Source organism: Cydia strobilella, chromosome 24 (genome assembly GCF_947568885.1).
Source record: "Cydia strobilella chromosome 24, ilCydStro3.1, whole genome shotgun sequence".
Taxonomy (NCBI): Eukaryota; Metazoa; Arthropoda; class Insecta; order Lepidoptera; family Tortricidae; genus Cydia; species Cydia strobilella.
The window spans coordinates 6,321,277-6,596,441 of NC_086064.1; the positions used below are offsets into that span (position 1 = coordinate 6,321,277).

A 275,165-nucleotide genomic window follows, 5' to 3' on the forward strand; every position below is an offset into this window, starting at 1 on the left:
AAATTATCCAGAGATGTAAAGGGTCTCCAAGACTTGAATTGTTTTATTATTAATAAAAAGACAAAATATTAAATCAGACAACAGACAAGAACCGAATGAAGTGCCTCACGTTAATGCCACTCAAAAGTAAAATTACATAGGTAAAATGAAGGCCGTGTAAACTTAAACAGACCGGTCTCCACAAACAGCACCCGTTCACGAGTATGACGCGTATCTCAGCCATCGTCTCCCTCAACCTTCATTCGGGGAAGTGGTGGCGAAGTGCATGCATGGTTACCCTGTCAGGGCGTAGCAACACAATTCTAAAACTAATTGGGTACTAAAATAAATACATAGTTAAACATAAAATAGCATTTAAGTAAAAGCTAGGAATTAATTACAAATATTATTACAATTAAAATAAAGGAACAATATAACAATAAACATTTCAAATATAGTAGTTCATCATAAATCCAGATTCAATTGAAATTTATTATTGATTAAATTTACAAAACAGACATAATTCATAGAAGGTTTATAAGCACATTATCCAAATTTTATTATAATTGATTCATCATACACTATTATCTTCTTCGGTTTAAAGAACTCTTCTTAACATAACTGAATGTGTTAAGTTCATTTTGAACAGCTTGCCCGCCTAAACTTCTACTGACTGTATGCTAGTTACTGTACTATGTTAAAATCTAAACTGAAATAGATGTCATATACAGAAGAAAAAGTGACCAAGACCCCTTAAAACTTTGCTTTTAAAACCCTTATATAAAGCTACCCCAATTGAGTAATTGGTAGCTCAAATACCCTTACAAAACCCTTATTTATCAATCTTATCATCCGCTCACCAACACCTTGCATATCGCTTATAAGGCTTAGTCTTATTGAGGGCTTCCTTTTAGCATATAAGCGTTCTTTGATAGAAGGGAAAGCTTTTTAAAAAGGGCTTAATGATAACCCTTATTAAGGGGCTAGCCTTATTTTTGGCTAAGCTTTTCGGTAAGGGGTAGTCAAAGCTAGGGGTATGAATGGGCTTGCAGTTCAAACTGGAAAGTCTTTCAATGTGTTAGCCGTGTTTAAGGGACGCCCATTGAAAGGCTTTTATCACGGAAAGGGTTGCCCGGTCCCTAACCACTCTGCCACTTAAGTCACAGTCTTGATTCTTGAACTTCTCCTGATTACAAAATTCTCTTTATTTTTATTATGAGCAGCATCAGTGTAAGTGTACCAAAGAAGTGACACACAGAACCATTATCAACCTTAATGTATTGAAGAAAGGTTTATTTTAGCACCTACTGTTTGATTTCATTGGTGCTTAATTGGAGACAGCAATGTCACTTCTCAGAACACTTGTGACTTGAATTCTGACGTAAACCCCGTACCTATCTATGTTGCTTGACAATTGACAACCCAAACAGTAGGTAGCGAATAGGGAGTATAGGGAGTAATACTGCAATGTTCTGCCGCCAGGGGCAGCACTAGCACAAATCATAAACTATAAGTGCATTCCTGTTGCCAGGGAGGTTTTGGGATTATACTGAGCCACTTTTACTATGGGACCAACCCCAATATCGCGAAAAAAAATTTGACTGTTTCATACATTTTGACATCTAGTCCATTTACTATGGGAGGGTTAATTTTTTTTCACGATTTATTTAAATCGGTTTATCGACATGTTGTCACAAATAATTTGTTACGAATAAATATTATTATGAGTATTATGACATTGAAACATCAAGGCGGTTTGTGCTAGTGGCGCCCCCTACGCAGTTTTGCGTAATATTCCCTACTTTTTTTAGGCTATTGCCTACCTTTTACTAATATTTGGCCATATAGATACATAGTTAAAACAACAAAAAGTTAGATGTTAAAGTATATCTAATGGTAGTAAAATTTCGTTTTACCCATTTACTTTATTTAAATTATTAGATCTCTATAATCCCAATAGGAAATATTACGCGTCACTCTGCGTAGGGGGCGCCACTACCACAATCTGAGGGTCTGTCGCGAAACAAGAAAATCGAAATTTCGTTATCTAACATCTCTGTCACTCTTGCATATTCGAGAGATAAATAGGCAGATATCGAAATTTCGGATTCGCGTTTCCCGGTAGGTCCTCTGTAAACAAACCGCCTTGATGCATCAATGTCATATTTTATTATCTCTGAAAATTTGTCAAAAACCTGTTAAAAAAAAAAAAAAAAAAAAATAAACGTTTATTCAAAGATCTTACTTACAACTAAATACCTATTTTCTTCTGCCAAACCACACAGTGGTTTGTTGGCAGACGAGGCTCCTTTGCGTTTGTGCTGTTGATATGCAACTTAACTTTATCTTAAACCTAAACTTACCTACTTAACCCAAGTAACAGTTAAGGTACAGTATGTATAAGTTACTCTATGGTTTACTAAAAAGGCTAGTGCTGCACCCTGGTGCCAACATTGCTGTAATATCCGCTATAGTCGCAAACTCGCAAATGTCGCAATACGGAATAGTGTCAAAATGTTTGAATACCAGAATGACTCATTATTTGCCTCAAAATACCACATTCCCAAAATGCATAAACTTCAAATCGACGTGGTGTCATAATACCTAAATCTAATTACCTACATTAGTGAGTGCTACGCTACAAGTGTACAAAGAAGTTTAAAAATATGGGTGATAAAATAAGGAAACCTAATTGTGTTTGGGGTTTTTAGAATTGTCTCGATGAGTATTAGCAAAGATAGATATAACTCCGTAATAGATGGATACAGTCTAAGGAAAAAACGTGCCTCGAAAATCACGAAAATTTGACTCTCGATCAGATGGCGCCACTAGTTTTGGCCTACACTCTTATAGAGGGCGTTGACTGTTTCGTTTGTTATTTATAATTTTAACGCATACCAGTGAAAGAACATGGGTCAAAATCATATAAAAATAATTAATGCAAATAAAAAAATAATTTATCCATATTTAAATACATTTTAACGTATTTTTTTAAATCTTCAATTTTAGTTTTAAAGTATGTCGATAGATGGCAGTGAATTTACAGTGGTTACAAAATTTACTATGACAGTACCGCTCTATCTTATTATATCCTCATTGGTATTAGTATTAGTTACCTGTGGGAAGAAAAATACAGTCAGCGATAAAAGCTTGTACAAAAAACGATTTTTTTTCCAAAAACTTATTACACTGTATCATAGAGTAACTTATACTAGAGCGGTACTGTCATAGTAAATTTTGTAACCACAGTAAATTCACTGCCATCTATCGAGACACTTTAAAACTAAAAATGAAGATTTTTAAAAATACGATACAATGTATTTAAATATGAATAAATGATTTTTTTTATTTGCATGAATTATTTTTATGATTTTGACCCATGTTCTTTCACTGATATGCGTAAAAATTGTTAAATAACAAACGAAACCGTCAACGCCATCTATACGACAGTAGGCCAAAGCTAGTAGCGCCCTCTGATCGAGAGTCAAATTTTCTTGATTTTCGAGGCACGTTTTTTCCTTAGACTGTATCCATCTATTACGGAGTTATATCTATCTTTGTATTTATTTTATACTAAATTAACCTTCTACTACTAATACACAATTCTAGGTGAATACAAAATTACTTATATACTAAGATTATAAAAGCGGAAGTAACAGTCTTGTCTGTATGGTAGACGCAAGGGCGTCATAAACAGCTGCGAGGTCGATGACCTTTAGGTTTCGTTTTCGTCGTCAGCTGCAACTGCATTAACTGCAAGTGTATAATTGAAGCAAACAGGATATAATAGGATAGAGCGGTACTGTCATAGTAAATTTTGTAGCCACATTCAATTCACTGCCAGCTATCGACATCGATTAAAATTAGAAATAAAAATATCAAAAAATGTATATATTTATATATGGATAAATGATTTTTTTATTTGTATTTATTACTTTTATATGATTTTGACCCATGTTCTTTTACTGATGTGTTAAAAACGAAACCGTCAACACCATCTAAACGAGAATAGGCCAAAGGTCGGTATTGGTGGTAGCGCCATCTGTGCGAGTATCAAATTTTCTTAATTTCCGAGGCACGTGTTTTCCTTAGACTTTTTTCATCTTATACATACATATATATATAGGGTGGTATTTTCTTTGGAGGTAACAAAATGTGTTATCTCCGAATGGGCTGTTTCATGCATTTGAACCATATAAATAGGATTGTAAATTTCCTTTTTAAACGTGTTTGTTCCCGTTACTTATGTCGGGGCTATTAGCAGTAAGCAGTGTGAAAACTGCATAAAGGAAACAATACCTTATGTTTAACAGATTAGGACCCGAGCCCGATACATCATCTGAGATTATTCATAGTATAATATAGGCCTAGTTTATATCGTAACAGGTTAAAAGACGCACCCGGAAGGACTGTGATTCAAATTGCATGAGCCATTGTACTATTTGTGCTGCACCTAATGGGCATAAGTACAAATGTGCCATTTTCAACCAAAAGGGTACTTATTGTTGGTTGTCAATAAGGCGCTATTTCCATATAGCTTCAATTCGAAATCAACCTTGTGGTACCAATGTGGTACCTTTTGGATGAAAACGTCACAAATAAACTGTATTGCGCAGTTGTACTGACATGATATGAATCAAATACATAGGTACTTTTAAAATACGTCTCATTCCTTTACCTTTTGTTAAATAGTCATAGTTTGGACTTGGAGCTTTAAGTTGGACTATACAGGCACCATAATATTTTTTACGATTTGAACACATACTCTGTAGTAGTTCTAGGTGACTGTTGGTACGCATTATTAAGAACCGTACATGTGACGCGTCTGCTGAGTCAAATTACATCACATTGAACGAAGAGGATATAATAAGATAGAGCGGAACTGTCATAGTAAATTTTGTAACCACTGTAAATTCACTGCCATCTATCGACATACTTTAAAACTAAAAATGAAGATTTATAAAAATACGTTAAAATGTATTTAAATATGGATAAATGATTTTTTTATTTGCATTTTTTATTTTTATATGATTTTGACCCATGTCCATTCACTGATATGCGTTAAAATTATAAATAACAAACGAAACCGTCAACGGGAGTAGGCCAAAGCTAGTGGCGTCATCTGATCGAGAATCAAACTTTCGTGATTTTCGAGGCACGTTTTTTCCTTAGACTGTATCCATCTATTACGGAGTTATAGACATAGACATAGAACATTTTTATTCAACATCACATGAAATGGCAGTTAACAGATAGCGTAGTACATTTTTCACAGATAAACCTTAAATTTAGACTTAAAAAACTAAGAAATTATATCTATCTTTGCTTTGAAATAGAGCTGATACTTTTCAGTTCAAATTGCCGGATCGATTTTTATCAAACATAGCTAAGAAATACCGCAAGTAAACTCGCTATCATGTAAATCCCGTTTTAGAGCTGCGATGCCACAGACAGACATTGATTTCAGGCATAATACACCCATATCTGTTAGTAACTTACATAGCTAATAAAAATAATGTTAGTGCAATTACAAAACAAATCAACTAATGACTAGGAGCTAACTTAAGGAGCCCACTGACTATCAGTCCGCCGGACGATATCGGCCTGTCAGTTAAAACAAAAATTTGACAGTTCCGAACAACCGACAGGCCGATATCGTCCGGCGGACTGATAGTCAGTGGGCCCCTTTAGGGCTAGGACACAACCGGATGAACCTTATTTATTTATTTAATCGTATGGCGTATATACATAAACATTCTTTATAAAATTGGATAATAGTCTGAATAAGATAATTATAAGTCCACATTCAGGGTCCCGAGCCACGAGATTACGTCAGGTGTTAATTTAAACAGATCTTCCGGGGGGCCTGCAAATGAGTGCAGAGGGCAGCGCTGTATAATGTGCTCAACGGTTTGAACCTCTTCACCACAGTCGCAGAGAGCAGAGTCCCGCCAACCCCATTTATGACGAAAGTAGTTACAGCGTCCGTGACCTGTCCTCAGTCTGTTTACACGACACCAGAGTTTTCGAGGCAGGCCAAACCCGTCTGGTTTCGCTGTGGGATCTATGGCTTGTAGGGTAGTTCCAGCAGTAGCTTTGCTCCACTCGCTCTTCCAGCTCTGATTGACGTCAAAACCACTCAGTTTTTGGGCTGTAACGCATGCTGGGTGGCGGGACTTAAGACGCTGGGGTGGGGGGTGGCAGAAGGGCTGGTGGCAAGGTAGAGACTGTTGCGCTTGTATTTTTGCCGCTTCTCTTTTTAGCGCTTGCAGTCTACGCAGATGCGGCGGAGCAATATGGCTGAGCACCGGGAGCCAATGAAGTGGCGTTGATTTAATTGTGCCTGATACGCATCGCATTGCTTCATTCAGCTTGGTGTCCACTTTCTGAACATGTGCGCTCTCTAGCCATACTGGAGCACAATATTCGGCCGCTGAGAAGACCAGTGCTGTAGCCGACGTACGTAGGCAATCAGCGGATGCGCCCCAAGTAGTGCCGCAGAGTTTGTGGAGGATGTTGTTCCGCGAGGCAACCTTTAGAGCCACTTTATGGAGATGTTCTTTGTAGGTCAACGTTCTATCCAGTGTCACTCCAAGGTACTTCGGATACGGGTTGTGCTTCAACAGATTTTCATTGAGAAATACAGCCGGTTGGTAGTTGGCAAACCGGTTGTTAAGGTGAAAACATGCCACTTCCGTCTTGCTTGCACTGGGTATTAAGCGCCATGCACTGAAGTACTTACTGAGTTTCACTAAATCTGACGACAACACTTCCTCACCTGACCTGAAATCTTTACTCTGGTAAACAAGTGCTATATCATCCGCGTAAATGAATTTAGTGGACTCAGTAGATGGCAAGTCGTGAATATAAAGATTGAAAAGACTTGGAGCGAGGACAGAGCCCTGAGGTAGGCCGTTGTTCAGTCTTCTCTTGCGGCTTTTGGCATCACCAAGGTAGACCTCAAATTCTCTATCGCTAAGCATACTCATGATTATGTCTGCCATTTCTCTGCTTGGGATAGCCTTGAGAATCTTACAAATCAAGCCTTGCTTCCAGACAGTATCATATGCCGCAGTCAGATCCACAAAGACTGCAGTAGACTTTAGCTGTTTCTGAAAACCCGCTTCAATATGTGTAGTCAGTGCCAAAACTTGGTCCGTGCAGCTCCTTCCTCTTCTAAAACCCGCTTGCTCTGGTGGGATAATAGCGTCTATGTGCGGTGTGATTCTAGAGAGAATGAGGCGTTCCAGTAGCTTAAAGGTGCAACTGAGAAGGGATATGGGTCTAAAGTTTTCGGGTTTGTCGTCCGTTTTGCCAGGCTTCAGGATTGCGATGACTTTGGCCAGCTTGAATTCCCTTGGAAGGCAGTTGTTCCGTACAATGTAGCCGAAGAGGGCAGTAAGCCAGCTTACGCTTGCTGGACCCATGAACCTTATAATTTAACACAATACAACAAAGTCAACAAATTATCATCATTTTTGACTAGAAAGTGCAACAAATAATTAAAACATCACAATACAATTCAATTGTGTATAACAACCCTCTGTTTTGCATCGGGATTCGGGATTTAAAAACCGAAGTTCCAGGGATGTTTCACTTTTACAAAATGTTATTTCAAAATATTATTTTGGGTATTTCTTATTTACAATCGTTAGTATTTATCGATCTACATATCTACAAAAAAAAAAACAAATTGTCATTTCCGGATCATCACGTTTTACTAATATTGGTATGTGCGTGACGCTCCGGAAACTCGATCAACCATACAAAATTATTCCACTTTTTATTAATTGCCTAGAGATCTACCTATATTAGTTTGATACATAATTAATGATGTAATGATTCTGATGTACTTACGCCAAAACAGTAATTTCTCAGACAAAAAGTGTTTTGTGCAAAAAAAATGTATCTCCAACTATACTCAGAGTGCATTGATAAAATTTTCAAGAAAAACAACAAATTAACGATTTTTCATAAGAAACCTAAAAGTCAAGGTCACGCCGATTTCACGCCGAAAATACGCCGCCGCCGATCATTTTTTAATCGACGCACACGTCTAACTCAGACACACCTGTTTTGTCAGTAGAAAAAGGCGCGAAATTCAAATTTTCTATGGGGAGTCAACTCTTCGCGCCTAATGTTTAAATTTACCGCCGTTTTCTACTGACAAAATGGATGTCTACCTTCCTCCTCAAACTGACAATGAGCATATACGCGCAAAACATAACGCAGATGGGACTAACATAGCTTAAAAACATGTCATTAGATATGCTAAATCCAAAATATAATTTTAATAGAATATAATGTAATATAATTTTAGTCATAGTTACGTATTTTACATATAGCCAAGTCAATAATAATGTATACCTGTTTTTTCTGTCCTTTATACACGGTCACCCAACGCGTCTGTATATAGTTGTTGTTGTAATGAATTTCTTCGCTGTCCCACATTACAATTGCCCGTGTGGTTATATTCTTGTAGCTATCTCGTTATTTATTTTCCTTAATACGAGTATATGTAATTCCCTTAGTGCACAGTATAAATTCCCAACTATATCACTCCATGGTCAACTGCTGAAACTTTCACCTCGACAAAGTAAATATCACCACTTTTGTTTTGTTGTAATTGTTTTATCTCTTTTGTTAATTGTACATTTAAACGTATGAAAGGCAAAAATATATTTTATCGCGTTGTACGGCATAGCCATTTCTTATTCTCATACACATGTTGTTGTCAATAATGACATTGTCAAGTACTGCCATAGACAGTAGACAAGATGGCGCTGGTCGCTGCTGCAAAGGCTGCGTTCAGCTTATGGTTGGGCCGTGTCGTACGGCTGCGATCGTGACCCAAAATGGTCCCGCCGGAAGATCAGCGCTGACCTTCGGTTCAGCATTATGCTGAGGCGAGACCATTTCGTGGTAAACTTCAACTCCTACCTATTTTATAAGTTTCTATAGCTTTAGTATACTTTTGTATGTAATTTTAGTTTTAAGTTTATCATGAATAAAACATTTGAATTTGAATTTGAATTTGAAAAAAAATAAACCACAGACTACAGATTTGGGTTCCTGGCAGTTGAAAACTTGGAACCATTTATCGTAAATTCACCAAGTAGTTTTGGCTGAAGGGTGCCAATTGGCAAGGTGCGAAGTCGGTGAAGTGGCGCTGATTGTCACAAACACACGCAATCTGATGGGACGTCGCACATTAAAAGGGGACCTCATGCCCCAATGACCTTCGATCTGAATCCCTTAGTTTTCTAATGTTTTTTACAGTACATATGGTGCTACTTTCTCGCACTAGTGCGTAAAGGAGCATATTTCGTGCATATGTCGAAAGTTTAAAGGGCCATATGTACTGTAAAACGTTGTACGATACACGTGCGAATAGGTAATTCGCCACTCGTTTCGAATTTCCTCTTTTCCGCACTTGTATCGTAAATAATTATTGTAGCTTATTAACAGTAACGGCTTTAAGCAATATAGTATCCCATATTTACTTCAAAGTTCATTGTCTTCGAGATATTTGGCATCAAAGATGAACAATTTTAGGCCAAATAACTGGTTTTCTGGCCATAACTTTTGTGTTAATCTCAACATAGTATAAAGCAAAGTCGCTTTTCGCTCTGTATCTCTCTGTCTGTCCCTATGTATGCTTAGATCTTTAAAACTAGGCAACGGATTTTGATGCGGTTGTTTTTAATAGATAGAGTGATTCAAGAGGAAGGTTTATATGTATAATTTGTAAAAGTTTTGTGTAAATTAGTTGAACTACCCATGCGAAGCCGGGGCGGGTCGCTAGTTAGTTTAAAATTAAATCCAGACCAGTTTTTAGAGACGTTAAAGACGAACCCAAATAATTATGTAGATTTCATGTAAAATCTTTCATAGCAATCGAGATACTGTTTAAAAAAACATAAAAAATAAGTCGTATCGGTCCGGAAATACCGCAGTAATTCATCGCAGCTCTTGTAGCTGTCCATTGGCGACGATATTTTGCCTTCTATATCATTAAAGAAATAACGGCGCTGCAGAGGACCGATTCCAAATGTAAAATTACACAATCGATCTTTTTCGACCGTCACACTTCATACCTTTTAGATGTAATTAGAGCTAGATCGGTGTGATTGCTTCTTACACCGCAACTGTTGCTTCAACAGTTGTGTAACTGTACCGAAAACTGAGGGATACCTGAAGTTTACATGCAACCTTTAACATACAGTAGAATCCGCTTATAATGACATCGAAGGGAAGTGATAAACACGTCATACAAGCGGGTGTCATATAAAGCGTAGTTGATATTAATTTCTTATTTTTGTTATTTTTCCCAAATTAATCATTAATTCCTCTGTCAGAGATGAATTTTACTAACGTTGAACCAATTATCAACTTGTCACTGAGAATCAAAACTATATAAAACCCGCACGCACCGATCGTCCTCGCAGGGAAAAACGTTGGGATGGCCACGACAACCCGCGAATGTTTTTTTTTATTTTTTTTTATTGATAATAACATGGAAAATACAATATGTGCACCATAATACAATGTTTCGCCAAACTGCAGAGCATGTGACAGTGTAACCGGACATAAGTTCATGAAAATAAGTATTTATAGGTCATAGTAAGCGATTTGTAGTGAAATTTATTGTATGTAATTTCATTGACATTAAATTTGCACGCTTGCATGCAAGCTAGATACATGTACTGTAAACCTAATGTATTGTAACATCCCCATACTGTATATAATAATTTCTGAATAAATAATTTCTGATTCTGATTCTGGCCTAGCGGTAAGAGCGTGCGACTTGCAATCCGGCCGGAGGTCGCGGGTTCAAACCCCGGCTTGTACCAATGGGTTTTCAGAAGTTATGTACGAAATATCATTTGATATTTACCAGCAGTGTTGGCCGAAACGTTAATGCAATTTTAACGTTCGGCCAACACTGTTTACCAGTCGCTTCTCGGTGAAGGAAAACATCGCGAGGAAACCGGACTAATCCCAATAAGGCCTAGTTTACCCTCTGGGTTGGAAGGTCAGATGGCAGTCGCTCTCGTAAAAACTAGTGCCCACCCCAATTCCTGGGATTAGTTGCCAAGCGGACCCCAGGCTCCCATGAGCCGTGGCAAAATGCCGGGACAACGCTAGGAAGATGAAGATAAGTAAGCGATTTGTCACTATAAGCGAAGTCATCAGACTTCGTCACAAATAATTATATGAAAACCAAACCTGACACAATAATTACGTCATAGTAAGCGGTTGGGCAGTATAAGCGGAGTCATAATAAACGGATTCCACTGTAGATAATTCCGAAAAAAGGAGGACTTAAATTACATATAACTTTTTCATAACACCGGTTTGTATAGGTTCTTTTGTTGCATAGCAAGTTGCATTTTATCCACTAGAGTGGCAAAGTAATTTAGTAGGCTCTTATGGCTACAATCGAAGACCGTATAAGATGAATAAAGTCTAAGGAAAAAACGTGCCTCGGAAATCAAGAAAATTTGATTCTCGCACAGATGGCGCTACCACCAATACCAACCTTGGCCTATTCTCGGCTAGATGGCGTCGTTTGTTATTTAACAATTTTAACACATATCAGTGAAAGGACATGGGTCAAAATCATATAAAAATAGTAATTACAAATAAAAAAATCCTTTATCCATAAATATATGTACGTTTTTTGATATTTTTAGTTTTAATCGTGTGTCGACTGTCGATAGATGGCAGTAAATTTACTATGACAGTACCCCTCTATCCTATTATTCTCTTTATCTTATATTTATGCTTTTGAATGAGAGAATGAGATTGAGATAATAAAATATGACATTTATGCATCAAGGCGGTTTGTTTACAGAGGACCTACCGGGGAACGCGAATCCGAAATTTCGCTATCTGCCTCTTTATCGCTCGAATATGCAAGAGTGAGAGAGATGTTAGATAACGAAATTTCGATTTTGTTGTTTTGGGATAGACCCTCAGATTGTGGTAGCGGCGCGGCGCCAGCTACGCAGTTTCGCTTCGCGTAATATTCCTTATTAAATGTATTTTTGTCATTTAAGTACTACTAGATTCTAGGTATATTAAATATATTAGATTCTAGTTATAGAAAAACATCATGGTGAAACTGGACTTATTCCAACAAAGCCTAGATTCACTTCTGTGCTGCAAGGTCAAGTTAGAGTCAGTCGCTTTAAAAACTAGTGCCAATTCTCGGGATATATTTTATATTTGAATTTTTTCGTGAGTTTCGTGACTCACGTGATAAACTAATCACATAAGATTTTACTCTAAAGGGGCCCACTGACTATCAGTCCGCCGGACGATATCGGCCTGTCAGTTAAAACAAATATTTGACAGTTCCGAACAACTGCCAGGCCGATATCGTCCGGCGGACTGATAGTCAGTGGGCCCCTTTAGCTTTACATACTTATAGGTTATATTTTACTGTCTGTATATATGTCGTTTTCAAGCAAAAGGTACCATTGTCGCTTGCCGTAAGGACGCTCTGACAGGTTTCTCGTATAAAGTTACAAGCAATTTTCGTCCTTATGTTAAGCGACAATGTGATACCTTTTGATTGAAAACGTCACATATAAAACAAACATGCTTTTTAAAATTTATGACATTAATCATTTTATGTTAATATAAAAAAATAGCCTTATCGATCATTGTAGTCGATTGATATGAAACTTACAAACAATACAAAGGAAATGGTCCACTACCTATTACGTTAGACACGAGTGAATGAACGGTGAAAACTATTACTAGCTCGTCTGTGGGGGTGCACAGTGCACACATAGACGTAGTGAGCTGGAAATGTACGCGATACAGGTGCGAACACAGTATGTTAACTTTTTATGATGAAGGCAGGCGTTTGACCACGATCCCACCTGATGGTAAGTGATGATGCGGTCTACGGTGGAGCACGCTTACCTATGAGATACCTATTAACTCTTGCCTTGAAGAGCCCCAGATTGTACTCATGCGGAAACACAGACTCGGGCACTTAGTTTTTTAACGTAAGGAAGTTGGGGTAAGTATTTACTTCCATGGAAGCGATATCATGAGTTCATGACATGTATCAATATGGACTAAGGTCTAAGTTATTAAGAGGCCGTAGTCGATTTTGGAGCAAAAATGTAAAATTGATAGATTTAGTTGTTGAAATTATACACGTTTTGTTACGTAATATCTAAATAACAAGTATTGATTTCTATTAGCACGTCTTCTCATCTTGCCTTTTAATAATGAGGTCGCGAGCGTGCGTCACCGGTAATGCATGAAGAGAAGGGGCAGTTTTAAAAAATTCATCAAAAAATCATGGTGGTAAATTATACAAATTGATGTATAAGAATAGTTTCAGCAAATGTTTGCTACGGGTAGGCGGAGAGAAATAAATGTAAACGCTGTTAAATAATAAACTTAATTTATTCTCCCGAAATTCCGCCGCAAGCATACGAAAACGTCGTAGGGTAGGGTACGTTTGGGCCGGCACTGATTTCGCTCCGAGCTATTGTCCACCACGCAAGTACTCCCCTGATGCTGCTGGAGTCACTGCGGGAGGGAGACGGGCGCGCTGAGGGACGTCAGCATCGGCCGCTCAAGAACCGGAACTGGTCTGCTGGCTACCTTTCAGCCGTAACTACGTTCCCTGGAATTTATTTCCATCGTGTGCACAAAGGTTCTTAATAAATCTCCGCTGACTGTACCCGACAAGGCATAAAGCATAAGCAGGAAACAAGTACTGCGTGATGATGATGGTGAAAGGTTGGTGATGTGCGGAATGGTACAGTCAGACGGAGTTTACACTTTGCACTGAAGCTAATTTCCAAGAAAACAAGTTATAAGACAAAAACTGATTTTAAAATCTAACGGTCAAATTTTGAATTTAAAAATTACTGGAAACTAAATAATCTTAAGAACTAATAAAAAAAAGGAAACACAATTAAGCATTTTAACAAGAAGTAAAAGTAATGCTATGAGTAGTTAAGTTTAGAATTACGTGGCAAGAAAAATCACACAAAGGAATTGCATAGTGAAATAAGCCGTTAGAAACATTATTTAAATCTACCTGCTTAGGATTAGCATAAGAAATGTTCAACACTTACCCAATGGGGATTTTTAACACTAAAACGAATAATTAGTACTGAACTACGGAACTTATTTTCCGTAAGAAATTAATTTCGCCGGCTACGTTTAGGGTCGCGTTGCACGGAGGCAAAGCGAACGTGCGCCGGCGTCGAAAGCTAGATCTCTCTGCTCGCAGCGCTGGCGAGTGGGCTGACGCGGGGAGCAGGGCGCGGGGCGGGGAACGCCAACAGCCGGTTACTTCGAAGGACAAAGGAATGTCGCGCAAGTACAGTGCGTTGCAGAAAAGAGGAAACAAGTTGGGACTTCATAATATATATATATATATGATATTAATGTATTTCATTTTAGTGTATTTAGGTAAGTGTTTTATTATTAAGGTATTATTGTTTATTAGGAAATTAGTTATTTTATACTTTAATTTAATTTTTATAAATGTAACCTAGGTTACGTAACGTTACTACGTTACAATACCCCGGCGCGTGGTCAAGGATTTTAGGTCATCTAAATGAAATAAAATCCGCAGAGTTAAGCACTTATAGATACGCTTCCATTAATCTCCATTCATACTTCACGCTTTCATAAAACACATTAGTAACTATTTGACACATATGTTCAAGAATAAAATTACTAGCGCATAATTACAAAATAATAATGAGGTAACCCGTTACACGAACTTGAAACCTTACAAGTGCTTTTGCTTAAAGGTGGTAGCACGCATTTAGCTAAATTAAATCAATAACCTCCCATATAACTAATGATGTGACTATATGTGACTAACGGAGAAGAAAACGAACTACTTATTGAGACCAACTAACTTGAGGTCCTTTATATGCCAGGTTCCTAAATCTTTACCTGACAAATCTTGCAAGACATAAACTAATGGTGACTTCTTGGTAACAATTTTAGCCTTGATAAATTTTGGGGCCAATTTCTTCGTAAATTGTTTACCTTTATCACTCAGGAGAGATAGTAGGAGTAGGAGTAGTAGGAGAGTAGATTGTTTAAGTATCAAAATTACGTTGAAATTAAGTCGATTTTTAGAGAAATTGTCACTTGTTTTGAAGTAATTTCTGAAGAAAATTGATTTCGTCTAACTTTCATTTACACTACTTCAAAGTCATAATAATAAAAATGTAGTCTGATAAACGTCAAGTACAGGATATGTGTAATACAAAATTACCATGTTTAGCAGTCCAAACTTTACGAAATTTACAAATAAGAGCGACAAAATCAGTGCTTTACGCGCGTTTATCTAAACGTCCATCAGAAAAGCAAACATTACTAATTTAGTGAGTCTGTTTTCAAAAAATTGATCTGATAAAAGGTAAGATAAGAAGACGTGCTAATAGAAACCAGTACTTGTTATTTCAATTAGGTAACAAAAGGTGTAAAATTTCACGGACTAAATCTATCAATTTTACATTTTTGCGACTAAAATCGACACCGGCCTCTTAAAACCAAAATCCCAAATACCGAGTTCATGGGTTTTTGGATCTACCTGGGGCCCGTTTCTCAAAAGCTTGTAGCTTGTAATACAAGTGAAAGTCCCTATCAAACAAAAGCTGTCAAAAAGTGACATACGCTTGTATTATAAGTTACAAGCTTTTGAGAAACGGGCCCCTGAACTCTTGTTAGACTAACTGTTGTAGTTGTTGTCAGTCGGCCGACTTAAAATTCTCACGACATCTTGATAATTACAAGATGGTTTGAAACTCGGTGCTTTAATGCTTTTTCACGCTTGCATTTGCTGATAAATGGGGTTCCGCGAAGGCGTATTCCCTTTTATTTCAGTTGTGATTTTGATTTTGGATGATTTTGGAAGCTTTTAATCGAAATAACATGGCATCTGAACGGAATTTCAGCCAAAATACCGAATTTTTCATTAAAAAACCGCTACCGTTAATGGGTCCAGTCGAAATCGAGAGCTTAAACCGCGTTAACCGCGAGCGTTTTTCCAAAGTCAAAATACTGCCCACAATACACTGCGTACGCGCACCTTGCGGCCAGTTTTTGTTATCCCATTGAATTGTAAATGGAACAGAAAAAGCGGCAAAATGGAGAACGCCGGGTTTCTAAACAGACGAAGGTTTCACACAGGTCTCTGTTTTGAGCGCGGCTTTTTATGGTGGCGAATAGGCGGCCAGTACGGCTACCATCAGTTTGGCACTGACAATAAACGCCATCAAGAAAGTTATTTACTTTTTATGCATCTCGCTCGCACTAATATGCGAGTACGAGCTAGATGCATAGATATTTTTAATTTAAGTTTTAATCGTGTGTCGATAGATGGCAGTGAATTTACTGTGGGTACAAAATGTAATATGACAGTACCGCTTTATCCTATTGTATCCTCTTTGTTCGTATCAAAACGAGATAATATCTCTTCTTTCTTTCATGAACAGATACTTTGAACTTGAACCCGAACTGTACAGATTTCTCTTTTCTTGGAAAAGCTATCCAGTGTGGCAGACAGGGGCGTACTCGTAGCTAGAGGTTCGTTGTATCTTCTCGATACCCTTTTGGGAGGGTGTGAGGGGTCTCTTCAACATCCCTGTTGCGGAGACTGTATCCATTTCGCGCCCCATCTTCGTGGGGCGGTCTTCCGTCGTCGATTTGAGGACGACTGTGCGATCCGGTGTAAGCCAGCTTTATCGCTACCGTCCGTTATCCAACCCCGCAACCCCTAGCCTGGTGATACCGTTTGAGCGGGGCCAGGTTTCGGGGCCGCAGTGAAGGCGACCGGCAGCTTAGGCTGGCGTGTGCTTCGTGCCTGTGTAGGCGTCATCCGAGTGAGCGTAGCTAGAGGATATGGCGCCCGGGGCAGTCACCAAATTTGCGCCCCCTGACGACTGACAAAAGTTTCCCTGCTGCTGCCTTTTGCCCATTTTGGCTCCTCCCCCCCCTTGGATGGCGTCCGGGGGCACTTGCCCCCCCCCCCCCCCCCCCCCCCCTGCCCCCCCTAGTTACGCCATTGGTGGCAGATACTTTTGGCGCATTGTTGCATGCGTCAAAAGTTACTGCTGATGCTGACTGTTGATTTTTAAAGGTAAAAATTTCTTTACGTCCACAGTATTATGAAACATTCAAAAAATTCAAAATTCAAAATTATTTATGTTTATTTATTTATTTATTTGTTGGCGCTAAAATAAATAAATTAATAAATAAATACATTAGTAGTAAACTACTAATGTTTACAAACATAGGGTGTCGAATCCTCCTTTTAAGTTAAAAAATTTGTTAGTTAAATTCAGCGCTAAAGATAAAAACAATATAATCTTAAATACTATTCTTAACTAATTATATGTAATACTTTAATAGCAAATTAGTTATTGAGAATTTTTAGTTTTTGATTTTTAATCTAGTTCTAGAGTTATTTTTACTTTTAACATTTAACATAACTCATAAAATACTCATATTGAAATGAAGTTTAGAATAGATTTCATCATAATATAATGGAATATTTTATTGAGCTGCGTTATTTTAGTCCTATTTTTGGGCTGCGGGGGTTTTGCAAAGCTAAAATTATCGAGCTATTTCCATCCACACAGCCAGTAGACACGGCAGAACACGTTATACCTAAACACAATATTTTAACTATTATTGTATATAACGTATTCTTCTCCTAAACCTAAAATTATAGTACAGTCAAGGGCATAAATATATATTCATTCCCAAAGTTTCATATGTGTACGCTCTTACACCTTAGACAATAAAGTTGTGTTCACATATTTTTGAGCCATTTGTCTGGATAGATATTTTTGCCTTCGACTGTACATATAATGATTTCACAATAGTTGCAATATTGGTATTTTGAATAGAGAGAACGAGTATTTGTAGATAGCGTAATTACTCTTAAATATTGTCGATCTAATTGTTATATAAAACAATAGTTATAACCGAATGTTGTTTTAATAATGTTAACATAATTAAAGACGATGTTGGATTATACCAAAGAGGGATATAATAAGATAGAGCGGTACTGTCATAGTAAATTTTGTAACCACAGAAAATTCACTGCCATCTATCGATACACTTTAAAACTAAAAATAAAGATTTATAAAAATACGTTAAAATGTATTTAAATATGGCTAAATGTTTTTTTTATTTGTATTAATTATTTTTACATGATTTTGACCCATGTTCTTTCACTGATATGCGTTAAAATTATAAATAACCAACGAAACCGTCAACGCCCTCTATACGAGAGTAGTCCAAAACTAGTGGCGCCATCTGATCGAGAATCAAATTTTCGTGATTTTCGAGGCACGTTTTTTCCTTAGACTGTATCCATCTATTACGGAGTTATATCTATCTTTGATCAAACACAAGAATTAGGGTCATGTCACATCTCTCCTGTGAATATACCCAAAATAAGAGCTTACTTAAATGGATAAGGGCCGTTGTTACAGGATTTTTTTTAAATTAATACATACATAGTACATATAATCACGCCTATTTCCCGGAGGGGTAGGCAGAAACCACGGATTTCCACTACGATCCTGACATACCTCTTTCGCTTCTTTGACTTTCATAACATTACTCATACACACGCGCCGGTTGAGGGTGCTCTTGACCTGGCCTTTCTTCAGGATTTCCCCGATCTGATCAGAGAAAGTCCGCCGAGGGTCTACCCCTTCCAACTCCCGTTTCTACCTCTCCCTTATACACCCTCTTTCTTAGCCTTAAATTAATCTTTGTAGGAGTCATCTGAATATATATAAAAAAAAAACTTATTTGACATAATGCTTATTTGACAGTTGGCAGCTGTCAAATAGTATGAAGATGTCGTCACTCGAAAGTTCATATTTTCACCACATCGTGCGTTGGTGTCGCTTGTATTTCCCCCACCACCAACTTCGCACGTAGCCATTAGGTTGATATAAAGTAGAATAAACCATTGAAGGTAGGTATACTCTCCATAACAAATTTCAATTTAAGTTTATATAACGCCATAGTTTTCTTTTGTTATTTTGTTACCTACTCTCCTCTATTCATATCTCTGTCATCTTTCATTCTTCCATACTCTCTCTCTCTCTTTCCTTTCCTCTTGGCAGTATCGCGGCCCTTCAGGCCGTGACACTGATCTCACTCACACCACAAACTGTAACTGGCCCCAGGAGAGGCCAAACAGTGTAGCCATTATTAAAAAAAAAAAAAAAAAAAAGGTAGGTATACTCTTAAAATGTAAAAACACTCGTATTAATCAAATATTGTAAAGTCCACACAATATTTTTTTGGAAATTAATTTGAATTTTGAACCCCCTTTAGGGTTCTAAAGGGGGTGAAAATGAGGATTTTTTTTGGAACCCCCAGAAATACCTTCCTTGCCTTGCCTTTTGGCATTAAGTCCGCCATTTGTACATTTTTCTTTGCTTGTGCAATAAAGTTTAAATAAATAAATAAATAAATACATCATTTGTGAAAATTTCAACTGTCCAGCTATCACGGTTCATGAGATACAGCCTGGTGACAGACAGACGGACAGCGTAGTCTTAGTAATAGGGTCCCGTTTTTACCCTTTGGGTACGGAACCCTAAAAAACGGCAATAAAATCAAGCTTGTTGTATTTTTGCCCCACATATTTTTTTTTCTGTTTTTAGTATATTTGTTCTTATACCGGCAACAGAAATACATCATCTGTAAAAATTTCAACTGTCTACCTATCACGCTTTATAACTTTCATAAGATAGAGCCTTGTGACAGACAGACGGACAGTCCCGTTTTTACCCTTTGCTGGGTACGGAACCCTAAAAACGTACAGCAATGAACCTGACCTGAACTTTCCGACAAGTGAGAGGACTATCTATCTGTACCCGTACCACGAGTCACATGACCGTGTCAAAACTGAACGCTAACGTCTACGTAATTAACTTTCTATACATCTCGCTCGCACTAATATGCGAGGACGAGATTCTCGATAGCGTTTATGTCAGTGCCAAACTGGTGGTAGCCACACTTGTCTATCTAGCCTCTCGCTGTCCGTACTTTTTAGGGTTCCGTGCCCAAAGGGTAAAATATAAACGGGACCCTATTACTAAGACTTCGCTGTCTGTCTGTCCGTCTGTCACCAGGCTGTATCTCATCTCATGAACCGTGATAGCTAGACAGTCGAAATTTTCACAGATGATGTATTTCTGTTGCCGCTAAATACTAATAACAGAATAAAATAAATATTTAAGTGGGGCTCCCATACAGCAAACGTGATTTTTTTGCCGTTTTTACGTAATGGTACGGAATCATTCGTGCGCGAGTTTGACACGCACTTGGCCGGTTTTGGTTAATAACTTGCATTCAAAACAAATAAACACTATTATCTACCAAAACCGGCCGGTTTTCAGTGTTGCGTCACATCGTAAAAACGCGATTTGGAGAAGGTTTCAAAACGGCGACAAAAAGCGTCAATCAAACAAAATACTTGGCCGCTCATGCAAAACCGCCGAGGTTTCTGAACGGTTTTCTACTAGATAGATAGATTAATTTATTTCTTATTGAAAATTACATGGTATTTAACAATGTCACAATGCTTCTAAATAACATGAACTCACATAAACATCGTCAGATTGTATAATATAATAATAATAATAATATAATAATAAGGGAGTGACCCCCGTTCTGAGTCATGGCTCGTCCAACAGGTCTCCATCGCCATACAGCGGGGTAACACTGCTAGTGTTATGCGGACCTTTGGACCCGGCATGGCTCAGAACGCTCAGTTTCTAATTATTATTATTTTTCTTCGTATTTCTTGTATTACAAATAGTACAGTTCTATAAGATAAGGCGTCACATTTTATAAAATATTAGAATATAATAATTCATTATTTAGTAAAAAATAAAAAACAATCATATTATATAACCATGACAAAAATTAAAAGTAAAAGTCAAATACAGTAAAATGTATATAACTATACTTGGTTATTAACAAGCTTTTATTTAACTTAAGAGAGAAGAATAAAGATCATTTATTTTCAGCTAAAGGTTACAGACATTCCAGGGGTCTCCGCACTAGGCAGTGCCTGTATCGCGGGGAACCAATTATAATTTAAATATCAGACTTTGTTACAATTAAAACTACAAACTAAAGCTTAATCTAGACACAATATTGAAACTAAATTTTGTTAAATATGGCTTCTGTCTCGGCATAATTTTGTGAGTGCAGCAGTTTGAAAAGCAGGTTTTTCGCTTCCATTTGTGTGCAATGTTTGTTTGTAATACCTATGCAAATGAATTCAAATCTTGCGAGCTAAATGCAATATTATGATAGCATCGAGGCATCGAGCTGATCTGATACGGGAGGAGGTTGACATAGTAATTCTGTAATAAAGTAACGCAACCTAATTGTGTTTGGGTTTGTTAGACTTGTCTCGATGAGTATTAGTGTTGAAAGAAAAGTACAGTCAGCGATAAAAGCTTGTATCAATGTAATTTTTGACAAAAAACCTATGTCTAGTCGGTGGTACTATTAGTTATTCTGTGGTCTAGTCTAATTTGTGATTGACAGATGGTTTTTAGTTTTTACTCGTATACATTTGTTTTTTACCTTATCATTTTATTAAAATGATAATGTATAAAATTGTTGAAAATAATACACAAACAAGAACTAGAAATTATTTAACTGTAAGATGTGTTTTAATGTATTGAAATTGTTTCTAATATTTCTGATGCACACTATTAGTCCAGTGTAGCAAAAAACTCGAAAAAGAGGATTTTTCAAAATCGATTCAAAGCGGCCCCGACCAATTAAGAACCTCCTTTTTGAATAAAAAAGTCATAGTTGGATGATCATGAGTCACATGAACCTGCCGCCAAAAGCCACTACCATACAATCGAAGTTATGCAGTGCCGCGTCTTACGTAAGCGAACAACTCGCGAACGCGAAGCGGCGCGGCGGGCCCACGGCGTTCGCAACGAGATCGCCCACGTAGGACACTTCTATAGGTATCAAAGGATTGATTCACCCCGCGCCGTATCGCTTCGCTTCGCGTTCACGTGTTGTTCGCCTACGTATTACGCTGCGTTAGCGCTAGCTTCGATTAGGTTAGTGTGATTCTTAAAAAAAAAACAGATTTTCTACGAAAGTAGTTAAAAAAAACCATTCTAACACTTTAAACTCTCGCGTTTTGTACACATAATTAATGTCATTACCGGGTCTAACGCGATTAAATTTCATTATTTTACCTTTTTTCAGACGTTTCAGCTAGACCCGGTAATGCCATTAATTAAAAACCGGACAAGTGCGAGTCGGACTCGCCCACCGAGGGTTCCGTACTTTTTAGTATTTGTTGTTATAGCAGCAACAGAAATACAACATCTGTGAAAATTTCAATTGTCTGGCTATCACGGTTCATGAGACAGCCTGGTGACAGACAGACGGACAGAGGAGTCTTAGTAATAGGGTCCCGTTTTTACCCTTTGGGTACGGAACGCTAAGAACATTCTACTACAAGATGCAGGAACACTACATACCTCCAGAATATAAAATTGTTCTAAATACCCATTATTTTTACAATTTACTAGTTGTTTTTAAATAAATCAGCATACGCGCCGTTACGCGTTACGTCGCGTGCAGCAACACTTTAATTAACCATCATTGTACCTTATATATTTACAAATAAGATTCAATATCAGTTAACAACGAGTTTACTTGGAAAGCAACTACATAGACAACACAATACATAATTATGTGGATAGATATGGCTTCGTGAAGTATTGACCGTTTGAAGCGTTTTGACGTAAAAATATTACGTCACAGGGCTGTCGAGTGCAGATTCAACCGGCAATCATTTAAATTGTATTGTTATACTATTCGTAAGTTCGTATAAGCGCTGGTGGCCTAGCGGTAAGAGCGTGCGACTTGCAATTCAGAGGTCGCGGGTTCAAACCCCTGGTTCGCTTTTCGGTGAAGGAAAACATCGTGAGGAAACCGGAGTAATCCCAATAAGGCCTAGTTTACCCTCAGGGTTGGAAGGTCAGATGGCAGTCGGCTTTCGTAAAAAGTAGTGCCTTCGCCGATTCTTGGGATTAGTCGCCAAGCGGACCCCTAGGCTCCCATGAGCCGTGGCAAAATGCCGGGACAACGCGAGGAAGTCATTTACTCATTTATTCAATATTGAAGATGATGATGATACATGTTCGTATTCCTTGAATAGATTCAATTCAAATGATTTATTTCAGAAGCATATGTCCATAGTTGTTACTTGTTAGTTACAAAATTTACTTAGAGCTAATGTTAGTATAATAAATATAAATATGATACAAAATATCAACAATTGTTAGACACATCCTTATGCGCAATGTAAAAGATTCTATATTCTGTTTTTTTATTCCGTAGACTAAAATGACATTTCATGTGGTACCAAGAAATGTCATCTCATACACATGAAACGTCATTTTAGTCTACGGAATAAAAAAACAGACCTTAGTGCTTCTGGAAGCAACCCTGCCATCTTCAATGGTGTACAGAGAGATGGTGGTGTGTGTGCAGAGACGCTCTTCATATAGATTTTCGTACGCTGACCCGCCTGTTGCTATATCTATTCATTATTTTTTTTCTTTTAAAATTATGCCTTCAGTCCAGTGGGGACTATTTCGCCAGTATCAAGGTCTTAGTAGCTTTAAATACGACTAAAATAGTACGGATAGTACAAGACAGTGTACGGTGATTTTATTATCTCTTGTAAAGCTATAGCTGGACTTTACAAGAAACCAGGGACCGGACAACCCTTTCCGCGATAAAACCCTTTCAATGGGCGACACATTAAACACGGCTAACACATTGAAAGACTTTCCCTTTTGAACTGCAAGCCCATTCATACCCTTACCTTTGACTAACCCTTACCGAAAAGCTAACCAAAAATAAGGCTAGCTCTTAATAAGGGTTACCCTTATCTTTAAGCGCTTTTTATAAAGGTTTCCCTTTGCGTGAAAGAGACAGGATTAGTATATATCTACGGTAGTGTATGAAAAGGAAAGAAAATACGTGCCTAGTCAAAGAACGCCGCCGTCGCCGCCGACGATCACTCGGATTCGAAGTAATGTGTGCTTTATGAACAAGGTAGACGACTTCAATTAGCACACTTATATGCTAAAAGGGAAGCCCTTTATAAGGCTAACCCTTATAAGCAATATGCAAGGTGTTGGTGAGCGGATGATAAGGGTTTTGTAAGGGTATTTGGGCTACCGATTACTCAAATGTGGTAGCTTTATATAAGGGTTTTTAAAAGCAAAACAAAGGGTTTTGTCTGGCAAAGGGTATGGTGAGTTAAGCCTTATGCAATGGTCCCTGCAAGAAACACGTGGGCTACCGGCGTAGACTACAAAATGGTGGTTAAACGCGCTTCAAGATTAATTCTCCATTCACTGCACACTACCACATTAGTTTACTGTATAATAAGCTATCGATATTACACTTTAAACATAGTACCTACCTGCATGGGAGACCGAGCTTTGCTCGGAAAACATAAAAACTTAAAAATGCGCGTTTTTCCAAAAATAAGACCTAGCTAGCTAGATCGATTTTTCGCCTCCGAAACCCCCATATAGCAAATTTCATCGAAAGCGTAAGAGCCGTTTCCGAGATCCTCAAAATAAATACAAGACACTGATTTAAACTTTCACGATTTTTACTCATTATTATTCACAACGACGGGACTTAATCGCGTAAAATTAGTTTTAAATTTACCTCCGACGTTTCGAGGAAGGCGTTGTCCCCGTGGTCTTCTGTATGTCCGTATGTCTGTCACCAGGCTGTATCTCATGGACCGTGATAGCTAGACAGTTGAAATTTTCACAGATGATATATTTCTGTTGTCGCTATAACAACAAATACTAAAAAGTACGGAAACCTCGGTGGGCGAGTCCGACTCGCACTTGTCCGGTTTTTGACGAAATGTTTGGATTGGAACTTTTGATATTTGTCACATCACACCATGATGTGTCCAAACTTAGGGGAAAATATCGAGATTATCGAGCAATGTTTGACTTAAAAATACGTATGTGATCCGTTTTGAAATGTCGGTGTCTCACGTAAGTTTTGTGGTTAATATATTAATCCCGATTTTTAATATAGATAGATATCCCGATGCCAGTCGGGCTAGCACATGATTGGCGCGAGAGTATTTCGCCGCGACATAGACTACCCGTCCTCCTTTAATTCATACAGTTAGTAAAAGACGGGTAGTCTATCTCGCGGCGAGATACTGTCGCGCCAATCATGTGCTCGGCCTACAGGCCAATAATATATCACCTCCATGTTTTTACGGTATAACTTTTTTTTTATAATTGTAAGTGACTTCCACCTCACTGCTTTAGGTAGTCTAGTAGTATTCCTTTGTACTAGAGATGAGAAAAATTGGCCTCAGATTATGGATTTTTCATAGAAGTTTTTTTTTTAATGTATTGTCAACTTCATTTTTTTTGTAGAGATTTTTTTGTAAAATGCTGAGTATCCTATTGTAATTCACAGTATTTCATTGCAGTATTCATCATATATTTGTATAGAATGACTAGTAAAATATGCAATCTACAAACTAACCTATATTTTTACTCTATACAAGCTTATACAAAAACACTCAAAGGTGATATATTATTGGCCGGTAATGTATATAAAATTAGGCGCTAATTTCTGAAAATAGCTAGTTATTAATAAAATCGGCTAATCAATGTCGGTAACCCTATCTGAACAATTGCTCAACCGTTATAAATGCAGCGCTCTTGCAACTGCGCTTTTTGTACCATTCTGAGAAAAATAAAATTAGCTCTGCCATAATACCGCAAAAGCATAAGCGGCTATCACTAGTTACCCTATCAATATACACCTTATTCTTAAATAGATAAAGTTTAAAATCATTCGTATATGTATTAATTACTGGAAAAAGTATTACTACTATTAGTTAAATTAAAACCTTGTCATATTGTAATAAAGACTAAATTTGATTGCTGAACGTAAATGATAGGACATTACGGTATTGTAATGGTGTATTTTCTAAACTGGTTGTGTATTCCTTTACGAGCGAAGACAGTGAAACGATTAGGCGAACCAGCGTAACATGACCTATGGGCCTGGGCGAGATGGCAATAGGATACATTATTGGAGTGCCATTAGTGGTCATTTTTCCATAGAAACGTTCTCGACATTTTGCTCTCTGGATTTTGGCCCTAGATGAGTAATTTTTAGGGTTCCGTACCCAAAGGGTAAAACGGGACCCTATTACTAAGACTTCGCTGTCTGTCTGTCTCCGTCCGTCTATCTGTCACGAGGCTGTATCTCATGAACCTTGAGAGCTAGACAGTTGAAATTTTTACAGATGATGTATTTCTGTTGCCGCCGCGTTGCAAATACTAAAAGGTACGGAACCCTCGGTGGGCGAGTCCGGTTTTTGAGTTTTCAACTCGCCTGTCCTCGGTAAGCTATCGGAATGAAACTCGTGTATAGATGTATCTATAGACGTATGTGTGGTTGTTCAATTAATGTTTTAAGACTATTAAGGATTGGTCTTGTAGAAAATGTGTTTTGGGTTTGTATTGGTTTCGTTGTATAGTGTACTACGTGTGTGTATTACGTTCGTATTTGTTGATTATGGGATTACTTATAAACTGAAATAAATGTCATATACTAAGAAAAAATTACCAAGGCCTCCAGTGCCCCCAGGCTGGAAACGAACCAGCGTCCTCTCGCGGCAGCAGGTGCCTGTATATAGTAGTGTCTCTACTTAAAATAAAAATAAATTAAAGTATTTTCTGTAAATAATTTAATTTGTTCTAATACTTCTAACAGTATGGGATTAGTTGCCAAGCGGAACTTAGGCTTCCATGGGCCGTGGCAAAAATGCCGGGATAACGCGAGGATTTGTTTAAAATTATTTATTAGCTGTATTAAATTTGTATTGTAACTAATCCGAATATTGATTTGAAAAGAGTAAGAAAACACAATATTCTGAATTAACGCAAAAAACCTAAAGAAAAACCCTTGGTGCCCACTGTATGATGAATCGGCGCAAATCGTATTTCGTCAACCTTACATCAAAATAATAAAAGAACATTCACTCTTTTGACCACAAAAACATGATAACCATACCAAGTATGCATATTATAATCACAACACATATTTTAAAACTGTTTTCGACTCGAAAAACAGATAGCACTATCAAGTTTACACAACTATTTCAACTTCAAAACGTCCTAACTACCACATAATTTATATAATGTTACGCCCAATACTTTTAAATCCCACGTTATGACGGCTCAAAACCAAATAGTCATATGTGCGCTGTACAATGTATGTAGATAAGTCTTTACGGTTGTTTGACAGGGTTTTTGGAAACTGATAAGTGTCAGAGGTTTAGCCCTTATCGTTCCAAAATAACATTTGGGTAGGTATGTCTATGAGAAATACTTAGATAATGTTTAATGACGTTTTGATAGATAACTTTGAATAATGGAACATTTTTATATGAGTACAAATGAAAAATTATTGTGACAAGGTAATTTTGGTGATTCTTTTTACATTTACTATCTTTTCGTCGGACTTTGTTGCTGAGAGGGATACGGAATCGTGTACGTTCTTTCTCTGCTGTCCCTCTTAGCAGCAAGACAGCGGACAGTGCTCGATGAAAAGGCTTCTATGTATAATAAAACCCTATGTTAGAATAAGTTTTTAGCAAAAAATTCATTTTTGGTACAAGCAAAGATAGATATAACTCCGTAATAGATGGATACAGTAAGGAAAAAACGTGCCTCGAAAATCAAGAAAATTTGATTCTCGTTCAGAGGGCGCTACTAGTTTTGGCCTACTGTCGTATAGATGGCGTCGACGGTTTCGGTTGTTATTTAACAATTTTAACGCATATCAGTGAAAGAACATGGATCAAAATCATAAAAATAATTAATGCAAATAAAAAAAATCTGATCTATATTTAAATACATTTTATCGTATTTTTATAAATCTTCATTTTTAGTTTAAAGTGTGTCGACAGATGGCAGTGAATTTACTGGGGTTACAAAATTTACTATGACAGTACCGCTCTAGTATAAGTTATTCTATGGTACAAGGTACAAGCTTTTATCACTGACTGTACTTTTCGTTTCACGGGTAACTAATACTCATCGAGACAATTCTAAAAACCCCAAACACAATTAGGTTGCGTTGTTTTATCACAGAGTTCCTATGGCCACCTCCTGTCTCCATCATCGGATCAGATCGATGGTACCATAATATTGCATTGTCACCCGACTTACATGTGTATGCAAATTTTCAGCTTCATTGAAAGTCGGGAAGTGGGTCAAATTTAACTTGCAAGATTTGACCCGTACATATATAGGAAGTCAGCTGCATAGAAAAGGTACCCCACGTCCATACAAATTTACACAAATTTCCCTGTATTGATATTAATTTGTAAATGTAATATTTTTATACTAACCTTCGTTTTCTTTTGTTCCAGGTACCTAAAGAACATTCCAGACCTACAAATTAAATATAAGACAATAATCGACCAAATAGTAAATATAGCCAGTGACATGAAGATGATGCCACAACAATACTGCTTGCGGTGGAAGCACCACCACTCCAATGTGCAGAACATGTTCGCTCAGCTGTTAGCTAAAGGTGTGTATAGTTCAAATAATAAATATAGCCAGTGACATGAAGATGATGCCACAACAAAACTGCTTGCGGTGGAAGCACCACCACTCCAATGTGCAGAACATGTTCGCTCAGCTGTTAGCTAAAGGTGTGTATAGTTCAAATAATAAATATAGCCAGTGACATGAAGATGATGCCACAACAATACTGCTTGCGGTGGAAGCACCACCACTCCAATGTGCAGAACATGTTCGCTCAGCTGTTAGCTAAAGGTGTGTATAGTTCAAATAATAAATATAGCCAGTGACATGAAGATGATGCCACAACAATACTGCTTGCGGTGGAAGCACCACCACTCCAATGTGCAGAACATGTTCGCTCAGCTGTCAGCTAAAGGTGTGTATAGTTCAAATAATAAATATAGCCAGTGACTTGAAGATGATGCCACAACAATACTGCTTGCGGTGGAAGCACCACCACTCCAATGTGCAGAACATGTTCGCTCAGCTGTCAGCTAAAGGTGTGTATAGTTCAAATAATAAATATAGCCAGTGACATGAAGATGATGCCACAACAATACTGCTTGCGGTGGAAGCACCACCACTCCAATGTGCAGAACATGTTCGCTCAGCTGTCAGCTAAAGGTGTGTATAGTTCAAATAATAAATATAGCCAGTGACTTGAAGATGATGCCACAACAATACTGCTTGCGGTGGAAGCACCACTACTCCAATGTGCAGAACATGTTCGCTCAGCTGTTAGCTAAAGGTGTGTATAGTTCAAATAGTAAATATAGCCAGTGACCAGTGACATGAAGATGGTGCCACAACATTACTGCTTGCGGTGGAAGCACCACTCTGTCGCACTTGTAAATTCGTACGTAAGTGTGACAGGGAGGCAACACTTCGAACGTGGTAGGGACCTCTGGCTTCAGCATCTGAGATCTCGGATACATATAGAAACGTTTGGCGATCTTGCTCGCTTAACATTATTGGAAAGTCAGCCTAAACTAATGTTGATATAAAAAAATCCAAAATGGCCGCTGACAAAAATGCGCCGGCGTCGTTTTTCGAAGCATCCTGCGCTCCGTGAAATTTGATAACGATTCGCGGTATGTGTGAAATTTGATAACCGTCACGCCAAAACAACACCTAAATATAAAGCGTTACGGTTCTGTATTTATTGTGGGATTATTACAAATCAATAATTTAAAAACGTAAAATCATACGTATTGAATAGCGGCGTTTCTTTTTAATTAGACGCTATTTTTAGGGTTCCGTACCCAAAGGGTAAAAACGGGACACTGTTACTAAGACTTCGCTGTCTGTCTGTGTGTCTGGCCGTCTGTCACCAAGCTGTATCTCATGAACCGTGATAGCTAGACAGTTGAAATTTTCACAGCTGATGTATTTCTGTTGCCGCTATAACAACAAATACTAAAAAGTACGAAACCCTCGGTGGGCGAGTCCGACTCGCACTTGTCCGGTTTCTTCTTGCTTTACCTCTACTTCACAGTCTAAACTTAGCAACTACCTTAAATTAATTAAAACTTGACCTGTTAATTTCAGAACTTATACGGTATTATGTCTAAAAACAAAAAGCAGCTATTCCGAGTTTGTTGCACCCATTATCGTTATTAATAAGTATTTATATTTGCATATGGTCACACCCAGGTATTTGGCCAGTCGCACGTGATTATAACGGATTCTCTGAAAACATCCGCTTCGTTTCTAAAACATACAGGGTGACCTTAGCCATTGGACAAACCCTGAAATCCTACGTACCCTACTTCTCAGGAATGACCTAACGTTAATATTTTTTTTAATTAGAACAAAAGATAAAAAAATAAATTTTCAAACAAAAATTAATTCCAATGATCGACTACAAAAAGAAACATACTCGAAAATGTGCGGCAATGATGACATTTGTCAAAAGTCAGAATCTTATTAATGTCATAAATAAAATAAGATAATCAATAAGGTCGAAGAAGGTTCCATACTAATTTATTACCTCAGGAGCTATTAACACTTATACAGGCTGCTACAAAGTAAAAAATTGTAATTTGTTAATTTCTTCGTAACCGCTACACCGGTTGTTATTATACTTGGTATATTGATTCTAAATACCCTAATGCATGTGTACATTTCGGCTTTCTCCAATGGCTAAGTACACCCTGTATATCTGTCGGCGGCCGATCGTAAGATCGTGAAATATCGTGAAACGTGAAAATCATTGTCTCGTTCGCTGAGTCGACAGAGCCTCGTATTTCTGGACAGTTTGCCTGACAGGACACGGACAGACTCACAGACTGGACAGGTGCTGGGGGTCGAAGGCTATTTAAATTATTGCCTTTATTAGGGAATTTAGGGAAGTGGGACGTCAGACATCCGCGCGGGTTCGTATATACCTGATGCAAAGGTTCCATCGCCATTCAACGTGGTAACGCGGCTAATAGAGTGATGGGTACCTTTGCGCCGCTTTTTTTCGCACTTTTTAGGGTTCCGTACCCAAAGGGTAAAAACGGAACCCTATTACTAAGACTTCGCTGTCTGTCTGTCTGTCTGTCCGTCCGTCCGTCTGTCACCAGGCTGTATCTCATGAACCGTGATAGCTAGACAGTCGAAATTTTCACAGATGATGTATTTCTGTTGCCGCTATAACAGCAAATACTAAAAACAGCAAAAAAAATCACGTTTGTTGTATGGGAGCCCCATTTAAATATTTATACTATTCTCACTATTCTGTTTTTAGTATTTATTGTTATAGCGGCAACAGAAATACATCATTGAAAATTTCAACTGTCTTGCTATTACGGTTCATGAGATACAGCCTGGTGACAGACGGATGGACGGAACGACGAACAGCGGAGTCTTAGTAATAGGGGTCCCGTTTTTACCCTTTGGGTACCGAACCCTAAAAAGTGTTCCATAATTTATGCCATAATTTTAGCTGATTTTCTTGTAATATTTAATTCTCTAAACTCGTGTTGTCTTCTTCCTCGCGTTATCCCCGAGTTTTGCCACGGCTCATGGGAGCATGGGGTCCGCTTGACAACTAATCCCAAGAATTGATGTAGGCACTAGTTTTTACGAAAGCGATTGCCATGTGACCTTCCAACCCGGAGGAGAAACTAAACTCGTGTTATATCCGTTGTTTAATACAACTGTTGTGAATTCCAGAGCGATTCTGCGACGTGACGCTGTACTGCTCGCCGAGCTTCGCCACACAGGTCGACAGCAGCAAGGACTTGGTCGACCCGGACAGCATACGCGGGGTCTCACTACGAGCACACAGGTGTGTGAATTTCTCTCTCATCTTATATTTACCTAGACGCATTTCATGAAATTGTCCACCATTGTCCCGTACGAACGCGAATTTTCTGAAGATTTGCAGGTATAAGAGTTTCCTTTTCTGTGACAAATGGTCAAAAATATGCACAGAAAGATAATCATACATATACATACATATAATCACGCCTATTTCCCGGAGGGGTAGGCAGAGACCACGGATTTCCACTTGCTACGATCCTGACATCTCTTTCGCTTCCTTCACTTTCATAACATTCCTCATACACGCTCGCCGGTTTAGGGTGCTCTTGACCTGGCCTTTCTTCAGGATTTCCCCGATCTGATCAGAGAAAGTCCGCCGAGGTCTGCCCCTTCCAACTCCCGTTTCTATCTCTCCCTTATACACTCTCTTTGTTAGCCTTCTTTCACTCATTCTTTCCACGTGTCCAAACCATCTCAACATACCTTTCTCAATTTTTGTCACTACATCTTCGCTCAGTCCACACTTTTCCCTTATCAAGCAAAGATAATCGCTTGCTTTAAATGCCGAAAAAAAAGTAGCAACACAGGAAATAAAATGCGTCTGTACGGGACAGCCTGTGGAATGTTCCTTTATCGCATCATTCGCATCCTTAACTGGGGGATGTGTGTACACAAGAAGGGGCGATTTCCTAGATAAATCCTGATGCGAAAGGGCGCAAGACCTGTCTTTCTTATCCCTGGCACTCTTCTAGTTTGCCACATGTACAATCAAGGGAATAAATATATATACATTCCCAAATTTTCATAAATATGTGTACCCTCTTACACCTTAGACAATAAAATCGTGTTCAAGTATTTTTGAGCCATTTGTCTGGATCGGTATTTTTGCCTTCGACTGTATCTATAGCGCGATGTAAAATACTGATCATTTGCATTTCGCAGGGAATATTGGGTTATACGAAATACAGTTTTTTTTATGCAGAGATAACTGATCCGCTTCTTAGCTTTATCAGAAGTGTTAAAAAATTCGCTACGCAGGTACTCGAGACTGTTCTGGATTTCTAAAATGCCCCCGTAACACATTTCGGTGGCCATTCAGGCACAGACCGGTGTGCGTTGAGAGTAAACTAACAATGTTATTAGGTACAGTCGCCATCAGATATATCGGGGCGGCCAAGGTGCTCACAAATATATCAACACGCCTCTATTGTCAAGGCGCTAGCCGTGTTCAGATATTTTTGAGCACCTCGGCCGCTCCGATGTATCTGATGGCGACTGTACGTTTCACGCGAGTTTCAATTCGATTAATCCCAAGACTAGCCAAAATTGACAGTAAAAAATGAAAATGAAAATATTTTTTTTACAACAACAACAATATGGATACCTGACAAAAATATGGATACCTTTTTTTTTGTCGTTGTGGGAATGCTGTTACGCATCGTCCCCCTGACCTGTGGAGGGCCCATTATGGGGGTATGTGGGACCCTCACCTCCCGTCTCTTTCCATTGAGAAAAGAGGGGGAGGAGCCTATCCACTAAACCCACACCGGCGTTTCCCACAATATGCCGTTTGAGGAGGCGTCCTGGGATCGCGAACATTCTACCACGACGCCCCACCCGATTTTTTTTTACTCTCAACTTTGGCTAGTCTTGGGATAAATGGTAGTCGAGACTCGCGAAAAGCCCCTAGACATCTCCCTAGACATTTTACGCTTATTTTTACCGATATGGATATTTTTTTTGTTGATGTGGAAACAACATAACCTCTTCCTTACGTTCCAGAGTCGTCCTAGCAGCATGCTCAGAGCTTCTCGGCGCGTTGCTAGGCGCCCACGAGGCGCAGGGCGAGCCCGTGCTCGTCATAGACGGCGCGGAACCCAAACATCTCAAGGCACTCCTCGACTATATGTACACTGGAGAGATGAACGTACATCATGTAAGTATATTTCATTTCATTTATTTATTTGCGTCAAACACATAAAAATGCATTCAAATACAATTAAAAAAAAACAGAGATCAGAACAATACATATTAGAAATAATACAGTATACAGTTATGTGTGTATACTATACACACATAACTTAAAATTAGACAGGTAAGTCTACCAATAATACGTTAATATAAGGATCACAAATAATAAAAACTATGTAAAAAAAACAATAATAATGTCAAATCAAATATCAGATTATTATAGTAGAACAAAATACGTAAGATTAATAATAAAAGAGATGTCAGGTACAAAAAACTTATCATAGTTTATGGAGTAAAAATCAAACTTTTAATTTCGTCAGTCAATAAATTGTATACTCTTATGGCAGTATTATTTAAGCCTTTATATTGATGTAAGGAGTGTACAGTTTTTTAAAGGGTCGGCAAGGCGCATGTAATATCTCTGGTGTTGCAGGCGTCTATAGGCTACGGTGACTGCTTACCATCAGGCGGGCCGTATGCTTGTTTGCCCGACGTGGTAAAAAAACAAGTATTTAGTTACTAGCTTTTGCCCGCGACTTCCTCTGCGTGGAGTTAGTAATTTGGGTAGCTTATTTTTTATCCAATCAGCTTTTTATCGATTCCCCATACAAACTTCCATCCCCCCTTTTCACTCCCTTAAAGGATGACTTCTGTAACATCTTAATCTTAAGGTATCTTAAGATGCCTTGCGATAAGATATCGTAAGATAGGTACCTAAATATATATTACAGCTTCGTGTGTGGACTGTCAAATAGTACGTAAAAGATTTCGTAAGATGGCGTATCTTACGGTATCTGCCGTACTCTACTCCTACACTACAACTCTATTTCCTACACTATAGGTTCAAATTTCAGTGGCAAATTTTGGATTTTTATTACTAGAAATAGTAGTAGCTTTTAGTGTTCTTACCACGCAGATTTATGGAAGTACTGACTTGTGAATGTTTGTTCCAGTCGCAGCTAGCGAGCCTGCTGAAGACAGCAGAGGAGCTCCGGATCAAGGGGCTCACGGATATCCGGTGGAACAACAAAGACGAACCTCCCGATACAGGTATCTGTCAACCACAATGGTATTTCTCTGATCAACATAACCATCCATCCTCCATCGATCGGTCCTACCAAAGAGAATTAAGAAGACATAGTCCTCACTATAGATCGGTTTTGTTACCAAAAAGACTTATTTTCGTTGTCTACATCTGGCGTCAAGTAGCGGAACTATCAGTACTGCTACTCGACAATAGATGTCGCGGCAAACTAAAAGTTTAATGCTCAACGATTTTCAGCTAATATTGTAACCAGAGTAACCGGAAATCTATTTTCAACTCCTTCTGCTTATAATATTAGTTATAAATTGTTGAGCAATACAGTTTTCATCAGCCGCGACACATGTAACCTCTAGTGTCGAGTGTCGAGTAGTGTATGGAATGAGCACTCTATGTTTTCTTAATTCTTTTTGGCTCTATCCACTGAATTCTCAATTTCAAAGGTTCTTATGCCTGTCATTAAAAAAAGTCACGAAACGCACGCTGCTAGCGTCCACGTTCGACGTCCACCCCCATAAATGGGGTTGGCCGGTCGAAGTATTTAGCAGATGGCGCCAGCATAGCTTGCCCTGTCAATCCCTAGAATTGTGTCAAATTCTTGTTTTTTTAATAGAATTTTATACTCTGGATGCCAGCCCTTTAAGCCGAATCTCATAAAACTCAACTAGAGAAAAGGGGCAAGCTATGACGGCGCCATCTATGCAAACCTTTGACAGTGGCCAACCCCATTGGTTGACAAGTGTATGGCGATCGGCATCTTCGTCACCGTTGAGCGTGTCTTCCAACCAAGACCTCGAAAAAAGTATTTACCAATTACAATACAGTCGTTTAGTTCTTTCTTACAAAGTACAGTAGATTAAATGGAGTTTGGAACTATTACGATAATAAAGAAAGTATTCAATAAAAATGCTGAGAGACAACTTTTAATTCTGTTTCCAATAACTCGAAAAGATGACGTTATGTAAAATACATGAATAATCAAATTATGTTTGAATTTAGATTCCCTAACAACAACGACGACAGCCACCGCCGAACCAAAAAAGCCACAGGACAACGCGAAACTCGACCCCAAACCCGAGACAAAGAGGCCCAAACCCGAGCCGCAGGCGAAGCGGCCCGAGAGCAGCGCCACGCCCGAGGAGAAGGGAGATAGCGACGTGGAGGTGAAGCTTGAGAAGTTTAGCGTCAATGGTAAGTTAAAAACCCGAGTTCGAGGGGCGTGGCTTGGGTATAAGTGCCCAAGCCGCGTGAAAAGCGACCCCGTGGATAATAGTCGAGGAGAAGTTTGGCGTCGATAGTAAGCTTGAAACTAGGCCTAGACTAGAACCGCGTGTTGAGAATGTAGTAAAAATATGTAAATACCTTTAAAATAATATTTATAGTTAAACTAATATTTCATAGCTGTTGGAATTCCTTGTAGAAATAAATGAAATAAATAAATACATAAAATGCGTCTGATAGTAACATTGTTTTCAAAATTCAGACATTTAATCATGTTTGTGACATGATAAATTATAATATCACTAATCATGTTCTTAAATGTAGAGATTTCTATTTTAGTCTTAATTATTTTTGGCTCTTATAGATTATTTATTTCATTCAAATTTTTAGCAGAAAGATAGATTTGATTGACAACTGAAAATGTAAGAACAAAATAATTAAATTTAATAAAAAGAAATGTTTTTATCCGATAATAGGTAGGTTTACGATTTCAGCAGTCGTGTATACATGTGTATATGTATATGTATACATAATCGGTAAATGGATTTATATAAATAACCGTATTTTATAAAAAGAACCATAGTCGGGGAAGTATATGTAGCAAGAAAACTATCCTTCTCTTTTTGATGAATACTTTACGAGAAACAGTTATACTTGCCTAAGTTTCTGGTAGCCCAATAGCGCCATCTCCCTCTAAAGTTTATAAAATTACATCTATTCTTGTCCCACAGGTGGTCCGCCGCCGCTGATCAAACTGCCGACCAAAGAAAAGATGAGCCCACCGAAGCGGGAACTCTCTGACACGTTAGTATTAACTGCTGTCCCATACTAAAGTACAATTCGACACGATACACAATGTTTGAAAACCAGGATATATCTTTTATCACTTAAAAAAATATCGCCCAGTAGGTATTTTGATACTAATAGTATTATAAACTAATAGTAGCTTCTGACGAGTGACGGATGAAAGAAGGGTGCACGCAGCGGAAATAAGAATGTTGAGATGGATGTGTGGAGTGACCAGAAAGGATCGGATTAAGAATGAGTATACACGGTGGCTAAAAAATTAGTGCTTTTTCGTTGCCAGGGAGTTTTTGGGATTATAGTGAACAACTTTTCTTATGGGACCAACCCCGAAATCCCGAAAACAAATTTGGCTGTTTCATACATTTTGTCTGGTCCATTTTCTATGGGAGGGTAAATTTTTTTTTGCGATTTCGTGGTTGGTCCCATAGTAATAGTTCCTCAGTTGCCCAAAACCTCCCTGGCAACGGGAATGCACTTATTTTTTAGCCATCCTGTATAAGGGGAAGTTTGAAAGTGGCACCCGGTAACGGAGAAGATGTGGGGTAGTGGGTTAGCGTGGTATGGGCATGTAATGAGGAGGGATGAATGCCATATAGGCAAAATAATGTTACGTATGAATGTTGATGGACGGAGAGAGGATGATAGACCCAAATAAAAACCGGCAAAGTGCGAGTCGGACTCGCGCACCGAGGGTTCCGTACTTTTTAGTATTTGTTGTTATAGCGGCAACAGAAATACATCATCTGTGAAAATTGCAACTGTCTAGCTATCACGGTTCATGAGATACAGCCTGGTGACAGACAGACAGACGGACAGCGGAGCCTTAGTAATAGGGTCCCATTTTTACCCTTTGGGTACGGAACCCTAAAAACGATGAATGGATTGTGAGAGAGGATATGAGAAAGAAAGGAGTAAGTGCTGAAGTGACGAAAGATAGACGAGAATGAAAGAGAAAAACATGTTGTGCCGACCCCACATAACGTGTGATAAGGGCAAGAAGAAGATGCTTCTGATAAACAGTTTGTGTTTTCTCGTTTACAGAGAAAGCCCCAGTCCGAAGCGGCAAAGAATGACAAGCATAAATGAAAACTCGGAAGATGAGTAAGTATATTTTATATCTTATCTTATATCTTATTAACACTTGTACTAAGGTCAATGTGGGTAAGAGCGTCTATAAAGGAAGACCGTCATCGTCATCAAGCTCTGTCGCCGCTTTTATTTCTTGAGTTTGTACACATACCACACTTACAGAAGGTCGGTAGAACAGGGCCCTATCTTAAAAAAATCACTTAACAACGCATAACACAAAACATGGTCAAATGTAGATTTATTTATATTATATTACTAATGTAGATTATAGATATTATTTATTATTAGAAGATTCTAAATTGTGGGAGGGTATCCCAATATGGGACCAGCAAGAAATTTGGCGGGGCATATGTTTTTAAAACATGACTTGTTACAATTAAAACTCTTAACTATGTGTGTGTGTGTGTGTGTGTGCTCCCTGTTTTTTTTTTGTCATTATATTTTTCCTTTTTATTTTTCAGCGAACGGGATCAAGAACACTGGCGACACGGAAACTTGGTGAGTCATGGTTTTTAAATTCCCTATTTAAGACGTGTGCACAATAAAAAAAAAGTTAGACTAAACAATTTTTCGCCAATCTGATTAAATTATCTGATCAAATCAGATGGTGTGGACGCAAACGCCAATTTGGCTACTTTATTCGATTGTAAGATTATGACCTGTACCTATTACCGATAAAATGGAGGTGCGGTACGCAAGATTACCAATTTGTGACGCTAGTATTCGCATTTGTTGTACAAAACAGAGAAACATAAAAAGAGAAAGTGCCACGAAATGAGCGATATAGTACCACGATACAGTAGTAGTAAAAGTTACAGTAACTTTATTGTACAAAAATCAAAACAAAACAGGATAAATAACATTCGTCATTAGTACAAAGGCGAACTTATCCCTAAATACCAGCTTCTCCCTCTGGACCGCATCCAGCGAAGAGCGACTCGAATTGTCGACTGCCAGCATATTTCGGAACGGCTTTTGGCCTCGCTCTGCATTTTCTATCGCGTGTATAACGGGGAGTGCTCCGAGGAATTGTTCGGATTAATCCCTGCCGCTTCTTTTCGCCATCGCCCTACGCGACAACATTACCATCCTCACCACTCAGATGGTTGGCAGTCCTCAACTGTGCGTTTCTCTAGAAACTTCCTGCCTCGCACAGCTAAACTGGAATGAACTGTCGCCTGCGGTATTTCCGGACCTATATGACCTTCAAACCTTCAAGAAAAGAGCGTATTCCCATCTTAAAGGCCGGCAACGCACTTACAACCCCTCTGGTGTTGCGGGTGTCCATGGACGGCGGTAATCGCTTACCATCAGGTGATCCGTCTGCTCGTTTGCCTCCTATTTCATTAAAAAAAAAATATATTAACTTGTATGAACGTGTTTCGGACGACAGCTGTGGCTTGTACCGTCCTGCTCGCCCGCTGTTAAACAGGCCACGTCCTTATGCCAATGACACCTACGTGGTTGCACGGTTGGCCGGTCGAAGTATTTTACAGATGGCGACAGCATAGGTTTTCCTGTCAATCCCTAGACTTGTGCGAAATTCCTTGTTTTTTGGAATTTTATGGCCTGGATGCTTTTCAAGCCATATCTCATAGAATACATATGCTGGCGCCATCTGTATGCAAACTTTTGACAGTCGCCAACCCTGTCAAATGACAATATTTGTTGTTGTAGGACATAACAGCAGAGCGCGTGGTCGGGTGGGGCGACGGCGACGCGGCCGCGTTCTGGGAGCGCGACGCGTCCGACGACGAGTGGGGCGACGCGCCCACCGACATTGGCTCCTTCCTGCACACGAGGCTAAGGGTCGACGGAGACAACAGCGCAGGTGAGAGAGACGGCAGTGTGGGAGCGCGACGCGTCCGACGACGAGTGGGGCGACGCGCCCACCGACATCGGCTCCTTCCTGCACACGAGGCTAAGGGTCGACGGAGACAACAGCGCAGGTGAGAGAGACGGCAGTGTGGGAGCGCGACGCGTCCGACGACGAGTGGGGCGACGCGCCCACCGACATCGGCTCCTTCCTGCACACGAGGCTAAGGGTCGACGGAGACAACAGCGCAGGTGAGAGAGACGGCAGTGTGGGAGCGCGACGCGTCCGACGACGAGTGGGGCGACGCGCCCACCGACATCGGCTCCTTCCTGCACACGAGGCTAAGGGTCGACGGAGACAACAGCGCAGGTGAGAGAGACGACAGTGTGGGAGCGCGACGCGTCCGACGACGAGTGGGGCGACGCGCCCACCGACATCGGCTCCTTCCTGCACACGAGGCTAAGGGTCGACGGAGACAACAGCGCAGGTGAGAGAGACGACAGTGTGGGAGCGCGACGCGTCCGACGACGAGTGGGGCGACGCGCCCACCGACATCGGCTCCTTCCTGCACACGAGGCTAAGGGTCGACGGAGACAACAGCGCAGGTGAGAGAGACGGCAGTGTGGGAGCGCGACGCGTCCGACGACGAGTGGGGCGACGCGCCCACCGACATCGGCTCCTTCCTGCACACGAGGCTAAGGGTCGACGGAGACAACAGCGCAGGTGAGAGAGACGACAGTGTGGGAGCGCGACGCGTCCGACGACGAGTGGGGCGACGCGCCCACCGACATCGGCTCCTTCCTGCACACGAGGCTAAGGGTCGACGGAGACAACAGCGCAGGTGAGAGAGACGACAGTGTGGGAGCGCGACGCGTCCGACGACGAGTGGGGCGACGCGCCCACCGACATTGGCTCCTTCCTGCACACGAGGCTAAGGGTCGACGGAGACAACAGCGCAGGTGAGAGAGACGACAGTGTGGGAGCGCGACGCGTCCGACGACGAGTGGGGCGACGCGCCCACCGACATTGGCTCCTTCCTGCACACGAGGCTAAGGGTCGACGGAGACAACAGCGCAGGTGAGAGAGACGGCAGTGTGGGAGCGCGACGCGTCCGACGACGAGTGGGGCGACGCGCCCACCGACATCGGCTCCTTCCTGCACACGAGGCTAAGGGTCGACGGAGACAACAGCGCAGGTGAGAGAGACGGCAGTGTGGGAGCGCGACGCGTCCGACGACGAGTGGGGCGACGCGCCCACCGACATCGGCTCCTTCCTGCACACGAGGCTAAGGGTCGACGGAGACAACAGCGCAGGTGAGAGAGACGGCAGTGTGGGAGCGCGACGCGTCCGACGACGAGTGGGGCGACGCGCCCACCGACATCGGCTCCTTCCTGCACACGAGGCTAAGGGTCGACGGAGACAACAGCGCAGGTGAGAGAGACGACAGTGTGGGAGCGCGACGCGTCCGACGACGAGTGGGGCGACGCGCCCACCGACATCGGCTCCTTCCTGCACACGAGGCTAAGGGTCGACGGAGACAACAGCGCAGGTGAGAGAGATGACAGTGTGGGAGCGCGACGCGTCCGACGACGAGTGGGGCGACGCGCCCACCGACATCGGCTCCTTCCTGCACACGAGGCTAAGGGTCGACGGAGACAACAGCGCAGGTGAGAGAGACGACAGTGTGGGAGCGCGACGCGTCCGACGACGAGTGGGGCGACGCGCCCACCGACATCGGCTCCTTCCTGCACACGAGGCTAAGGGTCGACGGAGACAACAGCGCAGGTGAGAGAGACGACAGTGTGGGAGCGCGACGCGTCCGACGACGAGTGGGGCGACGCGCCCACCGACATCGGCTCCTTCCTGCACACGAGGCTAAGGGTCGACGGAGACAACAGCGCAGGTGAGAGAGACGACAGTGTGGGAGCGCGACGCGTCCGACGACGAGTGGGGCGACGCGCCCACCGACATCGGCTCCTTCCTGCACACGAGGCTAAGGGTCGACGGAGACAACAGCGCAGGTGAGAGAGACGACAGTGTGGGAGCGCGACGCGTCCGACGACGAGTGGGGCGACGCGCCCACCGACATCGGCTCCTTCCTGCACACGAGGCTAAGGGTCGACGGAGACAACAGCGCAGGTGAGAGAGACGACAGTGTGGGAGCGCGACGCGTCCGACGACGAGTGGGGCGACGCGCCCACCGACATCGGCTCCTTCCTGCACACGAGGCTAAGGGTCGACGGAGACAACAGCGCAGGTGAGAGAGACGGCAGTGTGGGAGCGCGACGCGTCCGACGACGAGTGGGGCGACGCGCCCACCGACATCCGCTCCTTCCTGCACACGAGGCTAAGGGTCGACGGAGACAACAGCGCAGGTGAGAGAGACGACAGTGTGGGAGCGCGACGCGTCCGAAGACGAGTAGGGCGACGCGCCCACCGACATCGGCTCCTTCCTGCACACGAGGCTAAGGGTCGACGGAGACAACAGCGCAGGTGAGAGAGACGACAGTGTGGGAGCGCGACGCGTCCGACGACGAGTGGGGCGACGCGCCCACCGACATCGGCTCCTTCCTGCACACGAGGCTAAGGGTCGACGGAGACAACAGCGCAGGTGAGAGAGACGACAGTGTGGGAGCGCGACGCGTCCGACGACGAGTGGGGCGACGCGCCCACCGACATCGGCTCCTTCCTGCACACGAGGCTAAGGGTCGACGGAGACAACAGCGCAGGTGAGAGAGACGGCAGTGTGGGAGCGCGACGCGTCCGACGACGAGTGGGGCGACGCGCCCACCGACATCGGCTCCTTCCTGCACACGAGGCTAAGGGTCGACGGAGACAACAGCGCAGGTGAGAGAGACGACAGTGTGGGAGCGCGACGCGTCCGACGACGAGTGGGGCGACGCGCCCACCGACATCGGCTCCTTCCTGCACACGAGGCTAAGGGTCGACGGAGACAACAGCGCAGGTGAGAGAGACGACAGTGTGGGAGCGCGACGCGTCCGACGACGAGTGGGGCGACGCGCCCACCGACATCGGCTCCTTCCTGCACACGAGGCTAAGGGTCGACGGAGACAACAGCGCAGGTGAGAGAGACGGCAGTGTGGGATCGCGACGCGTCCGACGACGAGTGGGGCGACGCGACCACCGACATCAAAATCAATTTCACGCCACTAATTTCGTAATGTAAATCCCGCTTTAGAGACGAGCAACTGTTTAAAATATTGTATTTTTTTAGATGAGGAGTCAAACGAGGGTGCGCCAGCATCCACGTCATCATCAGCGGGCGCCTCCGCCGTCGACCTGCCCAACATGCAGACCAAACCCTTCAGCGTTGTACCAAAACGTAAGTCTGAGGGTCAAAGCCCCCTTCATTCTCTAATCTTTGCCCCATCGGCCATTGCATTGGCCCATCTTTTTATTTGTCTTCCCCATTATCTTTGGCTTTGTATAGATTTTTTGATGTGCTTTGGATAGAGCCAAGTGGCGGGAAAGAGGGGAGGCCTTTGCCCAGCAGTGGGACACAGTAACAGGCTAATAAAAAAAAAATCTTTTGCCCATCATGTTGCCTCTGTCAATGTAGTTTTCATGTCTACGTTCTTAGGGTTCCGTACCCAAAAGGTAAAAATGGGACCCTATTACTAAGTCTCCGCTGTCCGTCTGTCTGTCACCACGCTGTATCTTATGAACCGTGATAGCTAGACAGTTGAATTTTTATACTTAGATGATGCGTTTCTTGTTGTCGCTCTAACGACGTATACTAAAAACTACGGAACCCTCGGTGGGCGAGTCCGACTCCCACTTGTCCGGTATTTATTTTTCTCAGTTTCAATATACTTCGTTCCATCGCATGTTGACAGGATGAAATTTTACTTTTTACTTTTTCATTGTAGACCCATGTCTGGCTAGCGTAAGTTGATTGGAAGAATTTAAGAATCCATTATAGTCTTTTTAGGGTTCCGTACCCAAAGGGTCGGGACCCTATTACTAAGACTCCAGAGTTCCAAGCTATACCTAGATAAATTGGTGTCCTTTATGCAAATACCAACGAAAAATAAATAGACAGACGAATAATTATATGAAATCTTAAAGGACTGTGTAAAAATTAAATTAGTGAAAATAATGTCATCTACCTGACAACCTCATTTTGATTCTTGGGCATTAAGTGAACGACCCAATTTATTTACAAAATGATTATGTTCGCAGAAGCCATCACCGAGACGTCGGGTCCTAAATCGGGTCCTGCCGATCCTCGTTTCACCGACGTCGTCAAACTGAACGACTACTTGCGTCACGGACGACGTCCGCAGTTCTGGGAGGAGAATTACGTCAAACGGGTAAGATCTACTAACCATTGGTGTATTGACTAGGTACCCATAGAAGCGAGTAAAATACTAGAGTTCACGTAAAACAGTCAGACGTCGGGCCTAAATCGGGTACCGCCGATCCTCGTTTCACGGACGTCGTCAAACTGAACGACTACTTGCGTCACGGACGACGTCCGCAGTTCTGGGAAGAGAATTACGTCAAACGGGTAAGATCTACTAACCATTGGTGTATTGACTAGGTACCCATAGAAGCGAGTAAAATACTAGAGTTCACGTAAAACAGTCAGACATCGGGCCTAAATCGGGTCCCGCCGATCCTCGCTTCACGGACGTCGTCAAACTGAACGACTACTTGCGTCACGGACGACGTCCGCAGTTCTGGGAGGAGAATTACGTCAAGCGGGTAAGATTTACTAACCATTGGTGTATTAGGTACCCATAGAAGCGAGTAAAATACTATAGTTCACGTAAAACAGTCAGACGTCGGGCCTAAATCGGGTCCCGCCGATCCTCGTTTCACCGACGTCGTCAAACTGAACGACTACTTGCGTCACGGACGACGTCCGCAGTTCTGGGAAGAGAATTACGTCAAACGGGTAAGATCTACTAACCATTGGTGTATTGACTAGGTACCCATAGAAGCGAGTAAATTACTAGAGTTTACGTAAAACAGTCAGACGTCGGGCCTAAATCGGGTCCCGCCGATCCTCGTATCACCGACGTCGTCAAACTGAACGACTACTTGCGTCACGGACGACGTCCGCAGTTCTGGGAGGAGAATTACGTCAAGCGGGTAAGATTTACTAACCATTGGTGTATTAGGTACCCATAGAAGCGAGTAAAATACTATAGTTCACGTAAAACAGTCAGACGTCGGGCCTAAATCGGGTCCCGCCGATCCTCGTTTCACCGACGTCGTCAAACTGAACGACTACTTGCGTCACGGACGACGTCCGCAGTTCTGGGAGGAGAATTACGTCAAGCGGGTAAGATTTACTAACCATTGGTGTATTAGGTACCCATAGAAGCGAGTAAAATACTATAGTTCACGTAAAACAGTCAGACGTCGGGTCCTGCATGGGCAGCATTAGCTTTTATGTCGTGAAACTGAACGACTACTTGCGTCATGGACGAAGCCGGCAATGACCGCAATTCTGGGAGGAAAATAACGTCAAGCGGGTAAGATCTAACACTCAAATTCCAATAAATATATCACCTTTCTAATAGCGTGGCACTTTCACACTTTGCTGCTGCGGACTCTAACTTATAATATAAATGTCAGACCATGTATTTTAATTCGAGCAATAATAAAAAATCTAAATGTGGTTTCATTCAGTTTTACAAAAACATATTTTATGAAGAGCTAAGTAAAAATTTCCCAAATTTTCTTTAGGTAATGGAGGCAGTCCGAGTGAAAGAATTGGAGATGAAGCAAGCGGCGGAGATATTGGGCGTCAGCTACGGAACCCTCTACGGACGATATCGTGATGTCTATGGATGCATAAATCGACCTTATCGGTACGAAATCACATTGTTCCTTTTTAAGATTATACTAGCAGGGTCGCCATGTGAGGCTCCTATACGGATTGCAGGTCACTTCTGGATGAGATTAGCTCAGGAGAGGAGAGGCCTATGTTCAGCAGTGGGCGATAAAGGGCTGATACGATGATGATGATGATATGTATGATGCGACCATCATCACATATACGCCATATAAATATTATTGTTTATTGATTATTTTAGGCGGTTAGTAATTAGAATGTTTTGTATAAAAAACTTACCGAGCAACTCTGCTAGAGTACTAGGGTACTCTAGCAGAGTTGCTCGGTAAGTTTTTTGATAAATATTATTTTGCATTAACTAAGGAATGATATCCGGACGAAAACGCGCCGTATACGGAGCATAAATCGCCCTTACAAGCAAGAAAAATTTTTTGCTTATCTAACAGGGTCGCCATGTGAGGCCTCTGGTTAATATTTGATTTGTTGTCTGAGTAACAGTCCACGGTACCTATATACCGTAACCTCTGAATAATATGCTTATTTCTGACAGAGTTGCAAGTGATTAAATACATGAATATAAGTAAGTTAATATTATTACACCAGTTTTGTTGCCTAGCCATAGTAGTTGCCGCACACCGCTACGGAACGGACGCCTGCTCGCGCACCTAGCGGTCATATCTGTCGTAATAGACTCGTTTTGTTAGAGAGTGAAACTTCTGTACCAAGTACTATTATTTATTATGTTATATTAATGAGACAATCTTACACAAATTGACCGCGAATTTTTATTATTAATTTCGTTTCCCAGAACCGCTCGCGATTTCTGGCAAGCCAAAGGCCCCTCGGAGGTCCTGGAGCGCCTCCAGCGCGGCGAGCTGTCCCTAGACGCGGGCGCCACGGCCCTCGGGGTCTCCACCTCCAACCTGGCCGCCTACATGGCCGACCTCAACCCGGTCGAGCGAGGTACGCCCCCTGCATACAAGAATATAGACTCAGGTATGTGTTGCCACTGTTCCAGTGTTGCCAACGAGGGGTGCCAACCTATGGGTGGCGGAATGTTGTTGCTAAACTGTCGAGTTGGTATCACTAAACCTTGTACCACGCCATTTGAGTTTTGTCCGACCATGCTCCAACCACAGGGCGGACACGCTATACATCAAAAATCACTCGCGTTTCTATGTGTGAACGGCACGTCTGTACACGCGGCATGCGTCATAGTGTGAGTAAGTTGCTTAAAAATAGTACTGAGAGCACGCCAGAAGTCCGCCAGATTTCTGTCGCGGGACGAGGTAATTCGAGTCGGGGCGGGGCGCGGGCGGTGCGTGGCCGTTCTGTATGATAATACTATTACTTATTCTGGCTCTAACGGAAGCTTCAGGTTTTGATAGCCAACCTTCCTTCCACGACCGTTAAACCTTCAAGAAAGAGCGTACTCCCATCTTTAGGGCTGGCAAGGCACTTACAACCCCCTCAAGTGTCGTTTGCCTCCTATATCATAAAAAAACCGGCCAAATTTCAACTGTCAGACAAACGGACAGATATAAATATTCACAGATGATGTATTTCTATATAACAAATACTAAAAACAGAATAAAATAAATATTTAAGTGGGGCTCCCATACAACAAACTTGATTTTCTTTGCCGTTTTTTGCGTAATGGTACGGAACCATTCGTGCGCGAGTCCGACTCGCACTTGGCCGGTTTTTTTACCTTGTTCATTACTGTCTGTTACTTTATTCTTTTGTTTTCTTTTTTTTGTTCTTATGGATAGGGTCCGTCTCTCGTCCTCATGTCTTCATAGAAATTGAAATTTATGATAACATCCACAGTTCCACACTTTGTCATTGCAAAGGGCACGTAGCTTAGCCCGACACTATTGTGATATAACAACATTTACAACAATCAAACAAAGCGGGTATTTAGGGTTCTCAAGGGTCGGCAATGCTTAAGTGGCTCCTGTGATGTTGCTTACGTCCATGGGCGACGATGACTGCTTCCCATCAGGCGGCTCGTCTGCTCGTTTGCTGACTATCATAAAAAAAAACCAGTACCGGCCTTGATATCACCTTTGAGTATGAGCTTGTATAGAGTAAACAATATAGGTTAGTTTGTAGATTTCATATTTTACTAGTCATTTTATACAAATATGTGATGAATATTGCAATGAAATACTGTGAATTACAATAGGATACTCAGCATATTATTACTAAAAAACCTCTATTAAAAATATGAGGTTAACAATACGTTTAAAACAAGTGCGAGTCGGACTCGCGCACCGAGGGTTCCATACTTTTTAGTATTTGTTGTTATAGCGGCAACAGAAATACATCTGTGAAAATTTCAACTGTCTAGCTATCACGGTTCATGAGATACAGCCTGGGGACAGACAGACAGACGGAAAGCGGAGTCTTAGTAATAGGGTCCCGTTTTTACCCTTTGGGTACGGAACCCTAAAAACCTCTATGGAAAAACCATTACATGAGACCAATTTTTCTCGTCGCCCGAAGGAATACTACTAGACTACCTAAAACAGTGAGGTGACTGAGGTGGAAGTCACTCACAAATATAAAAAAAAAGTTATACCATATAAACATGGAGGTGATATATTATCCTCCTCCTCCTGGATCCTGTTTTCTATGTCTGCCTATATTGAAATATTTTCATAATAAAAGTAATTTAATTTGTTCTTAGAGTATTAATGGCAGCGCCATCTCTCTTCGCTAGCCCGAAATCACCTGAGTAGAAAGTACTGAGTACTTGTAGAAAAACACTAATTAAAATATTTTCATAAGAAAGTAATTTAATTTGTTCTTAGAGTATCGTTTATTCTATTGTTAACAGAATTCGAGCCAATCCCGATCGAGATAGACCCGTCGCTGACACTAAAGTCGTACACGAATCTAGTGAAGACTATGAGGAAAAGCGTCAACCCCACCACGCCGCCCGACAAGGTAAATAATACCTCACCATCCCAAGGTTGCTCAAGGTATTCAAGCCGATCGCTCGAAGTATCCTAAATATGCGTCCTAATCTCGACAATGTCCAGCAAGTACACCAATCGCGAATAGCTGGGTCCACACAGAGCGACCATACGCGCGAGGCAATTTCCTCGCGCACAAAACGGCCAGTGTAGACGTGCCTCGGCGCGTATGCTCGCTCTGTGTGGACCCGGCTATTCACGTACTTTACGCGTACTGCATATAGTCGAACAAACAATAGCGAAGGTCTACGTTTCAGATTAGGCCAAAATGACCCCTCCGGCCGTTTTGGTAACCAAGTTTCGCAACCAGTTGTTAAAAAGATGTAATCAAAATGTGGCAAAAAACTTTCTGCTACACGATAGGGAACCGATAAATAGTCTTATCGACGTATTCATTTTGTTTCAGCCGAAGAAAATCCTCATAAATAGTATAACGGATGAAGACCCGATCCCGGCGACGGTGATCACCACCAGTGACGGTAAAAAGTCTGCCACCGCCACCGCAACCGCTACCAGTGAGTGTTATCAGAGAAATATAAGTAGGAAGAGTGGTAACTCCATACATCGGTTTTCGCGCTTTATTTCATAGTCGACATCTAGCGTCTAGCAGCGGAACTCTCAGTATTGCTCCTCGACAAGATGTCGCGGCAAACAAAAAGTCTAAACTGTGAAGTACATAAGCAATTTACAAGATTAAAATATACAGTTTCAACATTAACGTGAACGTTGAGAGAATATTCTTAACAGACATTCAATTTGAACTAGTAAATTGTGTCGTTCTCAAGTAAAAGGTACCACATTGTCGCTTTACCACAAGGGTGAAATTTGCTTGCATCTCTATACGAATAACCTGTCAGAGCGTCCTTGTGGTAAGCGACAATGTGGTACCTTTTACTTGAGAACGACACAATTTTTCAATAGACATACCTACTATAAAGCAATAAACACTGATTTCAACTTTCACGATTTTTACTCATTATTATTCACAACGGCGGGACTTAATCGCGTAAAATAAGTTTTAAATTTACCTTCCGACGTTTCGAGGACGGCGTTGTCCCCGTGGTCTCGGAGAAGCAGAAGCAATACACTGCCGAACTGATTCCGATGTTTGGTCCGATACCAAACAAAGATGGATTCACAGGCGTATTCTAATAGTAATAACAGGTCTAGAATTACATCTGGATTAGATATGGATCTAATACTTAACCCTTTATTAAAAAATACGCCTGCGAGTCCCAAAAAAGCCAGGATAGATGATGCACTCGCTGGCAGGAGTTTTATATTGATCAAAGATAGACAACTCCGTAATAGATGGATACAGTCTAAGGAAAAAACGTGCCTCGAAAATCACGAAAATTTGATTCTCGATCAGATGTCGCCACTAGCTTTGGCCTACTCTCGTATAGAAGGCGTTGACGGTTTCTTTTGTTATTTATAATTTTAACGCATATCCGTTAAAGAACATGGGTTAAAAGTCAGAATAATATAAAAATAATTAATGCAAATATTGCAAAAAAAGAAAAATATTAATTGTACTTTTATTATTTTTCAATGTGACATTTTAATGGAGGTTTATTATAAGCATAGAGTAACTTATACTAGAGCGGTACTGTCATAGTAAATTTTGTAACCCCAGTAAATTCACTGCCATCTGTCGACACACTTTAAAACTAAAAATTAATATTTATAAAAATACGATAAAATGTATTTAAAAATGGATAAATGATTTTTTTTATTTGCATTAATTATTTTTATGATTTTGACCCATGTTCTTTCACTGATATGCGTTAAAATTATAAATAACAAACGAAACCGTCAACGCCCTCTATACGAGTGTAGGCCAAAACTAGTGGCGCCCTCTGATCGAGAATCAAATTTTCGTGATTTTCGAGGCACGTTTTTTCCTTAGACTGTATCCATCTATTACGGAGTTATATATATTTTTGTTATAAGATAGTAATTTAAGAATATTTGTACGCCATGTATTATGGTAAATTAAGGATTGGAAACAATATTATGTAACATCAATTTATACCCTTTTTTACACAAATAAACTATTCTATTCTATTCTAATGCTACAATATGATTGGTCGGTTAGATTTGTTGCCCAACATAAACCATACCAAATTTACGGTGGGGAATAAAAAAATGTGAGACTGTGACAAGGACAAACAATAACAGCGCTTTCTCTGCTACTCCACTGAAAGATACATAAGACTATCCCGTTCGGTCATTTCCCCACCCCTCATGAGTAATACTAGATTCAAGCAAAGATAGATATAACTCCGTAATAGATGGATACAGTCTAAGGAAAAAACGTGCCTTGAAAATCACGAAAATTTGATTCTCGATCAGAGGGCGCCACTAGTTTTGGCCTATTCTCGTATAGAGGGCGTTGACGGTTTCGTTTGTTATTTAACAATTTTAACGCATATCAGTGAAAGAACATGGGTCAAAATCATAAAAATAATTAATGCAAATAAAAAAAAAACATTTATCTATATTTAAATACTGGAGTAACTTATACTAGAGCGGTACTGTCATAGTAAATTTTGTAACCCCAGTAAATTCACTGCCATCTGTCGACACACTTTAAAACTAAAAATGAAGATTTATAAAAATACGATAGAATGTATTTAAATATGGATAAATGATTTTTTTATTTGCATTAATTATTTTTATATGATTTTGACCCATTTTCTTTCACTGGTATGCGTTAAAATTATAAATAACAAAAGAAACAGTCAACGCCCTCTATACGAGTGTAGGCCAAAACTAGTGGCGTCATCTGATCGAGAATCAAATTTTCGTGATTTTCGAGGCACGTTTTTTCCTTAGACTGTATCCATCTATTACGGAGTTATATCTATCTTTGACCATACCAAATTTACGGTGGGGAATAAAAAAATGTGAGACTGTGACAAGGACAAACAATAACAGCGCTTTCTCTGCTACTCCTACTGAAAGATACATAAGACTATCCCGTTCGGTCATTTTCCCCCACCCCTCATGACCGATCCAGTTATACTAGATTCATGTAAATTCAGTCGCTAAAAGATACTGACACCATTTTAAATGATGTTTTTTTTTTACTCGTCAGCGCCGCCCGCGGGCAGCAAGTGGCCCTCCATCCGCGTGGCGTCGCTCGAGGCTCTCCGCGGCGACGCCCCCGCCCCCTCCCCGTCGCCCTCGCCCTCGCCCTCGCCCAGCCTCCTCATGCGGACCAGGCCCGACCTCACCATAGTAGCCGCCAAGAAGCCCGACAAGAGGGACGAGACGTGATCGCCCACCTAGTGCACGGTCAGTATTATTAGGTTATATATCTTCTGGCAACCCCCCCCCCCCCCAGCAAGCTGTAAAATTGCATGTCTCTGTGCCATTCCCAATCAAAAGGGTACTTATCACATTCTAAACACACCTTTTACATCTAAACAATTTTAGTAATTGTGTGTTGTTTGTATATTTTTTATTAAGTTTTTTTTTGTGCAATTCGACGTTTAGACTGGATACATCTCTAACTATTAAGTATCTAATATTTCATTGACTCCATATTTGTAATTGTTGTATAATTTTTGGTTAATTTTATTGTTTGTAAAAATTAACATGTAAAAGTGCCCCTGTGGCCTATTTGCTGAATAAATGTTTGGTGTTTGATGAACGGGAAGGTGAAATTGGGCCGAGCTTGCCGGAGACTTAATTTTGACATATATTTTATTTATTTGCAGGTTGCCACGAGCCATCCCTCGTCTAGCGACCAAAACCTCTGGCTATTGCAGTTTGTAGTCTACCCTTAGTTATAATCTTCACACTAACATACTCGTAGCAGACACGAGAGTTGAGGTCAACGATTACACATAACCACAGCCGCCATCAGATATATCTGAGCGGCCAAGGTGTTCACAAATAGGACGCCATTTACGGAAAAGGAAGCAAATCCACAAAAAACTGTCATTAGAATTTGAACTTTCTGTCAAAACGAAAAGTCATTGATTTAAATAGCAAAATTTAGAGGATGTATCCTTTTTAAAATGTTCAGATATTTTTGAGCACCTTGGCCGCTCCGATATATTGGATGGCACATGTACATAAGGCCCCTATACAGATGTAGTGCATATTTGTTTTCCATCGTATTTTCTGGGAAACGTTCGTATTTGTCATGCTACTTCAGTCAACCTCAGTACTTTTCGTACCAAGACTGACTGAAATAGCAAGACACTTTCGTACGTTTCCGTAAAAATACAATGGAAAATAATTATGCACGATATCTGTATTACTTCAATGTGTATATTTTAAACTATTTTCGATTGAAACAGAGTAGCATTTCTTTTGTTTAGTTCGATTTTAAAACAAAAGTAATTCAACCATATTTCATACACTATTGATTTCAAATCAACTGCCGTAGAGATAGAGATGCACCGGATATTCGGTTATTATCCGGTATCCGGCCCTTATTTTAATATCCGGACTGATACCGGATAGCATAGTAACTTTGCTTGATTTTGGGGTAAACAATAGTACATAATTTCCAAAAAGGAGTGAGTGTCATTTATATGGTCGATATTTATGATGCGTTCCCACTAGGGTGCGTAGCGAGGGATGTGTTTGTTACGAACCAATAGAATGACTTCATTTGTTTTTCTCGCTCAGTGTGTGATTCTATTGGTTCTTAAAAAACACATCCCTCGCACATCTCTGGTGGAAACGCAGCCTTAAGCTAACCTTAAAGAAACATTTCGGTCAATCTTGAAGCGGGCTGTTGTATTTGCTATTAATAAATAACACTAACTTCAAAATCCCGATTACATGTGTGTGTGTGTGTGTGTGTGTGTGTGTGTGTGACCTCAACTCTGGTGCCGTTAACTATACATACCTAAACAAAATGCCCTTAGAGACCAAATTAAATATATATATTTATTTATTAGTTTCTCAAACTCTATAACATGCATTATTAAACTAAAACTGGATTATTGCGTTCACTTACTTTCATTATTTGTGGCTTTGACAACAATGTGATGTGGCGACAACGCCATAAGGACACTGACACGTTATTTGTATAATCAAATTTCGTCCTTATGGTAAGCGACAATGTGGTACCTTTTGCTTGAGAATGTCACAAATAATGAATGACGATTGTGAAAGTTCAAATCAATAAGATATAACAATCTGTAAGCATAGATAAATGTAAGTAAAGAAAGAGTGGTAACTACATACATCAGTTTTCGTTTTTTATTTCGTAGTCTACATCTAGCGTCAAGTAGTGGAACTATCAGTACTGCTACTCGACAATAGATGTCGCGGCAGACAAAAAGTCTAATGCTCAACGATTTTCAGCTAATATTAACCACAGTAACAGGAACTTGATTTTCAAATCCTTCTGCTTTTAATATTAGTTGTAAATTGTTGAGCATTACACTTTTCATCAGTCGCGACACATTCGAAATCTATTGTCGAGTAGCAGTACTGATAGTTCCGCTACTTGTCGTTAGATGTCGACTACGAAATAAAGCGCGTTTTGGTAAGAAAACTGATGTATGGCAAAAAGGATATAATAAGATAGAGCGGTACTGTCATAGTAAATTTTGTAACCGCTGTAAATTCACTGCCATCTATCGACATACTTTAAAACTAAAAATGAAGATTTATAAAAATACGTTAAAATGTATTTAAATATGGATAAATGATTTTTTTATTTGCATTAATTTTTGTTTGTATGATTTTGACCCATGTTCTTTCACTGTTATGCGTTAAAATTATAAATAACAAACGAAACCTTCAACGCCCTCTATACGAGAGTATGCCAAAACTAGTGGCGCCATCTGATCGAGAATCAAATTTTCGTGATTTACGAGGCACGTTTTTTTCTTAGACTGTATCCATCTATTACGGAGTTTATATCTATCTTTGTGTATGGAGTAACCACTCTTTCTTTACTAATATTTCTCTATGCTGCAAGCAACTTTGACACGATTACATTACTTATACATATATTTGTTATAAAATTATAACTATTTTGCCTAGTTTCATGGTTTCTATTTATTTTAAATTGTGGCAATAGTACGATACTCCGGATTTTGATAGAAAAAACAACAAACACATACAGAGCGTACATAAGTAAAAAGTAGACCTTTTTGTTAAACCTCGTAAGGCCCAATGTGCATTACAATGTACACTCTATTTCAATCTAATTTGAACCTTACACTAACTGAATTAAGTAGCATTTCTTTTGTTTCTTTGTTTTCTAAAACAAACTAAAGTCACCCTAATCTTCTATACAACAAGGTTCAAATTAAAAATATGGAAACTTTGTATGGTGGGCCTTACGAGGTTGAACTACTAAGTATGTACATTCTAATGATACATATTTGTGGCTTTCCACTACAGAAGGGTCCTTGTGTTTCAAGTGTAACAAGGTCCTTTATCTGAAATTCCGATAGAAATTCCAATAAAAAGGTCCTTATTGCACATGAATCGTAAGGACCCTTCTCTGCTGGAAAGCCACATTTAATAAAATGAACTTTTGCGTGTTCACAATGACTAGACAAGCTTTCAGGCAGTATATGCAATTTTCATCCAAAAGAGTACTTATTGTCGGTTGTCAATAAGGCGCTATGTCCATATAGCTTCAATTTGAAATCAACTTTATCGACAAGCGACAATGTGGTACCTTTTGGTTGAAAATGTCACATATGTTAGATACTTCTAATTTGGATTAATACATTTGTGGCTTTACTATAATATTAGATACCTTTGGTATGCTTAGGAGCAGATCTGCTCCATATATGTGACGTTTTCAAGCAAAAGGTACCACATTGTCGCTTGTTGATAAGGTTGATTTCTAATTGAAGCTATATGTAAATAGCGCCTTACTGACAAGCGACAATAAATACCCTTTTGGTTGAAAATGGCACATTATTAAACATGAAATTGTATAGCATACGAAAGGTTAAAAGATCACCTTTGGTATGCTTAGGAGCAGATCTGCTCTATATATGTGAGGTTTTCAAGCAAAAGGTACCACATTGTCGCTTGTTGATAAGGTTGATTTCTAATTGAATCTATATGTAAATAGCGCCTTACTGACAAGCGACAATAAATACCCTTTTGGTTGAAAATGGCACATTATTAAACATGAAATTGTATAGCATACTAAAGGTTAAAAGATCAACTATTACATATTGTCCCGTGAACGTATAAGCATAGTTATATATTTTATATACGGATAACTAATATATATCGTTCCGTTATTATTTCATATTAAATGGTATTATTACTATGAATTTAAATTGTAAAAATTAATTGGGGTCCTATCTCACAGAGTACAGTCGTCACCGGGGGTCTCTATTGTTTCCCATAATGTATAGTTTGTCCGCATTTTTGTTAGTCATAAATTATAATTTGGTTTTTCTCAGAAACGCGTAACTTTTCAGGATTGCCATAAAACAAACCTAACCTGATCTATCTAACGGATAACCTTACGAAAATCCTGTAAAGTTAACGGTTTCAGAATTATGACTAAAGGGGGCCACTGACTATCAGTCCGCCGGACGATATCGGCCTGTCAGTTAGAACAAAAATTTGACAGTTCCGAACAACTGACAGGCCGATATCGTCCGGCGAACTGATAGTCAGTGGGCCCCTTTATGATAATCTGGCAATCATTACATTATGACTTATGACTCAATAATTATGTCAAACAAAGGGACCCCGTCATCAGATATAAAAAAGCGGACATGGCTCTTATATATCTGAACAATATTCTCAAGGCGTCAGTGTACACATTTAGTAAGTTTAAATATTTATCAACACTAAAGTAGACATATTTTTGTTGGCAACTGTTCAATACTTGAAGTGAAATAACTTGGATATGTGCGTGACACTGGCGCGTGCCTGGCGGCACAGATTGGTCAGTTGACAGTATGAAAAATTGATCTTAATTACGTACATTCGCAATAGTCGCTTTTAGTGCCTCCACCACGCACTTCGCACATAGCTAATGGGTAAGGTTAGATCTACGGTCAGTGGCGTAACTAGGGGGGGGGGGGCAGAGGGGGCAAGTTCCTCAGGCGCCAGCCAAGGGGGGGGGGGGGGGGGCAAAAGGCGGCAGCAGTGAAACTTTTGTCAGTCGTCAGGGGGCGCAAATTTATATCCTCTAGCTACGCCCCTGTCTACGGTAGATCCATTATCGTGTGAGAACATTCCCTATAGTAAACGGAGAACGTTCTCGAGAACGGTACAACTATAGATCTACCCCCTTTTTATAAAATATCTTTTTCTCGTTGTTATTTGAACAAAACTTGTCAAAAGATATCGAATACTGTTTTTTATTAGTTTTTAGTTGTAAAAGTAAAAGTTAAACAAAATATACATTAAAAATCAATATCATGTTATTATTATGTAATGAAATATAGTTAAAGATATATTATTTAGGCCATAGTTTATATAATATATTTGTATGATAAAACATGAAGTAAATAAGTAATACTTTAGTATAAGTTATGAGATGTAATCTAAATGGTTTAAAAACGCACTGGCGCTTCTGACATTCTTATATTAAATTATATAATTTAAGGATAATAAAAATCATAAACGCCAGCGTTACGTTTGCACTTCGACCAAGTCAAAAGTATGTATACGTGCAAATTGACAAAAATATGTAAACCCCTTTAAACGCTGTTTGACATGTCTTGAAAATGTCACTCACACGCCAACATCGTGGTCAAGCCAATGTGTGTGAAGAAAGCGAAGGAATTAGAACTATTAACGTCAAAAAAGATTATGTTTCGGCGATTTCTTGACACGGTAAATATCCAATGTACATTTATGGGTGATCACTGTGATCAGATATTTTTGCGCTCGGTAACGTATATATATTTATGACTTTATCTACACGGTATGTATATTAAATTTGTTCCTCTGACGTGTATTAAGATAGGATGATTAGTTAATTATTAAATATACAAAATTGTATGTTAATTATTATATTCGTACTATAATTTAGCATTCCATAGTGACAGAATTTCTGTTAGATTTAAAGTGTCAAATTGGAGTGAGAGGCAAATATCACTGTGTCCCGCTCTATTTATTCTAACATGAAATGCAAGTAGTTTTTTGACGTAGTGTGAGAATTGTAAATTAAGTATATTTGTTATTTCTCATATAATTTTCAGAATATTAAATGAATGAAGTCATAAGTTTTTTCATATAATGCTATGAGAGAAAATATATACTTAAACTACAATTACTCTGAGTCATATATGTATGTTTTATGATAGTTAAGTTTAAGATTCGTATGTACATGGCCTTTCTATACAGCCTTGAATGAGACACAGACACAAACACATTTACACACAAGAGAACAAAATAGTCATATACAAGAATAACAACGGAAAATCCATACAAATTGTCCTATTTTTAATGCTTAGCAAGCGAACTACTGAAGTATATTGAAATATATATTGTTTAAAGAAAACAATATACAGGGTGATCAATCCAAATGGGTCAGTAGGGACAAGTCAGAAACTATGAGAAATAGCGACATCTGTTCTTAGGAACCATGGCTTCGACTTCAGATTTAATAATAATGGCATTCAAAAAAATTATGGTCAAATTTCATAGCAAAATTTGGTCCTTATACTTTCAGGATCAATTATACAAATAATTTCATTTCATTTCATTTTCCATACTGACCCATTTAGATTGATCGCACATGGTTTTGAAATCTGAACTAGATGGCGCTGTGTGGTGTTCTGTTTGCGGTATAGTATAAATCTTCTCAAAGGTTTTGTTAAACAAAAGCCATTGTTTGCTCTAAGCTCTAATTTGTTTAACACATTAGGGTCCTAGAGGTAAAATCATTTGAGAAGGTGCAGACTATAGCTAGAGTGTCAAGTGTCTAGGACCAAACAAGGCCATTTGATTTGACCTGATGTAAAAACAGTTCTTGGCTTTAACACTATCTTTTGAACCGCCGTCTGATCACAACGTTAATTGGCGATATATAGTTTGTCAAAGGACTGTCTCATTTCAAACATAGACAGAGAATCATACTATCTTTGTCTTGCACTAGCACTAGCACCCGAGAGAAAAAGATGAGTATAGTTTTTTTTGTTCTTATTTACTGACAATTTGGTTTTACCAACTATATTTCAATGTTGATAGGCAAATAGGGACCGTGCGCGTTGGAGGGTCTGCCATCTTGTGGCCTGAATCGGAACCATAAACATGTACATTGACACTTCACGTCAAAGCAAGTGCTGCCATCTTGTGGGCTACTTTGGAAGCATAAACTACACATTTACGCCTCGCGCCAAAAATCTGACGTCTCCTGCCCCCTACAGTTTCTGCACGCTCCCTATAGTCGCGATTGTCACAAGAAGTATGTCAGCTGCCAAAACCATTGACAACAGTGCAGCGCCATCTACCTCACATATCAAAACCCATCCCATAACTACAGCTCTGTGTTTTAGTCTCATCATGATGCTAATCTAATATGATTCCACTAGCGCCATCTGTCGATAGTTTGGTGTCCGTGTCTCGTGCCTTCATTTCTGTACCACCTAACTCCCCCACCCTTAGGTATTCTTAAAGTGTTTAAGTGTTCAAGCTGATTGTTTCTGAAAATTGTGTTATTTGTAAAAAAAAGCAGGTTTACTCATTATGAATGCTCTAAAAATCTTGCTTATGTATGTGCTTGCTTGCGTATGCTTAACTTATTAGCGTCTTTCCTGTAGACATCGCAAGATAAGAGAATCAAAAGCGAATTTTTGAACTGCACCCTTAGACGGGATTATTTTTTTCAGTATTTGAGACGCGAATAAGAAAGATGTGTTTACCTATATCATGTACCCAGCTCGTTAACTTTTGATAATATGTCCACGGAAGTGACCTTTTTCAAAAAATTGCATTGTGCGGTCCCTTAGAGTTGCAAATGCCCATATTTACCATCAAACAGACTGTACGTTTTTAAAGAGAAACACATAAAAAGTGGTCATATCCTTTCGTCACTTTATAAACAGGAAATCATGTTTTATTTACAGATGAAAAAAGTATTTTAATGTTTTTTGTTGTAAGTTTTTTTTACAAATAACACATTTTTTAATAATGCACTATTTAAGAAAGAATAATTTGAATTCACTTTTTATTAGTGCAGTGCTCATGTGTTATTTTGTAAGCAATATTTTATATTAATTAACTTTAAAGTTATTGATTTAATGTTTCCAACGCTTTAGTGTCGGTAGTGATTTAATCATGAATTAAAATTGCTAAAATGTTATGCTTTAAGTTTAAAATCGCGAAATTACAACGCGACTAATCTTCTACGCTGAGGTAAAACTACCAAAAATTTACACTGGAAAAATACTGTCAAGGAATTTAACTTTAGTACCATTTCGTACCTTTTGACACTTTAAAAATTAATGTCATTACCGAAAATTAATCTAATTAATTGATTAATTTTTAATTAATGAAATTTAATCGCGTTAGACCCGGTAATGACATTATTTTGTACCTTGTCACAGTGACAATAGTATGAGGTCCCTAGCGACATTCATATTGATTGGTCACTGTGACAAGGTACTTGCAGCACTCAAAACAGAGTAATGGCCTCTCCAAACGTTACCAACAATCGCATGCGATTTGCAATTGCGGCATTTGGTCGATTGATTGAATTCGTTGTTTACTGCAATTATCTAATATCGCATGTCTTTTGTTGCAACGTGTGTGGAAGCCTTAAGAGTTATTGATTCGTTTTGAAGTATAGGCCCAATTCGGGTATGGATGGTATAGAAAGGATGCCAATCTCTTAAGGCAGAATTGTTGCAAAAGGGATCGCTTTTAGCTTTAAATAATAGTTCCTAATCTCTCCGGTGGCGCTAGTTAGGCTCTGGGACATAAGTATAACATGAACCATATAAGGCAACAAATAACCCGACCAAATTACGTAGGTTGTTTTTGGTAGTATTTCGGTGTATGGTGGCGCCGCCTAATTACTGTTTTTTGATGGACACTTTTCATACATAGAGATTTGGCTCCTTTATATAGTCTCCATGAATTCGGGTTTCGATTTTGACAGCTGAGTAGGAAGGTACTATACGGTTCCGTATATTAACAGTTGTCAAAAGATCACGTTTGACAATCTCGTTACCGCAAGACATGGTGCCGTACAGCGCCATCTACTTCAGCGGCCCAACTCTGGCTACATCCGCTGTCAGATATAACGGAGAGGCCAATGTATCTGAACAAAGCCTCTATTATCAAGACGTTAAGTACTTGTTCAGTTTTTTTTTCTGGTGGAGACTACAATTAATAACTTCTATAACCTAAATATTGATTGTCTAAGATACACTACCACTCAAAAGTATTTAGGCACCCGCTATTTTCACCATACAATTGTATACAAAAATCATTTTCAAAATCATACTGTTCGATCGCAGGCAAATGACTCTCTTACATGTTGGATTGAATTTTTATTTAGGTAAATATATTGAGCCTCAAATTGTTGCCAAAGAAATCCTTTAAAATAACGAGTTTACTTTATGTACGATTGAAAAAAATCTTCTATTTCATACAAAATAAAACGATTTTGTACTGGAAAACGATTTATGGATTTTTTTTACGCTTGCTAATTGGTAAATAGGCAATGTACACGAATATTCTGCACATCATTTTAAAGCTCGACATGTCTGTTAAATTAAAAAAGTAAACTGCACAAAAAACTGTTACCCGACTGCGACTTAGCGGTATAATTCTGAAAGTCGATTTTGTATACAATTGTATGGAAAAAATTACGAATGCCTAAATAGTGAGCGGTAGTGTAGGTAGTTTTACCCTACTACAGTGTTGCTACAAAGGCGAATCGTGCATAAATATGTGAACGTAACGTCGCCATGTTTGTGTTCAAAGGCCTACAAATTGGCAATGATGCGTAAAATTTGAAAGTTCCAACTACAATGATTTTCACAAAAAAATAACTCTATGTTAGCCGACATAAGGTTCATTTTACAACAGTAGTTGGAGCGTTTTAGTTCTCAGGTCTTTTGAGTTATGTTTAGATGATTGTTGTGTAATAAAACTTAGGCGTATTCTAATTTTAATTGTAATTCAATCTGGATTAGAAATGAATCGAATTCATATCCTATAATTAAAATTAGAATACGCCTGTTAGTTGTGAGCGTCAGGATTTTCTCAAGTTAACATGGAAAAAATTCCGATTGAAAATTGTATTGACAAATTTATTTGATATGATATTTGATTTGATTGATATCATAAACAAACAAAGGAATAATAATAATAATACAGAATAATGACAACTGTTGTATATGGCGCTATACGGCTCCCATATATTATGCTGTCGATAGTCAAGCAATATCTTTTGACTTGATAATTACCGCAAAACGTATGGAGTCGTACAGCGCCATCTAGTTTAACCCGTCAAACCCATGTTAAGAATATTGTTCACCAAATCACCACTTTTGTATATATTCGTTTTATGCTGTATAAAGTTAAACTTTATTGTAAATCTAAAACTAGTAGTCCCACGAGCTGACACTTGACGTTAACGTTGACGTTAGGGACTGCGTAAACTCTATCGCATTCCATCTCGCTCGCACTGATGTATTAGTGCGACAGAGCAAAGAGAATTAAGTAGACATAGTGCTCACTCCATACATCAGTTTTGTTACCAAAAGACTATTAATTTCGTAGTCGACATCTAGCGTCAAGTAGCGGAATTATCAGTATTGCTACTCGACAATAGATGTCGCGACGAACGGAAGCATTAGTGCTCAACGATTTTCAGGTAATATTATAACCGGAACTCTATTTTAAACTCCTGCTTGTAATATTAGTTGTAAATGTTGAGCAATATACTTTCGGCAGTCGCGACACAAGTGACATCTAGTGTCGAGTAGCAGGATTGATAATTCCGCTACTTGACGCTAGATCTCGACTACGAAAATAAGTCTTTTTGGTATCATTTGGTATGTCATTTAATAAAACTGATGTATCGAGTGAACACTCTATAGCTACTTCGTGTTGTCTCTTTGGATCGAGGGAATGCGGTCGAGTTTACGCACTCGCTAACGTGAATGTCAAATGCCAATTCGTGGTAGCCGTATAGGTAATCCGATGAGAGATTTCGACGCTGACAACTAGTTATATTTATACATATTTACTTTCTAAGTCTTTTCTATATACTGTCCAAATTGGATGTCTCGTACCAAAATGTCATTATATTTTAATCATTATTTGATATGTTTTGTTGTTGTCACTCATAGCGTACTTGTTTATTTATTAGTACTAGAGTTTTGAATTGTTAGTATTTTTTTTAACTCATAGTTGGATAAACTCAATATGTTAAGATTAAAGTTTTTTTTAAGTAAGCAATGCATTTTTATTGGACCAAAGTCCCGTTAGTAGAAGTCTAGGTAGTAGGAGTAGAATCTACCATAGAGAAATATAAGTAAAGAACATAGTGAAATATCAGTATAGAACATAGAGAAATATAAGTAAAGAAAGAGTGGTAACTCCATACATCAGGCCACGTAGCCAACATGCCAATCGCTTACGCTCCGTAGCGATCGAAATTCAACTATCACTGTCGCACTATATGAAAGAGTAGATATCAGTAGATATAACGCATAAAAATCACTTACTTATAATATAATTGAGAGCGCACTATTCGCCAACAGTCTACAGTTTGGCGAAACTTTTGTATACCCATAAGTATATTTTATGAAATAAATAAATTAAAAAAAAAAAATTTAAATAAAGACACAAGGAGTTTCGTTGTCGTAGCGATTGTCACCTAAGCTAGGCTGGTAGTTTTCTTACCAAAACGCGCGTTAATTCGTAGTCGACATCTAGCGTCATGCAGCGGAACTCTCAGTACTGCTACTCGACAATAGATGTCGCGACGAACGAAAACTAATACTCAACAATTTTCCGTTAATATTATAACCGGAACTCTATTTTCAACTCATTCTGCTTGTAATATTAGTTGTTAATTGTTTTAGCAGTACATTTTCGTCAGTAGCGATACTTGTGACATCTGACCTGCTAGCATGAGTTGCGTTCTCACGCGCGAGTCCATACTTGAAGTCGTGCAAGATGTATGGAGTCGCGCGCGAGAACGCAACTCATGCTAGCAGTCCTGACCTGCTAGTGAGTTTAGCGCGATTTCAAGTATGGACTCGCGCGCGAGAACGCAACTCATCACGCAGGTCTGGTGTCAAGTAGCGGTACTGATAATTCCACTACTTGACGTTAGATGTCGACTACGAAATAACTCGCGTTTTGGTAAGAAATATATCTATCTTTGGAAATGGCGTTATGGAGTTACCACTATTTCTTTACTTATATTTCTCAATGAACCTACTCAAATTATTATATATGACATAATTACACAAATCGACTAAGCCCCACAGACCCCACAGTTAGTTCAATAAGGTTGCGTTTACCAGAGATGTGTTTTTAAGAACCAATTAAATCATTGCACGCTGAGCGAAGAAAATTTCAGAACAATTGAAGCACACGCAACCTCACGCATCTCTGGCCGAAACGCAGACTAAGGATAGTGTTGTGGGCACTTGAGACAACGATTTATATAAATACTTAAATACGTACAAAACACCTATGGCTTATTAAGAACAGTGGCCGTGGCCATCACACAAACAAATGCCCTTTTTATTACACTCGCTCAGTAAATGTGGAATTGCACGCAGGCTTAGCGGGAACAATAGAAAGTTTTCCCTAGGGAGTTATGAAGTTTCTAGTATTATAATTACCAGTTTTTTGTCTTTATACTTCATTTTTGTATCGCAAGTGTGATGAAAAACATTGTGTGTAACTCGGTGCGTAATAATATTGCAAACTCGAGTCTATAAATCGCTCCGGCAAGCCGTTGCGATTTAACTATACTCTCGTTTGCAATATTTAACTTACGCCCCATGCTGCACAAGGTCCAATAAACCCAGGACCATCGCCTTAAAACCAAAGTTTTTCGGGACTTATGTAACGAAAACTTAGTGAGGAATATTGCGAAAATGAAACAATAAAACAACATTTACTAAATAGTAAATACTTTTTTATCACCACAATATGTACAAATTCAATAAATTAAATAAAAAAAATATTTACAGAGAAACTAGTACAAAACATTTCTAAAGCAAAACTATATACCACACAGTTATGTTTGAAAGTAACAACGTACTTTAAACCTTTTGTCTGCCATTTGTTGTTTCCAAAAAATGTCACGCACACGCCAACATTATTGGAAAAAGTGTGCCCATGTACTTATCTTACTTGAAAATCTGGGGATTGCTTTTAATAACAGCGTTAAAGGGTTATAGGTGGTGATATTCTTTTAATATCTCTAGTGTCTGGAATAACACACATCAATTGTCTTTGACTAGAATCTAAATTACAAATGGAGCATTTTCTATGAAAAGGGACCTTATTGTCGATGGCGCTTACGCCGCACAGCGTCGCGCGGCATTGTATTTATATCGGAGCATCGTTAATAATGGCGTAAGCGCCATCGACAATAAGGTCCCTTTTTATAGGAAATACCACAAATAATTTCTAGCTTTGAACAAACTACCTAGGTTTAAGTCCTAATTATTGCTTACAGTTACATGGGGTCAAACCTGGGGGCCTAGCCAAATTGACAATTGTTTGCAGGAAACGAAACGAAACGCCATTGTCTCTATCATTCTTCCATATTAGTGTAATGGAGAAATTGGCGACAGATAGGTTCGTTTTGTTCCTCTCCGAACAACAGTCCGGTCAGTTCTGTTCGGTCTTCTTGGCTAGTCCCCCTGGAATAAATAACATTAAGAGAGAGTATTGTATAATGTCGAAAGATAATGAAATTTTCCAGTTCACCAATTACTACAGTAATGCATCAGCTATTCATTACCTTTTCTTGGACAGTTTCGTCTCATTTTCAAACACAAGATGAAGATGAAATGCAAGATTAGTAAATTTAAAGCTTGGCTTTTGCTGATATCTGATAACTTTTTAACAGTAAAAGCTAGTGAGTCCTGGCCGTAAATTTTAAAACCATAAAGTTGGTCAAACCAAATTGTCAGTAAATAAGAACCATAAACCCGGCCAAGTGCGAGTCGGACTCGCGCACCGAGGGTTCTGTACTTTTTAGGGTTCCGTACCCAAAGGGTAAAGAATGGACCCTATTACTAAGACTCGTCTGTCTGTCTGCCACCAGGCTGTATCTCATCAACCGTGATTATTATTATTATTATTTGTATCTCCTTCTGGATTTCACGGGCCTATAAATCCCGGTCTTTTGATAGGCTTGCGTGGGGATATAAATCCAACACGTAGAGGCCCCTTGGAGAGCTTCAATGTCATTATTATTATTATTTGTATCTCCTCGGATTTCACGGGCCTATAAATCCCGGTCTTTTGATAGGCTTGCGTGGGGATATAGATCCAACACCTAGAGGCCCCTTGGAGAGCTTTAATGTCATGTAGAACGCCTGCTGGAACCCGTTCACAGGTGCAACAATAGACACCCATGAACCGGTTGCAGCAGGCATTGGGACTATTGTAGAAAAAGTGAACAGTATACCGGTCTATGGATTGAAGTTTGGGTGGATAATGAGACTGGGCTATTGAAAAGAAGTCCGGACACCTGCCATAACAATGCTAACACACGTTATCGAGGCAGGTGGTGACTTGCCGCTTACTAGATGGGCCCCTGAAACTGCCGTCGTGAAGACAAGACGTCGTCGTTATTATTATTATTATTAAAGCCTTTATTATACGAACTGTTGACTTTATGTAACAATTACTAATATTTATTGTATGTTTCTTCCATATGCATATTCGTAAGGTCTTTTTGACCTAGGCCTCTTCCGAATCGCCTTTTTCTATTATATTTAAGTATTTGTCCAACATTTTTTTCCATTTTTGTCTGTCTGTTGCCATTTCTTTCCAGTTTTTTCCTATTGTTTCTATTAGGTCTTTTTCCCATCTTGTTTTTGGTTTGCCTTTTTTTCTCTTACCAATCTTTGGATTCCAATTTGTTGCTGTTTTTGTCCATCTGTTATTTTTCATCCTCGCTATGTGCCCTGCCCAATTGTATTTTTGTTTCAGTATATGTATCGCCGCATCTATAAATTTTGTTCTTCTTCTAATCTCTGTGTTTCTAACTCTGTTTGATAACTTAATGTTAAGGACACTTCTCTCCATTGACCGTTGACATACTTGAATTCGTTTGATGATATCTTGCTTGTAATGTGGGAACCACACGGTTCGTGTTATCAGTCTGGCGTGTGTTTACACCGGCTACCGCAGCGCCGACACCCGTGCTTCAGGTGCGATACAGCACACCCAACTGTTATCGGTGGGGGGCCGTGCGGCCCCCCACACCCCCCGCACGGCGGTAGTAACTATGACCCTCTTAAACTTTCATTGGTATTTTCTTCTTGAATATATCTTTCATAGACCAGTACTTCTTCCATGTCTGTCCAATTCTTCTTGTTATTTCCTTGTATGTGCAGTCTGTGAATGATACCTGTTTTCCAAGATATATATACTCGTCAACATATTCCAATGATGTAATCTCTATTTGTATAGTAGCTTTTTTTGAGTTGGTCATAACTTTCGTTTTTTCCTCATTCATTTCTAATCCTACTTGTTGGCTTTGTGAATTTAGTTCCCTCAGAAGTATACTGAGCTCCGTTGCACTGTGGGCTAATATTACCAAGTCATCAGCAAATCGGAGATTTGATAAATATTTGTTGTTTATCTTGATGCCTTTTCGTCTTTCTTCCCAGTTTAGTTTTTTGAATATTTCTTCTAAGACCGCTATGAACAGTTTTGGTGACATTGGGTCTCCCTGTCTTACCCCTCTGTTGATCTGGATCTGTCTTCCTATTTTATCTGTTTTTACTCTGGCTGTACTTTTTCCATAGATCTTTTTTATGACCTGTATGTAGACTTCTGGAATGTCTTGATTTTCTAATGCCTGCCATATGGATGTATGAGTAATCGAGTCGAAAGCTTTTTTAAAGTCGACAAATCCTATATAAAGCGGTATCTGGAACTCTGTATGTTTCTCAATTATTTGACTTAGGGTCTGAAGGTGGTCTGTTGTGGAAAAACCCTTCATAAATCCGGCTTGTTCTGTTGGCTGTTTATTATCTAGAATAGGCGTAAGGCGCTGTAGTATTGTCATTGAAAAAATCTTGTAAATATTAGACATTAGACTAATTGGTCGGTAGTTTGATATGTCCTGCCCGCGCAGCATGGTTTCCCCTATCACTAAGTCCGTCACTTTCGCACTCACATACTTGTTAGAACGTGACAGGCATGGTGATAAGCGTACCGTGCTACGACTCCTGTGGTGATACAACCGTGATACAAATACTAAAAAGTACGGAACCCTCGGTGCGCGAGTCCGACTCGCACTTGGCCTGTTTTTTAGTATTTGTTATAGCGGCAACAGAAATACATCATCTGTGTAAATTTCAACTGTCTAGATATCACGGTTCATGAGATACAGCCTGGTGACAGACAGACAGACGGACAGCGGAGTCTTAGTAACAGGGTCCCGTTTTTACCCTTTGGTACGGAACCCTATAAAACTATACTCATCCTTTTCTTTTGGGTGCTAGTATATACTAGTGTAAGACAAAGATAGTATGATTCTCTCTGTCTATGTTTGAAATGAGACAGTCCTTTGCCCAGGTGTGACACAAGAATATGCCACATTCAAGTTACTGCTTTATAGTATTAAAAAGCGATTTTATTCCATTACTCATGCAAAACGTCATTGATGCATTACGATAGTCTTTTTTATTTTGTCAATAAAAATAGACCAAGATACATACAGGTTTCATGAGGAATCGGAGCGCATGATATTGAAAATGGTCTAGAATACTCTAGAAAGCATCTTGCTCCGCTGGGCTAGTATAGAGCGGGGATGTTGCGAATATTCGCATCCGCATCCGCAACCGCGGAACTTCCGCATTATTTACAACATCCGCATCCGCATAAAATCGATGCGGATGTGGAACAGGTAGGTACAGGAACGTCTTAGCGGCGGCGTAAGTGCTAGGTAATTTCGTCATTAGCCAATAGGAATCTCGTTACGTTTTTGTGATTAGTCGATCGAGCACTTTAGCCTATGACGGACAGCGACAAGAAGTGAAAAGTTTGTTTTATTTGGACTTTAGTATTGTAATGCGATTGTGGGGCAACTATAGTCTTGTTCAAATACTAAGTTTCGTTTTTTTTTCATAAAAATTACTAAAGTGTGATATTTGACGTTTTTTATGTGCCCAATCTCGACATCCGCATCCGCATCCGCGGATGTGAGCCCTTAAAAATCCGCATCCGCATCTAAGGATGTCAAAAAATCGGCATCCGCAACATCCCTGGTATAGAGTCCTTGGCGAAGCTAAAAAACGAGAGCAGCGAGTACCATAACACTTGCGAGACAGGTGTACGTCACTACGTTCTTGTATTACTATCATTTTAGAAAGTGGTCTCGAAAGCTTTCTTGCTCCGCTGCGGCAGTATAGAGTCCTTGGCGAAGCTGAAGAACGAGAGCAGCGAGTACCATAACACTTGCGAGACAGGTGTACGTCACTACGTTCTTGTATTACTATCATTTTAGAAAGTGGTCTCGAAAGCTTTCTTGCTCCGCTGCGGCAGTATAGAGTCCTTGGCGAAGCTGAAGAACGAGAGCAGCGAGTACCATAACACTTGCGAGACAGGTATACCTCACTACGTTCTTGTATTACTATCATTTTAGAAAGTGGTCTCGAAAGCTTTCTTGCTCCGCTGCGGCAGTATAGAGTCCTTGGCGAAACTGAAGAACGAGAGCAGCGAGTACCATAACACTTGCGAGACAGGTATACCTCACTACGTTCTTGTATTACTATCATTTTAGAAAGTGTCTCGAAAGCTTTCTTGCTCCGCTGCGGCAGTATAGAGTCCTTGGCGAAGCTGAAGAACGAGAGCAGCGAGTACCATAACACTTGCGAGACAGGTGTACGTCACTACGTTCGTGTATTACTATCATTTTAGAAAGTGGTCTAGAAAGCTTTCTTGCTCCGCTGCGGCAGTATAGAGTCCTTGGCGAAGCTGAAGAACGAGAGCAGCGAGTACCATAACACTTGCGAGACAGGTGTACGTCACTACGTTCTTGTATTACTATCATTTTAGAAAGTGTCTCGAAAGCTTTCTTGCTCCGCTGCGGCAGTATAGAGTCCTTGGCGAAGCTGAAGAACGAGAGCAGCGAGTACCATAACACTTGCGAGACAGGTGTACGTCACTACGTTCGTGTATTACTATCATTTTAGAAAGTGGTCTAGAAAGCTTTCTTGCTCCGCTGCGGCAGTATAGAGTCCTTGGCGAAGCTGAAGAACGAGAGCAGCGAGTACCATAACACTTGCGAGACAGGTGTACGTCACTACGTTCTTGTATTACTATCATTTTAGAAAGTGGTCTAGAAAGCTTTCTTGCTCCGCTGCGGCAGTATAGAGTCCTTGGCGAAGCTGAAGAACGAGAGAAGAGAGTACCGCTTGGACTTGCGAGACAGGTAGTCCGTCACTACGTTGTTGTCACCTGAAAAAAAAACAAATATTACTTTATTGCACTAAAAATAGTGTCACTTAAAAATTCTTTTTTCCATCAATTATTTTTAGGGTTCCGTACCAAAAGGGTAAACCGTCCGTCTGTCACCAGGCTTTACTCGTATCTCATGAACCGTGATATCTAAGCTAAGTGTCGAGTAGCAGTACTGATAGTTCCACTACTTGACGCTAAATGTAGACTACAAAAATAATAGTCTTTTTGATAAAAAAAAACGATGTATGGAGTGAGCAGTCTATGTCTTCTTAATTAGCTTTAATACAGATGTAGTGCATATTAATTATTTGCCATCGTATTTTGTCGGAAACGTTCGTATTTGTCATGCTATTTCAGTCAACCTCAGTACTTATTGTACTGAGACTGACTGAAATAGCATTACACGTTCGTGCGTTTCCGTGAAAATACGATGGAAAACAATTATGCACTACATCTGTACACCCGTTTATATTCCGGTGTATAGAAATATAAATAACACTGTGTTTCAAAGTATTTACTGTTTCATAATTAATTCTAAAATTTGGGTATTATGGGCCAGTTTCGACGACTACTAGCGACATCTATTAGAAGTAGGTACAACATCATTCATCAGATTGCTATAATAATTAATAATACAATAATTAATTGTGTGCGTAATATAACAAATATATCAGTGTTTCAAATATTACAATATTCTACAATCATGTATATATATTACATTTTCAGACATATCTAGTCCATAGTTTATATTTCGTCAACTTCTAGCCACTAAGTTTGATAACTAAGTAAACCTGCACTGTAATACACCCGTGGTAGTTCCTTATGGACTAAAATGTCATTAAAAGGTTTTTGTATTTGTGTTTAAGGATTTTACACTTTTTTATAAGCCGTTTTCGAGTACCACTAGCGCCATCTATTAGAATCAGCAAGACAACAACATTCAGAAGACATAAATGTGCACACGGTCAGTATTTCAAAGCCCAAGAATATTTAGGAGTCCGTCTGAGCTAATTTTGCATAGACAATGTGTGGGAGGGTCATTATAAACGTCATATTTCCATAGAAATTCTTCATTCATGATGACAGTGCCAGACTTTGTCATTGCAAATGCCACGAAAAGTTACCATGGTAGGACTATTAACAATTTTACATTTTGTCAACTTTTACTTGCTTCCGTCGATCTTCGATCTATTAGAACATGGTACGGCACCCAACTGCGTTCAACGCTGTTGTCCGACACACCTGTATATTAAGTAAATAGCACAGATGCATTTAAACGTGTATGGCTAAATGGAATCATAAAATATATGTGATTAATAGCTTAAATTTGACAGTTACATTTGTGATAGACGGCAGTTAAAGCACTACTAGCGCCATCTAGTAACAAGACAACAAAATTCTAAAGAGTTGCTTGCATAGTTCATGCAAGACAATATTTCCTATTTCTCTCGCACAGTATTCATAGCATAGATGGTAGGATACTATAGATGTGCTATACCGGGGGTTTACTGTCATTAGGTACAAATGGAAAATAGTCCACTTGAAATTACCATTCTGAAGTTAGATCAAAAGTAATAGTGTCCAAAGTGAATTTAGTCCTAATGTAATTGTGCTAAAACCATTTTTAACCAATATCGAAATATCGGGAGCTCATAAATAATACAAAAGGTAATCACGGTCTATATCCCGGTCAATATAAGTCATTTTTAACCAAATTTGTAATCATCGTAAATTAATTCAAACATCAAACATTTATTCAGCAAATAGGCCACAGGGGTACTTTTACATGTCAATTTTTACAAGCAATAAAATTAACCAAAAATTACAAAAAAACAATTACAAATATGGAATCAATGAAATCCAGTCTAAATGTCGAATTACACAAAAAAAAGTAATAAAAAATATACAAACAACAGACAAGTACTAAAATTGTTTTAAGCCATTGAATTACGCCAGAATGGAATTTTGACCATTATAAATTATATATTTTTCTGAGTGTTGCTATGCCCTTACGGGTGCATGTTGTAACCTAAGATAAGACCTACTGTAAACATATTTATGCAATAAATGATATGAATATGAGTGTACGTAAACAAAAATGGACAATTATTTTTCGACCTGTATCATAGTTGACATTTTTACTATTGGACATAATTCTTTTTCGACATTATGTTGGATAGACAATTTTCCTAGATGATGTATTTTAAATTGTCATTTTTCTACTTTGACGTATAATTTCGAGTGGACAATTTTCCATTTGTACCTAATGATAGTAAACCCCACCGGGGTCTGATCTTAAGGGCCCAAAAGATAAGATAAGGTGGGTTGAGTTCTGTCAACTTACTAAGTAGCGGTTGTTTCTCCCCCGTAGTGGGCAGCACGTAGTCGTTAGCTGATAGAGACACGAACAGAGCGAACGGCACCATCCACAGGCATAGCGTGAAATATGCCAGCACCTGAAAATACGTGGATAATTTCCCATCACATACATTTTGCTTTACGGTGAATTTTCTACTATGGGCAATTTAAGATGACTAGCGACATCTATTAGAAGTAGTAGACAACATAATTCATCAAGTTTCTTTATAATTATAAATTAATTGCATGCGTAATATAACAAATATATCTCAGTATGTTTGAAATATGCAATTCTATTACAATTTTATTACTTTCTCAGACATATTTAGTCCATAGTCTATAACTTTACCGACTTCTAGTTTCATTTGTCGATTACTACTAGCGACATCTATCTAAGTTGGTACGCAACTAAACTTACAATATTTGGGTTTTTGTAAAAGTGTACCTTCCTGAAAAATTTGAAAACTTAGGCTTATTTCAAAATCGCAAGTATCCATTGCCCAATACATATAATTAAAAACAAAAGTCTTTCCATACAAAAGTTTTCTGTCGATCTTGGAAACTAAACATCTTTCATTAACTGTTAAAGATGTTTTTACACGAATTTAAACTGTTGTGAGACATACTAACATTAAATCATTTTACGGTTTAGACTCGCTTGTTTTAGTCACTCGCGCGACATGTTTCAGAGAGCCTAGGTCTCCTTTCTCAAGCACTAATAGTGCGAGCAGCGTTCACGACGGCCGTGTATCGCGTACTGCGGCGCGCCGAGAAAACCGGTTGGGGGAGGTCTTGCGCTGGCATAGTGGCCCGAAACATGTCGCGCGAGTGACTAAAAAAACACGGCTAAGTGCGAGTCGGACTCGCGCACGAAGGGTTCCAAACCATTACGCAAAAAACGGCAAAAAAAACACGTTTTTTGTATGGGAGCCCCACTTAAATATTTATTTTATTCTGTTTTTAGTATTTTTTGTTATAGCGGCAACAGAAATACATCATCTGTAAAAATTTCAACTGTCTAGCTATCACGGTTCATGAAATACAGGCTGGTGACAGACTGACAGACAGACAGCGGAGTCTTAGTAATAGCAAAGATAGATATAACTCCGTAATAGATGGATACAGTCTAAGGAAAAAACGTGCCTCGAAAATCACGAAAATTTGATTCTCGATCAGATGGCGCCACTAGTTTTGGCCTACACTCGTATAGAGGGCGTTGACTGTTTCGTTTGTTATTTATAATTTTAACGCATACCAGTGAAAGAACATGGGTCAAAATCATATAAAAATAATTAATGCAAATAACAAAATCATTTATCCATATTTAAATACATTTTATCGTATTTTTATAAATATTTATTTTTAGTTTTAAAGAGTGTCGACAGATGGCAGTGAATTTACTGGGGTTACAAAATTTACTATGACAGTACCGCTCTAGTATAAGTTACTCTATGTAATAGCAAAGATAGATATGGCAATGAGGATATAATAAGATAGAGCGGTACTGTCATAGTAAATTTTGTAACCACTGTAAATTCACTGCCATCTATCGACATGCTTTAAAACTAAAAATGAAGATTTAAAAAAATACGTTAAAATGTATTTAAATATGGATAAATTATTTTTTTATTTGCATTTATTATTTTTATATGATTTTGACCCATGTTCTTTCACTGGTATGCGTTAAAATTATAAATAACAAACGAAACAGTCAACGCCCTCTATACGAGTGTAGGCCAAAACTAGTGGCGCCATCTGATCGAGAGTCAAATTTTCGTGATTTTCGAGGCACGTTTTTTCCTTAGACTGTATCCATCTATTACGGAGTTATATCTATCTTTGTCTATGGTAATAGGGTCCCGTTTTACCCTTTGGGTACGGAACCCTAAAAACAAGCGAGTCTAAACCGTAATAGTTATTTACGATACAAGAGCGGAAAAGAGGAAATTCGAAATGAGTGGCGATAAATTATTTAAATCGACACGAGTTGCGAATTACCTATTCGCACGTGTATCGCACAACGTTTTACAGTACATATGGGGCATTTTCTATGAAAAGGGACCTTATTGTCGATGGCGCTTACGCCGCACAGCGTCGCGCGGCATTGTATTTATATCGGAGCATCGTTAATAATGGCGTAAGCGCCATCGACAATAAGGTCCCTTTTTATAGAAAATACCACATATGGCCCTTTTTCGACAATGATGTTTTTACACTTATCACTAACCTCAGAAAACGCGTAATGCACAGCTCCAAAGAACTTCATCGCATAATAGTGGTGTGCTATAAGCGTTCCGACTGCCGCAATGAAAGGTGCGCTGGCCACCCGCACCGCGGGGAATTCTCTAAGGAGGAGCGCATGCAGCGCTTGCTGTATGATGCCTAGGATGTCCATGTGGAGGGGCAGGTCTTCAAATACTAGCAGGCCGATGTGGATGAGTGTGACTATCTGGAAAAAAATAAAATAAAAATAATATAAAACATGACAGGGGTATTCCAGAATATGAGGCTATTTTTAAGACTTCTGATTCTTCTTCTTCTTCTTCAGTCGGTCCCTCAATACTGAGGATCGTGACATCATGTCCTTCTGTTGAAGACCAGGTTCCTCCATAGGGTGCTGTTCCTTGCCAAGCGAATGGCCACGTGCAGTTTTAATTGCATAGGTGCCGCAATTTGAGCACACCATCTAGTGGGAGGAGGGCCCTGAAGTTTTGTGCCTTCAACTTTGCCCATCATTATTACTCTTTTCAGGCTATCCGTAGAACGACGTGAGAGGTGTCCGAAGTATGTAAGAAATTCTGATACAGGGAGCGTACAATTCATGCCGATGACGGACAAACGACGTCAAGCTACATACAGCATGTTTCAGGTTTTACGTTTATTTATCGTTACCGTAATAACTAATATGAAAAATAGGATTAATCATTAATCGCTACTATCTAATCAACCTCTTCTGTTTAAGTAGACATATACTCGTACACTTGAGACATAAGACGGACAGTAAAAAACATTATCTGACATTGTTCATACCGTCATACCCAAGGGCCTGACACTCTTTGATAGAGAAAGATAGCCTTATTGCGGTTCCTATAAGAGGAAAGTAAAAATAGTGCCATGTTTTTCATGGTCGGGTTATGGCATCATAGGTAGGTAGGCGATGGCGAAATACCGAAATGTATAAGAGTGAAAGAGAAAAAGGATTATGCTGCCATACATTAAACTGTCAAATATATGAATATGTCTTTCTCTTACCACAGAATAACTAATAGTACTACCGTACAGAAAATTCACTCCTTCACAAAAGCCAGATTTAGGTATAAAATTATACCTACACTCGCCGCCTGCAAGCAAAATTGAAACTTATAACCGCGCACGAACCGTGAATCTTCTTTGCGCGCCGCAGTTTTATGACCGAGCTGCGAGTGTCGGCACGGGGTTGTCACTTGACAAGTTTTTGTACCTATACCTACTGATTTATTATTTTTAAGATAAATATGTAGGAATTACAAACGTTGATTCTGTAAACATAACATTTTTAGCCGGAGATAGTATGTCTGATTCTCACGGAAGTAGGTATGCCACAGAAGTACTTATTCCTTTGAAAATATGTCGGTCAATATAGTCCGGAATTAAAAAAAAAAAAAATTCTGCTTCCTTGTTCTTCCGTTTATTCAGACATCCGTAAACAGAACATATCTTTTATACAGATTACGTTGCGTATTTACAATTTTGCGCGAGCGCCACGTGACACGACTATCGTGCGAGCCGAGCGGCAGCCCACTGCCATACACCTTCCTGGGCGGTGCGCCGGCCAAATATACCTAAACTGCGCAGTGACACCCCCCTGCTCTTACCCCTGGTCCCTTGGTGTCATTTCTATAACTACTTTTATTATTCTATGTCTAAACTTAAACTTTATCTGTCATTACGTATGAACACCTGTGTGTTTATATACGTCATTGTGACGAAACTGGCATGAATTTTATTGTACGGTAAAGTGTTGAGCGTAGACTGTTTTTCTTGAAGCTCGTACGCCGAAGACTGGAACGCGCTGACCGAAGTGAAGCTACCGCTGCCAATTACCTCAGAAATACCACCACCATGTTACCGGGTTAGTGTGAGGGTTAGTAAGAACACTTATTTTAGGGTTAATAAGATGTTAAGTGTAGAGGTGTTGTAGAAAGACTGACGAGGCTAGGTTGGGCAGTCATATTTATATGAGAGCGCGACCGCGCCCCGCCCACTGTGTCACGTGGGTGTGTTGTGCAGAGTCAGTATCCATTTATTGGCCAATCAGCTTACGCTATTTTACAAAGTTAGGGAATAGGTAATATTTATTGTGGGACATTGATTCTTATAACTATGCACGAAATATAAAAATAAAAACATAAACACACAATGATTACAAGACATAGAAAGTTACACAATAATAAAACACAAAATTAGAGAATCACAAAACGTACAATAAAAATATCTTAAAAGCTATATACGACAATCTCCCCCGCGTGTGCCAACACCGTCTCCATTCGTGGAGTATATAGGTATAAGCCGGGAAACTGGACGACGGACTTCACCCGCTCGGGTGCGAACAATGGCTACTCTTACGTGGCCATCAGGGCCGGGAAAGAGTTGTGCGATTTCGCCTCTAGGCCATGTTCCTCGTGGCATAGAGCTGTCCGCTACGATGACGATGTCGCCTATATTTAGCTTCTGCACGTTCTGGTGAGCACTGGGCCGAGGGAGGAGGCTGGGTCTGTATTCTTTCTGCCAGCGCCTCCAAAAGTGATCGGCTAAGTTCTGCGCTGTCTTCCATGACGACAGTGACATATCTTTGTCTGTGAAGACGCCCAGCGGTGCCATTGCGCTCGACCGGCCGATGAGAAAATGGTTCGGCGTCAGAGCCTCGACATCTAGGTCTGGATTCACAGGTGTCAGTGGTCTGGAGTTCACTACGTGCTCGGCTTCTAGAAGCAGCGTATGTAGAACTTCTTCATGAGGTGCTCTCTCTTTTAGTGTAGCTTTCAGTGCAGTTTTCACGCTGCCCACGAGTCGTTCCCATGCACCGCCGGCGGAAGGGTTGCCAGGCGGTATCTTTTTCCAGGTGATCGCTCGTTCAGTCAGGAATGGCTTTAGACTGTCTGGCAGCGTTTTCTTGGCCTCTGCAATTTCTCGTTCTGCTCCGTAGAAGTTAGTTGCGTTGTCGGAGTACAGAACGGTAGGCGTGCCGCGCCGAGCTATCATTCTGCGCAGTGAGAGTATCATAGAGGATGCCGAAAGTGAGGCGGCAAGCTCTAAGTGCACAGCTCGGGTAGTGAGGCAAGTATATAATACGCCCCATCTTTTCTCGCGGCGGCGGCCTATTGTAATATTCATTGGGCCAAATAAATCTACGGCTGCGGCGGTAAATGGCGGTTGATTCGCCTGGAGCCTCTCTGGTGGTAAGTCGCCTACAGGAACCTTGAGTGTGGTCCCCTTATAGGTCCGACACCATTGGCACTTATTCGTTATATAACGAATGCTACCGCGCAGACCGATAATATAATATCTTTGTTTCAGCTCGTTTATCACTGTTGAATGGTTGCCGTGATTGTAGAGAGCATGAAAATGATGTATTAGCAGCTTGACGAAATCTTCTTTAGCGTGTAGAACGGGTATGTGTACATCTTTATCTATTCTGGCGTTCAGCACGATGACTCCATTTTTGTCGAGTTTTACTGCGATTTTATGGAGTGGCGATTTCTTCGGAATCGGCCGTCCAGTTTCCATTAACTTGATTTCCTCTGGAAAGGCTTCATGTTGACTCCGGCGTATAAGCAATATCTCTGCTAAATTCAAATGCCCCTTATTTATGTCTGTGTCTGGTTTCTTTTTAAGCAATGCGGCTTTAAAAACCTCGGCGGCAACCAGTGTTTTAGCGGTGGCGCGGACTAAGCGTACGAACTTTGAGAACCTACATACCTCCGGCAGGTACTCAAACTTATTTTTCGCGGCGCCTACCGAGCATACGAGCTTGTTAACGCGTTCTTCGCCCGTATCGGCGACGGGCGCGGGCGTTTTCTCTGTCGGCCAATGCTCCTCGCTTTTACGTATGAAATCGGGCCCTATGAACCATCGGTGGTTCGCTCCAAATTGCGTAGGTATACCGCGCGTCGCGTCGTCAGCTACGTTAGCTGCACTAGGCACCCAGCGCCAGTTGGCGGGGGTGGTAGTGTTCTCGATTTCCGCTAACCTATGTGCGACGAACGTTTTGTACCTACGTGGGTCCGACCGTATCCACGTGAGTGCCGTTTTGGAGTCAGACCAAAAATACTTGTCCTTTATTACGTAGTCTGACTCTTTGACTATGGTCTCCGCTAACCTAGTCGCTAGTACGCAGCTCTGTAATTCCATTCGTGGAATACTAACTACCCGGAGAGGTGACACTCGGGCCTTTGCGGCCACTAATGCGGACGTTCTAGTCCCCTCGGGGTTGACGCTGACTAGGTACACGGCCGCGGCATATATTTTTTCACTTGCGTCGCAAAAAACATGCATATATGCCTCCCTATTAAATGCGGGCACGTGTCGCGGAATTTCCAAGTCCCGTAATTGTTGTACGTTATCTATGAACGATCGCCATGCGGGTGCGAGCGAGACGGGTATGGGCGAGTCCCATCCGATTCCGGTGCGCCATATCTCCTGCATTAATGCCTTGCCTAAGACGGATATGGGGCTAACGTATCCGATCGGATCGAATATTGACATCGCACTACTCGTAACCTGTCGTTTTGTGGGTAATTTCTGACCGTTAAGTACGTCCTCGGGCGTGTTGCGAAAGTTTACGTTGAAACCTAAGGTGTCACGCTTGTGATTCCATTTCAAACCTAACGTACGTTCGCTCTCGCTAGCGCCTAACAATGACGTTTCCTCTTTACTGTTAACTACGTCAGCAATAACCGCAGGATGGTTCGACGCGAACCCGCGAAGCTCGAATGACGCGCGCATATTTAGTTCGTAAACCTCGTTTACTATGCGCCTGGCGTCGTCCTCGGACGTATCGAGCGCGATCAACATGTCGTCCATGTACGTATTTTTTATTGTTTTTTCAGCTGCGATCGGAAATTGTTCGCTATGCGTTCTTGCGTTTTCGTTTTTGACGTATAGCGCGGTTGTCGGCGACGCTGCCGATCCAAATATAAGCCGCTTCATTCTGTATTCTTGCGGTGGAGAGGTGCGGTCCTCCCCCCGCCAAACGAAACGTAACGCATCGCGATCTTGTTCAACTATCTCGATCTGTAAAAACATTTCTTTGACGTCCGCTATTACCGCGATTTTACCCTCGCGGAAACGCACTAGAACGCCAAAGAGTGACTCTAACAAGTCGGGGCCGGCCAAAAGCGCGCTATTGAGCGACCGTCCGTAGGCCGTGGCGGCCGCGTCCCAGACTAATCTCATTTTGCCGCGTTGCGGGTGAAAAGTTGGGAAATGCGCTCAGTACCACACCCGGGGCGCATCGAGGGGGGGCGGCGACTCCATTTTCTCCGCGTAACCTTTGTCAAGCAAGTTAGCCATATGCTTTGCATATTCGGCCTTTAACGTTGCATCTCGGTCTAGTTTTCGTTCTAGACTGTACAGCCGTTTTAATGCTTGCGCTCGGTTATCTGGGAGCTTTTCGTCGTCTGTCCGCCATAATAAGCCCGCTCGATACCTATTCTCCCCCGGTATTTTTACACAGGTGGTTTTCAGCAAGTCTAGTGCGCGCTGGTCGGGATCGGCCCGAGGTAGCTTTTGTGAAACGCCTAATGATTCTATGTCAAAATGCCGTTTCATTAGCTCTAAAGCCTCGTCGTCCGCGGTTTTAGGCCGTGCGTGCCCTACAAAATTTACCGCGGCGCGGCGCGTTCTATCTGGGCCGTGTAAAACCCAGCCCAGTCTAGTTAGGCTAGCAATGGGAAGCTCAGGCGGGCCCTCTAAAATTTGCCGAGAAATGATGAGGTGCCAATTATCTTGTCCTATCACGATGGTAGGTATGCCGGTCGGGTAACTTAATTCGTCCGCGATTTTAGTCAAGTGTTCGCACTTGTCGACTACGTCACGTGGTACGCCCTGCATTCCTATGCCAATATCGCCAATCGTGATTACCTCCATCATTTCCATGTGTCGGCTACAAAAACCCCGTATTGCGACTCGTAACGTATACGAATCTGGATTTCTGACTACGCCGCCTATGCCTTCTATCTCTAAAGTTTCGCCTTTTACGCGAGGCGCGAGTTTATCGGCCGTTTCGTGAAGCATCAAAGTCATAGCCGCGCCTTCGTCTAGCAGCGCGAGGGTTTGCACGGTACCTAGCGGTCCCGACACCTCTACAGGCATGACTTTGAGGTACGTTTGCGGGAGCCTAATATTATTAACCGCTGCCGCCGGAGTACTATTACCGTTCGCGGGCGCGGCCGCGTTCAGTCCGTGTAATAGCTTATGATGTCCGGCTTCGCATTGGTTAACTCCGCACGCGATGTACTTGCACTTGAACTTACGGTGAGCCGCGTCTAAACATCTATAGCACAATTTAGCGCCCTTCGCTAAGTCCCACCGTTCAGAAATCGTCGCCGCTAAAAATTTACGACACGCGCTAACTTTGTGCTCGTGGCCGTTCTGGCAAACGGCGCACGTGCTGCGCGAGACAGGGACGGACGATGTCGGTTGTTTGGGCTTAGCTCCGGTCGACGCGGGGTTTTTTTTGTTACTATCGCGAGGCTTAACTTGCGCGATAGCGGGTTTATTACTACGCGGCGCTTCGCGTACGTAATGATCGTGGGAATCTGATTCCGACTCCGTGCTAGGATCGCGGGAAAACGCGGGGGCGCGACGCCTATCGCGAGAACTGCTTGCTCGCCTAGGGTCGTGCTCAAAAGATACCGTGTTTACTGTGTTCCGCAATCTGTTCGACGGCCTATGTCGGTTGACGCGTTTGGCTGCAGTGCTAATTTCGTTCAAAAACTCCGATAATGCAACTAGACCGGGAGTTTGACTATTAGACTGCCTATATTTTGCCCATTCGTAACGCACAATCAGATTAAGTTTGTCCACGATTTTGTTTACAAGTTCAGGCAAGTAGGTACTGCTCTTGTCGCAGCGAACGTATGGTTGCGACGGCATTCGCAATATGTGCGGCGAAGGAAGCTATGTTCGCGTTGTCTTCTGACAAGCGCGGCATACGTTTTATATTATGCAACTCCGTTAACACTATTTCCTCCGGATCGCCGAATTGCCGTTCTAGCGCCTCCATAATTTCGTACGGGTCCTGAACTGTGTACATAATTGATTTCACGGCGGTCCGAGCCTCGCCTTTGAGCGCGCGCCTAATACGACTTACGTTATTGACGGCACTAAACATGGGAGACGTGTCCTCGAACTCTGCCCTAAATGAAATCCATTCGGTTATATCTCCTCCGAATGAGGGTAACTCGGGCGGCTTATGGTAGATAGGTGCATAACTGCCGTGTGGCACCTCTAAATAACGCGGTTGCGGCCTACTAGTACCCCGATCAATGGCGGCGGCGCGCGGCGGCGGCGCTGTCTCCTTCGGCAAGGGAATTTTACTATTCTCGATCGCGACGTCGTGCTCCTGCGGCCTACACTGTTGTCCTACCCAATTCCTAGTACGCCGTTCAGACTCGTCAGCCACGGTACTGCCTCTGTCAGAATTCGCCTCCAATTCGGCGATCTGCAGCTTTAATTTGGCAGTATCGGACTGCTTCTGAGCGACAACTAGAGCGGCTTTATGAACCTCGAGCTCGGCCATGAGCACCGATAATTGACTATCACGATCCCTATTTACCGATTCGCGACCTCTGATTGATCCACGAACAGACGGCGCCCGCGGCGGCGGCGGCGCGACCACGGGGTCTTTATTTACTAGCGTATTCGACCTACTGCGTTCTACTACCGTATCTTCGAATGCGTTCGAGTGTACCGAATTGTTGTCTATCTCTCCACCGCTATTCACTTGGTTGCCGGTGGAGCCTTTGCTCCATGTATGTGTCTCGGTAGACGTGGTCTTGCCGGACGAGGGGGTAGGGGTCTCTGTGGGCGCGGGGGCAGGCGGGCCCTTAGCGCGCGGTCGAAGATTTCTCGTACTCTTCGTAGACATCTTCTTCTTTCTTGACACACACGCGGGGGTCCCTAACTATATACAAATTTACCTGCCTAACACCTATGCCCTGACGCCACAGAGCGCAACGTCAGTGCCCCTAAGCGTAAATCCCTCGGTGCACTGAATCTCCCGCAATGACAAAGTGCAATGCCTAGAGCGTTCGAAAGCAGTGTGATGGCATCACCATGTGACACATGCAACGAAAGTTGCCAGGACGCGTGAGTGGAGGAAAACCTACAACACAGCACGGTCCGACCGGCAAGCCGGTATAGTGGGGTATGGAGGGGTAATTGGGTAAGGGTCTGAGCCGAAGCGTACTTCAAGGCTCAGCGCGTTCGTTTTTCAAGCTTCTTTTTTCTATCTGAGTGGAGAAAAATCTCGACACTCAGCGCGTACTTGTTTCTTTGTTCTTTCTTCTATCTGAGTGGAGAAATTCTCAACACTCAGCGCGTACTTGTTTCTTTGTTCTTTATTCGGCTATCGAAGGACCATAATTGTTGAGCGTAGACTGTTTTTCTTGAAGCTCGTACGCCGAAGACTGGAACGCGCTGACCGAAGTGAAGCTACCGCTGCCAATTACCTCAGAAATACCACCACCATGTTACCGGGTTAGTGTGAGGGTTAGTAAGAACACTTATTTTAGGGTTAATAAGATGTTAAGTGTAGAGGTGTTGTAGAAAGACTGACGAGGCTAGGTTGGGCAGTCATATTTATATGAGAGCGCGACCGCGCCCCGCCCACTGTGTCACGTGGGTGTGTTGTGCAGAGTCAGTATCCATTTATTGGCCAATCAGCTTACGCTATTTTACAAAGTTAGGGAATAGGTAATATTTATTGTGGGACATTGATTCTTATAACTATGCACGAAATATAAAAATAAAAACATAAACACACAATGATTACAAGACATAGAAAGTTACACAATAATAAAACACAAAATTAGAGAATCACAAAACGTACAATAAAAATATCTTAAAAGCTATATACGACAGTAAAGCTTCTGATAAAGCTAAGAAGCCAAAGTGGTCAGCAGTAAGTATATTTTCATTTATTATTATTATTTGTAATGCAGGCAGGCAGTTTAAACAACTGATAATGCCTGTATTCAGAGTCATAAACCGAGTTCTCAGTGTTGAGTAGAATTTGCTTTGTGCTTATCTAATTTATTCTTAAACTCATTGACACTTTGGGCCGCTACTACATCCTTTGGGAGTTTGTTCCAAGCGTTGACCACTCTGTTGCTAAAGAAGTGTCTATGAGGATTATTGTAGGACCTGTGAGACACCAGCTTATACTGATGACCTCTAAGACGGTTGTTACTATTGCGTATTTAATTTGATTTAAGAGATAATGACTTGAATTTTGACAATCATAAATAGCCAAAAGAGATAGTACCATACATTAGAAAGGGAAAGCATGATTCGTCCCTGAATCGGTCAAACTTCAGTTTTGTAGGAAGTGTCCTTTGTGTATGGTAGTACTATTATTTATTCTGTGGTGGGACTAAAGGTGGGTCAAGTTATACTTACTGCAACTGTCCATGAGATCACGTATTTGGCCATAACTGTGTACTCTTCCACCAGCTCAGCTAAGTAGTAAAGCCCTGCCGCTGAAATATTATTAAATAAATTATTACTCGCCTCTCAATATCAGTAGTAGCATGTACCTAACTCAAATGAATGCAATAATCCCATAGTTGCATTTACCCCGGTTGACCTTAAGCCCCCTCCGTACTCGTGCGTGAATCGCGGCGTGAAGCCGCGAACGCGTGTGGAGTCTAGTACGTTAATCAGCGAAATCGACTCCACACTCGCGTTCGCGGCTTCGCGCTGCGTAGTCTGGAGCGGGCTTTATAGGAGTTTCTTATTCTGTAACAAATGGACAAAAATATGTCCACTAAATCATAAAAGGGTTTTATATGCGGAAAAAAGTTTTAAAACACATTTAATACAGCTCCATGACAACCCATGCTTCAATCATTTTAGAAGTAAGCCCTGACATTGAATATTATAAAATAAATGGTTTCACAATATACTATTATTTATAGATAGGTATAAATAAATAAATAATATCATGAATTCATAGCTGAATTTGAATTGTAGTGACGTATTTGGTTTCCGCGCTGATCATTAGCATTGAATAACGACATTAAAACTTTATTGTAAGTAATTAATTGACATTATAAATCAAATACAGCTGCGTCCAACTGCGTACATATAACGTCATAGATTTGTATATTATTCACTGTTATAACACAGATTTTTACTACAAATCAAACAACAGGCTGGTTTTCTATAATAATAACTCAATAGAAGCTTTTTTCACATCGTTTTAATACATAAAACTATATTTTTCTAATATTTTTTGTACGAAATACATTTTGCTATCAATGTAAAAATACTCACCTAAAGCTAATGTGGCAAATACAACTTGCACTACTAGTGATATAATAGTTATTAAGTAAAAGAACCACATGTTTTCTTTATGTATTTTTACGTTTGTTTTGATATTTTTTGAATATTTTTGAGGCTATACGCGTTGTCAAGTGCTAGGTCAATGACAAACGTTACGTCAACGTCAGTTCAATGTCAGATGCGTTCATAAATAATTGATTTAAAGCTTGCTATTCATTGTAAATCTTTTAAAAACAAGTGTCTCCATTTGTAGCCACCAGTTGCCGCCACTGTAGGCCGATTCATAAATGCCAAGTTAATGCGCGTAATAAGTGGAAGTCTCTTTCTAACAAATGCAATTGTTAGAAAGGGACATAGAAGCGAACTTTTTTTTCTCAAACAGCTTTTGCACCGTAACATATAGCCGGTCAAGCAACTTTGTCAGTGGAAAAAGGCGCGAAATTCAAATTTTCTATGGGACGAGAACCCTTCGCACCTACATTTTTTAAATTTGCCGCTTTCTTCTACTTACGGAGACTATATAATTATAAATTCATTTTCATTTCATTTTCATTTTATATATTATTATTTTTATACTACGTCGGTGGCAAACAAGCATACGGCCCGCCTGATGTTAAGCAGTCTCCATAGCTTATGTACGCCTGCAACTCCAGAGGAGTCAAACCAAATTGGCAGTAAATAAGAACAAAAAAAACTATACTCATCCTTTTCTTTTGGGTAGTATTCTTACTATAGAATTATTACTAGTACTATTAGTATTATTACTAGTATTCTTATACTCGTATAAGATAGTATGATTCTCTCTGTCTATGTTTGAAATGTCCTTTGTCCTTTGACAAATAGTCTGGCAAGCCATTTCTGTCAGTAGGAAAAGGCGGCAAATTTAAAATATGTAGCCGCGAAGGGTCGATCTTTCATACAAAATTTTATTATAATTTCGCGTCTTATTCTACTGACAAAAGGCTTTGCCAGACTATACATCATAATTATGGTGTAAAGCTCGCTCCAGACTACGCGGCGCGAAGCCGCGAACGCGAGTGTGGAGTCGATTTCGCTGATTAGCGAACTAGACTCCACATTCCCGCACGAGTGTGGAGGGCCCTTAAGCAGTGGGTGTAAGAGATGTGTAAGAGTTATATTCTTTGTGTAAGAGATAAACTGATAAAAAAATCACGACTAATTTTACTTTAAGGGTTGTTAGCATTGAAAAGTATCAAATGAGAACTAAACATCACATCTCATCATCATCATCATCTGCTTAACATCAGGCGGGCCGTATGCTTGTTTGCCACCGACGTAGTATATAAAAAAAAACAATTAAACACTGGTAAAGTTTATTTATTATCATTAAGTTAATTTATCCTTATAAAACAGTAACACAAAAATATCTTCGTTAGGTCAATAAATTATTTGTGTGATAAACATCTTTATAAATATAAATAGACTGAGAAACTTTGCTCCTAGATTGAATTACACTGAATTCGAAACTAAAAATTCTAAGTTTTTTGCCTCACGAGTAAATAACATAAAACATGCTAGACGTAAGTTCCCGCATGTGTTTTAACGGTTGACGGTTAAACATGTTATTTGTACCTAGGTCCATTTTTTTACACAGTTTGGCCAACACAGTGACCAGCGACTGCTTTTTTATGAGGGGATTGGTGTCGCGGCCGGAAGAGCCATGTCACCACCGAAGACGCAAAGGAAAGGAAAGTTACAGAAATAAGGAAAGAAAAAAGCAAGAATAGAGAAGAGAAGTTAATCTGGAACAAAACCATAACGCTATTTACAGATTATAGGCCACTGGATTGAACGTATCAACCTACTTAACAACAGAATGAACTAAAAGTGAAAACATCTATGCGACGTGCACGAGAGTCTCCGCGTAGACGTCTCCGACGGTGCTAGTGCAATTGCAGCCGTAGTAACCGTTGTCCTTCTTCTGCACCTTGCTCAGGGTCAGGGTATCCTTGGGTTCCTTAACTGAAAGTAAAACTGTCATGTAATAAGTCATTGGGATACCCTCCTCCAATTGAGAGGGGATTTAAATCTTCTCGGGTCAGAGGTGTAGGGTTAGAGCCGGTGTAGCTTTATTTGACCTTCATAAGCGCATTGTACTATGCCTAATTGAATAATAAACTATATTTTCTTTAATCATCGACATATATCTAAAGACGGGCCTTACGGGCAATACGAATGCCCTACAGTGGTGTCACGCACACGAATTTGAGCCAATCGTGCCCGGGCCGGATTTAGAGGTCCGGAGGCCTCGGGGCAACAAAGAAGGCCCCTGGCCCAAAATCATTTTCCAATTGTCTCTATTGTGGGGGCCCCTCTTTTGTGGAGGCCCCGGGGCTGTAGCTCCGGTTGCCCTCCCCTAAATCCGGCCCTGAATCGTGCAGTCTAGCGCCACAACGCGATTGGTTGATAACTTGCATTCGTGAGTGACACCGCTGAATTAGCACATATTATGTCAATAACTTTAATACAAAAACAGTGCAAAGGGGCAATTTTACGTTTAAACAGACTCACTGGTAACAGAGGGCCTACCGTGAACACCGAAGTTCCTAAATTGCGAGTATCCTTTCTCTTTTACTCCAATTAAAGCGTAATTAGAGTGAAAGAAAAATGTCCGTTATTTTCGAACTTCGCGTGTTCGCGTTAAATACAAAATACATAAATGTTACCCAAGGGCGTATTTACCTTAGGGCCAAGAGAGTCATGGCCAGGGGCGGCAGGCTGCAAGGGGCGGCAAAATTGGGGTTTTTTTCCTTATATGAGCTACATATTTTTATCATTTTAACGAATATTATAATATTTTTATCAGTAATTTTATCTAAATTATATGAGCTAAATCTAGGCTATAACCGCGTAAATCGAAGTTCGCAAATTGCGGGCATTTTTCTCTGTCACTCTAATTACGCCTACATTGGAGTAAAAGAGAAAGATGCCCGCAATTTGCGAATTTCGGTTTTCGCGGTAGCCCCGCTGACTGGCCTGGATTGGATTGGTGTATCTTTAAATAGGTACGCCTCTGATGTTACCTTCAAGGGGTTGTCCGTTGAACGACCAGGAGATTTTGTGGGCGCCGCGCACTTTGCAGGGGATGGTGACGTCGTCTCCAGCCTTGGCGAGCATCACGGGCTCGGGCTGCTGCGTAAACTCAGGGGCCTCTGATAAAGATAATTAAGTAAGTGAATTTCAAAGTAAACTACCAGCTGGTTAGAACCCATGACTGGTTTAAGTTATACACTTTATAAAACAAAGCCCCCCGCTGCGTCTGTCTGGTTGTATATATGTATGTTCGCGATAAAATCAAAAACTACTGAACGGAAAAAGTGATTCTTAAGGAAGGTTTAGGTGTATAATTTGTTAAGGTTCTGCGAAGCCGGGTGGGTCGCTAGTAAAATAATAAATAAAATGTTTTATTGCAGGCATTAATAAACCCATACACGTCTTAAAAACTAACTACCTATACTAAAAGGAACACTCCTTGCCGCTAAATCAAATGGTGCAGCATTCAAATATACAAGAAAGGAAATAGGTACTATATGTACCTACATAATACTTGGTACAAAGTTCATATATGATGGTCTTCACTCCGCTGCCGCATCCGGATGCGGCACTAGTGTGATAAACTGATAATGAATAATTATAAGTCCCAAATTGTCTCTAATGTAACGCTCAGCTTCAAGAGTGAGATAGGTAGTTATTATTTTTTTCTTGCATCTTATAACACGAACAGTCTAATGAGAGACTCGGTCAAGAGTAAGCTTGATCTTTGGCTTCTTGGAATTCCTTCTTCCTGCTAGAGACACCTACATTTTTGTGGTAACTTAGAACTGAACTGAACTTTGAATACTCACGTTGGACAGTTAGCTTGATCGTATGGCTCTGCGGCTTGCCGACGCCATTGTTCGCGACGCACTCATAAGTCGCGTCATCTTCGGCCAACACCTTGGTGATCCAGAGGCGGCGGCCGGCGCTGCGGTTGCGGTGCGTGACGCGGTCGCCCGGCTGCCCGTTCACGTTGGTGCGGGTGCCTTCGCGGGTGATCTTGAACCAGTCAGGGTAGGCCATGGGGCTGGAGGATACAAGATTTTAGGAAATGCTGATAATCACTAGATGTTCCCTGTTTTTAAATATGTTAAAAATTAAACTGAATTAAAGAAAAAGTGACGAAGCCCTCCAGTGGTGAAGGAAGGACTACTTAAAAATCACAAATCAAATTATTTAATAAAATAATTAGATTTGTTCAGATAGCCAGATATTGATAGTCAGGGAGGCTCGCGGGCCGCACGTCAGAAGATCGCAGGCCGCCTGTTGCCGACCACGATAAGTATAGTGGATCTAATATCAAGTGATTTTTTCGGTGTGGGCTGCTTTGATTTATAAAAGTTCCTTTGAGATCGACTATCATTACATTACATGAACCTAAACCCCAACTACACCAAAAAAACGACCACAAATTTGTAAAAAGAAGCCATTATCTAAAAACTTACGTGCCACCGTAGATGCAGTACATCATGACGATTTCTCCAGTCTTGACGGTCATGTCCTTGCTCAGGTACTGCGGCGTCAGCTCTCCGCTCTCAGGGCCCTTGGCTGGAGTCAGGTCCTACAAGCAAATAACGTTAATAAGTATTCATAGTTTTGACGTTAAACATAAGGGATTAATACATCTAAATATCCTTTCGCCCTTTCTCTGTCGGTCACAATAAAAAGTGTCCCGAAAAAGGCTAGAATTGTAATAATAATAACCCATATAGAGTTGGGCCAGCGACTCCAGCGAGACGTGCCTTGATCGTGTCACATAAAAAACACCCTTACCTACTTAACAGTTTGAGTGATAGGCTGTACACAAAAAAAATAGTTTCTTAATATTAAACAAAACATATTAAATCACATTTACAATCGGGTCTAACGTGAATTTATTTTGTTACCTTTATTTTTAGGGTTCCGTACGGATCACTCGTGCGTCTGTCTGTCAGTCTGTCTGTCCGTCTGTCACAGCCTATTTTCTCCGAAACTACTGGACCAATTAAGTTGAAATTTGGTATACATATGTAAGTTTGTGACCCAAAGACGGACATGTAACGTAAACAAATTAATTTTAAACACGGGGGCCACTTTTACGGGCCACGGTAAATGAGAAAAAAAAAAAGTTTTTCAAACTATATCGTGTTACATATCAAATGAAAGAGCTCATTGTGAGAATCTCAAATATATTTTTTTTATAATTTTAGGATAAACAGTTTAGAAGTTATTCAAGAAAATAGGCAAAAAATGACCATTCCCCCTTTATCTCCAAAACTACTGGGTCTAAAATTTTGAAAAAAATACACAAAATAGATCTTTACCTATAGATCACAGGAAAACCTACTAGAAATGTGCAGTCAAGCGTGAGTCGGTCTTAATTACTTAGTTTTTTATCCGACCCTTACGGGGTTTATAAAGACATTTCACTCATATTTCACATAAAAAATATAGTGTTTAAATTGTGTAATGTACGGAACCCTTGGAACGCGAGTCCGACTCGCACTTGGCCGGTTTTTTTACCGACGTTTCGACACAGGTAAATTCGCGTTAGACCCGATTGTTAATGTGATTTAATAATTATGTGTTCAAAACGCGAAAGTTTTAAAAGTTACACGAAACAGGCAATTGAGGTAAAGCTATAAGCTACTAACCTCAATGATATGTTCCGCAGCGACCAATTTATCATCTGCAGCCTGCGTCGCAACCAAGCAAACATACTTCACATCCTTAGAAACATCTTCCTTAGTCACATTAGTAAAGTACAGATCACCCTCAGGCGATTCCAGCAGCCTCTTCTCCATAATATCCACGTATTTGCCATCCTTGCCTTGCCTGTACCATTCAATGACCGGTTTAGGGTAGGCATAGGTTACTGAGCATTCCATTTTGAACGGCTTTCCTTCTTCAGGGGTATGCTTCTGGAGGGTGTACTTAGGGATCTCTACGAAGGTTTTCTTGACGTGGATAGCTCTAGAACCAGCAACGCCTTCAGTCGATGTGGCTACGCATTGATATACGCCCTCGTCAGAGTCCTTGGGGTTGTTGAAGATGAGAGTCCCTTCGCCGGCGCGCATTTTGATGTCTTGGGAGTTGTCGCTGACGGGGAACGGTTTGCCGTTTTTCGTCCAGGCGTACCTATTGGAAATTGTTGAATTTAGAAAGCTTACAGAAGTTGAACCTGATTGATTGAAACTGAGTTTTAAACTGAGCCACATACTAGCTTATGCAGTCAACGTCAAATATAATATATACTTGCACTTTTGCACCTTATTCCTTTGTTTTGACGGCGACTGTACTTGACTCTACTCAAACATAAATTTAGTTAAGGGAAATTTACATTTTACATTTCTGAGCTATAGTATATATTCGTTCAATTGGTAGAGCGTTAGGTTATTCAATGAATTTTTAAATTTTCCTTTATTAAAAAAAATACCTTGTATTTTATTGAAGTTATTAAGTATTAGTTTTTCACTTGTCATGCATTTACACTATTTACAAGATTTTTACGAAAAACATATTTGATACTGCAAGCTTTAATAACCCATATTATTCTGTAATGTTTAGTTTCAGAGAGACATCTAACAAATAAAATAAAAACATAATGATTAACAAATTAGAGATGATTGAATTCGAAAATAGAAAGTGTGTTATGTGGAATAGGTATATGGCAGTGGCGTGATCTTTATTGTTTGGTTTCTATTTTCTATTGTAAATTCAACCTGTGAACAATGTGGTGAAGGATTCGTTCCAGTTCCAGTGATGGCTCGTTTGAGTTAAATTTTTCAATGATCGGTTTATTTGAAATTGGACTATGAAATTGAAAATAATAGATATAATAGTCAGTTGGTAGGCCTGTGGTAGACCATGTCGGTCTCGCATCGGTATCGACGACCGGTCTGGCCTAGTGGGTAGTGACCCTGCCTGTGAAGCCGATGGTCCTGGGTTCGAATCCCGGTAAGGGCATTTATTTGTGTGATGAGCACAGATATTTGTTCCTGAGTCTTGGGTGTTTTCTATGTATTTATGTATTTATATATTATATATATCGTTGTCTGAGTACCCATAACACAAGCCTTCTTGAGCTTACTGTGGGACTTAGTCAATCTGTGTAAGAATGTCCTATAATATTTATTTATTATTATTTATTATCGGTCTATTCAGCCACCAAAAACGGTGTCTCTCCGGTGTTACACCATAAATCGTCTGCAATAGACGCAAAGGCCAATGATAAGTAAAATCTTACTCTTACGACAATGGTTCAGTCGCTGCTAAACAAAGTTAAAATAAACAAATCTGGAATAAGGCCGTAGCAATAGCAACATGGTTGTCCCTGCCGAGGTTTTCTCGAAATGGAGTCTACAGCTAGGTCTAAAGATTGCAACGCGCATGTAATATCTCGCAGGCGTCCATAAGCTGCTTCTGCTACATCTTACCAACAGTGGGGCCCTAAGCCTATAATTTGCCACCGACGTGAAATAGGTAATAAAAGAGGACTTACACAACTTTGTCGTTGGGCGTGGTGGTGGCGCAGGGGATGGTGAAGGGGTGAGCATTGGCGGACGACACCCGGAACGTAACTTCGCGGGGAGGTTCCTTGAGGACCGGCAGGTTGCTGTCCACGGGCTGAGCTGCGCCTGGAGTCACATAAGAACGGTTAACATTATACTTACGATAGTTTAAATTCTAAAACTAAATAGAAAATAAAACTTACACAAAGCGGCGCTCGCAGCGAAGAGGAGAAATACTTTTACAGCCATGATTATCGAAAACCTAGAAATATACAAAATATTAGCAAAGGTTATTCATAGTCTAGCCTGTCATTTATATATCTCCTCTTGAAAAAAAGACTAACATCTTGCAATAAACCTTTAACACCTAAGACTTATAAATTTCCCATTAGTTAAAATACTGTTGGCTTGTTGGCTAGCCAGAATATTCGATAAATGTGTAATCGAATTTATTATTTGTTTATTATTTATTAAGAATAAATAAAACAGAACGCACCCGTAAGTGTACACTTTGGCGGGAACCCAACCACTGTAGCAATGGCCGACGCGGAGTGTATTTATACGGCACAATATTTACAGGCGCTTTCCTCATTCGTCACCATTGTCACCCGCAGTCTGATAAATATTGTAGTATGTACAAATACCTATACCGCAGGTAAAGAACCGGGAGACAACAACAGAGTTTATCGCGTGATAAACAATAATAATTTTGGTTCAATGGGGTTGGCAACTGTCAAAGGTTTGCAGAGATGGCGCCATCATAGCTAGCCCCTTTTTGTATGAGCTTTGGCTTAAAGGGCTCGCATCCAGGGCATTAAAAAAACAAAAATTTGACACAATTCTAGGGATTGACAGGGCAAGCTATGCTGGCGCCATCTGCTTAATTATTTCTACCGGCCAACCCCATTGCCATTAAATATATCGGAGCGGCCAAGGTGCTGAAAAATTCCTAAACATGTACTTTACGTCATGATAATAGAGGCTTTACTTTACTGCATCGACGGGGTTTGGGTGATATAACACAACACAAAATTGGGCTCCAGTACATTTTCCTTTAACTTTCAGGAACAGAAATATTTGATAAGTGCTACTTGGTACTACCAAAGATAGATATTTATATCTATGGTACTACTAATCAACCTCTCATGTTTTGGCAATAAAGTGATTTGAATTTGAATTTGTTTTACTCGGGGGGAAAAGTTGTTGTTGATACCCGAGCAAGCGAAAGATTCCAAAATTGAACCACGTGCGTAGCGAGTGGATCGAAAAATGGAATCTTGAGCGTTGCGAGGGTTTCAAGGCACGGGGGTTAAACCACCACCAACACAAGGAAAACAGTAACTGTAAAATATCAAACAAAATCAAGTCAATTCAAATTGAATGTTATTCAATATTTATCATTCAAAATCATCATTTAAAAGTCAATTCTACCAGCCAACATATAAGGAAGCAACTCAAAATTTGCATTTGATTACTTTGCCCTACATGTGGATAAAATGCCTTTCAGAATGCTTTAAGATCTGTTTTTGAACAATCAAGAGAGCCTTTACCAGCTGGTGTGGTGAGAAGGTACTTACTTACTTTTTAACGAACCCAAACGCCAAACACTCTATCAACTGTATTTCGTGGTCAATTTCAAGCGGTTAGGACTTTAGGACCTTGTAATTGTGACCCTTTTTATCTACCATCTAATATGAGTAATATAATACGTTACAGTTTAGTATCGGAATATATAACTTTTCCTTGTTACGACTTAGTGATTGGGAACTGAGCGTGGTAATGTTCTAGTAGGTAAACAAAGTACCTATTTTCCTTATACATTCTAAGTTGATGGCGCATATATGAATGGGATGACTGCTGGACTACTAAGCAGAAACACGTGTTTACTCAGTACTAGGCGATTTTTTGTAAGTTGACTGAATTTTACGGTTTTAAATACTTATATGAAATATAGCTCCTTTAAACTTTCACGATTTTTACTCATTATTATTTACAACGACGGGACTTAATCGCGTAAAAACACGGTATTTTACGCGATTAAGTCCCGTCGTTGTAAATAATAATATAGCTCCTTGCCGCGACTTCATCTGCGTGGAATGATGACGATGATTGATAAAACTATCCTAATGTCCTTCCCCGTATCGTATGTTATGTAAAAGGAGCCGCTTATCTACTTCTACCTACTGCAGTTGTACATAGTTAGGTTTAGGTATATGGAAAACGCGTTCCCACTGCACAGTAGTATTTCATTTGTATCTATTATAAAACAACCCTTCTCCTCTTCAATATTTCGGTTTTTAGTGCTTTTTTACCAGACATTGGACACTTAAAAAATAAATACCTAAGTATATATTTGGGCCAATTGTTTATTTGTTGTAGATTTTTTTTGACAGATTGTGTAAAAATTTGGTGGGAACATAGACCTAGCATTACATAGACCAGCTATACGCGTGCGCCCGTAAGGGATAGACATAGATGACGTCATAAACGTGGGGATACCATATTGGTAAAAATTACCCCAATATTTGACATCACGTTGGGGCGATTACCCTGGAGGCAAAGTTAGCTTGTTTGACGGTATTAAAAAATTGTTAAATATAATGTCAATGGGCCGTTCTTTTTAGGCGTATAAACAATGAAATACCTCCTATAATTCGCGCAGGTGGTACAAAACTAAACATGTTTAGTAAATAAAACGTAAAATAAAATGTATTATGGGTTTTAATTTAAAGAAATCACAAATCGCAATCACACCAATTAATGTACACCACATTTAATCTTCACAACATTTGTTTATTTATTTTTTGGAATTAGAAGTACGAAAAAACTTCGAGGTCAAAATTACCCATAAAATTATGATATTTTCATCTGGTATCCCTAACATGATTGTTATGCAGCTAAATTAAGAAGAAGTTTAAAAATGGCTGATCTCAGACTCCTACCTACCTACGTAATTTTGGCGGATAATTTTACAAATAATGTTTTGTTAATTTGCGTAAATAATTGTGATATTTTTATTGAAATCGTTTAATTCTACATTGCTTTGAGTGTAACGTAATTTTACGATGTTATTCTCACATATTGCGTTAAGAGGAAGGTGTAAAATACCGTACTTACGTGTAAAAGGTTATGATCTAATATTTTTGCTCAGAGCGGCTATTACAGCCGATTACAGAACAATTCACCAGTATTTTATCAAAGTTCAAGCATTCAAAACGCTAACCATCACTATATTTCATAAGAGAAAGCACAATTTCATACAAAACAACGATAATTAAACAAGCAACGAACAAACATGACATGTCACGTACTTATTTGTTTGCCACAACCTCGGTTGTGGCAGCGGTGGAAAAGTGAAACTATGACAAGGACAAACAATAACAGCGCTTTCTCTGCTACTCCTACTGAAAGGTACATAAGACTATCCCGTTCGGTCATTTTCCCCCACCCCTCATGACCGATCCAGTTATACTAGATTCATGGGTGGGAAGATAGAGGTCCCTATTCTGTACAGGTAAGCAATAAAAAATCTTCCATTCGTCGAAAACGTGTGGTATTTTGGTAACTACGGAAAATTTCTTACATTTTTATTGCAACAAATTGTGATTTATTTCACCTAGAAACCGGACCTCGACATACCAAACAAACATACCAAATTTTATTCAAATCTAACGGAAAAGAAAATTCAACACCAAATAAAATATCGGCCCATTTACCAGTACCAATACTGCAAAAATTGTTGACATGGTTAAATCTGGTTATCGGTAACCAGCAAACACACATTGATTTTCTTGACATGAATCAAGGTGTAAGTACTCATGGGCGTGGCAACTCTCAAAGGTTTTTATAGACAGCGCCAGCATAGGTATATTTTAATCATACCTATAATATTTAAATTCATTTATTTCAGATTTATGCGATCCGTAATCACACAATCATTAATTAACAAAATAAAAATAAATAAAGAGGGTAAATTAGATTTTACCCTTGTTCACCTGTCTCTAGATGTATTCTATGGGATTTGGCTTAGAGGGCAGCATCAGGCCCATAAAAAATAAAACCGGCCAAGTGCGAGTCGGACTCGCGTTCCAAGGGTTCCGTACATTACACAATTTAAACAATGTATTTTTTATGTGAAACGTGAGTGAAATGTCTTTTAAAAAGGGATCGGATCAAAAACTAAGTAATTAAGTCCGACTCACGCTTGACTGCACATTTCTAATAGGTTTTCCTGGGATCTATAAGGGCCTTCCACACTCGTGCGTGAATCGCGGAGCGAACACGAAGCTGAGAACGCGAGTGTGGAGTCTAGTTCGCTAATCAGCGAAATCGACTCCACACTCGCGTTCGCAGCTTCGCGCCGCGTAGTCTGGAGCGAGCTATAGGTAAAGATCTATTTTGTGTATTTTTTTCATAATTTTTGACCCAGTAGTTTCGGAGGGCCCCCCCTTTACATTATAATTTATAATGTATCGATATATTGCATGAGTTTTTAAGTTCTAGATAAGCCCCATTTAGACGGTTCAAGAACTTTTAAAATAAGAGCGTATAACTTCGATTGCTGTATATTGCGGCTGCTAGGTTTGTCTGGCTCTTAAGCATTGACATATATCTAAGGACGGGCCCTACGGGCACTAAGAATGGTGCTAGTTCAGCGGTGTCACTCACGAATTCGAGCCAATCGTGCAGTCTAACGCAACTAGTTACGAGTTGCGACCATGCGAAATCATCACCAATCGCGTTGTGGCGTGATCACACTGTTGTACTGGCCTCATTCTTATTGCCCGTAAGGCCCGTCCCGTCCTTAGATATATGTCAATGCTCTTACAATTTGCCTTGACTTGAGACTCAGAAACAGTATCAGTGAAAAAAAGGAAATAATGCATCGACTTTGACGTTGTAGATCTTCGTCAAAAAATACATCTGCTTCAAAAGCCAACATTTTTTTATTACTATATTTTATTGAATAAATAATTTACACAATAATTTATTAGTCTAATCATGTGCTTGAGTAACTAGCTAATCCTTTTCCGATTCTTTCTCATAGCTAGAAAGCAACACGCATACGTTATCAATGCCCGGTTTTTTGTTACCAGTCGCTAAATTCTTAAAAGGGATGAGACTCGCTGTCAGGAGAGGAAATAAGATACTGGCGTTTCTCAAAGCAGTAACCAAAGGACCAAGATATAGGGCTAGGGTCACAGGATTCACTTTAGTCGCTCTGTTATAGCCTGGACGGGTGTCAGGGGTTATAGGCTCTGCCTTGCGAGGATGCGGGTTCGCAACATGAGGGTACATTGGACTTGGAGAATGATGCCTGTATTCGTATGGATTATTTTGGGGCATCGGCCAGGCCCATCCAGGTGGCAATGGATTGTTTTGATGTTGTGGGAAACTGGTCCGTCCAGACATAACACTATCATCCGTTGTGGAGGCATTCAGTTGACACTCTATATCTCGACCGCGGAGCAGCCGATTTCTCTCACGAACGCGTTTCATTAAATCCATAAGAGACAGCTCCTCATAGTCATTGATATCTGGCACGGCGTTAAGCGTTATAAGATCATTCAAGTTAGGCTTTATGCAATCTTCTCTTTCGAAATAACTTTTAATTAAGTTTGGAGTCGCTTGTTTCTCTTGGCAATGCATTAAAGGTTCGCTCACAGGGTCATCTCCAATCTGAAAGTCTGAATGCTTGGCAAACTCTTCACAATCGGAACTAGAAATGTTCATCACAGCCGGCCCTGAGGTTTGTGGCGGTTTAATGATATCGGGATCAGCCTCGACTAGCGGTACTTCTTCAATGGTTTCTAATTTCTGTGCAAGCTTTTCTTCTTCCAAATTCCTTGTTGTTGCATTTAGCGTAGCGGATGCTAATTTTTCTTCTGGACTTTTTTCTTCTATCATTACAAAGCCAGATTTCTTGACCGTCGGTGAAGTGAACGCTTGCAATTCAGAATATGTCCGTAGTATCGCATCTACGTGTCGTTTATTTGTACCTTCATCATTCGAAACATGATATTTTTTCTCTATATTTTTATCTGTTTTTGTGCCGTCGTTGTTGTTACACTTATACAAGCAACACGTTGTAAAGAAGTTCCCGTTTTTCTCGAAAGAATTGAAGAGTTCATATTCTATGGTAAACCACGCTTTCCACAGCTCGCCGTACCGAACTAAAATAGCAAAAAAAAGTTCATGAATACAATTGCAAATTACTTATATTGCGATTGCGAAAAAAAGTCGTTGACGGTTTACAATCAATTTTTAATTTTCAAGCCAATCAGGGATTTTAAAAAATGCCACGTAAGTTTTAAGTAGTTGCAAGAAAACGAGTAATGGAAGAGTAATAGAAAAGTTGTTACAAATGCACAGCATGGCAAAAATATAGACTTTTGCAGCCCCTAAATTTCATACTATTAGATAGGAACATACTATCAACTGTCAAATAAATATTGATGTAGGTATAATAAGTGGGTATCATATCACAGATCACAGCTCCAGACCAGGTGGCTAGGCATCCGCGCAATATTTTAATATTTTTAAAAACTATACCAAGACTACAATTTAGTCATCGTCGTTGATTTGGCCCGCGTAAGTTCAGGTTTTTACCACGTCGAGCGCAATCATCGTTTTTAGTTAACCCAACAACACGCACTTCGCGTAAAACCGAATAAACCGATACCATAACTAGTTACCTGTGTCATACCCTGAAGACCCCTGGAGTGTTTTTCCAGGCAATCTTTGGATTTTTCGGGCATCTGGTAGTCTGGAGAAGCTTATGAATACTGGCCGCATGGCAAGGGTGTATGACCACGAGTTTGGCGGACAAAGTAACGAAAGATACTAAACCCACATCCACCCATATCCCGGACCCAAGACTTGGAGAGCACTGAAGAGTGGCCACAGTCGTCACGTCCCTCAGTCATGAGGTTACGACAAAGAAAGATCATCATCTTTGAAGCATTCTCCCGACTATTTGGTCTCTGACAATGTTTACTATGGGACCGATAATGTCCATAACCTGTTAAATAAGTAGGTACCTGATTTATGTCCCGGGGTGTTTTGGACGACCAACGGCAGATCGCTGCGGTGCTCGGTGTACGGCTTGTGAATGTGCTTCGGTTTCGTCCATTCAGTCTTGCAAAAACCCCGCGTTACCAGTTTATTGTGCACTGAAAAAGGAGAAAGGATACGTAACTCAGGTATTTTATTTTACTTTGGTGTTTGATTTGAGCGCGATATATATACACATTTCGCTTCGCTCTATTCTGCCGTGTCAGGCGTATCTCTGCTATCTTTAGATAGCAGAGATACGCCTAACCAGTGTAAAATGAAACTAGACACTATGCTTTACATAATACTTAAACAAAATTTCAAAAAATGTCTTTAGTTACTGAGATATTTCATGTTTTAAGATAGACGTTTTCGAATTTTTGGACATTGAGTTATGCGTATCTCTTCTAACTCAAGTTAGAATAATTATGCGTAACTCTTCGCAGTTTTTTTACGGCAAACTGGATATCTACTATCTCGAGTTATCATAGTTTCGCGTAACCACACGCAGGTAGTACGGCGATAGGCGGCTCGCGGTGAGGCGGGGCGCGGAGGGAGCGGCTCGTCGCTCCTTGCCACGTGTATTTGTTTATTTGTGTAGTTTCAAGCAAAAGGTACCACATTGTCGCTTATCATAAGGACATTCTGACTGGTTTTTCGTATAAAGATACAACCAATTTTCGTCTTTATGGTAAGCGACAATGTGGTACCTTTTGATTGAAAACGTCACATTTACATTTCATTACGTACGTAATATTGACCCGGTTAAGTTAGCGTTCCGGTGTTTTTTTATGTTGTTTGTTCAAAATATGATAAATTAGTCTTTAAAATGAGTTCTTTACGAAGTAAAGCCTTGTTACGAATGTGTAGTGAGAGAAATGTGAAGGCGTGTCGGATGACCAAAACAACGTTTGCCTACGTTGCACCAAACCTGAGTTCCACTATTAGGTACAGCTCTCCCAAGTGCTCATTAAGGCATGTCGGATGACCAAAACAGCGTTTGCCTATGTTACACCAAACCTGAGTTCCAATAGGTACAGCCGGGGTTCAGCATCAGCTCTATCTTGGGTACTGCTGTCCCAAGTGCTCATCAAGGCGTGTCGGATGACCAAAACAGCGTTTGCCTACGTTGCACCAAACCTGAGTTCCACTAGGTACAGCCAGGGTTCAGCATCAGCTCTATCTTGGGTACTGCTCTCCAAAATGCTCATTAAGACGTGTTGGATGACCAAAACAGCGTGTGCCTATGTTACACCAAACCTGAGTTCCACTAGGTACAACCGGGGTTTAGCATCAGCTCTATCTTGGGTACTGCTTTCCCAAGTGCTCATCAAGGCGTGTCGGATGTCCAAAACAACGTTTGCCTACGTTGCACCAAACCTGAGTTCCACTAGGTACAGCCATGGTTCAGCATCAGCTTTATCTTGGGTACTGCTCCCCCAAGTGCTCATTAAGACGTGTTAGATGACCAAAACAGCGTGTGCCTATGTTGCACCAAACCTGAGTTCCACTAGGTACAGCCAGAGTTCAGCATCAGCTCAGCTCTATGTATACTAAAACCTTCTCCAGAATGTAACAAACACTTTTCTGAAACCCGCATCAAAATCGGTTTAGCCAAACGCGAGATAATCGCGGACAAACATACGGGTCAAACTGAGAACCTTTTTTTTAAGGCGGTTAAACATTTTGGAGTAACTGACCTTCTGCCGTTAATTCCGACTTTTACACTTACTGGGATTAAATATTAAATAAAGTACATACAAACAAACAAACACACACACACACACACACACACACATACATACATACATACATACATACATACATACATACATACATACATACACACATACATACATACATACATACATACATACACACATACATACATGCAATACATGCATACGCTATTAAACATAAGGCTCTTTCCACCAATCGATTGATCTACTTTATAACCAATGATGTAAGGACTGATGGAAATCGGGCTCCTTGTATGTAATGTGAGTTAGCATATTATAAAATGGATTATCTTGTGTAGTCTGGTTACGCGTTTTACTAGGAGCACTAATACAACGAACTCTTACAACTTAAGATAAAAGAACTACGCGTGACCACCTCAATATTCCCCATGCCCTGGTTACACGTTTTACTAGAAGTTGATACAATGTAGTCTTCTAACTTTAGATAAACGAAAACCTCAATAAGCCCGCCAGCCGTGGCCACGCGAAATAGTATGAGCGCTCATACAACGAACTCGTCTAACTTTAAGTTAACATAGTCACGCGCAACCACCAAATGTATGAAACAGTGGTTACGCCAAACTATGTTTATGCGTTTATTTCAAAAACTATGTATTTTTACAAAAAAAAAGTAAAGAAATATTATTCTTCACGTCTATTGAAACACAAAACACATATTAAAAATGACTTAACTCAATAAACTCACGAAATATATTAGTTTATTAGTTTTCACGCTCACCGAAAACTTTAAAGTCGATTTACTCAAAACTGTGTTTTTTGAGATAGCAGAGATACGTCTGACACGGCAGTATTGGCCGAAATATTCCTCTCTTTTTTCTCTCTCCTTTATACCATCGCATCTCTTTACGGAGTCTACTTTTTCAGCGTTGCATTACTTTCATTTAATTTGTACTTCAGTGAAATAGTGCATGTGCAACGTGATGTTTTTTATCCCATCCATGACTCAGCCTGTAGTGACCGAGTTTTAATTTGAAAACTATAAACGTTGGGCAAAATATTTCAAATCTAAGTACTACGGACTTACGGCTTACCGTGGGTTTGGTTTAAGTTAAGCTCTTCGCGGTCGCGACCTAGAAATTCTGGAATCTGGACCATTTAACGCATTCACTGTCAGGGGGCGTGGCCTAGGAACAAACTTGTATGACGATGAACGCACATGTGCGTTGGGGGTAGTGAATGTGTTAAAGCGCTTCACACCTTTTGATTAAGAACCCTAAATCTTAAAGGTGCAATATGCTAGTTTTAATGGTTTTAATACATTACAGATGCTGCTATACATTGATACTTCTACGTATTGCTGCGGGCCTCTCGTCAGTTACTGAATTGTGGTTTTCCATACAGAAAGGTCCTTATGCTCCAAGTGCAATAATGACGTTTCCATCTGAAATTTCAACATAAGTTGAACTTTTCTATGGAAAGCCACAATTAAGTAAGGTGAGTAAAGCGTTTTGATTATTTCAGTCGTATTAACATATGCATCCTAATTTAGGATCAGGAGGATAGAAATTTTTAGGATAATATATATATCATGCAATATTTTGCTTTTTTAGCAGTCGGATTAGCTTAAAAATCGGTATGAGGTGGTATTGGTAATGGTAGGTAAATTAAATGATTGTTCTCTTTTGTTGATATGTAATATAATGATCTGCCAAATGTCAGTTAGTTAATAAAAATATATTACCTGCTAATTACACAACCGCCAATTTAGAATTTCGTATGTATTTTTAGTATGTCTTGAGAAGGTAGTTAATATCAGTTTCCGAAAAACTCAGGCGCTTAGGGAAACTAGCGCAAGGTAGCTCAGGGCAGTTTGGTCGAACCGGGCCAGGCTTGGGATACGGGCAGCCGTGGTACGGACACTGCAGCTTCCTCTTCTCCTGTTGCACGGGGAAGGGCCACAATGGAACCGGCGTCCAGGGCTCGAAATCCTTTATTCTATTAAGTTTTAACGATCTCATTCCAAATGGGTGATCTTTTTTGACAGGGAAGAGCATATTTCTAGATTCTAGAATACCTCTTTTTATTAATTCGATTACAATTCTCAAATAGCCAGTGCCAGTGTCCAAAAGAGTTAAGTAAGGAGGTATGGTTACAGGATCATCAACATTAGCGGCTTGGCATGGGCATTTAGGCGGCTCAGGAGGACATTTCGGTGGTGGTGGACAAGGACAAGGACATTTTGGTTCTGGAGGGCATTTGGGTGGCTCCGGGGGACATTTAGGTGGGTCGGGTGGACATTTAGGAGGATCTTTAGGAGGCGGACATTTAGGCGGCTCTGGTGGACACTTGGGTGGTTCGGGACATTTAGGTGGCTCCGGTGGGCATTTGGGTTTCGGTGGCGGCGGGCAGGGCTTAGTGCATTCAGGTGGAGGTGGACATTGCGGTCTGTCGCTTGGGGGACACCTTTTCTCCGAATTCAATATTGACATATTTTCGACTTGTGCTTTTATTTCGTTCAGGTATTGCATACGATTACGCGCCCGTACGCGCCTTAGGAGTTCCGAAAGTGAAAGATTCAAATCTAGACTGAGGTTATTTGCAGCATCATTAACATCGCTAGACGCGGTCTGCACGCAACTTTGTACTATAGTTCCTATTTCTCGAGACGGTTGTTTTGTTTCTTCCGCTTTTACAGCTGTATTTGTGTTAAGCTGTTCAGTATTTTGCTCCTCTTTGGTTTTTGACGCAATCTGAGCTTTTTCGAAGTTTGGAGTTTTTTGGCAAGTTGCATTGTCATCATTCATTACTTTTGTTTCCGGCAAAAGCTCATTATGGGCCACTTTTTGCGGTTTGATTTCAAACTCCGCTTGAGGTTGCATTTGAACAATTGAATCGATACCTTTAATCGAATTTGTTGTTCGTTTCAAAGTAGGTGGTCGTGCTCTGACTTGTTCCAGTACCTTGGCATGTATTATATTTGTGACGTCGTTATTTGGAGGTGATTGAGGATTCATTTGTACAAATCTATCAAATTTTTCACGGGGTTTTGTAATGTTATCCGAAGCAGTATGTGCAGGTGCACCAACCTGTTCCATAATTTTGGCATTTATAAAGTTCCTTAGTTCAGCCACAGTTTTGGGGTTCGGTTCAAGATCTGTTTGTACAATTGTGTCCGGTTTCTTGTCATTGATTGCTTTTTGCACGTTCTGAAAAATATCAATTTTCTGGTCCGCAAACTTAGGTTCCACTAAATTTGCGTGAGACAAAGGCTTTAATTCGTGATTTGGGAGTGATTGAGGATTCACTTGTACCAGTCTATCAAGTCTTTCATTTGGCGGCCGTGCTGTATTTTCCGATGGAGTATATGCACGAACCTGTTCCATAACTTTGGCATTGATAAAGTTCCTTAGGTCAACTTCAGTTTTGGGGTTCGGTTCACGGTTTATTTGTACAATTGTATCAGATTTTTTGTCAATCGTTGCTTTTTGCACTTTCTGGGGTGCATCTATCTGCTGCTCTGCAACCTTTGGCTTCGCCAGATTCAGATGAGACAAAGGCTTTAATTTATCTTGCACTTTCTGAGGTACATCTATCTGCTGCTCTGCAATCTTTGGCTTCGCCAGATTCAGGTGAGACAGAGGCTTTAATTTATCTTCTTTCTCCTCCTTCAATTCTTTTTTCGGCATGGTTTGGTCTTCGATTTGAATAATTGTCAAAGATTCCTGTGATGTATCTTTCACCGTTTGGACTTCAGGGGTTTTATGTTGATTACTCAATGAGAATTCAGCATTTGCGTATTCACGCGGAAAAGTATAATCAAATTTTGTAACGTCCATGTCCTGATACATTAAGCTGTGAAAAATGTCAGCTACTGGTTTACTTATAGTATCACAATCGTATAATTCTTCCAAGGATGTATTAAAATCACATTGTTCCAGTGCTTCAATAGCGTTCGTATCAGAAGCAACCTCGTTAATCAAATTTCCTTGATGGACAAAGTGAATTGGCTGAATTTCATCAATATTTATACTCTCAATGGGGGAATCAATCATATCTTTATTATCACTGACTCTCAAATCTAGTTGGATAAAATCCTGGCACTGTAATAGATGAAATGGTAACATATCATCATGTTCTTCAAATCCCAATTTCTCGATGGGCTTATTATTTTCGCTACTTTTATCGAACGAATTGTAATCTAATAAACAATGTAATGGTAGCATATCGTAATAATTAGGCCCAAAAATTTCGTGGTTTTCAGTGACACCTTCTTCAGAGCTAGGATTTTCCGATACATTTTCTTTAAAATAAAGATTGCACCAGCTTATTTGTTCGTAGTACTGTGGATTGTTAACAGTCGCCTCTTTCTGTTGAGACTCTTCTGGCTTCGGTACAACCACTTCACAGACATCTTCCTTTTCGCAAGAAACGTTGATGTTGATAGAGGGACTCATAGCTTCGCTTGTGTCAATGGGTAGTCCCAGACGCTCCATATCTTGTAAGAGCCGTTTGTCAATTAGATCTCTTTCCATTGTCAAATATTTTTTTGCCAGTTCGTCAAAAGCCTCTGCTTCGGATTCCATCTCGTATCGGTAGCGGGTATGCGCGGGACGTAAATTAGGTGGATCAACAACAACTCTACTCTCGTCATTCTCACGAAGAGGTTCGGGTTTTTGAAGTAATTTATCATCTTTAGTTACATCGCTATCATTCATGGTTGCAAATCGCCAAACATTATCTGTTTGCAGCGAACCATCTTTAGCAAAATAGTCTCCTTTCTTGTCCGTTTCTGCTGCGACCTCATCATCAGCGGATGCTTTATTTTTTTGCGCTTCATCACCATCTAAATTTTGTCTAATTTTTTGCTGCAATGCAAGTTTTCTTTGTAAACTTTCTAATAGCGTTTCAGTATTTTTCTCACCATCCTTACTCGTATCAAATACTGTGGTGTGTGCTATGTATACTGTGGGTCTTAATTTATTGGGGTCGTCGTAGGGATGAGAGCCAAGCGTATAGTCAATTGTTCTTTGGTACTTCTTGCACATATCTACTCCATCTGGTGGCTGGTTAGAGCTCGTGCTCCTCTCAATACTGTATATCACGTTGAATTTTGCTGAAAATAGCGAAAAATAGCCATGTTAAAAACAAGACAATTTCCTATATTCGTTATTTTTTAATTTTTAGTGTGCTTGGGCATAATTTTGACTGGCAAGATCACAAAGATACACATGGATATTTTTCGCAATTTTCAGTCAAATATGGACATACATGGTTGTTTTTAAATAAAGTTCAAATAAAATTCATTTTACCTTTTTATAAGGATGAATTAAAACTACGAAAGATAATAAGGGAAACGGTTGTTTGCACGCACGCCGATAGATTTCATACATTTTGGACTGATCTTAATAAAGCGATAGAAAGAATACAGACATAGGCTACAAAAAACGGACGTATAAATAAATAGGAATAGTAGAAAACTGCGGGACATACAAGAATGGCGATAAATTAAAACGGGTTGCGAATTTATACCTATTCGCACGTGTATCGTACAACGTTTTACAGTATATATGGCCTAAGTTTCGACATAGGCACGGAAAGTGCTCATTTCCGCACTAGTACAGGAAAGTAGCACCATAAGGCCTCATAATCACGAGCGCTTTTTCAACGCGCGTTAAAAAAGCGTTAGAATGTCACAAATGGAAACATGTGTATTTATTCACACGATGGCGTTACCGCGTTTTATCAAGGGTTATAGGATTTTCAACTTTAAGCCTTGGTCTTAAAATCGAATTTAGCGTGCAGGCAGATTTTTTAACGCGCGTTGAAAAAGCGCTCGTGAGAATGAGGCCTAAGTTACTGTAAAAGTCGTTCTCATTTCTCATGCTCTGAAAGTGGATCGCCGAGTTGTTGTTCTAAAAAGTGTGCAGAAAATGAAACGTTTCTGCTCTAGATCTAGAGCACTGTACTTTCTAAGTAAAGCCTGACCAGGAATATATGATTATTGTCAAGAGGACGCTGTTATTTTCATGTATAGGGTGACAGTTCAGTATAGTATGAAAATATTAGTTCCAATGAAATTCCGCAACATGGCGCGTGATCATTATATTCCTGGTCAGGCTTTACCTACGTTTATTTCTTTTTTTTACGACAAGCAATTAAAATTTTGGTTTTAAATGGATTAGTTGCACCGTTTTTATTCTGATACCTAATTAACTCTCCATTCCGTAATTGATAATTCTACTTACGATATTTTTACCTCAATTGTTAATTGAAAGTACCCTCAAGAAATACTACTGAAGTTTACACTTAGCCGTGTTTTTTTTTAAATCCACATGTGTTTTACTTTCCTCGTATTCGAAATGAAAAGTAGAGTGTTTAACTCGCGTGAAAGGCATCATTTCATTTCAGTCTCGGACTATTGGTGCTCTCACTGTGTTCGAGCGCCAAGCTACTCCGACAGAAATGGGTGCCTTTTATCCCTTGGTTAACAATCTACTATTACACAACACTATTTCACTCTCTTTCCAGAATGAATGATATATGGGATGCACGTGGACATGCAAAAGTAGGTAGTCAAAGAGCTCCAAATAATCAAAAAGCCACACACCGATTCCTTTCCTCAACCCAATAGCTCAAATTTTAATGAAAATGAAAAAGGATTGAATCTATGACGCTAATCAGGTATTAAGTACATACTTTGGTAAAATCAATAAATTGATACTTACGTCTGCGGAACTTGCTAGGACTGCAGATACCTTCACGAAAGATTCTCGGAACCATATTAATTTAACGAACTCTGTTTAATATAGGCGCGTGGTTTGATGCATTGATAATTTGGAGAAATTAAATAAATTATTTCTTTAAAAATCACACAACTAATCAGCTCTACATTTTTTTGATTTGGCATTTATTTTACTTTGAAGTTTTCCTTAATTTCCAAAAATTCGTGCTAAAATTATTTTGGCCAGTACTATATATGCACATGTCAAATTTATTTTTTGTAATAACGAACTCCTTGCGATAAACTTGAATAATGCATGGGCACCTTTAAATGAAATATTTTGAACGCATTCATATTCGCGTTTTGTTAACAGTATATGCAAAATTAATTGCTAAAACGAGATGAAGAATATATTTTAGTCATTTAATTTTAGTTTAATTTAACTGTTAGTAGTGGATATTATAATATAAAATACTTTCTTACATTCATTAATGTTAGAATTTGTTTAAATGAATGTGTATACCAGAAATGCGCACTACATGTGGCATACTTAACCTTAAGCAATATCAAAACGTCATTTCAAATGCGAGAAAATAACAAAGATGGCCGAAGAACAGGTGAGTACCAAAATATTGCGATTTTTATGCAATATTAACTTAATTCAGACTATTTGAGACTGACAAATTATCCTATAATACTCTAAAATTCAGGTTATCAACTTATTTTCAATGTTCGTGCATAACTTGCACGTGTTTTTTGAAGTGCATTTCCGGACTCCATACTATGGTTTGACACAGTTTTTGCTCTAAATTTTTGTGTTATTTACCTATTATACATGATTATGTGATGTGCGGTTATGCGTCAGATGAAGCAATATGCAACACTTGACACATATACCGGCGTTTTGGTTATATTTTGATGCTAGTTGTTGACGTATTTCATGTAACCCGTACCCTTGAATTTGGCTTGTCAATGTTTTCATTTAAGATGCCATTCCTATCGCAATATTTCGACATCCGAAACACGTACACTAAACAACCTTACACTCAATTACTTAGGTAGCTGTACTATTCTTTTTCCTAATTCAATACTTAACATTCTTTGTGATCAATATTTTGACCAGAAATTTTAATAACGATAGATAGATAGATAATTTCCGATGAATTCTTATTGGATTTTATGCGATTTAAGTATATTTTTCCAGTCAATAGATTCTCATAAATAAATCCATGCTACATGCAGTAAATTTCTTACCACATTTAAATTTAAATATAAAATGGTAAGAAGAAACTAAGCAATAAGGTGTTCAGCTTCGAAATAATTGATTGTAGCCTTTCATATGTGTGTGATAATCAAAAAGTCGTGGGTCAAACCTCGGCTGTGCTTTATAATACTTTATAGAGCAGAAAAAATCTTTCTTGAAAAAAATGCAAAAAGACGACTGATATTTTGGTCAGGATGCTTAATGTATACAGACAAGAGGTAAATTCAGTGTGTACTGAGATTCATAAATATATAAACATTTCTTCACCAATCCATTGCAATAATATGAAAAATGTATACATATTTATGAACTTGACCAAGACTAGTTCAAATACTTAAACAGTACAGTATATTAAAATTTGAGGTACAAATTAATGTTAAAATATAAAAAACCAAAAAAGAAAAATTGAGATTTTGAATATCATGGTTCTACCATATGAAGATATATTTCAATCTGGATGTAGAGCCCTGACCCAGCTAACTGCACAGACTTAGTAACAGAATGTGAAGATGACATCACAAAAATGTTGTTTAGTCACACTTCCACACATAACTGCAAAGCTGGTGCAAACAGCTAAGAAACATTTGTACAGTCAAGTGTAAAAATATGGGTGCACAAAATCATACTCAAAAATATGTCCCATAGCCCTTTGATATGTCCCATGTCCCATAGTTCTTAACTCTGACAAAAGTGTCAGAGTTAAGAACTATGGGACATATTTTTGAGTAAGTTGTCTACACCTATATTTTACACTAGCTTTTGCCCGCGACTTCGTCTGCGTGGACTTAGTAACAGCAGTTAAAGTAAGTATAGCGCCTGGAAAAATTCTCATAGCAATTATTCAACTTGAGCATATTATGCACACAAATTAGCAGGCACTTCATTAATTATCTCAATTCCACCCCGCTTTTTACTTTCTTAAGGGATGATTATCGGGATAAAAACCTAAACCTTCTCAGGGACTCAACCTCTATGACAAATTTCATCTAAATCGATTCAGCGGTTTAAGCGTGAAGAGGGAACACACAGACAGACAGACAGACTTTCGCATTTATAATATTATAGTATGGATTTGACTGTACAAAGTAGAATATAAATATTGGTTGCAACACTTGTATCAGATATGTTTATAAAATGACCCTTAGAGTGGTGTGCCTGTAGACAGGGCCTAATCTACCCACAGGCTAATAAGGCGCAAGGACCAAGGGGGCGTGACGGCGGCTCTGAGTTGAGACAAGCGGGGGACAGATATACATAGTCGGCCTAGGGCGGTCAGAACTCTAAGTGAGGCCCTGCCTGTAGGCCTCTTCCGACTCTTTCTATGGCTGTCTGTCTAAGGCAACTCTGGTCCAGTGAGGTCCCAGAGTGAACTGGATGTCTCCTCCCATTGAGTTATTTGTAATGTTGACCTTTTTACAAGCTTTTATTTAGTTTCACCTGTCCCGTTGTCTGTGTGTCGGTCTGTAATCAAATCTTGCTAGTAAAATTTGACCCACTTCCTAGTTTCCAATGAAGCTGAAAATATGCAAATAAGTTGGGTGACAATGCAATGTAATGGTACCATCAATCTATTGTGATTATGGAGACAGGAGGGTGGCCATAGGAACTCTGATAAAACAACGCAACTTAATTGAGTTTGGGGTTGTTAAAATTGTCTCAATGAGTATTAGTTGCCTGTGGAAAGAAAAGTACAGTCAGTGATAGAAGCTTGTACCAGAAATAAAATTTTAGCCAATAACATATTGCGCTTGTGTGCGTTTATGTATCAATATACATTAAATTCATAAATTATTATTATTATATTTTTTATATATACAAATGCAAATAGTTTATTTGGTTTAACATTATTATACACTTTACATAAAAGGCTGGAGTCTCCCATTAAGTAAAACAATACTTGTGACGGGAGAGCCCGCTCTTCCATTAGGAAATAGGGTACTTAACAAACTGTACTTAACTTAATTAATATAATTTATACAAATTATTATACAATTTACAATTTATGATCAGTTTCAATTGTGGTAATTACAATTAAAGATCTTTAGTATTCTATAACAAAATTATAATATTATATTTTTTTTATAATTGTATTTGTTTATGCAGGAGGTGATACAGATAGAGTTGCTGTGCAAGCAACTTTACGAGTCTCAGGACCCCGATGTGCGGGACCGGGCTGAGAAGGCTGTTGTCGCTTTTCAGGTAAAAAAATAAACATTTCATACAATTTCCCGCGTACACCATGTTACACTGAGTTCTGCAATTTTTTACATATATTATTTCCTTGACTGTACACATTGCTAATCTCAATCTCGTAGCATTTGATGGCAAAATATAGGTTTTTGCAACCTGGGTTTCCGCAAATCGACGTCATAAATTGCACCTATTTTGCTTGATGGGTTGTCGGCACCAAGTACCTGCGGCCGCCTCAATTTTGAGGTTTTGTCATAGTAATTGCCGCTTACCGCTATGGAACGGACGCCTGCACGCGCTTGCGCCGCCTTGCGCGTGTAGTTACGTTTTGTTAAGGAGTGAATCTTCTGTACCTAGTACTATTATATATTCTGTGACTCTACCAAGAAGCCTAGCAGGCCCTTGATTATTAAAATTTAGTTTAATTTATTTTTTATTTTATTTATTAAGAAACAAACAGTCTCGTATAGACAGTTTCCTTAATTAAATTTATGTAAACCTAAACATTAAAGCATTTAATTTGAAAGTATCTATATGAATTATCGATTTCAATCGTTAATAACAATTAAAGGTGTGTTAATAAATAGTGCCAGAAAACTTGCAGTTATGTATTTTGTTTATTTTATGTAGCCAACAACCGACTCTTGGTAGAGACCTTGGTAAACGGGTGCTGTGCCGGTATTCTGCCACCTATGCATGAGTTATAACCAGTGATTGGACAAATCATCGCAAAACCATCAAAAAACATTTATATCTCAAAATAGGACAAGAATTATAAAACTCGTATTATGTACAGTATTTTTGAATAACATTTGCAGATTATTCTCAAAACTGCAGTTCAAAATTATTTAATTTTTTTTATCCTGTTCCATTGTTAATTTTTGCGACTCTAAGGGCCAGTTGCACCAACCATAATTGATCAACGTCAAGCAGAAAAAAAGCTATGAAACTTCCCATATAATAGAATTTAGCGAACGCTAAAACGGTGACAGACGGTTTGGTGCAACCCGACCTAACTCTCATTAACTCTGGTTATGACCATGATTATAATCTTTCACAGGAGTCCCCGGACACCCTGAGCAAATGCCAGGCGCTGCTGGAGCGCGCGGACTCCGCGTACTCGCAGCTGCTGGCCGCCACCACCCTCGCCAAACTCATCAGCAGGTGCGTGACCAGAATTCCCACTATTATTATATCCACTTATATGTGACGTTTTCAATCAAAAGGTACCACATTGTCGTTTACCATAAGGACGAAAATTGTTTGTATCTTTATACGAAAAACCTGTCAGTGTCCTTAACATGAAACTAAGGTTTTTCGTATAAAAATACAAACAATTTTCGTCCTTATGGTAAGCGACAATGTGGTACCTTTTGCTTGAAAACGACACATATGTGCCCAAGTTGTTTTAAAATTTAGGACATGAAACTAAGGTTTTTCGTATAAAAATACAAACAATTCTCGTCCTTATGGTAAGCGACAATGTGGTACCTTTTGATTGAAAACGTCACATTTAACCCTCTATCTTCAGTGTCAAATTTTTATTTAAAAATCATTTTGAATTTTGGTCGATTATTGCCCCTTGTTGCACCATACACGATTGTAAGTTTAGATAATTTAGATAAAAAACGAGGTCACCACATGCCTTATCTGTATTTGCAATTTGTATTTGTTCTTACTCACCTTAATTACTACATGCAAATATATTCTAGATGTTAGTCTATAATATAGACTATTATATTATAATTATAGACTCTATCTCTATAAACGTCTGCAAAAATATCTACTGTAATACAATCAAAAATATCTTATCGCTGAAACTATTTATACACAGTTAATTAGAGAGTTAAAATTTAAATTCAGGAATATGTTCATAGGATAAATATTTTTGCAGTTAATTAGACTGTGTTTAAGACAGAACAAAGTGAGGGAGTGTCATTTATAAACGGCAAAGATAGATAACTCCGTAATAGATGGATACAGTCTAAGGAAAAAATGTGCCTCGAAAATCAAGAAAATTTGATTCTCGTTCAGAGGGCGCTACTAGCTTTGTCCTACTGTCGTATAGATGGTGTTGACGGTTTCGTTTGTTATTTAACAATTTTAACTCATATCAGTGAAAGAACATGAGTCAAAATCATAAAAATAATTAATGCAAATAAAAAAAATCATTTATCCATATTTAAATACATTTTATCGTATTTTTATAAATCTTCATTTTTAGTTTTAAAGTGAATTTACTGGGGATACAAAATTTACTATGACAGTACCGCTCTAGTATAAGTTACTCTATGATAAACGGCATATTTATGGAGACATTTGTCATTGCAAACACCACATAGAGAGCATGGTCCACCTGAGTTTGAACTAGGCTTGTGTAGTACATGTACTAAAATCAAAAAGACATGATTCCCTTCACTGTACTAGACCGAACTATTCCCTAATGATTCTACTCTTAGTACGTTTTAGTACACTACACGCGAACGAAACTGAATGGGAGCGAGGACCGAGGAGTGACAATGACAGCAAGGCGATCCGAGTGATCCGACCGAACTGAACGTCTGTTGTCCCTGTCGTCTCGCCGCTCGCCGAGCGCATGCGAGCAAAGATGGCCGAACGACTAATATGAGCAAGATAGCACCTAGCCGCTTATTATGCTCAGTTTCTCTCGGTGTACTACTGTACTAAAAGACCGAACTAGTACAGTTGTGAGATTGTACTCTTCAGTGAACGAGCATGCAACTCTAGAAAACATGTTAAAATATTGACTATTTCAGATCCACAACGAGTTTAACAGTGCAGCAGCGCCTGGACATCCGCAATTATGCGTTGAATTATCTCGCCACGCGCCCCAAGCTTGCAAACTTCGTAGTTCAGGTACATAATCAAATATATACCTAAATCAAAGACCTATATAACTCCGTATAAGATGAATAAAGTCTAAGGAAAAAACTGGCTTTGGAAATCAAGAAATTTTTTATTCTCGTACGAAGGCGCTACCACCAATACCAACCTTTGGCCTATCGTTTAGATGGCGTTGACGGTTTCGTTTGTTATTTAACAATTTTAACACATATCAGTGAAAGAACATGGCTCAAAATCATACAAAAATAATAAATACAGAAATAAAATAAAATTTATCCATAGTTCCGCTACTTGACGCTAGATGTAGACTACGAAAATAATAGTCTTTTTGGTAACGAAACCGATGTATGGAGTGAACACTCTATGTCTACTTTATTCTCTTAGATTTGTACATACTGTATGCTCAACTTAGCGTTTAAAATTGAACTAAGTCAACTCATATGATTGTGGATGTCTTCAATTCTAATTGTTGGCTCTGGTAACATAGGAGCTGTAGTGGCTGCAAAATGGCTTTCAAATGACTTACAAAAAAATAAATAAAAATAAGACGTTTATTCAAAGATCTTACTTACAACTAAATACACTGATTTAAACTTTCACGATTTTTACTCATTATTATTTACAACGACGGGACTTAATCACGTAAAATAAGTATTAAATTAACCTCCGACGTTTCGAGGACGGAGTTGTCCCCGTGGTCTCGGAGAAGACTGGCTAAAGTTGACATCAACATCTTCTAGGCGCGCGAGTTTTTCGAACTACCCGCACTTGGTCTTGTTTATTAATTTGAACGTTTTGCGCACTAGGGATGTTACCGGGTCGACACACAACACTCACAATATTCGATTTTTCAACTTTCGATAATTGGTTTCGCTTACACTTACTAATGACTGGGTTCCATGTGGATGAGATCTTAAAACCTTCGTCTCGATTGAAATTTCTATTAAACGCCGTCCTCGAAACGTCGGAGGTTAATTTAATACTTATTTTACGCGATTAAGTCCCGTCGTTGTAAATTACAACTAAATACATATTTTCTTCTGCCAAACCACACAGTGGTTTGTTGGCAGACGAGGCTCCAAAACCGGCCAAGTGCGAGTCGGACTCGCCCACCGAGGGTTCCGTACTTTTTAGTATTTGTTGTTATAGCGGCAACAGAAGTACATCATCTGTGAAAATTTCAACTGTCTAGCTATTACGGTTCATGAGATACAGCCCGGTGACAGACAGACAGACGGACACTTTAACCCTTTGGGTACGGAACCCTAAAAAGAGCTGGCTATAATTATTCAAACGTTTTATTTCTAACTAGTGACCCTCCCCGGCTTCGCACGGAAGCAATGTTGATGTACAAGGTGGGCCAGTGATAAATTAACTTTTCATCTCGACCTCTTGTATTGTATTGTATTGTAGTTCGGGCGATTTTCCGCAACTCGACGACTGGCGCCTATTTTGCGTGACATGGGGGTGGGCTAGTCCTGCCAGCCCAGCTCCTCGAGGAAACCTATCAAACCTTTGATGTTGAGTAGGACCTCGGGGAGGTCTCTCGGGGATCCGAGATGTTTTGCCCTGTATGGGGCCACTCCGCTGCACTCCAGCACCACGTGAGAGGCTGTTTCTTCTGTCTCCATGCATCCTCTGCATAGGGGACTGTCTGTGACACCTGTTATAAAAAGATGTTTGTTAAATAGTCCACCTCTTTATATATAGTGCATTTACCATTGGCCCACCCTGTATTATACATATAAACCTTCCTCTTGAAACACTATCTATTTAAAAAAACCGCATCAAAATCCGTTGCGTAGTTTTAAAGATCTAAGCATACATATGGACAGACATCCATACAGACAGCTGGAAGCGACTTTGTTTTATACTATGTAGTGATACTCTAACACTCACAAATACTAAAAAACCTGCCAAGTGCTAGTCGGACTCGCGCACCGAGGGTTCCGTTACATCATCTGTGAAAATATCAACTGTCTATTAGCATAGAGTAACTTATACTAGAGCGGTACTGACATAGTAAATTTTGTAACCCCAGTAAATTCACTGCCATCTGTCGACACACTTTAAAACTAAAAATGAAGATTTATAAAAATACGATAAAATGTATTTAAATATGGATAAATGATTTTTTTTTTATTTGCATTAATTATTTTTATGATTTTGACCCATGTTCTTTCACTGATATGCGTTAAAATTGTTAAATAACAAACGAAACCGTCAACGCCATCTATACGACTGTAGGCCAAAGCTAGTAGTGCCCTCTGAACGAGAATCAAATTTTCTTGATTTTCGAGGCACGTTTTTTCCTTAGACTGTATCCATCTATTACGGAGTTATATCTATCTTTGCTATTAGCTATCACGGTTCATGAGATACAGCCTGGTGACAGACGGACAGACAGCGGAGTCTTAGTAATGGGGTCCCGTTTTTACCCTTTGGATACGAAACCCTAAAAATAAATTATTGTTGATTTTTTTCTCCAGGCTTTGGTGGCACTGTTCGCACGCATCACCAAACTGGGATGGTTCGACATGGTCAAAGAGGAGTTCGTGTTCCACAACGTCATGGGAGACGTCGGAACCTTTTTACAGGTAACCACATACTAAAGCCATAGGTCGGACACGCTATACATCAAAAATCACTTGCGTTTCTATGTGTAACGGCACGTCTGTACACGCGGCATGCGTCATTGTGTGAGTTAGTTGCTTAAAAACAGTTCTGAGTGGTCGGCAAAAGGTCGTCAATCTGCTGTCGCGGGGCGAGGTAATTCGAGTCGGGGCGGGGCGGTGCGTGGCCGTTCTGTATGATAATACTATTACTCGTTCTGTGTACCTAACAAAAACTGCCAAATTCGGGACCCACCTCTTGGCCGTCTTAAAAAGGAGGCATAAAATATTATTTGTAACGCTCAGATGCCCTAGTAGTTTCAGGGCCCATTCAATATGGGCCCTGAAACTACTAGGGACTCTCTGGAACTCTCTGGAAATGCTGTACCAAAGAGAATTGATTGTGATAGAGAGGTGAATTATAAGAAAAAAACGAGTCCCTTAGTTTGACATCCAAAACAATTGGCTCTGACCTGCGCCATATGTTTTGCGGTCACTGAATTGAACTAAATCATGAAACTTTGCATGTAGCATTTCATCAGGCGTTTCAAGAAACGCCTTACGGATTTACGGACATAAATGGTAAGGCGTGTATTTTTTATATGTTTATGCAAGTAGCTGATGATTATTCCACCGCTATACAACCGGCTGACTATTTTTTTAAATTCACGATAGCATCTAAACTATCATCTGACAAAGTATCAAGCGGGAGGCGATGACTGACGATATTTGCTTCTGGTCCGCGTTCTATAAATTCTTGTAAAATTTTCCCGAACATTCCCAAATTTATTAAAAATTTGCTTTTAGGAAGGATTAACTTTTTGTTCAATTGCAGGGTCCAGCAGAAATGTGCACAATAGCAGTGCAGCTACTGTCGCAGCTGGTGTTAGAGATGAATCAAGTATCAGAGGCGGACGCCAACCGATCGCTCGCTAAACACAGGAAGATCGCATCTTCATTTAGGTATGAATTATATTTTTGAATTTGATATTATACTTCGCAGAAGGAAGCACTTAAATCGTAGGGATGAGACTATCCCAGGACCGCATTTTTTTGTGAAAAGTTATATTTGTGTATTATTTTTATCGACAGAGACACACAACTGTTCGAGATGTTCCGCCTGTCCTGCTCGCTCCTCTCTGGCGCGAGAGGGAAGGCACTAGACCCCCTCGACGCCAGCCAGCACGCCTTAATAGCGAGTCTGCTCCGGCTTGCCCACAACTGTCTCACGTACGACTTCATCGGCACGGCGGTCGACGAGTGCTCCGACGACCTGTGCACCGTGCAGGTACTAATAATAGTTAAAATTCCAAAAATAACAACAACTACGAATTAAATTCCACAAATAACCCTCTAGATTCCAAGAATAACAACAGCTGTTAACATGTATATATATTACGTGCTATAAATAATAGCTAAGATTCCAAAAATAGCAATTAGAAATTAAATCCAGTTTTATGTACGAGTACTCTAGTACGACTTTATCGGCACGGCGGTCAATGAGTGTTCTAAATGATCTATCTAGCGTTCATGTAAATACAATTAAAAACTTTTTACAATATAGGGTGATTCAGGAGAAATGCAAAATGACAAGATTTTACTACTTAAATGCGGATGTCTAAAAGTAACATACACATTTCCTATCTACTTAGATACCCTGTTTTGTCGTAACAGGACGGAATAGCCTACTATTACTTCCGTAAAATAAACAACAATGAGAATAGATAAAAATTAGATACCACAAATAATAGTTAAGATTCCAGAAACAATAATCTAGGATTCTAGGGCCTAGACTCTTTCTCTTAGAGCTAGAATTTTTACAAGCTTTTTATTTACTTGCAATGTACCTATGTATGTATGTACGGGTAAAATATTGCAAGTTAAATTTGACCCACTTCACGTCTTTCAATGAAGCTGAAAATTTGCATACATATGTAAGTCGGGTGACAATTCAATATTATGATACCATCGAGCCGATCTGATGATGGAGACACGAGGTAACCATAGGAACTCTGTGATAAAACAACGCAACCTAATTGTGTTTTATGTTTTTAGAATTGTCTCGTTGAGTATTAGTTGCCTGTGGAAAGAATAGTACAGTCAGCGATAGAAACTTGTACAAAAAATGGTATTTTTGCCAAAAACTTATTAAAAGGAAGTTTTGATTTGAGATCCCCACATCGTGGCGCGGCTCATTCCTCGGCGGCGGCACGCTGGAGCTGTTCTTCTCGCTGCAACAGTCGCTGAGCGGCGGCGGGCTCGCGGGGCTCGCGCTCGCCTGCCTCGTGCAGCTCGCGTCCGTGCGCCGCTCGCTGTTCGGCAACAACGAGCGCGCCAAGTTCCTCAACCGCCTCGCGCACGGCGTGCTCACCATATTGGAAAACACACAGGCCAGTACACAAATAATCTTGAGCGTGACCATACCCCGGGGTTTTGGGTGCAGCAATGTATTTCACTTGCAAAAAAGTAGGTACAAACTGTAAAATTAGATACAATTTTTACAATCCTAAGCACATTTGAAGCTTCCTACTTTTTGAATTCACAGTATGGTAACTATTTTACAATAAAAAAATAATGAGTGCACGAAATCATACTCGCACCCAAAACCTGGGGTATGATCATAAGATTCCACTGAAGAACAAGTAAGAATGTGAGATTCCAGAAATAATCCACGAGATTCCAATAAAGGCTGACGCGATGCGTATTGCAGATATTACCTAGAATACACGTAGGTGAGATACAAAAATAATCGACGAAATTCCAGAAATAATCAACGAGATTCCACAGATAACACACTGAAAAATTAGTACATGGAACATGTCACCACAATAAAAAAATTTATAAAAATCGTATTTATTACTTTAAACTGCACTAGCTTTCACATAATTTTTTGAACAATTTTTTCGATTTGTTTATATTTATCTTACGACAGACGACAGCCCACCCTAAGAGTAAGTGGCGACCGCAGCTTATGGACGCTTGTATCCAGAGGTGTCACAAACGCATTGCCGACACTATAAGTATGCATACAAGGGTTTGCTTAGTCTTTAATCAATTTTCAGACACCGGTCCGGTATCCCCTTCGGGGGTATTGGAAGGGGTATACCGTAAGGCTTTGCTTACCAAAGCTGTTGCTAACTGAAACCCTTTCATTTGGCTTTTTAAGGGCTTCATAATACGTGTAAGCTTAATACCCGTTCGTGAGCGCTAACCCCTTGAAAGCCAATCGTTGGAGTTGTTCGATTAACGACTAAGCCATTTAAAGCCTTTTTAGGGTTCCATACCCAAAGGGTAAAAACGGGACCCTATTACTAAGACTCCCCTGTCCGTCATCTCATGAACCGTGATAGCTAGACAGTTGAAATTTTCACAGATTATGCATTATTGTTGCCGCTATAACAACAAATACTAAAAAGTACGGAACCCTCGGTGGGCGGGTCCGACTTGCACTTGTCCGGTTTTTAACTCGGAAGGGGTGGACGCCCCCTGTATTTTTCGTCAGTGGCTAATGTGTGTGTGGCAATAACAAAAAGGAAATAAAAAATATAGTCTTATTGCGATTCCTATAAAAGTAATGAGAAAATAGTGCCATGCTTTGTCATTATCACCGACCGGGTGGCATCATAGGTAGGAGGCGATAGCGAAATACCGAATTTCATAAGAGTGAAAGAGAAAAAAATCCTAATGTTGCCCAAATTTTATATGAACATAAATATTTTTTTTTTTGAAATAAAACTATGAAAACGGATTATATCGCGTATATTGAATTTATAATACATCCCGACGTTTCGATCTCTTAATCTTAATCTCTCTCTTTAGTTTTATTTCATGAGTAACTATCGCGGTAACCGAAGACAATATTATTATTATTATTATTTTTTTTATGAATATTCTTTCTCTTACCCCCGGTCGCTCGGTGGCGCGTCTATAACTACTATGCAATTTTTTTTAATGTTATATTTTGTAAACGATCAGATTTTTTTTTGTGTGTGATAAATGGTTTCTTATTCTTAAAATTTATAATTTTTTGGTTCCAGGGCCTCTCCGACCCTTCAAACTACCACGAGTTCTGCCGGCTGCTGGCGCGGCTCAAATCCAACTATCAGCTCGGCGAACTGGTCATGGTGGACAACTACCCGCGTCTCATAGAGCTTATAGCAAAATTCACAGTTCAGAGTTTACAAGTACGTATCTAAGGGCGAGTTGCAGCAGCCACAGTTAACAGACTGATCAACGTCACGCAGCAGAGAACTATGAAATTTCGCATATAGTGACGACCGGTCTGGCCTAGTGGGTAGTGACCCTGCCTATGAAGCCAATGATCCTGGGTTCGAATCCCGGTAATTTATTTGTGTGATGAGCACAGATATTTGTTCCTGAGTCATGGGTGTTTTCTATGTATGTATTTAAGTATTTGTATATTAATAAAGTGCATTCCCGTTGCCCGGGAGGTTTTGGGATTATACTGAGCAACTTTTACTGTGAGACCAACCACGAAATCGCGAAAAAAAATTACCCTCCCATAGAAAATGGACCAGACAAAATGTATGAAACAGCCAACATTTTTTTTGCGAAATCGCGGTTGGTCCCATAGTAACAGTTGATCAGTATAATCATAAAACCTCCCTGGCAACGGGAATGGACTTATTTTTTAGCCACCGTGTATATATCGTTGTCTGAGTACCCACAACACAAGCCTCTTGAGCTTATCGTGGGACTTAGTCAATATGTGTAAGAATGACCCTTTATTATTATTATTTATTATATTTTATTTATAATAAAATTTAGCGAACGCTTTAGCGGTGACAAACGGTTTGGTACAACTGATCCTAAAACCCAGCTGCATCAAACACACTTGACAGACTGATCAACATCACTCAGGTAAAGTATAAAAGCGCCTAATGTCTATGTAACTGTTAGACCGCGGACTGGACGGGCGCGGCGAGCGGTAAATCAAGGCCGTTCATATATTAAGGTGGAGCGCAATGTATGAATGGCCTTGAATACCATCATTATTAAGGTTAGAACATACTGCGATTAATTTCTTGAGATTTCAGAACCGCAAAAAGTGTAACGCACAGCATGTTTCATAACTTGTAAGACTGAAAACGCAACAAGTTAGACTGAAACCGCAAGAAATTAATCGCAGTGCGTTTTAAGCCTGTTACATCAACTCCAAATCAGTGCTACATTTTTATTCAAGTTACGTCTACTTTGTGTTTTGCAAATGTTTCTTTTAGGGTTCCGTACCCAAAGGGTAAAAACGGGACCCTATTACTAAGACTTCTCTGTCCGTCTGTCTGTCACCAGGATGTATCTCATCAACCGTGATAGCTAGACAGTTGAAATTTTCACAGATGATGTATTTCTGTTGCCGCTATAACAACAAATACTAAAAAGTACGGAATCCTCGGTGGGCGAGTCCGACTCGCACTTGTCCGGTTTATGGGCCAGTACAGTAGAATCCGCATATAATGACATCGAAGGGAAATGACTAACACGTCATACTAAGCGGATGTCATATGAAGCATAGTTGAGTAACTTCTTATTTTTGTTACTTTCCAAATTAATCTCAAATTCCTTTGTGAGAGATTTATTAACTTTGTACCAATTATCAACTTGTTACTGAGAATCAAAACTAAAACACCGCACGCACCAAACGTCGTCGCAGGGAAAAACGGGTATGGCCACGAAAACCAGCGAACGTGTCAGTGTAACCGGACATTCATAAAATAGGATTTTTAGGTCATAGTAAGCGATTTGTCACTATAAGCGAAGTCATCTTATCCGACTTTCTCACAAGGAATTTTATATGAAAACCAAACTTCGCACAGTAATTACGTCATAGCAAGCGGTTGGTCATAATAAACGGGTTCCACTGTATTTGTAAAATGTTTTGATTGAATCTTTACAATTCCAGATGTGGCAATTTGCCCCCAACTCAGTCCACTATCTCCTATCACTGTGGCAGCGGATGGTGGCGTCCGTACCCTACGTCAAGGCGACAGAACCACATTTACTAGAAACTTACGCCCCGGGCGTCACCGCTGCTTACATAGAGTCCAGACTCAACTCTGTGGCCGTCGTCGTCAGGTGGGTGGCTAACAACCGCACGGGGCGTTACATCTGGGATGCAGGAACATATTACAATTTCTAATTTTTATTAATATTTTTTAATTTTACACTATTTCTTTCAAGTTTCTGGACCGCTTCCTCCCTTCCAGAAAGTTTTTTGACATATTCAACCAAAAGGGTACTTATTGTCGCTTGTTAGTAATCATAATCATTTATTTATTTAATGTGATTTTTTTTAAGGCGCTATTTTCATATAGCTTCAATTAGAAATCAACCTTATCGACAAGCGACAATGTGGTACCTTTTGGTTGAAAAGTCACATATTTTTGTACTGCACAATGTTACTTGGCAGAAATGTCGTTTGGCAGAATTACCTTTCGCATACTGCTTTTCGCATAATATTTCTTTGTATAATATTATTTGGCTGAAAACCCTAACCTAACCCACTTCTGCCAAACAAGTATTATGTGAAATGACTATTATGGCAAGCATAGAGTAACTTATACTAGAGCGGTACTGTCATAGTAAATTTTGTAACCCCAGTAAATTCACTGCCATCTGTCGACACACTTTAAAACTAAAAATAAATATTTATAAAAATACGATAAAATGTATTTAAATATGGATAAATGATTTTTTTTATTTCCATTAATTATTTTTATGATTTTGACCCATGCTCTTTCACTGATATGCGTTAAAATTATAAATAACAAACGAAACCGTCAACGCCCTATATACGAGTGTGGCCAAAACTAGTGGCGCCCTCTGATCGAGAATCAAATTTTCGTGATTTTCGAGGCACGTTTTTTCCTTAAATATTTCTTTGTGGCAAGTATATATTTATACGAAAGTATCATTCGACTAAAAGTTTTCTGCGATAAGCGTTATGCAAATTGTATTTCTGACAAATAATATTCTGCCCGATGAGGATAACCCGTGGGTGTCACGATTTCCAGGGACGGCCTAGAAGACCCCCTCGACGAAGTGGGGTGCGTGCAGCAACAGTTGGAGCAGCTGTCGGTGATCGGGCGCTGCGAGTACGGCAAGACGTGCCAGCTGCTGGTGTCGCACTTCGACCGCGCCGCCGCCGCCTACAGCGTCGAGGGAAACGCGCACCAACTTACAGTACTCAGAGGTACGTGAACAAACCTTCTAGAAACTTCTACATGCTGGTAGAAACTTCCGAAGCGCTCTTGCGTTTCGAACTAGCAAAGATAGATATAACTCCGTAATAGATCCGTAACAGTCTAAGGAAAAAACGTGCCTCGAAAATCAAGAAAATTTGATTCTCGATCAGATGTCGCCACTAGCTTTGGCCTACTCTCGTATAGAGGGCGTTGACGGTTTCGTTTGTTATTTAACAATTTTAACGCATATCAGTGAAAGAACATGGGTCAAAATCATAAAAATAATTAATGCAAATAAAAAAAATCATTTATCCATATTTAAATACATTCTATCGTATTTTTATAAATCTTCATTTTTAGTTTTAAAGTGTGTCGACAGATGGCAGTGAATTTACTGGGGTTACAAAATTTACTATGACAGTACCGCTCTAGTATAAGTTACTCTATGGAACTAGCGTAGAAACTGAATATCGCCAACACGCGTTCGGGGCGTACTTGATTTGAATTTGGAATGTTCTGCATCGCTCTATCGACATTTTCTATCGCGAGTACATCTATATACCCCTTGAATGCTAATATTCCTTAAAAAGTTCGTTTTTACCCTTTTTAGGGGTAGCCGATCAATCGGCTTAGCGGATAAGCGAAACCCAAGAAACGATCCACCTAATGGCAACGTCCGAGACAAAAGTCGGTCGCTACAGCTTAGTATGTTGTTAATTCGAACAATAGGACTTTGTGACAGACATCATATAGGATCCGTGCGCGTTGGAAGGTCTGCCATCTTGTGGCCTGAATCGGAGATATAAACATGTACATTGACACTTCAAAGCAAGTGCTGCTATCTACCGTTCTTTTACGTTTTTTTGTGCGTAGTAGGTTCTGCCATCTTGTGAGCTACATCGGAAGCATAAACTTCACATTTACGCCTCACGCCAAAAATCTGACGGCTTCTATGCTGCCCCCTATAGTTTATGCCCGCACCCTATCTGAATAGGGTATTTGACTACTAGTCAAATCAGTTTCTTTTTTCGAACTGTCAAAACGATTTTGCTACTATGGAATTTATATGAAACACTAGCATGTGACGTCACAATAAAATTACCTACTCTTTATAGTTTTATACGAGTTTTAAAATAGAAATTGTGTCCAAAAGTAACTGCTGTCTACGTTTATCTATTAATCTTCTGGTGCTTTATTTCATGCATGGTGTAAAATAATTTATTTTAAATACAGTCAAATACCCTATTACCAAAGATAGATATAACTCCGTAATAGATGGATACAGTCTAAGGAAAAAACGTGCCTCGAAAATCACGAAAATTTGATTCTCGCTCAGAAGGCGCTACTAGCTTTGGCCTTATGTTGTATAGATGGCGTTGACGGTTTCGTTTGTTATTTAACAATTTTAACGCATATCAGTGAAAGAACATGGGTCAAAATCATAAAAATAATAAATGCAAATAAAAAAAATCATTTATCCATATTTAAATACATTTTATCGTATTTTTATAAATCTTCATTTTTAGTTTTAAAGTGTGTCGAAAGATGGCAGTGAATTTACTGTGGTTACAAAATTTACTATGACAGTACCGCTCTAGTATAAGTTACTCTATGCTATTACCTAACCAACAACTCTTCCAACCCGCAGGCCAACTGACCTGGCTGGTGTACATGATCGGCGCCTGCATCGGCGGCCGTGCGTCCGTCAACATCTGCGACGAGAACGACGCAATGGACGGCGAACTCGTCTGTCGGGTCCTGCAGCTCATGGACCTCACTGATTCGAGGCTAGCCACTGTAAGTTAAAGGGAACTCGTCTGTCGGGTCCTAGCTACCCGCAACCGTTCAACCCGCAGGTCAACTCACCTGGCTGTGTGCATGATCGACGCCTGCATCGGCTACCGCGCCTCCGTCTACATCTGCGATGAAAACGACGCAATGGACGGCGAACTTGTCTGTCGGGTCTATAATGGTCCGCCCTAAACCGCTTTAGAACCGGAATTGGTAACTGTGCACACCACTGGCACAAATGGGGCTGGAGCGCCTCGCCTGCCTGCGACTGTGGATACCCAGACCAGACCATCGAACACATAGTGCTGGAATGTCCCCTCACAAAATACACGGGCCATGTGAGTGACTTCAATATCCTGGCTGAAGAAGCGGCTGCTTACCTGAGTAGGGCGAAATTTTAATTTTAAGTTTATTTTTTGTATCCAGTGACATATAACGAAGCCATACGATAAATAAATAATAATAACATGGAGGTGATATATTATTGGCCGGTACTGTATATCGTCGCCTAGCACCCATTGTACAAGCTTTGCTTATTTTGGGGCTAAGTTGATTTGTGTAAGATGTCCCCTAATATTTATGTAAAAAATAAGAAAAAACAACTATGACCCCGTGTAAGACAAATAACTATTATCATTGCAGGGTGGGTGTGAGAAACTAGAGCTGGCCATGATGTCGTTCTTCGAGCAGTTTAGGAAAATATACGTTGGCGACCAGGTTCAAAAGAACAGCAAGGTGAGACAGCTTTACATTTTATAATATTCACATATTCGCGGACACGAATGCTATAGCATTCGCGTAGTCTTTTGTTTCCTTCTGCCTATGACACATGACGTCACTTACCGTGAACGTGTTAAGGGTCTCCGGCAAGCTCGGTTCTCCATACAAACGTAGTTCCGCTCTCATTTTAAAACGAGTAGCTAGTTTGCTCTGAAACTTTGTACTTACAATAGGATAAGGTATATCCATGTCTGAAATTGGTTTATGTAGCTTCAGATACCATAGTCAAAAAAATACAGCGAATTTAAGTTTTTCATACAAAACTTGTCTTATGCTCTATTTCGTTTGTTTTATAAACTGGAGCTATATAAACAAATTCAGGCCTATGAATATGAATACAATATTTCCTTCAAACATGCGCGGAGACATAGAGAAATAAGTAAGCAGAGTGCTCACTCCATACATCAGTGTTCTTACCAAAACGCTTATTATTTTCGTAGTCGACATCTAGCGTCAACTAGCGGATTTATCAGTACTGCTACTTGACAATAGATGTCGCAACGAACGACGATTTTTTTGTGTAACCTTCTTTGTATGTAATTTATATTATGTAATATTGTATATTTATATGTAAACTGCTACACCCTAGTAGGGTTCATGTTTGTACTTGATTAGACTTTTATACCCTTTGAGACCCTTTACACCTCTAAGGATAATTTGATGATCGTTTTTGTTTTTTAATTTATTATACATATTTTATCTCTGACACCTAGAGACTTTTACATCTCTAAACAATTTTAGTAATTGTCTGTTGTTTGTATATTTTTTATTAATTTTCTTTTTTTGTGTAATTCGACATTTAGACTGGATACATCTCTGACAAAGTATCTAATATTTTATTGATTCCATATTTGTAATTGTTTTTTGTAAATTTTGGTTTTGTATTGCTTGTAAAAATTGACATGTAAAAGTGCCCCTGTGGCCTATTTGCTGAATAAATGTTTGATGTTGATGTTGATCATCTTTGTAAAATACCATGATTGCATTGAATAAATGATATTATGATTTGATGCAAGGACAATAGAAGAGAGGACCAGCGGTCGTCATACTACGCGCCGTACACCGCGGAGCTCCGTTAGTTAGTATCATTCTACGTAGATGTCGCTGAGAGTGTCATTTGATACAAAAGTCGTAATTTTACAACTTTTACGTACGCGCATAGAGTAACTTATACTAGAGCGGTACTGTCATAGTAAATTTTGTAACCCCAGTAAATTCACTGCCATTTGTCGACACACTTTAAAACTAAAAATAAATATTTATAAAAAATAGCCACAACCGAATACAGAACCTCCTCCTTCTATGAAATTGAAGTCGGTTAAAAATACGATAAAATGTATTTAAATATGGATAAATGATTTTTTTATTTGCATTAATTATTTTTATATGATTTTGACCCATGTTCTTTCACTGGTATGCGTTAAAATTATAAATAACAAACGAAACAGTCAACGCCCTCTATACGAGTGTAGACCAAAACTAGTGGCGCCATCTGATCGAGAATCAAATTTTCGAGATTTTCGAGGCACGTTTTTTCCTTAGACTGTATCCATCTATTACGGAGTTATATCTATCTTTGGTACGCGCAAGCGTGAAGTAACAGCCATCGAGCGCTCAGCGACATTCTAAGTGATACAGTATGAAGTCAATAGATGGCGTTAGGTGCGATGTTTGAATGGTTTCAATCAAAGAGTAGGTAAGTATTATTGGTTCATACGTTCTCTTCTATTGTCCTTGATTTGATGTAATATTTTTACTTCCAGGTGTACCGGCGGTTGTCTGAAGTGCTGGGCCTCAACGACGAGAGCCGGTTGCTAAGCGTGCTTATGAGAAAAATGTAAGTGAAATTAACTGGTTTCTATGGCGGGGCATATACAAAACTAGAGTCTCATCGGCTTGATTTTGAGAAAAGCGATCCATAAATTACATCACACGAATTTGAAGATTGGTTAGAGGCACATTTGGCTAACCCTTACCCCCCTGGTGAGGCGTCACATATTTGGCAATTTTGTTTTAGTCTACGAAATGAAAAATTTCAATTAGTTTTTTATTATTTTAACAAAAAAAAAAAAACATTTTTGAGAAAAACAATGTTAGTAATTTATAAGAAGCCGATTAAGAATAAAGATACATTCATAAAAACTAGTAAAAATTAGATAGATATAACTCCGTAATAGATGAATACAGTCTAAGGAAAAAACGTGCCTCGAAAATCAAGAAAATTTGATTCTCGCTCAGAGGGCGCTACTAGTTTTGGCCTACAGTCGTATAGATGGCGTTGACGGTTTCGTTTGTTATTTAACAATTTTAACGCATATCAGTGAAAGAACATGGGTCAAAATCATAAAAATAATTAATGCAAATAAAAAAATCATTTATCCATATTTAAATACATTCTATCGTATTTTTATAAATCTTCATTTTTAGTTTTAAAGTGTGTCGACAGATGGCAGTGAATTTACTGGGGTTACAAAATTTACTATGACAGTACCGCTCTAGTATAAGTTACTCTATGGCGGGAACTATAGAAAAAGCGTTTTCTCTAGTGAGTTATGAAGTTTCTAGTATTATAATTAACAGTTTTTTGTCTTTATACTTCACATTTGTATCGCAAGTGTAATTTGGGGCGTAATAATATTGCAAACTCGAGTCTATAAATCGCTCCGGCAATTTAACTATACTCTCGTTTGCAATATTTAACTTACGCCCCATGTTGCACAATGTACTATTATGATGTAGTTTTACGTTCCTACCGACGCCTATACTTGTCTGACACGAGTTGCCGCATGTTTCCAGCATCACCAACCTGAAGTACTGGGGCGGCTCGGAGCAGATCATAGCGAAGACCCTCGGGCTGCTCAGCGACCTCAGCGGCGGGTACTCCTGCGTGCGCAAACTAGTCAAACTGGAGGAGGTTCAGTTCATGCTCACGCATCATACGGTGAGTGTTACAGTGGGCCCAGAGGGCCTACCGCGAACCACGTTCGACGTGTTGCCTCCCTGTCATACTTACGTACGAGTTCACAAGTGTGACAGAGAGGAAACATGTCGAACGTGGTTCGCGGTAGGCCCTGAGTTCATCTATATGAATCGGTTCACGGTTTATCCCAAGGGCCTGATACACTTTGATAGAGAAAGATAGTCTTATTGCGATTCCTATAAGAGGAAAGAGAATATAGTGCTATGCTTTGTCCTTATCACCGACCGGACATTTTTCATGGTCGGGTTATGGCATCATGTGGGCATCATAGCAAGGGGGCTATACTGAAATTTATAAGAGTGAAAGAGAAAAGACATTGGACATGCAAACCGGATAAATTGCGTAGTATACATTTTATATGAATATTCTTTCTTTTACCCCCGGCCGCTCGGTGGCGCGTCTATAACTACTTGTATATACTATGTCTATGGTTTATCCTGAGTTTTTTTTAAAATACAAATTCAGGCCTCCTCTTGCGTCGTATGATGGTCCCCTTGACAGTTTCTTCAAGTCTTGGGTTTAAGCGAGCTTTAGACTAGCAAGAACTTGAATGCAATTTAAGTTACATTGCCGACTACTAAAGTAAACTGTATTCAAAAGTTTGATCAGATACCGCAATGTAACGAAAATTGCATGCAAGTTCTTGCTAGTCTAAACCTCGCATTAGATTGATGAAATGTACAATTCTCAATCAAAATGGTACTTATTGTCGGTTGTCAATAAGGCGCTATTTCCATATAGTTTCAATTTGAAATCAACCTTATTTACAATCGACAATGTGGTACCTTTTGGTTGAGAATGTCACAAATATGTTTTTAACGTTATCTCATTACTTAAATGTTACATTTCTAAATAAAGTAATGTATAAACTTGAAAAAAATCACTTCAAACATTTTACTTGGCAGTTACGTATTCGACGCGATATACATATATAATAGTTCCGAGGGCCAACCGCGAACACCGAAGTTAGGAAATTGCGGGCACCCTTTTCTGTCACTCTAATTACGCCTTAGTTAGAGTAAAATAGAAAGATGCCCGCAATCTGCGAACTTCGGTGTTCGTGGTAGACCCTCCGGTTTCCCCAATTTCACGCTAGATGTCGCTATACCCGTGAGTAAACTGGGTAACGAGGGGTTATCCTAGTTTAGTTCAGTCTGGGTGTTCGGCTTGCTAATTCATTTATTTATTTATTTATTCAGTTTTTGAACGGCATCCGTAGCTTACTGCTTCGCGATTGCCGATATAAAATAAAATAAAATTCTCCTTTGATTCGACCCCCGCCCCGGCTTCGCACGGGAAAAGACCTATATAAACTCCGTATTAGATGAATACAGTCTATTCAGTCTAAAGAAAAAACGTGCCTCGGAAATCAAGAAAATTTGATTCTCGCACAGATGGCGCTACCACCAATACCAACCCTAGGCCTATTCTCGGCTAGATGGCGCTGACGGTTTCGTTTGTTATTTAACAATTTTAACACATATCAGTGCAAGAACATGGGTCAAAATCATATAAAAAAAATAATTAATACAAATAAAAAAATCATTTATACATATGTATTACATATACATATTTTTTTTTGGTATTTTTATACATTTTCATTTTTAGTTTTAATCGTGTGTCGATAGATGGCAGTAAATTTATAACCAAAGATAGATATAACTCCGTAATAGATGGATACAGTCTAAGGAAAAAACATGCCTCGAAAATCAAGAAAACTTGATTCTCGTTCAGAGGGCGCTACTAGTTTTGGCCTACATTCGTATAGATGGCGTTGACGGTTTCGTTTGTTATTTAACAATTTTAACGCATATCAGTGAAAGAACATGGGTCAAAATCATCAAAATAATTAATGCAAATAAAAAAATCATTTATCTATATTTAAATACATTTTATCGTATTTTTACAAATCTTCAATTTTAGTTTTAAAGTGTGTCGACAGATGGCAGTGAATTTACTGGGGTTACAAAATTTACTATGACAGTACCTCTCTAGTATAAGTTACTCTATGCTATAACTACAAAATTTACTATGACAGTACCGCTCCATCCTATTATATCCTCTTTGATATAATAGTCGAACTATTTAGCAGATGGCGCCAGCATAGCTTGCTCTGTCAATCCCTAGAATTGTGTCTAATTTTTGTTTTTTTTTTAATGCCCTAGATGCCAGCTCTTTCTCATAGAAAAAGGATCAAGCTATGATGGCGATCTGCAAATCTTCGACAGTTGCCAACCCCATTTACTATGACAGTAACCCTATATCCTATATATTCTGTTTGGTTGACGTCTTTAACCCGAATTGATTTTTTTTAAATACCAATGTGGGTTTTGATGGTATTACATCTGTCTTAACTGTGCGTCTCACTCTCTCGTTAAGCATAATGTGAGACGCAGTACACATTGGACGAACAAATTGGACAGAATGGAATATCACCCTGATAGTTCCGGTTTCCCCAATTCCTCGCTAGATGTCGTTGTACCCGCGAGTTAACTTGCTGACGAGTTGCGTCCCAAATTCCCTCTTAGTTGAAGCGTACCGAATTGTCGATATGTATTTAAATATTTATAAATGTTTTTTGGGCGACGGCTACTAGCTTACTGCTAAGGGAGCCTCGTTGTATTATACAAAAAGGAAATAGATAAAAGATAAAAATCAATTTATTCAAGTAGGATCTGTTGGATCGCTTTTGCATCGTCAAAAATCTACATTTTTATCTTACACGAAATTAATAAAATTCTTACACGAAAATAATTTAGACATGGGGAAAAGCGTTACATTTTGATATCAGTGACTGACGATCCCGTTAAAAAAAAGTCACCGTGACTTTGTCACGCCTGTTACCCGTGCCACTGCATGATATTTGTGGTAGCGCCTCAGGCGTCATCCGATGTTCGCCATTTCCGAACACTCCTGACTGAGCCCGATTAGAGCCGAGTTACAGTCACAGTGTCAGTATCGTCACGCTCCGTGTTTGTCGTGATTTGAGTAACAGTGACTGCGCTTGGAACAGTAGGAACGTATGTGATTTTGTAACGTTGTTCTTTTGTGAAAAGTCACAATGACACCTTTTGACGGCGAGTCACGGTGACTTTATCACCGTGACGTTATTTATCCCCCATGTCTAGAATAATTAGTGGTCCTGTGTCCTGTGACCTCGAAACCCCCAATACCCCATCAATCTTTTCGAGCGATGGCGCCATACCTTTGGCTTATACCAGGGATGTTGCGAATATTCGCATCCGCAACCGCGGAACTTCCGCATTATTTTCAACATCCGCATCCGCATAAAATCGATGCGAAGCTTAATGCGTATGTGGATGTAGGTACAGGAACGTCTTAGCGGCGGCGTAAGTGCTAGGTAATTTCGTCATTAGCCAATAGGAATCTCGTTTCGTTTTTGTGATTCGTACGGACAGCGACAAGAAGTGAAAAGTTTGTTTTATTTGGACTTTAGTATAGTAATGCGATTGTGGGGCACCTATATTCTTGTTCAAATACTAAAAGTTTCTGTTTTATTAAATAAAAATTACTAAAGTGTAATATTTGACGTTTTTTATGTGCCTAATCCGCGGATGTGAGCCTTTAAAATTCCCCATCTGCATCATCCACAACATCCCTGTGCTCTAATGGTGGTATTCCACCTATTACAGTGTTTGTCCGATGTGTATTTGGGTCTCACATTTTGTTTAGTGAGAGAGTGAGATGCAATGCACTTTGGACAGATGGAATACCATCCTTAGTATCCGACCATAGACATCGTATAGTAGTTTTAGACATGAAACCGAGCGACCAGGGGTAAGAAAAAGAGTACTTTATTTGCCGACTATATCTCCATCCTCACCTCGTGTACAGACGACTATAATATAACACAAGACTTAAGCACTTTATTAACAAACGTAGTTGACTGGTTATCGGATCACAATTTGGAAGTAAACTTTTCAAAAACAAAAATCTTACAGTTTAGACCTTATCAAAAAACCCCCCTTAACATAGATTTCACCTTCAATAGTATAAAATTAGAATGTGTTGATACCGCTCCTCTTCTAGGGTTCGAAATTGACTGCAATGTTAATTGGAAAGCGCATGTAGCAAAACTAAAAACGAAATTGTCCCAGTTCACGTATGCCTTATGCGAATTAAAAAAAGCATGCGACCTCAACACCGCCTTAACTGCTTACTATTCCTACGCCCATGCTTGGCTTACCTATGGTGTTATTTTATGGGGGAATAGCACAGATGTAGAAAGCCTATTCATATTACAAAAAAAATGTGTTCGAATCTTGGCTAACATACATATACCGGAAAGTAGTAAGCCCCACTTCATCGATCTAAAAATACTTACCTTAACATCAATATACATTTTGGAAACATGTAAGTTTGTAAAAAAATACCCTCAATTTTATACCAAACATTCAGACATACCCCGACGCTACGCCAGCAGGTTTGAAAATAAGTTGGTGCAGGTTATCCCCTCGAAACTAAAACTACATTCAAAAAGTCCTAACTCGATGGCAATAAAAATATTCAATAAAATTAGTAACGAAATAAAAAACACCAAGTCCGACAATGAATTCTTTAAAAAATTAGCAGAACACCTGATTAAAAAAGCCTATTATACATTAAATGAATTTTTTCACGACCAATAATTATAATTAATAAAGTACCCATTATATAACCTTGTACAAAAACCTCGTTCTCCTCTTGAATAAACTGTTTGCTGTGCCCTACAGGGTGTCATATTGTACACGATTCTATGTTAAGTATAGGGTAAGATACAATGTGATATGCAATAAAGATTATGAGTATGAGTATGAGTAAGACATATTCATGTATTGAATTTTTCTCTTTCACTCTTATAAATTTCGGTATTTCGCCATCGCCTCCTACCTATGCTGCCATAACCCGACCATGAAAAAAAAACCCGGTCGGTAATAAGGACAAAGCATGGCACTATTTCCTTTCCTCTTATAGGAATCGCAATAAGAGCATCTTTCTCTATCAAAGAGTGTCAGGCCCTTGTATCCGACCCATGGAGACTATATAAAGGAGCCAAATCTCTATGTATGAAAAGTGTCCATCAAAAAACAGTAATTAGGCGGCGCCACCATACACCGAAATACTACCAAAAACAACCTACGTAATTTGGTCGGGTTATTTATTGCCTTATGTCCCAGAGCCTAACTAGCGCCACCGGAGAGATTAGGAACTATTATTTAAAGCTAAAAGCGATCACTTTTGCAACAATTCTGCCTTAAGAGTTTGGCATCCTTTCTATACTATCCATAATCCGACCGTTCACGAGACAACCTTTCAACAGAGCTACCAGATTCCTCGCTAGATGTCGCTGTACCCGCGAGTTAACTTGCTGACGAGTTGCGACCCAAATTCCCTCTTAGTGGAAGCGAACCGAATTTCCGTTATGTATTTAAGTATTTATTTATCTAGTTTTTGAACGACGGCTTTAAGCTTACTGCTAAGGAAGCTTCGTATACTCATAGCAAAGATAGATATAACTCCGTAATAGATGGATAGTCTAAGGAAAAAACGTGCCTCGAAAATCACGAAAATTTGATTCTCGATCAAATGTCGCTATTACCTTTGGCCTACTCTCGTATAGAGGGCGTTGACGGTTTCGTTTGTTATTTAACAATTTTAACGCATATCAGTGAAAGAACATGGGTCAAAATTGGTCAAAATAATAAAAATAATTAATGCAAATAAAAAAAAATCATTTATCCATATTTAAATAAATTTTATCGTATTTTTATAAATCTTTATTTTTAGTTTTAAAGTGTGTCGATAGATGGCAGTGAATTTACTGGGGTTACAAAATTTACTATGACAGTACCGCTCTATAATATTATATCCTCTTTGGTATACTATTTAAAACCTAAGAGAATCCGTACATCAGTTTTGTTACCAAAACGACTATTATTTTCATCTAGCGTCAAGTAGAGGAATTATCAGTACTGCTACTCGACAATAGATGTCGCGACGAACGGAAAGTCTAATGCTCAACGATTTTCAGCTAATTTCTGATAGCGCCTACTACAAGTTGATATACATCATTGAAGAAGTTTGTACGGTGAAGTATATAACCGGATTAACCGGAACTCTACTTTCAACTTCTTCTGTTTATCATTAGTTGTAAATTGTTGAGCAATACGCTTTTTGTCAGTCCTAGTGTCGAGTAGCAGTACTGATAATTTCACTTGACGCTAGATGTCGACACGAAAATAATAGTCTTTTTGGTAACAAAACTGATGTATGGAGTGAGCACTCTATGTCTACTTAATTCTCTTTGGTGATAAGTAGGGTTACTGCAAAGATACATAGATTGAGTAAGATGCTAGGACAATAGGGGATATTACTGCAATTTTCTGCCACCAGAGTCCAGCACTAGCCTTTTTAGTAAACCATAGAGTAACTTATACATACTGTACCTTTAACAGGTTTTTGACAAGTTTTCAGAGATGATAAACTATGACATTGATGCATCAAGGCGGTTTGTTTATAGAGGATCTACCGGGAAACGCGAATTCGAAATTTCGCTATCTGCCTCTAAATCGCTCGAATATGTAAGAGGTGACAGAGATGTTATATAACGAAATTTCGATTTTTTAGTTTCGCGATAGACCCTCAGAGTGTGGTAGTGGCGCCACCTACGCAGAGTTTCGCGTTATATTATCTAGTAGATCTAAATTGTATTTCTCATGACATTAGATAATACCTCAGTAAATCATTAAAAAAAAACTACTTAGTTTCTAATTCGCCGCTAGATGTCGCTATACCCACGAGTCAACTGGGTAACGATATAGCTACGTCCCAAGTATCACATGACTTTATCAATATTTGACAAAATTAGTCTATTTATGACTTGACATTGACAAACAATATTTTTGGAAGTGTCACTTTGTTTTAAGTGTCGCTTGTTAGTACTGATGCATTCGCAGTTTGGCTTTGGGGTCATCCATTAATTACGTCACACGAATTTCTAGGTTTCTTGACCCCTCCCCCCCTCCTTGTCACATTTGGGAAACCTCTCCCCCTGGTGTGACGTCACATTTTTGTCAATTTAGTTTGCAACGAAATCGACAATTCGAATTAGGTATTGTTAATATTTTTGATAAAAGAATATTAGTAATTTTATAACACAATCGATTAGGTAAGAAAATTAAACGAATAAAAGCGATTATCGTTTCAAAAACTCGTTATTTAACATTATAACCAATAAAAAAAAACGGTTACTGATGAAGTTAAAGTAGCGTCACAAAGTTTGTGGCTCCCCCCTCCCCCTTGTCACATCATGCTCGCATCCTGTATGTTTTTTCCAAAATCTGTAAACGCCAAGAAAATCCGCCCTGTATATTCAACATACTCCAATCGTCATCTTCCTAACATTGTCACGGCTCGCTAAGGAAATCTGGCGTCCGCTTGGCAACCTAATCCCAAAAATAACCTAATGCAAAAGTCATCGTCCTTACAGAAAGTCGGGCCCGCGTTGGATGCCTGACTGCGTGAACACCTTGCCCCAATGTATCATGACTCCTCTACACGATGGCCCAACGTATTTACACGTAGGCCAATTTAAGGGATGCAACTATGCGGTGGAATGAGATAGCAATATCACTTGCTCCGTCTAACGCATAAATGCGTCCCTTAGATTGGCCTACGTTGGGCAATAGAGCCAGCAGACCTTGACTCACACCTTGACTCCACAAACTTTATTCGCGGGCTGAAACTTGTTTTAGTTACCCAATTCCTCACTAGATGTCGCTATACCCACTAGTGAACTGGCTAACGATGTGTGTACCTAGTATCACCTGATCGATGATTTTTGTTGACTTGTCAAATTTTTATCGTTGAACTGTCAAAATGACAATAATATTTTTAGAAAGCGTCACTGTTTATTAAGTCTCGCTTTTAAGGTCCTCTATGATATATGTCAGTTAGATGTCTGTGGCCCTACTCATGGAGACTGTATAAAGGAGCCAAATCTCTATGACCTCTATGTATGAAAAGTGTCGATCAAAAAACAGTAATTAGGCGGCGCCACCATACACCGAAATACTACCAAAAACAACCTACGTAATTTGGTCGGGTTATTTGTTGCCTTATATGGTTCATGTTATACTTATGTCCCAGAGCCTAACTAGCGCCACCGGAGAGATTAGGAACTATTATTTAAAGCTGAAAGCGGTCACTTTTGCAACAATTCTGCCATAAGAAATTGGCATCCTTTCTATACCATCCATAGAAAACAGGGTACAAGTGACTAAAAGTCTCGCGAAGCTTAGGTTTAAAAGGGCATAAGTGTTACTTTAACCTTTAACACTTACGCCCTTTTACAACTGCGCTGCCCGGAACTTGTACCCGTTTTTACTAGGGGCACAGATGTAACTCCGTATAGTCCGTATAAGATATGTCGTCTATGGAGAAAACGTGCCTAGAAAAAAACAAGAAAATTTATGCTAGAATTTATGATTTATGCCATACCTTTGACCAAAGATTATAACTCAGTAATAGATGGATTCAGTCTAAGGAAAACACGTGCCTCGAAAATCACGAAAATTTGATTCTCGATCAGATGGCGCCACTAGTTTTGGCCTACTCTATAGAGGGCGTTGACAGTTTCGTTTGTTATTTATAATTTTAACGCATATCAGTGAAAGAACATGGGTCAAAATCATATAAAAATAATTAATGCAAATAAAAAAATCCTTTATCCATATTTAAATACATTTTATCGTATTTTTATAAATATTTATTTTTAGTTTTAAAGTGTGTCGACAGATGGCAGTGAATTTACTGGGGTTACAAAATGTACTATGACAGTACCGCTCTAGTATAAGTTACTCTATGGTATAAGATATGTCGTCTATGGAAAAAACGTGCCTAGAAAAAAAAGAGAATTTTTGATTTATGCCATACCTTTGACCAAAGATTATAACTCCGTAATAGATGGATTCAGTCTAAGGGAAAAACGTGCCTCGAAAATCACGAAAATTTGATTCTCGATCAGATGGCGCCACTAGTTTTGGCCTACTCTATAGAGGGCGTTGACAGTTTCGTTTGTTATTTAACAATTTTAACGCATATCCGTTGAAGAATATGGGTCAAAATCATATAAAAATAATTAATGCAAATAAAAAAATCATTTATCAATATTTAAATATATTTTAACGTATTTTTATAAATCTTCTTTTTTAGTTTTAAAGTATGTCGATAAATGGCAGTGAATTTACAGTGGTTACAAAATTTACTATGACAGTACCGTTCTATCTTATTATATCCTCTTTGCTTTAACCTATACTCGGGTAGATGGTGACACCGTTTGATATTTAACAATTTTAATCAGTGAAAGAACATGGGTCAAAGTCATATGGCGTTCTAAATAACCGGGCTAGTGCGAGTCGGACTCGCGCATCGAGGGTTCCGTACTTTTTAGTATTTGTTGTTATAGCGGCAACAGAAATACATCATCTGTGAAAATTTCAACTGTCTAGCTATCGCGGTTCATGAGATACAGCCTGGTGACAGATAGACGGACGGACAGCGGAGTCTTAGTAATAGGGTCCCGTTTTTACCCTTTGGGAACGGAACCCTAAAAAAAAACATTTATCCTTATTTTTTTTTTTATGTTTAATTATTTGTAGTTTTATTCATGTGTCGAAAATGTGACTACAAAATTTACTAAGACAAAAACTCTCTATACACTCTATTTTCTTTGCTAGAACTGTACCGTATGCGTAATGCATGGCGCCATTTTTCAGTCTGGTAACATCGAATTTCTTGAAGCCTAAGAGCACCACTACGAGGATCCGAGGGCCTTCCGCGAAACACGAATTTTGAAATTTCTTTATCGGCCTCTATCACTGCATATTTGAGCGATAGAGCGGCAAATAACGAAATTTCGATTTTCGAAATCAAAATTCCGGTCTAATACTTGTGTCGCTTAACTTCAAAATCGGGTAAATCCATTCGACTTTCTCAGCAAATATCTACCCTAATTACCTTTTTCTTAATACCAAAATCGCATAAACTGACAGATGGATTTACCCGAGTTAGAAGTAAAGCGACTCAATGAGGGCTATCGTTTTTTTGCTCACCAGTTGGCGCCTCTGTTTTTTTTACTCCCCGCAATTTTGCACGGGGTGAATTTGCCGGCGCCTCTGTTGATGGTGGTCCAAAAGACTAAAGAACAGCTGTCAGTCATTGAAGTGACAAGTGACATTTGACATTTCGAACTATGGAAAAGACCACCATCTACACTAGCGCCGAGACTTCCGGTTCGAACGCCATCTTGATAGTAGCCTCGTGATTAATTACTTTGTTTTTTGCTCATTAATATTGTTTAAAGTGTAATATCGATAGCTTTATTATACAGTAATCTAATGTAGTAGTGTGCAGCGAATGGAGAATTAATCTCAAAGCGTGTTTAACCACCATTTTGGAGTCAACGGCCGGTAGTCCACGTGCTTCTCGTAAAATCCAGCTATCGGTTTTACGAGTCGACTACAAATAATAACTACCGAAAAACGTCGTGCTCTAAGAGCATTTGGTATTTCTACCTCTAACCGTGTCTGGCTAGAGCCCTAGAGGCACATTATTTTATTATTTACCGTACACTGGCTAAAATATTAATTCGATCCCACGTGGATCCCACTTTGACGTTGGCGAAATCATCGACAGTATCGATGGAGCCATACTACCTAAAGATTGATTGATTGATTACACTAGCGCCCCTAGCGGCGAATTCATACGCGTTAGCCCTCATTATGCACACACACATTAATTTTACCTACATAACTCAATCTTAATATTCCTTCATTGTCTATAATTAATAGATTTACAATAAAAAGTAACCTAAAACTAAAACTACCTACAAAACTAAAACTAATACCTAAAAAAAAACAAAAAATCTATATCTAAAGAGGGTCCCTGGGGCATAGTGCCAAAGATACTGGCAGCATTTTCTCGGTGAATCGCAATCTCAATCTTTAGATTTAAGAATATTGCCGTGCCCTACCAGGGCCCATGTGAACAAACTATTATGTAACACCTGTGTACCTACCATGGATGCAATATGAATAGGGTATTTGACTGTATTAAAAAAAAATGCATGAAATGAAGCACCAGAACATTAATAGAGAAACTTAGACAGCAGTTATTTTTAGACACAATTTCTATTATAAAACCCGTATTAAAAAAACCGGCCAAGTGCGAGTCGGACTCGCGTTCCAAGGGTTCCGTACGTTACACAATTTAAACAATGTATTTTTTATGTGAAATGTCTTTAAAAAACCCGTAGGGGTCGGATCAAAACTAAGTAATTAAGTCCGACTCACGCTTGACTGCACATTTCTAATAGGTTTTCCGGTGATCTATAGGTAAAGATCTATTTTGTGTATTTTTTTTCAAAATTTTTGACCCAGTAGTTTTGGAGATAAAGGGGGGGAATGGTAATTTTTTGCCTATTTTCTTGAATAACTTCTAAACTATTTATTTTAAAATTATAAAAAACATATATTTGAGATTCTCACAATGAGCTCTTTCATTTGATATGTAACACGATATAGTTTGACAAACTTTATTTTTGAATTTTCTCATTTACCCCCACAAAAGTGGCCCCCGTGTTTAAAATTAATATGTTTACGTTACATGTCCATCTTTGGGTCACAAACTTACATATGTGTACCAAATTTCAACTTAATTGGTCCAGTAGTTTCGGAGAAAATAGGCTGTGACAGACGGACAGACAGACAGACAGACGCACGAGTGATCCTATAAGGGTTCCGTTTTTTCCTTTTGAGGTACGGAACCCTAAAAACCGGCCAAGTGCGAGTCGTACTCGCGTTCCAAGGGTTCCGTACATTACACAATTTAAACCATGTATTTTTATGTGAAACGTGCGTAAATTATCTGGGGGGAATAGTCATTTTTTGCCTATAATCTTGAATAACTTCTGGACTGTTTATCCTAAAAATATAAAAAATATATATATTTGAGATTCTCACAATGAGCTCTTTCATTTGATATGTAACACAATATAGTTTGAAAAACTTTATTTTTAAATTTTCTCATTTACCCCCCAAAAGTGGCCCCCATGTTTAAAATTCATTTGTTTACGATACATGTCCGTCTTTGGGTCACAAACTTACATATGTATACCAAATTTCAACTTAATTGGTCACGTAGTTTCGGAGAAAATAGGCTGTGACAGACGGACAGACAGACAGACGCACGAGTGATCCTATAAGGGTTCTGTTTTTTCCTTTTGAGGTACGAAACCCTAAAAAGAGTAGGATAGTGACGTCACATGCTAGTGTTTCATACAAATTAGTAGCAAATCGTATTGACCGTTCGAACAAGAAACTGATTTGACTAGTAGTCAAATACCCTTTCATCCATACTAATATTATAAATGCGAAAGTCTGTCTGTCTGTGTGTTACCTCTTCACGCTTAAACCGCTGAACCGATTTAGTTGAAATTTGGCATAGAGATAGTTTGAGTCCCGGGGAAGGACATAGGATAGTTTTTATCCCGAAAATCATCCCTTAAGAGGGTGAAAAGCGCCTAATATTTGTGTGCATATTATGCTCAAATTGAATGATTGCTGTTAGACTTTCTCCAGGCGCTAAAGTTGCTCTAACTGCTGTTACTGATTCCACGCAGACGAAGTCGCGGACAGAAGCTAGTGAATAATAAAAAGAGTAAAAAGTGTAGAAACCCGGTTTTAGTTACAAAATTCCTCACTAGATGCCGCTGTACTCACGAGTGAACTGGATAACGAGCGTTCCTAATCATTTCGATGGTTTTAGTGTACGTCAAATCACTATCTATTCTCACTATTATTGTCTTAACATCTTTACATTCTAGTATGTAAGATGTAAGATGCAACATGTAACATTAAGTAACATGTAAGTATTTTTAGAAAAGCGTGTCACTCCTTTACAAGTGCCGCTTTTATCTTTAACTAGTCTCTTCACGTGGGTTCATCCGCGTTGTTAATGTTATTATGAAGTACTAGAGTAAGTTTAGCGCCTGGAGAGTCTAATAGCAATCATTCAATTTAAGCATAATATGAACACAAATTATCAGGCAATTCATTAATTATCTCAATTCCACCATGATTCCACTTCGCTTTTCACCCTCTTAAGGGATGATTTTCGCGATAAAAACTATCCTATGTCCTTCCCCGGAACTCGAAACTATCTCTATGCTAAATTTCAACTAAAGCGGTTCAGCGGATTAAGCGTGAAGAGGTAACACACAGGCAGGCAGACAATACTTTCGCATTTATAATATTAGTATGGATTTATCCCATAGGCTTTGTTACGGTGACAGCTGTTATCTCAATACATATTATGCGTTTTATTATTATTTGTATGTCTTTTCCATAACTGGGAGGCGTGCGTGGGGCCAAAGCCAACAGCGCAGAGTCCCTTTAAGACAATCCATACTAATATTATAAATGCGAAAGCCTGTCTGTCTGTCTGTGTGTTCCCTCTTCACGCTTAAACCGCTGAATCGATTTAGATGAAATTTGATGGGTTGAGTCCCTGAGGACATAGGATAGTTTTTATCCCGAAAATCATCCCTTAAGAAAGTAAAAAGCGGGGTGGAATTGAGATAATTAATGAAGTGTCTGCTAATTTGTGTGCATAATATGCTCAAATTGAATAATTGCTATAAGACTTTCTCCAGGCGCTATTCTTACTCTTTCTTTCTTTCTTTACTCTTGCTGGGGTTACTAAGTCCACGCAGACGAAGTCGCGGGCAAAAGCTAGTTTAATCTAAAAGCAAGGGATACACGTGGCGGATACCATCCCCGAAAGCACAATGGTCCCCGCCAGGTGCAAAGACTATTGCAGTGCAGCACTTTTGTGCTGCGATGGGAACTAAGGTCATGGGCTATTGATTTGAATGTTGGATGGACTGGATAATGAGGAGTCTAGCAAACACCTGCCATGACAATCAGTCTCAACATTGTGTAAAGCGAGGTTTAGACTAGCATGAACTTGCATGCAATTTTCATTACATTGCGGTATCTGATAAACATTTTGAATGCAGTTTACCTTAGTAGTCTACAATGTAATGCATGCAAGTTCTTGCTAGTCTAAACCTCGCTTAAGACAGGTGGTGACTCGCCTACTTATTTAGTGGGCCCCACAACGGCCGCACGCACAGTGCGACAATAGGGAAACACTTCAGAGCGGCTGTGAGGTTGTCGAGAGGTGAGTCTGCTGTAGACAGTTCCCGGTAATCCGTTCAGCAGGCCGCCGGCGTTATGACTTACACTTCCAACCTGGAGCATAGGTCCCGCTCTCGCGACTCCACTCTGGCCGGATAGTCAAGGCAAGCACAGAGGCGAGGGCCAGATGAAAGGGCCCTCTGTAATAGGGGTCCGCGGTGTCGCCACTCACCGTCAGCTCGCCACAAGCTGGGGTGTTGTGGACCTTTGAGTGTCACGTCGACCAAGCGGTGATCTATTGTTGCGGCCCTTTAAAGTTCATTACTAATGCCCGTTGAATCCAGAAAATTCCAGATTCTTTGGGCCGTAATGTTCTGTACCTCGTAGGGTTGCAGTACGTGCCGTCCTAACTAGGTGCTTCTTTTTGACAGTGGTCCACAGGAACAGAGAATGTGCATTGCAGTCTCCTCTGACTCCTGACAGAACCTGCGTTTTAGAGTTATATTATTGTCATAGAGAAAAGTAATAACGTGCTAACTCCATACATCAGTATTTTTACCAAAACGCTTATTATTTTCGTAGTCGACATCTAGCGTCAAGTAGCGGATTCATCAGTACCGCTACTCGACACTAGAGGTCACATTTGTCGCTACTGACGAAAAGTGTATTGCTCAACAATTTACAACTAATATTACAAGCAGAAGGAGTTGAAAATAGAGTTCCGGTTATAATATTAGCTGAAAATTGTTGAGCATTAGGCTTTTCGTACGACGCGACATCTATTGTCAACTAGCAGTACTGTTAAATCCTCAAGTTGACGCTAAATGTCTACTACAAAAATAATAAACGTTTTGGCACAGAATAAATAATAGTACTAGGTACAGAAGATTCACTCTCTAGCAAAACGCGTATATAACGACAGATACCGCTAGGTGGCGCATGCGCGAACAGGCGTCCGTTCCATAGCGGTGCGCGGCAATTACTATGTACTAGGTACAGAAGATTCACTCTCTAACAAAACGCGTCTATTACGACAGATATGACCACTAGGTGGCGCATGCGCGAACAGGCGTACGTTCCATAGCGGTGCGCGGCAATTACTATGGCCAATAATAGTGAGTAAAAACCGTACTGATAAATATTTAGGAGTATTATTCTTACGCCCGTCACTTTCGCACTTACATACTTGTTAGAACGTGACAGCAAGCGTGTGCTCAGCCTGACAACATCTAGTTTCTTGAAGCCTAACGCCTTGGCCACGACATCGCGCGACTGCTATAGGTTGGAGCGAGACACAGCGATCAGACCTTTCCTTCCCACTTATGGTTTTCGCCTTAGCCGAAGTCAGTCGCGCAATGTCGTGGCCAGGCCGTAAGAGCACAACTACAAGGATCAGAAGTCAAAACTGCGATCTAATAATTCAAGCCATTTCCGCCGTAGCCGAATAACTAGAGCGGTAGAAAATGAAAACTAGGTTTTTATAGTAAAACAATATAATTCTATTGAAAAAAGCTGTTTGGCCGGCTATAGTATCATTTATTAGCAGTACGTTATCAATATCATTGAAACGTCGTTCTCGGTTTTAGTTACCCAATTCGTCGCTAGATGTCGCTGTTCCTATGAACAAACTGGGTTACGAGATGCTGATGACGTTATCGTAAGTCCGCATAGTTCGCTGAGCAATGCACTTACTTACTTACTTACTGATTTTTTGTACGGCGTTCCGTAGCTTTGCTATGTGAGCGTTGATAATAATATTAAACGTCCATAGTAATAAAAATATAAATAAGATCCAGGCCAGCCCAATAGAATTTCAAAAAAAACGGACTAGCGCACGAAGGGTTCCGTACCATTACGGAAAAAAAACACGTTTGTTGTATGGGAGCCCCATTTAAATATTTATATTATTCTGTTTTTAGTATTTGTTGTTATAGCGGCAACAGAAATACATCATCTGTGAAAATTTCAACTGTCTAGCTATCACGGTTCATGAGATGCAGCCTGGTGACAGACGGACAGACAGCAGAGTCTTAGTAATAGGGTCCCGTTTTTACCCTTTGGTTACGGAACCCTAAAAATCACGTTTGTTCGAATTTAAACTGTTGTGAGACATACTAACATTAAATAATTTTAGTATGTCTTACAACAGTACACGACACACGCCCACGGCCGTCGTGAACGCTGCTCGCACTGTTAGTGCTTGAGAAAGGACACCTAGGCTCTCCGAAACATGTCGCGCCTGTGACTAAAACAAGCGAGTCTCGGCAACAGAAATACATCATCTGTGAAAATTTGTGACGAAGAAGAAAATTTCAACTGTCTAGCTATCACGGTTCAAGAGATGCAGCCTGGTGACAGACGGACAGACAGCGGAGTCTTAGTTATAGAATCCCGTTTTTACCCTTTGGGTACGGAACCCTACAAACGTATTTTTCGACACTCAAGGGAATCAATCAATCAATATTTTTATTTCAGGCAAAAAACCCATAGATAATAATTACAAATTAAACTTAATAATACATAAAATAAATTGACATTACATTATACTTATATTAGAAGTCAAATTAAAATTACACTTACAATTAAAATTAAAGTTAAAATTACATTTACCTATTTACATTAAATTATATACTGTGCCTCTAGAACCCATAAGGTAGGTCATTCCAGTGCCCCCAAAGTGCACCAGCTGGATTTCCAGGGATGAGCTGAAGCAGACTGTTGGAACTGTCACGTACTCGGCGCATGAGGGAGGCAGTACGTTTGCGGATTATAGCACTGAACGCTTCCACTCTAGCTTCCGAAAACATCACCGAAGCGCTACAGTAACGTGGCAGTCCCATCAGCATGCGGAAACCATTAATGTATTAGACACGCAGGGCATTGAGGGTCTTTTTCGTGTAATTTGTCCACAGGCTGCACGTGTAAAAGGACTGACAAAAAGCCTTAAAAAGGGTCTTCTTGACATCCCTGTCACACCGTGCGAACCTACGTGACAGCATGTTACACCTTACTGACAATGCCCTGCGCTCCCTTTCCATGCCAGCATCATCTTGGAGGTTCTCAAGAATGAAATGAAATGATGAATGGAATTAAAATTTGTAGGGTACCTAGAACTGAAATTTAGCAAGTAATATCTTCTTACACTATAAGTACAAGGCAAAATCAGAAAACTATAAATTTGTAAAAAAATCAAAATAAGTTGAATTTGTACGGAACCCTCGGTGGGCGAGTCCGACTCGCACTTGTCCGTTTTTTGAGCTCTCGTCAGGTTCCAGGCATATGTATTTAGTTCGTTGGTTAAATAGTTATTCGTATATTGGGTAGCCAAGTATACAGTCGAAGGCAAAAATATCGATACAGACAAACGGCTCAAAAATATGTGAACACGATTTTATTGTCTAAGGTGTAAGAGCGTATACATATTTTTGAAACTTTGGGAATGTATATAATTTATGCCCTTGACTGTACTCATTACAAGACTACCAAGTAGATTGAATCAGTTTCCGAATCGCCCGTTAGATGGCGCTGTACCCACCAGCTAACTGGGTAACGGCATGCGTTGTATGTATTGTGTAGTCGACACTTACAATGCCACTGTGCTGATTTTGATGATGATGTTTTTTTGGAGGCGATTAGCACGAGTTTGTGTCTTTTCGCTTTATAAATAGTGAACATTCTCATAACCTTTTAAGTGGCATACGTCATTTTTGAGTTGAAGAAATTTCGAATTTCGATTTTATTTTAATTATTCAAATCAAATTAATATTTTTATTTATCGCGATTTCGTGGTTGGTTATGATGATTGTTTTTGTTCACAGGCAGAGCATTTCCCATTCCTGGGTATAACTGGAGTGGGCACGACGGAGATGCGATGTCGCACCATGCTATACACGGCGTTGGGGCGGCTGCTCATGGTGGAATTAGGGGAGGACGAGGAACGTTTCCACGCCTTCATGATGCCGCTCACAGGTACAAGCCTACGTTTTTATGGGCTACGTGCCAATCTTAAATTTTAATAAAGACAAAAAAAAGACATTTAATAAATACTTATGTGTTTATAAATACCAAAGAGGATATAATAAGATAGAGCGGTACTGTCATAGTAAATTTTGTAACCGGTGTAAATTCACTGCCATCTATCGACATACTTTAAAACTAAAAATGAAGATTTATAAAAATACGTTAAAATGTATTTAAATATGGATAAATGATTTTTTTATTTGCATTAATTATTTTTATGTGATTTTGACCCATGTTCTTTCACTGATATGCGTTAAAATTATAAATAACAAACGAAACCGTCAACGCCCTCTATACGAGAGTAGGCCAAAACTAGTGGCGCCCTCTGATCGAGAATCAAATTTTTCCTTAGACTGTATCCATCTATTACGGAGTTATATCTATCTTTGGTATTAATCATGGTATAATAATATACTCCGCCTGGTACTCTCTTCCGAGACTCGCGAACCACGTGACTGACACTTGACACTGATTTTTATAAATCTTCATTTTTAGTTTTAAAGTGTGTCGACAGATGGCAGTGAATTTACTGGGGTTACAAAATTTACTAAGACAGTACCGCTCTAGTATAAGTTACTCTTATGTTAATACCTAGTAGATTTTGTATAGCAACAATTTGTGTGGGTATTTATTAAGAAATTGTCAGGTAAATCACGTTTTAAGTTTTTTCCCAATTCACCCCAGCCATCCCTATTCACACCGGTTGATGGTACCCATCTCCCACTCTCAAATAATTTTCCAAATAGTGATAAATCTCGCGAGGTTCCGTTCAAAACTATCTGCAAGTTTGATTGTTCTACACAGATACATATCTTTTTGTTTAGCTAACAGGCTGCGTAGCCAACATGCCGATCGGTAACGCTCCGTAGCCAACGAAACGCAACTCACTGTCGATGTCGCACCAATATGGAAGAGTGATAGATAGAGATGACTACGCTACGCCACGGAGCGTTAACTATTGGCACGTTGGCTAAGCACCCAGAGAATGGTATATACTTTTGGCGCAGTCTGATACGCTACTTCAGATCAAAGACCTATGTAACTCCGTATAAGATGAATGAAAACGTGAAAAAAATTGATTCTCGCACAGCGCCTACACCTTTGGCCTATTCTCGGCTAGATGGCGTTGACGGTTTCGTTTGCTATTTAACAATTTTAACACATATCAGTGAAAGAATATGGGTCAAAATCATATAAAAATAATAAATACAAACAAAACAATCGTATTAGATTATTTTAAACCGGGTCACTCACGTATTATAACGTAGTAAATTGGACCGAAACATGTCGAGCTATTCGACAATAATACGTGAGTGACCCGATTTAAAATAATCTAACAAAACAATCATATGTTTACATTTTTTGGTATTTTTATACAGTTTCATTTTTAGTTTTAATCGTGTGTCGATAGATGGCACTAAATTTACTGTAACTACAACATTTACTATGACAGTACCCCTCTATCCTATATATTCTCTTTGTTCAGATGCAGACTGTACTTGGCATTTTCTTGACTTGTACTTATTTTCATCCCCAGCTGCCTTCGAAAGCCTAGTCAGCCTGCTAGGGCCGCCGGAGAGCCCGCTGTTCTCATCTGAAGACGCCAAAAAGACGCTAATCGGTCTAGCGCGGGACCTGAGAGGTCTGGCCTTCGCCTTCAACACCAAGACGACCTACATGATGCTGTTCGACTGGATGTGAGTACACACAGTACTACAGGTACTGACACACTAGTACTCTGTTCCCGTTAGAAGACGCTGATCGGTCTAGCGCGGGACCTGAGAGGTCTGGCCTTCGCCTTCAACACCAAGACGACCTACATGATTCTGTTCGACTGGATGTGAGTACACACAGTACTACATGTACTGACACACTAACTAAGTAGTCTCTCGTCAGATGACGCTGATCCTTCGACAAAATCAGGATTCGAATCGATAAAGTCACTAGAGAAAATCCTCAAGATTGCTGACAGCAAGACTAAGACAGCAAAAAACACACTGATTACTGATTAAAGTAATAAAATTTTTGGCAACCGTATTGTAAACTGTAATAGATGTCATATCAGCGTCCTGAGTGGCGCAGGCTGGTGCAGGACAAAGTCCGCGATTTCGAGGAGCAACGCATAGTTGACCTCGATGCTAAACGCGACGAGCTGAAAGCACGCCAGCCTGCTTCCATTCATTACCATTATGTGGCTGGTGTTCTCACGTGCTCTCAATGTGCACGGGGGTTCGCCTCGAAGATCGGCTACGTCAGCCATATTCGGGCGCACGAGCGCCGTGCTAACTGTAACAGTGGTCGGTATCGGCCGGAAGGATCATCATCATCATCGTCAGATGTCATATATTAAAGAAAAAGTGACGAAGCCCTCCAGTGGTGAAGGCCGGGTTCAAACCGGCTTTAGCAATCCGGGCTAACACAATATAATTACTACTTACTTACTCCTCTGGCGCAGCGACCCAAAGTGTGTCTTGGCCTCCAACACGACAGTTCGCCACTGATCCCGGTCCTGTGCCGCTTCTCGCCAGTCCTAGGTACCGATGGGCGGATGTGGTGGACGCTGATCTGCGCGAGCTCCAGGTCCAATATATTTAATAAAATACTTTGATTTGTTCTTAAAGTTGTGTAACCGTATTGTGATCTAAAATAGCAGTACGATTTCTCAAAAAAGCGTATCTACGTGTAGATTTAGTATAGAACGGACATTCAAACAATAGGGTATTCTCTTACTAGTCAAATCAGTTTTTAGGGTTCCGTACCTAAAGGGTAAAAACGAGACCCTATTACTAAGACTCCGCTGTCTATCTGTCACCAGGCTGTATCTCATGGACCAATGCAGAAATCGCGAATAAATTTTTGGCTGTTTCATAAATTTCCGGCTGATTTGTATGGGAGAGTCAATTTTTTTTTCGCGATTTTGGCATTGGTCATGATAAAAGTCGTTCAGTATATGACCTATAAAGTCACTACGCAGAGTATGAACGGTGGTTAAAATTTCAACCTGTATAAGATTCGATTTTTTTTAATTCACTTGGCTTTATTTGTGACTGATTGTTATATGTCTAATTTTGGTCATCAGACGTCATGTATGTATATTCACTTATTCACTACCTTCTTTAGGTCCCCATATCCCTTAGCCCATATAATCTTAGCCATAGCCTTATCAGTTGCCATAACTGCCTGCCTGCTTATTAAATAATAATAATAATAATAAGACAGACGAGTTTTTCGGAACTTATGTACGAAATATCATTTGATATTTACCAGTCGCTTTTCGGTGAAGGAAAACATCGTGAGGAAACCGGACTAATCCCGACAAGGCCTAGTTTCCCCTCTGGGTTGGACGGTCAGATGGCAGTCGCTTTCGTAAAAACTAGTGCCTACGCCAATTCTTGGGATTAGTTGCCAAGCGGACCCCAGGCTCCCATGGAGCCGTGGCAAAATGCCGGGACAACGCGAGGAAGATGATGATGATTGTTTATTTTCATAGTAAATCCTTCATTAGTAAAGAAAGCCCTTTTTGATAAAGTTTAGGAGTACATGCATGATCACTATTATATTTAACCTCATTTAAGTGTTACGACGTGATAGTATACTATACTCATAGAGTAACTTATACTAGAGCGGTACTGTCATAGTAAATTTTGTAACCACAGTAAATTCACTGCCATCTATCGACACACTTTAAAACTAAAAATGAAGATTTATAAAAATACTATAAAATGTATTTAAATATGGACAAAGATAGATATAACCCCGTAATAGATGGATACAGTCTAAGGAAAAAACGTGCTTCGAAAATCAAGAAAATTTGATTCTCGTTCAGAGGGCGCTACTAGTTTTGGCCTACATTCGTATAGATGGCGTTGACGGTTTCGTTTGTTATTTAATAATTTTAACGCATATCAGTGAAAGAACATGGGTCAAAATCATAAAAATAATTAATGCAAATAAAAAAATCATTTATCTATATTTAAATACATTCTATCGTATTTTTATAAATCTTCATTTTTAGTTTTAAAGTGTGTCGACAGATGGCAGGGAATTTACTGGGGTTACAAAATTTACTATGACAGTACCGCTCTAGTATAAGTTACTCTATGATATGGATAAATGATATTTTTTATTTGCATTAATTATTTTTATTATTTTGACCCATGTTCTTTTACTGATATGCGTTAAAATTGTTAAATAACAAACGAAACCGTCAACGCCCTCTATACGAGAGTAGGCCAAAGGTAGTAGCGACATCTGATCGAGAATCAAATTTTCGTGATTTTTGAGGCACGTTTTTTCCTTAGACTATCCATCTATTACGGAGTTATATCTATCTTTGCTATACTGTATTGTACCATTGTTATTTCATAACCCCTTTTTTGTTCCAGCTACCCTGTATACATGAAGGTGCTTCTCCGCGGCATCGAGACCTGGTTCTCGGAGCCCGCGCTCACCACGCCGGTCCTCAAGCTGACGGCCGAGCTGGCGCAGAACCGCAACCAGCGCCTACACTTCGACGTGTCGTCTCCCAACGGGATCCTGCTCTTTAGGGAGCTGTCTAACATCATATGTGCTTATGGTGAGTGTGAATCTAATACTAAGATGTAAACCCTAAGATGATCTATACATATAATAAAGCGGAAGAAGGTCGAAAGTCTGTACATGGAAGATATTTGTAAAAAAAAATGGCTGGGGATACTTAGAATCGCTAACAGAACACATTGCAACAGTTTTTAGAATTTTTGTCTGTTTGTCTGTTTATTTGACCGCGCATCACGTGAAAACGGCTGAACGGATTTTGATGCAAACTTTACTAATCTGTATAAATTTGAGAAATTTCACCCCTAACGAGGTTAAAAAGGGGGTAAAAGTTTGTATGGGGTTCAAGATTTATTTTAAGCTAGCAATTTGAAACTTCGTAAAAAGATATATTATTGAAATACACACCGCTTACTGACACAGACCGAATTCCACGCGGGCGGAGCCGCGGGCACAGCTAGTTACATATATTAGCAGTTTTGAACTGTTCTGTGACCGATATCCAAATTGACGAAACTATAATCTGGTGACTACTAGCGACATCTATTGGGACTCATGAAGCCCTGGTACTTGTTCCTTGCAAAATTAAATTTTTAGGCAGTTTTTTCTCAATTTTGGCCTATGGACACTATAGTTGGTCAAGCAATCTTGTCAGTAGAAAAAGGCGTGAAATTAAAATTTTCTATAAGACGATATCCCTTCGCGCCTACATTTTTTAAATTTTCCTTCTTTTTCTACTGACAAGATTTGCTTGACCAACTTTAACTAGCAATGCTAAGCGGTGTTCGTAGTCTATGGATATTGCTATTTTAAGGCTGTCACATTACTTACTCGATATTTGTGATTGCAGGCAGCAGAATATTGACGATAGACGTGAGCAAGAAGCAAATGTACGCGATGAAGCTCAAGGGCATCTCGCTCTGCTTTTGCATACTGAAAGCCGCGTTGTGCGGGAACTATGCCAACTTCGGCGTCTTCAGGTATACCTACTAATCAATTTAATACAATGGGCAAAAATTAAATAAATGCGAAAGTTACTCTGTCTATCTGTTGCCTCTTCACGCTTAAACCGCTGAACCGATTTGGATTTTGGATGAAATTTGGTATGGAGCAAAGATAGATATAACTCCGTAATAGATGGATACAGTCTAAGGAAAAAACGTGCCTCGAAAATCACGAAAATTTGATTCTCGATCAGATGGCGCCACTAGTTTTGGCCTACACTCGTATAGAGGGCGTTGACTGTTTCGTTTGTTATTTATAATTTTAACGCATACCAGTGAAAGAACATGGGTCAAAATCATATAAAAAAAATCATTTATCCATATTTAAATACATTTTATCGTATTTTTATAAATATTTATTTTTAGTTTTAAAGTGTGTCGACAGATGGCAGTGAATTTACTGGGGTTACAAAATTTACTGTGACAGTAACGCTCTAGTATATGTTACTCTATGGTATGGAGACAGCTTGAGGGCCGAGGAAGGACAGGGTAGTTTTTGTCAATAATCATCATCATCCCACGACGACGAAGTCGCGGGCATAAGCTAGTATCTTATAAAAAAAATTTATAAACTAAGTGTTAGTCTAATTGTAACATTTACAACATTAAGGCCCAGTTGCAACAACCACAATTAACAGACTGATTAACGTCAAGCAGCAGAGAACTATGAAACTTCCCATACAATAAAATTTAGCGAACCTTACCTGCCCTTACTATACAATTAAGAGATTTTATTCTTATAATGCGGGAAATATAATAAGCGCGAAGAGTTGACTTCCCATAGAAAATTTGAATTTCGCGCCTTTTTTTACTGACAAGGTGTTTGAGTATAGTCAAAGATAGCTCCGTAATAGAAGGATACAGTCTAAGGAAAAAACGTGCCTCGAAGATCACGAAAATTTGATTCTCGATCAGATGGCCCCACTACCTTTGGCCTACTCTCGTATAGAGGGCGTCGACGGTTTCGTTTGTTATTTAACAATTTTAACGCATATCAGTGAAAGAGCATGGGTCAAAATCATATAAAAATAAGTAATACAAATAAAAAAAAACATTTATCCATATTTAAATACATTTTATCGTATTTTTATAAATTTTTAGTTTTAAAGTGTGTGCGATAGATGGCAGGGAACTTACTGTGGTTACTAAATTTACCATGACAGTACCGCTCTATCCTTTTATATCCTCTTTCACCTCTTTGGTATAGTTGAGTAAAAAACCAAGCCTCCATTAATTGTGCGTCTTATTTTCTTTCACCACTCCACAATAAAACATAAGGGTTTACTGGCACATTTTATTTATATATATTTTTTGCTTTACAGGTTATACGGCGATGAATCCTTGGACAACGCGCTGAACATGTTTGTCAAGTTACTATTAAGTATACCTCAAAGCGATCTCTTAGTAAGTATTTACAAATTTACATAGATTTGGATATGGTATAATATAAGGGGTCATCCATTAAGTACGCCACACGTTTAGGGGCGGGAGGGGGGTCGAGAAAATGTGATATGTTGTGACAAGGGGGAGGGGGGAGTCACGAACTTTGTGACGTCACTTTAACTGTTATGTTAGCTGTATCCGGACCCGGGTATGTCCATAAACTACGTCCGGACCCGGGTATGTCCTTAAACTACGTCCAAAAGAGAGGTATGGGCACTGCGAATGACATCTCGCTTTGTGTGGTAGGGCACAGGACAGCGGATGTCATTTCAGATCTAGAGCAGAGCCCAACTGGGGAAGTACCTCCACCTTACAGAAAACCGCAGCCAAATAACACTAGACCCTACTCATAGTGTTGTGTTCCTGCCGGTGAGTAAAGTTGCCAGAGCTCAACAGTGCGGAGTGTTAGGGTCGGCAACGCGCATGTAACTCCTCTGGAGTTGCAGGCGTACATAGGCTACGGAGACTGCTTAACATCAGGCGGGCCGTATGCTTGTTTGCCACCGACGTAGTATAAAAATTTTTATTATCAATAAATAAATAAATAACTTATTTAAATTGTATTATGCGTTGTACAGGTAAATAACTAGTTTTTGACACGATAAGTTTGTGACGTCACTTTAACTGTTATGTTAGCTGTATCGTTATTATAAATAAACAAATAACTTATATAAAAATTTATTGTGGATAAAATTATGATTACTTACTCAGACATTTTTAAATTGTAAATTTGGAATTTATTTGATAATGTAATGTATAGGTATATTATGTAATAAAATTGTATTTTTGAATTTATCAAATAATGTAAATTGTATGTACTGACGATCATAATATAAATTCGTGTAAATTAGTCTAAGATAATTTATATTGTAATTTTATATTATGAGAATAAATATCTAAATCTAAATCTATTATTCGGTGTACAGTTAAATAACAAGTTTTTGGAACGATAATCGTTTTTATTTGTTTAATTTTCTGTCCTAATCAGTTTTATATTTCTTTTGTCAAAAATATTTTGATCAAATATTAATAATATACTTAATTTGATTTGCCGATTTCTTTGAAAAATGTGACGTCACACCAGGGGGGAGGGGTTTGCCAAATATGACCAATTGTGACAAGGAGGGGGTGGGGTCAAAAAACCTAGAAATTCATGTGACGTAATTAATGGATGAGCCCTAATGACTTGAGTGGGTGAAATTTGCACATTAAATAAATATTACGGGTAATTAAGTTAAGGTGGGGTAAGACTATCACCGGGGTGCGTAAGACTATCACTTGACTTATATTGACTGGGATATGGACCGTGATTAGCTTTTGTATTCTTTTCGAGCTCCCGATATTTCGACGTATGCTAGTGAAATTAACTGTGAATGATACTTAACATAACTAATATAATAAATAAATAAATATTATTTGACATTCTTACATAGATTGACTAAGTCCTACAGTAAGCCCAGTGTTATGGGTACTCAAACAACAATATATATATATATATATATATATATATATTACATAATTTTATAACAAATTCCTCTTGAAACTAGTTGTAATGAAGTAAGTATTCTGTTACAGGATTATCCAAAGCTGTCACAAACGTACTACGTGCTCCTAGAGCGCCTCGCACAGGACCACATGGCGTTCCTAGCGTCCCTGCAGCCCGAGGCCACCCTGTATGTGCTGTCATCTATCTCCGAAGGACTCACGGCGTTGGGTGAGTAGCTTTTTTGGTTTATCTTTTTAACAATAAATAAATAAATATTGGACATTCTTACACAAATTGACTAAGCCATAGTAAGCTAACAATGAATAAAATTAATAAAGACTTTGTTGACTAATAATTTTGGTTCGTATCCGATTCGCCGGATTTACTTTAGGATATCACAATCCGAGTATAAGAGAATCCGGCGAATCGGGAACTAACCAACCTAACCATAATTTTAGTTTAACACCGTGCCAACTGCATCCAGCAGTATTAAGAGTCCCCGGCAAGCTCGGCCGAATTGCACCTTCCCATACAAACGTAGTTCCGCTCTTATTTTAAAACTACGTGTTGAATTGTAATGAAACTTTGCGCATACAAAGACATGAGGTATATCTAGGTCTGAATTTAGTTTATATAGCTCCAGTTTATAAAACAAACAAAATAGAGCAAAAACAAGTTTTGTATGAAAAACTTAAATTCGCTGTATTTTTTTAACTATGGTATCTGAAGCTACATAAACTAATTACAGACATAGATATACCTTATCCTATTGTAAGTACAAAGTTTCAGTGCAATCTAGCTAGTCGTTTTAAAATGAGAGCGGAACTACGTTTGTATGAACCGAGCTTGCCGGAGACCCTTAAAGTCTATCTGATTGTGTTGTTTCAGACACGAGCGTGTGCACGGGATGCTGCGCGACGCTGGACCACATAGTCACATATCTATTTAAGCAATTAGTACAGAAATGTGCGTATACCTTCATATTTGTTTTATGCTGCGTTTCCACTGAAGATGTGTAGCGAGGTTGTGTAGCGGACTTTTTTCAAATAAGCGAGCGGGGTGAGGTGAGGCGTCCATACGTTTTAATCGTGTGTCGATAGATGGCAGTGAATTTACTGTGGCTACAAAATTTACTATGACAGTACTCCTCTATCCTATATATCCTCTTTGCTATTATTATAACTACAATAACCCTTTGACGACCCCTTCATGCATTCCAAAGAGGATATAATAGGATAGAGTACGGTACTGTCGTAGTAAATTTTGTAACCACAATAAATTCACTGCCATCTATCGAACGTCCTATCGGATACCCGGGGCGTCCGATAGGACGTCTTCCTGCTGGACGGCCCAGGTATGCTCTTGTCACGTTCCGATCTTCATCCATTCTCTCAAGATGGCCCAACCAACGGAGTCCGTGAGCTTTATTCTCCCCCGTGATGTTATGTTCAGCCACTAGGTCTTCAGTCTCACGGTAAAATGTATATTGGTTGAATAATATAATATGATTTTCAGCAAGCAACAAAATCCCTCACGGGCGGCAACCGGAGACGAGTAACATGTTCATACAAGTGCTGCAGCAGCGGCCCGAGATCATGCAGCAGCTGCTGGCCACGGTGAGTTTTGCTTTGACAATATTTTCCGCCGATAAAAAAGACAAGATTAATTTTGCCGTACATTTTTATTTGCCTTTTTAGGGTTCCGTACCCAAATGGTAAAAACGGGACCCTATTACTAAGACTCCGCTGTCCGTCTGTCATCAGGCTGTATCTCATGAACCGCTATAGCTAGACAGTTGAAATTTTCACAGATGATGTATTTCTGCTGCCGTTAGAACAACAAATACTAAAAAGTACGGAACCCTCGGTGCGCGAGTCCGACTCGCACTTGGCCGGTTTTTTTAGTAATGAAATGGTAAGAAAGTCTAAGATACCAATCAGATTACTTATAAAATAGCCCCTTACAAGATTTTACAGCAATTTTGGGAATGTAGAATATTTTTTTCTTAGATTTTAGGTATTCAGTAACAGCTCAAATCAAGGCAAAAATTATAATTATAACAGTCTACTAGCGCCATCTCTTTGTTACATGTGAGAACTATATATTTCTCCTAGAGGCGTTTGTATTTATATTTTGCATGCCTACTAGTAAAAGGTATTGACATTATCTGGACATTTATAACCAATTTTATTTATCAGTTTCATTTGTTTTTTTCCTTTTTTTTTAGGGTTCCGTACCCAAAGGGTAAAAACGGGACCCTATTACTAAGACTTGGCTGTCCGTCTGTCACCAGGCTGTATCTCGTGATCTGTGATAGCTAGACAGCTGAAATTTTCACAGATGATGTATTTCGGTTGCCGCTATAACAACAAATACTAAAAACAGAATAAAATAGAGATTTAAGTGGGGCTCCCATACAACATCCGTGATTTTTTGCCGTTTTTTTGCGCAATGGTACGGAACCCTTCGTGCGCGAACCCGATTCGCACTTGGCCGGTTTTTTATTTTAGTAATTAAATGGTAAGAAAGTCTAAGATACCAATCAAATTACTTATAAAATAGCCTCTTACAAGATTTTACAGCAATTTTAGGAATGTAGGAAATTTTTTGCTTAGATTTTAGCTATTCAGTAACAGCTCAAATCGAGGCAAAAACACAGATTAATAAATAGTTACTACGTAACAGATACATCATTCCCATACTAAAGCGAAAATACCTACGCTATAATAGCCTACAAAATCTTTATAATAATACCTGCTGCTCAGGACGAGAAGAAATGTACCATAAGTACGTGCACAAAGAGTCGAGACTGCCTTGCTCGCCGTGCGAGTCACGTGCCAACGCGTCATCGTAAGAATGCGCTAGGGTTGTACTGTTAATTATGTTATTATTGTAATAAAACAAATGTTGCAAATCAACCATATTTTTATTAGTCAATCAAATATAAAAACAACCTGACTCAAAAAACTCCTTAATTTACGATTTACCTACTTATGTTCAAAGAAATAAGTGGTGACAAAATTCATAAAGATAGATTTAAAACACTACTCACCTTTCTTCGTCTCCCGGAAATGAAAAAAAAACGACAAATTTTCCTTTGTTTTTTGACTTTTACACCCATCTGCTGCACAATAATTACGTGGTTTCGGCATTTCGAAGCGTAGGCGCGGGAAACGTGCGGTGCGAGCGCTCAGGCGGGCGTTCGGCGGCCCTCTGTCAGTTGTATCGTCGACGATACGCCGAGCGGTAGGCATATAGCGCGTGGCCTTGAGCGAGTGAAGGAGGCCTGGCAAAAATTATAATTATAACAGTCTACTAGCGCCGTCTCTTTGTTACATGTGAGAACTATATATTTCTCCTAGAGGCGTTATTTGTATTTATATTTTGCATGCCTACTAGTAAAAGGTATTGACATTATCTGGACTTTTATAACCAATTTTATTTATCAGTTTCATTTGTTTTTTTCTTTTTTTTTTAGGGTTCCGTACCCAAAGGGTAAAAACGGCACCCTATTACTAAGACTTGGCTGTCCGTCTGTCACCAGGCTGTATCTCGTGATCTGTGATAGCTAGACAGTTGAAATTTTCACAGATGATGTATTTCTGTTGCCGCTATAACAACAAATACTAAAAACAGAATAAAATAGAGATTTAAGTGGGGCTCCCATACAACAAACGTGATTTTTGACCGAAGTTAAGCAACGTCGGGCGGGGTCAGTACTTGGATGGGTGACCGTTTTTATAGATAATGGTACGGAACCCTTCGTGTGCGAGTCCGACTCGCACTTGGTCGGTTTTTTTTATTTGGAATGGTTATAACCATTGACTATACCACTGTTGAGCGTAGACTGTTTTTCCGATGAAGCTCGTACGCCGAAGACTGGAACGCGCTGACCGAAGTGAAGCTACCGCTGCCAATTACCTCAGAAATACCACCACCATGTTACCGGGTTAGTGTGAGGGTTAGTAAGAACACTTATTTTAGGGTTAATAAGATGTTAAGTGTAGAGGTGTTGTAGAAAGACTGACGAGGCTAGGTTGGGCAGTCATATTTATATGATAGCGCGCCCGCGCCCCGCCCACTGTGTCACGTGGGTGTGTTGTGCAGAGTCAGTATCCATTTATTGGCCAATCAGCTTACGCTATTTTACAAAGTTAGGGAATAGGTAATATTTATTGTGGGACATTGATTCTTATAACTATGCACGAAATATAAAAATAAAACATAAACACACAATGATTAAAAGACATAGAAAGTTACACAATAATAAAACACAAAATTAGAGAATCATAAAACGTACAATAAAAATATCTTAAAAGCTATATACGACAATCTCCCCCGCGTGTGCCAACACCGTCTCCATTCGTGGAGTATATAGGTATAAGCCGGGAAACTGGACGGCGGACTTCACCCGCTCGGGTGCGAACAATGGCTACTCTTACGTGGCCATCAGGGCCGGGAAAGAGTTGTGCGATTTCGCCTCTAGGCCATGTTCCTCGCGGCATAGAGCTGTCCGCTACGATGACGATGTCGCCTATATTTAGCTTCTGCACGTTCTGGTGAGCACTGGGCCGAGGGAGGAGGCTGGGTCTGTATTCTTTCTGCCAGCGCCTCCAAAAGTGATCGGCTAAGTTCTGCGCTGTCTTCCATGACGACAGTGACATATCTTTGTCTGTGAAGACGCCCAGCGGTGCCATTGCGCTCGACCGGCCGATGAGAAAATGGTTCGGCGTCAGAGCCTCGACATCTAGGTCTGGATTCACAGGTGTCAGTGGTCTGGAGTTCACTACGTGCTCGGCTTCTAGAAGCAGCGTATGTAGAACTTCTTCATGAGGTGCTCTCTCTTTTAGTGTAGCTTTCAATGCAGTTTTCACGCTGCCCACGAGTCGTTCCCATGCACCGCCGGCGGAAGGGTTGCCAGGCGGTATCTTTTTCCAGGTGATCGCTCGTTCAGTCAGGAATGGCTTTAGACTGTCTGGCAGCGTTTTCTTGGCCTCTGCAATTTCTCGTTCTGCTCCGTAGAAGTTAGTTGCGTTGTCGGAGTACAGAACGGTAGGCGTGCCGCGCCGAGCTATCATTCTGCGCAGTGAGAGTATCATAGAGGATGCCGAAAGTGAGGCGGCAAGCTCTAAGTGCACAGCTCGGGTAGTGAGGCAAGTATATAATACGCCCCATCTTTTCTCGCGGCGGCGGCCTATTGTAATATTCATTGGGCCAAATAAATCTACGGCTGCGGCGGTAAATGGCGGTTGATTCGCCTGGAGCCTCTCTGGTGGTAAGTCGCCTACAGGAACCTTGAGTGTGGTCCCCTTATAGGTCCGACACCATTGGCACTTATTCGTTATATAACGAATGCTACCGCGCAGACCGATAATATAATATCTCTGTTTCAGCTCGTTTATCACTGTTGAGTGGTTGCCGTGATTGTAGAGAGCATGAAAATGATGTATTAGCAGCTTGACGAAATCTTCTTTAGCGTGTAGAACGGGTATGTGTACATCTTTATCTATTCTGGCGTTCAGCACGATGACTCCATTTTTGTCGAGTTTTACTGCGATTTTATGGAGTGGCGATTTCTTCGGAATCGGCCGTCCAGTTTCCATTAACTTGATTTCCTCTGGAAAGGCTTCATGTTGACTCCGGCGTATAAGCAATATCTCTGCTAAATTCAAATGCCCCTTATTTATGTCTGTGTCTGGTTTCTTTTTAAGCAATGCGGCTTTAAAAACCTCGGCGGCAACCAGTGTTTTAGCGGTGGCGCGGACTAAGCGTACGAACTTTGAGAACCTACATACCTCCGGCAGGTACTCAAACTTATTTTTCGCGGCGCCTACCGAGCATACGAGCTTGTTAACGCGTTCTTCGCCCGTATCGGCGACGGGCGCGGGCGTTTTCTCTGTCGGCCAATGCTCCTCGCTTTTACGTATGAAATCGGGCCCTATGAACCATCGGTGGTTCGCTCCAAATTGCGTAGGTATACCGCGCGTCGCGTCGTCAGCTACGTTAGCTGCACTAGGCACCCAGCGCCAGTTGGCGGGGGTGGTAGTGTTCTCGATTTCCGCTAACCTATGTGCGACGAACGTTTTGTACCTACGTGGGTCCGACCGTATCCACGTGAGTGCCGTTTTGGAGTCAGACCAAAAATACTTGTCCTTTATTACGTAGTCTGACTCTTTGACTATGGTCTCCGCTAACCTAGTCGCTAGTACGCAGCTCTGTAATTCCATTCGTGGAATACTAACTACCCGGAGAGGTGACACTCGGGCCTTTGCGGCCACTAATGCGGACGTTCTAGTCCCCTCGGGGTTGACGCTGACTAGGTACACGGCCGCGGCATATATTTTTTCACTTGCGTCGCAAAAAACATGCATATATGCCTCCCTATTAAATGCGGGCACGTGTCGCGGAATTTCCAAGTCCCGTAATTGTTGTACGTTATCTATGAACGATCGCCATGCGGGTGCGAGCGAGACGGGTATGGGCGAGTCCCATCCGATTCCGGTGCGCCATATCTCCTGCATTAATGCCTTGCCTAAGACGGATATGGGGCTAACGTATCCGATCGGATCGAATATTGACATCGCACTACTCGTAACCTGTCGTTTTGTGGGTAATTTCTGACCGTTAAGTACGTCCTCGGGCGTGTTGCGAAAGTTTACGTTGAAACCTAAGGTGTCACGCTTGTGATTCCATTTCAAACCTAACGTACGTTCGCTCTCGCTAGCGCCTAACAATGACGTTTCCTCTTTACTGTTAACTACGTCAGCAATAACCGCAGGATGATTCGAAGCGAACCCGCGAAGCTCGAATGACGCGCGCATATTTAATTCGTAAACCTCGTTTACTATGCGCCTGGCGTCGTCCTCGGACGTATCGAGCGCGATCAACATGTCGTCCATGTACGTATTTTTTATTGTTTTTTCAGCTGCGATCGGAAATTGTTCGCTATGCGTTCTTGCGTTTTCGTTTTTGACGTATAGCGCGGTTGTCGGCGACGCTGCCGATCCAAATATAAGCCGCTTCATTCTGTATTCTTGCGGTGGAGAGGTGCGGTCCTCCCCCCGCCAAACGAAACGTAACGCATCGCGATCTTGTTCAACTATCTCGATCTGTAAAAACATTTCTTTGACGTCCGCTATTACCGCGATTTTACCCTCGCGGAAACGCACTAGTACGCCAAAGAGTGACTCTAATAAGTCGGGGCCGGCCAAAAGCGCGCTATTGAGCGACCGTCCGTAGGCCGTGGCGGCCGCGTCCCACACTAGTCTCATTTTGCCGCGTTGCGGGTGAAAAGTTGGGAAATGCGCTAAGTACCACACCCGGGGCGCATCGAGGGGGGGCGGCGATTCCATTTTCTCCGCGTAACCCTTGTCAAGCAAGTTAGCCATATGCTTTGCATATTCGGCCTTTAACGTTGCATCTCGGTCTAGTTTTCGTTCTAGACTGTACAGCCGTTTTAATGCTTGCGCTCGGTTATCTGGGAGCTTTTCGTCGTCTGTCCGCCATAATAAGCCCGCTCGATACCTATTCTCCCCCGGTATTTTTACACAGGTGGTTTTCAGCAAGTCTAGCGCACGCTGGTCGGGATCGGCCCGAGGTAGCTTTTGTGAAACGCCTAATGATTCTATGTCAAAATGCCGTTTCATTAGCTCTAAAGCCTCGTCGTCCGCGGTTTTAGGCCGTGCGTGCCCTACAAAATTTACCGCGGCGCGGCGCGTTCTATCTGGGCCGTGTAAAACCCAGCCCAGTCTAGTGAGGCTAGCAATGGGAAGCTCAGGCGGGCCCTCTAAAATTTGCCGAGAAATGATGAGGTGCCAATTATCTTGTCCTATCACGATGGTAGGTATGCCGGTCGGGTAACTTAATTCGTCCGCGATTTTAGTCAAGTGTTCGCACTTGTCGACTACGTCACGTGGTACGCCCTGCATTCCTATGCCAATATCGCCAATCGTGATTACCTCCATCATTTCCATGTGTCGGCTACAAAAACCCCGTATTGCGACTCGTAACGTATACGAATCTGGATTTCTGACTACGCCGCCTATGCCTTCTATTTCCAAAGTTTCGCCTTTTACGCGAGGCGCGAGTTTATCGGCCGTTTCGTGAAGCATCAAAGTCATAGCCGCGCCTTCGTCTAGCAGCGCGAGGGTTTGTACGGTACCTAGCGGTCCCGACACCTCTACAGGCATGACTTTGAGGTACGTTTGCGGGAGCCTAATATTATTAACCGCTGCCGCCGGAGTACTATTACCGTTCGCGGGCGCGGCCGCGTTCAGTCCGTGTAATAGCTTATGATGTCCGGCTTCGCATTGGTTAACTCCGCACGCGATGTACTTGCACTTGAACTTACGGTGAGCCGCGTCTAAGCATCTATAGCACAATTTAGCGCCCTTCGCTAAGTCCCACCGTTCAGAAATCGTCGCCGCTAAAAATTTACGACACGCGCTAACTTTGTGCTCGTGGCCGTTCTTGCAAACGGCGCACGTGCTGCGCGAGACAGGGACGGACGATGTCTGTTGTTTGGGCTTAGCTCCGGTCGACGCGGGTTTTTTTTTGTTACTATCGCGGGGCTTAACTTGCGCGATAGCGGGTTTATTACTACGCGGTGCTTCGCGTACGTAATGATCGTGGGAATCTGATTCCGACTCCGTGCTAGGATCGCGGGAAAACGCGGGGGCGCGACGCCTATCGCGAGAACTGCTTGCTCGCCTAGGGTCGTGCTCAAAAGATACCGTGTTTACTGTGTTCCGCAATCTGTTCGACGGCCTATGTCGGTTGACGCGTTTGGCTGCAGTGCTAATTTCGTTCAAAAACTCCGATAATGCAACTAGACCGGGAGTTTGACTATTAGACTGCCTATATTTTGCCCATTCGTAACGCACAATCAGATTAAGTTTGTCCACGATTTTGTTTACAAGTTCAGGCGCGTGTAGGTACTGCTCTTGTCGCAGCGAACGTATGGTTGCGACGGCATTCGCAATATGTGCGGCGAAGGAAGCTATGTTCGCGTTGTCTTCTGACAAGCGCGGCATACGTTTTATATTATGCAACTCCGTTAACACTATTTCCTCCGGGTCGCCGAATTGCCGTTCTAGCGCCTCCATAATTTCGTACGGGTCCTGAACTGTGTACATAATTGATTTCACGGCGGTCCGAGCCTCGCCTTTGAGCGCGCGCCTAATACGACTTACGTTATTGACGGCACTAAACATGGGAGACGTGTCCTCGAACTCTGCCCTAAATGAAATCCATTCGGTTATATCTCCTCCGAATGAGGGTAACTCGGGCGGCTTATGGTAGATAGGTGCACAACTGCCGTGTGGCACCTCTAAATAACGCGGTTGCGGCCTACTAGTACCCCGCTCAATGGCGGCGGCGCGCGGCGGCGGCGCTGTCTCCTTCGGCAAGGGAATTTTACTATTCTCGATCGCGACGTCTTGCTCCTGTGGCCTACACTGTTGTCCTACCCAATTCCTAGTACGCCGTTCAGACTCGTCAGCCACGGTACTGCCTCTGTCAGAATTCGCCTCCAATTCGGCGATCTGCAGCTTTAATTTAGCAGTATCGGACTGCTTCTGAGCGACAACTAGAGCGGCTTTATGAACCTCGAGCTCGGCCATGAGCACCGATAATTGACTATCACGATCCCTATTTACCGATTCGCGACCTCTGATTGATCCACGAACAGACGGCGCCCGCGGCGGCGGCGGCGCGACCACGGGGTCTTTATTCACTAGCGTATTCGACCTACTGCGTTCTACTACCGTATCTTCGAATGCGTTCGAGTGTACCGAATTGTTGTCTATCTCTCCACCGCTATTCACTTGGTTGCCGGTGGAGCCTTTGCTCCATGTATGTGTCTCGGTAGACGTGGTCTTGCCGGACGAGGGGGTAGGGGTCTCTGTGGGCGCGGGGGCAGGCGGGCCCTTAGCGCGCGGTCGAAGATTTCTCGTACTCTTCGTAGACATCTTCTTCTTTCTTGACACACACGCGGGGGTCCCTAACTATATACAAATTTACCTGCCTAACACCTATGCCCTGACGCCACAGAGCGCAACGTCAGTGCCCCTAAGCGTAAATCCCTCGGTGCACTGAATCTCCCGCAATGACAAAGTGCAATGCCTAGAGCGTTCGAAAGCAGTGTGATGGCATCACCATGTGACACATGCAACGAAAGTTGCCAGGACGCGTGAGTGGAGGAAAACCTACAACACAGCACGGTCCGACCGGCAAGCCGGTATAGTGGGGTATGGAGGGGTAATTGGGTAAGGGTCTGAGCCGAAGCGTACTTCAAGGCTCAGCGCGTTCGTTTTTCAAGCTTCTTTTTTCTATCTGAGTGGAGAAAAATCTCGACACTCAGCGCGTACTTGTTTCTTTGTTCTTTATTCGGCTATCGAAGGACCATAATTGTTGAGCGTAGACTGTTTTTCCGATGAAGCTCGTACGCCGAAGACTGGAACGCGCTGACCGAAGTGAAGCTACCGCTGCCAATTACCTCAGAAATACCACCACCATGTTACCGGGTTAGTGTGAGGGTTAGTAAGAACACTTATTTTAGGGTTAATAAGATGTTAAGTGTAGAGGTGTTGTAGAAAGACTGACGAGGCTAGGTTGGGCAGTCATATTTATATGATAGCGCGCCCGCGCCCCGCCCACTGTGTCACGTGGGTGTGTTGTGCAGAGTCAGTATCCATTTATTGGCCAATCAGCTTACGCTATTTTACAAAGTTAGGGAATAGGTAATATTTATTGTGGGACATTGATTCTTATAACTATGCACGAAATATAAAAATAAAACATAAACACACAATGATTAAAAGACATAGAAAGTTACACAATAATAAAACACAAAATTAGAGAATCATAAAACGTACAATAAAAATATCTTAAAAGCTATATACGACAACCACCTTATCTGTACATAGGCGCATGGCACACACCATCCGATTCGCACGTCGTCGCTCCGATGTTTGAGCGAGACAACGCTATGCGCGTGTTATAGCGACATCGCGCTCGGATCGGATGCAGTGTTTCATGCGCCATAATGTTAAGCAAATAAACTCATTACATTTAATTTTCAAACGACACAGCGACGTACACAAACGTGGCAACAGTACAATAAACTAACTCAGGTAACTGGTCCACATCACACAACCAAAGATAGATATAACTCCGTTATAGATGGATACAGTCTAAGGAAAAAACGTGCCTCGAAAATGACGAAAATTTGATTCTCGATTAGATGTCGCTACTACCTTGGCCTACTCTCGTATAGATGGCGTTGACGGTTTCATTTGTTATTTAACAATTTTAACGCATATCAATGAAAGAACATGGGTCAAAATAATAAAAATAATTATTGCAAATAAAGAAAATCATTTATCCATATTTAAATACATTTTATCGTATTTTTATAAATCTTCATTTTTAGTTTTAAAGTGTGTCGATAGATGGCAGTGAATTTACTGTGGTATTAAATTTACTATGACAGTACCACTCTATAATATCATAGAGTAACTTATACTAGAGCGGTACTGTCATAGTAAATTTTGTAACCCCAGTAAATTTACTGCCATCTGTCGACACACTTTAAAACTAAAAATAAATATTTATAAAAATACGATAAAATGTATTTAAATATGGATAAATGATTTTTTTATTTGCATTAATTATTTTTATATGATTTTGACCCATGTTCTTTCACTGGTATGCGTTAAAATTATAAATAACAAACGAAACAGTCAACGCCCTCTATACGAGTGTAGGCCAAAACTAGTGGCGCCATCTGATCGAGAATCAAATTTTCGTGATTTTCGAGGCACGTTTTTTCCTTAGACTGTATCCATCTATTACGGAGTTATATCTATCTTTGATAATATTATATCCTCTTTGCACAACCAAAGATAGATGTAACTCCTTTGACACAACTATCATACAAATTTACGTGCCTACAAAATATGTATACATATTTTTGAAACCATGTTAGATGTATGATTTAGAAATATATTTTTTAATAAGCTCGTCAAGAACGATCGTTAACATTTTTACCATCTTTGTAGTTAATACTACAGTTACCCAAGTTTACGGCTGAATTTCGTTAAAACGTATTGAAGAAATCATAAAGTGAGCTACGAACCCACATCAATACTACCCGTCTGCGAAAACACTAATATATGTGTAAACAGGCCCCAATGTGACAGCCAGCCTCACACCCGTATTGACCTTATTCATTATTTATATAGGTATAAATCTTCCGGTTCGAACGCCATCTTGATAGTAGCGTCGTGATTAATTCCTTTGTTTTTTGCTCATTAAAATTGTTTAAAGTGTAATATCGATAGCTTTATTATAAAGTAATATAATTTGGTAGTGTGCAGTGAATGGAGAATTAATCTCAAAGCGTGTTTAACCACCATTTTGGAGTCAACGGCCGGTAGTCCACGTGCTTCTCGTAAAATCTAGCTATCGGTTTTACGAGTCGACTACAAATAATAACTACCGAACAACGTCGTGCTCTAAGAGCATTTGGTATTTTTACCTCTAACCGTGTCTGGCTAGAGCCCTAGAGGCCCATAATTTTATTTACCGTTGTCAACTCGTGTTAACAGGCGCCATCTATGGGACACTATCTACACTATTGAATCTTCGTGCTAGGGCACGTAGTTCAAGAATAGGCCCATAGGTGGCGCCTTAATCAATATCTAGTTTTAAGCTTAGCCATATTAAAATTATACTTTCTTTACGAATTAGACACCATTGAAGAGACACGCTGTTTCCTCTCCACCAATTCATACTCCTTCAATGTCCATCCACGTGCCAACAACCGTACACTTAATTCGATCCCACGTGGATCCCACTTTGACGTTGGCGAAATCATCGACAGTATCGATGGAGCCATACTACTTAAAGATTGATTGATTATTTATATATTATTTTTGTGACAGGTCCTAAACGTGATAATGTTCGAAGACTGCTGCAACCAGTGGTCCATGTCGCGGCCCCTCCTCGGCCTCATCCTGCTCAACGAGGAGCAGTTCAGCCGCATCCGGGCCGAGATGATCGCCCAGCAGCCCAGGGACAAGCAGCCACAACTAGCGCAGTGGTTCAGCGGACTCATGCAGGGGATTGAACCCAACCTACTCACCAAGAATAGGGATAAGTGAGTTATGATCAGGCATCGTAAACTGCGAGCGAAATCCTAGTACTTCAATGGGTTGTTACCATAGAGCAAAGATAGATATAACTCCGTAATACATGGATACAGTCTAAGGAAAAAACGTGCCTCGAAAATCACGAAAATTTGATTCTCGATCAGATGGCGCCACTAGTTTTGGCCTACTCTCGTTTTTCTTGACTGTTTCGTTTGTTATTTATAATTTTAACGCATACCAGTGAAAGAACATGGGTCAAAATCATATAAAAATAATTAATGCAAATAAAAAAATCATTTATCCATATTTAAATACATTTTAACGTATTTTTATAAATCTTCATTTTTAGGTTTAAAGTATGTCGATAGATGGCAGTGAATTTACAGTAGTTACAAAATTTACTATGACAGTACCGCTCTATCTTATTATATCCTCATTGCCATAGAGTAACTTATACCATAGAGTAACTTATACTAGAGCGGTACTGTCATAGTAAATTTTGTAACCCCAGTAAATTCACTGCCATCTGTCGACACACTTTAAAACTAAAAATGAAGATTTATAAAAATACGATAAAATGTATTTAAATATGGATAAATGATTTTTTTTATTTGCATTAATTATTTTTATGATTTTGACCCATGTTCTTTCACTGATATGCGTTAAAATTGTTAAATAACAAACGAAACCGTCAACGCCATCTATACGACAGTAGGCCAAAGCTAGTAGCGCCCTCTGAACGAGAATCAAATTTTCTTGATTTTTCCTTAGACTGTATCCATCTATTACGGAGTTTTTTTTTTGATAGATCTGTATCTATCTTTGGTTGTTACTTAGTCAAGTCAAGTCAAAGTACGTCATTTCAATGGATTTCGCTCGGAGTTTACGATGCCTGGTTCTGATGATGATGATACCTAAATAAGATTGGCAGTCTTCCAATATTATTTAAGTAAAGTACAGTTAATTTTGAAATAATGTCAAGTAATGCAGAAGAATTATAAAAAAAGATCCAATATAGGTAATTGATCTAAAGTTATAGTTTTTCCCTAATTTTCATTTTCCTATTGACTGCTATTATATTGCACACAGGTGCAACCTACCTAACCCTTATAACTAAGAACAGCTGTAAAAAGTAATGAAATAAATTCATTTGTAATTGTATTTATATATACATATATACATTTTTTGATACTTTTAGTTTTAATAGTGTGTCGATACTGTTACAGTTAACTTACTGTGACTATGATATTTACTATGACAGTACCCCTCTATCCTATATATTCTCTTTGGTATTTTCCTAGCGTCGGTGTGTTGAAACATGGGTTTAGCCGGGTCCACACAGAGCGAGCATACGCGCGAGGCAATTTCCTCGCGCACAAAACGGCCAGTGTAGGCCGAGGCACGTCTACACTGGCCGTTTTGTACGTATGCTCGCTCTGTGTCGCCGGCTTTTCGCAAACCCTTGCACCGCTGCTCAAGATTCCACTTCGAACCACTCGCTACGTTTGCGGTTCCGTTGCAACAAATACTAAAAAGTACGCAAGCCTCGGTGGATGAGTCCTCACCTCACGCACTTGTCCGCTTTTAATATGACCTCGTTTATTTTCATTTCCAGATTCACACAGAACCTGTCGATGTTCCGGCGCGACATCAACGAGCTGCTGAAGGGCGCCGTCAGCGGAGCCGCCTGCAACGACATGATGACGTCATAGGTCACTCAACACACACACACACACACACACACACACACACACACACACACACACACACACACACACACACACACACACACACACACACACACACACACACACACACACACACACACACACACACACCCGCACACATGGACACACGGAACACATGTACGCAACTCACACGTTTAAGAGTGCAGTGTAAGCAAAAAACTAAAGGCGCCTGGGTGCGGTTCAAATACAAAATAGGGAACGTACCCATACTACGTACTATGGGGGGCCGAGGGGGTCGTCAAAATACCAAGCTTGATCACAGGGGGGTCTTAGGTTTTGGTCACGTAGTTTAGGGGAAATCTCGCGCTTTTCCGATCTTTATTCAAATATGGAGCGCAGCGTTTAGCGCTTTTGAAACACAGGTGGCAACTTTGACGTAATTTTTTTTATGGGTCACATAGACATAGTTGTTGACATGATCCCATACCAGTTAAGTCGTGAGTTGTTTTCCTTGTATCACAATAAAATATTTTACAGTACATATGGTGCTACTTTCTCGCACTAGTGCGTAAAAGAGCACTTTTCGTGCATATGTCGAAAGTTTAAACGACTATATGTACGATACGTTGTACGATACACGTGCGAATAGGTAATTCGCAACTCGTGTCGATTTAAAACACTCCCTGCGGTCGTATTTTAATTTATCGCCACTCGTTTCGAATTTCCTCTTTTCCGCACTTGTATCGTGTAACTATTCCGTGTATCATTATAAATCTGTAATCAAACACCGTAGTAATAGACCTTATCAGTGTAATAGACGTTTTATTTCAGTCGCCATCAGATATATCGGAGCGGTCAAGGTACCCAAAAGTATCTGTACATGGACTTGAAATTTTTGATGGCTTTGTTCAGATATTTGTAAACACGTTGGGCGTTACGATATATCTGATGGCGAGTGTACACTAATTGTGTGCAATGTGCGGGTGGTTTTAGAGCATTAAAAACGGGTCACATTATATTAGAATTATCTTATAAAGTTATCCGTTTTAATAGCATTGTTGAGGAGGGATTAAATTTCGTCATCGTGTCGAAATGTAATGGAAATGGATTTTATTTTATATTGATGTATGTATTTCATTCGAGTGTTAGTGATATGCGAATTGTTGATTATGAATATTATGATCGTATTGTGAGCATTAATAATTTTAAATGGTCAATTTACAGATTTAAGCAAATTTTGACCAAGAATAGCTGAAGTTTTCAGTATAGTTTTTTTAGCAGTGAAGTTTTCACTATTCAAAAGTCATTTTACCCAAATTGACATCGTAAATGTAGTTAAAATTTAAATAATAACTGTGAAGTATTGAGTGCATTTCAATTATTTCTTTTAAAATACACGAATGAAACTCGTTGTTAGAAAATCTTTATGGTACAGTAAGCATCCAAAGTAAAGCGGATCAGACTACGCGTCAAAAGTACTTTCACCACACCAGCTGGTGAAGGCTCTCTTGATTGTTCAACAACTGATAAGAAAGTTGCATTTTGTTCACATGTGAGGCAAAGTAATCAAATGCAAATTTTTAGTTCTTTTCTTATGTTTTCTGGTAGAATTGACTTTTAAATGACAATTTTGAATGATAAACCTTTAATAACATTAATTTTGAATTGATATGCATTGATTTTGTTTATTTACAGTTAGTATTTTCCTTGTGTTGGTGTAGTGAAACTTTTGTGTTTTACTCGATGGTATTATTTGTTTAACCCTCGTGCCTTGAAACCCTTGCAACCCTCAAGATTTCATTTTGCGAACGACTCGCTACGCTCGTGGTTGAATTTTGGATTCTTCCGCTTGCTCGGGTATCAATATTAGCAACAGAGGTTAAACAACGACTTTGCCCCCTTGTGAAACAAATAACTATTACTATTCTCCAACAGCCTAACACAAAGAGATATGTCTCCATATGGGGCATTTTCTATGAAAAGGGACCTTATTGTCGATGGCGCTTACGCCGCACAGCGTCGCGCGGCAATGTAATTATATCAGAGCATCGTTATCTTATCTTATCTTATCTTATAGTTTCGGGGGCCCTTACGGATACACTTCGACCCATAGGGATCTTTTGTGCAGTTACCCCCTAGGAAAGATCCGTCCGCTACTCAAGAGCCTTCCCCACCATCTCCATATGCCGGATGATGAACCTTATGGGTAGCTTTTTGAATTCCTTTGGTACCAGGTAGCCTGTTCCAAAGTCCTTCATTATTTGTCTGGCGAGGGCGTGACAGGTCAGAGCATCGTTAATAATGGCGTAAACGCCATCGACAATAAGGTCCCTTTTTATAGAAAATACCACATATGTGGAACAATTAGTCTGTAAAAGATACTTATAGCGTTTTTTTAGCATTCAAAAAAGGTAAACAATCTTGGCGTGTCTTTTTATTGCAAATATTGAAAAACGCTTTTAAGAATTCCTGGCAAGCTCGGCCGAATTGCAACATCCCATAAAAACGTAGTTCCGCTCTCATATTAAAACTACGTGTTGGATTATAATGAAACTTTGCACGTACAATGACATGAGGTATATCTAGGTCTGTAATTAGTTTATATAGCTCCAGTTTATAAAACAAACGAAATAGAGCATAAACAAGTTTTGTATGAAAAACTTAAATTCGCTGTTTTTTTTTAACTAAGGTATCTGAAGCTACATAAACTTATCCTATTGCAAGTACAATGTTTCAGAGCAATCTAGCTAGTCGTTTTAAAACGAGATCGGAATTACGTTTGTATGTAGAACCGAGCTTGCCGGAGACCATGAAAGAATTAGTTTATCATAAGTAATATCAAAGATATAACTCCGTAATAGATGGATACAGTCTAAGGAAAAAACGTGCCTCGAAAATCAAGAAAATTTGATTCTCGTTCAGAGGGCGCTACTAGCTTTAGCCTACTGTCGTATAGATGACGGTTTCGTTTGTTATTTAATAATTTTTACGCATATCAGTGAAAGAACATGGGTCAAAATCATAAAAATTATTAATGCAAATAAAAAAAAACATTTATCTATATTTAAATACATTTTATCGTATTTTTATAAATCTTCATTTTTAGTTTTAAAGTGTGTCGATAGATGGCAGTGAATTTACAGTGGTTTAAAATTTACTATGACAGTACCGCTCTATCTTATTATATCCTCTTTGGTAATATGAAAGCAAAATAATGTAAAAAATATTATATGATTTATAATTGTAACATATTTGCTGTGACTTATTTTTTAAAAGTGATTTTTAATAAAAAGGCACTTCAAGATCGCTTACCTTCTTTCTAATGCTAAAAAAACGAACTATAGAAAAGTATTCCAGGGTGGCTGATACTTGAGATACTTGCGTCGCGTTGTTTGGTCAGGTACTGTTCATGCTGACTGTACTACAAGATTTAAGTCTAAATATTCAGTAATCGGAATAGGCAGAGTATAAATACCTAAACTTAGTAGAATACAATGTGTGGCCTGTAATAGGAGCAAAAAATTAAACTGTAGGCTGTACTCCTCATACCGACCAACATTTGTTCAGCGACTTTTAAAAATAACTTGTGTTTTGATTAAATAAAACTATGAAAACGGATTATATCGCGTATATTGAATTTATAATACATCCCGACGTTTCGAACTCAATATACGCGATATAATCCGTTTTCATAGTTTTATTTCATGAGTAACTATCGCGGTAACCGAAGACAATATTTGTGTTTTGATTTTTAATACACTTTAAAGTTTTTTCCAAGACGCAATGTATTGCGAATTTTGTTATGTTTAAGGTGTGACAGGCAACGTCAATCACAATGATAATGGCGTACATTGAAGATAATATTTATTTTGTATGAAAAATACGAAGTCTAAAGTCTTCATTATTTTTAAAAGTCGCTGAACAAATGTTGGTCAGTTTGAGGAGTACAGCCTACAGTTTAATTTTTTGCTCCTATTACAGGCCACACATTGTATAGACAAAAAGTGGAGACTTTCTTACGACTACAATTTTTTGCGCAACTTAAGTCCCGGAAAATAATATTGTTAACAATGCATTCCTCTTTTTTATCTAATAAACATGCAATAAATATTTTTTTTAATACCTTTCTATAAATATATTTCTTAAATCTAAGTAAAAAAATATATATCGTCAGAATCAGAATCATATTAAAAAAAAACATTTATTTCGGACAATTCGGAATCCATATACAATTTACATATCAAATATTAAAATATTAAAATTAAAATTAAAATAAAATTAAATTAAATTTATTAATGACAAAACAACAAACACAAAACTATTATTATTTTCTTGTAGATATACTACTATTTTTTATTTCATATTTTCAATGATATGTCGGTTTCTTTTGACGCTTAAAATCCACTTGTAAGTTGAAAACGATTTTTCAGCATCCACAGACATTACTATCATTTTAAATCGGAGTCCCGAAAAAATGTTAATGCAATGAAGTCTCCACTTCATGACTTTGTTCTAGGTATTTATACTCTGCCTATTCTGATTACTGCTAATATGTCTTACGTGTTACAAATGGTTACGGACTTAGGACACAATCTTGTAACAACCTGAAAGTTTGTTCAAAGCTGTAAGTGGATAGAGTAAATTGCCTTTCTTGTCTTAAGTGAGCAGGAGAGATCGTTTTGTTTTTTAAACTGAGCATTGTTTGTAAGCAATTTTTAACTTTTCTGGTTTTTTTTTTGTCTTCATTCCAGTCTAACGTAAAAGTATTATACTATACCATTACAGGTTTGAAATATAAAAATATTAAAGCGCTAATCGCCTAGCGGTAAGAGCGTGCAACTTTCAATCTGGACGTCGCGGGTTCAAACCCCGACTCGTACCAATGAGTTTTTAGGAAATGAAAATCTTTATTTCAGGCAACTAGTGGCCGATAAACAGATACCTTAAAACTATACAATACAAAATATTGTCTTCGGTTACCGCGATAGTTACTCATGAAATAAAACTATGAAAACGGATTATATCGCGTATATTGAATTTATAATACATCCCGACGCCCGTTGTCACCCGTTGACCACGTACGCTGTAAAGAGTTCGAAACGTTGGGATGTATTATAAATTCAATTAATATACGCGATATAATCCGTTTTCATACTTTTATTTCATAAACAATACAAATTACATTATGGTTGCGATGCATTACGGCCGCGGAATCGAAGAAACTTGACACCCTTCGGCCAAAACTCCTCCTTGGTACAGGTCGCTAGACGTTCACTCGGAACGCTCACCACAAACGAATTAAAATTCTCATTGTGTCGCGATTCCAACTTCGCGACCTTCAGGACGAATCCGGTCTCTGTTTTCACATACTTTACGATGTCATCGACCTTCGTAAGGTAAGGTTTTTGGGAACTTGTGTACGAAATAGTGTTTGATATTTACCAGTTGTTTTTCAGTGAAGGAAATTATCGTAAGGAAATCGGACTAATCCCAATAAGGCTGTTTCCCCTCTGAGTTCATGGCAGTCGCTTTCGTAAAAACTAGGGCCTAGGTAAATTCTTAGGATTAGATGTCAATCGGACCCCAGGCTCCCATGAGCCGTCGCGTGCCAAAATGCCGGGATCACGCGAGGAAGAAGAAATATAAAATACAGCTTGTCGTAAATTTCAACTTTCAACACATGATTCGTCCTGCGGCGGGGTAGCACGGTCGAATTTTTGTAACTCCGTACAATCTGAGGATAAAACGTGCCTCGAAAATCAAGAAAATTTGATTCTCGATCAGATGCCGCCACTACCTTTGGCCTACTCTCGGATGGATGTCGTTGACGGTTTCGTTTGTTATTTAACCATTTTAACTCATATCAGTGATTTATATCAAGCCCTATTATTTTAACCCATGTTGGGTTAAAATAATATAAAAATAATTAATGCAAATAAAAAAAAAACATTTATTCAAATATGAATACATTTTTTGATATTTTTATTTTTAGTTTTAATCGGCTGTCGATAGATGACAGTGAATTTGCTACAAAATTTACTATAACAGTACCGCTCTATCTTATTATATCTTCTTTGCTGTCACGTTCTAACAAGTATGTAAGTGCGAAAGTGACAGGCTTCGAATAATACTCCTTTAAAATTATTATTCACAACGAGGGAACCACGGGGACAACGCCGTTCTCGAAACGTCTGTGGTTAACTTATTTTACGCGATTAAGTTCCCTCGTTGTGAATAATAATGAATTTAAATCGTAAAAGTTTAAAATCAGTCCTTTAAAATTTTCCTATTCCCCTACTACATAATAGAAAAGTTAAAAATTGCATCACATCCACTTACAAACAGAAATGCTCCGCATGTGACATGCCTTGAGGCGCCTAGTGTAACTGTAAAGTGTTGGTTCCGTATACCCTAGCCTTGTATACTTGGATGTTAGTATAGCGGCCGATGTAAATAGTTCATGAAATACATTGTGATTTGTACAAAGTACACACTGCTTTTATTTCTGTCCCCTCCGCTCCGCTCCGTTCGGCTCAGCATTGCTCCGAGCAATTATTAGGGTTGGCACAACTTGACGTCCCTTTGCGTGCACGACCACAGATAAGATGACATGAATTTTGATTATCCTAAATAGCCGAAAGGGATAGTATACATAAGGGACAGCATGATTCATCCCTGAACCGCTGTCAAACTTCAATTTTGTAGGAAGTTTCCTTCTTGTACAGTCGCCATCGGATATATCTGAGCGGCCGATGGGGTCAAAAATATCTGAACACGCACTCTAACGCCTTTTACAATAGAGGCGAGGCTTTTTTTGACAATAGAGGCGTGTTCAGATATTTGTGAGCACCTTGGCCGCTCCGATATATCTGATGGCGACTGTACGGTAGTACTATTACTTATTATGTGCTACGGGGAGGAATAAATAAAAAAGCAGTATTTGTGTTTTCAAACAGTATACAAATATATGGATAAACTAAATGAAAAAAATACGAAAGTAATAGTAACATCATAACTCATAACATAACACATTTCGATAAATTTTTATTGATACATTTTTTAATCATTCTAAATGTATCGCTTAATAATAATGATAGGGACCATACTATATGGTATGGTATCTTAGCTCCTAAGCGAAAAAAAAAAAGAGACTTAAAACATGTTTCTTAGAATCTAAGCTTTGCTTAAAGAAAAAAATAACAGCCATAACTGGAATTGAAGTAGGAATATCCTTAATACCAACTAACACTTAGATTTAATTATTATTTTCTCAAACATGCTATGTAATATTGATATTACGTTCTTTATATTAGGCTGGGAAGTATCACGACTCCGGCGCGCCTAGACGAGGGGCCTGTAATGAAATTTCATACAAAGTTGCAGGCCTAGGCCGGGAAGTGGCTCTTTTTTAATTTCCATTTCACATATATTTGTGACACAGCATCATGGCATTCAGCCAAAAAAAAAACTATAACCAATATTTGCTTATGGTTCGGAATGACATTCTGCCAATACCATTTAAAAAAAAACAATAAACGATAATTAATATATTTTGCAGTTTTATTTGTATCGAATTTACAAAAATATATAAATAAAACATTATTAACAAATTCCAATAATATTGAATTGCAAATTTACCTACAAATACAGATTTAAAATATAGTTGGTCAAACCAGTTTGTCAGTAAAAAAGAACAAAAAAACTATACTCATCCTTTTCTTTTGGGTGCTAGTACCAGTGTAAGACAAAGATAGTATGATTATCTCTGTCTATGTTTGAAATGAGACAGTCCTTTGATAAACTATATTTCATTTAAATATTAGCGGTAAAAATGTCTACTCAAACACGCGTTGGTGTTTTTTTAATCGTTTTGGAGGTAAAGTTGAACATTTTTCATTGTGTATCTGTAATTCTATTTTTTTGGATTTATTGTGCGTTGTTTATTGTATAATATGAGTTCCGACGAAAATATTAAATGAATACCTGTTAATTATACTCCATGTTTAAGGCAACGATGTATGTGAAGCATAATATCAACATAAAAAACGATGTAATCTTAGTTATGTGGCTACTAACACTACAGTCAGAAGGATGCAAGGCGCAAAATCAAAGATACATAAATATACCTTTGAACATTTGTGTAATAAATTGATTAACTACATGTGTAAAATATACGACACGTGTGATAAAGATAGGTACAGGTGGTAGTTATATTTTGTGCCTAGTTTACTTTTAGTTTCTTTAGAATTAAAACTTTGATTTCGTGGAGATTTCTTTATTTATTTCATTGCATGTTTGAGAAAAGCACTATACATACATCGGCGTGAAAAGGGGTTGTCGGCCTCATAACTATCCGGCCTCACTACGTTCGGCCGTATATATGCATTCGGCCGGCAACCCCTTACTTCCCGGCCTCTGTAGTAATGTACTATTACAACGTCGGGACTTAATCGTGTAAAATAAGTTTTAAATTTAGATTTAAGAGTCCCCGGCAAGCTCGGTTCTCCATACAAACGTAGTTCCGCTGTCATTTTAAAACGACTAGCCAGATTGCTCTGAAACTTTGTACGTACAATAGGATAAGGTATATCTATGTCTGTAATTAGTTTATGTAGCTTCAGATACCAAAGTTACAAAAAAATACCGGCCAAGTGCGAGTCGGACTCGCGCACCGAGGGTTCCGTACATTACGTAATTTTAACAATGTATTTTTTATGCGAAACGTGAGTGAAAGGTAAATTGCGGTTTACGATTTATGACGTATTAAAAAAAACTACATCAGATCTCGTTCAAACCAATTTTCGGTGAAAGTTTGCATGGTAATGTACATCATATATGTTTTTCAGTTTTATCATTCTCTTATTTCAGAAGTTACAGAGGGGGGGGGCACATTTTACCACTTTGGAAGTGTCTCTCGCGCAAACTATTCAGTTTAGAAAAAAATGGTATTAGAAACCTCAATATCATTTTTGAAGACCTATCCATAGATACCCCACACGTATGGGTTTGATGAAAAAAAATATATTTGAGTTTCAGTTCCAAGTATGGGGAGCCCCCAAAATTTATTGTTTTTATTTTATTTTTGTGAGAAAATCTTAATGCGGTTCACAGAACACATCTACATCCCAAGTTTCAACAGTATAGTTCTTATAGTTTCAGAGAAAAGTGGCTGTGACATACGGACGGACAGACAGACAGACATGACGAATCTATAAGGGTTCCGTTTTTTGCCATTTGGCTACGGAACCCTAAAAACGGCGAATTTAGATTTTTCATACAAAACTTGTTTTTGCTCAATTTCGTTTGTTTTATAAACTGGAGCTATATAAACTAATTTCAGACCTAGATATACCTCATGTCATTGTACGTGCAAAGTTTCATTACAATCCAACACGTGGTTTTAAAATGAGAGCGGAACTACGTTCGTATGAAAAGGTGCAATTCGGTCGAGTTGCCGGAGACGCTTACATCTGTATAAACCTACCCACCCCGTAGGTACAGTCACCACCAGATATAATAGAGCGGCCAAGTCGCTCCAAACTATGTGAGCATGTACTTTTACATCTAGATAATAGTCTTTGTTCAGATATTTGTCAACATCTTGACCACTCCGATATCTGATGGCGAATCTACTGTCCGCGCGCGAATTCCGTGCACGGCTGAGGAATGTTAGGAATGTTGGGCGTCATGACAGAGTAGTGTCATTTTGTACGTACGGGCGCGGCGCACACCCTCCCACTTCCTCGACCTCCGAATGCACGAAATTGGCGCGCGGACAGTACTTAGAATTTTAGTAGATCAAACCATAGACAAGTACATAATGAAGATAACTAATAAAATAATAATATTTCCAAAGTGGCTTACAGAAAAATATTTAAGGAACAATACTCCGTTCCGTGCTCATCACAAAAATGCTTTTACCGAGACTAGAACCCAGGACCACCATGCTTAGACAGGGACCCTGCCGTAGGGTCACTAACATCTAAGATAGATATAACTCCGTAATAGATGGATACAGTCTAAGGAAAAAACGTGCCTCGAAAATCAAGAAAATTTGATTCTCGTTCAGAGGGCGCTACTAGTTTTGGCCTACAGTCGTATAGATGGCGTTGACGGTTTCGTTTGTTATTTAACAATTTTAACGCATATCAGTGAAAGAATCAAAATCATAAAAATAATTAATGCAAATAAAAAAAATCATTTATCTTTATTTAAATACATTCTATCGTATTTTTATAAATCTTCATTTTTAGTTTTAAAGTGTGTCGACAGATGGCAGTGAATTTACTGGGGTTACAAAATTTACTATGACAGTACCGCTCTAGTATAAGTTACTCTATGCTAACATTGATGTGCCGTCGGAAAGTTATCAAAATTGCGAAGTTTCCACATGGATAAATCTTGGAAACTACTCACATTTTTTGTATGGAAACCGAAATGATGCGCGCCTTTTAGGAACGTCTTGTCTTTATTATTTTCATATCTACATCTTACTTCAATGACAGCGACTGCCCCGCATGAGTCACCATATGATCATTCAGCTCCATCTTCCCACCGAAAACCAACAAGCAAACCCTACATTGAAAACTCTTCTGCGGGCTATACGAATGCTTCTTCGCATGCACGTTCAAAGTGCCCAGATCAAAGAACTTGTCCCCACAAACCGGGCACGTGAAGTTTTTCTCCTTCAAATGAACCCTATTCACGTGTCGATTCAGTAAAGACTTGTTTAGAAAGGTTTTAGAACACTCCTGACACGTGAATTCCATCTTCATATGAGTACTATGCAAGTGCAGACGTCTTAAGTAATGCGAACCGAACATTTCGTCGCATTTGTAGCATTTGAAAGACTTGATGTTATGCTCTTTATATTCGTGGCTAATCCTATTCGCGTCCAACTTAAATTTCTCGTTGCAATGGCTACATTTGAAGTCGGAATTAGAGTGATGCGACTGCACATGCTTTCTTAAACTGAAATCTGAGAAAAAACTTTCACCGCACGCCTCGCAAATGCGCTTAGTGCCTTCCAAATGAACTTTATTCATATGAGAGTATAGCATGCCGAAAGACTGATAAGATTTAGCACATTTCAAGCAAGATATCTGATTATCAGCTAGCTTGAAAGGCAAGAAACACTCCTGGTCTATATCTCCTATCAGTTTGTGTGTTTTAAGATGCGTAATTAGTCCTTCTAAGCTATCTTCCTCGTGTTTACACTTGAGGCATTTTAAAGTTTCTCTGATGTCTACCTTTATAGGAGCGAAGTCCCTAGTTTGTGTTAAATGCTTCATAATGGCCAGGTTTTGGTGTGTCCTGGTGTGTGCCCTTAAGCTGGAGGCCTCGGTGAAGGTGTAGTGGCAGTAGAAGCAGATGTAGCGGTTGCCGCGCCAACGGAAGGGGAGGAGGGAGGAGTGGGTTAGGACGGAGTGGACGTAGCGACGGGCGGCTGCCTTTTGCCATTCGATTTGCGTTGGGACGCGGAGGTCGTGCTTCTTTGGATCTGTGGATTTAAGATAGATGCAAATGAGTTTTAGACAGAATTACAAAAAAGGGCAAGTATCAGAAGCACAGACTCAACTGAAATGTGATGAGTGTAAGATTTAAGATGCTATAGGAATTTGATAATCGAAAAAATTTTGTTATGTGCAGGAATCCTCTGACAACATATTTTTAATTGTAAGTGTTGATAATTAGCTTATATTCATGTCTCAATAGGTATCAGAACATACACGGTAACCTGTTCATATTTCTTGTTACCTGTTTTTCCTGTATATCTGCCGACAAATGTAGATACTTAATCAATACGGATAAGTGTGGCCGCGGGATAACGGTGGCTGCCAGCCTGTTTACACATTAATTAGTTTTTATTGAGAGTTCATACATTTGCTACTTGCGTTTGCGTTAGGCGCAAGCAACGTACTGGGTGAGAGGTAAGAAGGTATAAAAAGAAACACAGTTAAATCTACAACTGTTTATTAAAAATATTTTCTACTAAGTCCACGTATCATTATTACTGGAATAATGCACTCTCATATGCAGCTTGAGGCTCGTCCACTGCACGAACGACCTCCCACACTCCTTGCACTGATACCTCTTGTCGTTCGTATGTATCCTCCTGTGGTACTCCAAGGTCTTCTTTCTTTGAAAAGTTTTCTTGCAGAATTCACACTCAAACGGTCTAGAATCATCATGCTTCACCATATGCCGCTTCAAGAGATCTTTACTGAACACTTTGTGTCCACAAATTTCGCAGGCAATGTTTCTTTCTTTCAAATGCACCTGTGATTTATGCTGAAGCAACTTGTTTTTCAACGAGAAAATCTTCTGACACTCGTCACATTTAAACTGCGCGCTTTTCACATCATGTACGAAAGCCAAATGACGTTTCTTCAAGTATTGGCTGCCTAGAACTTCTGGACATTTAGGACACTTGAATTTGGCTGGAGTATGGACTTTTTCGAAATGATAATTGAGTTTGTACTGTGAAGGGAATGTTTTATCACACTCTTTGCAGTTATAATTGCAATTGGACTTTTTGTTGTGTATTTTCCGATGGCTTTCCACGTTCGCTTTAGCTATAAATCCTTGCCCGCATATTTCACAAAGGAACGGCTCAGTTTTGGTGTGATATTTGTGTGTGTGAATTAAAAGAGGGCCGAAAAATCTAAAAGACATCCCACATTCAAGACAGGACATATCATTATCAGTAAGAATGAATGGATAGCAGCAATGTGAAGCCTCTTCATTTATTGTAAAACCATGTTGTTTAATATGGATGAAGAACTGTTGTAAGCTGCGCATAGGTTCGCTGCATTTCTTGCAAGCTAGCTCTGACACATCGAGTTTAATGCTCCTGCTTTTCGCAACAGTGGTTCTCAAGATAGTTTTGAGTTTGGCGTTCTCGTGTTCAGTCTTGGTGTGGTGCTTGAGAGCTGAAGAGTCGGTGAAGGGGCAGCCACAGTAGAAGCACAGGAAACCGTTGGCGTGCCATTTGAAGGGTATGACGGTGGAGTTCTCTATCATAATGGTGAGCAGTTTGGTCAGTTCCTCCCGTTTGCGGGCACCCAGGTCTGTGCTCTCTGAAATTAGATAAAATTCTTGTCACTTGGCTGTTGAGACCTGTACTAGCTTCCGACACTGTGTCGTTTTGCCTTTAATCTATGACAATCCCTAATAATTTGGTTCATTATATCATAGAGTAACTTATACTAGAGCGGTACTGTCATAGTAAATTTTGTAACCCCAGTAAATTCACTGCCATCTGTCGACACAGTTTAAAACAAAAAATGAAGATTTATAAAAATACGATGAAATGTATTTAAATATGGATAAATGATTTTTTTTATTTGCATTAATTATTTTTATGATTTTGACCCATGTTCTTTCACTGATATGCGTTAAAATTGTTAAATAACAAACGAAACCGTCAACGCCATCTATACGACAGTAGGCCAAAGCTAGTAGCGCCCTCTGAACGAGAATCAAATTTTCTTGATTTTCGAGGCACGTTTTTTCCTTAGAGTGTATCCATCTATTACGGAGTTATATCTATCTTTGATTATATTAACTTGGAAGAGTAACGACTATGTTTATAATATTAGCATAAAATTTAATGGATAAAATTTTGTTTCTATTAATTTTTGAAGGATCATTTGGGGTAGCTGCTTCATAACGGCTAAAAAGGTACAGAATTTTTCATGTTTATATTTTTTACACTTATAGTATAGACATTTAAAGACAAGAAATGATATTGTTATTAAACAACAAGTCTTAACTCATTTAATTGATACACGCACATCACTTCGACTGTTTCTTCCCAATCCCGTGATGCACCCGCACGTGCAGCTTCAAGCTGGTGGTCTGCACGAACGCCTCCCCGCACACTTGACACACGCACGTCTTGTCTCCCGTGTGTATCTTCGTGTGTAACACTAGGGCCTTTTTTCGAGGGAACTTCTTCATGCAGATATCGCACTCGTAAGGCTTTGCGTCGCTGTGTTTAACCTTGTGCAACTTCAAATGATGATCATCAAAGAATTTGTCACCGCACACGTCGCAAACTTTGGTTCTTTCTTTCATGTGCATCCTCCTATTGTGAATATGTAGCTGACTTGCAAGCAGGAAAACTTTAGGACAATTGTCGCATTTAAATTCGGACTGTCTAACATTGTGGACGTTGGCCATGTGGGTTGCCTTTTTAAACGCGCTGCCTAAGATTTGGTTACAAATATCACATGTGCTAGCTTTCATATCGTGTATTCGCTTCTCGTGATTAACACGTTTGTGCAGAGTCGCGAAGTTCTTGCCGCATTGGTTGCAGGTGTATGTTTTCTGATTAGTTTCGTGAGCGCTTTGGTAATGTTTAGATAAACTTTTTTTGGTAGCGTAGTTGACGCCGCAGATTTCGCATATAAACTGCCTCACTTTGTGCATTCTCAACGTATGCAGGAGTAGCTGATTGAAATATTGAAAATTCTCGTCGCAAATTAGACATTTCATTTCACCGTCTGTTAATTTGTAGCTGTCTATATACTTTAAAGGTTCCATATCCAGTTTTTCGTTGTGGACTTCAGTCAAATGAGTTAAGAAGTTTCTTAACGAGTTAAATTCGCTGTCGCATGTGTTACATTTTAACTGAGTAACATCTAGTTTGATAAAGCTTCTCAGACCATCTCCACATCGATTCACAGTTCTGAATTTCTGCTCGAGGTCTACATGAGTGGTGGTGTGATTTTTTAAATCGCTGGCCTTCTGAAAGTTTTTCTGGCAGAAGAAACATTTGTATGTGTTGCCCCACCTCGTGAAGGGCATAGCTGTGGAGTTCTGTAGGATCTGGAGCAAAAGTTTCCTCATGCGTCGCGTTTCGGCGGCAGGGTCCACACTGTCCACAGTCGGCCCTGCAAGTAAAGTGCCGATTGAGGGTGGATCAAGTTTTTTGTGTTGTTATTCGCGGTCTTTGTCCAAGGGACACTAGTGGTAGACTGTTAAAAGAAATGTTATCACTTTCTACTCCAGATTTTTTTATAGAAAAATCAGATATTCATATCAGGTTAAAGTTTGATTTCCTTTGGTAAAGAGGAAAACTTGTCAAGCGAGAGGCACGACCTCTATCTCTTGTTTAGTACAAACAACGTACAACGTACGACGTACTCACGTCTGCGGCCCAAATCTACTTACTGATCGTCAGGTGATAACCAAAACTCACTTATTACTACTGTCAACTCGCGTTAACAAGCGCCATCTATGGGACACTCTCTACTCTATATTGAACCCCTAGATGACTTATATTCTACGCACCCACTAGGGTATGTAGTTCAAGAGAAGGCCCATAGGTGGCGCCTTAATCAATATCTAGGTTTTAAGATAATAATAAAATTATTGTACTCTCACTTTACGAATAGACACCATTCGATACACAAGCGTTTTCACTCCGATTCCTGTCCTGACTCCTTCGATCTCCACCCACGTGGCAACAACTACAAACATTTTTACGAAGGTTATTTTCCCTGAAATATTAATAATTAACATTTAATTTAACTAAATATTTATAGAAATAAAATATTTAAGCATATAGCCTGTTGATAAGGTCATGGTTGTCCTTTTATAGAGCGAGATTAGGAAGTATGAAGGTAAAATGGTTTGTTTACATTATTTGCAAGTTCTATTGACGACGACTTTACCTTTGGAATAAAATTTAAGACTTGTCAGTTATTAAGAGACGATGATTGGCATCGGAATTGTACGGATATGGACCTTTATACTGATAAATAAGATACATACATGAAGAAATTGTCACCATAAAAACGAACTTACATATGTTTATATGTATTTATTTATAATATCATCAGTGATACAAGTTTGTCAGTTATGCTATGTATACCGCAGTATAGCTAATTATAGGTTTCCCTAGATAACTAGATAAATATAGATGAATATTTATTATTATATAACCTACTATAAGTAGTAATAGTTCAATGAAATATAAATTATTATTATAAGCACGGATCAAACGCTAATCTGAAGTTCTTAATATACCTAATAAGTTAAGATGCTTATGACGTCAGAATAATCTATTTAAAATATTAAAAAGGTGCGCCCAGCAGATCTAGCGAATGCGCAAGCATGCTTGCTGTAGATTGCGAGCCTCTCAATTTTGTATACTTAACAATTAAAGTAAACATTTTTCTACCCACATTTCTCTCTATTTTGTCAGTCAAAACTTTAGTTCGGCTCCTGTTTTTTCTCTATCCCGTGATGCACCCTCAAGTGCAACTTCAAACTGGCCGTCTGCACAAAAGCCGCCCCGCACATCTGACACACGCACCTCTTGTCGCCCGTATGCGTACGCACATGCATATCCAATCCCTTTTTCCTCGTGAATTTTTTATTGCATATTTCGCACTCGAATGGCTTTTCGTCGCTGTGCCTCACCATGTGCAATTTAAGCAAATTATTATTGTAAAACTTATCCCCGCACACCATGCACACTTTGTTTCTCTCCTTTAGATGTACGCGCTGAACGTGGCTGACTAAATGGTTGCGAAGCCGGAAGATTTTCGGGCAACTTTCGCATTTGAACTCTCCCATCACGTTGTGGACGTTCTCCAAGTGCATTGCCTTCTTGAATGTGCTGCCCAATATTTCCCCACAGATATGACACTTTCTGGCCTTCTCGTCATGAATCCTCTTTTCGTGCTCCCGCCGGTTATGTGCCGATGTGAACGTTTTCTCGCAATGTCCGCATTGGAAGATTTCTGGATTTTCGTGGGTTGTTTGGTGTTTTTTCAGACCGTACTTGCAGCTGAAGCTCTGGCCGCACGTTTCGCATTTCAGCACACTTTCCCTGTGCGATCTCACCGTGTGAATCAGCAGGGGATAGAAGTACTCAAAGGTCTCGTCGCAGATTAGACATTTCATGTTGCCGTCGGATATTTTGTAGCATTCAATGTGTTTTGTTGCTTCAATTGTGAATATTTTTTTATGGTCTTCTTGCAGATGGATCAGGAATGTCTTTAAGTCGTCATAGTCCATGTGACACAGCTTACACTTCAGATCGGTGATGTCTAAGCAGGTTGGGAACTGGATTGCGCATCTCTTAACGGTTCTGAACTTGAGTCCGTCGTCGACGTGGCTGTCGTGATGTTCCCGAAGGTCGCTGGCCTTGTTAATGTTCTTGTAGCAGTAGAAGCACTTGTAAATGTTGGCGGCTCTGCGGAACGGCATGGCGGTGGAGTAGTGTATGATCTGATGCAGTAGTTGTCTCTTTCGGGCGCGCTCGATGTGATCATTTTGCACAGTGGCGTCTGAAAGGGAATTGTAAGGTAGTTGTTTTAATGTGCTCAAGATTCTTGACTTATTTTGCTTACGCGTTAAGTTGGCAACTGGACTTTTTCACAGATCAATATATTAAATACTACTACTGTATCAGATCAACACATTGAGTACTGTAGGTATTGAATATCTACATGACTCTATTTAATAAGTAGTTATTATTTTCTTTAATGATAGATACTACTCATACTACTGTTATAGAGAAAATTTTCTCCGTTCCCATATATTTTTCAATAGCTCATCGATCATTTTGCACTTAAAATATGTAAATAAAACTGCGATTTAGTTCTGAATTTATTCAATAACAATTGAATACATACATCGTTAACTCTAGCAGTACTAAAATAAAAGAAGCATCCTAATTTTTTAACTAGCCTTAAAATTACATATAATGAGATTTTAATAAATAATAGACCGATTGGTCACCTGCTTTGTGGCCAGACTATTATTTACTCTTTTTCTTCGGTGTTTTAATCAGTTGTCTATATCGTTCAGTTGTAAAAAACCTCGATCGATCGAACGATCTTTAACCCTAAAACAATATTATGAATGTTAAGGGCGAAACGGGTAAATTGGTTTTGACCTACCTAGTTGTGAAAATCGGTTCAGTATTTTCAGGACCCTAGGTCTAAACGATTCTAAATTTCACATTATACTACACCAATGTCATTGCCAGAATGGATTGAAAGAATTGATGCCGCAGCATCTATATAACCTACCTACTACCAGATTTAGTTCCGGTTTTCTGTAAAGGATTGGTGATATCTAAATAAGCGGTGATTTTATAAGTTTAATTAAACAGAGAGCGCTATAATATTTTTTGCAAAGGTGTTAATACCCCACATAGTCGTCACAAGCGTTCATAACAACAGGCGCATTCTTATGCATTCTCGCGCAGTGAGCCTTCATGATCTTTTTCGTAGTAAATGCTTTGTCGCAAGCGGTGCATTTAAAATTCTTCTCTCCGCTATGCTTGTACATGTGGTTCTTCAATCGGTTGCTGTTAAAAGCCTTCCAGCCGCACACTCCGCAAACATGATTCCGGACTTTTAGGTGGGTGTCTCTTAAATGCGTCATCATCATACTTCTGAAGACGAAAGTTTTTGGACAATGGAGGCACTTGACTTCTTGTCGATTTTTATGTTCTGCTGCCATGTGCCGGGATCTTTTGTAATGGCTCTGGAAAGTTAGAGAGCAGACGAGACACTTATATTTCTTTTCCATGTCGTGATGGTTTTTCTGATGTGTTTTTAGCTTGGCTCGAGTTTCGAATTTTTCACCGCATTCAGGGCAAAGGAGTCCCGTGTTTTCGTGAACGGTTTTTATGTGTAGTCTAAGTAAATTGGCATCTTTGAAATGCTGGCCGCATATGTCGCAGAGAATAGCCGAGGTTCCCTTATGGTCTTTGTTGGTGTGGTGTAGTAAAGGTCCGAATGTGTAGAAGCTTTGGCCACAGGCGAGGCAGTTGACTGAGAAATTATCCAGTTTAAACGCCACCATACAGGTGCCGACATCTTTATTATAAACGACTCCGTGTTTAGCGACTAAATGATCTATCAAATCGTACAAGTCTACTACGTTATCCGTACAAAGTCTACAACTTAAATTGGATATGTCGATGTAAACTACAGGTTCCCAGAAATTGCTCATGGCCTGTTCCTTGATCTCGTCGCCAGTGTGGACTTGTTGATGGTTCTTCAAGTCCGAAGCCTCTTGGAATATGTCGTAGCAGTAAAAGCAGCGGTAGGAACTTTTGAGCCACCTGAAGGGCATGACGGTGGATTTGACTAGGACTTGGACGACGTTGTTCCGAAAGATCTTCCTTTTCTCTTTAGGTGTGAGCGTTTTGTTGGCGGTCGTCACTTGTTCCTCGTCGCTTTGCGAGTCCGAGTCCGGTTTGGTCACCTTAGACTGTTTCTGTGGTCTTACGTCGCCTGAAATTAAAATTGGTCTTGCTTCGTTACATTGCGGTGTTATACTTATCTCCTAGTTTCATGCATGTCGTTGGTCTTATCTTGGTAACTTTTCTTGTCTAGTTATTTATGATACTTATTTGAGATACGAGTATGTAACTGAAGATCTCTGAAACTGGTACATGCGTTTGCCCAAATATGTAGATTTCGTATAAGTAAGATCTTTCACAGCAATCGAGATACGAAAAAAGTGTTTTTATAGACAATGTTTAAAACAATCATAAATAAATAAGTATTCATTTTTTTCACAATCCGGTAGACAAAAATGGAGATAAAAAATTAAAGAACCGATAGCCGCTTGTCTCATAATTCTATATGTAGTGCAAAAGTAGGAGATACGATTCAAAACTTGTCAAAAATCGATGAAAACCTCAGGTAGCCCCTTAACGTTTTAACTTCTTTCTTGTAACGTAATAGGTAATTGGTTTAAATTATATCATAAATCTTGCGCATACGTAAATTAGGCTAGGCTTTAAATAAGTAATAATACAATCTTAGCTTGTCTGGATACAAAGTTGTATTTCGTAATTTTTGTAGATGGGCGATCAGGTTCATATATTTTGTGTAAGTATTTAAACGGAGCTTTGCTTAAAATCGTGCCACTATAAAGTTTGTGTTATTGGCTATCATGCGTAATATCCAAAGTAAAATAAATTTGGCCCACATGTTTGTAACATGCATTTCAGACATGAAGAATTGTATTGAGCTGAAATGGTTAAATCTTAATAGCAACATTATTTCGTGCAAAGGCACTTTGTAAATTATACACTGCAGCTGCAGACATTATTCAAAAATAGGGTTATTCAAAATTGAATGAAGTGATAACAATGATATTTTCAAAATTATTTAATAGATACTTACAAATCACAATAAATGTTTCGACGACAGTATAATAGGACCAAGCTAACTCTGCATGGCATTTGCAATAATTAATTGAGGCAATATCATCATTAATCTTAGAATTTAAAAGTGGAAAAATTACTGCCTTGGGTTAGACTTGAACTCACGACCTCACCCAAAGCAGTAATTTTTCCACTTTAAATTTATTCCATGCTTAATACTAGTAGCATCGCTCGCAGACGTTTCTGCTTGTATTATGAATAAATCAAATATACAGGGTGGATAAAAAAACAATTGCATTCCCGTTGCCAGGTTTTGGGATTATACTGAGCAACTTTTACTATGGGACCAACCACGAAATCGCGAAAAAAAAATTGACCCATAATAAAGGGACCAGCCAAAATGTATTGAAACCGCCAACACCGTGTATATGAAAATATGATGTCCTTCACTTTGTTTTGCAAAGTTAGCTGAGATGGACTTTACTTACTACACAGAAGATATAATAAGATAGAGCGGTACTGTCATAGTAGATTTTGTAACCACAGTAAATTCACTGCCATCTATCGACACACTTTAAAACTAAAAATGAAGATTTATAAAAATAAATGATTTTTTTTATTTGCATTAATTATTTTTATGATTTTGACCCATGTTCTTTCACTGATATGCGTTAAAATTGTTAAATAACGAACGAAACCGTCAACGCCATCTATACGACAGTAGGCCAAAGCTAGTAGCGCCCTCTGATCGAGAATAAAATTTTCTTGATTTTCGAGGCACGTTTTTTCCTTAGACTGTATCCATCTACTACGGAGTTATATCTATCTTTGCTTTCTATCAGAAGTCTCAAAAGTTGCCTACGTCTGAGGTTCATTTGATCTGACTTCAGCCAGTTTATAAAGCCGTTTTCTGTCCCGTTCTAACCGTTTCTGTTGTCTCTTTCGCACTCTAAGTTCTTCCTCTTCGATTGGAGACAACTTTTCTTTTTTCTTCTTCTGTAACTTCTTAATTCTCTCGCATTCCCTTTTCTTGAAGTTTGGGTCTTCGAGGGCCTTTCTCTGTCGCCATCTCTGGAGTCTGATTGCATTCGAGCTTCGGTGCGTATCTATTAGAAATTGAGACAAGTCAGAGACGTGATAACTGTGATGAGGTAGAAATCTTACAATTTTTTATCTGTATTGTTCAAGTACATTTTTGTTAATTTGGAATTTGTTTTGTCATTTCGCAGTACCTTGGTAGCAAAGAGAATATATAGGATAGAGGGGTAATGTCATAGTAAATTTACTGCCATCTATCGAAACACGATTAAAACTAAAAATATCAAAAAATGTATATTTATATGGATATAGTTATTTACGATACAAGTGCGGAAAAGAGGATATTCGAAACGAGTGGCGATAAATTAAAACACGACCGCATGGAGTGTTTTAAATCGACACGAGTTGCGAATTTCCTATTCGCACGTGTATCGTACAACGTTTTACAGTACATATGGCCCTTTAAACTTTCGACATATGCACGAAAAGTGCTATTTGACGCACTTAGTGCGAGAAAGTAGCACCATATGTCCTGTAAAATGATTTTTTTATTTGTATATTATTTTTATATGATTTCGACTTATTTTCTTTCACTGATATATGTGTTAAAATTGTTAAATAATAAACGAAACCGTCAACGCCATCTAAACGAGAATAGGCCAAAGGTTGGTATTATTGTTGGTAGCGCCATCTGTGCGAGAATCTAATTTTGTTGATTTCCGAGGCACGTTTTTACCTTAGACTTTATCCATCTTATACGGAGTTATATACCTATAGGTCTTTGTTATATACGAATGAGGATGTTTTTAAATGTATCCAAACCTGTTATCCTTGTCTGCACCAAAAATGCCAAAAAGCGATCAAAGTGTCCAGTGGAAAAATATGCTATAAACTCGAGTAGAGAAATAAAATGTTGACATATTTGAAAACCATTTAATATCACAAGTAACATTACATTTCTACCAATAACTTATGTAGCTTAGGCATTACGATAAATTATTACAAAATAATGAGTAACAAATTTAAAAAGTTCATCAAACGAATACTGAGACAGCAGACATTTAGATAACCAAATTCTAGGGAAGTTAAAACTAGAGTTTGCTGTTATATTAAGGCGTGCTAATTGAATGTAATCATATAAGTAAATTACCAATTAGTAAAATCCCTAATTAAATTTCTGACCTTATTAAATACTCTAAATGTGGTCTTTTCTATAAAAAGGGACCTTATTGTCGATCGCGCTTACGCCATTATAAATGATGCTCCGATATAAATACAATGCCGCGCGACGCTGTGCGGCGTAAGCGCCATCGACAACAAGGTCCCTTTTCATAGAAAATGCCCCAAATAGTTAAACAATTACGTAATGACAAAAATCACTGTTATATATATCCCGCCAAAAAAGAAAATTGTTATAATAATTTTATTAGGAGTATTATGAACAGCACTGAAAGAACTAATATAATCACGAGGAAACAACAAAAACAACCTTAAGGGGCCCACTGATTATCAGTCCGCCGGACGATATTGGCCTGTCAGTTGTTCGGAACTGTCAAATTATTGTTCTAACTGACAGGCCGATATCGTCCGGCGGACTGATACTCAGTGGGCCCCTTTATATATGTAGGTACCTTAGGTACTTCGGTACTTCAGAATTCGGGAATGTGACATATCATTGCCTACCTACATTATGTAAATAAGGTAAGACACAAAAGTTCTCAAATACAATTAAAAAACCTACGACACAAGCACTTCTAATCTTTGCCTTAATGCGTAATTATGTATAAAAATTATGTGTTTGAGACAATGACTTAATGAGTATTCTTTCCTTTTCTAGTCATGAAGAAAGTAATTAAGAATTACAATTATAGGACAAGGTGCCGATTCGGCAAGCCTGTTGGTGTTAACACATATTTACGCCAAAAGGAGCCCCAGGAGTCGTAGCACGGTACGCTTATCACCATGCCTGTCACGTTCTAACAAGTATGTGAGTGCGAAAGTGACGGACTTAGTGATAGGGGAAACCATGCTGCGCGGGCAGGACTCAAATAGACCTAGGCATTGGTAACTTTGTTAGTTTTGGTTATACGATATCATGAAGGAACGACGAGTCGTTATTTAAAAGCAACATATTTATAGAAACTTTAAAAGTTATACGTAGTTGGTATAGTAATGAGTCTCTTTCTCATGTTTCTCCAGCGTCTCCAAGTCCGTGAACCCTTTTTTGCACCAGCGGCACACGCGGCCGAAAATGCCCGTGTGCACTTTCATATGAGCTCGCAAGTTACTCGATCTACCAAACAGCCTATCGCAAATGCTACATGCGTAGTTCCTTTCCCCGAAATGCTTGCGTTTGTGAAGCTTTATCATCCATTTAATAGCGGTCTTGTACTCGCAGAGATCGCATTCATACCTAACATCAGAATGCATAGACTGAGCGTGGAGTAGCATTGCTCCTTTCGTAGTACAGATCTTTGGACAATGATCACATTTAATTCTATATTTCTCTACATTGTGCACTTTTCCTAGATGAACCTTCACTTGGTAATCGTTGTCAAATTTCGCGCTGCATAAGTTGCATTCGTGCGTTTTTGTGTGACCGTGAATCCTTTCCTTATGCCTGTCGAGTTTGTGTGAGGCGTCGAAGATTTTTTCGCAAATCTTGCATTTGTGACCTAGATGGCAGTTGTTTATATGTCTAGAGAGGCGTACTTTGTCAATGAAACTAAGACCACACACTTGACAGATGGAATGGTGCGCTATATGCTCCTTATACATATGTGTGACCATGGATGGAAAGTTGTCGTATCGGTTTTCGCATAAGACGCACTGCATTATGTCCTTGTTTAGAATGAATGGAAAAACGCAGACTCCAGCTGAATTGTCATACAATTCTCCGTGGATAGATATAATATGTGCTATTAGCTCTTCTACGCTGCTTAAAGGTTCAGAGCATTCTTTGCAAGCCAACTCCGACACATCAATTTTCACTGGTACATTTTTGGTTACAACTCTTTGCGGTATAAAAGTTTCCAAATCAACTGAAGTGTGTTTGGTCAATGTGTGTTCTCTTAAAGTGTCGCAGTCTTTCATAGATTTCGCACAATAGAAGCAGCTAAATCCCTTAGTGTTCCAGTGGAAAGGTAGTACGTTTCCGTAGCGCAGCAAGTAGAGTATGTTCTTCCGGACAGTACTGAGTCGTTCCAAATAAGTCTCGTATGCCCTCCTTCGTTTGGTCCCTGGAAAGAGAGTAGTCCAATTTACGGATTTGAACTCGGACTCAAGCTAAAATCACGCTATAAAAAGCGTTTTGTCAAAGCTTTAATACGAGCTGTGGTTCAGCTGCACCCAGAAGGCGCTCAGTGCTCTGAGAGTTCATATATGTGCCTTTTGGCCGTTTGAAGTTGCCCCGTTTCTGTAGTGCTTGTAAAATGTACACGGACTGCGCAGGCACAGGCACAGGCGTAAAAAAACCGACTCGCTAGTTAGTAGGATGGAGCAATCTAACGGCATTCTAAAAAAAATTGTTGGAAGGCATGATTCCATGCACAAGATTAAATTGTGAAATTTATTTTAGTTAATTTGATTTATAATACTTCAAATATTAACAATAGATTTTAAGCTACTGTGTGAAAAATGGATTCTAGTTTGTAATCTGAATAAAAAAAAATACCATTATTATATCGTTGTAGTCATAGAAGAAATCCGTAAGATGATTCACAAGATTCATGACGAATCTCTTTAGTAGTTGGTATTAGTAACGGTAAATTAGCTAGATGTCGCTAGGAAGAACTATTTAAGTACCAGAACCTCTATGTTCACCCGTATTTTCAGATTGGTATTAAAATATAACCTTAACTTTTTTATTTTAGAAATGTAGAGAGGACAATAGGAAAGAGTCTTATGCCTGGAGACCGAAGTCCCATGAGTTTGCTAGGAGTTGTAGTTGTATTTATTACAACTGTCACTCGGGATATGTTATGGTTATGGCGCTTCATAGAAGGTTACCGTATTTGTATGGAAGTAGCTCTACTAACGCCATCTGTAAAGCTAGGTTTAGACGAAGCCAGCACTGGCTTCAATAGCCCTTCGCTCAAATCCCGCTAGTGCTGGCTGCCGCCTGTTTATACGAGGCCAAGAACAAGCCAGCACTGGCTTCGTCTAAACCTAGCTTTTGATCTTGTGGCACGACGTTAACAGTCACAAAGGAGACGCCACAAACCATTTAGGGCATTTCAATAAGTTACCCTGGCAGCATTTAAGTTTGAGTTTGATTTTCATTTTTATACTTATTTCAATGAGAAAAAAAAACCTACTTTTAGAAGCGATATTTATTAACTATAAATATGTAGATACATAGCTACTACACCATAGCAACAAAAAAACATCCGAAACCATGATTTAATTTATTATTGGACGACATACGTCCCAACTACTTCAGCGCCTTCCAAGTCATCATGCATAAACTCCTGTGTATGTGTATATACTTCCACAACTTCCGTGGTGTGATCTTCTGTGATTAACTCTTCCGTGCTGTGATCTTCTGTGATTAACTCTTCTGTGATATGATCTTCCTTGAGTTCATTGTTCTGATGCATGCTCTTCATGTGCATGGTGAGATTGGTGTGATATGCGAAGGCTTTGTTGCATATATTGCAGGTGTATGCTTTTTTGCCAGTATGCATAGCAGTGTGTGAATTTAAATTGCTTTTTTTAGAGAACTTCTTCCCACAGACGGAGCAGATGAAAGCTTTCTCGCCGCTGTGTTTCAGCATATGAAGCTTCACGTCGTAAGGTCCGAAGAATTTTTCGCCGCAAACTTCACACTCCACGTTTCTCTCTCTTAAATGGACTCTCCTCATATGCCGAGACATAATGCTTTCCTGTGGAAATACTTTAGGACAATATTGGCACTTTATCTTCAACTCTTCTACACCATGCACGTTGGCTAAATGCAGCTTCTTAAAATAAGGACTTTTGAAAGTTTCCGGACAATGAGGACATTTCAGCAAATTGACCATATGGACGTTTTTCTCGTGAATAATCTTTTTAGACAGAGTTGTTAAGCTGACGTCGCAATAGTCACAGGTATAGCCTCCTTCCCTATGGTAGTATCTATGGTGCATCTTTAAATGATTCTCCCCTTGGAAGCTGGTGCCACATACGTCACAAATGTACTCATGGGATAAGTGATATTTATTGGCGTGGCGTAGTAAGTATTCGAAAAAGACGAACTTCATATTGCAAGTTGGGCAAGTGGGGTTGTCTTTATCGAGTTGGAAGGGCAGCAGGCAGTTAGGGACGCTGACATCGTACTCAGCATCATGACCGATAATGAGATGGGAGATCAGCTGTTCCAAGTCAGGAACTGATTGGGGGCAGAGTTTGCATGAGATGCCAGTGACGTCTATTTTGATTGCCGCATCTTTGTTTCTGTTGTCTTTAGTTCTGTCGAAAACGGCCAGCTCGAGGTTGGCAAATTGGTGGACTTTAGCGGTATGCTCGCGCAAAATCTCCGGATTCTTCATAGGCTCGGTGCAGTAAAAGCACCTGTACTTGCCCTTGTACCACAAGAAGGGCGTCACGTTGCCGTACTGGAGGACGTACTCAACGTTCCGCCGTTTGATCAATTGTTTACGTTTCATTTCCATTTTCTTATGTTTATCCTCCACTGAACTGATTTTTGCACCTGCAAAGAAACGGTCGTATTTAGCGTCTCATGATTTGTCCCACTGCCCTCCGATCGTCATGTTTTATTATAAAAATCTGTCTCTTAAAACTTCGCCGCGTAAGCTTATCGTGATAGGTTTAGCTGCGTTCAATAAATATGAGTAGGGATGAATTTAAAGATGAAAAGAAGGAAACTTGATGGTACTGAATATATTTAATTGGAAACAACCTTCTTACAGTAGGTGGGTAATTAAAGACATCACATGATACTCAAAACTATTTCAACGGAAATACAATGGTCATAGAAATACGCCCTAAAGTTGAATTAAGCTATTGACTTGCTATTAGCTCAATTGCTACATCAAAAATTGACATATGTATTTGTATAACATGAAAAAACTTTTCTCGTAAAAGCTTGGTATACTTTACCTATTTAATTATTTTTTCAACGACAACCAAAAAAGTCATAGAGCAAAATCGTCGTGGTCGCGGCTGACGTCCCAGTAAAATGTCAAAACATGGATTTAACTTATCGGCAACTTGAGGACCAGTGCTTCAGAAGTTAAAGCCAAGGGATCCATCTTCGGATGTGTGCGTGGATGTTGTGAGTGTTGCGTGTCGGACTATTGACAATAATTAACATTTATGTGCAGTGGGTGGTTTGAAAATGTGATGTCTACCCCAAACTTTTTCATACACTTTTCGTGGGGTAGTCACACAAATCTCTGTTTTGACATTTTGCTGGGACGTCAGTTAGCCGCGACCACGACAAATGAAACCTTCGAAACGTCGGTAAATAAAGGTAACAAAATATATTCGCCATAGACCCGATTGTAAATGTGATTTAATATGTGGTCTACGTATGTTACATAGGCAAGTATGTGATAGACTTTTTGAATAACTATTTACAGTAGGTACCCTAATAACAGTTAATATTTGAATTTGAAATCATTTATTTCATGTAACTGTGACACATACATTTTGTTAGTAAAAAACAGTTTCAAAAGGGTTAGTACCTAAGCCTAATAACAATTATACCTATACCTAAACCTACACACTTAACCTACAAGTTACCACTGTATGGAGCCCATTGGGGAATGTAGCCCCGCACAGTGTAACAATCCGGCTTATCCGCTATCATTCTTAAGATGATGTTGGGACTGTCCCGCACCCGGCGCACCAGGGATGCGGCGCGCCTGCGCAAGGTCGTCTGAAAACAATCAACGCGCGTCTCCGCAAACATTCCTGATGCGCTACAGAAGCGAGGCAGTCCCACAATCACCCGGAACGCGTTATTATATTGGACACGGAGAGCCCTATAGGCCCGCTGCGAATACTGAGCCCAAAGGTTGCAGGTATACAGGGAAGTACAGAAAGCTTTAAACAGAGTAACCCGAACCCCCCTGGAACACCCCGCAAACCTTCGAGCTATCATATTCGCACGCACCGATAAGGCTCTCCGCTCCCGTTCGATGTCCATGTCGTCCCTGAGGTCGGCCGCAACCACATGGCCTAAATATTTAAATTGGGTTACCCGGTCCATAGTACTGTCGTTTAGCGCAATTGCGGGGAACTCTGAATATTTGTTGCGGTCGCACTCAAAGACGACATACTGGCAGCATAAGCCTCGCACACATTGAGCAGCCTTCGTATACCACAGACTGAGGCCACAAAACAAAATAATTATAATATTAACAAAATAATAATAATATTAATAAACTTAATATTATTTCACAAAGATATTTTTACTGGTTTTATTTTCATGATTAATTAAATTTTCACGCGACCGCCGACGTGTCGCTTCAAATGAGCCTTCAGTGTACTCTTCCTGAGATACGCTTTACCACACACATCACACGTGTACATCTGTCCGCCCGTGTGCTTCACCATGTGCGCGTCCAAGTGCGCCTTGTTGAAGAACTTGTAGTTACATATCTCACATTCCACGTTTCTTTCTTTGTAATGTACCCGTCGGACGTGGGCGAGCATTATGCCTTTCTGCGGAAACAGCTTTTGGCAATGAGGGCACTCGCTGCGGCATTTCTCTACGCCGTGAACAGTAGCCAAATGGAGGTTCTTATAATATTTACTCTTAGAAATCTCCGGACAGTAAGGACACTTCAAATGGTCGATCAAATGGTAGTTCTTTTTATGGTTGTACCGTCTCGCGGCTGTAGTGCAGACAAAACCACAGATATCACATGGATAGCCACCTTCCTTGTGGTAGTCATTGAAATGTGTCGCTAGGGCATTTTTGCGGTGGAAAGATTTCCCACAGACGTTGCATGTGAAGTCGTGATTGAGATGATACTTGTTCGCATGCCGGAGGAGATACTCGAAGTAGTTGAATTGTATGTTACAGATAGGACAAGTAACTTTTTCGTTACCGAGCTCAAAGGAGAAAAGGCAGTCATTTATCGAAGTGTCATAATCTGCTTCGTGAACTTGGATTAAATGGTCAATAAGCCCTTGTAAATCAGAAATAGGTTTTATGCAAAGTTTGCAAGAGATGTCTTTGACGTCTAGCTTGACGGGAACCTCACTGTCCCAGATGTTTGATATCCTCATGTTCAGGATTTGGTCGAGATCGAGAAATTGATGCATAGCCTCTATGTGGTCTCTTAGTTCGTCGGGACCTTTGGCGGGCTGCTTGCAATAGAAGCAGAGGTAGGTGGAGCGAGCCCACATGAAGGGCATGACGTTCCCGTACTCTAGTATGAGATGGACGTTTCTCCGAATCAAAGACAGTTTGTAGCGCCGCAACGCGGTTTTCTGGTGCTTCTTATCCTTAGGTTTGTCATCTGTAAAGAAAGCTCAGCGTTTATTGTCGCCTTCCTCTTCTTAATCCGGGATAGGGGAACTTCACAGTTGTTTTTAGTTTAGGCTAGCTCAATGCCATTAAATAGTTTACGAGAAAGACGCAGTAGAAATCGTATTTATGACAGTTACTTTATTAATTTTATTTGAAAATGTTTCTCATTTTCTCCATAAAGCAATGATTTTTCTTATAATTTTGTTAATTAACCTAACTTCGATATACCTACGGGTAACATAAGTCTATACGTGAATAAAGATTTGCTTTCAAGCTATAAGGACACATTAATTATTGCATAATTAAAGCATTCTAAAGTTACGACGGTGTAGTCAGTCTCGCATAATAAGTATTTTATAATATGCCGTTATGCGTCGAAAACCAGTAGTGACCAGTAGGCAGTGTCTCGCGCAGTACCGTTTTTACCATAAGGGGCCCGTGCTCAGGGCCCCCTTCCTCAAGGAGGCCCGATCCTCAAGGGCCGCGAAGGGCAACAGTAACAGTGGGTAACCGAGTCGGTAGGGTCGGATTGGTTGTTAGTTTAATTAGCTTTCTTTACATTCCAAAAGGGCCCCAAATTCCTGAGTGCCCAAGGGCCCCAGCATAGTTTAAGACGGCCCTGGTCTCGTGTATCTATGTAATTTAATGGAAGAATAACTAAATCATATTTGTGTCAATAGTAAAAATGAAACAATATAAAATGTTAAGACTGTTTAATTGTAAAAAGACTTTACTAACACTACTGTCCTCCTGTACTGTGCGTGTACTGTGTCCACGTTACTGTCTCCGTTTCAACTTCATCTTTTTCATCTGACTTAGAGTGGTACAATTTAATATGCTTCCCGAGATATGAATTCCTCATGAAAGTTTTCCCACAAAAATCACATTTGAAGTCCTTGCGTCCCGTGTGCGCCATGAGGTGCACTTTCATCTGGTAACTTTCGAAGAACATGTCCCCACACACCGGGCAAACGTGCTCTTTCACTTTCTGATGAACACGCCTTAGATGTCGCACCATTATATTGTCCTGAGGAAATACTTTCGGACAATGTGGACATTTAATTCTTCTCTCTTCAACCCCGTGCACTTCAGATAAATGCACGTTTTTTAAATAGAAACTCTTTAAAGTTTCCTCACAAATCGAGCATTTGTACACTTTGGCTTGATGGGCAGTCTGCTCGTGGAGAGCTTTCTTCGGATTAGAGGAGAATACCAAATCACAGTATTCGCATTCATAACCGCCTTCCTTATGGAAATCTTTTAAATGCACAGAATAATATCGTTCGGAAACGAAACTTTTCCCGCAAATCTCGCAAATGAAACCGTGTTTTAGATGTTCTCTGTTCGCGTGTCGTAGGAGATACTCGAACAGATCAAATTTCAAGTTGCAAGTGCCGCAGGTGGGCGTGCCCGTCAGTCGGAAAGGGAGGAAGCAGTTCGGTATATCGAGATCGTATTCAACGTCGTGATTATCAATTAGATGTTGTATGAGCTCGTCGAGATCTTGCACGTTAGATGAGCATAGCTTGCAATGCAAATCTGTGATTTCAACTTTGATCGCCGCGTCTGCGTTGCCTCGTAGCTGAGTGTACTTTTTAACGGCTACGGGTAAGTTGACACAGTCGTGAGTTTCGTAGTGGCAGAGTATTTCGTTGGGGTTTTTTTGCGTGTCCATGCAGTAGAAGCACTTGTATTTTCCGCGATGCCAGATAAAGGGGATAACGTTGCTGTATAAGAGGACGGACTCGATGTTCCTCCGTTTTGTTTCGAGTGTCCATCGAGCTTCTGGTTTAGTATCGGCTCGCGACAGGTATTTCGAACCTGCAACCAAACGAGAGCTTAGCTTAGAATTCTCCATTTTGGATGTTAAAACGTTGCCGTCGACAACAGACCTGGCGACGGACTATCATTGCAGGCTATTGGGAAGACATGGAGCGAACTCAAGCACGAAGCTCAAAACGAATCCAGATGGCGGCGCACTGTGGACGCGAATACATGTATGTACTTATATGGTAAGTTGTAAGGTCCAAGACCACAATGCGAAGTGCAAGGTGACGTGACGATAACTTCATCGAATCACTCACAGTAATCGAACGATATTCGATACAGATCTCTTACCGGCAGATATGCTGCTCATGATCATGGAAATAAATGTATCAATAATCGTTTCGTTAACATACAATATTGTATAAAGATGGTGATCGTAGAGCTGGCAGCTTCCTCGCACAAAGAGTAAGCATTGCAATACAGCGAGGAAATGCTGCCAGCATCTACGGCACCATGCCGCGTGCCGCAGGGGATTAGTTTTTAGGTATTTATTTTAAGATTAGTTTTATTTATTTTTAGTTTTAGTTTTTTAAGTTTTATATGTATTTCTAATTGTTATTACATGAATAAATTGAATATTGTATAATGTACAGGAAAAGGGCAATGACAATTAAAACATTATACATGCATGTCGTCATTTACGTGATTTACGTCCAATCATCATTTCCGAATCTTTTGAGTCTAAATTTGGAGAACTCAGCTCGTTTCTACGAGACTGCGCTTGAAAAACTTCCGAGTAATTTACAGATCTCTTACCGGCAGATATGCTGCTCATGATCATGGAAATAAATGTATCAATAATCGTTTCGTTAACATACAATATTGTATAAAGCTGGTGATCGTAGAGCTGGCAGCTTCCTCGCACAAAGAGTAAGCATTGCAATACAGCGAGGAAATGCTGCCAGCATCTACAGCACCATGCCGCGTGCCGCAGGGGATTAGTTTTTAGGTATTTATTTTAAGATTAGTTTTATTTATTTTTAGTTTTTTAAGTTTTATATGTATTTCTAATTGTTATTAGATGAATAAATTGAATATTGTATAATGTACAGGAAAAGGGCAATAACAATTAAAACATTATACATGCATGTCGTCATTTACGTGATTTACGTCCAATCATCATTTCCGAATCTTTTGAGTCTAAATTTGGAGAACTCAGCTCGTTTCTACGAGACTGCGCTTGAAAAACTTCCGAGTAATTTAAGTCCAGAGTCGAGTCGTTTCTAGAGTCTTTTTTAGCTTTTTTAAGATAAGGGTAACCCTTATTAAGAGCTAGCCTTATTTTTGGTTAGCTTTTCGGTAAGGGTTAGTCAAAGGTAAGGGTATGAATGGGCTTGCAGTTCAATAGGGAAAGTCTTTCAATGTGTTAGCCGTGTTTAAGTGTCGCCCATTGAAAGGGTTTTATCGCGGAAAGGGTTGTCCGGTCCCTGGTCTTTAACGAGTTGAAAAGAAATCAAGTTTCGTCTTAATTATTACAAGCTGAAAAACTGAGTCGAGTCTTAAAGCAGAGGACTCAAAGGACTTGATTCTTAACCAACACTAAAAGAGAGACCAATTTTTAAAGCCTAGTCTGTCTCTGAGAAATTCAAGTGGTAGGAACCTAATAGTCAATAAAACGACGAAGTAAAGCAATTAGTACGTATATTTATAAACCGTACTAGCAGTTACAGAATTTACAAATCCTTAAGGCTAAGTATAATCAACTTAGTTAGACCAAGAAAAGTCGGCAACTATTTTGATAGCACACGCAGTGCAACTGTTATTTAAAATGCCAAACTTCTATGACGTATAAATCTATAAATAACACTTGCACTGCGTATGATATCAAAATCGTTGCAGACTTTTCTTGGTATTAATAGTATAGTGGAAATGAAACAATATAAAAATGTTAAGATTTTATAATTGAAAAGGCGTAAAAAACTTTACAAACACTATTGTTGTACTGTGTCCACGTTACTGTCTCCAAACCAGGGCTCGGAACCGGTATTTTTTAAAAACCCCGAAATAGCCCAATATTTTGAATTTTTCTATGCTCATTACGTAGGACTGAATCATGTATTTAGGAAACAATTTTGCATTATTAAAACGTCCCATTAAAAATTAAATTATAAACAAAAGAACGAAAAAGAACGTAATAATACCGGTATTTTTGTATGGAGCAAATACCGGTTTCCGACCTCTGCTCCAAACAACTTCACATTTTTCATCTGATTTGGAGTGGTACAATGTAATATGCTTCGTGAGGTATGAATTCCTCATGAAAAATTTCCCACAAACATCACAATTTAAGTCCTTGCGTCCCGTGTGCGCCATGAGGTGCACTTTCATCTGGTAACTCTCGTCACACAACACATCGGGCAAACGAGCTGTAGGCGGCGGAACTACCAACCTTTATGGTGCGCGCGTGCTGGCAGCGCGTCTTTTATTTATATGTTCATAGTTTTTTTATGTCAATAGCTAGCCTTACACGCACAAATCACGTCCGCGACTAAGCCACACACGGCGACGGACATCAGTTGGGCTTGTTGTTTAAGATCCATGTTTAGGTACAATTTCTTGTCATTGAACTTACATAAACATGGTAACCACCTATAAAGATCTATAAATTTGTCCAAAACACTGTGTTGTCAGTAAACGCCATTTTAAGATGAGCACGTGCATACTGCTGTGCCGTACCGTTAGAGCGCAACTGAGCAGCGATCTGGCGGACACATCCGGGTCTGTCTGCACTGTGTCCGATCTGTTGGTTTTAAGCCGTCAATGTATGGCCGGACAAATCTTTCAGACGGATCTGACGGATAAACCCGTCCGTGCGTGCGTGCGTGTATGGCTAGCTAATAAGCGCAAAATGTTTTTTTTTTGCACATCTGTTGTAAATTTTATGTGTAAATGTCCTCTTCGTAATCAATGCTTAAATTCACTGTTTGGTTCGCGGGGTTTTGTATATGTATTATGTTATATGAAGTAGAGCTAAAGTTAACGTGTTTTCTATTCGCCATCGGCGGCCCGACAGCGTGCACGCGCTCTTTTACTCTATGAGTAAACTTTACATGTCGCAACATTAGATTGAGCTGAGGAAACACTCTTTGACAATGGTGACATTTAAATCTCCTCTCTTCAACCTCGTGCACTTTAGACAAATGCACGTTTCTTAAATACAAACTATTTAAAACTTTGTCACAAATCGTGCACTTGTGCCCTCTGGCTTGATGGGCAGTCTGCTCGTGGAGAGCTTTCTTCGAATTAGCGTTGAATACCTTATCACAGTATTCGCATTTATAACCGCCTTCCTTGTGGTAATCTTTCAAATGCGCAGAATAATATCGCTCTGTATAGAAACTTTTCCCGCAAATATAGCAAACGAAAATGTGTTTCAGATGCTCCTTGTTCGCGTGTAGTAGGACATACTGGAATAAATCAAATTGTATGTGGCAACTGCCGCAGGTAGGCTTGCCTGTCAATCTGAAGGGGAGGAAACAGTTCGGTATGTCGAGATCGTAATCAACGTCGTGATCGTCAATGAGATGTTGTATGAGCTCGTGGAGATCTTGCTTCTTGTATTTGCATAGCTTGCAATGTAAATTCGTGATTTCAACTTTGATCGCCGCGTCTGCGTTGCCTCGCAGCTGAGTGTACCTTTTAACGGCTACGGGTAAGTTGACGCAGTCGTGAGTTTCGTAGTGGCAGAGCATATCGTTGGGGTCTCTTTTTTCGTACATGCAGTAGAAGCACCTGTATTTGCCGCGATGCCAGATAAAGGGTGTAACGTTGCTGTATAAGAGGACGGACTCGATATTCCTCCGTCTTGTTTCCTGTGTCCATTGACCTCCTGGTTTGGTATCGTGGGCTCTCGACAGGTCTTGTCTTGTTTCCTGTGTCCATTGACCTTCTGGTTCGGTATCGTGGCCTCTCGACAGGTCTTGTCTTGTTTCCTGTGTCCATTGACCTTCTGGTTCGGTATCGTGGGCTCTCGACAGGTCTTGTCTTGTTTCCTGTGTCCATTGACCTTCTGGTTCGGTATCGTGGTTTCTCGACAGGTCTTGTCTTGTTTCCTGTGTCCATTGACCTTCTGGTTCGGTATCGTGGGCTCTCGACACGTCTTGTCTTGTTTCCTGTGTCCATTGACCTTCTGGTTCGGTATCGTTGGCTCTCGACAGGTCTTGTCTTGTTTCCTGTGTCCATTGACCTTCTGGTTCGGTATCGTGGGCTCTCGACACGTCTTGTCTTGTTTCCTGTGTCCATTGACCTTCTGGTTCGGTATCGTGGGCTCTCGACAGGTCTTGTCTTGTTTCCTGTGTCCATTGACCTTCTGGTTCGGTATCGTGGGCTCTCGACAGGTCTTGTCTTGTTTCATGTGTCCATTGACCTTCTGGTTCGGTATCGTGGGCTCTTGACAGGTCTTGTCTTGTTTCCTGTGTCCATTGACCTTCTGGTTCGGTATCGTGGACTCTCGACAGGTCTTGTCTTGTTTCCTGTGTCCACTGACCTTCTGGTTCGGTATCGTGGGCTCTCGACAGGTATTCCGAACCTGCAATCAAACGAGAGCTTTACTTAGTAGGGTCCATCTCGGATCGTCCGGCAGCTTGTTTCAACTTCAAAGGAACACTCTTTGCCCGACTGCCGAAGAAAGGTTACGTAGTTTGAATATTTCGACTGTATTTGAGTGGTGCGGTCCAATCAATCAATCAATTAACCAATGTCTTTATTTTGCATAAAAAGTGGAACATAATAGAAGTAATTAAAATATTTACAGGTTCACATAATTTACCAACATCTGGCATGCAAAATATGGTGGAATCAAATATTATCCCAATTCACAATTCCAAGATTGCAATTCGAAGAGCAAGGTCGATTCCTTATCTAACCACTTTCACAGTACGAACGATATTCATGGAAAATAATTTATTTAAATACCTAGTCGTCTCGAAAATGCTGGCATTTCAGGGTATAATGTACAGAAAGGGAATAACAATTAAAACATTATGCATGCATGCCGTTATTTACGTCTAAATGTCAACTCTGAAAAACTCGGCCCAACCAAGCCTTCCTACAATTACATCTGGACAGCTTTCAACGTCCTCAAATAGGGAATATTACGCAAAACTCTGCGTAGAGGGCGTCACTAGCACAATCACAGGGCCTACCGCGAAACACGAAAATCGAAAGTTCGGTTTCTGCCTCTCTATCACTCTTGCCTATTCGATCGATGGAGAGGCAGATAACGAAATTCGATTTTCGCGTTTCGCGGTAGGCCATCTGTAAACAAACCGCCTTGATGCATCAATGTCATAGTGAAAACTTGTCAAAAAACTGTTTAAGGTCTAGTACATGGAGACTGTATAAAGGAGCCAAATCTCTATGTATGAAAAGTGTCCATCAAAAAACAGTAATTAGGCGGCGCCACCATACACCGAAATACTACCAAAAACAACCTACATAATTTGGTCGGGTTATTTTTTGCCTTATATGGTTCATATTTATACACATGTCCCAGAGCCTAACTAGCGCCACCGGAGAGATTAGGAACTATTATTTAAAGCTGAAAGCGGTCACTTTTGTAACAATTCTGCCATAAGAGATTGGCATCCTTTCTATACCATCCATAGTCTAGTATGTATAAGTTACTCTATGGTTTAGTATGTGCACTAGTGCTGCACTCTGGCAGCAGAACATTGCAGTAATTCTCCCTATTCGGGAGGGAAACCAATTAAAGCTTAACCCCCTTATTCAAAACTTAGCAACCTCTTACAAACCTCTGGTTTTTTTTTCTCTTTGTAACAAACAGAACAGAAATATCAAAATGGCAAATGGGGAAAAGATTTAACAAACGTCATGATGCCATCTCTGAAAAATCCAAGTGGTAGGTACCTAGCAAAGATTTATATAACTTCGTATAAGATGGATAAAGGAAAAAAACGTGCCTCGGAAATCAAGAAAATTTGATTCTCGAACAGAGGGCGCCACCGCGTTTTACCACCTATTCTCGACTAGTTGGCGTTGACGGTTTCGTTTGTTATTTAACAATTTTAACGCATATCAGTGAAAGAACATGGGTCAAAATCATATAAAAAGAATAAATACAATCATTTATACATACATAAATAAAAAAAATTTTGCATATATAAATACATTTTATGGTATTTTAACCATCTTCTTTTTTAATAAGAGTTTTGAATGATTGACGGTTAGTTTCACTAGACCGGGATATAGACCGTGATTACCTTTTGTATTAAAAACTGTAATAGATGTCATATATTAAAGTAAAAGTGACGAAGCCCTCCAGTGGTGAAAGCCGGATTCGAACCGGCGTCTTTAGCTATCGCGCGGCGTGTTTACCTTTTGTATTGTTTATGAGCTCCCGATATTTCGACGCAGTCTGCGTCGTCGTCTAACTGCGTCGAAATATCGGGAGCTCATAAACAATACAAAAGGTAATCACGGTCTATATCCCGGTCAATATAAATCTTCATTTTTAGTTTTAATCGTGTGTCGATAGATGACAGTGAATTTACTGTGGCTACAAAATTTACTTTGACAGTACTCCTCTATCCTATATATCTTCTTTGGTACCTAGTCAATAAAACAAGGAGGTAAAACTTTAGTACGTATATTTATAAACCGTACTAGCAGTTACAGTTACTTAAGGCTAAATATAATTAACTTAGAAGGCTAATAGTAAGTATAATGCTCCTTAAATACAATCATAAGGAATTACTTAACTACATGTATTCAAAATATCATTCGCACAACTCTAGTTACATAGTTAACTGTATTTTAAAAATACTGTAATAAATAAACATACAAAAATTACGTTACTTTAAGATCAGATCATAATTTAAAGTATAAAAATAAATAAATGGCTCCAGACTAAATTATCCAAAAACACATTAAATTATACAGTAATTTTGATTCTATCAAAAAATTCTAAAGAATTCGGATCAACCGAATTCATTTTTAACGACAGGCGGTTTTTATTCTTTCGATTCTTAACTTTAACATAAATAAAATAAAGTCCTAAAGTAAAAGTAATAGTTAAACGATAACGTTGTACCATTTTATTTCATAATGAATCACTATCAAGCGTTCTTGACACAAAATTGTGACGATACGTATCTTTGTTAAATTGTGACGATACGTATCTTTGTTAAATTGTGACGATACGTATCTTTGTTAAATTGTGACGATACGTATCTTTGTTAAATTATGACGATACGTATCTTTGTTAAATTGTGACGATACTTATCTTTGTTAAATTGTGACGATACGTATCTTTGTTAAATTGTGACGATACGTATCTTTGTTAAATTGTGACGATACGTATCTTTGTTAAATTGTGACGATACGTATCTTTGTTAAATTGTGACGATACGTATATTTGTTAAATTGGCAAAACATGGTCAGTCATTAGTGTAAATATACAGATTTTAGGGTACCTAAATTATTAATCCCCTTTCATGATTTCTACATTTGTAACACTTGCGCAATAAACACAAGTACTGTTTCTGGGCTAAATCCGGTGTTCAAAAGAGTAAGAGCGTTTTCATATTACCCGATCCGATATCGGATACGACCACAAAGTACAAAAAATTTTTTACCAATGTTTAATGTTAAAAAGAAAGCGTTAGTGCAAAAAACTAAAGTATTCAATGCCATAGGACTAAAAATAATAGTGAGTAAAAACCGTACTGATAAATATTTTGAAATATGTCTCACGATAGTTTAAGTGCGGCCATAGGGCATATCTAGCAACTCTACCAAGCGACATCTGACATCCGATCGGACAATGTGAGAACGCTCTAAGGGTTTGTCCATTTCGACTGCTGGCTTTATATCAGTCCAGCAAATAAGTAAATGTTAAAACGAACTTCGTTTGTAGCTACTCAAATACGTAATACTCAAAACGGAAGACATAATCAACTTATCAACTAAGTCATTTACAAATTTAAAAAAATTGTACTTGCAATTTAAACTATAACCTAATTTATTTTTAATGCAGTAAGTCAGTTAATTTCTTATGCGCCTAATGAGATCGAACTAAACTTGAACATGACCGTATTTTTTGTGCATGTCCATGTGAGAGCTGAGATTGCTTCGCCTGAGAAACGCTTTACCACAAACTTCGCAGCTGAACTTTCTCTCTCCCTCATGCTTTACCATGTGCATGCGAAGGAGATAGTTATCAAAGAACTTTTCGTTACAAACGGAACAAGGCACGTTTTTCTCCTTCAAATGCGTTCTACGGATATGATCCTTCATAAAGGAGTTCCTTGTGAACATTTTGCCGCAGTAGGAGCACTTGTGACCGATGTCGTGGGTCGTTATTAGGTGTTTCTGCTTGTGGTACTGAGATTGGAATTGTTCGGGGCATTTAGGACACTTGTAGTCTTTCGCGTTGTGTGTTTTAGCTTTATGTCGCGCGAGACACCATTGGTTTTTGAATTTAAGCCCGCATACGTCGCATTCGCATGAGCCGGTGTGAGCGTAAGTGATGTGAACTTTGAGATTGGTGACATTTTTAAAACTACGACCGCAGAAATCGCAGATTCTGTTGTTGTTACTGTGTTCGGAGTTGATATGTCTTAGAAGTGTGCTGAAATATCTAAAAGTCTTATCGGAACATAAAGGACAAGGCATATTGTCTTTGATTATACGGAAAGGTTCGAAGCAACGTTTTAGAGACTTGTCATAATTAGCTTTATGGTCAGTTATGAGATGGTCTATTAATATGTCTAAGTCGTCAATAGGTTGACAGCATATTTTGCAGGCTAGATTGGCGACATCCACTTTAACATTTATCCTTTCACCTTTGCATTTCTTCATGCACTTTGATTTGACGTCGCAGATCGGGTGTTCCCTTAAAGTATGTTCTTTAAGTTCTTCATATTCGACAAACTTTTTAGAGCAGTAAAAACACGAATACTTTGAAAAGAATTTGAAAGGTATAGCAGTTGACATGTTGAGGACGACTTGGATATTTTCCCTAATTTGTAGTATATTCTGTTTCTTTCTGGGCTCGACGTAAGACCCTTCAAAAGCGTTACTAGGCAGAGGAGCATCGATTTGAGAAAGTAATCTAACTTCGCATTTATTAAGATGCTGTTTTAGACCCTGCTTAGAATGCAACTCCTTCGCACAATAAACACACTTCAAACTCCCATCGTCTGGATGGTCTAACTGTATGTGTTTTTGTAGTAGGCTATGAGACGCAAAAGTTAAGGAGCAATCTTTGCATTTTCTGAAATGGAACGTATTTTGGTGTTTCCGCAGCAAGCCTTTCGTTTTAAAATTGCTGGTGCATTGATCACATGGGTATCCTCCCTGGCGATGGTTATCTCTTGAATGTAAAGCGAGATCTCTTTTCTTATTGAAAGTAAGTCCACAGTCATCGCATATGAAACAATTTTGTGGGTGAACGCTGTTTACATGCTTTACCAAGTATCCGAAGTAGTTGAACTGCTCATCACACAGTAAACACCGGAAATCTGAAAGTCTGTATAATTGGAACGGGATTTGTACGCTAGTGTCGTATCTTAGATCATGTTTCGAGTTCAAATGTTCGACGATTTCGTCAAAACTGTTAAAGGGGTCGCAGCATATCTCGCAAACGATTTCAGAGACGTCGATTTTTATCTCTATATGGTTCCCTTTAATAATCTTAAGGGAATAATCGTTCGTAGAGCAGAGCCCGTGTGACTTGGTGTGCTTTCTGAACTCAGGATACTCTGTATAGTTTTTCCCGCAGTAGAAACATAGGTACGTGCCCCGCCATTTGAAAGGCATCACGGAGGTGTTATTGAATAATATTTGTAAATTTTTCCTCCGCCGCTGAGAGGTACAGCTGTCGTACGGGCGGTGCGGATATTCATCTGAAAAGAAACGATTCTTGCTGTCAATTCACTCTTACAACTCCTTAATTAACTTCTCTTAATATCAGGTAAGTGCTTGAGTAGCGTTTTTAACATGGGAGGCCATGTGACCGCGGAGATTTTTCTTCCATAGGAACTTCTTACCGCATACATCGCAGTGAAAATTTCTCTCCCCTATATGTTTCACCATATGGTTTTTAAGGAGCGCAGCATCGAAAAATCTGTCGTTGCAGAGCAAGCACTGCACGTTTTTCTCTTTGAGATGCGTACGTCTGATATGGTTGTCCATGAAGGAGTTTCTGGTGAATAATTTTCCGCAGTAAGAGCACTTGTGGCCGGAGCCGTGTATCGTAATTAGATGCCGTTGCATCGCGTATTGCGACACGAATTTCTCCGGGCACTCAGAACAGTCGACTGTCTTGTCGCCATGGACCCTGCCCATGTGCGAACGGAGATCTACCGTCCTTGTAAACTCTAGTTTGCAAACGACACAATTGTAAATCTTGCCTACCTTGTGGCGTCGCGCTACGTGCGCCCGTAAATTTGGTTTCGTCCTAAAGGAGTTTCCACAGTACATGCATATATTTTTATTATCCGTATGGGCGATACTAACGTGCCTTAGCAGTGTGCTAAAGTACCTAAACACTTCTCCGCAAAAAGGGCACGCGAAGTTGTCCTTTATTAGTCTGAACGGTTGAATATTCATTTCTATAGACTTGTCAAAACGCGCCTTATGTTCCGAGGTTAGATGATCTATTAAGTGGTCCAAATCGTTCATAGGTTCAAAGCACATTTTACAAGATAAAGATGATATGTCTATTTTAATCGAAATGTCCTCTCTATTTCGTAATTTCATGGATTTAAACTTAGAATCGCAATGGGGATGCTCGATCATAGTATGTTCTTTGAGTTCGTCGCATTCTATGAAATGTCTGGAGCAATAGAAACACCTGAATTTATTCATGAAATGTTTGAACGGTATTGCTGTGGACATGTTGAGGATACAAGCAATGTTATTCCTAATCTGTTTAACATTGGGCCTCCTTTCTGTATCGTCAATGGACACGATATCGTCGATGATATGTTGCGATTTGGAATCGTCTTTCGCGGAAGTGCAGCCGGCAGCGTGTCGCAAGAAACCCTGTTTTGTATTCATAGTTTTCAAACAAAATCCGCATTGCAATAGGCTATCGCCTACATGTTCTGTTTTCATATGTTTTAGGCGCTTATCGGACGAAGAAAAGCTTTTAAAACATATATTACAAGCTGACGAGTGTGTCTTAAATTTGTGATTACTAAGCGCCCAGTTGGTAGGAAAAGAAATGGCGCATTTATTGCAAGTGTAACCTCCCTTTTTATGGTAAGATCTGAAATGAGCAGTCAAATCCCGTTGTTTGTTAAATTTCTGATGGCAGACATTACACGAGAGAACTTTTAAAGGATGGCTATTGTTAACGTGAACGATGAGCTTGCTGAAGTGATTGAAGCTTTCCTCGCAAAATAAACATTTGAGATCGCCCAGTCGGTATTTAACAATGAGAAGATCGGCGTGTTTGTCATAGGGCAAGTTGTGTTTGTGTATTAGATGGGAGATTATCTCATCGAAGTTTGGGGGAGATTCGGTGCATAATTGGCATGTGATGTCGGACACGTCAACTTTGATTTCGACATCAGTGCCTGATACGCGTGTGAGCGCTCGGTCGCGCAAAGTACACGGTTCGTGAGCTCTCGTGTGCTTCCTAAGTGCATCATAGTCGGGCACGTCCTCGCCACAGTAAAAACAGAGATATTTTTGCCGCCATTTGAACGGTATCATCGAGGTGTTGTTGAATATGATTTGTAGATTTCTCCTCTTCCGATAATTGGTGCTTTTCACGTTTTTCAGCCCAATTTCATCTGAAAAGAAATTTACTTTTCTGTAATCTTTAGTTTACATTCACAATTAGGCCAATTTTGAGCATATTTTGTCTAACCTTCCTTCTTTCGTAACATTCAAACATATGATAAGTACAAAATAATTTGGCACGGAGATATAACTATTAAAGTAAATATAATTGACGGAAAACTAAGCGCTCCGTTTGTGCGAAGACATATGGCCTCTTAAATTTTTCTTCCAAAGAAAAGTTTTACCACAAATATCACAATGATAGTTCCTCTCTCCGATATGTTTCACCATATGTATATTCAGTCTCGTCTTATCGAAGAACCTCTCCTTACATACTGAGCATTCTACGTTCTTCTCCTTTAAATGCAGTTTCCTGATATGGTCTTTCATGTAGGAGTTCCTAGCGAACATTCTGTCACAGAAAGAGCATTTGTGCCCCGAGCCGTGGGCGTCTATGAGATGTTTCTGCCTGAGATACTGAGTGGCGAATCTGTCGCTGCATTTGGAGCATTTGAAAGCTTTAGCCCCGTGAGCGTTTGCTCTATGCGTTGTAAGTTTAGGCGGGTTGGGAAACACTAGATCGCAGTCGGGACATTTACACGAGTTCGGTCTGTGATACCTCGCTAAATGACCTCTATAGGACGGCGTACTCCTAAAAGCTTGGCCGCAGTAAACGCATATCACGTTGTTATTAGAATGGCTTTCGTTCATGTGTTCTAAAAGCTTTACAAAGTACCTAAAAGCTACGTTTGGGCAGAGCGGACAAGCCATGTTGTCCTTAGCTATCTTAAAAGGTTGGACTATATCCATCATCAATTTATTGTGTTTCGTATGGTGATTTGATACTAAATGGTCTGATAGAGCGTCTAGGTCGCTAATTGCAATGCAACATAACTTGCAAGCTAAGGAACTAATATCTACTTTGACTATAGCATCCTTTCCTTTAATTGATTTCATGGCTACACCCTCAGGGTCGCAGTAGGTGTGTTTAGTGAGAGTGTGAGTTTTGATTGGTTCAAATTCTGGATGGTTTTTTGAGCAATAGAAACAACGAAACCTATTCATATAGTATTTGAAAGGTGTAGCTGTGGACATGTTTAAGACACAGGCAATGTTCTGTCGTCTGAGCTTGGCTATCCTTTTCTTTTCTACTGCGTCGGGATCTATTGTCTTCACTTTAGTTTCAATGACATCTGGTTCTTCTTTAATGTCTATTTGCTCGTCGTATTTATTATAATCGTATGTATGAACTAGTTGCTTGTGCAACTTCAAGCCTTTTTTCTTACTAAACATTTCAGAACACAATTCACATTGCAAATGATTTGAATGCGAAGTAACATGCGCGTTAAGTATTTCCATTTCAGTAAAATTTTCTTTACAAAGTGGACAGCTAAGGTCCATTAATTTGAATTGTTCTATATACATTTCGACTTGTCTGTTGTATTTCAAGTCATGCGTCGTTACAAGATGATTTACAAGACTGTCCAGATTTGGGAAGTTTTCATCGCAAAGTTCACAACTCGTATCTGAGACGTCGATTTTAACCTCTACTTTTGATCGTAGTTTGGCTAAAAATTCTTTAATGTCGGTCTTATCGTGCGATTTAGTATGTTTAATGAGCTCATCAGACAGAAGCCCTTTAGAACTACAATAACAACACGTAATGTTGTTCCATTTCCATCGGAACGGTATGACGCTCGTGTTGCTAAAAAGTGTTTCCAGATTTTGCCGCCTCGCCGTTTCGCAGGCCTTTTTGTGAGTTTCATCTGAAAACAAATTGTTCCTCTGTATGTTCGGATTAATGTATCACAAATTTCTAACCTACATTTGGCTGGATTAAGCTTTCATTAATTTCTACAGGTTATATGAGTGTTTAATAGATGTGATTAATTTATTTTTCCAATAAAAGGAAATTTGGCAATGGTCGCAAACTAGTTTAGCTCCACTGGGGCGTGCATGTTTAGTCTGTACGTGTAGATTCAACCCGTATTCAGATGTAAACTTCACATGTATTTTCATGCACTTGATAGTTTTCAAATTGTCAAAGCGCGGTGATACTTCACTACAAAATCTCAGAATTGTTTGTTGTGTAACTTCCATGTGTACATCTTGGCTTTGTCTTGGCTTTGTAGGACTTGAGCGAAGCGAAAACATCGCCACAGTAATTGCACAAGTGTGAACGACCGGATCAAATATACCGAAAATCAGATAAGGCCTCATTGCATACGACGCGTTTTGTATACGCTTGTCGAGACTTTATTTTAAAGTAATTTAAAATATGTAAATTTAATACTGAAAGTAATAAATTTAACATGAAGTTGAGGCATATAAAACGTTAACAGCATGATTTCCGAAATAAACGTTTAATACTATAAGTTTATAATTTTAGCTTGTTTATTATGAGACGCCATGTGCACCCGTAAGTTTTTCTTCCAGTAAAAACTCTTACCACAAACATCGCAATGAAAATCTCTTTCTCCAATATGTTTTACCATATGAATCCTCAGCAAAATATTGTCGAAAAACTTATGATTACAGACAGTACATTGTACGTTTTTCTCCTCCATATGTGTTCGTCGTATGTGGTTTCTCATGAAGGAGTTTTTAACAAACATTTTACCGCAAAACGTGCATTTATGCCCAATATCGTGAGCTTGAATTAAGTGTTTTTGTCGCTCGTATTCGGAGGGGAATTTCTCGGAGCACTTTTGGCAGGGGACCTCACGGACCCCGTGAGTTTTTGCTCTGTGGCTCTTCAGTTTTAAGGCCGAGTTTAATTCTATGTTGCATTCGGAACATTTAAATACTTTAGGACCGTGTATTCTAGCTATATGCATGGTTAAAATCGCTTCGCTGGCGAAAACCGCTCCGCAGTTCGAACAAAGATGCGTTTTGGCTGAATGTTCTTGATTCATATGCTTAAGAAGAATGTTAAAATAAGAGAACGATTGAGGACAGAGAGGACATCCCATATTATACTTCTCAAGTCTAAAAAGCTGCATAATCCCTGTTACATTTTTGTCGTAATTCGCTTTATGATTCATTATTAAATGATCGACTAACAAATCAAAATCAGTAAACGGCTCAAAGCAAATCCTACACGATAAGGAGGATATATCGAGTTTTATACATAAGTTGACACCTTTGAGCGATTTCGGACATTTTCTCTCTAAATCGTAAAACGGGTGTTCCATGAGCGTGTGTGTACGCATGTCTTCATGCTCGTTGAAGTCTTTCGAGCAATGAAAACATGTGAATCTGTTCTGATAGTATTTGAAAGGTATCGCCGTAGTCATATTTAAAATGCAAGCGATATTCTCTCTATTCTTTTTAGCAATAGCGTTCCTTTCGCGCAGTCTTTTCCTCTGCGTTTCAATTTCGCAGTCTTCTAAATCTTCGAACGGTGTTAAGGCGTCTTCAGATATAATGATAGAGTTTCTTGTTCGCAAACTAGAAAGGATTCTAGTGCATTTCCGTTCGGAGGAGCCGTGGGTGTTGATGAGATGGAGTCGGAGTAAGCTTGAGGTGCGGAAGCATCGTTCGCATTTAACGCACTGGTAGCCCGCCCGCCGATGATAAATCCTACAATGAGCCATTAACTCTGACTTCTTGTTAAAGCTTCTATCGCACTGCTCGCAGGGCAGCAGTTTCTCCATATGATTCTTTCTTACATGCATAACTAAATTACGGAAATATTCAAACATTTTTCCGCATTCAGTGCATTTGAGATCTACTAATCTATAGGCGGATAAAGACATTGGCACTTCCCTGTCATAATGCAAACTGTGTTTAGTGTTTAAATGGCATATTATATCATCTAAGTTATTAAATGGTTCATCGCATAGTTCACAGGTGATGTTGGAGATGTCTAACTTAACTTCAACCGTACCAAACTTTTGGTTTATTAAAGACTTGTGTTTAACATTGCAAGGGCCGTGGGATTTTGTGTGTTTAACGAATTCCTTGTAATCCGGGTATTTGTCCCCGCAGTAGAAGCAGCCGTATTGGCTGCCGCTTCTGAACGGTATAACAGATGTGTTGTTGAATAGTATCACGAGGTTATTGCGCCTGCGCTCGGTGGCGCTCGGCCCGCCGATTGACCGCTGTTTTATATCTGAAACGATATATACAACGTGTCAATCGGGGGCTAACACGCTTTATAAATATATTTGTATTTTTTTACGACTAATGTCTGCCTAATTATTGGAGAAAATTTTAACCAATGTTACGATAAATTGCAGTTAAATAAGAATTGGGTAAATAAGAAAACGCTTTTATGTGTATAAATGGAGATTCAAATATATTAGTTTATTTACAGTACAGCATGGCCAAATGTATGGCGATCGATATAAATAACGTAAGCTATGCGGAATAAATAAATGACTAGATGAATTAAGATCTAAATATGTACAGGATTAATATGCTTATTATGCCTAGCCATATGCGTCCGAAGACTTTTTCGCCAGAAAAATCTTTCACCACAAATATCACAATGAAAATTCTTCTCGCCGCTATGTTTAACCATGTGGCGTCTCAGAAGAACGTTGTTGAAAAACTTCATGTTGCATATGGAGCATTCCACGTTTTTCTCTTTTAAATGCGTTCGTCTAATATGGTCCCTCATGAATGAGTTCCTAGTGAATAATTTGCCGCAATAAGAACACTTGTGCCCTGAGTCGTGAGCTTCAATCAAATGTTTCTGTCTTAGGTATTGTGTTGAAAAGCTCTCAGGACATTTAGGGCATTTAGCCGCTTTCACCCCGTGTGCTTTAGCCATATGCATGTATAACCTAGAAGGTATATTACATTCGGCACCACATATGTTGCACTTAAATCTACCGTCCCTGTGGTGACGCCAAATATGAACACGAAGATTTTGGTCCCGCCTAAACGTTTGTCCACAATACACGCAAATAATGTTATTGTTAGTATGTTTGTTGTTCATGTGTTTTAAAAGAGTGCCAAAGAATCTAAATATTTCGCCTGGACAATGGGGGCAGGCCATATGGTCTTTGATAAGTCGGTAAGGTTGTAAGCAGGTCGTTATTGATTTATCATAGTTGGCGTTGTGTTTTAAAATTAAATGGTCAATAAGCGTATCAAGGTCTGGGAGGGACTCGAAGCATAGTTTACACGCTACGGCAGAAATGTCTATTTTGACGCACGCTACAGATTCCCTACACTTCCTAATGCATTTCTGTTTGACATCGCACGTAGGATGTTCTATTATAGTATGTTCTCTCATCAAATCGGAGTCAGGAAAATCTTTGGAACAATAAAAGCAGTTAAACTTATTTTTATAGAAGTTAAATGGAATAGCCGTTGACATATTGATGACTATAACTATATTTTCCCTGATCTGCTTGACGCTCGGTCTTTTAACTGGATCTTCATAATTCTGATCCAGATCCATCGGATCGTATTCTTTTTTCCTAACATCTATGCTGAAAAGCTCATCTTCACCCTTACACTTTCTAACGTGCATTCTAAGACCCTGTTTGGTATGGAATTCTTTGAAACAGTTATCACATTGCAAAGATCCATCGTCAGGGTGTTCAACCTCCATATGCTTCAGTTTTAACGCCGCTGAAGGCAGTTTTAATTGACAGATGCTACACTTACTCAAATGACGATTGTTTCTATGTTTCCTAAGTATATTTAGAGAGCTAAAACTTAAAGGACATAGTTCGCACTGGTAACCTCCCTCCCTATGATAATTCTTCATGTGAGAGAAGAGATCTCGTTTCTTGTTAAACTTTTGCTCGCACTTATCACAGATGAGACATTTTTTAGGATGACTATTATTAACATGAGACACCAAGTAACCGAAATACGCGAATTTTTCATCACAAGCTAAACAGCGAAGATCAACTAGTCTATACTCTTCTATGGCCATTTCAACATCACGGTCATATTCTAACTTATGTTTAATAAACAGATGTGTTATAATATCGTCTAATGTAGGAAAAGGTTCGTTGCAAATTTCGCAGGTGATATCAGATATGTCGATTTTAATTTCCATATTTTGGCCTCCTTTTAATACTTTCAAAGAATGATCATCGGTGGAGCAACGTCCGTGAGACTTGGTATGTTTCCGAAGCGCGGGGTATTCGGCAATGTCCTTGCTGCAGTAAAAGCAGAGGTATTTGCCCCTCCATTTGAAGGGTACGACCGAGGTGTTGTTGAACAACACAGCGAGGTTGTTGCGTCGTCGCATCGAGGACGATTCGCAGCCTTTGTATTTCCGCGGTTTAACATCTGAAAAGAAATTCGCCACTGTAAATGTACCCATGAAAGTTACGCTAAACACACTCCAACTGTTTAAATTAAAAATGGTGCAAATTCAAACTACTAATAGGGTACATTTAAAGTGCTTCGATTTCGTATGGGAAGTGATTGCGTGAATTCAAAAACGCGTTGAGCTTCAAATAATTTAATGTTAAGTTTGTATAAGGATGATTATAAAAATATTAGATATTAATAACTTAAATGCACATCGATATTTCCTACTTATACATGTGACGTTTTTAACCAAAAGGTACCACATTGTCGCTTGTTGATAAGGTTGATTTCTAATTGAAGCTATATGGACTTTATGGGCTTTAAATAGCGCCTTACTGACAAGCGACAATAAATACCCTTTTGGTTGAAAATGGCACATATTACCTATATCTTTCGAGGAATTTCTACGCATTGACAGATTCGGGATGATGTACCCTCATGTGCAACCTCAAACTGTTGTTTTGTACAAACGCTTGGCTGCACAGCGCGCACACGTATCTCTTATCGTTGCTATGTATTCGCATATGATCTCTCAACGTTTGCTTCCTCGCGTACGACTTCTTGCAGATTTCACATTGATGCACTCTTTCCCCAAAATGCTTCACCATGTGCTTCTGAACGTGAGTTTTGGAGAAAAACTTTTGTTCACACATGGTACATGAATAGTTCTTCTCTCTTAAGTGTACTTCTTTTATATGGACTTGCATTTTGCTTTCGATCTCAAAGGCTTTGTGGCATATCGGGCAATTGAATGCGGGGATCTCTAGATTATGAACAGAGTGATGATGTCTTTTACGTTGCATGTAGTTAGGGAAGGTTTCATCGCAGTAGAAGCATTTGCAGAGTTTTTCCTTATTGTGGACTTTAGTTTCGTGATTGATTCTTAAGGTTAGAGAGTCGAAGGTCTCTGAGCACATGGTGCATTTGAATCCAGAGCCGTGACTAAGAACGTGGCATCTCAGACGGTTTTGGGATAAAAATCCTTTACCGCATAATTCGCAAATGTAGTTTCCGAAATGTAGATTCATATGTTCGTTCAGTTTGATAAAGTATTGGAACTCTTCTCTGCAAATGGCGCATTGGAAAGAGGTGGAACCGCTTTCTAGCTTGTAAGGGATTAGGCCGAATGATCCGCACTGTTCAGTGAAAGTTTTATCATGGGTTGAGGTCAGATGAGTTAAGAGTGAGGTAAGGTCGTCTAGTTTGACATTACAGAGTCTACATTCGATATTAGAGACGTCAATTTTGACTTTTTCGTCCCTCCTTAGGTAAGAAACGGCCGCTTTGATGTTCGATTTCTTGTGTTCGTCCCTCGTGTGGTCTTTTAGAGAGTCTGTGCTTTTGAAAGTTTTGTGGCAATAGAAGCAGAGGTAGTGTTGCCTCTGCCACTTGAACGGGACAACTGTGGAGGTCTCTAGGACTATGGCAGCGTTGGCCTTCATGAGGCGATTGCGTTTGGTGGCCGAGATGGGCTTATCGCTCGGTACAACGGCCCGTTTCTTACCTAAAAAGTGAAATTACTATCAAATTGAAGTCTGTGGCCTGAGCTTAGATATATTGGTAAGTTTGGTGTTTAAAAGTAACGTAGAAAGTTGTAAAATACGTATTTGTGTGTCAAATAAAGATTTAGTTCCTAAGATTGTATGTAAATATAATAGGTATTTCGGTAAAGTAAAGACATGTTCTAATATTCCAATTAGAAAACCGATGACCAAACGGTCAATACTCAATCTTCTTTCTTTGTTAAAGTTTAGGTCAGTTTGTATAAAGATAGAGAGAGAAGTTTCATTCGTAATTCGGTGGCGATAATGGACCGGACAAAACATAAAAACAATACAGAACGATATTATAAAAACAACGTGACTTGTAGCTTAGCTACGTGGCTTACTATGAAAGGAATAAAAACGGAGTTTTTATAACATCATTCTGTGAATAATGAGTGATTTGACACATTATCAATCAATCAATCAACTAATAAGAGGCCTCTTTATTATCCACACGGTCACTTTTATAAGTCAATTACGTCAAAAATCCAAACGTCCTAAGGGCAAACAGGCCTTGAGCGCATAAGTAGGTGCCCTTTAACTATAAACGGGGCGTTAAAACAGGGGTACTTAATCATCCCCAACCGACCCCTACAGGCGATATCTACTGCCGCGATGTTAATTCCATATTGTGACGCCCATCACACACCAACACAGTACCGCATTTGATAAGCTAGCGGCTACGCAGTCGTAATTTGACCATTTTGACCTAACATCGCGAAACCATTATAAAATCACGGTAATTTGTTAACCTGCGACCGACCGATCTCAAGGGTCCAGTCTTAAAACCAGCGCTAGGCCCTTTGCTTAGAGTGCTTCGCATATGCTGAGATTGGAGCCCATTGCCCAATCATTAATGTATGTACCTAGCTATTAAATGTATTTAAAAAATTCTAATTAAATTGTACCTATTTTAGTATTTAAAAATTCTATTTGTACTTAGTTCTTAAGGTATTAATTTTTGTGGCAATAAATATTTTGCTGTTTCTGATTCTGAAATCATGGCTTAATAAAAATTGGTCCGTCGTTCGACCATCCAACGTGTAAAGGCTAGAGCACACCGGCTGCGTGCGTAGACGAGCCGCGCACGCACAGTCGCACACGTCACGCAAGCGGTGTGCCATCTCACATAAAAATTTGTATATTACAACACGCACGTGCACCTGTACGCAACTACGCACATGCACCCGGTGTACACAGGCCTTACCTGGATTCTATTTGTAAACTAGAGGCCATTATAAAAGATAATAAGTGCCGGTCGCACCAACTGGATAATGATTAACTGGTTAACGTTAAAAAGCTGTTATCTCGACCTTAGATAACTGTTATACCGTGAAGATATTACGATTACTGATAGTTGGTGCAACTGGCTTCATGTGTCAAATCACTAAGCAGTAAAAATATGTGTTTGGAACCCTCCTGTTACCATTATAAAACACTGTCATTGTGAACATATCACGTAAGTAAAGCTATAACTCCATAAATTGAATAAATTAAGAAGAGCAGTTACTTCAAAAAATTGTTATGTACTATGTACCGAACTAAGTGATTCGTCTGTTTAACATTAAATATGTGACGTTTTCAACCAAAAGGTACCACATTGTCGGTTGTCGATAAGGTTGATTTCAAATTGAAGTTATATAAAAATAGCGCCTTATTGACAACCGACAATAAGTACCCTTTTGGTTGAAAATATCTCTAATATTACGAGAGATATTATTGTAATATCTCTCGCAAGGTTTACGGTCTTTCTTCTTTTTTGTAGCAGATTTTAACTGGTAACAAAAAGGTATTCAAACATAAGCTTTTTGAGGTAGTGTTGTTAACTTTGTCATTTGACTTATAATTTTGTAACAATCTTAACTATAAAACTCCCGTGAGACTCAAACATATTAGATTATCTTAAACCGGGTCACTCACGTATTATTAAGTCGAATAGCTCGACATGAAATTGGACCGAAACATGTCGAGCTATTCGACTTAATAATACGTGAGTGACCCGGTTTAAAAAAATCTAATATGTTTGTAACAATCCATATTTTTATCATATCTTTTAAAGACTAATAAAATTATTAGAAATGTATACGTATATACCTTATCAAAACGTGGTAAAGTCTACTTCTGCGTTCAAAATATCTGTACGTACGTGGCAGACGCGCAGGCAGTTTTTACACGGCAAATTATCTCTCTATCCATCAAAGTTTGAAAAGTAACAAGCAGTGAACACAACACATACGTGTGTAGGTCGTATAACACCTCCAACGCTTAGCTACTTTACTTCTGTTGCTGACCGGTCTATTACTGTATCGATTTTAAGGCATCATTCACTTAAAATAGCATGCATATCTTCACTTGCCCATGGCCCCAACGGAACACCAGTGTTAGTGGGCTAACACTGGTGGTGTTGGGTCTTTTTTTTCGTCTTGTATTCTTTTATTGTGTTGTCAGTTTTTAGGGTTCCGTACCCAAAGGGTAAACACGGGACCCTATTACTAAGACTCCGTTGTCCGTCTGTCTGTTACCAGGCTGTATCTCTAACTGTGATAGCTACACAGTTAAAATTTTCACAGATGATTTATTTCTGTTGCCGCTATGACAACAAATACTATAAACAGAATAAAATAAATATTTAAGTGGGGCTCCCATACAACAAACTTCGTTTTTTGCGTAATGGTACGGAACCCTTGGTGCGCGAGTCCGACTCACACTTGGCCAGTTTTTTGTTCCTTTTTTATATGTATCTCATTTGCCTATTTTTAATGTTTACCACAAATCAATCATTTCTATTTCTATCTTTATTTGTACCTTGTTCAGTGTCCCTAACAAACTTCTCTACACAAAATTATCAACACAACCTCAAGAGCCGGAACACCAACAGCAACAACCTACCTTTAGCAACCGCTTTCTTGGGCTTCTCCTCGGTCTTGGCCACCTTGGCCTTCTTCTCGGGCTTGGCTGTCTTCTTGGGCCGCCCGCGCTTGCCCTTCACCGCTAGGGCGGACACGGTGATGTCTTCGGACACTGAGGCTTCACCATAGTCTTCGTTTTTGAGGAGCTCCTCTGAAAATTGTACTTGAGATGAAATAATGTAAAAAAGGCTCGACCTAGCCCCACAGTAAGGCTTGTTCGTACTAGATGACGATATACATAATGCCGGGTACAAGTGTACACACTCGTCTTACATTTAGATTCATAAGACTTTATACCAATGAAAAGCCAAGATATGCAAATAAAGGAAAAGAGGAAAGTCTTTAACACATGCATCCTGCCGTGTTTAACATACGGATGCTAACACTGCCGTGCTAACAAAATCAAAGTATGTCAAAATGGAATAGAGAGAAGGTAATTGGAGTAAAAAGAAGAGATAAAATAAAACTAAACAAAATTAAAGGTATAACCAAATTCAAAGATGCGAACAAAGTATGTAAAACACTAAAACCAACCATGGGGTCCTTTTTTCCTCCGCTCCTTTTATACACTCTCTTATGTAACCTACCATCATGTGACGTTAATAAATGTATTCTATTCTATTCTATTCTATTCTATTCAATGGAAACGCTGGGAAGATGACCTAAAAAAAGTGGCCGGCCCAGGATGGATTAGACTTGCAAGAGATAGGGAGAAATGGCAATCTTTAGACGAGGCCTTTGTCGAAAGACAAGCTGTTGTTAACAAAACCCAATCGTCAGAAAAGAAACACCGACCTAATATTGTTATCACTGTAGAGCAGCAATAAAGGTTTTTTTTTATACCAACTAAAAGGCAATCAAGCGCACTGTGGGGCCAGAAATTTAGCGCGACACGGCAAACGCCATTCAGTGCTCAGTTAGCTCAAGCTGGTGGTTTGATCAGATCAGACATCAGACTGATGAGTTCAATGTGATGCAAGTTATTCTTACAATAGGTAATATTACGCGAAACTCTGCGTACTGTAGGCCACTACCACAATCTGAGGGTCTATCGCGAAACAAGAAAATCGAAATTTCATTATCTAACATCTCTGTCACTCTTGCATATTCGAGCGATAAAAAGGCAGATTTCGGAAAATTTCGGATTCGCGTTACCCGGCAGGTCCTCTGTAAACAAACCGCCTTGATGCATCAATGTCATATTTGAAAACTTGTCAAAAACCTGTTAAAGGTACAGTATGTATTTAAGCTACTCTATGGTTTACTAAAAAGGCTAGTGCTGCACCCTGGTGGCAGAACATTGCAGTAATATCCCCTATTCCATTGGAGTGTTCTTCAAGCAGAAAGATGCCGGTCCTGTCACCAGATTCCTCAACGACGTGCGACGTGCCTCTCATACCATGAATCCTGGTGGTCTATTACTTTAGTGTAATATCTGATGATGACAGACTTGATGGTGAAAGGCAATATTGGGTAAAGAACCTGTTTAATGTCTTGACTTGATCACTAGTCAGACCTAGCTTTTACTTCAAACTTCAAAAAATTTATTGTAGGTACACAAAAATATTTACAGGGTTGTTAAGATTAACTAATTTTATGTTTAACTAAAAATTCAACTAGGGAACAAATCAAATAATTTTATGAAATATTTTTTGATGTGTGTTTTTTTAAGTAGTCAACCTACTATAATATATAAATTATTTTATTTTAATATATAAATCACTGGACTTGGTCACTTTTTCATTAGTGCATGTTATCTATAGTTGGTCAAGCAAATCTTGTTAGTAAATAGGAACAAAAAAAACTATACTCATCCTTTTCTTTTGGGTGCTAGTACTAGTGTAAGACAAAGATAGTATGATTCTCTCTGTTTGTTTGAAATGAGACAGTCCCTTGAGTACTATATTTCAGTTTATGTATAAATTATTTTAGTATGTAGTTTTTAGAACAACTATGATGCTATGCCCTGACAGGGTAACCATGCATGTAACCATGGTTCTGCAATAATTAAATTAAATGAAACGAAAATAATTCTGCAGCAATTTTGATAGCCTAGACTGTGCAAGTGTTATTTTAAACGTTAAACCTCTATGAAATTATGGCCGTTGCAGTTTGTGCTATCAAAATCGAGTTATCTCGGTTTGACTCTAACTTTCCAAAGGGTAAAAATGGGACCCTATTATTAAGATTCTGCTGTCCGTCCGTCTGTCTGTCACCAGGCTGTATCTCATGAACCATTATAGCTAGACAGTTAAAATTTTCACAGATGATGTATTTCTGTTGCCGCTATAACAACAAATAATAAAAACAGAATAAAATAAATATTTAAGTGGGGCTCCTATACAACAAACGTCATTTTTGCGTAATGGTCGGAGTCCGACTCGCACTTGGCCGGTTTTTTGTGATTATCCTGGGTGTGTAATTTGGAGCTGCTTGAAAGACTCTACAGCATTTTACTCCCACTGGTGTAGATTGTTGCTGCACTCACCATCAACAAAGTCTGCGTCCTCCTCGAGATATTCGACCTCGCCGCTGTCGTCAGCGCCGTCCTCTTCAATCTCCATAATACGTTCAGTCTTCATCTGGGTCTGGTACAGCAGCACTGGAAATAATATCTTTTTAAGTGAACGTCAACAGTAAGATATACAGTTTGGAATATTAGAAGTGCCATTGGCCCCTTCTCATTTTTACGGCACTTGTTCTACTGGCCGCGGCTGCGGTTGAGCGAGAGAAAGGGTTGTCTGCACTAAGTACAGCCTTATTAGCCATGAATATAGTTTTCTTCCTTTCAGCGTTGAAACGCTTGGCCTCGGGGCACAGAATAAATAATATACAGAAAAGAGAATACAAAACCGAAGTTTTCTAAAATGTTAAAAACAAAGGTTTTTCTTACCTTTTGGCCGGAACTCTCCTCGGCCCACCATGTCCACGAACTTCTTCTCCGATTCCAGCACTTGCTTCTTGAAGTTGCAGGCATCCCGCAGCCGCGTGATGCACACCTCGCAGATCAGCCGGTTGGAGCCGTTGGGGCCGGTCGGGTGTTGAGATATCTGCATGTATTCATTTTTAATGACAACACATTTCTTTCTATTTCAGACATTTATCTACCTACCATCCTGGCATCTAAACAGGAGGTTTAGATGCCAGGATTAGTCTACTACAGAGGCAGATAATTTAGCAAATAATAAGAGCAAGAAAAAATACCCTTAATTAATTTGACTGTAGTTATTTACATAATGTTTAGGTTAGAAATATACTTGGAAAAATATATTATTCAGTTAAATCAGTTATTAATTTTCAATAATGCTAAATTAGAATACAATGAAACATACTTAAAAAACATAAATGAAATGTCATCAGTTTCTATACCACATGCATAGGACACTGACAGTCATGTTACTTATTATAAATTTAGTTACAAAATAATGTAGGCAACAACAAAGCATTTCTGTGGCACACCCCATCGCCCATGCCAGTTCAATTTTATTAGAGAAGAGAATTACAAAATATTAAAAAAATGGATATTGTTTTAAGAACATCTAAGCATAAGAAGATTAGAAACTTACACTAATATCAAAGCATTCCAGCAACATATCGGCGTAAATTTCTGTTTCACTCATCCAACTATATTCGGATCCTAAGTCTTTGTAGCATCCCTCAGAAAGACAACACCGGCACAAGCCGGGGCTTTCTTTTACTACAATTTCATCGAAATCCATTTTCGTAACACTATTAAAACATACTCCGAATACAAAACAGTTTTAAACCCTTATAATTATTACAAAATGCAAAGCGTCGATAATTTCACAGCCCACCCGCCATTTTGTGCAGAACGTCTTTGTTTTTTTTTTTTCGGCGACGCTTGAACACGCTTCGATCGTTAAAGTACCATCTACCTATACCTTTTTCCTGTATTTTAATTTTATTAATAATAACGTAAATAAATTATTTTATTTGTTTACATAAATCTAATATTTTTTTATAAAGTTTTATTAGTTATCCAAGTTAATTTTCAGTACGTATAGTAACTTTGCTAACGCCATCTGCTATGGACTAGCGGTACTATAGAATAACAATTTTAACACCATCTAGAAACCACATGCCACACGAATAGTTCCTCGTACCGCTATTAGATGGCAGTACCTGTTCTGAAAAATCACAAGATACGTAATAACTAGGTGCAATGTGCAAATAAAACAATAAATTCTTGAAAACAATTTAATAATTTATTTTATAAATAATAATTTAATAAATAATTACTTGCTATAATCTACAATGAATATGGACTTAAAACTACGCAAGATAGTAAACAAAGACAACTAAATAATGAAGACTGGTATTGTCCTATTCGCCGATCAGTTTATAATTAAAAAAAAAAAAAAAAACATGTCTATACCAAAGATGTGGATTAGGTTTAGGTACCCCCAAAACAAGGCTAAGGGACCAGCCCACGAGTATACCACGAGTCTTTTTAATCCCGCGGCAGTGACATGACAACATGAATTTATAACAGTGTATGGTAGTGCAGACAGCAGAGTGGCAGTTGGGTCATAAAGTTTACATCTTATTCTTATGCGCAACTTTCATATGACGCAACAAAACCGCCTTTATAGCAAACCGTTCACTACAAACTGTACACTTAAACATGTCAGAATCATGCGCCTCTATCAAATGACGATTCCTCATATAGTAAGAAGAAAATTTCTTCTTACAATACGGACAATATGACACTTTGCCTTCAGCTGAATGCACCATTTTGATATGTTGATGTAGGTTAGCTTTATTACTACAAACTTTCTCATAATGCTCACACAAATTGACCTTCTTTATTCTGATATATGTATATCCAATGTGGGGACACCTGTAGTTTGTTAGTCTTTAATTAAACCTCCTACGAATCGCATCTAGTCTTTGTATTTACTACGGATACCTAGACTTCCTCCGTCCTGTTCCTGGATTTTATACTTATGTGTATAAATATGCGAACTCAATGCTTTTTCAAAAGCGAAAGTGGCATCACATTTACTACAATTATAGTTTTTAAAATGAGTATGCATGTGTAGATATAATCCTCTGAAGCATTCGTAAGTTGAATCGCAGAGAACACAGTCACTCCAACTTTTATGTAACTTAAACGGAAATATGTGATCTTTTATATCATAGTGAAATACCTTATTATGAACGTTTACTATATGCTCTTTAAAATCTGACAAACTGTCCATGTTTTCGAAACATAGCGTACATTTTAAATCGGTTATATCTAATTTAACACCGATGTAAGTTATTTTTAACGCCTGCATGTCTAAAGTTAAACGATCTTCCTTATGTACCTCTTCTGTGTGCGTTCTTAGGACGGAAGGCTCTAGAAAAGTTAACTCACAGTCACCGCAGATGTAACCTAAATTGGTTTTGTTTTTGAAGCGAACAGCGTTTGAAAATTCAAGTATCGTTTGTAGGTTTTCAATTTGTTTTTGTTCAGGAGTTTTCGATCGCACCCGTTTCAGAGATGCGTTTCCATTCTCGTTTTTTCGTTTGGCGGGTTTTTTCCGTGCCCGTTTCTTAGGCTTAGGAGGTTCAGCATCTTCATTGAAATCTGTAAAATGATAAGTTGGCCTTAAAATCTTTGTACGGTACCTAACCATCTGATATACATGGTGGCTAAAAAATAAGTGCATTCCCGTTGCCAGGGAGGTTTTGGGATTATACAGAGTAACTTTTACTATGGGACCAACCACGAAATTACCCTCCCATAGAAAATGGCAAATCTTTTTCGAGATTTCGGGGATGGTCCCGTAGTAAAAGTTGCTCAGTATAATCCCGAAACCTCCCTGGCAACGGGAATGCACTTATTTGTTAGCCACCGTGTATATCGGAGCGGCCAAGGCGTTCAGATATATTTGAACCAAATCTCTATTATCAAGATCAAGTCGTTACGATATATTATATAACTTCGATGGTATATATGGCGGCGGCTAGGTTGGTAACTCTTTTTAGAGTTCCGTATCCAAAGGGTAAAAACGGGACCCTTTACTAAGACTCCGCTGTCTGTCCGTCTGTCTGTCACCAGGCTGTATCTCATGAACCGTGATAGCTAGACAGTTGAAATTTTCACAGATGATGTATTTCTGTTGCCGCTATAACAACAAATACTAAAAACAGCATAAAATTAATATTTAAGCTCCCATACAACAAACGTGATTTTTTGCCGTTTTTTGCGTAATGGCACGGAACCCTTCGTGCGCGAGTCCGACTCGCACTTGGCCGGTTGAGGTATGAGTGCAAGGTATTTTGTATAACTTGAATTTAATACACTGGAATTCTCCTACTGAGTTAATGCTCCAGCGAGATCAGTTGAGCGACTCAACCTGATCTGGGTGTGGTAAGGGTATCAAACTTAATGGGAGTATGCCGCTGGTTCGCTACAACTCAGCCTAGCCGAGAAGACTCCAGCAAGAAACTCAGCTAGAATTACAATTAGCCTTATGCATGAAGTTTAAATATGAACGAAATATGTTTTATTCGGATGTTTGTTACCGTTATATCATGTTACAAATGCATTTCCGTTTTTAAATTACCATTTAATTACTTAAAATTATAAATAAAAAGTACAAAAATTTGCACGCGAAAAGCTAGTGAGCGAAACGCTCGAAACGCCACGTGACGTCACGCGTTCGACAGATTAGTGTCATTAGTAGCAATCATCACGCTCTGTCGAATTCGCGCCAAAAATTATGAGCGTTTCAACCGCTCAAAAATTTTCAACATTTTAAATATTTTTTAATAAAATAATGTTAAGGTTTACAAAAGTATTTTTATCATTTCCGGTGTTCCAACGATATAAATTATGAATCCAAAAATAAAAATAAATTCATGCATGGAGCTAATTGTTTGGTTTGTTCAAAACATACATACATACATACATACAAATTGCCCTGGCAATTTTTTTTCTTGTTTGGCTTAACCTTAGGAGGATAAAAGGCAAACCTGGGTTATGTGTTAATGTGTCGCCACGGTCCTCGTAGTCCAGGGGCTCCGACTTCACGTAGACTTCGTTGACGCCACCCGAGGTAGCTGTGGCAATGTCTTCACGTGTATAAAAGGATACCTAAGGCCGTGGCCTGGATACACACGAACGGCGTGGCGACAAGCGGCAGATCAAGGCCATTCATACCAACATGCGTTCGACAAAATTTATAAAAGGCCTCGATCTGCCGGTCGCGTGCGTTCAGGCCGCGGCCTTAGGGGTGGCGTTTCCACGGAGAGCGCCGTGGTGGAATGTTTGTAAGTCGGTTTCTGAATTTAATTTATTTGTGGTGAAATAAAGAATATTTAATTTACTTAGTTATTGAAATAAAGGAAAAATTAAAATTTCATTGCCTCAGGCGTGATATGTTCTCGTGAGTTTGGATTACTTTCACTATATCCATAAGGATTAAAGTTTTTTACCCTACCTATGTTAAGGTACATATGTCAGTAGACGGGTCCACACAGAGCGAGCATACGCGCGCAGGGGCGTAGCTAGAGGATATGGCGCCCGGGGCAGTCACCAAATTTGCGCCCCCTGACGACTGACAAAAGTTTCCCTGCTGCTGCCTTTTGCCCATTTTGGCGCCCCCTCTTGGATGGCGCCTGGGGCACTTGCCCCCCCCAGCCCCCCCCCCTAGCTACGCCACTGTACGCGCGAGGCAATTTCCTCGCGCACAAAACGGCCAGTGTAGACGGCGCGCGCTAATGTTTAATTGTTGGACCTTCTAGGTATAATATGATGATGACACTATAAATAATAAATATCGTTATAATTTTTTGTAAATTGACTAAGCCCCACGGTAAGCTCAAGAAGGCTTGTGTTTTGGGTACTTATACAACAATATATATAATATACAAATACTTAAATACTACTTAAAACTTTATTAAAAATAGATATGGAATGTAACAAGAATTTACCTTCCGTCTCCATGTGTCCAAGCATCTCGGCTAATTTCTTCTCATTGCCAAGCACTTGCTTCCGGAATGTGCAGGCCTCCCGTAGCCTCGCCGCACAGTCTTCGCAGATGAGCCTGGAGGCTCCGTTGATGCCATTGCTGTTGGGGTATTGTAATATCTGTAACATTAAATATGTATAAATAAATAAGTAGTTTGTTTTCTTTTAAAGTAGGGTAAACTCGCATTATTTGGTGACACACCTAATTCGGTGATACAAGTTTTGAAGCATGACACCCAGGAAAACTAGTGAATTAGGGCCTTTTAAATGGGACCTCATGGCTTCGGCGGCTTTGCCATGAGGCCTATTTAAAAGGCTCTAATTCACTAGCTTTCCTGGGTGTCATGCTTCAAAACTTGTATCACCGAATTAGTCGTGTCACCAAATAATGCGAGTTTACTCTAGAAATAATGTTGTTATTATGCGCCAAAATATTTAAGTTCAATTACAAACAAAAAACGCTTGATTGACCTGACCTGACCTGAAATTAGAGGATTTTAAATAAAAGCATATCTCAAAACAACTAATGCTAGTTATCTACAGCACTGCTTTGCTCTATATTTACTCCTTTTACCAAATATTTTAATTTTCTTAAATTGATTTTCTAAAATTCGGACTTGAGAAAAAGAATTTTTGGTAGTCTGGGCTCCATGCACAATGGACAGATCAATTGTTGGTTGGCAGAGCCTATATCGGACAAAGCAATCAGTGTTTACCACTTTATTGACCTCTCCCTTGAGTAGGGAACTATGATAGCACCCATGAGGCTGACATGTTCACCTAGAGTGTCCAAAGCCTCGATAAAAACCAGATAAAAAAAAAAAGACTGAATTTTCTTAAAGACATGCTGAACGAACCCCTCCGTGTTCAGAGCTTCAGAGAGCAGCCCAAGTATTAATACTTACCGTAATATTGAAACATTCTTGAAACATTTCGCCGTAATTTACAGTTTCATCCATCCAAACATATTCTTCGTTAAGGTCTTTGAAGCACCCCTCAGAATGACAGCACCGGCACAAGTCAGCGTCCTGCTTCACAGCCGCCAATTCTAATTCCATCTTTTAACAAACAGTCAACACAACACATAAAAAATAATTATTTTACAAAATAAAGAAGTACCGTTTTGTACGAGCGAGATTGACAGAAACAGAAATAAATTTAGCGATGGGCGAGTCGAGTTGTCTGATTCGAATGATTCGAATCACATTACAGGCGAGTCAACTCGAATCAAGTCTCCGTGCAATTCGAATCAACTCGACGTAGCGATTTCCACGCGCGAACAACGAACATTTGTTATCCGATCCGGTGAGTCGGCGATGCCGTTCGAATCGCCAACTCGCCGAGCCAGGCTAGATGCGATGCGATTCGGATCGAATCAATTCACAAATGAAAACTTACCTACTTGCCTTACACTTACAATTGGCCAGCGTTAAGTGACTCCTCTGATCATATACATATTATGAAATGAGATGTCAAACAACACTGGCTACTTGCTCACAGACGAGAGAATTTTTTTGTGAATTAATAGCGTACTATCTGTCGATGTCGCCCCGTCGCTCTCGCTCCTACTAATGGGAGTGATAGTGATGGCGATAGGATAGGTACACGAATTTTGAAAATACTTGACTATAGTCGGAGAGTTTGAGTAAAACGATTATCTCATCTCATCCGTTATGCATTATTATACGTTTTTATGCAAATAAATTATTACATCAAAAAAAAACATTTAAATATCACTGCAATGGTTTGTTTGTTTGGACACTTTCTTTACAATGGAGTATAGTATTATATAATCTGTGCTACGGCCGCCAACCAAACATCCCATAGACCTAGCATTACATAGACCAGCCATACGCGTGCGCCCGTAAGGGATAGACATAGATGACGTCATAAACGTGGGGATACCATATTGGTAAAAATTACCCCAATATTTGATATCACGTTGGGGCGATTACCCTGGAGGCAAAGTTAGCTTGTTTGACGGTATTAAAAAATTGTTAAATAAAATGTCAATGGGCCGTTCTTTTTAGGCGTATAAACAATGAAATACCTCCTATAATTCGCGCAGGTGGTACAAAACTAAACATGTTTAGTAAATAAAACGTAAAATAAAATGTATTATGGGTTTTAATTTAAAGAAATCACAAATCGCGATCACACCAATTAATGTACACCACATTTAATCTTCACAACATTTGTTTATTTATTTTTTGGAATTAGAAGTACGAAGAAACTTCGAGGTCAAAATTACCCATAAAATTATGATATTTTCATCTGGTATCCCTAACATGATTATTATGCAGCTAAAATAAGAAGAAGTTTAAAAATGGCTGACCTCAGACTCCTACCTACCTACGTAATTTGGGCGGATAATTTTACAAATAATGTTTTGTTAATTTGCGTAAATAATTGTGATATTTTTATTGAAATCGTATGATTCTACATTGCTTTGAATGTAACGTAATTTTACGATGTTATTCTCACATATTGCGTTAAGAGGAAGGTGTAAAATACCGTACTTACGTGTGAAAGGTTATGATCTCATAGTTTTGCTCAGAGCGGCTGTTACAGCCGATTACAGAACAATTCACCAGTATTTTATCAAAGTTCAAGCATTCAAAACGCTAACCATCACTATATTTCATAAGAGAAAGCACAATTTCATACAAAACAACGATAATTAAACAAGCAACGAACAAACATGACATGTCACGTACTTATTTGTTTGCCACAACCTCGGTTGTGGCAGCGGTGGAAAAGTGAAACTTTGACAAGGCCAAACAATAACAGCGCTTTCTTTGCTACTCCTACTGAAAGATACATAAGACTATCCCGTTCGGTCATTTTCCCCCACCCCTCATGACCGATCCAATGAAACATCCAAACATTTTCGTCGAGTCGAATCAACTCGAATCAGCAGACGAATGAGGGCTATCGTTTTTTTGCTCACCAGTTGGCGCCTCTGTTGATGGTGGTCCAAAAGACTAAAGAATTAATGATTAAACGAACTTACCTGTAAGTGAAGTTCGATCATAATTATACGAAGGGTTTCGTCCGAAGATATTAGTAATTTAGAATTATAGAACACATTATAGTAGTTACGCGAAAGTGTAACCACTCATCACTTGTATAAGGGAAAAAAGAAGCCAGTACTGGCAACCCCTTTTTTTTTTTTTGATTTCGCCAACCTATCCATGTCAGACTCACTTCATTTAGTTTAGAGCCTTAGAGCTCAAATTATGATATTTCCTAGGGGCCTGGGCGGGCGGGTATGCATTACTAATATCTTCGGACGAAACCCTTCGTATAATTATGATCGAACTTCACTTACAGGTAAGTTCGTTTAATCATTAATTATACTCGAGTTTCGTCCTCGATATTAGTAATTTAGAATTATAGAACACATTGTAGATGTTGAGAGCATGGAAGGAAATATCAGAATTGATAAACCTTAGTTTACTCATTTACTTATTAAGATTAGTAAATAACATAACATCTTTTGATTTGTGTTCCATACACTTATCTGATTTATTTAGACTACTAATCATAGGTACAATTGAAATTAATGGAATACTTCAACGGGTGCTTTATCATTTACGACAAACATATGGATCTAGCAAGTGCCATATTATCACTATTAACGTAAACAATTGTTCTGTTATATAGAACTTGGCAAAAGTATTTAGGTAGGTAGTGGAATTGCCACTCCATCCTGTCCCAAACTTACACCCGCTTTGTAAGCAAAATATGTAGAAGCATGTCTTGTACTATGCGAAGAAAAGATGGAAATGTCAATTCCGCAAAGTAGGAGACTTAACACAATTGTGACTTGTGAGCCTTATTAAGCCCTATAAAAAGTAAGTCAGATTTACTTAAGTCTTTTTAGTTCTATTAATATAGGCAATTTATATATTCGTACATTACTACATACTTGAGGGCGCTCCTCGAAAGGTGAGTAAAGAGATGGCTGGTTGACACCCACTCTAGATGTTTTTATAATTTCAGATATTTTAATTATGATTTTATTAGTAAGATATACCACATATATTACTGATACAATTTTTTGACAGCGTCTGCAGCTCTGCGCTCTGTGCACTGTCACAAGAGCAAGTAAGTTTACACAATACACATTTCAGTGAAAGTTGATTGAATGGTTAACTTTCATTTGGACAAAATGATCCTAAATAATTGGGAACATTAGCCGCATCCCATGCTACCTTATACCGTGGCATATGCGGTCTAAGCTTAAGCTTAAAACTCTCTTACAAAAACATTTAAACACGATCATCATCGAGAGAGCAGATCTGTGGCTGTCAATTGTGCCGTATTTTCTGCCCGAATTAACTATTTCTGTTAGAAATACTATAGTCATTGGAAGGTACTGAAGGACCGTATACATCAATTTTATTCTTTAGACAAAATTAATACCGTCGTACTGCTCAATTTAGCTGTCGATAACGACGCAAACAGGATATTCACTGCATACCGTTGAACGTATCGCTGCATTAGCGATGTGCTTACAAAACTCCGGCATCACATATTATTGCGTGTTTTGGGATCTATCTTTCATAATGTTGATATTAAAAGGCGCTTAAATAAGGGGTACCATGGTTGTATAGGCCAATCGGGGACAACCATGATACCCTCAGCCTTTTCAGAAATGATTTTTCTCAGATCTTTTAGTATTACTGCAGACACTGGCGGGGAATGCGTAAAAGAAAAAAAAATCATCCCATTCTGTAAACGCGTCATACGCGTACGCATCTGGGACTGTTCCAAGAAATGTACCTGTCACAGTTTCTGTTAATAATGCAACTTGCAAAAAGAACAATACTAAGCTAGGTTGTCCAAATCCTGTAATCAACACAACAACAACAACTGCCCGCAAAGGAAAGTTCACATTTCACATCTGGGTGAGAACGTCTATATTCTTGGCACGCAATAACGTTTTGGTTACTTTATTGAGATGGGGTTATTGGATACCCCCCCTAGGATTTATATAGCTGTATCACAGAATAAATAATAGTACTAGATACAGAAGGATCACTCTCTAACAAAACGCGTCTATTACGAGAGATATGACTGCAAGGCGGCGCAAGCGCGAGCAGGCATTCGTTCCGTAGCGGTGCGCGGCAAGCGGCAACTACTATATGACACACCAGAACTGGTGTGGGCCACATGTACTTGTAGCGACACAACAAAATTGCGGAGTGAGCCACGCCTGGCTGTAGTGTTGTCGACTCGTAAAAGTATTTGGCATTAATAACTATCTTTGGTAACGATTTTTAGGCCGCCGGTCGCCGCACGCTGATGCGCCTCACCCCGTCGTAAAAGCGTCAGAGAAGATTTCGATAGAAATAGGTCATCTCGGATACGGTGGCTTGAATCGCGAATAGCATTAATCCACCAATCCAAATCTGAATGGAGAGAAAGGTATAGAAATATATCTATCCAAATGTTCATGACCTCTCAAATTTAAATACTTAACACGTTCCATTTGTTTCGTGTACAACCAGCAGTATTACACGGCTGGACAAGAAGAAATTAATAGCCCAATTAATTGCCCAAATCTTCTGATTTTGCAATGCTTTAAGAGCTTAAAGGATTCTAATCCATATCTTATTCGATTTCTCTTTTCGACCGGCAATCTTAATTGCCATTTTTTAGAATTTATTATATAACGGAGATCTTTACAAGAAGCAGCTGGAATTCAACTCTTTGATTCATTTATGATGAATCCCAGGGACTGGACAGTATACGGAAACAGTGATTCTGTGGTCTATAAACTATTTATACATTCCCGATTTCGATATGATTCACCTATCAGGTAAAGGTCGTCAAGATAAATCTATGATATGAGGTTTTAAGGTCAGGTTCCATCAATTTGGTAAATACATTAGGCACCTTAAGGTATTTTCTAGAGTAGGGATGAATTTTGATCAAAAAATATGCATCCTCTAAATCCAGTGTGGACATGAAACCGCCTTTAAAACGAATTTCAAAACGTAATCTTCAAGCTTAAATATGAAATCAGCGAGTCTGCCAGCAGCATATTATGTACGTTATAACGTACCGGGTCTAGCGCCGGCGATTGTGCTTGGCCTGATGCGATGCGACGACCTGTGCGACGAGCTCCCATGGCCGTAGCGCCGACTGCTCGAGGCTGTAGACTGATGTTTGTGTGTCGGACCCTTCGGCTGTTGCAAGCTGGGGGTCCCGTCTTTCAGGTTTAATTTGTTCTGTTGAACCACCTTAGTATCTGTACTTGATTTCGATACATCTTTAGCTGTATTTAAGGTCTCTGGAAAATCTTCACCAAACATAATCTTCACTTCATCCTTATCCATCATTGTATTTGTTAATTAATCTCTAAATCCTCTTTTAGTGAATATAACGTGAAGTTTCTGCGAATTGACGATTCGACTGTATAATCGCATAGTAAGCGTGCAAGATCCATCAGCTGTTTAAAAATGCTGTTGTTTTATCCGTGGACTTTAATTATGACGTCAGCATACGCCCTAAGCCCTATAATTGCTGCCGCGATTTGCTTTTGCCTAAGCTCAATAGCTTTATCTCTTTTTACGACAGCTTCAATTGATGCTGCTTTTATCTCAGCATTTAGCTGCGGGGCGGCAATCTTCTTGCAATTGGAAGGCACTAGGAATTTATCTAGTAGTTTGTTTTTCTAAGCCGGATGTGGCTATGTATTTAAATCTGCTAGACATTTCTTTGTTAATGTCTTCGCCATTCTTGACTCAGCGATGGATCGGTTCCTAAGATTTCCAATATTTATTTTGGTAGGTAGCAGATTGGCATACATCGCATCTGATGGACCCGCGATCGGCTCTATTGCGTGTGATGGACCAGCAATCGGCTCGGCTTCATGTAATAGGTCAGCGATGTGACGGACAGGCCATCGGCTCTACTTCGCTACAGTGGCTGGTAACCTGTGCTGTCGGCGGCGGCAGCGTGTTATCGCAAGCCCGCGAGGGCGCATTTCTGACTAATCAATCAGCAAATGAATACATTAATTGCATACTAACAAAGGCGAAGCATGTGGCGAAACAGTCCCGCAGACTGATCTGAGTACATGCATCTTAAAAATGCGGCGGAAGTGTCCTATAGACCCCCTGAATGTATTATTTTTGTGCGGCAAAAATAGCATGAACCTTGTGGCGAAACAGTCCCTCAGACTGATCTGGTTACAAAGGCTTTTCTTTTACTGTGGGACTGCGGCGGAATTGCCCTATAGACTACCCTGAATGCAGTATCATATTAGGCAATACGATTATAATGCGACGAAATAGTCTTTTAGACTACTCTGAGTGCACTATATTCGACAAAAATACCAAGTTTATTTTAACAAAAATAAGTAGGTAGTTATTGCCTAATCAAGCAGCAAATCGATACGTTAATTGCACACTCACAAAGGCAAAGCATGTGGCGAAGCAGTCCCGCAGACTGATCTGAGTACATGCATCTTAAAAATGCGGCGGAATGGTCCTATAGACCCCCTGAATGCATTATTTTTGAGCGGCAAAAATAGCATAAACCTTGTGGCGAAACAGTCCCTCAGACTGATCTGGTTACAAAGGTTTTAGTTTTATTGCGGCGGAATAGTCCTATAGACTACCCTGAATGCAATATCTTATTATGCAATATCATTATAATGCGACGAAATAGAAAATATAGACTACTCTGAGTGCACTATATTCGATAAAATTACCAAGTTTATTTTAACAAAAATAAGTGGGTATTTTTAAGTACGAACCATTTTGGTAATCCGGATTAATTGGCGCGGCCTCCGACAACGTTGAACCTGACGACGAACTGTGAACACGTGGAGCCCGAAGAGGACGAGGAAGAACATACATATTATTTGAGTTGGTTTAGACGTTTCGCTAACAACTCGAGTTCCTCGCCGTTGTCAATTATTGACACAAGTGGAGTGGTTGAGCACTAAAATGCGAATGAAGTGAGTCTGACATGGATAGGTTGGCGAAATCAAAAAAAAAAAAAGGGGTTGCCAGTACTGGCTTCTTTTTTCCCTTATACAAGTGATGAGTGGTTACACTTTCGCGTAACTACTATAATGTGTTCTATAATTCTAAATTACTAATATCGAGGACGAAACTCGAGTATAATAGCTGTCAGTCATTGAAGTGACAAGTGACATTTGACATTTCGAACTATGGAAAAGACCACCCTCAGAATAATGACTAAAGCATAGAAGTAGGGCAAAAATGCTTCGCAAATATGTATACCCGTACTTTACTTCCTTACGAACTAGATAATGTGCCGAAAAGAGATGCATATATGCTTGTTATTTCTCATTTACGTACGGTGTCATGTTTGATAATTTGTTAGGGATGTAACTGTGTCGACTTTTTATATCGATAAATTATGCATAAGTTTATGTGCCGTGTAAAAGAATAATCACGAAATTGGCAAATTGATAATAGTCTGGCTAATGAAAGTTGAACCTGAAAAAACGCGGCAATTTCAAGAAATCTGTAGCAGGCGGCTCGTTGAAATGAAATTAAATGCGTGGAATACAAGGATTGCATAACTTTTATACTTTTTATAATTTTCATATTCTAAAAATCATTAAAAAGTATAAAAATTATGCAATCCTTGGAATCAAAGAGCCGCCTGATATGAGGATTAATGCATGTACCTAATATAGCTTTTATCTCATTTGCAGTCTACCACTCACAACCGTCTAACTATACCTCTCGTTTTTTTATCATTAGAAAGAAGGCGAGCGATCTTAACGTGTTGTTTTATCGAAAAACACTTTGAAAATAAGTTACAACAAATATAATATACGATAATTTACATACTTTTGCTTTCATAAGTAAAATATTGCTATATTTATAAAAAAACTTGTCAATAAAAAGACACGTGGAAATGGTTTACCGTTTTTTCTAATGCTAAAAGACTAAGTATAGTTTCTAGTCATGTACAGTCAGCTGCAGAGAAAAGGCACCCCCCCTGCATACAAAGTTCTGTAAATTAGTATGGACGTGGGGTACCTTTTCTCTGCAGCTGACTGTACCAAATAGGAAATGAAAAAAAAAACGTTCGTGTAATATATTTTTTTTATTTAATAATAGGGAATATTACGCGAAACTCGGCGCCACTATCACAATCTGAGGGTCTATCGCGAAACAAGAAAATCGAACTTTCGTTATCTAACATCTCTGTCACTCTTGCGTATTCGAGCGATAAAGAGGCAGCCAGATAACGAAATTTCGGTAGGTCCCCTGAAAACTTGTCAAAAACCTGTTAAAGGTACAGTATAAATAAGTTACTCTACGGTGCACTAAAAAAGCTAGTGCTGCACTCTGGTGGCAGAACATTGCAGTAATATCCCCTATTCCTCGTCCTTTGGAAATCTGAAAAAAAAAGTTGAGTTTTGTGACCAACAATATTAATAAAAGGAACATTCATCAATGATCATTAATGTCTTTTTTATTAGGGTTCCGTACCCAAAGGGTAAAAACGGGACCCTATTACTAATACTTCGCTGTCCGTCTGTCTGTCACCAGGCTGTATCTCATGAACCGTGATAGCTAGACAGTTGAAATTTTCACAGATGATGTATTTCTGTTGCCGCTATAACAACAAATACTAAAAAGTACGGTCCCCTTGGTGCGCGCGTCTGACCCGCACTTGACCGGTTTTTAGTATTAAACTATAGTCTGGCAAACACAATCTGTCAGTAAGTAAGAACAAAGAAAACTATAGGTACAGTCGAAGGCAAAAATATCGATCCAGACAAATGGCTTAAAAATATGTGAACACGATTTTATTGTCTAAGCGTACACATGTTTTTGAGACTTTGGGAATGTATATATATTTATGCCCTTGACTGTACTCATCAATTAAAATGAGACAGTCCTGGGCCAAACTATAAGAAAGCTGTAAATGTCGATAGGTTATTGATCTGAGGTCGATACATCACTATGCCAAAATATAACCTTTCATACTTAGCAGAAAAGTTCGAAAATATATGCAAAAATCTATATAGACTGGAATGCAAGTAATAATTACATAAACAACATATCGATTTCTATGTTTAGGGTCAGGTCCTATAAATTAATTTCTTCAAAATTGAACAAAACTCACCGATTAAAGGTTATCGGTTCGTGCGTATTTTCTTTTCTTCCTGTATGCGATTTACAGCCCTCGATCACAAAAGACATTATCACAAAGGGAACTTCAAACCATTACAAATAAAAACTCAGCACGTTTTCCAACAATCTTTCAGGAATTGCAACAATATAATTAAAATAAACCAAGATGACCGCTGAAACATCCCGAAATATTTCAACTAAAATAATACGACTATGTCAAGTTGTTACAGTTGACACCTACCTGTGAAATAACGAACATATATTTTATATGGCTGGATTACATTATAGAACCACATAGGACCATTTGACATTTCCCTCAGTTCATCTTATGACAATACTGAAAAAAACTAGTCATTATTCTGAGAGACCACCATCTACACTAGCGCCCCTAGCGGCGAATTCATACGCCCTCATTGGAAAAAAGCGGACTACTGACTACAAGTACCGTCTACCAATGTTGATTTTTATCTATGATTCTTATTTTTCGGCCATCTACATGAATCTAGTATAACTGGATCGGTCATGAGGAGTGGGGGAAAATGACCGAACGGGATAGTCTTATGTATCTTTCAGTAGGAGTAGCAGAGAAAGCGCTGTTATTGTTTGTCCTTGTCATAGCTTCACTTTTCCACCGCTGCCACAACCGAGATTGTGGCAAACAAATAAGTACGTGACATGTCATGTTTGTTCGTTGCTTGTTTAATTATCGTTGTTTTGTATGAAATTGTGCTTTCTCTTATGAAATATAGTGATGGTTAGCGTTTTGAATGCTTGAACTTTGATAAAATACTGGTGAATTGTTCTGTAATCGGCTGTAATAGCCGCTCTGAGCAAAAATATGAGATCATAACCTTTCACACGTAAGTACGGTATTTTACACCTTTCTCTTAACGCAATATGTGAGAATAACATCGTAAAATTACGTTACACTCAAAGCAATGTAGAATCAAACGATTTCAATAAAAATATCGCAATTATTTACGCAAATTAACAAAACATTATTTGTAAAATTATCCGCCCAAATTACGTAGGTAGGTAAGAGTCTGAGGTCAGCCATTTTAAAACTTCTTCTTAATTTAGCTGCATAACAATCATGTTAGGGATACCAGGTGAAAATATCATAATTTTATGGGTAATTTTGACCTCGAAGTTTTTTCGTACTTCTAATTCCAAAAAATAAATAAACAAATGTTGTGAAGATTAAATGTGGTGTACATTAATTGGTGTGATTGCGATTTGTGATTTCTTTAAATTAAAACCCATAATACATTTTATTTTACGTTTTATTTACTAAACATGTTTAGTTTTGTACCACCTGCGCGAATTATAGGAGGTATTTCATTGTTTATACGCCTAAAAAGGACGGCCCATTGACATTTTATTTAACAATTTTTTAATACCGTCAAACAAGCTAACTTTGCCTCCAGGGTAATCGCCCCAACGTGATATCAAATATTGGGGTAATTTTTACCAATATGGTATCCCCACGTTTATGACGTCATCTATGTCTATCCCTTACGGGCGCACGCGTATAGCTGGTCTATGTAATGCTAGGTCTATGGCCATCTAGCAGCGAATAGCGGAACTGTAATAGATAATAGTTGATCTATCTGACAATAGAAGTCGTACTATGTCCTGTTAAAATTTAGTTTCTTACACAGACAGAAGCGTAAGCATAAATTTTAGGTCTGTGGTTTCTTTATTGTTTTATAAATGTCACTTACCGTCTAGCGCCCAATATTTTTTGTCTTTTTCAATTTGGTATTATTGAAGATAGATATAACTCCGATATATCCTATAGATGGATACAGTCTAAGGAAAAAAACGTGCCTCGAAAATCAAGAAAATTTGATTCTCGACCAGAGGGCGCTACTAGCTTTGGCCTACTGTCGTATAGATGGCGTTGATGGTTTCGTTTGTTATTTAACAAGTTTAACGCATATCAGTAAAAGAACATGGGTCAAAATCATAAAAATAATTAATGCAAATAAAAAAAATCATTTATCCATATTTAAATACATTTTAACGTATTTTTATTAATCTTCATTTTTAGTTTTAAGGTGTGTCGATAGATGGCAGTGAATTTACTGTGGTTACAAAATCTACTATGACAGTACCGCTCTATCTTATTTTATCCTCTTTGGTATTATATTCTTTGGTTGATGGTCACAGTCAAGTTGCAGGCAAGTCACAGGGAATAGAAATAAAACCGGCCAAGTGCGAGTCGGACTCGCGCACGAAGGGTTCCGTACCATTACGGAAAAAACAGCAAAAAATCACGTTTGTTGTATGGGAGCCCCATTTAAATATTCATTGTTATAACGGCAACAGAAATACATCATCTGAAAATTTCAACTGTCTAGCTATCACGGTTCATGAGATACAGCCTGGTGACAGACAGACAGACGGACAGACGGACGGACAGCGGAGTCTTAGTAATAGGGTCCCGTTTTTACCCTTTGGGTACGGAACCCTAAAAAGAACAACGTGAGAAATTTTGCTTTATTCTTCAATTTAACGTCTTATCATATATCTGTATATATTTTTCTGTCAAGTGGACCCCAGGCTCCCATGAGCCGTGGCAAAATGCCAGGACAACGCGAGGAAGAAGATTTCTGTGGCTTAAGCTTAATAAAAATATAATCATAATAAAGTAAAACATTCTTACACTTATTTACAAGTTACAACATAGGCATTTGATATAATAAATGTACATTTATATGTAATTCGACCGTTCACATTACAAGTGACATACTGCCGCGCTATCCATATGTAATATCAAAGATAGATATAACTCCGTTATAAATGGATACAGTCTAAGGAAAAACCGTGCCTTTTTTTTTTTCGTGCCTCGAAAATCAAGAAAATTTGATTCTCGTTCAGAGGGCGCTACTAGTTTAGGCCAACTGTCGTATAGATGGCGTTGACGGTTTCGTTTGTTATTTAACAATTTTAACGCATATCAGTGACAGAACATGGGTCAAAATCATAAAAATAATTAATGCAAATTGTTTGGGAGGTTAGCGATTGAGGTCTCAGGAGCAGCAGGCGGGACTCTTCAATGACGGCTTCTTATTTTGATTTTACGAATTGTTTTTATTTTAAATTATATTAAATGAATTTGACAAAAGTTTGAACTTGTAGCGATTTTATATAAAATGCAAAAATAATCGCGTGAGCGGCTTGTGTGTCGTGCCGTGTAGATGGTAAAGTGTTAGCTATCGCCGCGCCCCTGCGCGGCCGTGGTTGGAACTCCGCCTCTTCTTGGGATGCCCGCTAGGTGGCGTTAGGCTCGCGAACATGCCCCCGGCCTTGAAAGCACCCGCTTTCAAAGTGATTGTGGTGATGTGGATGGGGCTGGCGCAGCTTCACTCTCTGGCGGCATCAAGAGAGGGCAAAGCTTGGTAAAAGCCCTGCGTATGACCCCACTCGCTGTTTTTACGTCAGCGACGCGGGAAACTCTGTCGTGGCCTGTGAACAGAGCTACCACCCGTCCCAAACGCCATTTGAGGGGTGGTAGATTATCTTCTTTGACCAGAACTAAGGAGTTGTGAACGATATCCTGGCCGTGCGTCTGCCATTTCGTTCTGGTCTGCAGCTCAGAAATGTATTGTTTCGACCATCGCTGCCAAAAGTGTTGTCGCATTTTCTCCAGCATCTCGTAGCGTGGGAGCCGGCCCGTCTCTGCCGTCAAGTCCTTGCAGGGCGGCGCTGTCAGCGGTCGGCCAATAAGGAAATGAGCTGGGGTTAATGCGGAAAGGTCGTTTGGGTCTGTGGAAAGAGGATGCATAGGTCTGGAATTCAGTAGGGCCTCGGACTGAGCCAAAATCGTGCTAAATTCCTCAAAAGTTAAATTCGCGTTGCCAATAACGCGCTTCAGGTGATATTTGCAAGACTGTACAGCTCTCTCACACAAACCTGACATATGTGGAGCATAAGGGGGGTTAAAATGCAAATTAATGTTATCATTAGCGGCACACTCAATAATATTATCCGCGTTGCCTTGTAGGAACGATGAAAGTTCTTTCATTGCCCCTACAAAGCACCGGCCATTGTCCGAATATATGACGTTAGGCTTACCACGGCGCGAAATAAAGCGTTTAAGTGCGAGTAGGTATCCTTCGGTACTAAGACTTGTGACCAAATCAAGATAAACCGCGCGCGTCGTGAAGCATACTATCAGACAGATGTAAGCCTTTTGAGGCTTTGCTCCCCTACCCCTACGGTTAAGTACATATACTGGCCCCGCGTAGTCTACCCCGCAGCTCATAAAGGCGAACCCGGGTTCCAAACGTAGTGAAGGTAAGTTACCCATAATAGGCGCGAACGTCTTCGCCTTCATGCGAATGCAGGTTACACAGGTGCGTACCACTCGCTTTGCTAAATTAGTGCCTCCGAGAGGCCACCAGCAGTCTTTGATAGTAGCAAGCAGGAGACTAGGAGGCGCATGCAGTAATCGTATGTGCTCACTTTGAAACAATAGCTGTGTGAAACGATGTTTCGAACAAAGCAAAATCGGATGTTTTTTGTCGTATGAAAAACTAGTCGCATTACTAATACGACCACCGACCCTTATTAGTTTATCTGTGTCTAAAAAGACATTTAATTTATTAATACCGCGCGTGTGTTTAACAGGTAAGTTATTTATCATCTTATCATACTCAACAGGAAAAGATTTCATTTGCGAAAGACGCGCCAGATGTTGCATCGATGCATTCAATTCGTCAACAGTCAGCGGGCCAGTTTTACGATTTATTTTGTTTGTAATGCGTGTGTTGTTTATAAATCGCAAAACATAAGCACCCGCGCGCCGTAAGCGGTTAAAAGACGAAAACCTGTCGAATTCGAATACATCGGTGTTAATTTGGCTTATCATACTAATTGTATTTGTTTTTATTTCAGGTAAATCGTCCGGTATTATTTGCGAAGTGCGAGATAAAGTACTAGGTAACCAGTCGGATTCCGGTTCATGCAAAAAGGGCGGTCCATTGAACCAGAACGAATTATCAATAAGCGCGTCAAGTTCAAGGCCACGGCTAACTAAATCAGCTGCGTTATTTTTGCTACTTACATGTAACCACTGCGCGCTCCCGGTTAACTCGTTTATCTCCGACACTCTGTTTTGAACAAAAGTTTTAAGCGTGTGGGGTGACATTCGGACCCACCCAAGAACAATTGTGCTATCACACCAAAAATACACAGAATCGAACTTCACTTTAAGCGATTTAATTACTTTCGAGTACAGCCTAGCAGCTAACAGCGCGCCTAATAATTCAAGTTTCGCGATACTGACGGATTTCAAGGGAGCGACCTTACTCTTCGAACACAACAGATGTACTGTTATGACCTCATTATTATTTCCCGAAAGCGTACGTACATATGCACAGGCTCCATAGGCCGCTTGACTAGCATCACAAAAAAAGTGCAGCTGTGTGCAATGCGCAGACGCATTCATTACATAACGAGGAATGCGGAGGCTATGTGTGTGTTGTGTATGTATGAGTATGTATCTACGCCAGGCTGATGCGACATCCTCAGGTACTTCCGAGTCCCAATCTAAACGGTAAAGCCATAGTTTTTGAAGTAAAATTTTGGCAATAATTATGGCCGGCGAAAGTAGCCCGAGAGGATCATACATTTGTGAAATTACAGATAATATTTTGCGTTTTGTTATCGGTTCGTTATTATTATCCATTTGTATTTTTGACGTGTAATAAAATTCGTCAGTGTTGTTAGTCCATCCTAAGCCGAGTGTTTTACTTTGACAGTTGTCGCCTAAACATAATTCGCGTGACGTAATTTTTGACGAGGAAAATTCCGAAACGTCAAAGTTAAACACCCATTTTCGGAGTGGGAAACAACCTGACTGCAGTACGTCGGTGACCTTTTCACAGATATCAATTAAAGCGTGTTTATCATTATTTCCTGTAATTAGGTCATCCACGTAACAGTCTTCCAATATAGTGCGAGAGACCGCTTCGTCTGCACATTCCTTTGCCAGCTGATTGAGACAACGGATGGCTAAAAAGGCCCCAGAAGAAGTACCGAAAGTTACCGTATTAAGTTGGTAAACATTTAGCGGCGCCGAAGGGTTCTCTCGCCACAATATTAGTTGAAGGTTCCGTTGGTCGGGTTGAATAAGGACTTGTCTATACATTTTCGCCACGTCTGCGCAGGCGACGTATTTATGTTCGCGAAAACGTAACAATATAGAAAAAATATCGTTTTGTATGGTCGGCCCGACTAATTGCAAATCGTTCAGGGATTTCCCAGAACTAGTGGGCATTGATCCATTAAATACAACCCTTAAGCGTGTAGTGAGACTATCCTTTAATACAGAGTGGTGTACAAGAAAGCAGTAAGGCTTTGTGTATGTGTGTATAAGTGACATGTGCCCTAGCTCAATGTATTCACGCATAAAATCGGAGTACATCTTTTTGTGCTCGGGGAACCGCTCGAGTTTGCGTTCTAAAGATAAGAACCTACTCCTAGCTACATCGTAGGTATCGCCGAGCGCATCAGCTGATTCCTTTAGGGGTAAACGTACTAAAAAACGACCATCTTTATCGCGTTGCGTAGTCGAAACGAACAGCTGTTCACAGGCGCGTTCGTCGTCTGTCAGTCCGTCTCCTATCTTCGAAACCTCCTCGAGCTCCCAAAACTGTTTTAATTGCGTGTCTAAAGTTTGCGTGAAATGACAGGTAGTCTTATTTAATTTAATGCGTTTATTATTTATCGGACCCACGACGATCCAACCAAGTTTAGTATCTTGTAAATAAGGCCCTTCTGCGAGAGGAAATCTATCCTTATTTAACAAGCCCCAGAAATAATCACCGCCTAACAATATATCAATATCTGATGATTTGAAATAATTAGGGTCCGCGAGTTGAATATTGTCTGGAATGCGAATGGAATGCGCGCTTATCACTGCTGACGGCAGTGGTTCCGTTAAGACAGGGAGTACCATGCAATTGATGCGTGTATGGTAGTCACCTTTAATAGAATGTAGGTTAAGCTGACACGAGTGTGTGGTTTGCGTGACTAATTTACCTAACCCTGAAATATTGCAAGTGGACTGTACCAAAGGCGTATTTAATTTATCTATGAAAGATTGCGTGACATAACTGTGTTCTGAGCCATTATCGAGAAAAACTCTAGCCCTATGTAATTTATTGTTGCTATCGGCAACTTCTGCTATTGCAGTACTCATTAATACCGGTTTTAAAGGCGGTGAGAGTGTGTGCGAATTAAGTGTGAGAGTGTGATAAGTCGAGGTGGCGGGGACGGCACTCGCCGGTGGCTTATTGTTTACATTGCCAGCCGTAGCGGATGCACCGTCACTGTCACTACTCAGGCTATGGATCAAGCTATTATGTTTTTTCTGGCAGATCCTACACGGGCCAAAAAAGCAGTTGTCAACTGTGTGACCAGCGCGAAGACAATTGTGACATAGTTTCTTATCTTCAATTAATTTTACTCGATCGGGAACAGTTAAATCAAGGAAACTATTACACGAATAAAGCGGATGATTAGCGCTACACATTTGACAAATGCGAGGCGAAGTGCGTTTGGAACTGGATTTGTTTGTGTGTGATTGTGAAACCGTGGAGCTAGAAGCATAACTATGCGTTGCGTGTAAATTGTGTGATTGCGACTGATTTGATGACTTTTTATTTTCATGCGTATTTGAGTGCGTATTTTTGGAATGATTAGCCGCAATAGATTCCAACATATCTGCACGGTTTTGTAAAAAAGTAATCAAATCAGTTAGCTTAATACGAGAGGTAGAATCCTGCCGATTAGAGTTGATCGAGCCCTTGTGTTCCTCCCACTCGCGCTCCGTAGCCGCGTCTAGTTTCGTGACAATTAAATAAATGACTAGCGTGTCCCAGGAGTCCGTAGGTTCTCCTAGGGTCTTCAGGGCACGAAGGGAACGGAACACCGAGTCAATCAGCTTTCTAATCTGTGTAGCAGATTCTTTGTTTAATGATTGCGTGTTGAAAAGTGACTTTACGTAATTGTGTGTTAGTAACCTATGATTATTGAAACGGTTTTCGAGAATCTCCCATGCGATCGTATAGTTCTCTGCTGAAAATTCCAAGGACTTGATTACTTCCAAAGCGGTACCGGTTAGGGCTGCGCGTAGGTAATGGAACTTTTGTATGGCACCCAGGTCCTTAGAATCGTGTATCAGAGAAGTATACGTGTCCCTAAACCCTAACCAATGCTCGTACGAACCGTCGAAGGTGGGGAGTGATATCGTAGGTAATTTAACCTTATAACCCACGGAATCTGCGCTGGCAGGGGCAGCGGCGCTGCCGTTAGCAACAGCGGGACTGTTGCCAACGTCAGCTAATTCGGACGCTGCGGCCACTGTCTGATAATATTTCCCCTCGAACTCTTCGCGGTATTCTAAATGGTTAGGGAGGTCACTCGACTCTGCTAACTCCTCGATTCTAGTTTGCACGACATCGAAATCTTGATAATAACTCGCGGCATTATTTATGCGTAATTGCAACTCGACTTTTTGAATATTCGTTAAATTAGCCTTATTAAGCGTAGCGACATATTTAGCGAACAACGTGAGTTTACCCTTGAGTGTGCCTCGTCTTTGCGTCAAGATACGCGGATCGTTTAAATCAATAGTTAAAGAAATTGGAGTCACTGATTTAGGAGTAGCCATGGTGTGTGAGAGAGAATGTAAAGCACTTACAGTTTATTCCCGAAACTCGTTGTCGGCACGTAATGGCGGCCGCGTGCACCACGCGACACGTGCTCGACGCTGGAAGGTTACAAAATAGACACGATATTAGCACAATGCCGATTGAAGGGAAGAAGGTGAAGAATGGATGGCCTGACCGTTTCTTGCTGATCCTGGCGCTGGTTGATAGCTTCCGGCTCGAAGGTCCAATGTTTGGGAGGTTAGCGATTGAGGTCTCAGGAGCAGCAGGCGGGACTCTTCAATGACGGCTTCTTATTTTGATTTTACGAATTGTTTTTATTTTAAATTATATTAAATGAATTTGACAAAAGTTTGAACTTGTAGCGATTTTATATAAAATGCAAAAATAATCGCGTGAGCGGCTTGTGTGTCGTGCCGTGTAGATGGTAAAGTGTTAGCTATCGCCGCGCCCCTGCGCGGCCGTGGTTGGAACTCCGCCTCTTCTTGGGATGCCCGCTAGGTGGCGTTAGGCTCGCGAACACAAATAAAAAAATCATTTATCTATATTTAAATACATTTTATGGTATTTTTATAAATCTTCATTTTTAGTTTTAAAGTGTGTCGACAGATGGCAGTGAATTTACTGGGGTTACAAAATTTACTATGACAGTACCGCTCTAGTATAAGTTACTCTATGGTAATATGGACTTGTTGAATGGAGTGCTCATTAAATAATCACTTTTGTGTACCTGTTAACTATTCAATTGTTCTATTCGTAATGAAAAATAAATAGTGACACAGAAATTATGGCAGACTTCCTATGAGAATGTTATTATGTCGACTTCTCAGTCGAATACTTAACTAACGATCCCTTTGACCCCGAATATGTTGTTTAAAGCAGGGCTCGGAACCGGTATTTTTTAAAAACCCCGAAATAGCCCAATATTTTGAATTTTTTTATGCTCATTACGTAGGACTGAATCATGTATTTAGAAAACAATTTTGCATTATTAAAACGTCACATTAAAAATGAAATTATAAACAAAAGAACGAAAAAGAACGTAATAATACCGGTATTTTTGTATGGAGCAAATACCGGTTTCCGACCCCTGGTTTAAAGGGTTTTCAAATACACTATTCAGTAGAAGCAATATCGCAAGCAGCCATACTAATACCATGATTCGACAGCAGATGGCTTTTTAAACTACACTTCTGCACAAAAGTCATGGCGCAAACATCACACTTAAACCGTCTATCATTATTATGTATTCTCATATGTTCCCGCAGCGTATATTTCCTCGCATAAGACTTGTGGCAAACTTCACAGGAATATTTCCTTTCCCCGGTATGTTTCACCATATGGGCATTCAGCGCTTTCTTACTAAAGAATTTATAACCACATTCTGTACATTGGGCGTTCCTTTCCATGAGATGAGTCTTCTTTATATGATACATTAGTAAACTCTTTAGTATATAAGCTTTATTGCAAACATTGCATTTATATTGAGCTTCTGAATTATGTACTTTGACTAAATGTTGATTTCGCTGGTAGTAACTCCGGAATGGTTCGTTACAGAATGGGCAGTTTGAAATGTTTCTTGAACCTAAATGCTTAGTTTTCACATGGTAATGCTGTTTAGATTTACTAGCAAATACCTTATCACAGTGCGGGCACTTATGGCTGCCTTCCAGATGAGTTGATCGGTGTGAATTCAAAGACCGCTTAGTAGCGAAAGCAGTATCACATTTTTTACAAGTATAATTAGCATAATGCTTATTCATGTGCTGTTTCAGCATCTTAAAAGTCTCATAAGTTGACGAGCATAGCGCGCAGTCATATACATCGCCTTTCTTCAGCTTAAACTGTAATATATGATCTTTAATATCATTATAAATAGTTTTCTTATGTACCTTAACTAAATGGTTCTTCAGAACGCTTAAATTGTCCATTTTTTCATCGCACAAATTACAATTTAGTTCTCCTACGTCTAATTTCACATTGTATTCTGTCATATCGAAAGTAGATTTGAAGTCCAAGCGTTCTTTCTTATGATTTTCGGTGTGAGTTCTTAAATCAGCCGGGTCAGGGAAACGTTCTTCGCAGTACCCACATAAGAAGCCTAAAAGTGACTTGTTTTTGAAAGGTACAGCGTTAGAGTAAGTTAGTATAGTTTGGAGGTTAGCTCTGTGTTTCTTCTTGTCGTTTTTGAAGCGCGTAGACCACGCGATGTCTATCCTCTCGAGGGGGTCCGGTCTTGGGTGCTTGCGTCCCGTCTTGGCGATCTGGTTTATTTCTTTCTTTTTTAGTGTGGTTATGTCTGGGAGCTCGCAGGAATCTGTAAGTTCAGATTTACGTATTTCAATCAGTTTAAAAAATATTATGCCCTGGTGGTCCAGCGGTCTTAAAGAATGAATGGATTTCTTAGAACTAGAAGTTATTTACGAAATACGAGTTGTTCTTAATTCTAACTGGCCTTGGTTAGCGTTTTCGTATGAATCAAACGCGTGCTCTCGCTAATTCTTGGAATATTTTTTTCTAGCAAGATACCGGGAAAGTGGTAAAATGAAAAGAAGTACTACAGTCAGCTGCAGAAGTATGAATAATAAATAAATATTAGGGGACATCTTACACAGATCAACCTAGCCTGAACGAAACTAAGCAAAGCTGGTTCTGTTTGTGTGTACCAAAAACCTATGTAACTCCGTATAAGATGAATACAGTCTTAGGAAAAAACGTGCCTCGGAAATCAAGAAAATTTGATTCTCGGACAGATGGCGCCTACATCTTCGGCCTATTCTCGGCTAGATGGCGTTGACGGTTTCGTTTGTTATTTAACAATTTTAACACATATCAGTGAAAGAACATGGGTCAAAATCATATAAAAATAATAAATATAAATAAAAAAAACATTTATCCATATATATACTCATTTTTTGGTATTTTTTTACATTTGCGTTTTTTGCAGGCTTTTACTCCCTGCAATTTTTCACAGGGTGAATTTGCCAATGTCGGTTTTTTACTTTAAGAGAGTGCTTTAAGAGGCTTTTTGCATCAGCTGCTGTGGTGAAAGTAACTGCTACTCTGTTGCGATTTAATGCCACCTTCTTTTTGGATGTTGTTAACATTTGCTTGAGTAAGCAAAAGGCCTACATTGATGGGTTTTAGCATAGAGTAACTTATACTAGAGCGGTACTGTCATAGTAAATTTTGTAACCCCAGTAAATTCACTGCCATCTGTCGACACACTTTAAAACTAAAAATGAAGATTTATAAAAATACGATAGAATGTATTTAAATATAGATAAATGATTTTTTTTATTTGCATTAATTATTTTTATGATTTTGACCCATGTTCTTTCACTGATATGCGTTAAAATTGTTAAATAACAAACGAAACCGTCAACGCCATCTATACGACTGTAGGCCAAAACTAGTAGCGCCCTCTGAACGAGAATCAAATTTTCTTGATTTTCGAGGCACGTTTTTTCCTTAGACTGTATCCATCTATTACGGAGTTATATCTATCTTTGGTTTTAGGGAAGCATTGGAAGATGGTACAGAATCTCTAGAGACGTGAACTATAAATGTTCCATCATCTTCGGCATTGTACTCTCGGTATTTGCTGTCCAGGCTGGGGTGTTTGTATAAATGTGGGTTGAACTCGACTGGATTATTTTTGTTTAAATCAACTGTAGTATTTAGACTTACCTTGATTGGATTATTTTTATTTAATTCGACCACATGACTATTATTAGGCTCGCCTGTATTATTTGTATTACCCGACTGCTTATCGGCCTCTGTCGGGTTAATTACATTTTTTTTAGGGGAAGGCTCCAGCTTGGTTGGTGATAAATCCAAGTTACTTTTACGTGAGACTTTCTCCCAGTTCATGTCATTATCATCAGCCTCATCTGGAGGCTTCTCCTTCTCGTTACCATCCATCTAAACGCCTATATTAAAATATACCACCACCTGATTAGTAAATAAGGGAATTTGTTTTATTTATGGGAATATAACCTCAAAACGAACCACTCACTTAGCGCGCTACTCCTCAATCCATTTGCATTATTAGTTTCAATCGTGTGGCGATAGATGGCAGTAAATTTACTGTGACTAAAAAAATTACTATGACAGTAATTCTCTATTCTATATATTCTCTTTGTTTGTACAGTTGTTGTACTATGGGTGCTAGGCGACGATATACATACTTATATAGATAAATACATACTTATAGACATAGAAAACACCCATGATTCAGGAACAAATATTTGTGTTCATCACACAAACAAATGCACTTACCGGGATTCGAACCCAGGACCATCGGGTTCACAGGCAGGGTCACTACCCCACTAGGCCAGACCTAACATTAAACCTTTAATTATCATCATCTTTAGAGTTGTCACGGCTTGTTAAGAATTCCTAGGTTCCGCTCAGCAATCTAATCGCAAGAATTGTCGCAGGCACTAGTTTAACTTTAAAACTTACTCATGGAGGAAGCAAGTCTGTTCACGAGCGTCCTGATCTTCCTGGCGCGCTCACCGTCCTTCTTGAGGGGCTTCTTTCGCGCCTCGGCCTTCTTTTTCACCTCCCGGGCTTCGGGTTTGATCACTTGCATGGGAACTTCCCTGGCTGAAAGATAAACATATGTGGTATTTTCTATAAAAAGGGACCTTATTGTCGATGGCACTTACGCCATTATATACGATGCTCCGATATAAATACAATGCCGCGCGACGCTGTGCGGCGTAATCGCCATCGACAATAAGGTCCCTTTTCATAGAAAATGCCCCATACCATATATGCTAATATTTTACATTAAATCAAAGTAAATTTTGCAAATTAATGCAATTTTAATTGTTTAGTTAGTTTAAGCTCCTTTTTCATCACACTCGCTCAGTAAATGTGGAATTGCACGCAGGCTTAGCGGGAAATATAGAAAAAGCGTTTTCCCTAGGGAGTTATGAAGTTTCTAGTATTATAATTAACAGTTTTTTGCCTTTATACTTCATTTTTGTATCGCAAGTGTGATGAAAAACATTGTGTGTAACTCGGGGCGTAATAATATTGCAAACTCGAGTCTATACTCTCGTTTGCAATATTTAACTTACGCCCCATGTTGCACAATGTACTATTGTCAACTATTGTGTAACAAAAATAAAAATATAACTTTGCTAATCTGCGAATTAGCAAAGTAATATTTTTGTTACAATTCGAAGTAAAGCCTGTTTCTATTCATTATTTCTTTTGTGTATTACTTATAATTGCCATTATTGGTAAACAAACCAACTAGGACCTAGGTTATGTGCACATAATCAGGCCTCCTTCACTCGCTCAAGGCCACGCGCTATATGCCTACCGCTCGGCGTATCGTCGACGATACAACCGACAGAGGGCCGCCGAACGCCCGCCTGAGCGCTCGCACCGCACGTTTCCCGCGCTTACGCTTCGAAATACCGATACCACGTAATTATTGTGCAGTAGATGGGTGTAAAAGTCAAAAAACAAAAGAAAATCTGTGGTTTTTTTCATTTCCGAGAGAAAAAGAAAGGTGAGTAGTATTTTAAATCTATCATTATGAATTTTGTCACCATTTATTTCTTTGAACATAAGTAGATAAATCGTAAATTAAGGAGTTTTTTGAGTCGGGTATTATAAGTGTTGTTTTTAAATATTTGATTGACTAATAAAAAATGTGGTTGATTCGCAACATTCGTTTTATTACAATAATAACATAAGTAACAGTACAACCCTAGCGCATTCTTACGATGACGCGTTGGCACGTGACTCGCACGGCGAGCAACACAGTCTCGACTCTTTGTGCGCGTACTTATGGTACATTTCTTCTCGTCCTGAGCAGCAGGTATTATTATTAAGATTTTGTAGGCTATTATAGCGTAGGTATTTTCGCTTTTGTATGGGAATGATGTATCTGTTACGTAGTAACTATTTATTAATCTGTGACATAATTATATAGGTGTCAGCAGTTGATTCTTTACTTTCCCAAATCAAAATTACATTTGTCTTGTCAAGTATGGGCGGCTAAAGCATAACATAACATTAGCGGTACCATACAAAGTAAAACGCGGACCGAATATTCTTTAAGGCGCCATTCATTTATTACGTAAGACGATTTAGGGGGGGAGACGGGTCGAACACATCTTATTTTTTCTTACAAGGGGGAGGGAGGGGTTTTCATAGAGTTTTGAATGATTCACGGTTAGTTTCACTAGACTTATATTGACCGGGATATAGACCGTGATTACCTTTTGTATTATTTGTGAGCTCCCGATATTTAGACGCAGTTACATGCATCATGTTCACGGGTGACTTCACAAAAAACACAAAAAGTAATCACGGTCTATATCCCGGTCAATATAAGTCTAGTGGGGTTTTCATAGTTCTTACGTAAGATCACAAAGATCATAAAAAAAAAAGTATGTAATTATAACGTTTAAAATAACACTGACCCACACTAGGCTATCAAACACGGTGAAGATTTAGCTTAAACGGGCTCCAGTAACTTAAAAGGTACAAATAAAAGTTCCAAAAATATATTTTTTGAAAAATAAACACTAAATCAAACCAAACGTGCATTCATTTTTTCCTGTAGATTCTTACGTAATATACCAAATATAGGGGGTCAGCGTTTTCATATTTTTTCTTACATAGGGGTGGGAGGGGGTCAAAATCTGGCAAAAATCGTCTTACGTAATAAATGAATGGCGCTTAACTGCCTCTCTATCGAACCAAATCAAATCAGGCGCGGATCCAGCCCTCAAAAAAGGTTGTGGTCACAGCCACCCGAAAACCGAAAATCGGCCAAGTGCGACTCTAAGTTCGCTCATAAAGCAATTATGAGTCATGAATGACTTTTGAATTTGATTACCTATTTCCTTTTTCCTGCGCATCAGGACTTTGGCTTTGAATTAATTCAGAGCTGATTTCGTCCAATTAAATAGTCAGTTTTGATTAAATTCCAAATCAATTTCAATCAATCTTTTTTTTTGTTTCCTATACTAGCCACAGCTAGTAAACCAATAGGGCCATTCTTTGAGTAGAAATCTGGTTAGCAATATCAACCTCAGGTTTATGATAGTACGCCAAAAAGTTCTTTCCACTTTCGACAGCCATATTATGGTAACGATTGCGTTGATGATGCAGCAATAACCCTCCTTCACCTAATAAGTTGTTAAAGGCTTTCAATGGTTCTTTCACAAGTCGTCCAGGGTTCGATCTACCGAAATCGGAGGCATATGGTAGGTGGAGGGTAGTGACAAATAAGGCACAATATTTGCAATAAAGTCCCTGATCTTTATGTGAAAGCACAAGCCAGTGGAATTTTTCAAGATGTGATTTTTGGACATGTTTTCTGTAGAAATATAACCCATATCTAAATCGTCATTCACTTCAGCCGGAGGACTCCCAATTTCACTACCAATACTCAATGCCCCAGCCTCAACCTCAGCTCTAGGTTTTAAAAAAAAATATGTGTTAATCTTTCGCGTTGAAGCAGTATCATGACTCCGCTTACGTCCACTTGTACCACTACCCTTTTTCTCCACACTACCTCTACCCTCATCACCCTGTAAAACAATGCAACCAAAACTCAAAACAACATGCACAAGCAAGCTTTTCGAAAATATTAAAAATTGGCGTGAGGTGGGAGAGGTCTTATTTTTAAATGTATTTTATATTAGGTCCAATCTTGGTTAGCTGTAGGACTGTAACTTAAAAAAAAAATAGGTAGGCAATTTAATTACCAACGTAAACTAAATATATTTCCTGTTCTATGAAGTTTCAACCTTTCGTTGTGTATAATTAGCATAAGCAATTATGTGTAGGTATGACGCATAGATAAATAAATAAGCATAGAGTACTCCATATACCAGTTTCCTTACTTAATATATAGTATGGTAAAGTTTGAAAATTACTAATAATACATACGTATTATGAATCATTTTTAAACTCCCTTGATCCTAATACTTAGTAAACGTAGTTACGCTTAGCTGACTTATTTCCCTATAGTATGAGGTATTCCATTACTACTCAATCGACCACTAAATATGTAGGTAAATTATTTTATATTTGACTAGGTACATAACGAATCTACCCAATTAAAATTTTTAAATCTAAATGTTCATTCGAGATAGCATGATATGCCCCATAAATATATACCTATTGCACAGCTGCGTGAGTAGTTGTAGGATTTAATTTTCAAGATATTTACTTAGTCATTGACTAGAAGACGCCAAAAAACCCCCTCAAGAAAACAAATCACACACAACACGAAATATCATAAGTACAAATAATAAATCGATAAACAATGTAGGTAGTAGGTATTGAATATTTTATTGGATAATTTGTAACTTTGTTTTATTATAAAAGTAATATACATAGAGTAGCTTACTTACACGTCGAGAAACAATCAGAGCGATAAATTGCTCTGATTGTTTAGGTAAACCCTGGCCGAAATTAACAAAAAACAAAGTTAAAATAAAGTTACAAATGATATATAGAGTAGGGCATTGCATTAGAGCGGTAAAATAGCAATAATTTCATTAAAATAACTTACCATTGTGTCGAAACAACAATCACACTATCACAGCTATTTTACCCTGACTGACATTAACAAAAAACTTTTAAAGAATGGCGGCTTGCCTCGGAACTTTTGGCATTTTGGCGGGAATCTACATGTGCATGCATACAACTCAATACACTCTTGCTTTTAAATTAGTAGATCTGTCTATTGTCTATGGTCTGCGCGAGTGCGCGCTTCCAACCAGTAGTCATCTCTTTTTTTCTAATACATATTCATGCGCCAAAAAGAAACAGATAATATGTTGTCAAAAATGTGACAAAAAGTATCACCATTTTTGTCTATGGCTCTTTGCTGCGTTCCGAATCACGCACGATTCATTGTTTTTATTTTTTATTTTATGAAGGCCTATCGATCTCAATATACCGTGAAAGTGTAAAAAAGGTTGTGGGCATGCCCATCTTGCCCACAACGGTGGATCCGCGCCTGAATCAAATCATATTTTATTTTGTATGTAATAAGGTCGACTATAGAGGCATGATAACGTAATTTCGATTTTCGTTTTTCGCGGTATGGCCTCTTGTCTCATCTTACTATTAAGTGGAATGTAAGTACCTGTATCCGCCAGGAAGTAGTCATCGGAGTCATCCTCACTCTCATTTTTGGGCTCCACCTTCACTTCAAACGGCTTCTCTTCTGTAAATCAGTATATTTGCAATTAGGAATTAAAGATTCCCCGGTAAGCTCGGCCGAATTTCACCTTCCCATACAAACGGAGTTTCGTTCTCATTTTAAAACTACCTGTTGGATTGTAATGAAACTTTGCACATACAATGACATGAGGTATATCTAGGCCTGTAATTAGTTTACATAGCTCCAGCTTATAAAACAAGCCAAATAGAGCAAAAACAAGTTTTGTATGAAAAACTTAAATTTGCTGTATTTTTGTACTATGGTATCTGAAGCTACATAAACTAATTACAGGCATAGATCTTATCCTATTGTAAGTACAAAGTTTCAGAGCAATCTAGATAGTAGTTTTAAAATGAGAGTGTAACTACGTTTGTATGGAGAACCGAGCTTGCCGGGGACTCTCAAGTAAAATAGGTATTCATTCGCCACAACAAACTTGTAATGTAAGGCTCTCTTAATCAGAGATCTGCAGGTGTCTGCCGATGTTTCGGAGGTTCCGGGGCAAACTGCCGAATCCGACAAAAGAGCAGCCGATTCGACGGTGCCACGCTTTTTTGTCGCATAAATAGTTTTGGGTTTTTTTTAATACCACGTCGGTGGCAATCAAGCATACGGCCCGCCTGATGGTAAGCAGTTACCGTAGCCTATGGACGCCTGCAACACCGAAGATATTACACGCGCGTTGCCGACCCTTTGAAAACCTGTACACTCCTTTTTTGAAGAACCCCATACTGTAGCCCCTCGGGAAAACCCCGGCAGGGAGCTCATTCCACAGCCGAAGCGTATAATTTTATAAAAGTTTATAAAACGTTTATATGTTAGTCTATATTATTTGTAATATGGGCCTTGTTGCCTAAATAAATAAATAAATTTATCATTGTGGTTGAGGTTGATGCAAATTTTGTAGTTGTTCCTCATGTTGGCGGATAGAATTAACTTTTAAGAGGAAAGGGGATGGCCGCTTCTCCATACAAACGTAGTCCCCATTTTCCTCTCTGGAATTGACATTATGGAAAATATTTTTATATAATTTGATGTATACAAACCATATCTATGACTAAGTTTGACTTTTTTAGATTTTTTTGATTATTGGATAAATTAGGAGCGAAAAACAGATTTCATACAAATGTTTAAATGCTCCTAACTTTTATAATAATTAAAAATTCGAAAAAAATCAAACGTAGGGGCATAGCTGTGATTGATATACAACAAACTGTGTCAAAATATTATCAATAATGTTAATATCCAGAGAGGAAAATGAGGACTATGTTTGTATGAAAAGGTGATTTCGCGCGGCTCCACTTTCGTCTTAAAATTATGTTTTTGTGGAGTACCATTTTCAACACAAGATTGCAGCTGCTTGAGGAACTCCCGCTCGGAGACTAGCACTTGCTCCTTGAAGCGCATGGCACTCCGCAGTTGCTTGATGCAGTCCTCGCAGATGTTCCCGTTCTCCAACTTGGCCAGCTGAGAAAGGAATACTTGTTATACGAGAACTTTTTTTATTTGTTGTTTACGAAAATACCATACTCTTTCGTAATTCAAAGACCGCAGATTTTTAGGACATACAATGATAAATAATAATCCATACTAATATTATAAATCCGAAAGTCTGTCTTTCTTTCTGTCTGTGTGTTCCCTCTTCACGCGTAAACCGCTAAACCGATTTAGATGAAATTTGGCATAGATATAGGTTGAGTCCCTGAGAAGGACATAGGATAGTTTTTATCCCAAAAATCATCCCTTAAGAAAGTAAAAAGCGGGGTGGAATTGATATAATTAGCGAAGTGCCTGCTAATTTGTGTGCATAATATGCTCAAATTTTGATTGCTATGAGAATTTTTCCAGGCGCTAAACTTACTTTAGCTGCTGTTACTAAGTCCGCGCAGACGAAGTCGTGGGCAAAAGCTAGTAAATAAATAAATATAATTTATTTCGAGTAACTATCAGACTCATATTTTATGGCTAATGTACTTATAGCTATGTTAGAATCTACATTTCATAGAAATAAATAATTAATAGGGCAATGTTTCTAGAAGCACCTACGTAAAGCGTAGTTAAACATAATAGGTACTTTTAGAGACAAGCAAATCATCGCAATGCCTCAAATACGGGCAGTCAAACCGCTCGGCTATCGAACGCAGGATGGGGTAATGATATTGCGCTTATATTGAAGTAGCTTTTGCCCGCGACTTCGTCTGCGTGGAGTTAGTAATTTGGGTAGCTTATTTTTTATCCAATATGCTTTTTATCGATTCCCTATACAAACTTTCACCCCCCTCCCCCCTCCCTTAAAGAATGATTTCTGGGATAACAACTACCCTATGTCCTTCCCCGGGACTCAAACTATCTCTGTACCAAATTTCAACTAAATCGGTTCAGCGGTTTAAGCGTGAAGACAGACAGACAGACACACTTTTGCATTTATAATATTAGTATGGATAGGGAACTCAATCCACCAAATTTTATAAATAAAATAATAAAATAAAAATAAAAATTATTTAATTCAGACTTTCAAAAAATCCATATTTTGTTAGTGATACTTAAACTAGGGAACCTATAAACTAAGTGTTAGTCTAATTATAACATTTACAACATTTACATAATTAACCCGAATTATAGTAACCCGACAAAAAAAAAACAAATAAAACATGTCCCATACAATATTTATGAAACATTTATGATTTATGATTGTTTAATTTTATATTTGGTGTAACCATGGTAATGTTATTGACTGAAATTGACAAGGACCCATAGCATAATAGGTACACAGGCATTTTGAACTTTACACATTACAACATCACATTACTGTTGTTGCTGAGGATAAATACTAAACTTTGACACTTTTGGTTTCAATTCTAACCACCTTGATCTGTAGGTTTTCGTCGCGACGCCTGCGCGTTATGTTATCACATTTAGGGCATATCCAAATCTTTCTCAACTCATTTCCATGCTCCCTTAAAAAGGCCGAGGTGTAATTGAAACATTTCAAGTGATAAAAATCTTTACATTTAGAGCAATTCAATAGTTCTCCTCTCTCAATTTTTAAGTTGCAAGCTAAACAATTAATTTTAAATAGAGTATCGATTCAATACAATATTAAGTCTTCAATATTAAGTCACTTTAGTTAGCACTTTTTTATCCACTGCGCATTGCTCGGTTTTGCTATCATGTCCTATATGTAATAGTGTAAATGTTTATACTGTCCTTAGCTAGATACAATTACGGCGTGGCAGAATAACAGCGTCCGTTGCTAAAAACCTTTGGGGCTGCTGTGCCCCGAAGCCTTTTTGGCACAGACATCAGCTGAGCCACCTTCCCTTTCAATTAGTTTGTAAGCATTATCGTGTACTTTTATTATGTACCTATGTTACAACTTCTTGAATAAACGTCTTTTATTATTATTATTATTATAAGTCGGTTATCTATAGCGTTCGACACTGACCGCACAGAACGCAACTCTTTCCAACAAATAGGCACGGTGCCGCGCAGTGCTAGAGCAGCTCTGCGCTCGCTCCGATGACTCACCGGTCGACACGGACGGCAGAGAATCCGATCTGTTCCACCAAATGCGCACTGTGTTACACTGTGTCTTGACGGGTATCACTAGATTTAAATTTTGATTGTTGATTATTTCTAACTTAAGCCTCCAATCTTCACAGTTTTTTCACATTTTAGTATGTCTATAAAATTATATAACATTTCATACGCGGCGATTGCCTTTTACACTATTTTGATTTTTTATTTACGGAGATGGTTTAGCACAAGTTATTACGGTCAGCTTGCACGGTCGGCATTGAACTGAGATTCAGTAGTAAAAGCCCTGGAGGGTGAGGCAATTCAACAACCGTTTGCCATATTTTGTGAGACAAATATTTAGGACATATTGAGCAACTTTTACTATGGAACCAACCCCAAAATCATGAAAAAAATTTGCAGTTTCATTTTGGCTGATCAGATGTCAGTGTATTCTATAGTCCAAATTTTTTTTGCTATTTTAAGGTAAAAAATATTACTTTGCTAATCTGGGAAAAGATAATGTGCTAGTCAACCAGTGCTAACCCATTATACTTACTTGCGTATTTTTACATGCAATTAATGTTCCTACCCTCCCACTGCAAATATAAATACGCAAATAAATATAACAAAGAACAATACTCGACGTGTTCTTTCGTGTGTGTTCTTTTGGTGGTGGTTGGTGTTATTTGCGTATTTATTTTTGCGGTGGGAGTAATTGTACAAGTACGCGGGGAGTTATATGAGGATAAAAAACGAAGTTCAAAATCTTTCGCGAGAGATGATAAAACTGATAAAACCAAAAAGAACATTGTATTGTTACTCAGTTCCAAATATCTTGTGTATAGTTCTTTTGTACTGTAGTTGGGTGATATAGTACAATTTTTAACGAAAATACACTGGATACTTACGACGATATTGAAACATCCCTGCAGCATATCCGAATATATTTCGGTGGTGTCCAACCATACATAGCTAGAGTACAAATTTTTTACCAAGCCATGGGACAAACAACATCGGCATATACTTGATAAATCCATCGTGTTTCTTATGTCATTAGTTCGAAGTACAAATAATACTTGATTATTATCTACTTAAAAACGTACAGATTTTCTGATATTTCGAGTCTTACGATTGAGTTGATGAGTTGAGATGACATGTGACATTTCTTTCCATGAATCTAGTATTACTATGGATTGGGCAGGGGAACTGACAGAACGGGATAGTCTTATGTATCTTTCGGTAGGAGTAGCAGAGAAAGCGCTATTATTGTTTTCCTTGTCAAACTCACAATTTTTAATTTCGTAAATTTCATGAATCTAGTATAACTGGATCGGTCATGAGGGGTGGGGGAAAATGACCGAACGGGATAGTCTTATGTATCTTTCAGTAGGAGTAGCAGAGAAAGCGCTGTTATTGTTTGTCCTTGTCATAGTTTCACTTTTCCACCGCTGCCACAACCGAGGTTGTGGCAAACAAATAAGTACGTGACATGTCATGTTTGTTCGTTGCTTGTTTAATTATTGTTGTTTTGTATGAAATTGTGCTTTCTCTTATGAAATATAGTGATGGTTAGCGTTTTGAATGCTTGAACTTTGATAAAATAATGGTGAATTGTTCTGTAATCGGCTGTAATAGCCGCTCTGAGCAAAAATATGAGATCATAACCTTTCACACGTAAGTACGGTATTTTACACCTTCCTCTTAACGCAATATGTGAGAATAATATCGTAAAATTACGTTACACTCAAAGCAATGTAGAATCAAACGATTTCAATAAAAATATTACAATTATTTACGCAAATTAACAAAACATTATTTGTAAAATTATCCGCCCAAATTACGTAGGTAGGTAGGAGTCTGAGGTCAGCCATTTTTAAACTTCTTCTTAATTTAGCTGCATAAGAATCATGTTAGGGATACCAGATGAAAATATCATAATTTTATGGGTAATTTTGACCTCGAAGTTTTTTCGTACTTCTAATTCCAAAAAAAATAAACAAATGAGTAGATTAAATGTGGTGTACATTAATTGGTGTGATTGCGATTTGTGATTTCTTTAAATTAAAACCCATAATACATTTTATTTTACGTTTTATTTACTAAACATGTTTAGTTTTGTACATAGAGTAACTTATACTAGAGCGGTACTGTCATAGTAAATTTTGTAACCCCAGTAAATTCACTGCCATCTGTCGACACACTTTAAAACTAAAAATGAAGATTTACAAAAATACGATAGAATGTATTTAAATATAGATAAATGATTTTTTTTATTTGCATTAATTATTTTTATGATTTTGACCCATGTTCTTTCACTGATATGCGTTAAAATTGTTAAATAACAAACGAAACCGTCAACGCCATCTATACGACAGCTGGCCAAAGCTAGTAGCGCCCTCTGAACGAGAATCAAATTTTCTTGATTTTCGAGGCACGTTTTTTCCTTAGACTGTATCCATCTATTACGGAGTTATATCTATCTTTGGTTTTGTACCACCTGCGCGAATTATAGAAGGTATTTCATTGTCCATACGCCTAAAAGGAACGGCCCATTGACATTTTATTTAACAATTTTTTAATACCGTCAAACAAGCTAACTTTGCCTCCAGGGTAATCGCCCCAACGTGATGTCAAATATTGGGGTAATTTTTACCAATATAGTATCCCCACGTTTATGACGTCATCTGTGTCTATCCCTTACGGGCGCACGCGGTAGGCCATATCTATAGAAATATACTAGATCTATGATCAAGAATGTTTACCCGCGTGTGACGTCATCCGAGCATTGACCAATCACAGAGCGTTCACGTCCCTGATGAACATTCAAAAAATATTAATTTTTTTTTGTTTATTTTCCAAAAAAATAAACATAATTTACATTCAAATATAGTGAAATATACTTTATTAGTTTATTATCTTTCAGGATGACAGCAATTCGTTATATATTATACACACACAAATACCCTATTGGCCGGTGAATATCCACGACGCAGAATCGAATGTAAAGTACCTACTCTCTCTGTCAATGTCAGTACTGTCACTGTCAGGTCATGCTGTCAAGTTCAGCCAAAGAGTATTGTAATCGAATATCGATCGCTTATTTGTATATTAGTTATTTTTAATAAGTGTTACCCGTGTGTGTATACTACATATAATATTTATTTTGATTTTTGAGTCGGCCTTCTGGTACTTGGTTCTTGTATTACTTAATATATTATAAGCAAAAGCATACGTCTATTAGTTGCAATGTTCCGCCGCCGGAGTGCAGCACTAGCGCAAACCGTAAACGTAACAATAATTTGAGTTAATAAGGAAGAGAATATAATAATGTAATAATGCATCAGTGCTGCGTATTTGGATGTAGGAATGAAGGGCATCATGGATTTCCGAGAGACCAAAATGTAAGAAAACTATGGGAAGCGGCCATACCCACGCGTGATAATAACGTGTTTATAGCAAAAAAAACTTCAAAAATATGTGCAGCACATTTTAAGTCCGAAGATTTCATTAAGGTTGGAAGGTTTTCAGGTAAGATTTTCGAAATTATGGAAAAATTAAATGAAAATGAAAATATTTATTTCAGACACCCGGTGTCCATATTTTTTTTTCTTTCTCTTTTATTACTATGAAAGGAAAAACTTTCCCTTTTATCACTATGGAAAAAATTATTTATTTACCAAAAAGTGTACAGGATTTTCTTAACCTAGGAAAGCCACACTGGGCTTAATCTAAACAAGTAAAAACACAATTTAGGTCTAGTAAAAAGTTTACATCAAGGCATGTTATTAACTATTGTAGACAGCAGATGTATTTGAGTTGTGTATGTGGTGTTTGTGTGTTTATGTGTGGGTTGTATGACTGAGCGAAACAAATAAGTTTCCCAGTAATAAAGCCTACCGAGAAGTTGTCCAACCATTTTAACACACTGAAGTCCACCTTATATCATTTTATTCTGAGCAGAACGTAAAGTCTTGTTTATTTTCAGGATTAGTGAACACCAGGCGCATTTTAAAGAAGGGAATAGTGCCTTCCATTTTTCAGTGCAACAAAACAGAAGATGTAAAATCTAAGCAAAGGCTAGATCGGGCTGAAGTGGGTGAGTCAATTTTTTTTTTTTCATACAGTAGAAACCGTTTATAACAACTTCGCTTATAATGAACCAGATAAATAAATAAGGCTAGCAGTTTAATTAATTACTGCTAGCCTTTCTATGTATAGTATGGTTTATTATCTAGTCCAGTTTCCCCTCTTGGTTGGAAGGTCAGGTGTCAGTCGCTTTCGTAAAAACTAGTGCCTACGCCAATTCTTGGGACTAATCCACTAACTAATTGCCAAGCGGACCCCAGGTCCCCATGAGCCGTGGCAGAATGCTGGGACAACACGCGGAAGATAATAATGTATGCTATTTTTAAAGTGTTTATCTGTGGGCCAATAGTTGCCTGAAAATAAAGATTTTCATTCATTCAATAGTAGAAACTGCTACTACAACAAGTGCAGGACAAGTGCTGGTGGCCTAGCGGTAAGAGCGTGCGACTTTCAATCTACAGGTCGCGGGTTTAAACCCCGGCTCGTACCAATGAATTTTTCGGAACTTATGTACGAAATATCATTTGATATTCACCAGTCGCTTTTCGGTGAAGGAACACATCGTGAGGAAACCGAACTAATCCTAACAAGGCGTTGTTCCCCCTCTGGGTTGGAAGGTCAGATGGCAGTCGCTTTTGTAAAAACTAGTGCGTACATCAATTTATTCATGGCAAAACGTTGTACATGCAAGATGTAAATGACTAATGATGACCATCAATCTGACCTAGTGGGTAGTGAACATGCCTATAAAGCCGATGGGCCCGATGGCACAGGGCGGACACATACTGGGCGGGCTATACATCAAAAATCACTTGCGTTTCTACGTGTGAACGGCACGTCTGTACACGCGGCATGCGTCATAGTGTAAGTTGCTTAAAAATAGTACTGAGCGGCCGGCGAACGACCGTCAATCTGCTGTCGCGGGGCGAGGTAATTCGAGTCGGGGTGGGGCGGTGCGTGGCCGTTCTGTATGATAATACTATTACTTATTCTGTGCCCATGGTTCTGGGTTAAAATCCTGGTAATGGTATTTATTTGTGTGATTAGCATGGATATTTGTTCCCGAGACATGGGTGTTTTCTATGTATTTAAGTGTTTACATATCATTTATATCATTGTGTGAGTAACCATAACACAAGTCTTCTTGAGCTTACTGTAGGGCTTAGTCAATGCATGCTAATGTCCTATAATCTATAATATTGATATTTTATTCACTTTTCTTCCTTGCAGGTATGGTTACATTGGAACTGGAAGTAGTGAAAAAGGAAGTAGTCATGAAAGAGGAGCCATGTGATGATTTAGTCAGTGAAAATGCTACCAGCCTGTATGACGTCCATGTGGCCGAAGATGAGGATGGTTAGTATTAAGTAACTATCAGAGGTATAACAAAAGAGGTTAAGTTAAGTGGTAAAAAAAGGTTTTTATTAACTTTCTTGCAGGTATGGTTACATTGCAACTGGATGTAGTAAAAAAGGAAATAGTTGTGAAGGAGGAGCCCCCGTGTGATGACTCAGGCAGTGAAGGTGCGGCCAGCCTGTATGCCGAACATGTGGTCAAAAATGAGCCCGTGCTAGGGCCTGAGAGCCTTCAGCAGCATGGTTAGTGTGAAGTATACATAGTTACGGCAGGAAGGAATCTTATACTTGGGGTCCCATCAGCCCAAAACAAGGAGTCCCACATAACCACTCGGGTTCGTCCCCGCGCCCGAGTGGTATGCGTAATTGCATTTTTCCCCCCCTAAAAAAAAAAAAAAGGAAGGAATCTTCCTACAAAACCGAAGTTTGACAGCGGTTCAGGGTCGAATCATGCTATCCCTTTCTAATATATGGGTTGTGAAAATTCAAATCATTATCTTATCTGTGGTCGTGCACGCAAAGGGACGTCAAGTAGTGCCAACCCTAATAATTACTCGGAGCAATGCTGAGCCGAACGGAGCCGAGTTTGCCCGAAGCTAGGGGATTCGCACCCATGGTTTACGGCTCGGCAACGACGTTGCGCGACTGGCGGCGGTAACCATAGGTTGGAGCGAGACACAGTGATCGGACCTTTCGTTCCCACCTATGGTTGCCGCCGCCGCCGCCGGTCGCGCTATGTCGTGGCCGGGCCGTTATAGTCCCCAAGTTCCCCAACCAACCAAGCCGACCTATAGCGCGCTCTAGACTACGCGGCGCGAAGCCGCGAACGCGATTCGATTCGATTCGCGCGTCGATTTCACTGATTAGTGAACCAGACTCCAAACTCGCGTTCGCAGCTTCGCGCCGCGATTCGCGCACGAGTGTGGAGAGGGCTTATAGTATTTTTATAACACGAAACATATGGTGACGTGTATCATCTCCATATAATTTATAACCTTAAAACGCCAAATCTGTTCCAATCCTGTTTAAAAGATACTATAACTGCATGGCATTTGCAATATTACAAAGTGTGGCAATATCAAAACGAATGTCCAATTTCTATGGACATATGACGGTTATATTTGTAATGAGTAGAGATGCACCGGATATTCGGTTACTATCCGGTATCCGACGCTTATTTTAATATCAGGCCGGATACCGGATAGTAACTGATTTCGGAGTAAGCAAATTGGATTTAAGAATTTCTATTCTATTCTAACCTTCATTACGAATCATTATAAACCGAAATGTAGGTATAGTTCCGTCGGCCGAATATTCGTCGACCGGATACCGAATATTCGGCCGATAGTCAGGCCGAACATCCAGTATTCGGCCAAACAACTATCCGTTGCATCTCTAATAATGAGTGTAATGACATGCCTCACTTTGTTCTATTCATATCGGTGCATAGTTAGACAGAATATTTACTTTTTTCTTGCAGGTAACCTAGTTAGACAGAATATTCACTTTTTTCTTGCAGGTAACCATACATTGGAACTGGATATAGTGAAAAAGGAAGTAGTCATAGAGGCGCCCCAAAGTGAAGAAGGCTTTGAATACGCCGACTATGTGGTCAAAGATGAGCTCGTATTTGGATCCGAATGCCAGCAAAAGCGTGGTTGGTATCGGCGATATGTTTCCCATAAAGTTTTAAGTCATAATGTATTGTTTGTCCGCATTTTCGTTAGTCATAATTTGGTTTTTCTCAGACCCGCGTAATTTTTCAGGATTGCCATAAAATGACTGGCCTGCCCTAATTCTGCAGCGCATCCACCATATTCGCGGAGTTACGCACCGATGGGTTTGCAGCAATCTTGCGCAAAAATGCAGCGTCTCTGCTGAGCAGAACGAGGGACAGCCCAAACAGCATCCTAAAGATGATTGCTGATCATGTGTGTTGTCCTGTAATTAATGAAATAATTTTAAATGTAAAATCGAATTTAATTTTTAAGTACTAACATTATTTTTAAGAATATACTAACAAAAATTAAGATCATGTTATCTTTATTTAATAAATAAATTGAAAATGAATAAAACAAACCTAAACTATCTATAGGATAGCCTTACGAAAATTCTGAAAAGTTAACGGTTATGACTAATGACAGAATTATGACTAATGATAATCTGACAATCATTACATTATGAGTTTCAATAATTATGTCAAACAAAGGGACCCCATATCGACAAAGCTCTTAGTACATTTATGACATTAATAAACGGTCCATTCCAACTTATGGTTCTTTTCTACAAATCTAATATATCTTTTTACGCGCGTTACGTAGATGCAATAAATAAGTAATAAGTACCTACTTAAATATTAGGCATCTGTATACCAATGGAACAAAATAAAACTATCTGAAAATGTATTTAGTTTTATTAAAATTACATTAAATATCACTAGCTAGGGCACGAATTAATAAACTAGTGGATGTGAAATGACTCCTATTTAGTATGAAAACCAGTGTCGCTAAACTCACACATTCATAGCCACGTTAAAATACGTCACACACTTACAAAATTGCTCTGATTCGTAGCAACTTTCCATACCAAAAAGTTATTACCGGTGGACATTTCTCGAACGAATATCAACTGTAGGCTACATGAGTGACGGTTTAAAATATAATGTCAAAGCTATATGACATACGACTCTTTCATTATCTCATTCATCTCACAAAAGCTCGCTCAACGTTCACTTAATACAACTACTCAACACCAGATGGCGTTATTTTATATAATTTTAAAATCACTTACTTATTACAGGCGAGAAAAGGGCTAAAAAACCAGTATAAGTAAGGTCTAATTACGCATGGTTTGTTACGGATCTCACGGTCACGTTACACTGGTGTTTTCGAGACCTCTACACGCCTGCGAGTAGCTAACCGTTGGAACTTCTTTCCATTCGACGATATAGGGAGGGGACAGTGTAATCGGAGTGTTTTATCGATATTTGTGTGTTCAGTTAGGTATTGATATTTCATTACCGTATGTTTTAACACATTTAGATGATACTTTATTTATGATTATAATATAGGTAGTGATAATCGTGATTGTATGAAAAATAATATGTAGTACAGTACAACAAATATCTAACTAGAAATTTGTTTCTTATTAATTGACCAACTAGGTTGGTAATGTGAACATTAAATACCTATATATCTTAAAGTCAAACAGATAAAATCATAGTTCTTTAAAGGTCTATTAACTCGGTATTGCTGTTATTTTGTAATCACAAATCTGCAATTGCTTACATACGTAAGTATTCGTCTTTAACAATATATTTACTTGTAGCAGCATTTAAGGTCAATCTAGACGGGACAACCTGATTAAATTGTCAAATTAATTGTATGGTGTGAAAGCATACATGAAACTGGCTCATCGATCCCACTTGATTTGATTGTAAGATTGTAACCTATCAAATCAGGAAGGGGGGCGGCAAAATTCCAATATTTGACGCTAGTTTGCGTGGTACGGAACACTTTTTATTAATTAAGTGAGCCCGAATGTCACTAATAATTACTAAATTAGTAACTAAGATTTAGGCGTGTGGACGCTAGATGAGATGTATGGCAATTTTATCCCCAGAAATCTTTCTCTAAGAAATGCTCCTAGCAAATGGTGCTATATTTTTGCGGAAACTAATTTTCTTGCCCAGTAGCATTGATCCATTTATTTTTAATATCGGCATCTTGTGGTAACCTACAATAATTAATAATAAAGAAATAGAAAATATAAAACGTTTATTCATGGCACATTGCATGCATTGTAAGTGCATTAAGTACCTAGTCTAATTATATTAACGATGAAAATATGATGGGTGTAAAAAACAAAAACGTATGTAAAGGAATACGAAGGTTTGAAAGGTTGCCATGAAATGACCCCGACTTAACTTAGTGCTTGATGACCAGAGCTGCCATATTTACTAAGACATGGATTATCCCAAATAATAAATAGAAACGTGTCTAAAATAATAATTTATTACCTAACTACCAAACATCAAACTTGAAATATCGTAACTTTAACTTTATCGATATAAATATCGACATTGCGCAGCATCTGAGTAGCGAAGTTATTTGACATTTAGGATAGCGAATATTACAGATAAACGTAAAGAATAGTGACAAAGGATTGTGAACTCTAAGTTCTAACTGATAAAATATAGATTTACTTAACGAACATCGTAAATAATGCAAAAGAAACAGATTTTTCGTATTTATCGGATTATATTTAAATAAATAACCACCGGTGATAGGAAATACCTCCACGTGAAAGATTTTTTAAACCGCTGTGATTTCTGCAGCTTAATACTGCACAATACGGCATTTTAAATTTAATTATCAATTTTTGTTAGACGAGCGTACGTACGACGTGAATGTCATTCGAGCATGAAGTTTACACAACAACTGAGCATAGTCTGTGCATAAAGTGAGTCGGTCGCTACTAACTGTCGGATAGACGGGAACGCCCACTTGCCATCTCCATCCTACTCCGTGAGCTAGGGCAATGTTTCTAGAAATACCTAAACAGTAAGTAGTTAAACATAATACTTCTAGAAACATGCAGGTCATCAGAATGCTTCAAATATGTGCAGTCAAACCACTCGGCTATCGAACGCAGAATGGGGTCGGGGCTGGCCCGCACCCGTACTTAAGTGTTCTTTAACCTTTTAAACGCCACGCCAAAAATAGATTTGTTCCAGCCGCTGCAGACATTGTAAATACAAGCGCTTGCGGACAGCGGCTTCCAGCCGTTGTCACAGCACCGCGGGACCCA

The 275,165-nt window shown here is 39.3% G+C and overlaps 15 protein-coding genes and 1 pseudogene across 29 annotated transcripts; 3 read left to right on the plus strand and 13 right to left on the minus strand.

The window, feature by feature from the left end:
* Nucleotides 1–28,839: 28,839 nt before the first annotated feature.
* LOC134752031 (uncharacterized) lies at nucleotides 28,840–55,383 on the plus strand. The gene is made up of 18 exons (XM_063687591.1): nucleotides 28,840–28,922; nucleotides 31,830–31,944; nucleotides 33,702–33,855; nucleotides 34,844–34,940; nucleotides 35,932–36,123; nucleotides 36,885–36,957; nucleotides 38,002–38,061; nucleotides 38,511–38,547; nucleotides 39,727–39,880; nucleotides 43,101–43,159; nucleotides 44,083–44,084; nucleotides 44,261–44,396; nucleotides 45,584–45,708; nucleotides 46,501–46,655; nucleotides 48,535–48,644; nucleotides 49,080–49,188; nucleotides 51,774–51,973; nucleotides 52,399–55,383. The coding sequence occupies exons 1-17, from the start codon at nucleotides 28,841–28,843 to the stop codon at nucleotides 51,953–51,955; spliced, it is 1,842 nt and encodes a 613-aa protein (XP_063543661.1). The 5' UTR covers nucleotide 28,840; the 3' UTR covers nucleotides 51,956–51,973; nucleotides 52,399–55,383.
* Nucleotides 55,384–68,177: 12,794 nt separating this feature from the next.
* On the minus strand, nucleotides 68,178–85,334 carry LOC134752391 (protein TEX261). Of its 2 annotated transcripts, none has more exons than XM_063688098.1 (5): nucleotides 85,166–85,334; nucleotides 84,290–84,369; nucleotides 74,856–75,077; nucleotides 72,615–72,726; nucleotides 68,178–70,267 (listed from the first exon to the last, which is right to left on the minus strand). In XM_063688098.1, the coding sequence occupies exons 1-5, from the start codon at nucleotides 85,233–85,235 to the stop codon at nucleotides 70,149–70,151; spliced, it is 603 nt and encodes a 200-aa protein (XP_063544168.1). In that variant the 5' UTR covers nucleotides 85,236–85,334; the 3' UTR covers nucleotides 68,178–70,148. The 2 variants fall into 2 exon arrangements, with proteins under 2 accessions (XP_063544168.1, XP_063544169.1); XM_063688099.1 differs by having other exon boundaries at nucleotides 74,856–75,073; nucleotides 84,286–84,369.
* A 1,668-nt stretch (nucleotides 85,335–87,002) lies between these two features.
* Nucleotides 87,003–93,003, minus strand: LOC134752003 (hemolin-like). The gene is made up of 7 exons (XM_063687555.1): nucleotides 92,925–93,003; nucleotides 92,712–92,847; nucleotides 90,865–91,348; nucleotides 89,677–89,792; nucleotides 89,041–89,258; nucleotides 88,219–88,347; nucleotides 87,003–87,157 (listed from the first exon to the last, which is right to left on the minus strand). Exons 1-7 carry the CDS (start codon nucleotides 92,968–92,970, stop codon nucleotides 87,033–87,035), a joined length of 1,254 nt encoding a protein of 417 aa, XP_063543625.1. The 5' UTR covers nucleotides 92,971–93,003; the 3' UTR covers nucleotides 87,003–87,032.
* A 10,255-nt stretch (nucleotides 93,004–103,258) lies between these two features.
* Nucleotides 103,259–108,377, minus strand: LOC134752498 (uncharacterized). The gene is made up of 2 exons (XM_063688193.1): nucleotides 108,200–108,377; nucleotides 103,259–106,587 (listed from the first exon to the last, which is right to left on the minus strand). Exons 1-2 carry the CDS (start codon nucleotides 108,252–108,254, stop codon nucleotides 103,259–103,261), a joined length of 3,384 nt encoding a protein of 1,127 aa, XP_063544263.1. The 5' UTR covers nucleotides 108,255–108,377.
* A 410-nt stretch (nucleotides 108,378–108,787) lies between these two features.
* Nucleotides 108,788–177,894, plus strand: LOC134752026 (exportin-7-B). Its single transcript, XM_063687586.1, has 25 exons — nucleotides 108,788–108,812; nucleotides 111,563–111,658; nucleotides 112,710–112,813; nucleotides 114,427–114,526; nucleotides 117,004–117,111; nucleotides 117,962–118,089; nucleotides 118,219–118,414; nucleotides 119,298–119,516; nucleotides 121,164–121,310; nucleotides 123,047–123,219; nucleotides 124,158–124,336; nucleotides 125,977–126,125; nucleotides 126,762–126,854; nucleotides 128,663–128,736; nucleotides 129,696–129,840; nucleotides 147,896–148,046; nucleotides 149,635–149,794; nucleotides 152,483–152,673; nucleotides 153,484–153,613; nucleotides 154,960–155,041; nucleotides 156,656–156,794; nucleotides 157,455–157,532; nucleotides 158,082–158,182; nucleotides 169,511–169,725; nucleotides 171,333–177,894. The coding sequence occupies exons 1-25, from the start codon at nucleotides 108,798–108,800 to the stop codon at nucleotides 171,427–171,429; spliced, it is 3,270 nt and encodes a 1,089-aa protein (XP_063543656.1). The 5' UTR covers nucleotides 108,788–108,797; the 3' UTR covers nucleotides 171,430–177,894.
* A 3,583-nt stretch (nucleotides 177,895–181,477) lies between these two features.
* LOC134752379 (zinc finger protein 510-like) lies at nucleotides 181,478–186,286 on the minus strand. Its single transcript, XM_063688086.1, has 2 exons — nucleotides 186,203–186,286; nucleotides 181,478–182,905 (listed from the first exon to the last, which is right to left on the minus strand). Exon 2 carries the CDS (start codon nucleotides 182,694–182,696, stop codon nucleotides 181,896–181,898), a length of 801 nt encoding a protein of 266 aa, XP_063544156.1. The 5' UTR covers nucleotides 182,697–182,905; nucleotides 186,203–186,286; the 3' UTR covers nucleotides 181,478–181,895.
* On the minus strand, nucleotides 183,397–184,428 carry LOC134752499 (zinc finger protein 420-like). Its single transcript, XM_063688194.1, has one exon. The coding sequence runs from the start codon at nucleotides 184,426–184,428 to the stop codon at nucleotides 183,397–183,399; it is 1,032 nt and encodes a 343-aa protein (XP_063544264.1).
* LOC134752500 (zinc finger protein 287-like) lies at nucleotides 185,183–186,258 on the minus strand. The gene has a single exon (XM_063688195.1). It carries the CDS (start codon nucleotides 186,256–186,258, stop codon nucleotides 185,203–185,205), a length of 1,056 nt encoding a protein of 351 aa, XP_063544265.1. The 3' UTR covers nucleotides 185,183–185,202.
* A 1,298-nt stretch (nucleotides 186,287–187,584) lies between the features above and the next one.
* Nucleotides 187,585–229,231, minus strand: LOC134752376 (zinc finger protein OZF-like). Of its 12 annotated transcripts, XR_010128755.1 has the most exons (7): nucleotides 228,951–229,231; nucleotides 228,278–228,434; nucleotides 227,873–227,986; nucleotides 225,365–225,535; nucleotides 207,385–207,426; nucleotides 205,097–206,724; nucleotides 201,770–201,872 (listed from the first exon to the last, which is right to left on the minus strand). XR_010128755.1 is itself a non-coding variant. In XM_063688080.1 (6 exons), exons 1-6 carry the CDS (start codon nucleotides 229,101–229,103, stop codon nucleotides 201,811–201,813), a joined length of 1,680 nt encoding a protein of 559 aa, XP_063544150.1. In that variant the 5' UTR covers nucleotides 229,104–229,231; the 3' UTR covers nucleotides 201,770–201,810. The 12 variants fall into 12 exon arrangements, 11 of the variants coding, with proteins under 11 accessions (XP_063544151.1, XP_063544145.1, XP_063544147.1 ...); XM_063688080.1 differs by lacking the exon at nucleotides 205,097–206,724 and having other exon boundaries at nucleotides 201,770–202,853; XM_063688079.1 differs by lacking the exons at nucleotides 205,097–206,724; nucleotides 207,385–207,426 and adding an exon at nucleotides 206,725–206,762 and having other exon boundaries at nucleotides 201,770–202,853; nucleotides 225,361–225,535.
* On the minus strand, nucleotides 214,667–216,617 carry LOC134752378 (zinc finger protein 26-like). Its single transcript, XM_063688085.1, has one exon. It carries the CDS (start codon nucleotides 216,072–216,074, stop codon nucleotides 214,830–214,832), a length of 1,245 nt encoding a protein of 414 aa, XP_063544155.1. The 5' UTR covers nucleotides 216,075–216,617; the 3' UTR covers nucleotides 214,667–214,829.
* Nucleotides 218,994–221,068, minus strand: LOC134752377 (zinc finger protein 26-like). The gene has a single exon (XM_063688084.1). It carries the CDS (start codon nucleotides 220,939–220,941, stop codon nucleotides 219,049–219,051), a length of 1,893 nt encoding a protein of 630 aa, XP_063544154.1. The 5' UTR covers nucleotides 220,942–221,068; the 3' UTR covers nucleotides 218,994–219,048.
* A 434-nt stretch (nucleotides 229,232–229,665) lies between the features above and the next one.
* On the minus strand, nucleotides 229,666–234,478 carry LOC134752069 (zinc finger Y-chromosomal protein 2-like). The gene is made up of 4 exons (XM_063687631.1): nucleotides 234,271–234,478; nucleotides 233,329–233,485; nucleotides 232,369–232,455; nucleotides 229,666–230,977 (listed from the first exon to the last, which is right to left on the minus strand). Exons 1-4 carry the CDS (start codon nucleotides 234,421–234,423, stop codon nucleotides 230,289–230,291), a joined length of 1,086 nt encoding a protein of 361 aa, XP_063543701.1. The 5' UTR covers nucleotides 234,424–234,478; the 3' UTR covers nucleotides 229,666–230,288.
* Nucleotides 234,479–239,427: 4,949 nt separating this feature from the next.
* LOC134752501 (uncharacterized) lies at nucleotides 239,428–240,151 on the minus strand (annotated as a pseudogene).
* Nucleotides 240,152–246,653: 6,502 nt separating this feature from the next.
* LOC134752088 (uncharacterized) lies at nucleotides 246,654–248,806 on the minus strand. The gene is made up of 2 exons (XM_063687648.1): nucleotides 247,816–248,806; nucleotides 246,654–247,275 (listed from the first exon to the last, which is right to left on the minus strand). The coding sequence occupies exons 1-2, from the start codon at nucleotides 248,657–248,659 to the stop codon at nucleotides 246,833–246,835; spliced, it is 1,287 nt and encodes a 428-aa protein (XP_063543718.1). The 5' UTR covers nucleotides 248,660–248,806; the 3' UTR covers nucleotides 246,654–246,832.
* A 3,954-nt stretch (nucleotides 248,807–252,760) lies between these two features.
* On the minus strand, nucleotides 252,761–266,059 carry LOC134752331 (zinc finger protein 813-like). 2 transcript variants are annotated; one of them, XM_063688005.1, is made up of 5 exons: nucleotides 265,824–266,059; nucleotides 262,731–262,863; nucleotides 261,319–261,399; nucleotides 256,653–256,787; nucleotides 252,761–254,502 (listed from the first exon to the last, which is right to left on the minus strand). In XM_063688005.1, exons 1-5 carry the CDS (start codon nucleotides 265,950–265,952, stop codon nucleotides 253,301–253,303), a joined length of 1,680 nt encoding a protein of 559 aa, XP_063544075.1. In that variant the 5' UTR covers nucleotides 265,953–266,059; the 3' UTR covers nucleotides 252,761–253,300. The 2 variants fall into 2 exon arrangements, with proteins under 2 accessions (XP_063544075.1, XP_063544074.1); XM_063688004.1 differs by having other exon boundaries at nucleotides 256,653–256,796.
* Nucleotides 266,060–267,990: 1,931 nt separating this feature from the next.
* On the plus strand, nucleotides 267,991–272,661 carry LOC134752222 (uncharacterized). 2 transcript variants are annotated; one of them, XM_063687845.1, is made up of 6 exons: nucleotides 267,994–268,443; nucleotides 268,901–269,011; nucleotides 270,232–270,357; nucleotides 270,441–270,599; nucleotides 271,876–272,013; nucleotides 272,123–272,661. In XM_063687845.1, the coding sequence occupies exons 1-6, from the start codon at nucleotides 268,251–268,253 to the stop codon at nucleotides 272,131–272,133; spliced, it is 738 nt and encodes a 245-aa protein (XP_063543915.1). In that variant the 5' UTR covers nucleotides 267,994–268,250; the 3' UTR covers nucleotides 272,134–272,661. The 2 variants fall into 2 exon arrangements, with proteins under 2 accessions (XP_063543914.1, XP_063543915.1); XM_063687844.1 differs by having other exon boundaries at nucleotides 267,991–268,443; nucleotides 271,876–272,129.
* Nucleotides 272,662–275,165: the final 2,504 nt, after the last annotated feature.

Excerpts from the sequence above, each read along its gene's own strand:
- LOC134752031 (XM_063687591.1), top strand. The coding sequence starts at position 28,841 with ATGATGCCACAACAATACTGCTTGCGGTGGAAGCACCACCACTCCAAT. Across the intron at positions 31,945-33,701 it reads GTCTCACTACGAGCACACAG|AGTCGTCCTAGCAGCATGCT; the intron begins GTGTGTGAATTT and ends CTTACGTTCCAG. Across the intron at positions 46,656-48,534 it reads CCTCAACCCGGTCGAGCGAG|AATTCGAGCCAATCCCGATC; the intron begins GTACGCCCCCTG and ends TATTGTTAACAG.
- LOC134752391 (XM_063688098.1), bottom strand. The coding sequence starts at position 85,235 with ATGTGGTTCTTTTACTTAATAACTATTATATCACTAGTAGTGCAAGTT. Across the intron at positions 75,078-84,289 it reads TGATCTCATGGACAGTTGCA|ATAGTCACACTCATCCACAT; the intron begins GTAAGTATAACT and ends ATTTTTTTCCAG. Across the intron at positions 70,268-72,614 it reads GGAGAAACAACCGCTACTTA|GTGACAACAACGTAGTGACG; the intron begins GTAAGTTGACAG and ends TTTTTTTTTCAG.
- LOC134752003 (XM_063687555.1), bottom strand. The coding sequence starts at position 92,970 with ATGGCTGTAAAAGTATTTCTCCTCTTCGCTGCGAGCGCCGCTTTGT. Across the intron at positions 89,793-90,864 it reads CTGCGGAACATATCATTGAG|GACCTGACTCCAGCCAAGGG; the intron begins GTTAGTAGCTTA and ends ATTTGCTTGTAG. Across the intron at positions 89,259-89,676 it reads TACTGCATCTACGGTGGCAC|CCCCATGGCCTACCCTGACT; the intron begins GTAAGTTTTTAG and ends TGTATCCTCCAG.
- LOC134752498 (XM_063688193.1), bottom strand. The coding sequence starts at position 108,254 with ATGGTTCCGAGAATCTTTCGTGAAGGTATCTGCAGTCCTAGCAAGTTC. Across the intron at positions 106,588-108,199 it reads TCCTAGCAAGTTCCGCAGAC|CAAAATTCAACGTGATATAC; the intron begins GTAAGTATCAAT and ends CGCTATTTTCAG.
- LOC134752026 (XM_063687586.1), top strand. Across the intron at positions 111,659-112,709 it reads AGGCTGTTGTCGCTTTTCAG|GAGTCCCCGGACACCCTGAG; the intron begins GTAAAAAAATAA and ends AATCTTTCACAG. Across the intron at positions 121,311-123,046 it reads TCACAGTTCAGAGTTTACAA|ATGTGGCAATTTGCCCCCAA; the intron begins GTACGTATCTAA and ends TTACAATTCCAG.
- LOC134752379 (XM_063688086.1), bottom strand. The coding sequence starts at position 182,696 with ATGAAGCATTTAACACAAACTAGGGACTTCGCTCCTATAAAGGTAGAC.
- LOC134752499 (XM_063688194.1), bottom strand. The coding sequence starts at position 184,428 with ATGATAGAGAACTCCACCGTCATACCCTTCAAATGGCACGCCAACGGT.
- LOC134752500 (XM_063688195.1), bottom strand. The coding sequence starts at position 186,258 with ATGAGGAAACTTTTGCTCCAGATCCTACAGAACTCCACAGCTATGCCC.
- LOC134752378 (XM_063688085.1), bottom strand. The coding sequence starts at position 216,074 with ATGTATATAGAACAATTCAAATTAATGGACCTTAGCTGTCCACTTTGT.
- LOC134752377 (XM_063688084.1), bottom strand. The coding sequence starts at position 220,941 with ATGGGTACATTTACAGTGGCGAATTTCTTTTCAGATGTTAAACCGCGG.
- LOC134752376 (XM_063688072.1), bottom strand. The coding sequence starts at position 229,103 with ATGGATTTCGATGAAATTGTAGTAAAAGAAAGCCCCGGCTTGTGCCGG. Across the intron at positions 225,536-227,872 it reads GGACGCAGACTTTGTTGATG|AGGAGCTCCTCAAAAACGAA; the intron begins GTGAGTGCAGCA and ends TACAATTTTCAG. Across the intron at positions 212,765-225,364 it reads CAAGAAAGCGGTTGCTAAAG|ATGAATATCCGCACCGCCCG; the intron begins GTAGGTTGTTGC and ends GTTTCTTTTCAG.
- LOC134752069 (XM_063687631.1), bottom strand. The coding sequence starts at position 234,423 with ATGGAATTAGAATTGGCGGCTGTGAAGCAGGACGCTGACTTGTGCCGG. Across the intron at positions 232,456-233,328 it reads TGGACACATGGAGACGGAAG|CTACCTCGGGTGGCGTCAAC; the intron begins GTAAATTCTTGT and ends ACATTGCCACAG. Across the intron at positions 230,978-232,368 it reads CACATTAACACATAACCCAG|ATTTCAATGAAGATGCTGAA; the intron begins GTTTGCCTTTTA and ends ATCATTTTACAG.
- LOC134752088 (XM_063687648.1), bottom strand. The coding sequence starts at position 248,659 with ATGTCACCCCACACGCTTAAAACTTTTGTTCAAAACAGAGTGTCGGAG. Across the intron at positions 247,276-247,815 it reads GACGTTCGCGCCTATTATGG|ACCCAAACGACCTTTCCGCA; the intron begins GTAACTTACCTT and ends CTCTTTCCACAG.
- LOC134752331 (XM_063688004.1), bottom strand. The coding sequence starts at position 265,952 with ATGGATTTATCAAGTATATGCCGATGTTGTTTGTCCCATGGCTTGGTA. Across the intron at positions 262,864-265,823 it reads AGGGATGTTTCAATATCGTC|CTGGCCAAGTTGGAGAACGG; the intron begins GTAAGTATCCAG and ends TTCCTTTCTCAG. Across the intron at positions 256,797-261,318 it reads CTACTTCCTGGCGGATACAG|CCAGGGAAGTTCCCATGCAA; the intron begins GTACTTACATTC and ends TTTATCTTTCAG.
- LOC134752222 (XM_063687844.1), top strand. The coding sequence starts at position 268,251 with ATGCATCAGTGCTGCGTATTTGGATGTAGGAATGAAGGGCATCATGGA. Across the intron at positions 269,012-270,231 it reads GCTAGATCGGGCTGAAGTGG|GTATGGTTACATTGGAACTG; the intron begins GTGAGTCAATTT and ends TCTTCCTTGCAG. Across the intron at positions 270,358-270,440 it reads TGTGGCCGAAGATGAGGATG|GTATGGTTACATTGCAACTG; the intron begins GTTAGTATTAAG and ends ACTTTCTTGCAG.